A 288,358-nucleotide genomic window follows, 5' to 3' on the forward strand; every position below is an offset into this window, starting at 1 on the left:
ATTTACATTACATGTCCGTCTTTGGGTCACAAACTTCCATATTATATGTGTACCAAATTTCAACTTACTTGGTTCAGTAGTTTCGGAGAAAATAGGCTGTGACAGACGAACAGCCAGACACACAATTGATCCTATAAATAAGGGTTCCGTTTTTCCCTTTTGAGGTACACAATCCAAAAAAATGTCATGAAACAATAGAATAAATAGTGCAGCTGCGGTTGAAAATGGACTGTCACCTTAATGGTAACATTCCATTTCTAACCACAGCTGCACTACCGGAAATGAACGCGTCGCTGTCATTGTCAATTTCCATAGTAAAATTGACAGTAATGCAGCTGCGGTTAGAAATGGAATGTTACCCTAAGACTTAGAAAAAATAACGTCAGATAAAGTCGGGGAAGCAGGCTTGGTACCTACCTTAAAAAAAGGTTGGTGTAGATGTAGAAGTTGTTAGCTACGGCTCTACGCATGCGATTTGAACATTATTTACCTATATATAGCATTGTAAGGAATCTTTCAGTAAGTACCTACTTCTTGAGGTAGTGTAAAATAAGTTTTAGAAAACGCTTAATTTTGTTAAATTTATTTTACTTCGATATACTGTCAGTCATGGTCTCATGGTGATCCACAGACCTGTCATCGCAGACTGGTGATCAGTTCCTGAAACTCCATAAAGTGCTACAACTGATAAACTGTACCTATTTGTTTATATAAATCATCATCATCATCATCATCTCAGCCATAAGACGTCCACTGCTGAACATAGGCCTCCCCCTTTAGGGGGTGTATGTCATAATCGCCACGCTTGGCAGGCACTGGCGATCGCAGTCGAGTACACCGAATTTGAGGGACGCTGCTGCCCGTCCACCGGTGGTCTTGGACGTAGTTTAAGGACATACCCGGGTCTATAAATGTTAGATCAGAATTCGTAAATCGTTTTGATTCTATAAATACCTATTGGTAAGTATGACTTAAAAACTTAATAAGTACCTAGGTGTCGTAAGTAATTAAATACATTATATACTTAGGTAGGTACGTATAAAATATAACTAATATTTACTATGTTTACTTTCATGATTTTAGAGCCATTTTTAACTATGTACCTATATCTATTCCTCTTCAGATTCTCACAATTCAGATTTTCACAATGAGCCAGGGATAACTCGAGGAAGAAGAAGAAATATTATGAAAACCAATTCATCATCCAGTTATATGGGCAGCCCATTAAGGATGACTTACGCTAGTCCGGGCCGCTAGTGTATGAACGGTGATCACGTGGTGATTTCCATAGAAAACGAAGCGCCGGAGGCTCCGGCTCGGTCCCGGCCCGGTCTAGCGTGAGTCATCCTTTACTTGATGGATTAACTACGACGGTAAGTACATACATGAAACACTTCCTTTAGTTATATTTATCTTTCTTATCAAGTCAATGCTCTAGGTAATTACTATTTACCGCCACGCTAAATCTAGTAACGTCTTTATTAGGATGTCGTAAACTGCCATAAATGTTTGTCTTGTGAATTCAAAGGCTCTAATTAATAAAGGACATTGTATAATAGGGCCTCAATACTGTTGTACTTCACCAAAAATACCTAAAAGTCTGATATAGAATCTATAGATATAATAAATATGAAAAAAGTTATACATAAAAGCTGCTTAATTTTCTCATGATAGTGGGATAAAGTAGTATTGTACCCAAGAAAAAACTAATTGTCCGGTAAAGACAAACAAAGGACCTAGGTAAAGTAAACGTACCTATTAGTGCTCGACACGCTAATGCCCAATAGATGACACCTTGCATCTCTGACAATGACTTAAGTTTCAAGATGACATGTACTGGGACCGCGTCGAGCACCAGTACGTTTACCCTATACAAGCGGCCTTAAAGAGCAGCTTTTATTTCAAAATGAGTAGAATATGACTAATTATTGTAATTTTTAAGTAATTTCTTCGCCATCTCCCATCGATTGCATGTCATCTCTCATTAATTGTTGGCTGGCCTTCTATCTTAGAGCAATACCGCCTTGGAGAAGGTAGTTTCACAATATATAAGTAAATACATTAATAACCTTTTTTTTTCTTATTAATAATGATTGTCCTGGTAAGATTTCAAATATGAATGATCCACGAATTCCGCGATAAATTTTATTAAGTAATTCACTTGTGACTTGTGAACAGAATTAAATAAGTCTACCAGCGTCTTCAATTCTGTTATTGCTTGTGGAAGATTCTCATCTCCAGTAAAAGAGAACCTCCATTAATTTCGTAGGTGTTCAGGGGCAGAGCGGGTCAAACCGAATGTCACGTGGGGGACTCTGCCCAGGGGGTCTCGACAAAACATCACGTAATCTTGTTCTGAAAAAAAAAGTGTACAGCGGGCACTTTAAATAATGTTTTTCTAGCTAAAACATTTTATAATTGATAAATACATGTTTGCTGTGACTTAATTTTATGAAGTATTTTTCAATAAAAAGACACGTCAAGATCGCTTACCTTCTGTCTAATGCAAAAATTCTGACTGGCAAATAAATAATATTTCCATCACATTTTTTATAATTTAGGAATTAAAACTTGACTAGATGGTAAACGAAATACGATGTGTAAACAGTGTAAACACGCATGTTACACGGTATACTTGCGTATAAATAAAACGATGCGCGACAGTTTGCGAGTAGTGGCTGCGAGCCTTCGTAGTAGTCGCACTGCGTGCAGCCTTGCGACGGCGACGCGCGTGTTCCTTGTTTACCTACGAACATCTGCTTCACTTCAAGTACATCACGAAAATGGGTGCGGAAAAATCGGAAGAAAAGTAAGTTCATAAAGTACCTATTCACATGAGATTAGGTCTTTGTAAGACGATTCAGATAATACTTGTGCTACGCGAACGCGAAGTCTTTAAAGGTATATTCAGGTAATTCCGAATTAGAGATTCTGCCGGCCTAGCCAAGGTTACAATCGCTATCGCTTCGACAACGAAAAGCATTATGTCTCTCTATCACTCTTCCATATTAGCGCGACAGTGACAGATGCGTTTCGATCGCTACGGAGCGTAAGCGATTGGCATCTTGGCTACGCGGCCTGACCCGACGTTCTGTAGTGCCATAAAGAAATAAGTAAGAGTGAGCACTCACTCCATACATAGATAAAAACCCATTTATAATCAATTTTAAGAGAGCCTTGCGAAAACTTATAAGTCTTATAACAATCGCCTTTCAGTGGTCGTTACCTACACATAGATATAACGAATACCAAGTATTATATTAAATGACAAAAGTTAAAAATAAAGAAATATCATTATTTATCGTATCATGCAATTTTATGCATTTCCGAATTTATAAGAAAGTACTTACTGACTTTTCTTGATAGGAATGTAAAATCAGTAATGTCTATAATGATTTTCTATTCACTCAGTGGCGTAGTTAGGTTTGGGCGAATGGGGCCTTCGCCCACGGCCTAGGGGGGCCTCGCAAAGCAAATATTTTTATTACCTTGGGAAAACACATTGAGAGGGGCCTCTCAGCACTGATGCAGAGGGGCTACCGCGAAAACCGAAATTCGCAAATTGCGGGGATCTTTCTCCTTTACTCCAATGAAGGAGTAGTAAGACTGACAGAGAAAAATGCCCGCAATTTGCGAATTTCGATTTTCGCGGTTATAGCCTAGTTTTCGCCCACGGCTAGATTGGTTCGCGCTACGCCACTGCCGCCACTCTACAACTTTTCTGTCCCTATACGGCCATCAAATCTCCGGACTACCATACCATACCGAATTGAATTATTATTATATCACATATAACTTCATTCAAGTTTTGTTTATATTTTGGAGATTTTCTGTTGCACAATATGGGTATCAATCTCAAAATCTAAATTTGCACTCCTATTTCAGGGAAGCTGAATTGCCCAACAGAGTCTCGTACTTCCAAATTGTAAGTTTAACAGAGGTACACTCTACTAACCTTGATATAAGCTGAAAATAATCATTCGTCATAAGAAGTAGATATGTAGTGTTTTTTTTTAACGGAGCTTGTTCACTTACCTGTACGAATAATGGCATTGTATTATTACAATGCTATTATCCGCTTTTGTTCTCGTAGAGCCGCTAACCATGCAGCTACTTATAAAATAAGTTAGAAGTACGTTGCATGTTTATTGAATTTAAAACCTTATTCCTTGTTAAATGGGGTTAAAATGGTCTAAAAAGATACTCTCATTTTCAACCTTTTGTGAAATCATATCCACCTTAGCCAGGCCACAGATTATATAATAGTTCTTACGAACAGATACTTATCTCTCAAACAAAACGTAAATACCTACCGTTTTGATACCTACACAAAAATACAATGGAGTGACCTTCAACGCGCCGCTCCCCGCACCGCGCGCACCGGCACAACACTAGGGTTGCTGATGCTTAGAAATGATAAATAAATACCTACTTAAACAGCGGAGTGAAATAAAAGGAAAGCTAAATCTTAAATTATACCTAATATTCCGACTATGCGTGTTTGCGAAATAGTCATTTTAAAAGGTCATATGTCCCTGCAGTAACCGCAGTGTTTACACCGTTTTATGAACCGCGCAATAATCCCAGCAAGAATTAGTTTCTTCATGTAATTTAAAACCAGATACAGATTAATGTTACACAATAAAGAAAAATAATAGAAACCCCATGAATACAGGTAATTAATTATAAGTTAACCAGAGCAAAAATGAGTAGGCACTTTCCGGTGTAAAGTTAACTTACCTACTGTCGTTAAAATAAACATTTACCAAAATAAATTAGAAATTTGCTACCTATTTGAAATAGATAGATATCTAAAACTATACATTTGTCATACATGATAAACATTACGGGTTTAATTAAAGAAATTCAATAGTAGATAGGTACCTACTACGAGTACGTAGCTTTTAACTATCGTAAAAATTGACAGTGCGGCGCGCGGTGACGTGCGTACGTGAGCGCGTGTGGCAACCAACTGGCTTGCTTTTCTACCGTGAACGGGAGCACATTCGTAGGTATTAATCCGAGCTCGCGCGGAGAGTTCCATAGGCCTGGCCAGGCGTGGCTCACTCCGCGATTTCGTCGCTTTGCTACAGGTAGCTAAAAGTACATCCGTTCGACCCCAATTTTGGGGTTTGCCATAAGCCGCGCGCGGCGCTGTCGCCACCTAGCGGCCATATCTGTGGATCGTGACAGGCGCGTTTTGTTAGAGAGTGAGTCGGATCTTCTGTACCTAGTACTATTATTTATTCTGTGCCTGAGCCAAGACAGGGACGTATGAAATACATATGTAGAAAGATAATAAAGTAAAGGTAATTAATTATACCTACATCTACTAGCGATTCGCCCCGACTTATCTACCTAAGCTCCTCAAGAATCACTCTAATGATGCGTGAAAACCGCATGAAAATCCGGTCAGTAGTTTTTGAATTTATCGTGATTACTTCTTCTCATTAATTGCATGTAAAAAAAATACGCAAGTAAGTATAACGGGCTAGCACTGATTGACTAGCACGTTATCTTTTACGCGGATTAGCAAAGTAATATTTTGGTTTTAATTGTATTATTTATGTGAATTAGTTTCGATACGCGAGCTGGGTGGAGATCGGCGCCACGCTGATGGGCGTGCTGCTGGGGCTGTTGAGTGGCGGCGGCGTGTGCTACAACCTGGTGCAGTTCGGCGAGATGAGCACCTCCTTCGTGGAGCGCACCGTGCTCACGGACCGCCTGTCCAGCTACTTGCCGCTCACACAGCTCTTCGGCGGCGGGAAACGACTGTGAGCTTTGATAAACATTTTCAACGAGTGTTAAAGCCGTAACACACTATCGCACCGCACTGCGACCTTGGTGCATCGCATCCACAAGTGAGAGCGAGAAACAGATATCTTTTTCGATCTCACTTATGGGTGCGATGCACCAAGGTTGCAGTGCGGTGCGATAGTGTGTTACCACTTTTACTTAAACTTACCTCCATTTAAATTTCAGACGTGGCATTAACATTCTTGGTCGCAGGAAAACCCATACTTTACGTAACAGCCTACTCCATCCGCGTGGTCCGACAGTCTTGTCCGACATCTACGACAATAACTATTAATTCCTTGATGTCCAATCACTCGGACTGTAAGCAATATTATATTCCATTTAGATCGACCCTCAAATGACAAGGAATCCTAAAATTTTACTTAGTTCGACGTCGGACCATAATTAATTTTCAATTTCATCTATTTTGATAATTCTGAACACCCATGGGTTTTTGAATGGGTTTTTTAAACTGCGCCTTCGTGGGTGTAAAATATTAAAAGTAAAATAATATTTTCAGGACTATCCCTTAAAATAACACCACATACATGTACATACAGTGTCTATTATAACCCACCATGTATAGTGTTCGTTAATTTACCATAATGTTAATGATTAATTTATGTGTAAACTTATGTTGTATTTATTGATAATTGAGGAAGCTGTGTAACACTTTCGAGTCAAATATACCCACAGATTTCCCACGTCCCACGCTTCATGCCACTATGTAGGTACAGGTTTTGAAATTATAAAAGTATATATAATTTTAGATTTAAGCTAGTTGCTAATTTTGTTTAGTAAGTACCACTGTATATAATTATATGATGTGTGTAAATAAATTATATTAAATATAAAAATAGTAAAATAATTCTTGTTTTTCAGGGTAAATGCATCATATGAAGAAAATATGCAAGCCCTTCTCCAAGATGCCGAAGCAATTTGCATAGGAATGTTCCTAACTATATTTATCTCCATACTATTTTGTATACTGTCGGTGGCTCTCATCAACTGGAGTGCTTTAAGACAGGTTAGTTTTACGCATTTTGTAAATGTTTTAAAAGCGCGGTGAGGGATTTGAGGGAACCACAAGCGATGACAACGCACACACATCATCGGCAAAATGTGAGCTTTCATGGGACACCATCTTCGTAGTACCTGGGGCCTACCTACTGCACTATTAGTAATTGTGCGTAAATGAGGTAGTCACCAAATAGTAGGTATTAGCTTGCATTGCATCACCATTGCATATTATTATGGAATAGGCCGCTGACAGTTGTCAAATGATGTAACTAAACTCTCATACACCCCGGACTTATACACTAAGCGAATAGCGTCTAGCATGCGTGGCCTCTGACGCCTGACCACGCTAACTTCGTACAGTCGCCATTAGATATATCGGAGCAGCCAAGGTGTTCACAAATATCTGAACACGCCTTTATTGTCAAGGCATTAGAGTGCGCGTTCAGATTTTGTGAACACTTTGGCCGCTCCGATATATCTGATGGCGACTGTACAAACTTGGCATACCTATCCCTTTAGGCATATACTTAACGTAACGCGTTACATGAAAAGTGGTCTGACTAAGGGATGAAAGGCACCCATTTCCATGGAGATTGCTGAGCTATTTAGGTTTTATAGTTAAAGTTATAAAGTTTATTCCGTATTGCGTAACGATGACCTGGGTTTTGGTTAACATAATACATTTAATAACATATTTAAAGGAAAAATAATAATTATCTGTCTAGGAAATGCATTTAGCATTTTTTTAAATAATGTTGTATTTAGGATTTCATATCCTTCCAGTTCAACTAGGTATGCTGCATCGTCAGTAACAACAAAATTAACGATGTCTGGTGTTAACTATGCGTGAACAAAGACAATTCTGCGTCGTTGTAGAACACTTGCAATGGCTCGACACTTTATTGGAATTGGTTAGGTACTTTCTACGCTTGTATTATTTAGTTGTATTACAAATAAATAACTATTATTTTACAGGACTAGTAACAATTCCTAATTAAACATTACTTAAAGTCATTACTCATTAGATACTCGAGTAGATATACAATGCAATTGAAGTGTCTCGTATAGACTTAAATATGTAAGAAACACAAACAAAGATAAGGATGGTGGATATAATACGTCGACTGTTTGAGAGATTAAGTGACACCTTGAAACCATTCAACAGACAATCTCGTCTAAGATATGTTGTAATGAATGTAATGTTATATATTATTTGATGACGGAATATGTATTTAATTATGGCATGGCCTCACTGTCATAAATATATTAGGTATACTTCAAGTGTAAAACAATAAAGTGTAAGTTTTATTTTTTCAGATCACAAGAGTTAGAAAAAAATTTCTATTTGCTGTAATGGGTCAAGATATGGAATGGTTCGATACTGATTCCGAGTTCAATCTTGCTTCAAAGATGTCTGAGTGAGTTTACTTTTATGCTAGGTATAATTACCTACATATATGGTTTGTAAGCTAATTTGACTCCCACCACTCTCCCTTAGTTCTCTCGTCCTAAATTGCAGCTCGCATTTCAATCCCTTATTTGATAGCCGGGACGTCCGCTAGTTGGCGTGGCGTTGGTGCATGGAGCGGGCGCAGGCATGCGGGTGCCTCTGTTGGTAAAATCGCACGCGTTAGTGCCATCGCCAGTTATGTAGCGTTGTTCATACTATTTTACAATATCTGAGAGACCGAGTTTTGCTCGGAAAACACATAAAAACTCAAAAATGCGCGTTTTCCCACAGATAAGACCTAGCTAGGTCGATTTATCACCCCCGAAAACCCTCTTACAGCATTTTCCATCGAAATCATTAAAGGCGTTTCTGAGATCCCTGAAATATAGGTATATATACAGTCATATAAATAAACAAGAATTGGTCGTTTAAAGGTATGTTTTAGATGTAGTGATTTAATTCTCTTTAATTAAGATTAACTCGCTCACCCACTCAACCGCGCCAGCTAGCGGACACCCTGAAAAGTTCACACTTTAAATATTAGTAGGTAGACCCTAAGAGGATTGAATATACAATATTATCAATCTGCTTTGGTGTATCTGTAAGTATGACGTTGGGACCATTGTTTACAGAGACATGATGAAATTAAAGGAAGGCATGGGCGAGAAGCTGGCGGTGGTCTCCAACTTGCTTGGCACCGCCATCATTAGCATCTGCCAGTCGTTTCCTCTCGGTTGGGAACTTACGCTTGCGTGTCTGACGGTGCTCCCGTTTTCGCTAGCGGCGTCCATAATATTATCCGATGTAAATATCTACTTGCTGTAATTTATTTTTCGATTTTGCTTCATAAATCTAAATGGCTGTTTATCAATTTTAGTATCAATCCACATCTTCAGTACGTGAGATGATGTCGTACAGTAAAGCTGGAAAACATGCAGAGGAAATGTTTAAATCCTTCAAAACAATCGTGGCGTTTGCCGGTGAAGGCAAGGAAATCGACAGGTTAGACATGCTGAATTAGTTGTATGAATATCGTTTACTTATACGTCACTACGTAGAGTATGAGGCTGGTGGTTAAAATTTTCCCCTGTAGGTTGATTACTAGAGGGCGGAGTACCGGTGGCAAATTTCACACAAAAGGTATGGAGTCGCCTAAGTATTCTTATGATTAAATAAATAACGAATAAATGATTAATTTTGCATAATAATTTTTAGGAACTTATAGAAATTATCTTACGAGCATACAAATATAATGTAATATGTTGTTAATATCTATAATACATAATAATATGTTTTCTTATCAAAACATTATCATTAGGTACTAAATACTAGACTAAGAAGTTATACCTGCCAAACGATATATTATTTTCAAGACCATTCAATTACAATTGAGGACTGGAATTATGTGTTCGAGGTCCTCACAATCTACACTTAAGTGCGTATCCATGTTATAAAATGACTGGACTATGGCCACATGTTCCTGGTTTTTCGGAGTGAATCGGTTTCTTAATTTATTGAAGATCCATTTATTAGTAACTAGTAACTTAGTAACTAGTACTAGTAATTAGTAACTTTTTGAAAAGAAAGGTTGCATATGGTAAAAAATATTGGTGACTTTGTTAAAAGAAATTGAAAAATAACCCAAAACATTTACGACATAACATTTAGGTGTTCCTGAAATCGATTTATGAAAATAAATGTTGAGTACTTACTTCCAATTTACGAGTAGGTACCATACTAAGTACATTAGGTAAATGAATAATTTTATTATTCAAGCCTCAAATAATAATTATAAAAACGACTCCATACCTTTTGTGTGAAATTTGCCACCGGTACTCCGCCCTCTATTGATTACACATAAACTAATGAAAATATTGTAATTTTGCAATCTGTAAGTCTGTTTATAGGGGTAGGTTTGATGTCTAGGAAAGAAAAGATTAAGCACACATTTTATTTACGACGGTACATATATATCCATTATCTTTATTGCATTTGTTTAAGATTAAATAAGTATCGTTATTCTGGTACTCGTTATCAATGAGCATTTTTTACTGAATCATCATGGCATTAGTGATTATGTTCTGTCCCGACCTTGTTAGTGCAGTTATTTGTACACTTAATTTTAAAGTTTTGCTACGTTTGCAGGTACAAAAAGTTGTTGGCGCCCGCAGAACGGTACGGTCGCAAGCGCGGGCTGTACACTGGACTTGGCACCGGCTTCAACTGGGTGCTCACCTACTCGCTCAACGCCATCGGCCTCTCCTACGGCACTCGCCTCATCATTCAGGATATGGATAACGCAAACTTGGACACGAGCCGATACGTCGTGGGCAAAATATTTAGTGTAAGTTACTTAAAAGGTAAACGTACTGGTGTTTGACGCGGTCCCAGTACTTACATGTCATCTTGAAACTTAAGTCGTTGTCAATAGAGGTGACAGCAAGGTGTCACCTAGTGAGCACTAGTACGTTTACCTTACTCGCCGATTATAATCTGGACTGCATGTTGATTTTTATTACATATGTCATGTAACCTAAACATACGCATAATTTGCTGACGATATGTTGCAGATAATGTTTGGCGTCTACATGGCAACTCAATCTATAACGTTCATAGTTCCTCATGCGGAGGCGTTTGCAGCGGCGCGCGCCGCTGCTGCCGGAGTGTTCAGTATAATGGACCGCAAGCCAAAGATAGATAGTATGAGCCCTAAAGGACTTAAACCCGGTAAATTTGCTGGTGCCATAACCCTGGAGAATGTAACATTCAGTTATCCTTCAAGACCTGACGTTAAAGTGAGTATTGCGCTAAATTAAACGAATTCCAAAAGGTAAGTACTTACACTGTTTTTAAACAGAATTTCGTTCAATGTGTCTATCAAAGTATATAAGTAGGTATAGCCGTATAAATATTGTATTAACAGGTCTTAAAAGGATTTTCTCTTCGCGTAAACCCCGGGGAAAGCGTAGCGTTGGTGGGGTCATCCGGATGCGGAAAATCTACGATACTACAACTCTTGCAGAGATTGTATGACCCGGCCTCTGGCGTGGTTAGAATTGATAACTACGATGTGAAATCCTTAAATGTTGGCTACTTGAGGTCTTCTTTAGGTCAGTCAATCATTATCTCTAAAAGACATGATTTTGACATAACTTAATGTATGTGTCGGACCATATTATATTTACGTGTTATAATTAATTTTAAGGTGTGGTCGGCCAAGAACCAGTGCTGTTTCGAGGTACAATTCGTGACAACATAGCCATTGGGCATCCGGAAGCGACTGATAAAGAAATTATCAAAGTAGCATCAATGGCATATGCTCATGACTTTATAAGTCGACTACCTAATGTAAGTAGGTACATGATTTAATTCAAATTTGCCCAACCCATTTTTACACAAGTCTGCACCAAATTACCTGCTCTTTGAAAAATGTAATAAATAAGTGGATACATTATTATTTCACAAGAAAGGGCCTCCTTGCCAGTGGTCATCTCTCTGTGGCTCCGTCACTTGTTAGAGGCGGTCACATCCACATACTTAAGTTTAGTTTTTTATTGAACTCCAAATTTAATAAAACAAAAAGCCCAAATTTTAAAGGAACTATTGATTTTAGTAAACAATTCATCGTTCCAGGGTTATGATACGATTATCGGAGAGCGCGGCGCTTCGCTGTCAGGCGGTCAGAAGCAGCGCATCGCCATCGCGCGCTCGCTGCTGCGCCAACCGACCGTGCTGCTGCTGGACGAGGCGACGTCCGCGCTGGACCCGCAGTCCGAGCGGCAGGTGCAGGAGGCCCTGGACCACGCCAGCGTGGGCAGGACCACTCTCACCGTCTCTCACAGGTTTCATTCACCAAGCAATTCATAGATGTCATTGTTGATATCGCCAACCTAATTATAGAGAAATTAGTAAGATATTAAGTGAGCTTCTAATACTGACCCCAGGTATAGAGAACTGAGTGTGAGTGTGAGCGCGTGCTTACTCCAGACAACTGGTTAGCCCTAAAAGCTTGACATAATGAAGGCACGACGTCCAAGGGGACTGAGAAATGAGAAGAGAATGTACCTATTAAAGATGCACATGATTTTCACAGGCTATCAACGATTGTCAATGCTGATCGTATAATATGCATGGACCAGGGAGCTATAGTAGAGTCGGGCACACATGAAGAACTTATAAAAGCTAAGGGTACGTTGGAAAAATACTACCTACATGTCAAAATAAATAAATAATGTTTGCGGTGTATTCTGAATTACTTTAAAATACATTCTTTAATTTCAGGATTTTATTATAAACTAGTCACAGCTGGTAAAGATGTAAAAGAAGTTGCAATAGAATCTCTACCCGAAGAAGGTAAAAGCATCTCTGAGGAACTGGAGAATGAAGCCCGGCATGAAATTAAAAGACGATCTACCAAAAGAATAGTCAGGCAGTATTCTAATAGAAAAGGTAGGTAATCGTCATTATATGTAGGTACTTAAGTGCTCTCGGAGATATCCAGATGATAAAATATCTATTAAGGATTGTATATTTTTATACCCTAATGTATTTCCATTACAGAGCCTTGCGACTGGATGACTCCTCGCAGCTCCATTAGCTCGGTGATATCCAACGGTTTGCAACACTTTTCACATAGATACGGAGGTGAAATAGAAGAAACACAGGATGACGAAGAAGTAACTCCTTCATTTACAACCTTTTTTCTTGTTTTCTTCGTCGATGCTTATGACTCAGATAATAAAGTAATTTGTGATGATGGCAGGAAGTGAAACCCGTGAGTGACTGGGACTTGCTAAAGCTGAACGCACCCGAATGGCCGCTCCTTACCATCGGAGCCATCGCCGCTACCATCCAGGGGGCCTGCTTCCCGGCGTTTGCTGTACTTTTCGGTTTTACTTCCGCGGTAAATAAACACCCCACCAAAATATATCACTTCATTTCATATGTTGTCAAGACTAACACGTGAATTAAATAAATTATCTTCAACAACTAAAAAAGTTTTTAGATCTCATAATATCAACTTTTACTCTATAAGTTCCAAGCCCAAACACTATAAAGCTATCATCCTGGGCCTATTATTACGGCTTGGCCGTTCTGCTGCTGTTATCTATACTCTGCCGGCCGATTTAGACCACGGCGACTGTTTCAACAAAGACATATGTAACTTCGTATAAGATGAATAAGGAAAAAACGCGCCTCGGAAATTAAGAAAAAGTCATTCTCGGATAGATGGCGCCTTTAGCCTATGCTCGGCTAGATGGCGTGACGACACCGTTTCATATTTAACAATTTTAACACATGGATATCAGTGAATGAACATGGATCAAAATGATATAAAAATAATAAAATCATTTATCCATATACATACATTTTTTTGATAATTTTATACGTTTTCGTTTTGAGTTTTAGTTGTGTGTCGATAGATGGCAGTAAATTCACTGTTGACTACAAATTTTACTATGTCAGGACCCCTCTATACTATCTATTCTTTTTTATATGAGTAAATAAAGTTATTTACGGACCTTTTTCTTCAGATTTTTGCATCCGCTGACCCCACGTACATGGTCTACATGGCGGATCTGTACTCGGGCCTATTCGTGGTGGTGGCGGCAGTGGCGGGCGTAACGATGTGTCTGCAAAGCGTCACCTTCACCAACTCCGGCTTGAGGATGACTACTCGACTCCGCCAGCAGTACTTCTCCAGTTTACTCATGCAGGTTAAATCTTAAACCTTATTTTGCTTATAATCTTATTAAACACCTTATTGGAATATACATGCTTGTTTCACGGGTACACCTTTGCTACAATAGAACAAGTAGGATTGATAGATTATTGTTATTAAAATACTACCATAAACATCTAAATCTTAGAGAATATAACCAACGGAGACGCCACGTCTATAATTTTCGGTACAAAATAGTCTGCCGTTTTTTGCGGGGGAGGGGCACATCAAATGTATACGTAAGGCCCTGGTCTCCTATTTTATGCTGTACGCGGCGTCTGGCGTCAGCGTCAACGTTTTTGAACAAAAAAGACGCTGACGTCGACGTCTAAAACAGACCACAACAGTACATCTCTATAGTAAGCATCGTGACGCAGACGCTGTAAGCTGCCGATGGCGTTTATAGGAGACCCGGGCCTTACGTCAACATAGCCATGTCAGATAAACGTCAGTCCATACATGTGTTTGACATGTGGTTGACCATTGGCCGCCTTTTTTCGACAGAGGGGGACGCCTGTTAATGACCACTCCGTTGGTTATATTCTCTAAGATCTAAATTAATCTAACTGCCTGACATCATTGAGCTTCACATTTCTTGACGTCAATTTAACCGAATATAATTAAGTAATGTATATTTTTGCTAGTGAACCGATATTGATTATAATTGTAGAAAGGATTACAGTCTATGAAAAATCATGCCCCTAAATTTGACAGCTGAAGCAGATGGCGCCGTACGGCATGTTTTGCGGTACCTGATATTTCAAACATGAACTTTTGAAGCCTTTTTAACAGCTTATTATGTTAGAAAGGGACTTCCACTTGTATTACAAGTTACCAAGCTTTTGATAAACAGGGCACAGCTGTGAAACTCGAATTGTTGACACGAACAATTAACAGCAAGAATAGTTAGACATTACATTTCTTCTACCATCAATAATTATTTGGTTACTAGGAAGTAGGGTACTACGATCGCGAAAGCAACACGGTGGGCGCCCTTTGCGCGCGGCTGAGCGGCGACACGGCGGAGGTGCAGGGCGCCACGGGGCTGCGCATCGGGCTCATCCTGCAGGGCGTCAGCTCCGTCGTCATAGGCTTCCTGCTGGCTGTCTGCTTCAACTGGAAGCTCACTCTTGTTGGCGCGGCGTTCTTGCCTATAGTACGTTCTTTTAATATTAAAAGATGTATAATTGGTCGTTTCTCAAAAAGTTGGCATCGCCAGGTAAAAATTTATGTTTTTCAAAAATTTTGCATTTTCACTTTTTTTTTATTGGGATCGTTAAAAGGCAACTTAAACTATTAGAAAATGTTGAAGGGAAGCAATTCCTTCAATTAGTTTAGAAGATATAGGCGTTTGAAATTCAGGTGAATTATATCAAGGACAGGTGAAAGATATTTTGTCTCCACGTTATCGATAGTAGGAGCAGGTTATCGAGAAATAAGTACAAATTCCAATGAAAATATTGACAGGTTATAGAGAGGCGTCAGTAACCTGTGTCCGTTGCCGTTAACCTGGTTACTTGTCATCATTCACCTGTAATGAGTGTCATCCACCTGTCCACTACATCATTTTCAATGCCTTCTAAAAATAATCGAAAAATGTGTCATCTTCTATAAAAAGGGACCTTATTGTCCACCATGATGATTAAAATTTTGGTTTCTGACCCACCTCACCTTCGATTCAGTTCCCAATTTAACAACTAGTTTCTGTGAATAAGAAAACATTCACCCTGGCAGTACCTAGTGGAACTCAGGTTTGGTGCAACATAGACACACGCTGTTTCGGTCATCCAACACGTCTTGATGAGCACTTGGGAGAGCAGTACCCAAGATAGAGCTGATGCTGAACCCTCGCAGCACCTAGTGGAACTCAGGTTTGGTGCAACATAGACACACGATATTTTGGTCATCCAACACGTCTTGATGAGCACTTGGAAAAGTGGTACCCAAGATAGAGCTGATGCTGAACCCTCGCAGTACCTAGTGGAACTCAGGTTTGGTGCAACATAGACACACGCTGTTTTGGTCATTCGACACGTCTTAATGAGGACTTGGGAGAGCAGTACCCAAGATAGAGCTGATGATGAACCCTCGCAGTACCTACTGGAACTCAGGTTTGATGCAACATAGACACATGGTGTTTTGGTCATTCGACACGTCTTGATGAGCACTTGGGAGAGCAGTACCCAAGATAGAGCTGATGCTGAACCCTCGCAGCACCTAGTGGAACTCAGTTTTGGTGCAACATAGACACACGCTGTTTTGGTCATCCAACACGTCTTGATGAGCACTTGGAAAAGTGGTACCCAAGATAGAGCTGATGCTGCACCCTCGCAGTACCTAGTGGAACTCAGGTTTGGTGCAACATAGACACACGCTGTTTTGGTCATTCGACACGTCTTAATGAGGACTTGGGAGAGCATTACCCAAGATAGAGCTGATGATGAACCCTCGCAGTACCTACTGGAACTCAGGTTTGATGCAACATAGACACATGATGTTTTGGTCATTCGACACGTCTTGATGAGCACTTGGGAGAGCAGTACCCAAGATAGAGCTGATGCTGAACCCTCGCAGCACCTAGTGGAACTCAGTTTTGGTGCAACATAGACACACGCTGTTTTGGTCATCCAACACGTCTTGATGAGCACTTGGAAAAGTGGTACCCAAGATAGAGCTGATGCTGAACCCTCGCAGTACCTAGTGGAACTCAGGTTTTTTTTTTTTTTATTATGCATGGGTTTACTCATGGCCACAGACTAGCCGAGGCGTAGACGTGGCCTACGATGGAGCGAGCTCGCCCAGAAGGTGCCTGTTCACTCTTGATTTGAAGGTTGCCGGGTTATCTTCTTCTTCAGTCGGTCCCTCAATACTGAGGATCGTGACATCATATCCTTCTGTTGAAGACCAGGTTATAAGAGCACGGAAATATAGACCGGCAAGGAATTCCATTCCTTGGCAGTGCGCATAAGGAAAGTAGAAGCAAAGCGCTTAGTGCGAATTGGCGGAATATCTACCAAGTAAGGATGGAAACCGGCCGTGCGTCTAAAAGTCCGATGGTAGAATGGGGACGGTGGAATGAGCTCGTGTAGCTCTTGGGCACACTCCCCGAAGTGCAACCTGTAGAATACCGACAGGCTGGCGACTTTCCGCCGATGGGCCAAAGTCTGAAGCTTAGCCGTTAGCTTCTTGTCGCCAATCATCCTCCTGGCTCTGCGCTCCACTGAGTCCAAAGCGGCGAGTTGGTATTTAGCTGAGCCATCCCACAGGTGGCTGCAATACTCCATACACGACCGGACTTGAGCTTTGTAAAGTGTTAGAAGCTGTCCAGGTGTGAAGTATCGCTTCACCTTATTTAGGACGCCCAGCTTTCTGGCCGCAGTTTGTGTTTTAGACTCAATGAAGCTGCCGAAGCCGAGGACTGAACTCAGCTCCATGCCGAGGAGTTCCAGGCTGTCGGTAATAGGTACAGATGCACCCCGGAAAGAAGGAGTCAGGTCGAATGGACTCCGTTTAGCGGAAAATAGACACGCCTGCGTTTTGGAGGCATTGAACGTGACCAGATTGTCATAACCGCACTGGGAAACGAGACTAAGGGTCAAGTTCATTCGCTCAACCATGACCTCTCTCTGTGAACGTATATCCTCCCTGCTGTCCCTTGCACTAGCCAAATATCTCTCAACAACCGTACTGTCATCTGCATAACCTACAATGCTGGGTTGCAGCATGTCGTTAATGTGGAGCAGGAAAAGGGTTGCGGAGAGAACAGACCCCTGAGGAACACCGGCGTCAATGGCCATGAGGTCCGAAGAGCAGCCATCAATAACTACTCTGATCGACCGTTCACTCAAGAAATCAGATAGCCAGCTACAAAAATCAGCAGGGATGCCGTAAGCAGGAAGCTTGCTAAGGAGACTTGCGTGCCAAACCCTGTCAAAGGCCTTCGAGATGTCCAGTGAAACAGCAAGCGCTTCACCGTTCCTCTCGATGGCCTCGCCGCAGCAGTGCGTGACATACGCTAAAAGATCCCCAGTAGACCGACCTCGGCGAAAGCCATATTGACGGTCACTGAGCAGATCATTTGCTTCGAGGTATGCCAGCAGTTTGCCGTTAAGTACCCTTTCCATGACTTTACAGAGCATGGAGGTAATGGCGATTGGTCGGTAATTGCAGGGATCAGCACGACTACCCTTCTTGGGTACTGGCTGCACGTTTGCAAGCTTCCAGGATTTCGGCACCGTTCTTGTTTGGAGAGAGAGGCGGTACAGGCGTGTCAGTACAGGAGACAACTCAGGCGCACACTGCTTTAGTACACGTGCAGGTATACCGTCTGGTCCATTGGCCTTATTCACGTCAAGATTCAGCAGAGCTCGGCGTACCTCTTTTTGATGTATAGCAATTCTCTGCATAGAGGAACTGCAATGAGATAGCGTAGGTGGAAGTTTTGAGCCTGCATCTAGACGTGAATTGCTCGCAAACAGAGAAGCAAACAAGTTAGCTTTCTCTGTCGCGGAGTGGGCCAGTGTCCCATCAGGTTTCTGCAGAGGTGGCAATGTGGGTCGGCAGAAGTTGGATTCGACCGCTTTCGACAGGGACCAGAACCGCTTGCTACCAGGAGGGTAGGAGGCGAGTTTGGCCCCTATTCGACTGACGTGGTCGAATCGAGCCTTTCGAAGCACCCGTTTGCAGGACTTGGCAGCTGAGTTAAAGGCTTTTTTCTTCGCGCGAACCCTCTGTGCTCCAGCTTTGGTATCGCGGGCTAGTACCCAAGCCTGGTATGCAGACTGCTTAAGAGCCTCGGCTCGAGCACAGTCCGAACTGTACCATGCTCGGGTCTTGTGATCGAGCGATAGGTCGGAGAACGGAATGAAATATTCCATTCCCTGCCGAATCACATCCGCAACAGCCTCAGCAGAACACGAGGGGTCACCCGAAGAAAAACAGACCTGCTGCCAGGGGAAAGACGCAAAGAAATGCCGCATCTCATCCCAGTCCGCTGACTCGTATCGCCATACTCTCCTCGTGCCCCTAGGACAGAGATCAGGAGGAGAGTGGATCGACACGGATTTCACCAGACAGTGATCGGACGATCCTAGCGGAGCTGAGACCGAAACCGAGTGCCTGTCTGGATCAGTTGTCAGCAGAAGGTCAAGGCAATTGGGTGTATGGTCAGAAACATCCGGTATCCGCGTCGCAACATTTACCAGCTGGGTAAGGTTTAGGGATACAGCAAATTTGCGCGCTTCCCTCCCAGCGTGGCAAGTATTCTTGTACGGGAACAGCCACTCCTCGTGGTGGGCGTTAAAGTCCCCAAGGAATACGAGTTGAGCCGCGGGGTACCGCTGTTGGGCTTTATCTGCCATCTCAGTAAGGTGGTCAAAGAGCCTAGTTGTCTCCTGGTTTCCGCTGTGCGATCGGTAGACACAGGCATACAGAGTTTTCTCTGAGCCCGAGTCGACCATAATCCACAAAGTGGAAAACCCGGCAGCCTCAAAGCAACGGAGACGCTTGCAGCAAATGTCGTCGCGGACGTACACACAGACCCCAGCACGTGCTCTGAACTTATGTTCCAGTGAGTAGCCTGGGTAGTTGAGGTACGACGCGTCCGCTGGGGTTTTGATTTGCGTCTCCGTCAAAAAGAATAGGTGCGGTTTTTCAGTTTCAAGATGGTGGTGGACCGGATCGATATTTGAGTGCAACCCCCTGATGTTGGTGAGGTGCGCTTTCAATGGGAGGAAGTGCAGCCGGTGTTTAACCCTATTCTTTTTCCTTTTTGTTTTCATATTTGTGGAGTGTGGGATGGGTGAAAAAATGCCTGTCGAGGTGTTGCGTTTACCAATTGGATCACTTGAGCTAATCCGGACAATGAGGAGCTCACTTGGAGACTGCGGGGACGCCCGAGCCCCCCTGAAATAACCCACCGGGTCCTCCCGTCCAGTCGCCAACTGGCACGGTGGAGCTATTCCAGGATTTTTCGCTAGGTGGCGGGGCAGCCTCTCGCACGTGGCTGTCGTACAATTGGGCCCCCAACTTCCTGCGGTCGGCCACCGGCAAGACCGTGCCTCGGATCCCGCTACCCTCCATTGAGAGCTGCTCGGCCCGACGTCACTCAAGGATCCAAAAACCGGCATTATGCAACACAACTGACAGCAAATCATCCCCCAAAGGCACTGGTACTCCCGCTCATAGACGAAACGCAGCAAGGCTGCTTGGCGCCTGACTCCGGCGGGAGGGTGGTAGCAAACCAGGCGGCCCCTTGCGGGACCTACCACCGCTGGTTTGGACGTAGTTTAAGGACATACCCGGGTCCGGTTTGGTGCAACATAGACACACGCTGTTTTGGTAATTCGACACATCTTGATGAGCACTTGGGAAAGTAGCACCCAAGATAGAGCTGATAATGAACCTTCGCAGTACCTACTGGAACTCAGATTTGATGCAACATAGACACATGCTGTTTTGGTCATTCGACACGTCTTGATGAGCACTTGGGAGAGCAGTACCCAAGATAGAGCTGATGCTGAACCCTCGCAGTACCTAGTGGAACTCAGGTTTGGTGCAAGGTCAGGTCAGGTCCGGGTTCAGGTTCAGATATGAGCCGGGTTCCAGGTCCAGGTCCGACTCCGGGTTTGAGTCTAGGTCCGGGTCCGAGTCACAGTCCGGGTCCGTGTCCGGGCCCGAGTCACAGTCCGGGTCCCAGCCCCAGTCCCAATCCAACTCGAAATCTAAATCGCCAAACGTGTACTATGCGTCGTTGAAGAGTTCTGTTTTGATCATCATCAGCAGTTCCACTTCATCAAATGTGACAGCAATTTTTAATGAAAATGCTGTATTTTCTGATGAAAATTCAAAAGTCACTATACGAATGCCTTTAGGATTTGAGGAGTTCCCTCGATTCCTCATGGATCCCATCATCAGAACTCGAGATTGACAAAAAAGTAGCTTAAAAACTTAACTTGCTTGACAAACATAACGAAAAGGACAAATCGCTAAACGTGAACTATGCGTCGTTGAAGAGTTCCGTTCTGATCTTCATCAGCAGTTCCACTTCATCAAATGTCACTTTTGTGAGTCTATACGCTTGATTTTTAAATAAAAACACAAAAATCACTATATGTATGCCTTTAATATTTGAGGAGTTCCCTCGATTCTTCATGGATCCCATCATCAGAACTGGGTTTTGACAAAGACGGGACCAAACTGTATGCATATACATACAATAAAAAAATCAAAATCGGTCAGGTAAACAAACGTTAAGCATTAAGGTTTCAGATCATCATCATCATTCACTTGCCTTTATAATTTGCCCCATTCATTTGGGGTCGACGCAGTATGTATTTTTCTTTTCATCCATACCTCTCTCTCTCGCCCGTCATCTCATCACACAATAAACAAAATGAGCATGTTTTCACCTTTTTACAAAACATTTTAATATATGTCTAAAACTAAAAACCCTCATAAGGTACCTTTTCCCGTGGGACGTCACAAATCTTGTTTGAGTATATGTAACGTGGATTTTAAATAGTTATCGATCACCTGTCATATGGCAAGTGAATGACGCTTCATTCACCTGCCATTGCATCATTAACCTGACTTTTTTGGACAGGTTAACGAGACTTAAGACAAAAGTATACAAATTTCAATAATATGCAGCTTTAACAGACAGGATAGTTTTTATTCCTAAATTAACACACAAAAGCGATATAACCGCTATATAATTATATAGTTACGAGTATTAGTTCTGGTATCAGTGACATTAACCTGCCGCAAAATCTCGTCCACCTGTCAGTTTTAGCCAGGTGGACGATATGCAGGTGATGGGGAAAACGGCAGTTATATCGCGAATACACAAAATGTATTAGCTTGATGAAATCCATACTTAGGCATATGAAACTCAACTATTGTTTACGTTACATATCTTGATAGTAATGCGATAGGTTACATAATTAGCAAGATATCGACTCCAGGATAAAGAGTACTTACCCATTACAAACTCCAATTTCCGATACTTTGTCGTTTGTGTTTTGTTTGCGAAGCACAATAACCACGTCTTCGTCCTACCAGGTGATAGCTGATGAGTGACGGCTTCGGCTTGTGCGGAGTGAGACGGGAAAGGTGCGGTGGGGGTTATACAATCGTCGTGAACGTGACGCGCCAGGTGACTGTTAAGAATTGCCTTGGACAAACTTTGAAGCCGAATAACTTAAAATATAAGTATAATATTGTTATGCGATAGTAATACTTTATAAGTTAAGGATATATGTTAATAAAATACGGTATTGACGTTAAATTAAGTTAATAATTTGTGTGGTTTTCATAGCTCGGAACATCAGTACCTCGCGTTGGGACACGGCAGGTTAACGGATAAACGTGGTTACAATATTTTTTTTTGTACTTAATCAATATTTACTATATCTTTTTCAAAGTATTAGGCCTCTGTGTAAAAAGTCTCTCTAAATATGTGTTAAAATTTTATATATAAAAATTATACATAATGAAAAAAAAGTTCTAACATAAACCTATTTACAGGTGGCGGTGCCAACTTTTTGAGAAACGACCATTTCTTCTTCTTCTTATATAAGAAGAAGAAGAAGAAATACATTTATTTTAACGTCACAACATAGTACACGAAAAAAAAGAAAAGCATGCAGACATAAAAGACATTTGGACGCTAAAATAGGATCCCCACTCAGCATAATGCCGCGGCAAACCATGGCGCTGGTTTTCTGTGGGGACCTGAGTTGACCTGACTTAATCTAAAGTTGATGGCGACACGTACGCCAACGACACACAAATAAATTTACATTGATATAAAAAATACAAACATTATTATTTATATAACATGAAAAGATAGAAAATTAATACACAAGTAAACCAGAATAAAAAAGAAGATAGAGAATAAATTGAAAAAGAGATATAAGTGTTTTATCTACAAGAGCTGCGATCACTTATCTCTAATCTATCATTAATCTCGTGCCAGCTCTCATAGTTTTCCCTCAAATAAAATCTTGTCAGGGAATATTTATTGGTTACCCTGTCAGGTTGGTTATTATTAATTTGTTTTATCGTCACATAACAGATGGTGGGAAGTATCTGGCTGGAAGGCATCGTGGCCCAGAAGTCCGTGCAGCAGGAGCGTGACGCTATGGAGAGCGCCACCGCCGTCGCCACAGAGGCGGTCGTCGCCATCAGGACCGTCCAAAGCTTGGGTAACTAACTACCGTAGAGTTTCGTATCTTCGCCTGGGTTTTGACACTTTTTTCAAAAAATCTCTCAAATTTGAAAGCATTTTAATCCGTTAAGGCGAAAAAACGTTTTTTAGTATTCCTAACTATCAGTATACACCACTAAAACTTTGAATTTCATTGGTTAAGTTGGTAATAAATGGCCCCAAAGGCAATAGGCGATGTTTGGGTATTTTTCCCAATCTTCGCCTATGGCTTGCCTTGCCGCTAATACTTACTTTTCTGTGACTTACACGTGTTAAGTCGTATCTCCTTGGAATGTGCTAATATAGTATACTATGAACCTTAACTACACCAGACTAGGCATATATTTAAAAAACGGGGTAGTAGGCGAAGTTTGGTAACAGTCTGAAGTTGTTTTCATACATTTTCTATAATGAAGCTAGGGCTGCCAAAAATTAACCAACATGCCAAATAAAGGGGTGTAATGGTTTATTAGTTAAAAAATAATTAATTTTAACAAAACTGTTTAATTGTTGCAAAATTGTTGTTATTATCGTAATTGACATCAAATCAACCTTATTTACACAAAGTGAGACATAAAAATACCTATATGGTACCTACTCAATATCGGTAAGAGTAGAAATAAACATTTGCATATAGCGTACACAAACATAAGAAAATATTTAAATTTGGAAACAAATAATGTCATCCACCAATGAATGTGGTACAAAAAATTTGACAACCCTAGGGGTAGGCGAAATTTGGCAACAAGATGGACGCAAAGTACCCTCACCAACGTTTTATCCAATTGTGACTTCTAAACGTAAGCTAGCCATTAAATAATAGTTTCATATGAAAAAGAGATAGTTATAGGATATAATCATGTAAAAAGTTTAACATTACCGGGTCTGTATTACCGTTTAAAACTGAAGTTAAAACACTGGTTTAAAAAAACGTGTGGTCGGCGTCGCGAAAAAACCTCTCTAAAGGTCAACTGTGTGAAATTAGCCGCAGGATGTTCGAAGAATCTTGACACCCGTAAAAAATACTTTGTATTTAGCAGTTTTATGTAAGGCTTACATTAGAAACATTTTGTTAATGGCAACTTATGTCAAACTAGGCGAAAATAGGTAGCGCAGGCAAAGATACGAAACTCTACGGTACGTAAAAGTAACAGGGATGTTGATTGCATTTCTAATAAATTATTTCTTACCATGCACGAAATAAAGCTCCAGATTAGATATTTACGATACAAGTGCGGAAAGTAGGAAATTCGCAACGAGAGTTTTATATCGAAACGAGTTGCGAATTGCCTATTCTCATGTGTATCGTACAACGTTTCACAGCAAATTTTTTAACATGCCCTTTAAATTTGTGCTCACTATAGTGCAAGAAAGTAGCACTATATCTCACATTCTAATATAAAAAAATTATTCAAATGCTGTAGCTAACAATTTTCCTACCAGCCCTCGTAGATTAGGCTATTGTATTTTTAGCTGTCGTTTGTAATAAAATTAACGTTAGAAATACTTAATTGACAAAGTTAGTAATATCTCTCACTGATACAAATAAAACAACCTTCGATACCGCTACCGCAACTCCATCGGTGGTGCATGCAGACGCACAAGTGAAACGGCCATGGATCTAATTCAGGCCGGACAGCTCGCTTGACATAATCATAATATTTGACCCTGTTAACGAAAATATTGAGAGTGAGCAATGCAAATAAGATACTTGAAATTTTATTTTGTCCTAATAGGTATAGAGAGAAATTTCATGAATAAGTTCGAGGCAGAGCTGGAGGTGTCATGCTCCGCCATAGCCCGGAAGAGCCGCTGGCGCGGGCTGGTGCTGGGTCTGGGCGTGTACGTGCCGTTCATGGCCTTCTGCAGCGTCGTGGTCTACGGCTGCACGCTCGTCGTGCACGAGGGGCTTGCCTACTCCAGAGTCTTTTTGTAATATACTATGCCAGTGTTTCTTAACCTGTAGTCCGCGGAACCCTGGGGCTCCGCGAGTATATGTACGGTAGTCCGCCGCAGTCTCACCTATTCTCACCGGTCTCAAATGTATTGCTGATTTTTTTTTATATTAAGGGGTTCTTGGACTTGTGTTTGATTTCCTAGGGGTCCGTGGATGGAAAAAGGTTAAGAACCGCTGTACTATGCTATTAATACTATTATCATAGGTATTCCTGAAATATGCGATGGTGCTCTATACTGATTCCATTTGAAGATATCCCAAATATAATAAACAATTGTCGTATATGGCAAAAGACCGCATCAATATTCAGCAACGCGATGTAAATACTTCTTATGTAAAAAGAATGATTATATTTTTATTTTTTGCGTCAGATAACGGATATAGGCGTTTTGTGAAATCATGGAACATTTCGGTCCTCCCCTCCATTGCGCTGCTGAAGAAAAACTGTTACTTCAGGATGACAGTCTCTTAGTTTAGTGTATAGCACAAATTCTTTTAACACATTCACTGCCAGCGGCCCACTAGGCGGGTTCTCTGTTCGTAGGCGCTTTTGCCTACAAACGGGAAAAACAGTGTTAATGGCTACGCTCGTAGCGCGTAGCTCGCACTGGCAGTGAACGTATTAAGATTGTCCTAATGTATTGTAACTCGACGGTGGCAGGGTGACAGAGGCAGTAATGTACGGCGCCTACATGCTGGGACAGTCGTTGGTGTACGCGCCTAGCTTCCAGGCAGCCAAAGACTGCGGAGCGCGTATTCTGTCCGTCATCCACCGCCAACCGCACGTCATCACGGAGCCCGGCGTCGTCGACTCCCCGCACTGGGTTAGTAACATGATGCCACAAATTATCACACAATTATTACTGAAAAAGTGAGGGGGCTATTCATAAATTACGTCATTTCAAATTTGGAGGGGGGGGGGTTTGGACATCGGATGATGGTAGCATGACGTAGGAGGAAACGGGGTCATTAGAAGCATGATTTTTGGATGATTTTAGGGGGTGGGGAGGTCAAAAATAGATGACGTAATTTATGGGCAGCCCCTAGGCACTGTTAAGGGGCCCACTAATTAACAGTCCACCGGACGGTATCGGCCTGTCAGTTGAAGGGCCCACTGATTAACAGTCCGCCGGACGGTGTCGGCCTGTCAGTTAGAACAACATTTTAACAGTTACGAACAACTGACAGGCCGATACCGTCCGGCGGACTGTTAATCAGTGGGCCCCTTTAGAACAAAATTATGACTGTTCCGAACAACTGACAGGCCGAAACCGTCCGGCGGACTGTCAATCAGTGGGCCTCTTTAGTGCATGTCTTGGTTTGACGTGATAAATAAAGTTCATACGTGTAATTTGGACGTGTTTGTTTTCAATAGTCTGCTACCGGTAAATTCGGTATCAAAGAAGCAGAGTTCAGTTACCCAACGCGGCCACACATACGCGTGCTGCGGGGGCTGGATCTGCAGGTGGAGGCAGGCAAGACGGTGGCGCTGGTGGGCTCCTCGGGCTGCGGCAAGTCCACCGTGCTGCAGCTGTTGCAGCGGTTCTACGACCCCGACTCTGGCACTATCGTAAGTTTACTTCACAAGAAGATGGCGCAGTAGAAGTCTGACGGTATATCATAATTAATATTATTTAGAGTTATTCTTGACAAACGACTGTGCTATGCCCAGTCATACGTGTATCATACACAATTTACGGCCAGTTGCACCACCTCATAATCTGGATGGTTTATTCGCCCGACACATTTTTAAACAGGCTATAACTGTACCCTAGTAGTAACTCTTGTAATTAACCCCGCCATTTTATTTTTTACACGTATATCTAATCTACCAGCTAGAGGCCAGACGCAAAATATGATTTTCATGGTGTCGTTGTGTTAAATCCTTTGTACGCCAGGAGCTAGACGGGCGAGATATCCGCCGGTCGCTGACGCTGCCGCGGCTGCGGCGGCAGCTGGGAGTGGTGCAGCAGGAGCCCGTGCTGTTCGACCGCACACTGGCCGAGAACATCGCCTACGGGGACAACTCGCGCCAGCCCGCCATGGACGAGGTCGTTGCAGCCGCCAAGCAAGCCAACATACACAACTTCATCATCTCTTTACCACAGGTTTGATTGTCTCCAGTCTTCCTCTTTCTACCTATAAAATAGAAATATCATGTAGGTGAATATATACCTATCTTCCAAAATAAGTGAGTATTATTTATTGTCTATGGGGCTGGCCATGTAGCCCGCATGACAGACAAAAGGTGGACCATACAAACCACAAAATACAAGGGACCACACGGAAAACGCCCCCCCGGCAGGCCGAAGAGACGCTGGTCTGAAGACATTACCCAAATAGCCGGAAAACATTGGATGGAGACAGGAGAAGACAGAGAAAGTTGGAAAAAACTGGAGGAGGCCTTCACCCAGAGAGGGATCCATATAAACAAATAAAACAACAAGTTCAAAAAATACAAAGCCATACTAAAAGGAATATGGAGAATACAAGGCTATAATAATAATAATAATTTAGGCGTAGGGATGTGACGACCCCATCGCCCGCTGGTTGTACCAGTGCAATCAGTCAACGCAGGGCAGCTTGTGGCGAGCTGTTGGGGATTAGCGACCTCACGTACCCGAGTGCTCCTGGGGAGTTCTGTTACCCGCAAGGAGGGTGGGTGGGACAGGATTCTCTGCCTCTGGCTTGCCTTAGCCGGCCGGCCAGAGTGGAGTCGTTAGAGCTATAAGCTCCAGGGGTGGAAGTGAAATATGCATAAGACGCGAGTTGGCACAGTGGCTGTTAACAGCCACTGGGTAGAAAGCGGCGCACACCTCTCGACACCCCTGAGCCGCTCACACCGGTGTTGCCCTTGAGCCATCCTAGATGTCGCTTTTTTGTGGGGGCCCATCTTGTGAGGGCGAGTCACCGTCTGCCGGAAATAAAATTGCATACCGTTTTATTAGGCAGGCGTCCGGTTTTTTACCCCATAGCTCAGTACTAGTCCATCGCTTTCACCCAATAACCTAGTTCATTTTAGATTTCATCAACTCTCAATAGCCCTTACACCCTGGCGGGTGCTGCCTCTGCGTGCGTCCCATGATACGGGTAAGGGCAGCATCCGCTCGGTGTACCCCTTACATTTCATTAAAGTGTCAAAAGGGCCTCTACGTGTTGGCTTCGGCTCCGCGCACGCCTCCCAAAGGTCCGGAACACCATTGTTCCGTGATGGGAAAGACATATAATAATTTATTGTCTATACTCGTAGTATTGATTTACGAGTATTATAATTATTAGTGTTACGCATTTTATAAGTAGGTAAATAAATAAATAATATAAATAAACTTTACTTTAATACTTTCAGATTAAATAAAATTAAAAACTTTCTTTTAAGCCTCATACGGGGCTGTCCATAAATTACGTCATCGTTTTTTGACCGATCCGGGGAAGGGAATGAATATTATTTATCACTCCGTATAGGCCAAGCAATAAGAAGTTATAGAGGGAAATGCTAGGAACACAATTTTTGACTCCGTAGCTTTGTTTGGACTAGTTACGAGGTGAACATATCAAAAGTCCCCGGCCGTAGCCCCGGTGCTGGGGGGTAGAGGGGGGAAAGAAGGTCTCATTTTTCGGTTTTTCACTTATATCTTAGAAACTTTGCGTCTTAGCGACATGACTACTAAGACAAACCAAAAGCTGATAAAATTTGTTACAAGTTTTATTCAGTCAAGTTTTTCGATATCTGGAATAGTTTTTGAGATATCCGCTCTTGAAAGTTTAATTTAGGGCTTTCGATTTTATCTTGATATCTACATTAGTGAAGCTGCTAGGCCGAGTTTGGTATCATTATCGTATAAGTCGTGGGTGCTGAATTCATTTTTGGTATCACATTGACACCATTCCTGAGAAAAAACACATAAACTTTAAACAAATACCTTTTTTTTTAAATTCCTCTTCACGCTTAAACCGCTCAACCGATTTAATTGAAATTTGGTATACAGATATTTCGAGTCCCAAGACAGGACATAAGATACTTTTTATCTCAATAATCATCCTTTAAAGTTGTGAAAAAGAGTATGGGGGGAATTCAACTTCGTCGACGAAACTGCATTCCTGAGGTTAATACTGCTTAAGGTAAGGTTTGTAGTCATGTTTGGTATCATTTTCATCTAAATCACAGATGTATAATCCATCCATCCATCCTAAATTTCATCTAAACCGGTTCAGCGGTTATTGACTCCCCATACAAACTTCCACCCCACTTTTCACACCCTCAAAAGATGTTTTTCGGTATAAAAACTATCTTATGTCCTGTGTCGAGACTGAAACTATTTCTATACCAAATTTCAACAAAATTGGTTCAGCGGGTTAAGCGTGAAGAGGGATTAAAAAAAATATGTTTTTTAAAATTTTGGTTTTACTTCGAAATAGTGTTAATGTGATACCATAAATGAATTTTGCACCCCCGATTTGTACGAAAATGATACCAAACATGGCCTAACAGCTTCACTGATGTAGATATCAAGATAAAATTAAAATCCCTAAATAAACTTTCAAGAGCGGGTATCTCAAAAACTATTCAAGATATCGAAAAACTTGACTGGATAAAACTTGTAAATAATTTTATCAGCTTTCGGTTTGTCTTAGTAGTCATGTCGCTAAGACGCTAAGTATCCAAGAAATTAATGAAAAACCCAAAAATTCGACCTTCTTACCCCCCTCTACCCCCCAGCACCGGGGCTACAACCGGGGACTTTTGATATGTTCACCTCCTAACTAGTCCAAACAAAGTTACGGAGTCAAAAATTGTGTTCCAAGCATTTCCCTCTACAACGTTTTTTAACCGACTTCCAAATCTCAAAGAAGGAGGTTATCAATTCGGTTGTATGTTTTTTTTTATTTTTTTTATTTTTTTTTATGTTTGTTACTCCATATCTCCGTCATTACTAGACCGATTTTGAAAATTCTTTTTTTGATTGAATGTATATGCATACAGATTGGTCCCGTTTTTATCAAAACCCAGTTCTGATGATGGGATCCATGAGGAATTGAGGGAACTCCTCAAATCTTAAAGGCACATATAGTGACATATAGTGATTTTTGGGTTTTTATCAACAAATCAAGCATATACATCCAAAAAAGTGACATTTGATGAAGTGGAACTGCTGATGATGATCAGAACGGAACTCTTCAACGACGCATAGTTCACGGTTGGCGATTTGTCCTCTTCGTTACGTTTGTTAAGCAAGTTAAGTTTTTAAGCCACATTTTTGTCAAGCTCGAGTTCTGATGATGGGATCCATGAGGAATCAAGGGAACTCCTCAAATCTTAAAGGCATGCGTATAGAGATTTTTGCATTTACATCAGAAAATCAAGCATTTTCATTAAAAACTGTTGCATTTGATGAAGTGGAACTGCTGATGATGATCAGAACAGAACTCTTCAACGACGCATAGTTCACGTTTGTCGATTTTTCCTTTTCGTTATGTTTGTTAAACAAGTTAAGTTTTTAAGCCACATTTTTGTCAAGCTCGAGTTCTGATGATGGGATCCATAAGGAATCGAGGGAACTCCTCAAAGATTAAAGGCATGCGTATAAAGATTTTTGTATTTACATCAGAAAATCAAGCATTTTCATTGAAAACTGTCGCATTTGATGAAGTGGAACTGCTGATGATGATCAGAACAGAACTCTTCAACGACGCATAGTTTACGTTTGGCGATTTTTCCTCTTCGTTGTGTTCGTTAAGCAAGTTAAGTTTTTAAGCCACATTTTTGTCAAGCTCGAGTTCTGATGATGGGATCCATAAGGAATCGAGGGAACTCCTCAAATATTAATGGCATACGTATAGATTTTTTTGTATTTTCATCATAAAAACAAGCATTTACATTAAAAACTGTCGCATTTGATGAAGTGGAACTGCTGATGATGACCAGAACAGAACTCTTCAACGACGCATGGTACACGTTTGGTGATTACGAATTTTGGTTTTGACTTGGACTGGGACCCGGACTCGGGCTCATACCCGGATCCGGTTCGGACCCGGACCCGGACCCGGACCTAGAGTCGGATCCGGATTTAACCCGGACTCGGACCCGGACTCGGATCCGGACTCGGACCCGGTCTCGGACCCGGACACGGACCCGGACTCGGACCCGGACTCAGACCCGGACTCGGACCCGGACTCGGACCCGGACCTTGACCCGGAAAACCACTATGATACCTTAACTAAATAAACCACTATGATTACCTATCTTAAAATGTAGGTATAAAGTATGATGATGCCAATCTTACTAGCCCTTCCCGCTTAAACCCCCGTACACCGCACGGCATGCGCCATTAAGTGGGTTAGGTTAGGTTTGAACTGCGATCCTCACAGAACCGAACTGCTATATGAGAAGTGGGTTAGGTTAGGCTAGAACTACGACCCTTATGGCTCCTCTACACGATGGGCCAACGCCGGCCACTCCAAGGGACGCATTTATGCGTTAGAGGGAGCAAGTGATATTGCTATCTCATTCTACCGCGTGGCTGCGTCCCTTGGAGTGGCCGGCGTTGGCCCATCCTGTAGAGGAGCCATTACAGAAGCGAAATGCTAGTAGAAAAGTGGGTGGTTTTACGTCCTTTTCTACGTAGTGTACCATCTACAATAATCTTTCACCGGCCCCCATGGAAGTCGGTTTTTTTTTCTTAAAAATTATCTACATAGTGTACTATCTACTATAATCTTTCACCGGCCCCCAAAGAAGTCGGTTTTTTTTTCTTAAAAATTATAATGTAGTTATGTTGATATGGACTTTGTCTGAAATAAAAGAATTTTAATTATTTATTTTTAACCGACTTCCAAATCCCAAAGGAGGAGGTTATCAATTCGGTAGTATGTTTTTTTTCTTTTTTTTTTTATGTTTATTACTCCATATCTCCGTCATTACTGGACCGATTTTGAAAAATATTTTTTTGGTTGTATGTATATGCATACAGATTAGTCCCGTTTTTGTCAAAATCCAGTTCTGATGATGGGATCCATGAGGAATCGACGGAACTCCTCAAATCTTAAAGGCATACATATGGTGATTTTTGTGTTTTTATCAACAAATCAAGCATATACATTTAAAAACGTGACATTTGATGAAGTGGAACTGCTGATGATGATCAGAACGGAACTCTTCAACGACGCATAGTTCACCTTTGGCGATTTGTCCTCTTCGTTATGTTTGTTAAGCAAGTTAAGTTTTTAAGCCACAATTTTATCAAGCTTGAGTTCTGATGATGGGATCCATGAGAAATCGAGGGAACTCCTCAAATTTTAAAGGTATGCGTATAGAGATTTTTGTATTTTCATCAGAAAATCAAGCATTTTCATTAAAAACTGTCGCATTTGATGAAGTGGAACTGCTGATGATGATCAGAACGGAACTCTTCAACGACGCATAGTTCACGTTTGGCGATTTGTCCTCTTCGTTATGTTTGTTAAGCAAGTTTAGTTTTTAAGCCACATTTCTGTCAAGCTCGAGTTCTGATGATGGGATCCATAAGGAATCGAGGGAACTCCTCAAATCTTAAAGGCATACGTATAGAATTTTTTGTATTTTCATCATAAAATCAAGCATTTACATTAAAAACTGTCGCATTTGATGAAGTGGAACTGCTGATGATGATCAGAACAGAACTCTTCAACGACGCATAGTACATGTTTGGTGATTTCGAATTTCGATTTTGACTTGGACTGGGACCCGGACTCATACCCGGATCCGGTTCGGACCCGGACTCGGACTCGGACCCGGACTCGGACCCGGACTCGGACCCGGACTCGGACTTGGACCGGGACTCGGACCCGGACTCTGACTCAGAGACCCGGACCTTGACCCGGAAAACCACTATGATACCTAAACTAAATAAACCACTATGATTACCTACCATAAAATGTGGGTATGATGATGCCAAACCCCTCCCGCTCAAACTCCCGTACACCGCACCGCATGCGCCGTTAAATGGGTTAGGTTAGGTTTGAACTGCGATCCTCACAGAACCGAACAAAAGTGGGTTAGGTTTGGTTAGAACTGCGAGTCTTACAAAAACGAAATGCTACTAGAAAAGTGGGTTTGATTAGGTTCGAACTGCGATCCTCACAGAACCGAACTGCTATCAGAGAAGTGGGTTAGGGTAGGCTAGATAACTACGACCCTTATGGAAACGAAATGCTACTAGAAAGTAGGTACTGGTTTTACCTCCTTTTCTACATAGTGCACCATCTACCATAATCTTTCACCGGGCCCCATAGAAGTCGGTTTTTTTTTCTTAAAAATTATTGAGCATTCATTTACTGACCTAGTAAGGGGGTAGAAGAGAAAAGAAGACAAGAGAAGCTTCGTATGTTCCGAATATTTTAGAACATTCGAAAGTATTATAGTAGTAGGGTAATGCCAGAGCATTTATATGATTCATATACATACATTGCATGTGTCAGGGATATGATACGAACCTCGGGGCGAGCGGCGCGCAGCTGTCGGGCGGGCAGAAGCAGCGAGTGTGCATCGCGCGCGCGCTCATCCGCGCACCGCGCCTGCTGCTGCTGGATGAAGCCACCTCCGCGCTCGACGCCAATAGCGAACGGGTAATGCCAGAGCTCTCCAGACAAAATATTGAGCAACTTGACTGTTGGTAGTTTGATACCTACCACTGAAGGTGCCATCGGATACCTACTTCGGGAAATTTTCACTTTTTATAATTTACCATTTCCAAAATTAAAGTTTCCTTGGTTCCCCGTGAAATTTTCCTGAAATTTCCGAGAGCTTTTCTAACTTTTTAGAAATTTTCCTCAACTTGCAGTTTCACATCTGTAGTATGTAGGTAGCTCATTCACTCTAAAAATCATATAACGCCCATTACAATAATTTATCCTTATTCTATTTAAGTACCTACTAGGATCGACTCAGTGGAGGCCCCACATTGTATTTACCTACACCCATATCCTCTCTATCTCCCAACAACTTGATATTCCCTTCCTTTCAATACGTCATGTATGGCTTATTGGCTTTTTATTACACACGAGACGAGAGTATTTTTCGCAAGACATGCACATTCTTGACAAGTTAGTTACTTTTAATTCCTCTGCATCTGTTCTTTAGGCTGTTACCGAAGCTTTGGAGAAAGCGGCGAAAGGACGAACGTGCATAACCATCGCACATCGACTTTCCACCATCAAGGATGCCGATCTTATCTGCGTCTTGGATAAAGGTAAGGACGAAGGACATTTTGGGTTCTTTCATCATTGAATTTCCTATTTTAATACATGTATTTATTTACATATAAAAGTACTACCCTAGGTACATTTTAACTTTATTAAAAATATGTTTATATTTCTTTCATAAGGTAAAATCATCGAAAAAGGCACACACACTGAACTTATGGACATGAAAGGCTTCTACTACCGAATGGAAAAAGGACAACAGCTCGCCTGAACGTAGCATCAGTTAAAAATAGATACTACTTATGTACATAAACAATTATATACACCGTGAAATTTTAGTGGTTGTTTTCCCGCAACGAAATGATTCTGCTATCGATATACAGTCGATGTGTAATCTTTTTTTTAAATAATGTTAAGAAATGCCAGATTTATAAATGTGTCGAACGAAACTCGAAAGTGACCTAACACCAGTAGTAGCACTGCAGTAGTACCTACCTAATTCTTTTGAGTGAATGAAACAAAATAACCTAAAAAGTAGTTCCATTTATTTTTCCATCACACATTTTACGTGCAGTTAGTTTGCAGATCCTTAAAAGTAAACATAACAAGTTAAAATCAAGCTTTTAATGATCAAAAACTTAAACAAACACTTAAACTTCCCGATACCGCAATAATTGTTCGAACTGCAATCCGCCACGTTCAACGTACGACGTACACAATTACCTCTGCCCTGTGCATGTGCTGGCGTTTGAAACTGCCCGTGGTTAAGCAGCCGCTGTGTTGCGGCGACAATTGTTCGTCCGTGTGGAACTTGGGGGTTTAAAATCTCCCGAAGACGCAGTGACTGTAAATGGTCCGGTTCCGCGTAAAGTCGCCGGGCGGCGTGGGAGTCGTAGTTAGCCCTAGCGTACAGCTGCACCATCGCGACGTACTCTAAATTAGAATATTCGTAATGTCGATCCATTTTACTACAAATAGCAGTGATGACATTGACAGGATCTGTTATCACATTAGTTTAATAAGCGAAGAGGATGTAATTATTCGATTTACCAAAGTTGACACAACGTAATGGCAATCATCAAACTAATAAAAAGGTTTTATTTCAACTGTTAATCGTGAACTCGGAGTAATTAACAATGGAGCCGCCATTAACAGGCGTTCCCCTCTGTCGAAAATAGGCGGCCAATGGTCAACCACATGTCAACCATATGTATGGACTGACGTTTATCTGACATGACGTACCTATACATTTGATGTGCCCCTCCCCCGCAAAAAACGGCAGACTATTTTGTACCGAAAATTTTAGACATGGCGTCTCCGTTGTTAATTACTCCGAGATCGTGAAGGAAGAGTCTAAGTAAATTTTAATTTCAGTTGTCAAACAGTAAAGCACTCTAGCCTGTTACATAGTTTAAAAAAAGTAACATGTGCTTGTTTATTTGTTTATCTGTTTACAATATCGGGAACTGTCGTCGACTTGCAGTTTTAGTGTGTTACTATTGTTTTTCGCTTGTTCGAGTTTAGGTTATTTTTTTGTATTTTTTTTTTTTGGAAAACAGTTTATTTATAAGTTTGTCTATCATAATTCGGAAGTACTACTGATAGCAAATCGCCCTGCCGCGGGAAAACAACCACTAAAATTTCACGGTGTATTGTATTTTACTTTCCAAATAATGTATTTTTATTTTACTTTGGGTCCCTCGTATTATTAATTTAGCTAATTTAGCAAGTTAAACTTGGGTGTATTCATATTATATTCTTACTGAGTTCAAATGATTAATCAGATTAATGACACGATGAAATGATTCAAATGGCTGAGTAAGGTTGTAGTAGGAGGAGCGATAGGTTTAACAACCGGTTGAAATTTTTAATACAATCATTTGTGAGTATATTTGCACACTATGAACATCCGACGCGACGTACCGTCCTGCTAGTATACAGTATGTGTCTGACGATGGGGCTTTAATTCCAGGGCTTGATTTTACTCGCTAAACTGAGCTACTTTTACTATGGGACCAACCCTAAAATCGGGGAAATCTGATCAGCCAAAATGTATAAAAAAGTAAAAAAAAATCGGGATTCCGGGGTTGGTGCCATAATAAAAGTAGCTCAGTTTAGCGAGTAGAATCGAGCCCTGGATTTAAAGCCCGATGGTCAGTAACAACCTGTATAGTGGTACATATATTGTGAACCTTAGAAAATAATAGCCGTTGGGTGGCGTCGCGTCACGTTTTAATAATGTAATTCCGGCTTAACTCATTTAATATCGGGAGACCGACTTAGCTCGGAAAACATAAATAGCACAAAAATGCGCGTTTTTCCTGAAATAAGACCTAGATCGATTTATCGCCCACTAGATAGAGTAGTGGGCGATAAATCGATACTAAGATACCTACCATTTTCGTAGCTCTTATACCGAATGTATGAAGCCCTTTTAAAAAGAGCAAATACGAAAATCTATTTAATTTTTTTATTTACCAAGGTTCTAAATTGATAAACCAAAAAAGCTTAGGACAGGAGCATATTATTATCCTTCTTCCTTCTTCCTGGCGTTATCCCGGCATTTTGCCACGGCTCATGGGAGCCTGGGGTCCGCTTGACAACTAATCCCATGATTTGACGTTTACTACTAGTTTTTACGAAAGCGACTGCCATCTGACCTTCCAACCCAGAGGGGAAACTAGGTCTTATTGGGATTAGTCCGGTTTCCTCACGATGTTTTCCTTCACCGAAAAGCGACTGGACTGGTACATAAGTTCCGAAAAACTCATTGGTACGAGCCGGGGTTTGAACCCGCGACCTCCAGATTGAAAGTCGCACGATCTTACCGCTAGGCCACCAGCGCTTCTCAGGAGGATATTATTATACAGGGTGGAAAGGCACGACGATCCTTCCCGGAAGTATTAGGTCGTTTAAGCGATACAGAGCAGATTGGTAATGGTAAAAATCGTTAATTGAGTAAAAAATATAAATACCAAATTTTCTACTTTTTAACTGTGGTGATAACCCTATAGCATGTGCACATGACGGCTAGATTAAGGATCCCCGTCGGGAAAGCTCGGGTCTTTACGCTTTTTTCCGATCGTTGACAGAATCGCAATGATCTATGAATGACGCATAAATGACAAATAAATCAAATGAATGCAAAAATATTACATACAATTTTATTACTTTCTTAGATAATTACTTTTTGCCAATATTTAATTCTATCTTCTCTTTACATACGGTGTCATTATAGCCCGCACCCGAGCCCGCGCACATTGCCCATGCGATAGTGTAGGTATGCTCTTCGTAATTTTTCTTCCGCAGATTGTCAAAAGCAGCAATTAGCCTTTAATGTCTCACTTCGCCCTCAGTTTCACATTCCGTTTGGTACACCATATCTTTTACACAGCCCACAGATTTAAATAACCACGAGCATCTTACATGGCATTTTTATTTGCAGAATATGACATTATCACATTAGATAAATAAAGTTTAATGACAATTTAATTTCAAACATCAGACGTCTTGTCTATTTCCTACCACGCAAGAAGGTTTGTTAGTTAGGTATCTAAGAAATATTTATTCTTGATTTATTCTTAGTATTTCATTTTTGCAAGTTCTTTAATCCATCAAACACAACCTACTTGTAATTTTTTATTATTTTAGATAGTTTCCAATTATTCGAAAATAATTTTGTTAAACGTGTTAAGAAACTAAAACCTTTTTATCAGTCAAGGAAACCAGAGATATTTATAAGACAATTGCGTACTTTTGAGTGGTTGTCAATGTCACAATTTGAACTGTCGTTGTAAACAATGTTGTGGTTAGTATTATTAATATTAAGGAATAACATAACTACTTAATTCAAGTATTGAACAAGTGGAACCACAGAAAGCGAAAATCCTGCAACGATTCTTACCGTGTTGTAAGCAGACCTAAGAATGGTTAGATGGCAACAAATTAGCATAATTTCCTGTCGTATACTAATTGTTTACAAGTAAGTTCATTGACCCTGTCACCTGTTAGGGTTACAACAAAGTAGTTTTTTGCACGGATGTTTAAAAGGCCATAATTTAGAAACGGTTGCCCATATTAACATAGTTTCTATGGAGAAAATATAGAGCTTAGGCTAAACAACCCCCCTTTTGCGGAAGGGATCGTCGTGCCTTTCCACCCTGTATAAATTTGATATTTTATAAAGGCACGTATTTAACCAGTCAACTAATTAATCGAATATGGGTAGTTTAAAAAAAATAGAAATGGGTACTAAAATTAATAGTTTGGCAACAAAAACGGAGTCTTAAAATATATCAATATGAGTTGTATTTTAATGCTGTTACAGCTTTTGATTATTTTTAGGCAGATACCAAGAATTTATTTGGCAACTGAATTATTATATAGGAGACCATTTATGAAGCACATTTTAAAAAGAAAACGGCTATCTATTAATTCAAAAATGAAGTTCTTTTAAAATATTTTGTTTGGTCATTACACGGTCAACCTAACACGCTCATCGTCGCTTTGCTCGTCATCGCACCTATCTGTTGACTCTAGCAGAACACAGTGGTAACTATTGAAGTTAGTAATTAAAAATTTAAAGATCTAATGACATAATCGCGATTAGGCGTTTCATGATTAGAAATTAGGACTATAAGTATACTGACCAAGACCATTACGTATTGTTGTTTTGTGTAAAAAGTGACCAATATTCATTAATTTAACTGCTTTTGTGTTAAAATACTACCTTAGCTGAAACGACATGGTCAGTTATAACACTTATAACTATAGTTGATTACTTAGGTGTGAACAACTAGATGACAACTAAAGTTTATGATCGCTTTACGATATTAGTTGCCAATTTATTATTTTAGTCGCCAACCTATCACTTTAAGTTCCCTATATTTTTTTTGGGTCGCTTGATTTTGCTGCCAGTTTTTTTAATGATATGATGCTTATATATATCTTATATATATTTTGGCGCTAAAATATTAATGCACAGCCAAATTATATTATTATATGCCCAATGAAAGTTCCTGTTTAATATTTTAGTTGCCCGGTTAATAATAAGCCTTTTATAAATAAATATTTAACTGGCACACACAGGTTTGATTTTTATACACATATATACAGGGTGTCCCAGAAGTACCACGCCACACTGAAACCGGAGGTAGGTCAACTCCATAGGAACACAACCAGCCTAACATGACCTCAGTAAAAGTTGCACGGTTTTCGAGTTATTAGCAAAATTAAGAATTTTGATAATTTTCCCGTATTTTTACATTTTTAGTACCAGCATTGACTTAAAACGCTATTAAAAACAGTTTTTTTTATTTCTTTTAATAGCTGTTTAGTTAATTCAGAAGTGCAAAGTGCTATTTCGTCTGTCACTAATAAAAATGCTGAAAAAAATCGATTAATCTTGATTTAAATTATCAAATAAACATGAATTTCATCTTTGACCGCCTACCATGGAAAAAAATATTAGAATCGAAACAAACAACTAAAAATACTAAATTAGGCATGTTATGCAGATTTAGAAATGGTATGACACTTGTAACTTCTACGATAACATGAGGCATTCTTATCACATTAGCGATAACCCATCCAACGAACTTAAAACTGAAATTCCGAAAGTAGTCACTGTGTGGTACAAATAATGCGAAGTACATCTGTTATTTGATCGAATTATTGTGCCTGGCTAAAATACCAAGTGTTCACTTCTCATTTGGAGGCTAAGGAGTAATAAATTGTGGATAAAACATCGATGATAATGATGATAATAAGAGAAGGCTTGAGAAATTAACATGTGCGTCAGAGGGAGAGCTATTGTTGGTCAATCTCAAAAGGGAGATAAAGATTAAAAAGACCACGTTGCACAATACGATAGCAGTAGCAATAATGATGTTTTTACTTAACAATGATGGCTTGCGGCATCTCTGAAGTGATAAGAATGATTACGCATTTTGCAAAATCATTTGATCAGATAACAAATGGGTCATTGTTGCGACCGCTTTCGGAATTCCAGTTTTAAGTTCGTTGGACGGGTTATCGCTAATGTGATAAGAATGCCTCATGTTATCGTAGAAGATACAAGTATCATACCATTTCTAAATCTGCATAGCATGCCTAATTTAGTTTTTTTATTTGTTTGTTTCCTTTCTAATCTTTTTTTCCCATGGTAGGCGGTCAAAGATGATCTTCATGTTTATTTGATAATTTAAATCAAGATTAATCGATTTTTTTTCAGCATTTTACATTAGTGACAGACGAAATAGCACTTTGCACTTCTGAATTAACTCAACAGCTATTAATAGAAATAAAAAAACTGTTTTTAATAGCGTTTTAAGTCGATGCTGGTACTAAAAATGTAAAAATACGGGAAAATTATCAAAATTCTTAATTTTGCTAATAACTCGAAAACCGTGCAACTTTTACTGAGGTCATGTTAGGCTGGTTGTGTTCCTATGGAGTTGACCTACCTCCGGTTTCAGTGTGGCGTGGTACTTCTGGGACACCCTGTATAGGGCCTGTTTCTATCTATTTGGATTCCATTCGTATCTATGATCTAGCTGTTTTTGACAGTAAATGTCAAACAAAATTATCACATGAATTTGCACTGAACCTTATTAAATGTCTATTTACCTTAAAAGTTTGTAAAAGCCTAAAGAATGGGGCAGGTAATGGGTTCATTGACTAGTAGGAAGCTAGGCCTTGAGCCTAACAGGCCGCCAGAGTTCGGTCCAATGGTTGGGTTCACATACAAAAGGCTGCCTCGCAAGATGGACAGAGAGGTGAAAGAGGAAGAGTTGGTGTCTGCCCGCATTCCCCCAAAGTACCGGGACTACTGCGCGGACTACCTGCTGGACTACCAAGTGTGTCGACACATCAATTTTCCCCTGGTATATAAATGCCATTGTGAGAAACACAATTACCTCAACTGTGAACAGCAAGATTATGTTATTAGGATGAAGGAATTTGAAAGAGAAAGAAGGTTGAGATGTAGAGAGAATAGATTAAAAGAGTGCAATTAACTTGCGTTGCGTACATTTAAATTATGTTCACTGTACACAAATAAACTTGAATGCTACTTGTACGTTTTGAGTAGTTTGATTTAATTTAATTAGGTATTGTACTTGCAAGGACATGCCGTCAATTAATACAATAATTTTTTTTTATTAGGTACGTATTAGGCCTGTTAATTTGGAGCAGATTTTCGTGTTTAGTATGAGTAATATAATACATTTGCTACTAAACGCAAGTAAGTATTACCACGGACGATCGATATTCGACCGTGTATAGGTAGGTACATACGTTATTGGAAAGACAGTCTTAATGTTATAGGTATCATATTATATTATAGTACGTAATTATATTAGCTCAAAGACAACGAGTCCTTCACTTGTTCGAAATTTGTCTCATAAATTAAGCAGTCTTTATTAGTTGTTCCACTTGTTCCCATTCAGTGTATAATAGATCGGCGATCCTTAATATCGTGCCACTTCCCGAGAGCCGCTTGCGCGCGGTCCGTGTCTCAGCTCGCGTTCATGTATACATGTCAATTATAAATTATACAATAGTGTAACCTTTCTCCGATATGGGAATTAAAAAAGATAAAAAGTAAGTCACAATAATTAGCCACGCGATTTTCATTGCCGCGCTTCTTAACATGTTTTCAGGTCCTTTTTTTATTATTATTATTTATTTAATAAAATACAGAGTTATTCTTATAAATAGTCATATCCCCGCAAAATTCAAAACTTAGTTTGACTGTGGGGTCATCAGTCTCTAGTTATTAACGTAATAACTTATAGTATATAATAATAATAATAATAATAACCCCGCGGGGGCAGCTTGTGGCGAGCTGACGGTGAGTGGCGACACCGCGGACCCCTATTCCAGAGGGCCCTGTCATCTGGCCCTCGCCTCTGTGCTTGCCTTCACCGGCCGGCCAGAGTGGAGTCGCAAGAGCGGGACCTATGCTCCAGGTTGGAAGTGTAAAATGTCATAACGCCGGCGGCCCTTGAACGGATTACCGGGATCTGGCTACCGCAGACTCACCTCTCGACAACCTCACAGCCGCTCCAAAGTGTTGCCCTGTTGTCGCACTGTGCGTGCGGCCATTGCGGGGCCCACTCAATGAGTTGGCGAGTCACCACCTGTCTTATACAATTTTGAGACTGATTGTCACGGCAGGTGTCCGCTAGTCTCTCCCATAGCCCATTATCCAGTCCATCCAACTTTCAAATCTATAGCCCATGACCTTAGTTCCCATCGCAGCACAAAAGTGCTGCACTGCAATAGTCTTTGCACCTGGCGGGGACCATCTCTTGATGTATCACATTGTGCGTTCGGGGATGGTATCCGCCACGTGTATCCCTTGCTTTTAGATTAAAGTGTCTTAAAGGGCCTCTGCGCTGTTGGCTTCGGCCCCACGTACGCCTCCCAAAGGTCCGGGACCCCATGGTCCCGAGATATGGAAAAGACATACAAATAATAATAATAATAATAAAATTTATTTATTAAGGCATAAACCCATTACATTTCATTACAATAATAAACTAAACTAAAAATTAAAGCTATAAACTACAACTAAAAAAAAAAAAAGTAATATAAAAAGTAATATAATAATAATTAAATTACTACAATATATTATGGTAGTGTTTTTTAACTTACTTTTAAATTTAGACTTATTATTCAATTAATGTTTATTTTCTTGTCTAAGCTCCCTGTTTTTTTAAATGTAGGTATTAAAAATAATAATATAAAAATAATGTAGGTACTTAATATCATAACTACTTTGAAAAGATCTCGTATCTCCCACTGTTACTCAAAGTTGAAACGCAGTAACTCTGTATGCATCACATAAGTACCTACATAGTTACTACATTTTTCTTTTGATCGACAGAACAAGATACGAGTTCTTTTTCAAAGTAGTGACGATATGTAGGTATTATTATTATGATATGTGATATAAAACATTAAAACATATTAATTACAAGGTGAATTTATATCCACGTCGTCCAGTATCTTATATATATATACCTGCTTATATCATGAGATACGGGATTTTCGCTGTCTTCCTGTTCCACAATTCAATTAAGTATCTTAGATTTAGTTTGTGATGAACAGATCTGATTTTTACTTCATTTATTTTTTCTTATTTAGCCCGGTTTAGTGTCCCACTCCCACTGCTGGACAGTTTTAATATATTTTCATTATTTTTAGGCACCTGTTATGTATCATATATTATGGGTATATTATACCTATTATCCGAGGGTCTAGCCAAGATGCCAGTCGTCTGCGCAGTAGCAAACGAAACTGTAATGTCTGGTTATGAGTCTACCATATATATATATTATGCTTTTTCGTACTCACATAAGTGCGATAGAGATACATTTAGCGTTTCGTTCGCTACGGCCGAACGATTGACTTCTTTTACATATTTTTTTATTTACATAATTAAGTATATGCCGCCAAACTGAGGATAGTTTGTTGGCGGATAAAGCTAGACTTGGCTAGGCCCCGTTATTCATATCATATTTTAGGTCAGCTGTGCGTGGTTGTAGCTTTGAAATACCTGTACCTGTATGGGCTAGAATAACTTATAAATAACAAATTTATACACTGGAAACAATTTCACTTTTTGCTCGGCTTGTGTTTTTAGTAGGTAAATAAGTGCATAAATATATGGCTTCTGCGATATTGGTACGTTTCCGATAATAATATTAATTTGATTTAAACCCTACTTACTCAACGGTGAACAAATTGCAATGTTCAACTTTTGCAATAGGTACCTACTTAAGTAAACATTTTTTTTCAGACTCAAAGAAAAAGAGCCTCCTAAAGTTTCGTACCTTCAAATAGTAAGTACCTAGTAATAATTATTGTTTATTGTTTTCTTTATTTAAAAGCTCTATCTACGACCAAAAAATACGAAACTGCATATGTAGTTATAAATAAGGACAAAAATGCAAAGGATGGGCTAATTTGTATGGACGCCGGCCCCGGAATCAATATTTACCATCGGAAGGGCTTTTTATAAACTCCATTTTTTTTGTACGGCATATATTGTCAAATCTCTGTGTAAAAAAGTAAGGGCACGATAAATAGACATTTCATCAATAACACAATATTTTGTGATCCATTTTGTGTACCTTTTTCCCATCACGGACAATGGTGTTCCGGAAAATAGAGAGGCGTGCGCGGAGACGAAGTTAATACGTAGAGGTCCTTTTGACACTTTAATGAAAAGTAAGGGGTACGTACACTGAAGGATATTGAAGTTGAAGTTGGATGCCTAAGGAGGATAATATATAATAATCGGCCAAGAGCATGTTGGGCCATGCTCAGTGTAGAGTTTTGCAGCTACGATTCTGTCAAAATAGGCTAAAAGGGGCTAATAGTAAGTATAAGTATCATAAGGGAGTACCTTTGCAACGCTTTGTACTGTTTACGTCTTTTTACTAAAAAAAGAAGATTTTTTTGCAATAACACAAAAACGACTAAACGATCATATTCGCTTTAGTATTAATTTAAGCTTTAGTTTTTGTTTCACGATTTTTGGACCCGTGGTTCAAAAGTTAAAGGGGGAGGGGGACACATTTATTTTTTTCTTTGGAGCGCATATTTCTGAAAATATTAACTACACCCACACTATTGGAAGCAAAAAAAAACATTTTGTATGGGAAGTACCTTAAATTCTTAAATATTTTTTTATATGTACTTTTTAGTTACTTTAATACGTTCTGTCGCAATACTGATTGATTACTGATACTTGATTTATATATCCATGCCAAATTGGAGCTTTCTAGCACTAACGATCACGGAGCAAAGGCTCGGACAGATAAACAGACAGACATGGCGAAACTATAAGGGTTTCTAGGTGACTACGAAACCCTAAAAACGAATGTTTGCTTGTAGCAAAAAGAATAGATAGTATAGAGGGGTCCTGTCATAGTAAATGTTGTAGTCACTGTAAATTTACTGCCATCTATCGACACACGACTATAACTCAAAATAAACATGTATAAAATTATCAAAAAAATGAATATATATGGATAAATAATTTTATTATATTTATATCATTTTGACCCATGTTCATTCACTGATATCTATGTGTTAAAATTGTTAAATAAGAAATGGTGTCGTCACGCCATCCAGCCGAGAGTAGGCTAAAGGTGTGTGCGCCATCTATCCTTGAATGAAGAATGACTTTTTCTTGATTTGTGCGGCACGTTTTTTTCTTAGACTTTGCTCGTATTCATCTTTTGCTTGTAGTATCGTTACGCGACATGGACAGAGCGGGCGGCGACAATATTGGGAGTGGTGCTGGGACTGCTGAGCGGAGGCGGCGTGTGCTTCATACTGGTGCAGATCGGGGAGCTGAGCACCACCTTCATTGAGCGCACGAGCTACCAGGATCAGTACACCAGCTACATGCCGCTCATGATCGTCTTCGGAGGAGGCCTGAGATTGTAAGACCTTTGCACTTTTTTCCTATAAGTAGATACCGTTTGCCTTTACCGTTTTACAAATCATACCGTTGACAAACAAGCGTACGATCAACACCATTTTACATAGTTTTTAAATGACGGTTTTTGCTGATACTGCTGATAGCGAATGAAACGCAGCTGTCACTGTCGCACTAATATGCTGGAAGAGTGATAGAGAGACACAAAGCGTTTCGTTATCGTAGCGCAAGTGATTGTCACCTTGGCTAGGCACCCTGTAATCGTAATAGAAGTTATCGTCTCAATAATATAGTAACAGCACCAGTCATGGGACATTTAAGAGGAAATTTGGAGTATTTATGATATTTCCCTTATACATGTAAATGGTCTACCGCTTAGCGTGTTAAAAGATGAAAGTCCTATCCGCCTTTCATGTTTTAGGCGTGTTGTATCAAAGATACTGCAATTAGTTTCCACATATTTAACAAATTAAAACTATGCTTTTTTTCTCCAGTCATGGACACTAAAGTCCCAGTAATGGGCCCCCGGTAATGGACGTGGATCCAGTAATGGGCCCCCTATAATGGACATTGCTCTATCAGTATAAAATATTGAAATGGGGAATAAAATACGGCAAAATAAAACAATTTTTGGTATAAGCTTCTATCGCTAAATGTATTTTTCTTTCCACAGCCAGTTATTATTGTATTAGATCCATCGAGACAATTCTAATATACCCTAACACAATTAGTTAGGGTTTAATGCGATAAAGTTCCCATGGCCACCTCCTGTCTCCATCATCAGATCAGGTCCATGTTATCATAATATTGCATTATCATCCGATTTGCATACTTAATTACGTACTTACACAAAAATTCAACTGAATCGGAAATCGAAAAGTGGGTCAAATTCAGCTACCAAGATTGGACCCACACTAACTAACAGGGCAAGTTAAGTAAAAGTTTGGGAAAACGATATTAATTTATCCAAAGTCCGAGAATACCTACTGATTGACATATTTCTTAACTTCATTTTATTTCTGTATTGTTTAAACATGAAATTATGGCATAGCAAGCATCATTCTGTCATTTGTCCCATCATAGGAGGTACGCAGTTTTACAGCTCCTATAATGGGATTGGGCCAAATACCACTATTTTTTTACATCTTTGGAGTCACAACATAGTGTGTTGTTATACCTTATCTCATGGTAAATGCAATTAACAAAACACATTCTAGTTTTCATCAAGTATTAATTAATTAAAATTTTATAAATTAACTCACCTTTCTTAGCGAAGTTGTTAAGAATTCGTAGTGGTATTTTTTTTCAGTGACACGACAACTTTTAGGTTGACGCCAATTTCTTAAAAAACAACCAAATTTAATAAAACTTCAAACTGAAACAGCTCTAGGACTCTTATTTATGATAATATACAGCCAGTGTTTATAAACTACTTTTAGATACTTATTTTAGAGGAATTATGTTTTTTTGTCCCATTACTGGTTCCACGTCCATTATAGGGTCCACTACTATAATTATGTGACTTTAATATCTAACGTGAAAAAGAAATAGTTTAGTTATTATGTCATTAATTTAGTTCTTGCACTACTAACTACTCGTTTGGTAGCAAATAATGATTTTGCTGGATTTCCCGAATGTAACCTTCTCCAGAATGTCAAACCACTTTTCTGAAAACCGCATCAAAACAGGTTCAGTCAAACGCGAGATCTACGCGGACAACCATACATACATACAAACCAACGGGTCAAAATCAGAACCTCCTTTTTTAGAGCCGGATAATAAAAGTTCACACCTAACTACTTAAACTAAACCAATTTGCTATATAATAGGGAAAGGACGGTGCCTAGAATCACTCAATCCATTCCTTTTTCTCTCAAGTAAGATATTTCAGCTATTCCTATATTTATTGTATATATATAGATACATCAAAAAATTTTGTGAATTGTCAGGAAAAATGGATCTCCCAAACAGCATATGGATGCCCTAGTAGACGATGCGAAGGCGATGGCTATAGGCACGTTTGTCAGCGTGATAGTATCGCTAGTGCTCGTCATCTCGTCCGTAGCGCTCATCAACTGGAGTGCTCTGAGACAGGTATGGCACCAAATAAAAAAATATATTAGCAACTTTAGAGCACAGTAATTCTAAACTACACTCGTGGACAAATTAAGAGGAACAACAAAAAGAAATAATTATTCACAAACTAGCTGTTGCCCGCGACTTCGTCCGCGTGGAATCTTATCTTCAACATTTTACATCTTTAGTACCTATAATTTTCATATCCAAGCAATGTTGAAATTAAGTACTTTTCTTTTTTAGCAAGTTGTATGAAGTTTTAAGTCAAGTGGATTTTGATGTTGGTTGCTGAATTTACTTTTCTTGTATTCTCATAATAGGTACCTATGCCCTTATACAAAGATTCAAGTTCCGCATTCCGCACTCACAAAATATCTGATCTCCATACAAACGTGCAACCCCTTTCTCACCACCTTGGGGCATGATTTTCAAAAATGCTTGAATTAGTTTCCATGTTTTTTAATTTAAAACGTTTTTACAAAGTTTCAAGTTCCTTGAATAAAATAAAATTAGCACCCGCAGACGAATTTTCATCCCCTTTTTAACCCTCTTAGGGGTTGAAATTCCAAAAACGTTGCAATTACTTTTTTTTTATAATCGGCTATTATGCCTTTCTAAGAAGTTTCAAAACCATTTGTAATGGATTCAAACTTTCAACCCCTTTTTAAGCCTGTTAGGGGATGAATTTTACAAAACGCTGAAATTACTTTTCCTGTCTTCTAATAATATCCCTAAATACAAAGATTGAAGTCCTACACTCGAAAAAATGTTTGATATCCATACAAACTTTCAACCCCTTTTTCACCACCTTAGGGGATGAATTTTCAAAAACGCTGAAATCAGTTTTCTTGTATTTTAGTAATATATCTTTTAACGAAGTTTTAAATTCCTAGCTCAAAAGAAAACTTTAACCCCATACAAACTTTCATCCCATTTTTAACCCTGTTAGGGGATGAATTTTACAAAACGCTGAAATTACTTTTATTGTCTTCTAATAATATCCCCAAATACAAAGATTCAAGTCCCGCAATAGAAAAAAAAATTCATATCCATACGAACTTTCAACCCCTTTTGCACCACTTTGGGGGATGAATTTTCTAAAACGCTGAAATCAGTTTTCTTGTATTTTAATAATATATCTTTTAACGAAGTTACAAATTCCTAGCTCAAAAGAAAACTTTAACCCCATACAAACTTTCATCCCATTTTTAACCCTGTTAGGGGATGAATTTTACAAAACGCTGAAATTACTTTTCCTGTCTTTTAATAATATCCCCAAACACAAAGATTCAAGTCCCGCAATAGAAAAAAAAAATCATATCCATACAAACTTTCAACCCCTTTTGCACCACCTTGGGGGATGAATTTTCTAAAACGCTGAAATTAGTTTTCTTGTATTTGAATTTGATACTTTTTTTAAAAGTTTCAAGTTCCTAGCTTAAAATAAAATTTGCACCCGAAGACGAACTTTCATCCCCTTTTTAACCCCCTTAGGGGTTGAATTTCCAAAAACGTTGCAACCACTTTTTTTTGTAATGGGCTATTATGCCTTTCTAAGAAGTTTCAAAGCATTTATAATGGATTAAAATTTTCAACCCCTTTTTAACCCTGTTAGGGGATGAGTTTTACAAAACCCTGAAATTACTTTTCTCGTCTTCTAATAATATCCCTAAATACAAAGATTCAACTCAACCACTCGAATTTTTTTTTGATTTCCATACAAACTTTCAACCCCTTTTTCACCACCTTAGGGGATGAATTTTCTAAAACGCTGAAATTAGTTTTCTTGTATTTTAATAATATATCTTTTTACGAAGTTTCAAATTCCTAGCTTAAAAGAAAACTTTAACCCCATACAAACTTTCATCCCCTTTTTAACCCCCTTAGAGGTTGAATTTCTCAAAATCGCTTCTTATCTCTTGTACACTTAATAAATGCAATCTGGTGTGCAAATTTCAACTTTATAGCTTTTGTAGTTTCGGCTCTGCGTTGATGAATCAGTCAGTCAGTCAGTCAGTCAGTCAGTCAGTCAGGACACTTGCATTTATATATATAGATTTTTAATTTCCTTTCAGTAGGTAATTATAAATAAACCTGTTTTTGTTGTTTTTGTTTCTCTAAATATTTTTGTTGTCTGTGTTCCTCTATAAAGTATATTTTATATCTCAGTCAGGCAATCAAACTGCAATTTTAGTAATTATCTGAGTTTGACAATTAATTACTCAGGTTCAGGTATATTCATCGTGTAAAAAGCTTTTTCATTACTTTTCTTACCCTATAATATTAACTACTGAAGTAGGTATATCATAATTATCATAAACGCTAAGTATTATTATTAGATTTATTAGTAATATTGTGGTGGCATGCATGTGCCACATAAATCTGCTACTTAATAGGTACATTTAGATTGAAATGATTTCTGTTCTCAACTCGGACCCAATGAAACAACAAGTGTTAAGTGTTTAGTGCATATAGTATACCAACAGTTGTATCTCGTATTTTATTGAAACGCGTACAAAGCAATTGATATAATTGGTGGCCTTGCTTTGGTTTGCCATGTCTTTGTCTATCTACGAGTTTTGCTGAAACAGGCACAAATTGATAAGAATGATAACTTAATATCTACAGTTAAATATCTTAATGAACATTGTCTGCAGCAGGTAACTAATTCGTTGTATGGCTACTTGCCATGCCATTTGTAAAGGTATTTTACACATTAGGCATTAACTGTAGAAAGCATTAAAGTTTACGACGACTTCCGAGACGCCTGTCTAATGCATTTTTATGCACTTTCAGATCACAAGAATTCGGAAGCTTTTCTTAGAGGCAGTATTAAGACAGGATATGACATGGTTCGACACTGATACGGAATTCAATTTGGCTACCAAAATGTCAGAGTAAGTAAGTTGAAGATGAAGACTTAAAAACAACATCACCTAGCGGCCCGAGAGTAAATAAATAAATATTAGAAGGAACAACTTTGTACAAATCTAGCTCTATAAGCAAAATCATTAATTGGTGACAGACGTGCGCGCCGCGCCGGCGCCGCCGCGCCGCGCCGCCATTCATACGCGCCGCCGCCGCCGGCTCATCCACTCGGCGCGCCGATGCACGGCCATATATATGAATTTTTCGATTTTATTTTTTTATGGCAAATCTAATGAGATTCTAACGATTTTAATGCCTGAACAAACGTGAACTAACGTCGTCCGATGAATTCACATAGTCAGGCCTATGGAACTCTCCGCGCGAGCTCGGATTTATACCTACGAATCTGCTCCCGTTCACGGTAGAAAAACAAGCCAGTTGGTTGCCACACGCGCTCACGTACGCACGTCACCGCGCGCCGCACTGTCGATTTTTACGATAGTTACAAGCTACGTAGTAGGTACCTACCTACTATTGAATTTCTTTAATTAAACATGTAATGTTTATTATGTATGACAAATGTATAGTTTTAGATATCTATCTATTTGAAATAGGTAGCAAATTTTTAATTTATTTTGGTAAATGTTTATTTTAACGACAGTAAGTTAACTTTACACCGGAAAGTGCCAACTTATTTTTACTCTGGTTAACTTATAATTAATTACCTGTATTCATGGGGTTTCTATTATTTTTCTTTATTGTGTAACATTAATCTCTATGTGGTTTTAAATAACACGAAGTTTTAATACTAATTCTTGCTGGGATTATTGCGCGGTTTATAAAACGGCGTAAACACTGCGGTTACTGCAGGGACATATGACCTTTTAAAATGACTATTTCGCAAACACTAACGCATAATCGGAATATTAGGTATAATTTAAGATTTAGCTTTCCTTTTATTTCACTCCGCTGTTTAAGTAGGTATTTATTTATCATTTCTAAGCGTCAGCAACCCTAGTGTTGTGCCGGTGCGCGCGGTGCGGGGAGCGGCGCGTTGAAGGTCACTCCATTGTATTTTTGTGTAGGTATCAAAACGGTAGGTATTTGCGTTTTGTTTGAGAGATAAGTATCTGTTCGTAAGAACTATTATATAATCTGGGACATACCTAGTTAATTTGGCTGATTTCGGGGTGGGGTGGTTAGCGTGAAGACAGGCACCCCACTTTGAAAAAATTAAAAAAAATTAAGGAATCGGGGCCCTAACGATTCTAATGCCTGAACAATCATGAACTAACGAATATCTTGCTATCTAGACCAAAAAAAACTTACAAAAAGTGGTTTGGGGTGGCTAGCCGGAAGACAGCCACCCCCTTTTGTTTAAAAAAAAATGTATGTTAGAATCGGGGATATGTACAAGAACAGCGTGTGCGTAAGTATAATGCTAGTGAAAAACTATAGATAGTTAATTTTTGCAGTTTTTAGTAGGTAATACCTAAATGAAAAAACTTGCCACACGCCGGCGCCGCCGCGCCGCGCCGACCAAAAAAGCCGGCGCGCCGCCGCCGGCAAATTTTAGGTCGGCGCGCACGTCTATGGTGAATTTCGGTTCAGTATCTCAAAAACATCGGCTTTGTCTAGCTGATATAGGCAGTATAGGCACCTAAGCAGCTACCCCAGGGTCGTATCGATTCAAAACTTGATTGTTTTGCAAGAATATGGTAGGTACCTACTTTAAGCCGGTGAAGCTGACTTTTTATAAGTATTATATATTTAGAGTTGTGCTAAATATTTTTTCAGGAATATGATGAAATTAAAAGATGGAATGGGAGAAAAAGTGGCAGTTGTTTCTAATCTCATCGGGACGGCTATAATTTGTATCTGCCAAGCGTTCCCACTTGGTTGGGAATTAGCGCTCGCCTGTCTCTCAGTAGTACCTTTTTCTATCGCAGCGTCCGTCATTTTATCTAACGTAAGTAGTTATAACTATAGCTATAACCGCGAAAATCGAAGTTCGCAAATTGCGGGGATTTTTCTCTGTCACTCAAATTACGCCTTCATTGGAGTAAAAGAGAAAGATCCCCGCAATTTGCGAATTTTGGTTTTCGCAGTAGCCGCTCAGCACTTTATTAAATAGTTAAACACGCGTTGCACTAATAAACTAACGTGGGTCTCCGAAGGTCACTACGTCGGGGAGAATTAATTTAAGGTGTAAGTAAACAAAGAAGTACCTACCTAATACTGATATATATTTTTTGCAGTACCAAACAAAGTCTTCAGTCCGTGAAATGAATGCCTATAGCCAGGCTGGGAAGCAAGCTGAAGAAGTATTGAAATCTGTGAGAACCATTGTTGCTTTCGGTGGTGAAAATAGAGAAGTCGACAGGTAGGTTTCTAAAACTAAGTAACTAACTGACTAAGAAGAGGTGATCAATCTGGGCCGCCAAGAAGATACATTAGTACAAAATTCTTCTGTTTTCTTTATTCGAAGTAGAAGCTTTTATTTGCCATCTCGATACGGCCATAGGGGAAAGGCGGCGCCGCCGCACTGGACGGAAACTCATCTGGCTCGATCGTTTCATGCTATGCAATATTTAATATAAAAAATTATAATAAGTTATACGTATAAATAATAGTATAAGTATATAGTGTATAATGGTACAGGTACAGGAAGTTGCTGGAACCGGCGGAGCGGTACGGTCGCAAGCGCGGGCTGTACACGGGACTTGGCACCGGCTTCAACTGGGTGCTCACCTACTCGCTCAACGCCATCGGCCTCTCCTACGGCACTCGCTTGGTGCTCCAAGACCTCCTTATTGCTGACCCTGATAAAAGGCGATACGCAGTCGGAGAAATTTTCAGTGTAAGCAGACAGTGAGGCTAAATATAATAAATGACACCTAGTGAGCTAGCTATAGGTATTACATATAACTAAACGTCTTATTTTCTTCAGATTCTCTTCAGTATATACATGGCCACGCAGTCTATAACCTTCTGCGTGCCTCATGGAGAGTCATTCTCGGCAGCGAGGGCGGCGGCTGCCAGCGTGTTCGAACTGATAGAAAGAGAACCGAAAATTAATAGCATGAACAAAGAAGGCGCCCAACCAAGAAGAGTAATTGGTGACATATCTTTTGAAGACGTTTGTTTTAACTACCCCTCGCGTCCCGACGTTACGGTACGTACGAATACATACATGCCATGTAGGTAGATACTTAAAAATCCTACAAGATAATACTATCAGCCCGATTCGAACAGTGCTTATAAGAAGTCACAGCGGTACGATACCGATCTGTGTCGAAAGTGACATTTCTTCAACCAAAAACCTCACTTTTGACACTGGGAGATCGGTATCGTACCGCTGTGATTTAAATTCTTATGAGCATTGTTGGAATGTAATGATAACTTTTGAGCAGGTTTTGAAAGAGTTTTGTCTACACATCAAACGAGGAGAGTGCGTGGCCCTGGTCGGGTCGTCCGGCTGCGGCAAGTCCACTATACTGCAGCTGCTGCAGAGGCTGTACGACGTGCACTCCGGCTCGGTCAAGCTGGATGGCAGAGATGTCAGAACACTCAACATAGGCTGGCTCCGATCTTGTTTAGGTTAGTCTTTAATGAACATTTTGTCATCTCTAGCTCTCTTAGAAACACGGCTTAGGGCTTGGAGCATATATATCAAGACTGATAAATCGTACAAAATCGAGCAATAAATCGTTGGATGCCGTATTTAAGTCGGTTACTAAAGGCTCGAAATTTTAATTTTGTGGGAGATTGATCTTTCGCGCTTACGTTTTTCAAAGTGACCGCATTTGTTTACTGACAAACCTGACTTTTCAGAATATATACGATTAGGCTAGATAATTAGTAGAGTTTACCGAAATTTGTTAATAAATTCCACGCAAACTTGCCTGCTGGTGGTGGTAGGTACTTAATGTACTATAACAATCACTTTGCAGGTGTCGTAGGTCAAGAACCTGTGTTATTCCGCGGAACCATACATGATAACATAGCCATAGGCTACCCAGAAGCAACGAGGGAGGAAGTTATCAAAGCTGCTACAATGGCATATGCACACGACTTTATCGTTAACCTGAACGAGGTCAGTCTATTACTTATATCACAAGAATTATAATGAAACGATTGAATTAGAAACCCAACCGCTCATGTATTTATTGACTTATTTCATAAAGGGCTACGACACTATGATTGGAGAACGAGGCGCGTTGCTCTCAGGCGGCCAAAAGCAGCGTATCGCCATTGCGCGATCACTGCTGCGCGAACCGGCTGTTCTTCTTCTGGACGAGGCTACGTCTGCTTTGGATCCGCACTCTGAGAAGCAAGTACAAGTAGCCTTGGATAGCGCTAGCGTTGGAAGAACTACGATTGTTGTGTCACATAGGTACGTTTACGATCTTTGGTATGCGAGTGAAGTTAATTGATATTATAAATATTATTTCTTTCAAATTAGGTTATTTTATGAATATTATACTCAGATTGTCAACTATTGTGAACGCTGATCGAATTATATGCATGGACCAAGGTGCGATTGTCGAACATGGCACTCACGAAGAGCTGATGAAGGCCAAAGGTAAATGATTTCTTGTAAAAATATATTTTCAGATTTTCCAATAACTATTTTATGCTAGAGCATTTAGAGCAATGATGAAACAGTAGGTATGCATGATTGCAGGTTTCTATCATAAGTTGGTAACAACCGGGAAGGAAGTAAAGGAACCTGATGTGATTGACACCTTACCGGAGGAAGTAGATGGAACGGGCGACACAGATGAAGTGGCGGCTCTTGCTCCGCGTGTAGATGTAAAGAGAAAGTCTAATAGGAGGATTCACAGACACCACTCAATGAAAAAAGGTACAGCGATGTTAAAATTTAACCCTTATATTGCGTAGTTCAGACGTAGGTACTTAAAACTGTGGCTACCATATTTCAGACTCGCATGATTGGATGACTCCTCGGGGCTCTATAAGCTCTGTGATGTCCACTGGACTACAAAACTTTGTTTACAACTCCGATATCGTTGAAAGTGACGAGGAAAATGAGGATGACGAAGTAAGTTCAAACAAACCAATAAATATCACACCGTATTATTGAAGCGAAGCGAACGAGGTGGTCGCTAATATCTGAGCACTATAGGTATATCTGGTATATTATTATTATTGTAAAGGTGCTAGTAGACTGCTAGTCCATTTTTTTTGCTCCAGTTATGGGTGGTTATGGCTTCACCGCACCATTAATTTGAAGACAAACAATAATCAATGAAACATTAATCGTAAGCAGCTCTATGTCTCTTATTTAATAAATGGTAAAATGTTGCCAGTGTTTAAAAACTACAAATACTTATTTTACAGGATTTGTCTATACTATCCCATGTATACTGTGCCACGTCCATTATAGGGGTGTTTAGTGTAGGTACTTAGCCATGGTATACTTGGTGTATAAATTATTTTTGTAGAAAGTCAAGCCGGTGAGCGATTGGGAGCTGATGAAATTGAATGCACCAGAATGGCCACACCTGGCAGCAGGAGCCCTGGCCGCATTTTTGCAAGGTGCTTGCTTTCCTGCTTTCGCCCTTCTATTTGGATTAGCAAGCGGGGTACGGACCAACCTGTACCTAATACCTATAAAACATTTTTTATATATTTCATTCATAATAACTGAATTAATTTACATAAATGAAATTTTACACACAGATTTTCGTTTCAAAAAATCATGACGAGATAAGATACGAAGCAGACTTTTTTTCGGGGATGTTCATCGTGGTAGCCGCCATTGCTGGAATATCCATGTGTCTGCAGAGCGTCACCTTTACAAATGCTGGCTTAAAAATGACCACGAGATTACGGCACCAATACTTCAAAAGTTTACTTAACCAAGTGAGTTTTATAAACAAACCTAGTTTAGCATTCATAAGACTTGTAACAACTGTCTGTAACGTGTAATTGTAAAGGCCTGTGCACACCAACCGCGTGTGCGTGCGGCATTGTAGTATGCAGATCCTTATGAGAGAAGGCACACCGCTTGCGTGACGTGTGCGTGTGCGGCTCCAACATTTTAGCGCACGTGCACGTCACGCACACGCAAGCCGGTGTGCACAGGCCTTAATCTGTACATACGGTTCTTTCAGGAAATTGGCTATTTCGATAAAGAGTCGAACACAGTCGGTTCGCTGTGTTCCCGTTTAACTGGCGACGCGGCCGCAGTCCAGGGCGCTACGGGCCTGAGGATTGGTCTCATCCTGCAGGGCCTGAGTTCCGTGCTAGTCGGATTCATCATGGCCATTTGCTACAACTGGAAGTTGACCCTTGTAGGGTCTGTATTCTTACCTCTTGTGAGTACAATGTAATACGACACAATTTTGGAATTAAGTGTAATAACGTCGCACGCTTGCAATAATCAATAGACTTACTTAAATATATAGTTTAACCTTTTCCCGTTGTTATTAAACGCAGATGGTTGGAAGCATCTGGTTAGAGGGGATTGTTTCCCAGCAGTCTCAAGAAAATGAAACAGCAGCCCTGGAATCAGCAACATCAATAGCTACTGAAGCCATTATTAGTATTAAAACTGTTCAGAGTTTAGGTAAGAACTATACTTGTGTCTATTATTTAGACAAAAGATTATTTACTTTATAATCTTCCATATAGCAATCAACGTCGCCAATTTGCAGGTGTCGAATCGAAATTTTTAGAGAAGTTCAACAAAGAGTTAAAGGAATCATGTGCTGCTGTCGCCAAGAAGTCACGCTGGCGCGGCTTAGTGCTTGCGCTGGGATTATACGTACCGTTCCTGTCGTACTGTAGCGCGACGGTGTACGGCGCCACCCTCGTTGCGACTGACAATGTGCCATACCAATATGTATTTTTGTGAGTATTGAGCTAATATCCTAGCTGTAAATCACTTCAGTCTAACTAACTTACATGTTCAGTTCACAATCTAATAAAATGGTAATTAAAATGGTAGTAACACGTTATATATGTTATTGTTACAGAGTTACGGAGGCTTTAATGTACGGCGCTTACATGCTCGGTCAGTCTCTGGTGTATGCTCCAAGCTTCAACTCTGCTAAAGCAAGTGGAGCCCGCGTCTTGGCCGTCATCAATAGGGTGCCGAAGGTCGTAACAGCAAATGGACTCAAGGACAAAAAAGATTGGGTAAGATTATCTTTGAGGGGCTGCTGTAAATTCCATCTAGAATTCGATGGTAGGATATAACTCGTTGCCCACCTGCTTACCTATTTAACGACAATATGCACCTAAATCCAACAATAATTAATGTCTGCCTGTCTTTTGGAGGGCCATCTGCTCTGAGACATGATCCTCATTTTTCAATTTTTTAAGGTATCTACCGGACAGTTCAGCTTCAAGGATGTAGAGTTCAGTTATCCAACGCGGCCACACATACGCGTGCTGAAGGGGCTGGAGCTGCAGGTGGAGGCAGGCAAGACGGTGGCGCTGGTGGGCTCCTCGGGCTGCGGCAAGTCCACCGTGCTGCAGATGTTGCAGCGCTTTTACGATCCCGACTCGGGTAATATTGTAAGTAGATCAACCGACGCATAATGGTGCTGCTGTATATTAGAATCTAATCAGAAGTACTTACCTATTGTTGAGCGATTTGCCACCGGATGAAGACATCGACAGCAGTATAATGACGAAGACTGCGTTCGCTCGATCAAAGGTTGTTTCGGAGTCGAATGTGCTCACGAGACGTGACGGCGCTTTTACTTACTTTTATTTTTTCTTAGCGAAAAAAGTCCAAGATAATTCTGCAATAAATACATTATTTTCGTATTATGGTCACACAAATGTTGAAAACGTACCCTAAATACTCCAAAATGCTGGTGAAAAATTCGTATGTTAATTTGCCTGCGCAACATACGACTGCGTGTCTGCCTGTCTACCATAACCGTAACCATAATTCGGGACTTGTGTACGAGTAACTCGTCTGTAACGTATCATCATAATGCTATCAGGGACATCAGTTAACATAAGTACCTATATACTTGTCTTTTTAGGAAGTAGATGGGCGAGATATCCGGAGCCAGTTGACATTGCCCCGCCTTCGGAAGCAACTGGGCGTGGTGCAACAGGAGCCGGTGCTCTTCGACCGCACGCTTGGCGAAAACATTGCCTACGGGGACAACAGTAGAAAGGTCACGACGATGGAGATCGTAGCCGCTGCTAAAGCTGCTAATATTCATAGTTTCATCGTTTCGCTACCCAAGGTACGTAACGGATAGATCTGCGAAGCTAATTAATCAACATTAAGTGTATTTTGTAGTAGGTACTCTTTCACAGTGTGAAATGTTTTTACAGGGCTATGACACGAATCTGGGGGCGAGCGGCGCACAGCTGTCGGGAGGACAGAAGCAGCGCGTATGCATCGCGCGCGCGCTCATCCGCACCCCGCGGCTATTGCTACTGGACGAGGCCACATCCGCTCTCGACGCCAACAGCGAACGGGTAATGTCACCGCTAATAGTCACGACTATGCTAACTTTGCACAAGTTTAGCAGTAAACACTTAGCATGGAGACTTAGCGTGGACTTTACGACCAATACGAAGAAGCTAATGGCCGCAAGGCGACCAGGCAGATGCATCACCCATGTTTGGTTGTAGGTACTTTTAGTTTTTTCAAAAGTTTTTTATCTTGGCATGAAATTATACGTGCAAAATGTTTTATTCCAGGCGGTGTCGGAAGCACTGGAAAAGGCAGCCAAAGGACGAACATGTATCACCATCGCCCACCGGCTCTCGACTATCAAAGACGCCAATCTCATCTGCGTTGTTGACAAAGGTACCGACGTGCCCAAAAAATAACACGCAAAAGAATTTTAACAATGGGGTTGGCCGGTGGAAGTTTTTAGCAGCTGGCGCCATCATAGCTTGCCCTGTCAATCCCTAGAATTGTGTCAAATTTTTTTTTTATAATACCCTGGATGCCAGCCCTAATAGCCAAATCTCATAGAATAAGGGACAAGCTATGATGGCGCCATCTATGCAAACATTTGACAGTTGCCAACCCCATAATATATACCAAAAATACAACAAATAGGCTTATAGGCAGAGGTAAAGGCAAGCCCAAGCTCAGATGGTTGGACGGCGTATACCAGGACATCGGACCTTAGAAGTGAAAAGTTGAAGAAGGAAGGCCGCACATAGATCGGACTGGAGAGACTTGCTTGACCAGGCTAAGGCCCACCCGCGGCTGTAATGCTTCAGATGATTATGAAATAGGCTTATAAGACCATCCTCTAGATTTAAGTTCAATGTTCAGCTGCACAGATGGTTGACTCCTTTGCAGGCATGGGGGTCAGTTATCTCTGCAAACCTACCCAGAAAAAAATATCAATTTTGCACATAATGCCATTGCCGATTAATTTTGTATTCAAATAATTTGTATGGCAAAGTATCTTTAGTTACATTTTTAGTGACGTTATTTTTTTTGCATAGGCAAAATCGTGGAAAAAGGAACCCACGCGGAACTGGTGGCTCTGCAGGGCCACTACTATCGCATGTGCAAGGGACAACACGTCTCCCTCAACTAGCAGCGGCTTCACTTGATGTTAACTTCCAAACAAAATGGTTACCTGGTCCATAAAGAAGTAAAGTTTAAGTGCTCACACCATACATACACGCGGCATTGCGTCAAGCCGAGTTCAAAAGAAGAGAACTGTGAACGCAGCGGCTATGTTATATTACACGAACCATTTGGAACCACTTTTGACTCCTACTCCTACGTAACTCAAAATGTATTAAACATAAACATATGAAATTTGGTTCACTTATTAAAACCCATTAGGCTAACTATTAGAACCCCATATTTCCTGAATGAAGCTCAACCTGTTATAAAGATAAACATCTAATAGTCGGAATTTTTCTCACTGACCGACTGATCTAGCATCTAAAACCTAAACCACTTCCAGTTCTATGAATAAGGGGGTTACTGACCTATCTGAGACTCCAATTAACTCTTTCTTTATTGTTGGAGTAATGGAGTAAGTATTACAGTTTAAGACTAGCCTGCGTTTGTTGCGGAATAAAAAAACATATAAACGTACGGAAATATGTTAAATTGTTCGTGGAAAACTATTGAATGGATTTAAAATTATAGTTAACCCTTCTTTGCATGGTGATGGAAATTTCCATCATAACATTGTCCTATGAAATAAAGGTGCTTTCGGAGGTGATTGATATTTATTTTTAACATTGTTAACTTTCTACACTAATGCATTTTCTGATTTTTGACATAAATTTACGCAGTATTTTAATTTATAAAAAATACATTTGTTTAAAGACGAAATTTCGGAAAACTTGGAAAAACCTGGAAGTTGATGATTTTTAGTATGTGATTTTGGGCAGATTTTTCAGGGTTTATAATTATTTTATATTTACAAACTATATCATAGGAATATCACAAATAGTGTACCTTTCTGATTGCAGTAATTTTTTTCTGATACCTCTTACTAATAGTTATATATTTACAAAAATATAATTTAGCCTATGCTACTTCTGACACTGATTTCGCAGTGAAAATCGATGATGTAATTTTTTTTACTATTTTTCCCAGAATCAGTAAACAATTACGTAACACATATATCAATTACAGGCAAAAATAAAAAATCATGCAAAGAAGGGTTAAGGCCCGTAGGTTCAGGTTCTTCTCTCACTCTCACTGAGCTCCCGAAATGGCTGTGCGTGCCCGGGATCGCGGATATCATATTTTCCTCTCTGGGTATTGCTGGCATTACGGGAACTCCCCATATGCAAAGAGGAAAATGGAGACTACGTTTGCATTTCAGGCAGTGTCCACTCTTCTTAACTACGTACAAAATTAAGTTAACCCTATTCATGATAAATCCAAATCCAATTTTGATAAATAATAAAAATGCCAAATATGGTAATTTACTTTAATAACCATTCTAGAATTACCTTTTACATACGTAACATTGAACACTCTAAAAATTATACTACATACAATATCACTCTCTTCGTTAAACTTCCTGCTTCATTTTTGGGATTACCCTGTAACCTTCCTTATACTACGTCTGTATCAAGACCGGTATCGGACTAGTGATGCACAACATATTATTGAACTAATACCGGCCCTGAAACGGACCCCAGATAGTAAGTACATTAAGAACATCAATATTTATCTTTATTTACCAAAATACAAATTACATTTTTCCGTGGAAGATCAATTGCAGTCGCATTCAGGGTGCTTCTTCAATAAAAGTTCTTTTCTCAAAAATGGACGGCAAAGTCGACTTTGCCGTCTAAAAAATAGGTCGCGAAGCGCGGAGTTTATGGTCAGTCAAAAATTAAAAAGTTAAAAACATTGCAGTCTCGATTTTGGGACTGCAATGTTGCATACAAATTCCATTATTTGTCGAGTTCCAAACTTTTAAAAAGTTGAAATGGCCATATCAAATGAAGGCACAGGCCCATTAAACAGCCAAACAGATTATTAGTACCGCGACTATTTAGTTGTCTCAAATAGGTTGGCATATTTTCGGCAGAAAAATACACTTCTATTTTTTTATAAAAAAAATAAAAAGGCGGCAAGGGCTTTTCTCTGTGAAAATATATACGTAAGAACGTTGCTTTTGTAAAATATTACTATGATATTTATATTTCTTGCACCATTTTTGAGAAAAGCACTATATATGACTCGGCTGGAAGGCCACTTGCTGGCTTCGGATTCAATTAAACGGACTCCCAAGGTCGTCCGTTTAAAACGAATCCTCAGCCTGCAAGTAGCTACTTCCGAGCCTCGACAATAATGTACTATTATACTTACTCAAGTTTACTTAAGTTTTAAGCGATATTGGTGTCGCCAATGAAAGACGCTTTATAAACTTAAATATAAGCTTTTGGCTGAAGCACCAGTTAATTTAATTACAATTCACAATCATGGCACGGCTAGCTAAATAAAAATAACATTGCACAAATTGATACATGATACATAAGCTATAGTTGGTCAAGCAGATATTGTCAGTAGCAAAGGCGGCAAATTTGAAAAATGTAGGCGCGAAGGGATATCGGTTCATAGAAAATTTGAAATTCGCGCCTTTTTCTACTGACAAGATTTGCTTGACCATCTATATATATCCTGAAATAGTTCATTTTTTGATACTTACTAGTCGATATCGAAAAGAGGCGGAGTTAGACCAAGATAAGTCTGGAACGATTTTCATAGCACACACAGTGCAAGTGTTATTTATACGTCATAACTACATAGAAATTTAAAATAGCACCTGCACTGCATGTGCTATCAAAATAGTTACAGACTTGTCTTGATCTAACTCTAGATTCGAATTTTCTACTAAGTAATTATTAAAAAAAATAACAGAGTATATGAGAATGATCGTTGTGTGATATTTCACAAAGTCAGTCAATGACAGACAGCGTTGTATATATTTTCATATAAATATAATATACATACGTATGCTAACCCTTGGCACGTTCTAGGGTTTTGATATAGATAAATATACCTATGGATGTCGATATATATTTATAAATAAAATTATTACTATACAGAGCTTCGATATCAATGATATCATGTGTAACATCGAGCCGTGACCAGATATTAAATTTAATAATAAACATCACTAGCCTTAGCCGGCCGGCCAGAGTGGAGTCGTTAGAGCTATAAGCTCCAGGGGTGGAAGTGAAATATGCATAAGACGCGAGTTGGCACAGTGGCTGTTAACAGCCACTGGGTAGAAAGCGGCGCACACCTCTCGACACCCCTGAGCCGCTCACACCGGTGTTGCCCTTGAGCCATCCTAGATGTCGCTTTTTTGTGGGGGCCCATCTTGTGAGGGCGAGTCACCGTCTGCCGGAAATAAAATTGCATACCGTTTTATTAGGCAGGCGTCCGGTTTTTTACCCCATAGCTCAGTACTAGTCCATCGCTTTCACCCAATAACCTAGTTCATTTTAGATTTCATCAACTCTCAATAGCCCTTACACCCTGGCGGGTGCTGCCTCTGCGTGCGTCCCATGACACGGGTAAGGGCAGCATCCGCTCGGTGTACCCCTTACATTTCATTAAAGTGTCAAAAGGGCCTCTACGTGTTGGCTTCGGCTCCGCGCACGCCTCCCAAAGGTCCGGAACACCATTGTTCCGTGATGGGAAAAACATCACTATAGTATTCCTGCCCCGAGTTAGCACACGTTTGTTCTATATGTATATTTATATCATCACTACTTTAAAAAAAGTATCTTGTGCTGTCAATAAAAAAATATGGCAACTATGTTTGGGATGCATACAGAGTTACTGCGTTTCAACTTTGAGTAGCAGTGTGAGATACGAAATTTTTTCAAAGTAGTGACGATATATTGAGTGTATAATTGTATAGGTATGAATGGTATGATAAAATTTTGGCTATGTCGACTTTTCGCTACAGAAATTTTACTTTTGAGTATCAAAAATACGTGCTCCGATTCATACACTTTGTCGATGTTGTATATGTACATACATGTACTATAATATAAATATTATAACTACTATGCTTACGACATGAACTATCCAATAATTCATTCTAATCGTGTAATTATTGTGCATACCCGGCTTAACTGCTGACTGCAATCTTTGATGGGTATTCGTAACCATTAAAGTACCACAAACTTATTTTAGTTAAAAACCGATACAAGGAGGGGAACTGCCGAGCCACATGTTGCTAAAGTATCCGCAATACCAATGGCCATTGAGGTCATAATGCCATCTCTTTCGCTCTCGGTTGGTGTTAAAACAGGTAAAGGACATAGCATTATGAACTCAGTCGCCAATTGGTATTGTGGTGAGTATACACGGTGTAACATGAGGAAACCGAATAATTTTAACCACGCATTTCTGAGGTCAAAAGAAGGTAAAAATGTAATAAGAGCTTAGGTAATTTCGCAAAAAAAAATTTTTTGTTTTGTTTTTACAATTATTTGAATGTATTTGTACATAAAAAATAAATGTTATTGGTAAACTTGTCACTTAAAATTGATTTTTACATTTTATTTTTTGTAAAACCTACTTTTTGCAAAGTGTTACTTGTCACTTTTTGACATCTATCAATAAGGATATTTAGACTACGTCCCATAGCAGCAACATCACCATCAAAAAAGCCTTTTACACTATGTAAATGTAACAATAAAAACTTGTTATTTTTTATATAAATTAAGTTATCTCTGAAACTAGGCGAATTTCAAAAAAGTTTATAGGACATTTTTGTCTCTAAATATGATCAGAAGTACGCTGTTAAAAATATTCGGTTTCCTCATGTTACACCGTGTAGTGTTCTTAATTTTGGCGCACTAGAGTGTAAAACTCTTTTCATCATACAAATATAACGTCAAGCTCGATTTACTTCACACGACACATCACGAGCAAGAACATTAAGTATGGCTCAACAATCTCATTTCCTAAATGTACGAGTACGTCACCGACCGTGAGCTGTCTTTGTTTATCTTCTATTTGGTAAGAAATCGCATATTGGACTTAAAGTTATATTTACAGACCTACGATAAGACTTGGATGATTTTGGATGATAGCATTCATAGCACACCCTTATTTCATGCAGAATGGAAAGACATCAAGATGTAACTTCGTGGAAAAATAATATGTTTAACTAATACGAGTAATTTACATAATAATGCTTATCTGCTTGAAAAAAGCTACTATTTCAACGTTTAACTTTTTGTAGATAATATTTTTTTCTCTGAATGTGATCAGCGCCCTAGGTAAAATATTTACACTTTGGTCGACGGCGGGTAATGATACATTTTAGCGCAAACATGTAATATACATATTATGCTACTTTCATAATTGTCGCATAATCTAAACCAGAAACACGAATATACATATATGACTATTTACAGATATTTTTTACTATGTTTAATATTTCCAAGTCCCATCAAAAACTATAACAAAATAAAATAATCAAATACCGCAAAACAAGGTCAATAGGAACAAAGTAAAACTATGAATTTTATGTTTAAAGTCTAAGTTTTGGTTACTTTTATGGTGTTCCAAAATACAAGTTACCCAAAATATAAATCTTTACCTTCGGTACAGAACGCTCAAAACGATACAAGAACGATAAAAGTTTAAATAAATATTTATTACGTATTATAAATGTTCGCATAGCCTTTTTTATCAAATGCTTAGAAGGTACTCAATTGTTTTCTAGCAATTCTATTGACCCTGGTTTACGTTACTACACACTAACTCATATCGTCATGTGTACTTATACAATAAAATATATTTCTATTCATCATAACTAACATATATGTATGTACATATTATGAAATATGATAAAATGTTATACCATTATACAAACAAATGCAACAAAATAAGCCCATCAAGTAAATGAATAATTTTCTTTAAAATAGTCAGGATCGGTAATATATTTACAAAAACTCAACAAAAATAAATTTCATACACTTTCATAATATATTTTCTTTAAAATAGTCAGGATGGGTAGGTATATTTACAAAAAATCAACAAAAATAAATTTCATCACTTTCATAATATATTTTCTTTAAAATAGTCAGGATGGGTAGGTATATTTACAAAAAATCAACAAAAATAAATTTCTTGCACTTTCATAATATATTTTCTTTAAAATAGTCAGGATGGGTAGGTATATTTACAAAAAATCAACAATAATAAATTTCATACAGTTCCATAATCAAAATATGCACAGCCGCAATATTCAAGAGCACGAACACATATTCGTACCACATATAGGCAAACGCAAACGTTACTCTATTCAGATCCACCACGCCACGACATTCCGAGACTGGCCACGGCGGCGGCGACAACCCTAGGTGGGAACAAAAGGTGCGATCGCTGTGTCCCGCTCCAACTTATGGTTATCGCTGCCGCCGTCGCAAGTCACTCAATATCGTGGCCGAGCCGTGAGGGAGATCGGACACGGCGGCTTTTTGCAGCTATCGATACACGGGTTTCGTGAACGCGCGACTGTTGTGATGCAGTAGCGCTGTTTAATTCTACATCGATGCAAACGCGCAAAGAAGTACCTACCTAGGGCGACACGTAGTGCAACCCTATGAGGTACAGAACATTACGGCCCAAAGAATCTGGAACTTTCTGGATGCAACGGGCATTAGTAATGAACTTTAAAGGGCCGCCACAATAGATCAATGCCGGTCGATGCGACACTCAAAGGCCCACAACACCACAATAATAATAAAACGCGCAGCTATTTTGCGCTACAGTCAGCAGCAGAAGTTGCTAAGCGGTCCAGGTGTTCAAAATGATCTTAACGCGATATTACTGTTAAGAGAATAAGAGCGTGTCAAGGTAATTTTGAACACCCCGCCCGCTTAGCAACTTCTGCTGCTGACTGTACATCGGGTATATGGGGAAGCCGCGTCTAAATGAATTCTACATCGGGACTCTACAGTATCGCGACTATCTTGGCTGTAGCGATGTTGTATCGCGATAGTTGCTATGCAGAATCGTGTTTACGTGTTCGAGGCTATATGACTAGCGACAGGATCGAGACTGTTTCGCGGCCTTTTCGCTAAAGGATTGTGGCAAAAAGTCGTTGTGTGCGACCTCCCTAATCATTAAACTCGGTCTAGGACACTCCATGTCCGCAGCTACTGGACTGTTTCACTATATTTGCGTTTCTGACTGATCTGTCAGTCCCTAATAATTTTGTCTAAAAGATTTCCATGGCATACTCGTATAGTCGATGTCAAAAATATGTTAAAATTTTTCGCTTTATTACAAAAGATTAAGATGCAAAAGTGTAAACATGTCTTCAACGTCGACTGTACAAATCTTAATTCAGTCGCGTTTGCGGTAGCCCTTAAGTTAAACAACACAAGTCACTTTTTACTTCAAAAACAGCGAACTCATTGACGTGGCGCTTAACCGAAATAGAATAAAAACTCCACTGTTTCGTCGAAAATACTAAATTAATACTACTGCTGATTAAAAAATATTAGCAATATACCTAATAACAGTTCTATGGCATGTTTGAAATAGCACTAAATCTTTTTGTTTAAAAAATCTTATGTTATCTCGTATATAAGGACCCAAATTAGAACATACATGAGCAGGGTGAGATTTATGACTATGAGAACTAAAATATATAGGTATAATATACAATAAAAAAATAACTCTTCATAATTTTATTATATTTACTATAGTATTATGAAACAAGCGTCGTAAAAAGAAAATCGAAATATCACATACATTTTCATTGGTATTGGCACACATGCAGAACATCTCCGTCGAGAGTATGCTAATACTAATCGACATACTCGACTTAACATAATCAGGAAGCCATCCCTATAGGCTATAGGACCACTATAGGTATGTTAAGTATTAATGAGAACTGATAACAATAAGATCAGTTGGTTCATTACCTGGCAAGCTGGGGCAACAGTAGGTTACCGGCTGGTGGGTGTGGGGAGTCACTGCGGGGGGTGCGGGTGTGGCGGGGGCGGGGGCGGCGGGTAGCCCGCCACGGCCAGCGCGCGGTCCGACCCCTCGTACACCAGCTCGCCGGGCAGCCGTGCCGGGTTTTGGGTCTCGTTGTTTAGGTATGGATTCGACACCTGTAACACCGCAATTATAATAACACTTATTTGGCATACTAATGTCATTAAAAAAACCTATGTCTTACATAAGAGAGGCACCGAGAGTGGAATACGGTACGTAAACGGTTTTGTAAACGACTCAGTTTTCGATCTCAGACGTCCTGCAGCTTTGGCCTTTGGTCTCGCTCAAAAGCTCCAACCATCAGCCCTACACGGAGTTCGGCGTTCGGCCAGAGGCTGTGCGCGTCCTGTTCACCGTTTTTAGGGTTCCGTACCCAAAGGGTAAAACGGGACCCTATTACTAAGACTTCGCTGTCCGTCCGTCCGTCCGTCTGTCACCAGGCTGTATCTCACGAACCGTGATAGCTAGACAGTTGAAATTTTCACAGATGATGTATTTCTGTTGCCGCTATAACAACAAATACTAAAAACAGAATAAAATAAAGATTTAAATGGGGCTCCCATACAACAAACGTGATTTTTGACCAAAGTTAAGCAACGTCGGGAGTGGTCAGTACTTGGATGGGTGACCGTTTTTTTTTTGCTTATTTTTTTGTTTTTTTTTTGCGTTATGGTACGGAACCCTTCGTGCACGAGTCCGACTCGCACTTGCCCGGTTTTTTTTCATACGAAAGAATTCATTGCCAAACATGACCCCATAATTTTACGCTTAACAATTGCTTTGAAGTCGATTCTTGTAGTAATAATATTTATGAAGTTTTTTTAGGCTGGCTTCTTTTTGGCTGTGTATTCTCTGTATTAGCAGACAGTAGACTATATATTTTACTAGCGATCCGTCCCGGCTTCGCACGGGTTAACAAATTATACACCTACACCTTCCTCAATAATCACTCTATTGATAGGTGAAAACCGCCTGAAAATCCGCTCAGTAGTTTTTGAGTTTATCGCGAACAAACATACAAACGCGGCGGGGGACTTTGTTTTATACGGTGTAGTGATTATGGGTTATACTGTGTCGTCTATGACACTGTTACAAGAGTAATGTACAAAAATGGCGGCACTCACCGCGGGTAAGGGCTCCAGCATGCCGAGGCGCGCCAGCAGTAGCTGCTCCTTCACCTGGCGCAGCTCCTCCTGCTGGCGCACGATCATCTGCTGCAGCTCCTCGTGCTTCTGCTGCAGCTGCTCCTGCCACGGCCACTAGCTCGCATCACCACAATACGGATTTAATACCGAGCGCCAGTGGCGGCCATTCGTATTGTCCTTGCGATCCATACTAGTTTAAACGCGGAGATAAACCTTCTGTATACAGGGTGGCTAACAAATAACTCCATCCCCGTTGCTATGGTTTGGGATTATACTGAGCAGCTTTTACTATGGGACCAAACACGAAATCTTGAAAAAATAATTTGGCTGTTTCATACATTTTGGTTGGTCCATTTTCTGTGGGAGGGTAATTTTATTTTTGCGATTTCGGGGTTGGTCCCATAGTAAAAGTTGCTCTGAATAATCCCAAAACCTCTCTGGCAACGGGAATGCAGTTATTTTTTTAGTCACCATATATATGATCGCTTGTTCAAATATCGAATAGCTGCCCAGCGACTCAGTTGACAAGCGTAAAGGCGGAAGAGATTTAAAAAAAATATAAACTGCGTTTTAAAATGAAGATCGTCATTCCGACGAAGAGTTACAGACTCTTTCCGCATTTACACTTTCTTGATGTCATATTCATTGTAATTTTAATTTCAGGGTGCAATAGTGTAAGACTGTAAACACATGTAAACGTGTTTATTCAATATCTGAATTATTTATTTTTTCACCCCTTATTTTAACATAATTATAATGTTATTGCGAAAGTTCACTCTATAGAAGAAGGGGGGGATGAAAGCAAATGTCCCATTATGATTTTTAATTTATTTATAGAATCTATAGCTCTCGTAACTTGTTTGTAAATATACAACAATTGGCCTAAAGGTTCGCCAAAAATATTATTTTACAGTACATATGGTCCTATTTTTCCGCACTAGTGCGGGAAATAGCACTTTTCGTGCGTATGTCAAAAGTTTAAAGGGCCATATGTACTGTAAAACGTTGTACGATACACGTTCGAATAGGTGATTCGAAACGAGTGACGATAAATTAAAACACGACCAAAGGGAGCGTTTTAAATCGACACGAGCTCTTTTCCGCACTTGTATCGTTAATAACTATTAATCAATTTCCTATTTTATATACCTCATTCTGCATATTACTACTAAAAAACTGTCATAGTAAGGATAAGTTGAAAAGTCAATGATGACCTCACCTGCATCTGCGCCTGGTCGGGCGTGACGATGACGGGCAGCGAGGGCAGCGAGAGCGGCAGCATGCCGGGCAGCGCGGGCACCACGGACACCATAGGCGCGGGCACGCTCACCGCGCCCACGTACGGCGCCGGCTCCAGGTACTGCGCGCCGATCGCGCGCTGCGGCACCAGCATCGGCTCGCTCTTAAGCTGCGGGAACGTCATGCCACCCTCACCATAACTGGCAAACTCGCTATTTCGTAACGGACGCTTCTGATTGAAGGGAAAAAATCTGAATTGATTAATATATTTGGATGAATGATTGTGGGATGACTTTAATTGTGTATAGTTAAACAGAAGCGTAAACACATTGTTAGTAAGTTAATCTATTTCCGACTTTTCCGATGGTCGTCTGTTTAACCGACCTAATTAGTTGTGTTGTAATTGTAAAACGAGGTGTGATCGTAGCAACTGATATTCTATTGCTGGGGTAGGCTTACCGCGGCTTCCGAGTCGAAATTTGCAATCGTACGACGACTCGGACGTATCGTAGCCAGGCGTGGCTCACTCCGCGATTTCCTCGCTTTGCAACAGATAGCTACAAGTACATCCGTCCTACATCAATTTTGGTGGCTAGCCGCAAGTCACGCGTGGCACTGTCGCCACCAAGCGGTCATATCTGTCCTAAGTCCTAATCGTAACAGACGCGTTTTGTTAGAGAGTGAATCTCATGTACCTAGTACTATTATTTATTCTGTGACGTAGCGCATAAAGTTTCCTATAAGTATGAATAGATACTGACCGTGCGGGGCGTAGTATTACGCTGCGATGAGCGCGAGTCGCCGGAGAGCGAGCCGGTGTCGCAGCCGGGCGCGTACCGGCTCGGCTCGGCGGACGCGTAGCGCGACGACTCGGAGCTGGCGTACCGCGTGCACGCGCGCGGCCACGACGTGTACACCGACGGCGCGCCCGTCGTCGCCGTCGTGCCCGTAGAGCTGCCTGACGCCGACTTCACCGACGCCGGCTACGAATGTACAAAGTTTATTGTACAAGAAAAAAACTAAAAGACCAAACAAAGGCTTGCATATAGGGGCATTTCACGCCAAGCGGGCAGCGAAAAAAGGGTCAGGTCATAGAATTTGCTGAAATTTGGAATAATTATTCTACTCGATATTCTAAAAATACGCATTCTTTTATTTTTTTTTATTTGGCACCGTTTCCGGTTTGGAAGCATTTAAAAAATGGACGAAAATTGAGGAGAGCATTTTACAAAAGCTGATGCAGCTATTATTTAATAAACTGAAAAATAAGTTTAATATTGGTTTGTATACAATTTTAATTGCTTTATCTTGCAGTTATAACACTTTTGATATTTTTTAATTTTTTCATACAAAAAACCGGAAATGAAAATTTCAAGTCAAATTTATATATAGTTCGGTATTTTTGAAAATTTTTATTTTTGCCTCAAAATGTAGCTTATAGTCCATCAAAAATACATGGAAAGTTTGAGAGTGGGATCTGCATTAGTTTCGGAGATACATGAACTAAAGTGCAAACGTGCCGGTCTGAGCGTCGTACTGGCGATTCCTTAGTTACCCAGTCAAATAAAGGTTTTGACCCTGGAATGACAAATAATAAGCTGGAAACTCGTATAACTACACCTTCGTTTCGGCGGTCTTTAAATTACGATAAAAGTCATAGAAAACCTCGTGTTCGCGCCGGAGTTTATTCAAGGTCAAATGTCACAAAAATTGCTTTATCACGAATATCAAGGTTTCTATAGCTCCAATGATGTTTACATATCAATGAAGATTGTAGAGCATACAATTTGAGACAAATCATGTTTAGGGCATTTTTCCCGATCCTCAACCGTTTTGTAGGAATTGTCGGATAATTTGGATATAGACGGCGCAAAACGCGTAGCGGTCAGCCATACGCTCCGTAATGCAAGTTCACCGTGAATTCCGGTTAATAATGTGAGGGCGATATGAGGAAATGGCTAGAGTATATAAAGAAATCACGGAGCACAGGCACAATGTTTTATTTTCGCATACGATGATTGAAAGAATGACAGCAATAATAAAGATATATTTGAATGAATGTCATCCGAGGATTCAAACTTCTTTTGGCGGCGAGAGTCCCGTGGCCAGTACCCACAGTCTCACAAATAATAACTTCTATGAAGTTATTGAAAGTGCACCTCACCAACATCAGGGGGTTGCACTCAAATATCGATCCGGTCCACCGCCATCTTGAAACCGATAAACCGCACCTATTCTTTTTGACGGAGACGCAAATCAAAACCCCAGCGGACGCGTCGTACCTCAACTACCCAGGCTACTCACTGGAACATAAGTTCAGAGCACGTGCTGGGGTCTGTGTGTACGTCCGCGACGACATTTGCTGCAAGCGTCTCCGTTGCTTTGAGGCTGCCGGGTTTTCCACTTTGTGGATTATGGTCGACTCGGGCTGAGAAAACTCTGTATGCCTGTGTCTACCGATCGCACAGCGGAAACCAGGAGACAACTAGGCTCTTTGACCACCTTACTGAGATGGCAGATAAAGCCCAACAGCGGTACCCCGCGGCTCAACTCGTATTCCTTGGGGACTTTAACGCCCACCACGAGGAGTGGCTGTTCCCGTACAAGAATACTTGCCACGCTGGGAGGGAAGCGCGCAAATTTGCTGTATCCCTAAACCTTACCCAGCTGGTAAATGTTGCGACGCGGATACCGGATGTTACTGACCATACACCCAATTGCCTTGACCTTCTGCTGACAACTGATCCAGACAGGCACTCGGTTTCGGTCTCAGCTCCGCTAGGATCGTCCGATCACTGTCTGGTGAAATCCGTGTCGATCCACTCTCCTCCTGATCTCTGCCCTAGGGGCACGAGGAGAGTATGGCGATACGAGTCAGCGGACTGGGATGAGATGCGGCATTTCTTTGCGTCTTTCCCCTGGCAGCAGGTCTGTTTTTCTTCGGGTGACCCCTCGTGTTCTGCTGAGGCTGTTGCGGATGTGATTCGGCAGGGAATGGAATATTTCATTCCGTTCTCCGACCTATCGCTCGATCACAAGACCCGAGCATGGTACAATTCGGACTGTGCTCGAGCCGAGGATCTTAAGCAGTCTGCATACCAGGCTTGGGTACTAGCCCGCGATACCAAAGCTGGAGCACAGAGGGTTCGCGCGAAGAAAAAAGCCTTTAACTCAGCTGCCAAGTCCTGCAAACGGGTGCTTCGAAAGGCTCGATTCGACCACGTCAGTCGAATAGGGGCCAAACTCGCCTCCTACCCTCCTGGTAGCAAGCGGTTCTGGTCCCTGTCGAAAGCAGTCGAATCCAACTTCTGCCGACCCACATTGCCACCTCTGCAGAAACCTGATGGGACACTGGCCCACTCCGCGACAGAGAAAGCTAACTTGTTTGCTTCTCTGTTTGCGAGCAATTCACGTCTAGATGCAGGCTCAAAACTTCCACCTACGCTACCTCATTGCAGTTCCTCTATGCAGAGAATTGCTATACATCAAAAAGAGGTACGCCGAGCTCTGCTGAATCTTGACGTGAATAAGGCCAATGGACCAGACGGTATACCTGCACTTGTACTAAAGCAGTGTGCGCCTGAGTTGTCTTCTGTACTGACACGCCTGTACCGCCTCTCTCTCCAAACAAGAACGGTGCCGAAATCCTGGAAGCTTGCAAACGTGCAGCCAGTACCCAAGAAGGGTAGTCGTGCTGATCCCTGCAATTACCGACCAATCGCCATTACCTCCATGCTCTGTAAAGTCATGGAAAGGGTACTTAACGGCAAACTGCTGGCATACCTCGAAGCAAATGATCTGCTCAGTGACCGTCAATATGGCTTTCGCATAGGTCGGTCTACTGGGGATCTTTTAGCGTATGTCACGCACTACTGCGGCGAGGCCATCGAGAGGAACGGTGAAGCGCTTGCTGTTTCACTGGACATCTCGAAGGCCTTTGACAGGGTTTGGCACGCAAGTCTCCTTAGCAAGCTTCCTGCTTACGGCATCCCTGCTGATTTTTGTAGCTGGCTATCTGATTTCTTGAGTGAACGGTCGATCAGAGTAGTTATTGATGGCTGCTCTTCGGACCTCATGGCCATTGACGCCGGTGTTCCTCAGGGGTCTGTTCTCTCCGCAACCCTTTTCCTGCTCCACATTAACGACATGCTGCAACCCAGCATTGTAGGTTATGCAGATGACAGTACGGTTGTTGAGAGATATTTGGCTAGTGCAGGGGACAGCAGGGAGGATATACGTTCACAGAGAGAGGCCATGGTTGAGCGAATGAACTTGACCCTTAGTCTCGTTTCCCAGTGGGGTGATGACAATCTGGTCACGTTCAATGCCTCCAAAACGCAGGCGTGTCTATTTTCCGCTAAACGGAGTCCATTCGACCTGACTCCTTCTTTCCGGGGTGCATCTGTACCTATTACCGACAGCCTGGAACTCCTCGGCATGGAGCTGAGTTCAGTCCTCGGCTTCGGCAGCTTCATTGAGTCTAAAGCACAAACTGCGGCCAGAAAGCTGGGCGTCCTAAATAAGGTGAAGCGATACTTCACACCTGGACAGCTTCTAACACTTTACAAAGCTCAAGTCCGGTCGTGTATGGAGTATTGCAGCCACCTGTGGGATGGCTCAGCTAAATACCAACTCGCCGCTTTGGACTCAGTGGAGCGCAGAGCCAGGAGGATGATTGGCGACAAGAAGCTAACGGCTAAGCTTCAGACTTTGGCCCATCGGCGGAAAGTCGCCAGCCTGTCGGTATTCTACAGGTTGCACTTCGGGGAGTGTGCCCAAGAGCTACACGAGCTCATTCCACCGTCCCCATTCTACCATCGGACTTTTAGACGCACGGCCGGTTTCCATCCTTACTTGGTAGATATTCCGCCAATTCGCACTAAGCGCTTTGATTCTACTTTCCTTATGCGCACTGCCAAGGAATGGAATTCCTTGCCGGCGTCTATATTTCCGTGCTCTTATAACCCGGCAACCTTCAAATCAAGAGTGAACAGGCACCTTCTGGGCGAGCTCGCTCCATCGTAGGCCACGTCTACGCCTCGGCTAGTCTGTGGCCATGAGTAAACCCATGCATAATAAAAAAAAAAAAAAAAAAAAATTTATTTCATAAGATGCTATTTACGGATCATACGCTGATTTTAGAACAAAAGTTGCCTCTTCTGTGGACAATAGTTAACAGCTTGTGTGATTTGATTTGATTTTGATGAAGCTTTTATCGCGGACTGTACTTTTTTTTCAGTTATCTGCTCAATTCTGCGAATATATTTTATGGCCATGATGATGGGCTGATGGCATTATATATTCTTATTTATACATTAAAAACGACCAGCTTCGCACGGGTTAATAAAATTATACATAAACCGTCCTCTTGAATCACTCTGTCTATTTAAAATACACAGGGACAAACAACGGGAAGCGACTTTGTTTTCACCTATGTAGTAATGTCATTAAAAATATTGCATTGTCATTGGTTTTCATAAATATGCCAAATTTTAACTCAATGTAAAACCAACAAATAGTCAACGTTTCCAAATGTTGAAGACAGATCGAAAAGATGCATATTTCCATCGCCAGTTAAATAAAATATTGTGGAAATGTTTACTTGTATTATTTGTACTTCAACTTTACCTCTTTTCTGCGGACACTAGAGGCAATAAACCCTAATTTTCGGATTAATCCTAATGGTATCGTCTTGGGTCATCCCATTCGTTTTTCGTCAAGTTCTTAAATTAGTCCTATTCTGCTTTCATCACTCATTCTACATTGAAAGCCACCGACGATTGTAACGAATGTGGAATGAGTGACGAAAGCAGAATAGGACTAATTTTAGAATTTGACGACCCAAGACGATACCATCCTAATGAAGGGGTACTTCTTTTACATATTAGCTTATTTCATAAAATGATTGCATAAATGCACAAAAGCTGTTAACTATTGTCCACAGAAGAGGCAACTTTTGTTCTAAAATCAGCGTATGATCCGTAAATAGCATCTTATGAAATAAATAACTTCATAGAAGTTATTATTTGTGAGACTGTGGGTACTGGCCACGGGACTCTCGCCGCCAAAAGAAGTTTGAATCCTCGGATGACATTCATTCAAATATATCTTTGTTATTGCTGTCATTCTTTCAATCATCGTATGCGAAAATAAAACATTGTGCCTGTGCTCCGTGATTTCTTTATATACTCTAGCCTGCGATCATATATAACTAAGGATACCGCCTTTAGGAACATTACCGTTCAAATTCTCGGGCCAAATTAGCACACATACACAATTACGCCTACATTCAAATAAGACGACGCGTTTACAGAGCCTGTAATCAAAGCTGATAAACGAAATAATAGTCATCTTTATTACACTAATGGTACATAGCTAAGTGTAGATGAAATGCATATAATGTCAATAACTACCAATCAGCGACATTAATCCGCTAATAACCTTCTTGCTGTACGTACTGGCCGCTGAGAGTTCGCGGTTCATATTTGATTAGAATATGACTTGGACAGGGATAGGTTTATGCCATACAGTGAAGAACCAGTCAAATAATTCACGTATAATAATTTAATGCAGATTAAAAGATAACTAGTTAAAATGTTGTTATGACATGACAGACTAACTCAACATAAGTAAATATATCATTGTTGTATAAATGTATTCCGCTATAATAAGTATTTTGTATATTTTATTATCAATCTGCATGGCAGTGCGAAGTCACGTTCAGGTATAGTCTGTCCGTTTTTCTAAGATCAAGTACGTCATAGTAAATGTATGGCGAACTTGATCTTAGAAATAGGACTGGCTATACAGTCTGCAAAATTTACATGGGTACACGAATCGGGTCAAAAATATTTGAACAGGCGGAGTCACAATAAATCCCCACTTTCAGTTCAGAATATTTTATATGTATATAGCCGGTCAAGCAAGTTTGTCAGTAGAAAAAGGTGCAAAAATAAAATTTTGTATAAGACCACAGCCGTTCGCGCGCTTACATTTTCTAAATTTGCCGCTCTTATAATATTTTAAACTTTCGCGTTTTGAACACATATTAACTCACATTATACGAAACGAAACTGATTTACGTCGGTAAATCAAGGTAATTGAATATAATTCGCGTTAGACCCGTCTATAATGTGAGTTAATATGTTTGCCGCTCTTTTCTACTGACGGAAATGGCTTGAGAGAGAACCTACATAAATGTGACAGTAGAGGGTGGATTCAAATGATCAACATTTTCAGATTATGTGTGTATTTGTTAAATTAATTCAGTGAAAGCATGATAGGAAAAATGTATCTACATATAGGAGACCGAGTATGATTATCTCACGGGTTATATCTCATGAATAGAACATATTCTAGATATCTTGCCAGGCATCCACTCAATTTCATGTCTCTCTAATTGGACAGCTTTTTTCCATAGTTCTCTGCGAATAGCATCTTGTGGGAATCTGAATGGAAAGTAATGTAAAATGACAATACCAAATTTGATTATTAATTTGAAATAACTAGGTAGTTTTTTTATAGCTCCATCTCATGAAATAAAAAAGGAAAATACAAATCTGTAAGAAGGAATTTATTACTACATTTATAATTATATAGAAAATACCTAGACCAAACACAAGTTAATAAAATAGTCTACTTCATTTAGCATAACACCATCCCTATTATCCTCGCAATTTAAAAAGTCGTATGTTGTTATGAAAGTCGTATGCAGTTGTTACGTTTTAGCTTAGCACGGTAGTATTGAAAACAAATCGTCATGTTTTTTTCAAATTCTACTGAAGTTATCTGTTTACTACAAGTGAAAAGTGATTCCACTGTCCTTGGTATGAACTAAAATAGCTTCTGCACCACTTCACGACACATGAATATATTTTTAATTACAAAAAAACGTTGTTTTTATAAATCAATTTAGCCATTTGTCACTGACTGTCATCTCGGTCGTACTGAGATTGCCAATCGAGCAGTTTGTAAGTACCGCCTATCGCGGGGTAGTTTGCGTTGGGTCATAATTGAGCGGACAGAATACTTCCATGTATAGCATTTCGCTGACTCTAGCCATTTCCTCATATCGCCCTCACATTATTAACCGGAATTCACGGTGAACTTGCATTACGGAGCGTATGGCTGACCGCTACGCGTTTTGCGCCGTCTATATCCGAATTATCCGACAATTCCTACAAAACGGTTGAGGATCGGAAAAAAATTCCGAAACATGACTTGTCACAAATTATATGCTCTACAATCTTCATTTATATGTAAACATCATTGGAGCTATAGAAACCTTGATATTCGTGATAAAGCAATTTTTGTGACCTTTGACCTTGAATAAACTCCGGCGCGAACACGAGGTTTTCTATGACTTTTATCGTAATTTAAAGACCGCCGAAACGAAGGTGTAGTTATACGAGTTTCCAGCTTATTATTTGTCATTCCAGGGTCAAAACCTTTATTTGACTGGGTAACTAAGGAATCGCCAGTACGACGCTCAGACCGGCACGTTTGCACTTTAGTTCATGTATCTCCGAAACTAATGCAGATCCCACTCTCAAACTTTCCATGTATTTTTGATGGACTATAAGCTACATTTTGAGGCAAAAATAAAAATTTTCAAAAATACCGAACTTTATATAAATTTGACTTGAAATTTTCATTTCCGGTTTTTTGTATGAAAAAATTAAAAAATATCAAAATTGTTATAACTGCAAGATAAAGCAATTAAAATTGTATACAAACCAATATTAAACTTATTTTTCAGTTTATTAAATAATAGCTGCATCAGCTTTCGTAAAATGCTCTCCTCAATTTTCGTCCATTTTTTAAATGCTTCCAAACCGGAAACGGTGCAAAATAAAAAAAAAATAAAAGAATGCGTATTTTTAGAATATCGAGTAGTATAATTATTCCAAATTTCAGCAAATTCTATGACCTGACCCTTTTTTCGCTGCCCGCTTGGCGAGAAATGCCCCTATAGTGTAGTATAGTGTATTAATAGTGACAATAGTATTCAGTAAGTTTTGGAAGTTTTGGTTGGGACTGCTCAAACTGGGACTGCTTGCTTGAAGTAAGTGTGGTGTAAAAGTATAAATTCATATTAATTCATATATATATATATATTATAAATGCGGAAGTGTGTCTGTCTGTCTGTTACCTCTTCACGCTTAAACCACAAAACCGATTTAGTTGAATTTTGACATAGAGATATTTTGAGTCACGGGGAAGGACATAGGATAATTTTTATGTCGGGAATCATCCCTAAAGAGAGTGAAAAGGGGGGGTAGAATTCAGAGAGTTAATGAATTGCCTGATCACCAGCGAACTGATATACATGGAAGTATTCTGTCCGCTCAGTTATGACCCAACGTAAACTATTCGATTGTAGGCGGTGCTTACAAACTATTCGATTCGCAACTTCAGTTCGTCCGAGATGACAATCAGTGACGGTTGGCTAAATTGATTTATAAAAACAACGTTTTTTTGTTATTAAAAATGTCTTCATGTGTCGTGAAGTAGTGAAGAAGTTATTTTAGTTTATACCAAGGATAGTGGAATCACTTTTCACTTGTAGTAAACAGATAACTTCAGTAAAATTTGGAATAAACATGACGATTTGTTTTCAATACTACCGTGCTAAGCTAAAACGTAACAACTGCATACGACTTTCATAACAACATACGACTTTTTAAATTGCGAGGATAATAGGGATGGTGTTATGCCAAATGAAGTAGACTATTTTATTAACTTGTGCTTGGTTTAGGTATTTTCTATATAATTATAAATGTAGTAATGAATTCTTTCTTACAGATTTGTATTTTCCTTTTTTATTTCATGAGATGGAGCTGTAAAAAAAACTACCTAATTATTTCAAATTGCCTGGAAAGATATCTAGAATATTTTAATAACAAAACTTCCGTGAGACACAGACATATTAAATATATTAAGAACGGGTCACTCACGTATTTTAAGTCGAAAAACGCTCGACATGTTTCACTCCACAGACATGTGACATGTTTCAGACATGTGTCTGTTTTGGGTACTACGTCGGTGGACAGTGTGGACGAACCATTAGCGAATGACGTAGTGAGTGTTGTGTGCAACCCATCATTTGACAATAATGCCATAAACGAGGGTAGTTTCTCGCTCCCCCTGCCGCCACCGGCGCCTGCGCCGAGTCATCGGGCGCGGAGAGCTGCGGCCCGCAGTCTGCGCCGGTCCGTCACCGTAAACGCAAGCTCCTGATGACACTCCTCGGTACGGAGTGAAACATGTCGAGCGTTTTTCGACTTAAAATACGTGAGTGACCCGTTCTTAATATATTTAATATATCTAGAATATGTTCTATTCATGAGATATAACTCGTGAGATAATCATACCCGGTCTCCTATATGTAGATACACTTCCACTGAATTAATTTAACAAATACACACATTATCTGAAAATGTTGATCATTCGAATCCACCCTCTACCGTCACATATATGTAGGTTCTCTCTCAAGCCATTTCCGTCAGTAGCAAAGAGCGGCAAATTTAGAAAATGTAAGCGCGCGAACGGTTGTGGTCCCATACAAAATTTTAATTTTCCACCTTTTCTACTGACAAACTTGCTTCACCGGCTATATAAAATATTTCCATTGGAACTGAAAGTGGGGATTTATTGTGACTCCGCCTATTCAAATATTTTTGACCCGATTCGTGTACCCCTGTAAATTTTGAAGGCTGTATAGCCAGTCCGAATTCTAAGATCAAGTTTACCATACATTTACAATGGCGTACTTGATCTTAGAAAAACGGACAGACTATACCTGAACGTGACTTCGCACTGCCATACAAAATATACAAATTGATAATAAAATATACAAAATACTTATTATAGCGGAATACATTTATACAACAATGATATATTTACTTATGTTGAGTTAGTCTGTCATTTCATAACAACATTTTAACTAGTTATCTTTTAATCTGCATTAAATTATTATACGTGAATTATTTGACTGGTTCTTCAATGTATGGCATAAACCTATCCCTGTCCAAGTCATATTCTAATAAAATATGAACCGCAAACTCTCAGCGGCCAGTACGTACAGCAAGAAGGTTATTAGCGGATTAATGTCGCTGATTGGTAGTTATTGACATTATATGCATTTCATCTACACTTAGCTATGTACCATTAGTGTAATAAAGATGACTATTATTTTGTTTACCAGCTTTGATTACAGGCTCTGTAAACGCGTCGTCTTATTTAAATGTAGGCGTAATTTTGTATGTGTGCTAATTTGGCCCGAGAATTTGAACGGTAATGTTCCTAAAGGCGGTTTCCATACTAAATATATGCGTTCACTGCTGATCACTAATTGAAACGTATGCTCAAATTGAATGATTGCTAATACACTTTATTCAGGCGCTATGCTTACACAAGCTGCTGTTACTGATTCCACGCAGACGAAGTCGCGGGCAAAAGCTAGTATTTTCATAAACTTATGGTTTTCTCTAGCAGCTTCACTTTAACCTTTTGAACACACCAATGTAACGGGCTCAAGCGAACTAATGTAAACCTTACTTGAAAGTGTCAAGGTTACTTTGACAGCGTAAGCCATAACACCTATACCTACCTACCTAAACCTATGCCACCTTCCTACCTATACCTATAGTTGACCTATAAGTAGTTGTTCTTTGTGCTGTGGGCACGACTAGTAACGACAACTATATTGTCTTTGGCGTTCAAAAAGTTAATAAGTTTAATAACTGATGATTTTCGTTATACAAGAGCAGTATAAAAATACAAAAATCACTAAAGATGTGCCTCGGGCTTGCTTTAATGGGAATTGGGAACCGCCTGCGGCCCGACTCTGCCTTGGCTCTCTCGCTTCCCACTCTCGTTACAACTAATTATTTCATTAAACAAATGATCGTGATAATAAGAGTAACGTACCCGGGACACGGCCGAGTAGGAGGCGGTGAAGGAGTCGCACGGCTCGGACATGTACGTGGGGGACATGTCCGCGACCGGCTCCTCGGGCGGCTTCTCCGCTTTGCTCTCCTTCGGCTCCTCGGGAAGCACCTCCTGCACCGCCGGCTCCGCTTCGACTGTTTCTTGTTTCCCGCTTTTTGCTACGTCGGCGTAACTGTTAAAAAACAAACACTTATTTACTGAGTATGAAAACTGTTGACCCATTTGAAGTAGATATGGATATATCTAGATATGGATTTTTTCCCAAGGTGGACACTTATGGCCTGTGCACACCGACTGCGTATGCGTGACGTGCACGTGTACGTGCGGCGTTGTAGTATACAGATTCTTATGAGAGACGGCACACCGCTTGCGTGACGTGTGCGTGTGCGACTCCAACATTTTAGCGCACGCGCACGTACACGCAAGCAAGGTGTGCACAGGCCTTTAAGGGTTCGTTGTTTTGTGCGGCAATCGCAGCGTGAAACGCGTGGGGTCAATGTTTGGTAATTATATTATCTCATGTAAAATGATGTGCGTCCTACATATCACGTTTAACGCAGCGTTTATCGGATAAAACAACCGCGCCCTTGAACAGACATAGCGGCAAATGGCAATCGGCATGATGACAACAGACTATTTTATAATCTAACTGTTACTAATGATTTGTATAATGATATGTAGATATACTTACTTTACAACACGATGAGTACAGACTACGAATTCTGGTTTCGAATTCCATTGATGGTAGGTAATGTAAAACCGTGACTGCAACCAAATCCATTGTTGGCCTTTGGTCAGGAACCGGTAGTAGCAAGACGTTAGTTCTCCTTTTTGCATGACTGCAAAAAGGACATAAGAGACGTGTTGTTATATGTTAAAATTGTTATACAGTCAGCAGCAATAGTTGCTAAGCGGGCGAGATGTTCAAAATGATCTTGACGCGGCTTTATTGTTAAGAGAATAAGAGCTCGTCAAGGTCATTTTGAACACCTCGCCCGCTTAGCAACTTCTGCTGCTTACTGTACAGACCGGATTTTTAAAATGGGACAACTTTTATGTACAATTAACCCTTTAACCGCCACAGTCTGATATATAAGACATTACATATCCAACTCATTTCGCCACAGTCTGATAAATAAGGCATAGATCTGATTTGGTTTTTACAGCACATTTATAACTCCCGTAACTATGCCAACCTTACTCTGCGTGGTACAATTACTGTCGGTGGCGACACGAGCACGCTCGATCAAAAATTGCTGGCGGTTAAAAGGTTAAACAAGTACTTAGGGAATATAGAAAAAATAACCGCCTGATGTTGCATTGATCCTCAAATCTAAGTATATTGTATGCATCATAAGTAGACAGAGATTTTTCTAGCACGAACGAGGCAATCCGATATATGTATAGTTCATCTATCTCTATTTATCTATTCTTGTTCATTTATTTCCAAATGTGGCCTTTGTATAGCTTATAAGATAGGTATCGATAAACTAAATATCGGAAGGAAGTCACTAGCGTTGCCTATACTTCGTTTTTTTTTAGGATTAGAAATTAGGTAAACAATCTTGATGTGTCTCTTAATTGAAAAACACATTTTAAAAATAATTTACGGCAAATATGTAACAATTATTAATCTAATACGGTCATTTATATTCTTCTGCTTTCATAAGTAATAGTTTTATATTTTTATAAAGTGTTTTTCAATTAAAAGACATGTCAAGATCGCTTACCTTCTTGCAAGTTCTCTCTAATGCTAAAAAAAACGAACTATAGTTCGAGCTGGAAAAATTCTATATCTAATAATCATAAGCAAAAAAATGTACCAGGCAATAACTTACGAGCTTCATGGCAGTTGACAACCTTCTCTAGATCGTCAAAGTGGTAATAATCGTAGCCGGAGGTGCCGAGCACCTCAAAGGGCAGGTAGCCGATGATGGGCGGCGCGCGGTGGTCGAGGAACAGGAACTTCCACTCGAAGCTGTGGCGCGAGGTGAACTCGTTGCGGTTTGAGTCCACTAGCGACACGTCGCGGATCAGCTGCGGCGTGTGCAGGCGCCCCGTGCACACGAATAATCTGCGACACACACACACACACATACTGTATAATGCTACCAGTGGCGGATTTGCCGTAAGGCACAGTAGGCCCGGACCTATGGCGGCAAGATATTTAGGGCCGGCAAAATATGACAACAAATTCGCTGATGGTAACAAGAAATAACTCAAAATGTATTCAATATTATGGGTGCCTTGAAAGGGGCGGCTACAGGGCCTGGGATCTAGGGCGGCAAAAACTGCAAATCCGCCACTGAATGCTACTCAGCACAGGTAACCAATAAATGAAAGACGGAACATATAAGATAACTTGCGGTCACCATACAGTTGATCTTTGTTATCTGTGAGGCGGGCTGAAGGCGATACATTTCTGGCGTATACTTCCCATGTACATTTCTCTTTCGACTAGCAAAAGAAACTTAGTTCTAACTGGATTTGTGGTATAATTTCTATTCTGTTATTTAACTCCTGATTCCATAAATAACTTTGCCATGTTTTGTAAAATACACATGTATTTGCATGTACTATGAGCATAGTAAATTCGAAATTAAAAATAGAGTGTTTAACTCAGGTGAAAATCACCCCATAACTCGATTTACTACCAAAGTCCCTCAAAGGGAGAAATTGTTTTTTAGCGACACCGAATAAGAAATAAAATAGTTTCAGCCCACACTATTTCTCGAGTCCTTTGTATTAGTTTGTATGGGTGTACCCTGCCCCCCTTGTACGGCCCAACTTTGTTTACGCCGTCGTTTCTGCAAAAGAACCAAGGTCGACGACACATCTACCGCCAAAGGCGGTTCACTTAAATAACACGCGCTGATTTCTTGAACTTTACTTAAGTCCACAGTAAAATTTAGATCACGTTTATTTTGTGTACGACTGAAGTCCCGTGACTTCAGTCTCACGTTTCGATTCGAGTGGAGTTACTACCTAACGTAAAACTTTTTCGTTCCGGGCGAGTACTTTCTAAGATTTCTTAACAATTTATAAAGTCCTTTAAGATAATACAATCCTGACTTCAAAAAAGAATTAAATAAAATATTGTCCCTTTTATGGTATAGGTACCCAGATAAGATCTTTTGGATTTTTTTTCGCATTCAGTACCGAATAATAATTACAAACATAGAACTTTAACAAGTTAGATCAAGGACTCACCTATAACAACGCAGTAAACATAGTAAAATAAAGGACTTGTACATCTATTTACTCAGTTAATAAAATTACAAATGGTAGCGAGTGGCCGGCGCGGGCGGAGAAATGAAGCGCCCGCGCAGCCCGGTTTAAAAGCGGTTAAACTTTCGCGTGCCGCTCTCGCCGGAGCCCCCTAGCCGCTCGGACAACCGCCCAACTCCGGGCAAGCATCCCAAGTGATCTAGTATTAAATTATGCTTATTTTACCTGGATTCGTGATCGGCTCTATAAGGAAAGTCTTCATTATCTAGCGGCTCTGTGTTTGTACCTTAAAAGTGAAACACATTAGATTAAGTAAAAGTTATCAAAGTGGACGATTTATTAATATGTAGGTATATTAAAAACGGGTCGGGTCACTCACGTTGCGAGCCGACGCGAGCTCCCGATGAGCTCCTCGATACGGAGTAAAACATGTCGAGCTATTATGGACTTAAAATATGTATATTGTAACAGAATGACAGCCAAACGCGATGCAAACGCGCGTCCCGCGCAAGCCTGTCTGACTCGTGCGGCTCTTGCCCAAAAAACCGCTTCTGCACGCGATCCGAGCCTCGAAACGAGCCACGAGCCTACTGCTTACACTCGCGTCTCGTGGCTAGGCTCGCGGCTCGGCTCGTGGCTCGCACGCGAATGTACACCGCGGTTTTGGACCATCCATCCACCAACCATCTAACATCTACAGAAATGTACCAATGTGTATTGATTATACTCACGAAAGTGTCCGCTGAACTCTACCAGTTCGTACGTGCTTTCGTCTCTGAAGTCCAAAGTGCCGCGTCTCAGGTGACACTGGAACCGTATCTCGTTATCTAAAATACAACACACTGTTTGTTGAAAAACTTATATTACCTCAACATTTATTGCACCATAACGAAACAATGTATATTGCGGACTTCATGCCGAATCTCTCTACTTATCAATATTACGGAGATTTAGTTTTGATCTTTATTCCCACCTCAATAGACCCTTTACACTACTTTGATGGCATGATAGGGAAACTTATAAACGTCATCAAATAAGCGACGTTTATATTTTCTTATATAAACATAAAACTAACTTTCCTGAATTGAATTTACCAGTTGCCTGACAATTGATTATTAAGGATAAAATAATGCATCAATGTTATGGCAACGACCAGCCGGGCTAGCACAGGATTGGTGCAACAGTATCTCGCCATAGCGGGTAGTCCACCTCGCGGGTGAGATACAGTCGCGCCCTGTGCTAGGAATACCGATGAGAAACTTGGTAAGAATACGACATATCACTATAATAACTAGCAGCTCAGATTAAAAACAGATCGCAGTACATACAAGTATGGGTTGTTCGCTATTGCTGTGTGTGTAGCTTGGGATTTATTTGTTATTTCGTACAAGACAAATCATCGACGTCATTTTGTAAAAATTTATTTTGGGAAGTTCACATTTATGCCACGCTTTGGTTTCCCTCAACAAAAGCCAAGCGTAAACCAACAGATATCATACTAAGTATAACGGAATAAGGGGTATACGTTACTTTCTGACACGTACCCCATTCACGATACATAATCGGTTTCATAATTTTGACGCTACAAACTTACATGGAATGGCATAGGTACATACTGTATAGACTATCAGCCTTCTAAATTGATGACAACACTTTCCGTAGTCGGGTAAAATATATTAGGAAGGTTTCAAAAGTTAAAATATGAAGAGAAAAAAAACACTTCATCTCCACTTTACGTGCAGGAGTTTTTATTTTACCACTTTATCGGCCACAACGACGGACAGACTGACATACGGACATGACGAAAGTATTAATTAAAGGATAGTTCTCTAGTTCAGTACGGAACCCTCAAAAAAGCACCTGTTTCGAAACATTGAGCGCCAACCGTATGCGGAACAATCGCCTCCTTTAAAAATTAATGTTATGTGCGCCACGGGACATTATGCAAATACCGAAATGTAAATACTAGAATAGGCCTATGTGGATAAAGGTCATTATTATTCAGACATGGCAAGGCAAGCAAATGAAAACAATCACATTTGCATTCGCATTTCGCTCATATTTCGCAAAACCATAGACGTAGCCACATTTGCTAATATAAATAGAGATAGCAACAGGCGAGTCAATCAATGTAGAAAGCGTCTCTGTTTTAATATAAACGTTACAGGATAGCAACAGCTTAGCAGCAGAGCAAAAACACGCATAGGAAGTCAATGTTCTAAATAACAACCTTAAAATCTATCAACAAGTGATAAAATACAGTTCTTTACATCGCAGAACTTCCATTTTCAAACATAATAACATACATTATTTTTTTATTTGCACAGGCAGTCACAGTGGTTAATTAAATATAATTATTTGTTAAGTTCTATTAAAGGTTACAAAAATGGATGTGGTTTGTCAATTTATTATTGTAATGCTTATGAATAGACGCATTGCACTTTAAATAATACAATCAACCTTCACAAAAAGGCCTTAGCAACAGCTTAGCACATTTCTTTTTCATTGCAAAATGAAAATATTAGTGTGGCAAAAGATACTTAATTTTCAGGAGCAGAAATTTTATAGCAAACTGTTCAGATATATATTAAAATTATTAATAAAGTATTTGTTTTTACCTTGGTTTCCTCTTCGTATTGTGTCTACTGCTGTACCGGGACCCTGAAGTATATTGTACAAGTTTGGGTGATCATCCTCAAAAGCAAAATCAAAGATGCTTTTGTTCACCACATCACTCTGCAATTTAAACATGTTTTTAATTATTTCCTGAAGCTATGTTAAAGTTCGGTCACACAGCCGCATTTTCCGGGCGGGCCGTGAGCGCGGCGTGAGCGTTTTATATGTAAAAGCGGCGCGCCCCGCAGACGCGCCGCCCGCATAACGCGCCTGTGTGACGGAGCCTTAAATGAAAATATTTATGTAAAATAAAAACATTCATCTTACCATATTGTGGCCCAGTAACGATGTTATGCTCTCCGATACATAATAAACATGGCCGCTAGCAGAGAGGACCATCACAAAGCCCTCCAGTGCTTCCAAAACTAAATATGTAAATTCTTCATTTGACAAAAATGCTGGTTTCCAGTCTTCCTGTACGTCATGGACTCTTGATCTAACTGTTATTTCTAAAAGAAATATGATAATCATGAGATACATGGAACCAAAAGATGTAAGGAAAAATAAACTTTAGCAAAAACAAAATTATCTAAAGTAGTTTAAAAAAAAAGTATCACATTGTTTATACTACATTGGTGGCAAACAATCATAAGGCCCGCCTGATGGCATTTATAGTTCATTGGTATATTCTTAGCTTGACCCATGACTTTCTCTGCATATATTGACGATTTCCATGGTAAAAACTAATATACACATATCTTATGATTCAAACTTCAGGACTATTTCCATATAAAACTTTATTTAAATTGGTTTAACTTAATTTAAATATTCATTTATAATACTATTAGTCTATTAAGTATTCATGTTATTGAATATGACTGATTATGTTAATTCTGATCTGTATTGGTATCCTCTTTATAAAATACAAGAGACCATGTTAAGGCAACTACATAATAGGTCATCCAAAAACTATGGTTGTTTGAAGGACAATAGCATAATAAAAAACCGGACAAATGCGAGTCGGACTCGCCCACCAAGGGTTCCGTACTTTTTAGTATTTGTGTTATAGCGGCAACAGAAATGCATTATCTGTGAAAATTTCAACTCTCTAGCTATCACGTTTCATTAGATACAGCCTGGCGACAGACGGACGGACAGCGGAGTCTTAGTAATTGGGTCCCGTTTTACCCTTTGGGTATGGAACCCTAAAAACATAACCCCATGCCAATTACATAACTTACCATTGTGGTTTTTCAGAAATGATATAGTTGATTTTAAAACTGTAGATTTGTCCATCTTCCGATTATTTGAAGACACCATACTGCTCAGTTCATTGACTAGGAGATTAAACTGGTCTCGCCTTTTCTTCTCACTCATGTTCCTAGTCCTCCTACAATGTTAACAGGCCAAGTCATGTACTTTGATTTAAGTTTTATACATTAGAGCAGGTTATCTCAAACTTATAATATCAGGGTTTTTGGTGCGGGAATGTTTAACACTAAGTTACAGTAAGTAACAGTAAGTCAAAAAGAATGTAGAAACCAACACTATTTTAACATTAATAAGCACATTTGGAACTAATTACCTATTTTTAATTCATAGTTTTGTAATTATTTTGCAATAGACAAACTTATGAATACACAAAATCATTCCTGCACCAAAAACCCCAATTTATGCTCATACCCCTAGTAAATGTCCTGGAAACTTTTTGTGTCCAGCATTTTCTTAAATCACTTTTTTTATGTGCAATAGTTACCAATTATCTGTCAAATTCTGGTCTTGTTGCTAACATGGTACAATCAACGGTAAACCCCTTGCCGATTACATACCCCACATTGAAAATGCTACATTACAGGGTCTGCCAGATTTAATAGTTTAGCAGACAGTCAACTATTTGTAGGGCAAATTAAATCTAATATAAAAGGGAAGTAACATTATCTGATAGTCACATTGTTTATAAGTTTACATTACTCGCACATAAACAATGTGAGTGTGATTATCAGATAATTAAATGTTTCTATTATAAATAAAATATTTCTGTGATTTATCTACATGCTTACACAATTTTTTCATTTGCCAGTAAGATGTTTGTCTTAATATAAATTGACCTAGGACAATTTTAGTGTTTGTAACATGCAACAATAAACTTACCTTTTGGAGTCATCTTTATCATCTCCGTCGTCTTCCATTTTGCTAATGGTATGCGGCAGGGCAACTAATCAAAATATAACACAATTTACAACATCGCACTAACTACGATGAAGATGTAGTGTGCATATGTTGTCGTCATCGGCTGGGTTTCGATCACATCGCGGTAACTGATATAACACGACAATTATAATATATAGAAGCGTCTGATTCTGTAGAAAATAGGTATTTTAATAATGACCACCGTATTCAAAATCCTGCATGCGTATCACTGTAGACATATAATTTTATCACTGCCAGCTAGTTATAGAAACCAAACTAGTTAAACAATCGGAGGTCAATAGCTGTCACAGCAACTATTTTGAAAACAAGTAAACGTTTATAATTACACAGTATATTCACAATACGATAAATATTTTCAACACGACTAAAGTACCTAATAGTAGTACCTAGGAATGATCTTTCATGTTGTATGGAAGATTGGAAGAAAACCATCCATAGACATAGTACAACACATGATATTTTTTTATTTTCTTTTCTAAAGGACCTTGCAGACGTCTTAACGCTTCTACAAACGGTGCAACAAATCAAATGCCGCAATGTATGCATTGCAAATCGCTAACAATTAATGGTGACGTTTGGAGAGGCACAATTACAGCACACTTACAACCACGCTTATATTTGAATTATTTAAGTTTTATGCATTTCTCTTCGATTTTAACATTTTAACCTTTACGTTTATTAAATCACTTTACAACTTCGCCTTAAATTGTCTATGATTCATTTGACATTGACAGCTTTATTTTTGTGCCCCCTCCAATTTTCTCCTTCCTTCAATTTCCCACCATCTTATTCGTCACCGTCAGTCAGTTCTGATAAGTGTCCGGCAGTACGTGGTTGTGTACATCTATAAATAGTTTCAGATTAGCAGTTTTTTAAACATCCTGATTACCCAAACAAAAGCGGAGTTTATACCATGTGGCCTCCGGTTAGCGAGCTTGTAATGCCGTTGTCGTCTACTACAACCGAGGTAACATAGTAAATAGTTTTACTTTAAAGTCACCTGAAATCTCGACGAATTGGTATAGTTGTACAAGATCATTTTTACGTTATAGAATAATGTTACGTAATTGTAAGTGGTATTAGGCTCCTGATGAACTATAAAAGAACGATATCCTCGCCACCTGGTTATTACGTAAGAAAATTATGTAAGGATTCAAGCTTAGGGATGATTTAATCGAGCCGCCGGCATCGAATGACCGTTATTAACCGTTTCAAAATTGTAGGTCATATCGTTTTCAAATTATTGTGGTGAACGTTTTAACTAATTGCTATTGATTATTAAAATGTACAATTGTACATATAGTGAAGAATAAAGAAGAGTTTAACCATGGTAGGTCGGCGGGGCCGGCTCCACCGCGAAGCGAAGCGGCGTGCGAGTCGTGTGGTAAACAGTATGGTGTTGGTGTAAACATAAATAATCGGTAGACGCCTGAAGCGCAACTAGTGAGCGAACTTGAAAAAACACCCAAATATATACAATTGCGTAATTAGTGCATTATGTAACATATTGCTTTTGCGTATCGTAACTTATAGATATGAGTAAAGAAACTAAGAAAATATAGTATTTTGGTCGTCTTACCTTTTGGAACAGATATAGGTATTTACCTACATGCTTAATAGCCGACAAAAATGTTAATAATGTCTTGAAATGTACGTACAAGCTCCATAAGATAGAATTACCTAGTTCCCATATGCTATATTAGAAATTAGGTACAGGCAGCAGAGAAAAGGTACCGCCCATGCGTAGAAGTTTTTATGCAAAGGTGCTAAGTGAATACTATTGCTGACTGTACAGCACACGAACAAAATGCCAAAAATACGTACACACTGCCTTAATGTACCTATAGGTAACATATTTTTGCCACTTTGTCCGTATCTATATTTAATACCTTGACTGTACCTAAACCTACAGCCCCTGTGAACATTTTTCACAGTGGCAGCGTGGCAAGGCAGAAGGAATAGGTATTGGTACGTATAGCGCAAAAGTGCATAGTATAACCTCGATATTTGTAAGCGTTTTTTTCGATAACCACTTATTCCAGCGTCATTCAGCCCTTAGTAGCCTAAAATAGCCTATTTTTGCTCGGGTACATGTATTGTTGTTTATTTTTTATGTAGGTATGAAATGACGCAGTAGCGGATTTAAGGGGGCGGGGAGAGCAGGGTTCAAGCCCTCTCACCCCCCCCCCTCTCGAAATCACATAAGTCCTATCATAAAATTTTTAGACCTACCCACATTGGGTGCAAGGCCTTCTCCACGCAATTCAAGCCCCTCCCAATTAAAATCCTGGATCCGCTGGAATGACGCACAACTCAGTAAGTAATCATTAGGATATTTTACTGTTGAAAGGCTATGCTATGACAGATCCGACAAGGTATAATTAATTATTATAGTATACGATTACCCAAAGCCCAATTCAAACACCAGATGCGTAGGTACCTACGTGCTGAAAAGCACGGCGGCGGCGATTACACGCTTGTTTCGATGCAGAAGTCGCAGACAGAATCGTGCTGCATAGGTCCTGCATGTTACATAATGCATCAGGTCTGGCCTGGCCAGACTTATGTTTGCCATAGCTGAAGGTAACCGAATAAAATGAGGACCAAGCGTACGTACGAGTACTTACCTGCTTACTCTTTGTTCTTAACTTCCAACTTCAGTTCCAAATCATTAGGACGAGTCACCATGGCCTTAGTTGTCAGAGGTGCGCTGGGCGTTTTACGCGTCACCGCGCGATAAATGAAGTAGTTCGCAGGGCTTTGGTCTCAGCCCATGTTCCCATTGTTGCGGTGGAGACTGCAGGACCTTTGGGGTGCCGAGGCTAAGGAGTTTGTGTGGGAATTAGGTCGGCGACTAAGAGATAGGGTTTGCGATTGTCACCCCCGATATTTACTCCGACCTCCCGATCGTACCTGGTCCAACAAATATTCTTGGCAATATGATGGCGCAACGCTGCCAGTGTCATGGAGACGTTTGAGACGGCTACGGTGGCAACATAGCAGAGTTTAATTTAATTGTTAAGATTGACAAAGCCTGTTGGCCTTACAGCATTTGTTAGTGATAAAGCGACGTGACGTTACCGGTTTCTATGTATTTCTAATATTTCTATAGTAAATTCGTGTCGCTGACTACGAATGTCAATTTCATTACCTTACATACTCTGTACTCTATAGTCCGTTTTTTTAGCATTAGAAAGAACTTCGCAGAAGTAAGCTTGTGGTTCCAAATCCGGCACTTTTAGCGGTAATAATTTGAAGTAAATTATATGTAGTGACCATGCTACATTAGATAATTCTATAATTATTAACAATTAAAGAGCCTGATAAAAACTGCACGCTTGCTTCTGTGGAGTTCTTTCTAATGCTAAAAAAAACGAACTATAAGTTAGTAGATAGGTATTTTTGTGTAGGTATTAGTTACGTATTAATTATTATGCTAGCTAAGCTAAAAAACTCTTCAAACTGCATTAGTTTGATTAGCTCGATCGGTGCTGAGGCTGTGAAAACAAATGTAGGTACCTATTAGTCAGCAGCAAAAGTAGTTAAGCGGGTGAAGTCGAATTTAACTTAAAAACGCTTTATCGTTATGAGGATAAAGGATGACTCACGCTAGACCGGCCCGGCCTCTGGCCGGTCTAGCGTGAGTCATCCTTAAGATCGCGTGCAGGTAGGTGCATTTTGAATAACTCACCCATAGTTATGGGTGAATTCCCTCGCGAATCTATGAAGGTTGACGCTGTAAGTTTCAACGTAGTGAATTCTTCCGCAGCGTTTTTTTCATTGCCTTCCCGTTAATAATTTTCAGTAAATGATATGCAGAGAGCGGGACTTTTGGGTTACAATTTGTATAAGGGTTTTAGTCTTCCAATCACCCCTCAAGTCTCAAGTCCACTATCAGCATGTCTCGGTACAGAGATCTACCTAAGCTTAGTATAACAATGAAGTACCTGCCTGTAAGTTTTAATGCTACCTATCCTACAGTCTACACCAATACTGACTACCCAGCAGTCCGCCAGTTCGAAGGTATCATTACAACGATATTCTTGTAAACAGCTTCACATAGCTACCTACCTGCAGCCTACTTTGATAATTACGTATAAGTACTTATTGTTGTCAACATGTAAATGCCCAGTTGCGCAAACATTCATATTGTTTAGACATATGTATGATATGTACGGTCAGCAGCAGAAGCGGGAAATTTCATACTTCCCTGTTGTTTGACGTTAATCAGTCTTTTAAATGTGGTTGGTGCAACTGAACCTTAGTCATATCATATGTTTACTTTTACGTGCTCATACTGGCAATTCACGAAAGTGCACCTAAAGATATCAGAAATTTAAAGTCAATCGAATAGTTACTAGAAAAATTCAAATACAGATTTAAAGTAATTACCTACCTACATAATAGCTTATAAACTAGAGACGTCTATCCGTCACAACGTAGCGCGCAAAAATATCTGAAAAAATAAAGAATTTTATAGGAACACAAGAACTAATATGAATTGCGATTCTGGTCCTCGACACTAATCATATTACGAGATTACCATATCAATTATTGGATTATAGAGACACAATCGTAGGATTTCGATATTAGGTTAATGCATTGCCAAGGCGTTAGGTTATTACTGGCTAGAGTACGCAGGTTTAAGTATGTAACGAACCAGTGCCTTCTAATGATATTTATTAGAATTTCTTTCATATATAAACGAGTGTTGGGTTCTTCTATGCGACATACAGTGAGCGTTACACATTTAGACCCAATAAGTACACAAAGTATAAATATACCTACATTTTTAGGGTTCCATAGCCAAATGGCAAAAAACGGAACCCTTATGGATTCGTCATGTCTGTCCGCCTGTCTGTCCGTGTATGTCACAGCCACTTTATTCCGAAACTATAAGAACTTTACTATACTTTTGAAACTTGGTAAGTAGATGTATTCTGTGAACCGCATTAAGATTTTCACACAAAAATAGAAAAAAAACAATAAATTTTGGGGGTTCCCCATACTTGGAACTGAAACTCAAATTTTTTTTCATCAAACCCATACGTGTGGGGTACGAGTATATGGATAGGTCTTCAAAAATGATATTGAGGTTCCTATATATTATTTTTTTCTAAACTGAATAGTTAGCGCGAGAGACACTTCCAAAGTGGTAAAATGTGTGTGCCCCCCCCCCCCCGTAATTTCTAAAATAAGAGAATGATAATACTAAAAAAATATAAGTAGTTTGATTATATGTAATTTGAAGTTTATTTTAGTTTATAAACTGCAATATTACACGAAATTTATACTTATTACTTATAAACATGATCTTAACTTGAAGTTCACTTTAACTACATAATATTTCATGTGTAAACTAAAAAGCAAGCAGGAAAGAACGGGAACTCATCAAAACTGCTCGTTGGATTTTAATGATTACTGTGATAAATCGATTCACCAGATTATAAGTTTACCGTTTGTACAGATCGATTTAGGTATACGATCTGACGACTAGGTATACTTTTATAATAAATAGTCAATCATTCACATAGCTTCGGCTCCAGCACTCTTTGCCTAAACGGATGAAATGTTCGTTATTTGATTGAGAGAGCTCCTAGCATTAGAATTTATAGAATAAAAATAAATTTAGTAGTTTAAAGATCACTAGCCCTTTTCTAGTTGCTTCTCGAGATTTGCGCATCTTACGGCGATCTTTTTTTTTTAATATTATAGGACATTCTTACACAGATTGTGTAAGTCCCACAGTAAGCTCAAGAAGGCTTGTGTTGTGGGTACTCAGACAACGATATATATAATATACAAATACTTAAATACATAGAAAACACCCATGACTCAGGAACAAATATCTGTATCATCATACAAATAAATGCCCTTACTGAGATTCGAACCCAGGACCATCGGCTTCGCAGGCAGGGTCACTACCCACTAGGCCAGACCGGTCGTCATCTGATCATCGTCGATCTGATCGATTGAAAATTGAATTATCCTACAAGTGCCGTGTGAATCCAATACACTGCCTCTGCAGTTATCTGTCTGTTGTAGTTACATTGTATTGTGGATACACAGAGTACCCAATATATAGCAAGAAAATGGTAACCTGACTCTGTAGGTCAACTTGGAATCCGCGAATAATGGATTGACCGATATAGTTGCAGTTTTCTTTGATCAATATGTGATACTTACATGTTAATGTCGATTATTGTGTTATGGCAATAACTCTAATGTGAGATTTTATTTTTTTATTTTACGAATAGGGAATATTACCCAAAACTTTGCGTAGAGGGCTAGCACAATCACAAGGCCTACCGCGAAACACGAAAATCGAAAGTTCGGTTTCTGCCTCTCTGTCACTCTCGTCTATTCGATAGAGAGGCATATAACGAAATTTCGATTTTCGCATTTCGCGATAGGCCACCTGTACTCAAACCGCCGCACATTAATTTCCGAGCGCCTTAGATGCGTCTGGTGACCAGAGGGCTGGCATCAGCTACTTCGGCCAGAGACTAAGTCTGGCCATCCAACAAGGTAACGCTGCCAGTCTACTGGGCACCATAACACATGACAGCGACCTAGGGAGTTTTATATTCCATATAGTTTAGTTTTATTGTTGTTTAGTTAATATTTTTGTGACTATACAAGGACTATTTCATTTATTAAAACAGATATTAAATAACAAAATAATAAATCATAAATCTAGCCCTAAATTAGCCTGAGGCATTGTTCCCAGGACGCTGGCCGCGTTATAATTTTTTGTCCCAATAAAATAATATCTTATTTACATTAAAGTCATAGTGAAAAGTTGAAAACTAGTCAAAAACTGTTTAAGGCCTAGGTATAATTTACTATGTGCACCAGTGTTGCACTCTGGCGGCAGAACATTGCAATAATACTCCCTATTAAACATATACAGCTATAGGTACATACCGGCACCGGAGTTGAGATTGTACATACACACAATATCTCGTATTATGTAATTAGTAATTACAACGGGATTTTGAAATTAGTTTTTTTTTCGTAGCTACTAGTTCAACAACTAAATGAGCTTAGATTAGATCAGTCATTTGTTCATTCCGTACCTTTTTTTGCAATCGGTACTCTATGAACTTAGAAATCCGTGTAATCATTCACCTCAACTTTCCTTCCAACACAATAAAATTGTCGACATTGATAAAATATCGATCACCGTTCGAAGAATATTTTATTAACAGATTTAAGTAAGTACTTCGCGCAATCGCCAAATAGCTAATCAAGGCGACTATAACTACATCATAATCAAAGCAACTATAACGAGCTCAAGCTAAAATAAATAATAATTAAGACCTATTTGGGGACAATCTTACACAGGTTGACCTAACCCCAAATTAAGCAAAGCTTGTAGTTACTATGGGCACGAGGCGACGATATACATACGTATAAATAAATAGATAGATAGATAAATACAAATTAAATACCATACGTATATACATAGATACATAGATAACACTCATGACTCAGAAACACAAACGTATCTGTGTTCATCACACAAATAAATGCCCTCGCTGGGATTCGAACCCGACACCATGCATCGGCTTCATAGGCAGGGTCGCTACCCACTAGGCCAGATCGGCCGTCTATATGACAAAATTACTAATATTAATCAAGGCTTTTTGACAAAAAGAACTGGTTGTAAATACCTATACTATAAGGGTACTGGTACTTAACGTTTCTGTGTGGATGCTGCGACTATCGCTAGGTTGAGCAATTGAACATACACCAGCGGAGCTGCGCGAGGTCGAGCCGAAGCCGAAGCGGTGTACAAAGAAAAAATCCACCACTTGCATTTCACCCCACTCTGCTAGTTTTTAGGGTTCCGAACCCAAAGGGTAAAATAAAAACAGGAGCCTATTACTAAGACTCCGCTGTCTGTCATCAGGCTTTATTCTAATATCTGGTGGAGCACTTTTCTTTAAAATTTTAAGTAGATACATTTTTAGAATATTGTGGCATATATTATATTTAATCCGTACAGTTTATACTTTTGCAATAGTTTATATACTCGGAACAAATGTGGCTTTCCATCAGAGAAGGGTCATTTCTGTAGGAATTACATAAAAGGACGTATTGCACTTAAAGCATGAGGATCCTTCTGCAATGGAAATTCATAAATGTTTAAATCAATCATATTTTAAAGTCTTTTTGCGGCTTAAAATATTTGTGCTCAATGTTATCTATATGAGATGTTCATAGTTCTAAAGCCTCATGGGACTGTGTAATGTGATCAGATAGCGCGTTATGTGTGTGAATTTGTACTGAATATGTAATATTCGCGACTAACATTACAACAGATAGAAGGGTTACTCAGTAATCGTACGTAGGTAGAGCAGTGCAACCGAGGTACAGGCATACAGAGTCAGTGTGCCACTAGGTCGCGTTATATAACGCGCCGCTTACTCGCGCTTTGCGTAAGACTTGCGAGCAACCAACCCCAGACGATGACTGTGTTCAATGGCGTAGGTATTTTATGTAAGCGCTTAGTTGACGTATATGCAAGCGGTCGCCGGCGGATAGCGGCTCCAACTGATGAGAGCAAAGTTTCTAGCCGTATTCTTATTGGAACGGGGTCAAGTGCATCGCTTAACGCGCGCATAACTTACAATATCAAATAGACTGTAGATCAGTAGAAATAATGTTTGTCCGTGAAATTTTGTACATTCACATACTATAAGACACTAAATTTAATACTTTTACCACGTATTGTTGTTAAGCTGTTTAATTACTCGGCAAATAAGCCGAATTAAGTATTAAGCATACGACAATTGAATGAAACGATTAATCTTATTAATCCTTACTAATACTGTTACCAATTCCAGCTTAAATTGCCGGAGCGATTTAGATGAAATTTGGTATGGAAATACGTAGTTTGAATCCAGAGATTTTTTTACACGCATATAGTTCATAGGCGGAAACTGGTTTTAAATATGTCCGTATATCTCACATCGAGCCCTTACTACATCGCTGTCTTTTCATATAAACATAGAATACGAAAATATTATTTTCACCACACCAGCTCGGAAAGGCTTACTTTGCACTTCAAGAACTGATAGCAAAGTTGCATATTATTCACATGTGAGGCAAAGTAATCAAATGCAAATTTTGAGTTGTTTTCTTATGTTGGCTGGTAGAATTGACTTTTAAATAATGATTATGGATGATAAATATTTAATAACATTCATTTGTATTTGATTTGGTTTGATTTTTGTCGGATATTTTACATTTCATATTTGCCTCGGGTTGGTGATGGTGAAAAATTTTGTGTGTTCACTCGGGGGCAAATTTTGTTTAACCCTCGTGCTTTGAAACCCTCGCAACGCTCAAGATTCCATTTTTCGAACCATTCGCTACGCTCGTGGTTCAATTTTGGAATCTTTCGCTTGCTCGGGTATCAATATTAGCGCGAGCGCTTAAACAACAACTTTGCCCCCTTGTAAAACAAATAACTATTATTGCTTACCAATATGAAAAGGAACATGACAATACTAATTAAGCACATAACATAACTGAAACCATGGTAGACAACAGGCTGTCTTATAGCTAAAGAGCGATCTCTTCCAATTCTATCATCAGTTTGTGTCAATAAAATACGAATCGTTGCCGTTAATGTATTATTCAACAGAATAATAGAGGTGCAGTTAGCTAAGGTCGCTCCAGAAAATCAATAGTGCGGAGTTGAAATGCGGCCGGGCTACTCGAACAACATGAGTAGCCGTAGCCAACGATCGCCGAATTCAGCGTAGGTACATAGCTAGGAGCAACAAGTCGGCATACACGTGGCTATATGGCTATCAAAACTAATATAAGTACATATGCACGAAACAAATCCATCATGATTTCTCCTTAAGGCAGCGTTTGGATTAAGTAATCGAGTTCAAAATTAGTGTCAGATGTATTATTTTCAGGTCACACAGAATGATATCCAACCAGAGCTGCAAGGCAGCCCACAAACTGTCGATTGCCGTACAAGAGACAGGCTTAGTATTAGGCGTTCGTTGCGTCGGGTAGCTCGACCTGAACCTTTATACAGAAGAGCGAACGACGTCAGACAGCTACCCTACACGATCGGCGTCACTCAGCGGCACAGCGAGCCGGCTACTACGGCCACCCCGGACCAGGACCAGACTTTACAATTAGGAATAACTAATGACGATATTCAAGCTGCAGGAATTCTTATGTTATTTTCCAAGAGCCATACAGACCAAGCTGGCGAATTAAGCTCGCATCAAGAGGATCCCGTTAATCCTACAACACAAAGCGCAACGTTGTCAAATAACAGTGCAATGTCGCCTAACGACTGCACAGCGCCGACAAATTGGTTGCAAACATTAAGAAGGCAACCGCGGCAGAGACTGTTGCGGGTTCTTCGTAATTTATCGATACCGCCATTTGATTTGCCGCGCGAGGGTCGGGGTGGGAAGAGCGACGTGAACGTCCACCTGATGATGTCGTGCATGATGGTGACGCGCGTGGTGCCGAGCGTGCCGGTGCCGCTGGTGCTGCAGCAGGCGATGCACGTGGCGGGCCAGCTGGTGAACCTGGCGCACCTCAAGAAGATGCCCAAGGAGCAGGACATCTGCTGCGCGGACTGCGGCGCGCTGCCCGTGCTGCCGGTCACTGGCCAGTGCGGACACACCCGCTGTATACAGTGAGCATATCTTCCTATATCTTTTTAGAATAAAATCACGCGTTACGGGTCTCGTAACTCTTCCAACATGCTCAGTCAAAAGCAGTTTTGCCTGTTTTTGTCGGTTAAAAGTTCTTTTGACCAGTTCACACTTTTGACTGCGACATATATATAATTATTGATTTATTATTGTACGATCAAGCGGCGCACCTTCAAGTCGAGACGCACCTTACTAATATCAAAGGAAATTAAATCTTATATTTATGTACATAAAGAAGTTTCCATCCTTATTATCCATCCGTATTAGGTGTCAAAGGAACTGCACTTTTTCTCTAGCAGTCACGATCAAACCGTGCGGTGCTGCCATTTAAATATTGAATATAATCACTGTATGGTTGTATCACAAAATCTGGCGCAAATTTTATGTGTCATTTTTGAAGGTAGTACAAATCTCGCGCCAGTTCTTATTATTACAGTAGGTGCGTCCCGACGACAGCCGGCTGATGTGAATCATAAAATAAAATACAGTATGTAACTGAACGAAAATCAATTACTCGAACCCGTTAATGTTTAGTCATACTGAGCAACTTTTACTATGGGACCGACCCCGAAAGCGCGAAAAAAAAATGGATGTTTCATACATTTTTCTGGTCTGATGTTGAAATTTCCTAAGGGAGATTCATTTTTTTTTCTCTAGGTCGGGGTAGTAAAAGTTGCTTAGTATGACCTAAACATTAACGGGTTTGAGTAATTGCTTTTCGTTCAGTTACATACTGTAGATGAGAATATAACCATTACTCTTGTACTGTATTGTTATTAGAAATCGTCAACACCTGTTTGATGTGGAGTTATTCGTAGATGCATCAAAAGCAATTCGTCTTGTACGTGCGGCGAGCCGGCGCCGGCCGAGTTGCACGTCGATACCTGCGTCCAACACCTCATCGGGAAAATACTATCGAACAAACAACCGTCCAGGTGAGTATCTTTGAGGCTATTGTTTTATGTTTATTATACATACTACATTTATCCACCTTTTTTACATATTTGAACTAAATGATTCTAGCTCTTAGCTTAATAAAGGTTCCGTCACACAGGCGCGTTTTCCGGGCGGGGCGTGAGCGTTTTATATGTAAAAGCGGCGCGCCTCGCTCACGCTCTGCCCGTAAAACGCGCCTGTGAGACGAAGCCTGAAATATCTGGAAAACGCGTTTTCCCAGAAATAAGACCTAGATCGATTTTACATATCAAACGATAACGTACAGCTTAAGGTAAAGCTAAAAACTATTCCCCGTTTAACGTGTAGATACGAGAGTTTAATGACAAAGTGCGGGAATGTTATCATAAAAGTCAAATTTCTATGATAAGTTTGTAATGACAGACACTTCGTTGTATTAAATTAGATGCAGAGTTAGATTAGACGGACTATACCCATAAAACATTTTTATTTTAAGTATTTGTTTTTCCATTTAGGTAGACGATGTATATTATACCCACGCCAAATTGCACCTTTATGCGTTCCTGTTTCACAACACGCAACCCCTTAAAAACTATATCAGGAGCATAAAATATACACCAAATAGTTCACACAGACATTTGGCTGTAACGGACATGACGAAACTATAACGTATGTCTAATAGACCATATAAACCTGACCTGATGCGTTGTAAAACAATCACTGTACCTGGCAAGGTAACCTGTTGTTAAACTCGATTTTACTTATATATATGTACGAGTAGCTGCTGGGTCTATAACATACTATTTATATACTTAGCTATACATACATAAAATATATTTTTTTAATAAACAGACAAGTACCGTCTTATGAAATTAGGAACCTAAAATAATGGTATAATAATAATTACTATTCCAACTAAATGCGGTTAATAAAAGCTCTAACTATAAAAGAGCAAAAAATGTATGCAAATGCACACCCCCAGGGATGAACCAACTCGGATTTCACGCATTTAGGACCAAAATGAAGGTATTAAAACAATTTCCAGCTTGCGGGGAATTTAGTAATTATTTAATGAAATTTATGACTAGCACAAACAAGACATCCTCTGTCTTGTCTGTGATGACTAGTAAATGTGTGAGACATACAACAGCGTTGTTGTACTTGTGGTGTTGGGTGGGGGTGTGATATTTGTTTACGAGATGTTATCCCTATTTTTATGAATGAAAACCGATGGCGAGTGGGCGAGAATTGAATAACATTTGATAATAGATATACCTATAGTACTACTCATTAATTGAGTTCATTTCGTAAATAATATCTTTTTATTAAAAATTGCAATTAGTATTACTTATGCGATTGGTTTTGTCCATTTTATATATGATTAAACAAATGAATACACGCAATCCCTTTATTACTCATTTATTATAAAAGGGCTATCTCAAATTTTACTCATTGAATAAGGAGCAGACACACGAGTTCCACCAACTCCAATAGGTACCTATGAAGATAATAAAATATATAAATTATTTTTAAAAAAGCCGATACACAATTATTGCCGTTTAAAACTTTTAATTTAATTCTAATCATATTTTACCGTGTTACCTAACTATGCCTACTATAGATTAAACAGTTATTGGTCAACTATATAGAGCTGCCATATAAATAATTATTTATGTAGGTCAATCAATATTGCGCTTCTTTGGCCAGACTAAAAGCACACATTTACACGATTAAAAGGAATTAAATATATTTCTTGTTGATTGCCGTGACTATACCAGAAGAATATTCATTTCAATATGGCCCCTTGTAGGGTATGTTGTTAAAGCTACTTGTTTTTCTCCGTAGGGCTGCCTTGAGAACATCGGAGCGACCACCTGTTAGAGGACAGCCGCTGCATGATTTTGTCTGCGCGATTCTCGGCAGGGTTATACAAGGTCAGTGTCTAGTCCCTACGTCACTAAACTAGATAGCTCTTCCACTTTTAAATTCATTGTGTTACAAATTTTATGAGCTTAGCATGCCTCGTGTTAATACATAATATGTCAAATATGATTCTGTTAATTTGCAGAATGCTTTATTTTGTGTCATATGTAGACTACCTAACTTATAACTTATAACCTAATTTCGTTCATTTATATTATCTTGCAAAAGTAAGTAAGTTTTAAATTAATCTAGAAGTCAGTCATGGCAAATGTATAGTCGTCCGTGGATTACGCATTGTTTTCTAGTTTTTAGTATGTTTACAGATTTAAGAGTTTAAATCATGTAATGGAAAAAAATGCTTGCAATTTAATATTAACATCTATTATAAAAATGTCTATTATAGAAACATTACATACCTACTTCCTTGCCTGATTTCAATGTTTTTGTGTTTTGATTTTAAGTAATTCGAGTAGATACGTTTTGAAAGTATTTGTGAGTATCATATTATGAAAGGAGTTTGTACACCGCATCCTCCCAGAATTTCTGAAAATTAGTTGAAGACTTAGCCCCCCCCCCCCCACATCTGGCGTCTTTCGAGCGTCGGCGTCTACAATTCTATGGCCGCTGCTCGACGCAACGTCGACGCAGCGTCGACGCAACTGCGCAGCGACGTCATTTTCCATAGCGCTGGACCGACGTCGACGCTCGAAAGACGCTAGATGTGGGGGGGCCCTAATCAAGATATTGTCTAGCAACCGAGAAACGTACTATATATGTATATGAAAAGTGCACCCTTATTGACCCCAAGGCCTTACGCGGCTCAGTCGATTACAAATAGGCCGCATTTTCCAGTAGCTATATTTGAACAAAAGTGGATATGTTTATGTTTGGAAACTGCGCTGCGTCGTGTTTTCAAGTCAATGCCCACCTGACATTGAACGGTGACTCTTTATCTAGAGACTGACACCGTTCTACGTCACCCTTAAAAAATATCTCTACACCTTTCAGCTATACCAATGTCAAATACTTTTTATTTATAGTTTATTACTAAGTGAAAAATTATAAAGACATTTTCTTTGTAATCAATGTCGTGTAGTCCTCTGGCATGATAGCGAACGACAAAACTATTATGTAAATCGTCCATTTGTTACATAGCCGTTATGTAATGACATTGTAAGCGAAGCGATCGAGAGCGCCTGCCCGCGCCCCGCCGGGTCGCAGGTTACGTTAGGCTGAACTACAGCGTACGCCTTCAGATGATTCATCTCATCTTTGCTGCTGATAGTCGCACGTCAAACTCTGTTTTCGAAAACCTTGCTCATTATATATATGTATATGCGACACTTTGAAACAAATCTTCAGTTCCTCTTACCATCCATGGTCGGTGTATGAAATTTTGAAAATATTTACAGTAATACCGACTATTAAATATGATCTTTACTGACGAATCCTAATACGTTTAGTAGATTCTCTTTTCTTGGCAATCTTCCAAAATAGATGATTTTACACCCTCTTTTTGTATTTTGTACAGGCTTGAACACACCATTTTTTTTTCAATGAGTATGTTAATAAACAACACCACCTAGATTTTGAAGTTTCATCCTACAAATATCATCACATTTCACATGCGTAGTTAAGCATGCCCACTAACTTATTTCTAAGTTAAAAAGACGCGAACGCCGTTATTAATGTTTTAATTAGGTATCCTAAGTACCTATAAATAAAGTATCTATTTTCAAAATTGCCTCGCCTATTAGTAGTGTTTTCGAAAGTTAAATAAAATCAATCAAGTTGCGTAGTAAAATCAGTTTTAAATGTGGAATATGCGTGCAACTGCGCAGTAACGGGCGGACGAGCTGCGTCGGGATTGGCCGACCCCGCGCTCCCGCGGGCCCGGCGACGCTCGCTACTCACTCAGTTCCAGTTTATGGGTCACCAAGACCGGTCCAGAGCTCTTGGTCCCTTTTAACTGGCTCATAATACCAATTGTCATTCACCACTTACATAAGAGGTGATCTGCAATCGGACCAACATAAACTCTAACAAAATATCACTTTATATCATCCCATAATCCCCTTCTTATGATTAGGTTTGCAATGGGAGTTTTAACATTCAAATTCAGAGTTATTGGCATTGGTCGAGATTTTTAGACACATTTTGATTATGTTGATGACGAACTTGAATGATGACTATGTCCAGAAGACTGATGCCCAAGTGATTAGAGACCAGCGATTTTGATGTTTGGTTTTTCCATCAAGCATTTTCTTCTCTAGTTTCGCTTCGTCCTAGCAAAACTGGACGTTTGAAAGTATCTAATACTTTCAAAGGTCAATATTAACAAGCATACACTCAATGAGTTTGAGTTCCCATGATCAATCTTCGGTCATAGTATACCTACATATATTAAGAGACCGTCATAAGACATTGCAGTCACACTTCGGCAACTAGTTCAAACCTTGCTTACAACATTTTGATCTAAACAGACCATATTAACACATTCACTATCAAGAATCCGCTGCGTGGGTTCATTTTGTATTTGAAATTGGGCGCTTGGCACTGAAGGTGTTAAGAAACTAAAGAGTTCTAATATGAATTAATTCCAGAGTTCACTTATCAGTCGGCCTAAGTATGCGCCGAAACCTCTTTAGGAGACGTACGTTTGTTGTATCACATTCTTCAAGAATACGAAATAATCTTGAACGTCATGCGCCGTAATTAACTTTAGAACACAAACATAAATAAGTCTCAATTCCCACGCGAAAACATTGAGTAAAAAATTAATTTTGCAATCTCCTTTCGAACACTAAATATCGTCCCTAAAATTAACATAAGCTGGTTTATGAGATGAGATATTGGGTATCCAGGGGCGACGGTAATCGCTTATCATCAGGCAATTCGTCTGCTCGTTTGCCATCTATATTATTAAAAAGATTTAAATGTTAGGAGCAATTCCTAACCCAAATTTCATCATTCTATTATGCAAAAATATATGTTACGAGTGCCTGCAAACTAATCGCCTTTCAGGCGAATCCGTAAGTTTTCAGAAGTTAATTTTTATACGGAACACACAAAATATATTCTTAAGCCGTAACCTTGATAACGATGTACACATTACTTATTCATATGCACGTTTGCGACACTACTAATATGTAGATATTTGTTGTTGATGGTTCAAAAGATATCGCAGCGCGTCTCGCGCGTCTACTTTAATATGTCGATTCCGTTTAGCTACGGCTTAGTCCTCTTCTGATGCTAACTACTACGCCATAGCCTTAATGGCTCCTCTACACGATGGGTCAGCACCGGCCACTCCAAGGGACGCAGCCATGCGGTAGAATGAGATAGCAATATCAGTTGCTCCCTCTAACGCATAAATGCGTCCCTTGGAGTGGTCGGCGCTGGCCCATCGTTTAGAGGAGCCATAAAAGGTAATGTAACGAAAAATCCATCCATCCATACATCATCCATCTTAGGCTCTGTCTTCACTTTCCATCAGGTGTGACTAGAGCCAATCGCCGATCAGTTTATTATAATATATATATATAACCATAACAGAGATAAATTTAATCAACTCTCCCAAATCAAGGCCTTGCCAAACCAACATGCATTCAATGCAAGAACATTCATTCTACCTCTTGGAGCATTTAGTAACTGGAGATGCTACGGCTGTAATTTTCTGTACAAAATGTCTGCCGATTTTTTAAAGGGAGGGGCACGTAAAATGTATGACTATTTTTACATGATTTGTACGTAATGTAAAAATAGCCATGTCCATGTCAGATAAACATCAGTCTATACAAAAGTATGCACAATTGTGCAAGGTTTTTGACAGAGGGGTAAGCTCTTAAAAGCGACTCCAGTTATTGTATGCCTAAGATCTACCTACTTCTTTCTTCGTCAGTTGCGTAAATCCAATTTTGATAATACTTCTATAAGGTTGTGTAACAACTAACAACGTAAATACTTGTTGCAATAACTAGATGAAGCAGTACAATATCCCAGTAAGACGCGGTATATTCGTACTTGCCTCCTAAGTAGGTCCTGACTATCCTATATGATCACTAGGTACTCCTACCTACCATTTTACCAAGATGACATTTTTTAGTCTTAATTGACTGCCATGTCAGTTAAATTATATAGTTCGGTACAATGTAACGACATGCAACGTGTTCAAGATACAGATATAGACAAGATTAGGATTTTTTTAAATTACCGTTTAGCAAATAAATCAAAATCGTCTTTAATTCACAAATGCGCCAGCTCGGTTTTCCAAAGTACCTACATTATGTACCTATATGGAAAGTGAAGCGTAACAGCTCACCTAAACTTGTTGATATGTATGTGTAATACTCGTATGTATATGTAAATGTTACGAACAAACAATATTAAGTTTGACACTATAATATTCTGAAGTATTGTGGAAACTAATTAACTCAAGTTTCATTGTAAGACTTCGATGTATAGAATTTTGGGCGACGCATGAAATGACATAATACTTATTACCCTAGTTCACTTCGTAACGATATGCCGCTTTGCGCTTGTACCTTGAACTATGCGTTACATAACGAAACGCAACAACTCCTTAGCAAATTATGTAACGTTGTTTTATGCGAGCCGGGCAAATGTCATAGAAAAATCGAGCCTACCAACAGAACCCATCATATTTGCAAGTTACATTAGATTTTTAAGTTGAAGCATATGACGAGATACGAGAGGCAGGGGTGACTCGCTCTTGACGACACTATTGAGATTACAATGGACCGCTTTATATTCAAGGACAATGTGTTTCCTTCATTCATTCATTGAATGGATCGAATATCAGTACATATAGCTAACTTCACTTCTGCCGTTCCTTCTGTCCCTTTTCGCGTAACAGCTTTCAATGTGATTTCTCCTAATATTTTAATATAGTATACCGACACTTACGAATGCGCTGCGAATTACGTTTTAATTTTGTTAATTTGCGCAAATTCTCACCAATATTTTTTTTTAATCAACAGAGAATTGTCAAGCATTGGCACGCCGTCGTACAGTTGCACAACGCTTGTCGCGTGGCCTTCGCGTCTCACTTACCATCTCTCCTGATAGCTTCACCGCGCCCGACGTGCCGGCGCGCTTGCCAATGACCCCCCAGGTGAACTTCACACCTTTCTGTCACTTCCATATCGGCCAAACTGCGCTTATAACAACGTTGTTAAGACTATCGAGCGTATGTCCGGATGCTCAATTGCTGGTACTATATTATTTTTATGATCAGCTGTAATGCATCTCGTATTGAGGCATACGCTCGCGACTCTTTCCGACGATAAGTAGTTATTCATTTTGCTATTTATATTTTATTTTAGGATAATTAGTATGTATATTTCAGTATTAACGCTCGCGGTTTGACCTCTTAAATGCTAGTATGTAAACGACACCGCTTTCGCATTACTTGCATTGGGTGTGACAACGCAGCGCGCCACGACGCCTACGCGTGTATAACATACCTAACTGTAATTGTGTTATTACATTGATAACTAAAAGTTACGACAGCTTGCATCCTTTTATCCTAACACTAATGTGTTTGTATTGTGTTGTGTTTTTTTAATTGTTTGACTCATGTTTGCTTGGCGATAATTAACTATTCTAAGTTTATACTTGTACCTAATAATCAATTATTAAACCTGTGACCTTAAGTCACTGAATACCAGTCTGATCGTTTTTTACCTATCGGATCAATAAAATAATAATAAAAAGAACAGAAGAGTGCATCGGGCCGATATAACTTAACTCTTAATTTAATTTCTTTATGCGAATTGTTCCATTTAAACCATAATACACAATGAAGCCACCGATGCAGATTATTGCGAATTAACTATATTTCTGCATATAAGCATTATCGAAAATATCTATATATGCATATTGAGTGTTTTATTGTAAATTTATGATTGAATTACGCCGTCTTCTGCTTTTTTTACCATTTTGAATCATCTAAATAAGTAACGAAAATACAAATTCAATTATAATTGACCAATAAAACATTTTCGAGTACAAAGTGTATTGCATGTTGCACTAAACTCATGTTGCAGAGTTTTCTCTCGCCTAGCGAAAACTTGTCAGCACGTAGTTATCAAAGAAATCTGCCGCATAAGTTGCGTGCAACATATGTTCACTATTATTACAAATTATGATGAAGCGTTAAAACGCGTCCATCGCATCACTCACTGCACAAGTGCACACTAATGACTTGATATCATTCGGGTGCAATGCATAACTTGTGTCCGTATGAGTTAATATTTATTATATAAACAACGAGCATTGCTTAAACCTTATCAAGGCAGTAGCGTTTTAGCGGCCACATGTGACACTTTTAACATAATTGTGTTATAAGCGGTGGCCGCCAGGTGCCACTGACCCTAAAACTGATTCGATTTTACTGTCAGGGTAAGGGCTCATTTAGACGGAGCGAGAACTCTCATGCGAGTTTCATTACATTGCGTTATTTCATTGGTTCCGAGTTGATGTAATCTCAATGGTCCACAATATAACTAAAATCGCATGCGAGTTCCCGTGTCGTCTAAAGACCTAAGGGTTAACCAATGCTCGTCGATGATTTCGTCACTTGTGTCGTTGATAAGAATGTGAGTAGGTTAAGACGAAATTGGAGCTGAGTTTTAAATATTTTACGTAAATATACCCGTCTCGCTAACGGAAGCGGCACCTAAAAGTAGTGCGATAAGGACAAGGCGAAAAATCCTGCGTAAAAAGATCAAAAATCGAGGTTTCGTACTCCTCTGTTTCCTCATCCAAAACTTAACCAATCGTAACCAAATTTGGAAATCTAAATGATTATGAAATTATCTGTGTCGGACCGTTTTGCTTTTTTTGCTAATTGATATCAGTTTTGAATGCCACGCCTCTCATTGCGGCATAGTCAATTAGGCCATTTTTGAAGGGCTCTAGCGCCTTAAAAAACAAAAATATCAAAAAAAGCAAAACGGTCCGACACAGATATTGACAATATTAATCTGTGTTGAAAAAATCATTGCTCTAGCTTCAAAAATAACGGAGGAAAACGAGGAGTACGTTTGTATGGAGGAATGACCACTCCTGTTGGCTCTTAAACACGGGCAGGGTGACAGTGTGGTTTATGTGCAGGCGCGCGTGCTGCACGCGTGCGAGCTGATCCGGCGCCAGCGGTACCTGGAGGCGGCGGCGCACCTCGCGCGCGCCGCTACCTATGAGGACTTTGACGTCGCCAGGAAACTGCTGGTGCAGGTACAAATACAAATACAAATAATTTATTGAGAAAAATATAGTACAGTGGTTGTTCTTAAAGACTAACAATTTATATAGAGACAAGTGGTTTACAAATGCCTGACAAGTGGGTTACTATGCTTGATATTACTAGTAGTTGGCCCCGAACTGAGAACACGCGGTTTGTCAAAAACTACATAGAGCGATTGAATTTATTGCACCGGTTTAGTCGGCAATGGATCGAAAATCGCGTGCGATTTATTGCAAGGTCTGTGGAGCCCTTGACTGATAGATTTAAGTCACCATCTATGGTAAGCCGAAATGTTTCTTGTCTAATGTCAAATACCTATATTATGTTTTTCTTTATTTCGTTTTATCTTGCTAATTATTTAAAAATGCTAAATTAAAAAACAATATTATATATGTGTAAGCCGAGTGCGTTCATTTGATACCAAACTCGACCATACTTTCTGCATACAAAATACTACACCATCCGTATTTGGCCGTATAATTTAGTATGGTAACGGCAGCTGTATGACGGCAGCGCTATCCTAGGAAAACAAAGCTTTAGTAAATGTTATTGTAATAACAGTGTCGGACCAATTACCAGCTTCCTAGCATTAAGTAAGCGACACTCTGGTAGAATGCACCAGCATTTGTTGAATAAACAAGCAAGTAATGGAGCTTTCAATACCTGCAGTGTGGCTATTGTTGAAAACATGGCGAGGATGTGCGAATGTTTTCTTATGACAGCAGCCTAGAGCAGACACTTGCATCTTGCAGACGCGTACGTGGTTCGCGGTAGACCCTGAGGTCTTGGAGGCTCGATATTCAATCAGTATGCAAGTGTCTGGTCTAGGTTGCTGTTATAAGAAAACATTGCCTTCCCTATCACACTTACGTACGAATTTTCAAGTGCAACAGAGAGGCAACAATAAGTCGAACGTGGTTCTCGGTAGGCCCTCAGTGCCGCTCCGCACGCACGTAAACATCCTGTGCAATATCCGTACGTATTACGTGTTCTGTTTCAAAACACTTCGGAGAAATCGTTTCAGAACGCAAAGGACTCTGAAAAGTTAGGGATAGATTTATTTTGGGCTTTAGTTATTAATAATCTCGAATACTGAGCCCTATAGAAATTCGAGTTCTGAACTTTTATACAAATAAAACAAAGTTCCAAATATAAAAGCATAAAAATATCCTTGGTCTTATGAGGTTAAAGTTCATTGAATTGCGTGGGCCTAATCCTACTTTAATGTTACAAAATTTAGATGATGGTTGTTACTAAATCAGGCTAAACTGCTAAATATAACTGTATAGAATTTGTCACAAAGGTTGGCTATACTTTATAAATATAGGCACTTCGCAATATCTTCGCGCTCTCAAGACGATCGGAGAATTAAATGATTTGGTATCAAAATTGACTGCGTAATCAGTGACAGAATATATAAAAGACGTAGTACTCTTAATTTTCTTTTTCTTTATGTATCATCTTTGACTTGTAAAACGGTCCATATGACTGATACTTATCTGACTCATATCACTGAATGTGCAAAGAACCTCATTCTGTATAGAATTTGTCACAAAGGTTGGCTATACTTTATAAATATAGGCACTTCGCAATATCTTCGCGCTCTCAAGACGATCGGAGAATTAAATGATTTGGTATCAAAATTGACTTTGCGTAACCAGTGACAGAATATATAACAGACGTAGCACTTACTCTTAATTTTCTTTTTCTTTATGTATCATATATCTTTGACTTGTAAAACGGTCCATATGACCGATACTTATCTGACTCATATCACTGAATGTGCAAAGAACCTCATTAATGTGTATTCGTTTCAATATGATATATTTAATAGAAAAAAATAGAAGAACATAAAAAGAGATTCAACATGAATAAGTTATAGAACACTCCACTTATAGGTAGGATACTCCTAATGTCGTAAACAATCTCTTAAACTGTATCAAGTGACGAATTATAAGGTTCGAAGGGTTATATTTTATTTTCTATTTAAGCTTATGTACTCAAAAGAATGTAAGTGCACTGAGGTTGTTTTATGAGACGCTATTCAAATGACTACTTGCGTCTAGCTTTGACCTACATTACAGTTAAATTATTCGATACACTGTAGAATGTTAGCGTGCGGAAAATACACTCAAACAGTATCGGCATTGTTGTGTTCTGTCGCATTACTGTTGCGCCATTCATCTACGGAGCTGAAGTAACGTTACGTCACGTCGGCGTCGCGTCGCGCCGGCCGACTGCATGGTTGACGTTGAAATTGCTTGTTTCAGACACGGACTGTTTGCTTCGCGATTTGTATTGCCAAATTTTGAATTACTTCGAGGTTACATAGTAAAAATAAAACTGTAGTTATTGAATGAATAAAAAGTAAAAAGCTGCAGCTTGCTGCCTACTTGCTTGTATCTAATACATATAGAAAGGATTGAAATTTAACACATTCTCTTTAAATTACTGCAAAGGTAAGATAACAGTGCATTAACCCAACAGGTTAAATATTGATAAACTCTATTCACACTTGTGTTATAAGTTTACAATGTTTGCATGTTTCCTTTGCATACTTCGCGTTAGTTGAGGGCCCTGAGGGCGGTTGGTTGATCGAATAATATCCGTGTATTTGAAAAAAAATCACTCAAAATATTTATGGCTGGAACAAAAAAATACGTAACTCACCCTGACCTTTTTTTATATGATATATCATTTGCGGACGAACACTTACTGAAACATACTATACTTTGTCGAGATATATAGGAACAATTAAGTAATAGTTTATTGCCAAAAATGTTCCCTTAAAAGAGTCACACGAACCCGCCGCCAAAAAGTCGATGCAGTCGAATTACGCACTAATTTTAAAACGAAGTGCTTACATTACTTTAAATTTATACATAACATAACTATCTATCTCTGTTAACTGGTTCAGTCTTGGTTGCTAAAAATAAGAAAATTGAGCTAGTAAAAGTTTTGTATGTAAACTTCTACTCGCTATTATTTCTTTCGTATGACAAAGGTTAAACGTAAAAGGTTCATGTGACTCTTAATTGTCATGAATGACAAAATCCTATCATGAAAAACTAGGTAGGGCAAGGAAGTCGAGACCAAAAATGAGGACGAGGCGAGAGTGAGCAATATTCCTTATTACTACAGTCACGTATTTCTTCCAGACCATAGCGATTCTGCTGGATGAGCTGGACCCGGAGCAGCTGACTCGCGAGCTGTCGGCGGCGGTGGGCGGGCAGGCGGCCGACACCTGGCTGACGGCCGCCGACCTGGAGTGCGTGCTGTGCCGCGACTCTTTCGTGGCGCCCGTCACCACGCCCTGCGGACACACCTACTGCCGCACCTGCATCGCCTGCTCCATGGACTACAGGAAGGCCTGCCCGCTCTGCATGCGCGACCTCACCAACTTTAATCTCGCATTGGTTAGTTGATTTAGGACTCGTTTAGACGATGCGAGAAGTCGCATGCGAGTTTCATTACATTGCGGGTTTTGGTCGATCGGTTGGATTGGACGTAACCAACAGTCCGCAATGTAACTAAAATCGCATGCGAGTTCGCGCCGTCTAAATCAGCCCTTACACTGTTCTCACGTCGGTTACATTTGAAGCATATGTTACGTAACGCATTAAACTTATCCTGAATTCTTGAACAGTTATAACTCGGGCCAGGAACATTAATCTTAATTTCCTTTAAATCTACCTGACCTACTAAGTGTCAACGAGTTATTTGAAAACAAAAATATTGTTATTAATGTATTTTTTTTTTGAGGATTTACTTTATCTGAATTCAGGAGTAAACTTGTGTTTTCTGTATTCGAAAGCACACACATATTGAACAAAAAACCTTGACACAAATTCGGAATATGTAATTATATTCCGCCCTAGCGAACACGTCTTTATAGGGATATTCTCACGTCATGTTCTGACCATGTCCACGTCCATGTTTTTTATGATTCAAGTGCGGAAAGTAGGAAATTCGTTGCGAATTGAATCGTAAATAATTATTTTAATACGACCTATAAATGGATGGGCCATTGACTAGGAATCCTCTAGACCGAGTTTAGAGCAATTATTTCGTGCAACCGATGATCCCAAAAATGCGGGGGTGCGCGGGACGAGGTGAGCGAAGTGCCGTGCCGTGATTGGTCCGTTCAAAGACACGGACGTCACACAAAGACACTTTCGACTCGAACATGGAGTAAAATTACCGTATGCGTGGCAGAGGGGGTAGCGCGACTATGCTCAGTCTAATCATTTGGATTACATACAGCAGTCGAAGGATGTTTTGTCTATGGGATGGGCTATGCCTATAAAGACGCACGTATTCCAGAACGATTCTAACACGTAACCTTAAACTTTTTCAGACTCGGCCATCGGGGTTCGTAAGCGCAGCGTTGGCGTCCATAAACTTGCGGCCGCCGCCGCCGCCGCCGCTCGATCCCAACGTCGTGCCGGTATTCATCTGCGTCACCGCATTTCCCAAGTAAGTACCTTCATACGAATTCTAATTGTGCAAGTTAATTTTGTGCGTACTGTAAACTGCACGAGCAATTAGTAGGACTATCGGATCAAATATTGACCTTATAGTCGAAACTATAACAAGTCATAATTCACTTTAATGGTGGCAAATAAATGGAGTGCTGGTGGCCTAGCGGTAAGAGCGTGCGACTTTCAATCCGGAGGTCGCGGGTTCAAACCCCGGCTTGTACCAATGAGTTTTTCGGAACTTATGCACGAAATACTATTTGATATTTGCCAGTCGCTTTTCGGTGAAGGAAAACTTCGTGAGGAAACCGAATTAATCCCAATAAGACCTAGTTTCCCCTCTGGGTTGGAAGGTCAGATGGCAGTCGCTTTCGTAAAAACTAGTGCCTACGTCAAATCATGGGATTATTTGTCAAGTGAACCCCAGGCTCCCATGAGCCGTGGCAAAATGCCGGGATAACGCGAGGAAGAAGAAGAAGGTGGCAAATAAATAAATGAAGGGATTACCATCATTTTTCTTGTGGCCGTGATGGGATTTAGACTAGGTACCTATAAATAGAACTCTCTCTCTGGTCGGTCCCTCATTACTGAGGATTGTGGTCACTGGAACCCCTCAAATAAACAATCTGTCTCCATCGGTTGCGGTCCAAAGTAGCCCTCACTACTTGATGTAACTACTGTTTAAATAGAACTACAATGTAAATAGAACTACTGTTTTAAAAAGTTAATTGGTATATTACTGGCAAAACACATTGACACAAGTAGAAAAAGGCGCGAATGTCAACCAGAATGTTACTTGGATCCTTTGCCTTGCAGCTACATTTGTTCAATATGCCGCCTTTTTCTACAAAGAAAATTAGTTTTCGAGTTTATAATGAAGCCGTTTCCTGTATGAATAGAGTGCCGTGCCCGCTGCTGATCTCCGCGCCGCGCTACCGCGTGTTCATCCGGCGGATCCTGGAGTCCGGCTCGCGGCGCCTCGGCATCGTGGCCCGGAACGAGGACCACACAGACTCCTACGGAACGGTAATACATTATCATAGCCGTAGTATTTGCTACGAAATGTTGCACTTTACTTAAGTTTACATATTAGCAAATATGTATATGCTTAAAGAACTTTATTTTCTCAAAAAAATGTACACTTCATGACAATACATTCTAAAATAAAAGTAACACAGTGAGCATCGCAAGTTATACAAAAAAAAACAAAATAAATTAAGACCGGATGTAGCGTAAAAATCTAAAAAATTTCTACAGGTAACGCAGCAGCTTTATACAGTGTGGAAAGATAAGTCGGGCCCTGGAGGGAAACTACTTTTGTTTACTAATTTTGTTTCTTTTTAAAAATAAAGGAATGTCTCCTTTAAGTAAAATGAGCCAGCTTAAGGATTTAAGGTAGTTTCCCTCCAGGGCCCGACTTATCTTTCCACCCTGTATATGGTTCAGTTACGACATGTCACTATTGACCTGTGAATTGAGCGTCTGCTGGTATAGTAGCGCCGGGTAAAAGCACTAGACCACATGTCTAATGCGTTTAATCAAAACGTAATTTTCGGCTGCACAATAGCTCCAGGCTTGTAAAAGAGTACCTAATGACGCTAGATATAACTCGAGTAGTATCACAAGAGAGGTCATCTGTTTGTTTCCAGATGTTGGAAGTACGCGACTGTGTAGAGTGCGGGGACGGCCGGATCATCTTGTCCACGATCGGCGTCTCACGGTTCAAAATTGTTGAACGGCTGATGGACAGGTATGACAAACACCGAATATACATTAACCGTAATATTTTGTTTAGTTGTTACGGTGTTGATTAGTGGTTTGTGTGTTGACCTTTTGAACGCCACAGACGGCAATTGGCGTCAACGCAAAATCGTGACAATGACGCCATTTGACAAATACGGCATTTGACGTTTTTTGATGAACATCTACATACTGAAAACACGCCACTTTTAGATTGGCATTATTTATTCACAAAACTAAATTTTACCCCCGTGGCGTCAGTGGCACGGCAAATGGATGTGCCGTTTGGCGTTCAAAATGTTAAATCATGACATATTTTTTCAGTTGCTTGGCCAGGGTGGAGACTCTGACCGATAAGATCCCCGACGACCACTTCATCATAGGTATAATGCGTGCCGTGGGTCTCGACGTGGTGCTAAAGTCCCTGATCTGGCTGAAGAAGTTGAAGAGGAGCGTGCGCTGGAAGCTGGAGCGCGCGTTCGGCAAGATGCCGCTGACGGTGGAGGAGGAGTGGTGGCGGAACCCGGACGGCCCCGACTGGCTGTGGTGGCTGGTGGCCAGTCTGCCGCTCGCGCCTGAGCTGCAGGTAACCTTCACTTATACCTATTTGACACCACCATAGCTTTTCAAGCAAAAGTTTCTCACAATAAATAGATGTAAAGGTGTGTTCACTTACAATACCTAAATATAAATGTAATGGTGTTCTTATTCGGGCTCGGGAATAGCCTTGCTGTTACATGTGCTACCAAGCAGCCAGTACAAGATCCGCCAGCGCCATACGAAGTTCGTAATAGATGGATGTAAAACGTACAGCTGTAGTCTTCTGATAATCATTTATTGGTTGCAACGGTTTTTCAACATATAATTAAGTAGTCAGTTCAATAAATGGCCACGCACTTTGCAGCAGGGTGTACAGTTAACTGACTCAGGTTTCTATGCATGGGGGTCAGTTATCTATGCAGTTTACTGTACATGTCAATATGTACGTTGTATATTTGAATTTTGTTGTTTCGTGCAGAGCATGATGATCGCTAGCAGCAACCTGCTGACGCGGCTCCGGGTGATGCAGCGCACCCTGCAGCTGGTCACCAAGATGCCCGCCACCAGCCCCTTCGCCTACTCCCCGCTGCGAGACGACGCGCAGTAGGTGCCCGGCCCTTGTCAGTGCCACGCTGGCCGGCCCAGCGCTCGCCACACACTACATACAAGCAGGGTTATCATTGTGATTGTTACTACTTGTCACTGCATACGGCACTCGCAATAATAATAAGTATAATAACATTCCATGCAATGCACCGACATCCATTAAAATATTATTCCTTACAATGTGAAGTGTTCTATGCGTGGTTCCTGTTATTGAGTCATACGAGTAGTGTCCACCTATTCCGATCTCTACATCTTTCAGCGATTGTAGTATTGTGAATACGTGTTAAATGTTGTTGTGCCTCAATATAAACTGTTCGTTACGATATTCAGGGTGACACTTCTTGTTAGTATTTCCATCGTAAGACTGTTTGTAGGTAAGGTTTACTGTTAAGTTTTTATTCGTAGGTAACGCCATGAAAGAGAAGGAAACTATTTTTTGGTTTATTTAGTTTCAAACGCGAGTTGTTGATTATTGATTGCATTTAATGCCTGTGTTTGTTTCCTTTATGTAAGAAGTTGTATTTTATTGAAGTTATAATTTTATTTGTATAAATAATATAAATGCATAATGTTCTCGTAATTCCATTTATACTATCATAATTACTACTAATATGTTAAGTATCTTGTTTAAATTTGTGTTATTTGTAGCGTGATTGCCATTTAAAACACTGTGTAGAAATTAGTGTATTATTGCCTTATATATTTTAAGTGTAATTCTATTTACCTAATTGGTCTATAGAAGACTCATCGAACGGGATCTGATGAAGCTTAAACAACAATAGAAACATCACCATATAAAACGTGACCAAAATGTACCAGGGTGTCAAATTTAGAGTGAAGTACTTTGTATAAGTAATAAAAATTTTAATAATATTATATAGAGATATGCAAAACTTGTTTCTGATCAAACCATTGATTGGTTTGGCATATCGTCCATACAGCTTCATGCGAAAATAGTGCCCTATGTGTGGGCAATCCATACATGCATGTAGCAATAAAAATAATGGCAATTACTAAAATGCAATACACCTCATGTTACTTGAGAGAATGAGCCCTATTAATATTAATATAAATGAGTGATGCTGATGTCTATATATTAGAGGTTGTAGGAATAGTGTGTGTGTGTGTGTGTGTGTATGTACTCTATCCATTTTAGTATTTTACCGCGCTAAAGCGCTAGACCACTAGGTTTCGGGCAGGACTCGAAAACTGAATTTTTCTAACAGTGCATATTGATCCTGATATTATCTGCAGAAAAACTAGTACCTGACTGCTGAACAGTTTTTGTCTTTACCAGTTTTATTGGTATATATGCAATTGACTTCAGACACCTTGTTTAATACAGTAAAATAGATTAGGGACCATAGAGCTGCGGTACTTAGTAATTTTTTGCAATAATGTCCTACACGGAAATTTTAGTACTTGTATTCTCCAATGTAACTCATAGATATTAAACTCAGTGAATGTTATATTAATTTCACCGTTAGCGAAGGCAATTTCACCAAACCCGAATAAGGAGGTAATTGAAATTAATATAGTTAAGTCATAATATCATTGGTTCAAGTGGGTCATTTGATAGGTTGATATTCATAAACCACATTCTATTCTACGCTTAATTTGTTACTGGAGTAAAACAAATAGATTATGCATATAATGCATATTTTGCATATATATCGGTAAAAACCTGGTAGCAATATTCGTGTTAAAGAAGCAGCTTTGATCTCAATGCTCAACAGATCTATCTGTGGCTAATCTCGGAACATGTTTAGATTGTTTAGTGGTTAATTTAATGATTAGTACTCGTAGCATACTTACTAGGAGTTCAACAAAGCTGATGACTCGCTGTGATGATGATGTCGGTATAAAACGACCTTTTAAATGTGAACCCTTTTCTATTACTTCTTAACTGTCTCGTAAGTGTATTTTTCACGTTTTTACTATGTAATAAGTATTTCAGTAGATGTCCTTGTTAAATATTTCAGAACTGTATTTTATTTTACCTCTTATTAGGAATGGATGGATATAGAGGTGCTCATTTTTTTTTCGTAGTTTTATGTCGCAATAATTAGAAACTTATGATGCAGTGTATTCCTATGAAATTGTAACAGTTGTTTCCTGAATAAGCAATCTTATATAATATAGTTAGTAACAGAACAGATGGTCGTAAATAAAGGAGTCCTAAAACAATTCATATTTCTAAAATATCGAATTCATTTAATTTAGATCCTTACTGACACGCAGACAACATTACCATCACCTGAATTTTTTTTTAGTACTCTGAAATGATCAGAATACTAAAAATACTGTATGTAACTTATTGATGATTGATTTCACTTTGGCTTGTGGCAGTTGGATCCTAAGAATAGTTTGTTCTTCATTTGACCTCAAAACTCATACCTAATGACTCTAGAAGAATCGTCGCTGATGTGTTGGTGGTTTATTTTAGTTGGATTGTGAAATACTACTATGAATAATATGAACCTCTGAACTTTTATGTAAAGTTTTTTACTGAAAATACATTTTAGAAGAGCTTTTTGACCAGATCTACTTCTGACTACCAAGCCTGGCCGCATTACTCTGCACTTGCAAGAGATGTTTTCACACTACAGTGTGAGATACCCTATGGGAAATTTTAATTTCACCCTTGCTTGGACTTAGATATACTATGTAGCTCTTGAGCAAAGGCTCTAGAGATGTTCCTCCTCCTCAGTCGTTCACTCTTGACAGAGTGGTCGTGGTTGTATGATGAGACGTATCTATCGTGGATAACGCAGCCCTCGCAATGCGCCTCCATTTGCCACGGTCTTCGGCGGGAACTAGAGATGTTAGCAGTCACGATTTCAGTTGTCATACTTAAATTATAATAATTCTTTTATTTATTAAAATAATATGCATGTTCTGAAGTGTGGCTTTTATTTCCTGCAACCTGCTAACGGTTCGGTTACACCATAGAGAAAAAACAAACAACGGGTTGCACTCCGGGAGTGCCGACAGAAGTGAAAACTCATTGACTAGTCCAAAATGTCTGCAGCACTATGAATTCACATCCTCCTTTCTATTGAAAAACTTTAGTTCAGAAATTGCTGGCAAGTGAGCTTAAATTTGTAGCGATAATTGTATGAAATTCGAATAGAAATTGTAAAGTTACCCTGTAGACCTCGCATCTAAATATATTAGGTCATGATACTCATGATATTTTGAGTTTTATTCACCAGTACTAGAGTTCACTTTTATTAGCGATTTCATCAAGATGTACCTAGCTTTATTGAATTATATTGGAGTTTTAGTGATATAAAGTTAGAATGTAACTGTGAGATCCTCATACTTCAGCCCGTACAAGATAGAGCATTGAGCTTTATTACTTAGGTAATATAAAAGTCCAGTTTTAAATAATTGACCTGATTATGATACGTTATGACTAAAGTTCTTTGGTGAATAACATTGTCCGTCATCCATGACGTCAGCGCGTTACGCTGTCTCGAGTTTATCATTTTTTCCCCACCTCAAAAAGTGCTCAGCGCCGCTAAAGAAGTTTTCACTTCAAAAATACACTACAATTTTGATAAATGAATGTGTGACAGTGGTCAGAAACAAGAATATTGACCCAAAAAGCATTTGAGTCCCTCTATTAAAAAATGTAGTCCCTACCTAACCCCAGGGCCATAACCGCGAAAATCGAAGTTCGCAAATTGCGGGGATTTTTCTCTGTCACTCTAATTACGCCTTCATTGGAGTAAAAGAGAAAGATCCCCGTAATTGACGAATTTCGGTTTTCGCGGTAGCCGCTCAGGGTAGGTAAGTAGGGACGAAACAAAGACGAAACCGAAAACAAAAATCATTTTTATATTTCACCAAAATAAATATGGATGTACAATTTTTAAGCTTTGCTTGTTCTTAAGCCCCCTCCAGACTATGCGCGTGAATCGCAGACAGCGAAATGACCGTAGTTATGCAGAAAACGACCAACTCAATTTTTTTATCAATGCAGAAAGCGACCAAAGCCACTGAGTTAGGGTGTAAGTCACTTTGACAAAAATAAATAGTTGGTCGCTTTCTACAGAACTATGGTCTAAATCGACTCCACACTCGCGTTTGCGGCTTCGCGCCGCGATTCGCGCACGAGTGTGGTTGAGGCTTTATGTTCTAGATTATGACGTAGAAAAGAGTAAGTGTAGAGTCTGTGCGGAAAGAGAAGAGTCGTGGCAGAAACGGGAACTAACATTTTAAATTTTATATGGCAATCAAACCTTTGACACCTGTCTTGTAAAAAGTAAACAAACTTCTGTCAATGTATATTTTTATTAACAAAAACCGCAAGTTTTATGTATAAAATATTTTCAAAACACGATAAAACCGTACATAAAACCACAAGGAAAATTATATTTAACATTGTTCGGTTTTGTCAGCGGGAAGAAAACGGCTAAAAGCCGACTATCGACTTACAAAAAATCGCGGTACGTGTTTCCGCTATTCGCAGGTATTAATGTTGTATTTAATATTAAATAATTACCTATTTAATAAGCCCCCTAAGTAACTTGTCTCCGGTACATAATCGGTAAGTATATTCATTCAAAATATATTAATTTTCAAAAATATGCAGGTCATTCATGATCTTTAAAATAACTGACAAATAGGCTTGATACTTGCCATTTTATGCATATTTATATGTAATTTCTTTTTCAGGATTGTGTAAAAGTACCTACGGTATCTCGAATAAAAGACCGCTAAGTAGGTGATATGCAAGAATTCGTAATCTACGTGCCGGATTCAAGCACATCCAGTTCAGATGAAGATAGTTCTATGAGTGTCCCTGGTTGTTTTGAAGCTAGCCCAAACATAAGTGACATTGAATATTTTAATTCAGACTTCGATTACAAAGAATAAAACTTTTTCTAATAAAATATTTCTTTATTTGTAAGTTCGTTTACTAGGTTCTGAATAAAACTTTTTCTAATAAAATATTTCTTTATTTGTAGGTTCTTTTAGTTACGAAATTATATTTCATATTTAGCAGTGACTTTTCGGCGAAGTAAAATATCGTGAGATGAGAGAACCGGACATATCCCAATAAGGCCTACCTACTTATGCACTATTTTTATTCATATTCATATTTATTATTAATAATGTACACATACACATTACAAGTCAAGTTTACAATGGGTGAAATATATCCCAGATAAAATTACAGTTCTATTGCCCAATTTCTACCCGATCTACCCGGTTTTAATAACTGTTGGACTGCACAGATTAGGCAGTACATAAATGAGACTCGTATCTTGTTTGGTACTAAAATTACAGTTGTATTGGGCAGATTCTTAACTAGTTTTAGCAGTTTTGTCAATCGCAGTCACTTTTTAGTATCTGCGATATAAAAACAAGTGTTTTAAAAAGAAAACTAGTGCCTGCGCTAAATCAGAGGATTGAGTTGACGAGCCGACACCACCACCAGGCTCCGTTTAGTTCCGTTTAGCCGTGGTAAAAAACCGGAACAAAAGGGATTCAAGTATCATGACCTTTAGTGTCGTACTATAATCACGTGACCAGTGTTGTCAGCATAGCAAAAACCATAAAATAGCACTGGCGCGCCCTCAAATCCCACGACTCTTCTCTTTCCGCACAGACTCTAGTATAAAAAAAAGCTCAAGGCGATGTGTTATTGGCATTATAAGTTTGGCTTAAAACCAAGCACCCAAGTTCTATCATAAACAATAAATAATCTTAAAAGTTTGTTTGACAGTGACAGTGAAATTAGCAAACGTCAATGTCAAACATTCTCACATAACAGTGCGGTGCTATGCTGCGGCGAGTGTAAATATAATAAATTAATAACGTTTTCCTCAGGGGAAAATATAATAAAACCTTATTATGATTTAGTCTAACAAGACTATGAATTCTTAGCCAGTGCTCTAATAAATATTGTAATATAAAAGGTAAGAAGATGAAGTTTTTCCTTACTCTCATGTACCTAACTTTTTTAGGTATTTTACTTCATATGCGATATTGCATGTTTTAGGTACTTGTTCAAATTATGGCAGTCATTAAATGGAGGCTGAAGTGGCGAGAAATCATCCCAAAAATAAGGTACATTATCATGTATAATTTTTTTCATCCAATCATGGATATTGATCGTATCGTACATCTTCAAATAAAATAAATTCTTCATGTTTTTGGGATCACAGAACAGGAAATAAAGATGCAATATTAGAATAATAGTACTAGAATAGTAGTAGCATAGTTTCAGTTCGCATTTACATGATACTTTCACATATTAAACACAAAATAGATAGGTCCTTTAGACATTGGTGAGGAAACTAATGTGTGTTTAGGTACAATAAAATTTTCCCCTCATATCACGTCAGCATTATTAACTTGTAGTTGCTACATAGTTCAGTGAAATGTATAGTAAAATTATTTTGTATATTACATTACAGGGATTATACAGCGTGGAAGTACAACCAACTGGCGCTGACAGCTCGCTCCCTCACATATAATGAACACATGAGTCAAAGTTACGCTGTAGATTTTTTATTAGAACCTATCTTTTGGTTTGTTGACAATTTTGCCAGTTATTTAGGAAGGGTGAGTACTACTTTTCTGCTTATAGTTGCTTAAATGTATAAATATACATATCAATTTATTTTTTCAAGGCTTTAATACATTTTTTGTGTTTACTAAGAAAGCCAATGATGCTGTTATATTTCTGGCTGTCCAGATTCAATAATATTAACACTTTGACTACCGAGAACCTGCCTGGTAGGCACTCGTAATGTTAGCTCAGATGCCGGACAACCCGCCCAGCGGGTTCTTTTGTACGCAGATATAGACGACCGGTTTCTGGGGTAGTGCACCGTTTTTTGTCCGGTTGCGAAAGTGTTAAACAAGTAGTATGATTGATAATGTTTGTTCCAGGTTTTTGTGTTCTGTGTAACAGTATTGACCGCTGCTGTTGTGGCCATAGCGTACTGGGTTGGGCTTCCATACTGGTGGCAAAAAAGTCCAAACACTACCGTGTTCCTGGTCATCTTTGGCAACTGGCTTTTGCTCAATATTATTTTCCATTACTATATGGGTGTGGCTACTTCCCCAGGGTATCCTCCTCATGTAAGTTGAACTGTTAAATGTTAAGTCACAGTTATCTTGAATGGCTGGACGTATTACTTATTAGATCCACTCTGATTTACTCTTCTAATTGGTTTACCAGACTAAAATAACAATCCATACAGATAGGCAATGTAGCAGGGTCCAATGTCATGCTCAATAAAAAATAAATTATAAATAATTTGATGTGTTATAGTTTTAACATTCTATTTTTTGTGTCCTGTTTACTACTCTGTCACCAGCAAAGATATTATTATTACTCATATTGCTTGGCATATTTACTATTTTGGTGCAAAACTATAACCCATAACACATTCACCATGCAGTCAATTTTAATTACAATAGTTCAGTTTGTCTAGGTGACATGTCTTTATAAAAATTGTAATTAACATAAGACATGAGTAGGAAGAGGTATATAATTTGTTTCTCATAGTCTTATAAAGAATTAGATTGCCAAAATGTTTCATGGGAATGCTTCAGAAGCAGGAAAGAGGTATACTCATGTTAAGTTTCTATCTGACAATGACTCGTACATTTGACTACAGGGATCAATGATAGCGGAGGCTGCTAGCATTTGCAAGAAATGTATATCTCCGAAGCCTCCCCGGACGCACCACTGCTCCGTGTGCGACCGCTGCGTGCTGGCCATGGACCACCACTGTCCGTGGCTCAACAACTGCGTGGGCTACTACAACGCGCGCCACTTCTACCTCTACATGGCGTACATGGTGGCGGGCGTCGCGTTCGTCATCATCGCCGGGATCGATATAGGATATCAAGTCATATGGGTGAATGATACTGGTAGGTTTCCTAGCTCTGAAATCACTGTATTTGTAGTGTCATTTATTTATTCTTAAATTGTTGATAATTGTTAGTCCCTATTCATAATTTTGACATTTCTGTTTGTTAGAAAGTGACAAAATTTAATAGAGGTTTGTAAGAGGTTGCTAAGTTTTATGACTGAGGGGGTTTCTCAAAACTGACCGTAAACTTTCCTATTAATTATCTTGTTTAATAGAATGTAGTTGTAATTTATGTAGGCTGACAGTGCAGACAATAAATTATATAATACATAGTAAACATGTCTAATATTTGAAACAACTTTCATTTTATAGGTGGAATCATTACACACAACGACCCTGATCTGATCGGGCACCCAGTCCGCATGAACCAGAGCGGAGTGTTGGTCCCAGTGAAGGTCATAGTCGAGTACGACTCCATCAACTCGCCGCGCGAGCACGAGCTGCCCGTGCCGCCCATCACCGAGACACAGCGCATCGCCGCACACCCCTGGAAGCGAAAAGCTGTCGTATTCATGGCCTTTACCTGTGTGTCTGTATTATTCGCTCTAGGAACATTAACTATCATGCACGGAAAGAACGTGGGTAGGGGTGAAACGAGCGTGGAAGCTCACATTAACGCGTCCCTAAGAAAAACGCAGGGCGACTCGTTTAGGAACCCTTACGATTTTGGGCGGAGAAAGAATTGGAAGTTGTTCCTTGGGCTGACGCAGGGCAGAACGTTCGCGCGGCACGTGCTGCTGCCGTCGCGGCACGCGCCCGCGGGCTCGGGGCTCACGTGGCACACGGTCCACGATACAGCAGAAGACTGGCCATAAAGGCTTCAATGTACTACCCTTATTCATAAACGTTTACTAAAGTTGACAAGCCGATAATAATCGTTTGTCCCTTTCCATCATACCCATACGTCGGAAAGGGACAAACGATTATTATCGGCTTGTTAACTTTAGTAAACGTTTATGAATAAGGGGGTATTCCTCATTCGGTCTGAACTAGTGTAAATGTCGCTCGATATTTTATGAAACCTTCCTCAAACTCCAATACGAAACCAACAGTAGGTATTTATTTATTCAACATTATATATTTAGTTGCAAAAGTTGTGCTTCCAACTTAATGTGTTTAATGCAATGGAAGATCTAAAAGAGAACCAAAATTAAGTTGGTACTGGTACAGGTTAGTTCAGGAGAGTAACCGATTGCGATATTCTATAATACTATGTATTGCAAAGTTACAGTAGGTGCCGTTTTAGAGTCTGTAGTTTAGGGATTCAGACTGTTAATCGGATCGAGGAACTGACATAGTATGATATTTTTAGGTATAGGGAAAAATAACACAGTCCTGAGTTTTATACATATATGTGGTTAGATCTCTTGTAAAAAAGTATTTAAAATATTAAATACTTGCTGTACCATCGCCGACAGATAAATTTGATCATTGTAAACCTTATGTGACAAATAAAATAAGGTCAATAATTTACAGGTCGTTTTACGAAAGCTGGCACGAATGGAATGAACGAAACTTTCATTGTATCAGTGACACATATATCGGTATACAGTTAGAGCCGCCATTTTATCGGTTAAAGTCATACACACAGATATTTTCATTCACTCATTCGTGCCAGCTCTTGTGATTTGACCTGTACAAAGTATGATGCCGTTATTGCAAAATGTAAAGTCCAATCTATAAATCTATTATTTGTTGCAGATTTACTGCAGTTAGGCTTGTAAGTAAATATTCTTTATTTATTTCTGATGTGCTTTAGTTTTATATCCGTCTGATAATAAGCTATAATGATGATGCTTTCGAGTAGGCCTTAGCGTGATGAAGGGCGGAGATCTTCTATTCTTTATAAGCTTCCATATAATTTTTTATTGTATATTTACAAACAAGTATGATAATTTATATTAGTATTATTAGTAGTAAGTACCTAGACGCGTAGCCAAAATGCCAATCGCTTACGCTCCGTAGCGATCGAAACGCAACTGTCACTGTCCCACTAATATGGAAGAGTGATAGAGAGACACAAAGCGTTTTGTTGTCGAAGCGATAGCGATTGTAACCTTGGCTAGGCCGGCTAAGCAGAAAAAAGTGCGAGCTTGACTTGCACACCGGCGGTACTACGTCACGATACTTATTTGTACCTAATGTATTATGTAAATATTACATGTATTTTTTTTCAACATAAGTATATAAATACAGATAACACCCAGAAATGCGCGTTTTTATATGACGATTCCTGTTATTTTTATTTAATATTTGTTATACTTTTAGGAATTAATGTTTGTCTCGAAACTTAAATAGTTACAATTTCACTTAGGTACCTACCACCCAAAAAGTTAGTTCTCACTTACGACAAGCGGACAAAAGTGTTCCGTTTATTTCTTTTGGAGGAATGGAACCCTAATAAATCTCAATAGAGCCCAAGGAACATTTCTTCTGTCCATGGGGCGGGGCCTCGGCACTTAAATCGATATCTGCCAGATATCGCTTCGCACTTGTTTCATTTACCGCAATAGACTGGGATGCAATAATAAGTCATGAACAACACCCACGTTTCGATTTTATAAAATACCTATTAGCTTCGGTCCGCGACTTTGTTTGCGTGTCTTTATACAATTTCCATAGTAAATTATCGAGAACTGAAGTAGGTACTCGTATAACCTATTATACTAAAAGTATATATTTATTTATAAAGCTAAATAGAGTGTTTCGTCGCATTTGCCAAAATAAATTCTCTATACTTATTTACTACTTACCAGTGGCGGTGCGTCAATCATATCCATAGGCAAGCCGGGGCTAATTTGGCTTACATATTTCCTCTACAACTGCTCAATCGTCCAAAACCAGGCAAGCCGGTGGGAATCGGCTTTTATAGACGCGCCGCCTCTGCTACTTACCTACTTAGTTCGGTGCAGTTAGCAGCAGAAGATGCTAAGCGGGCGAGGTGCTAAAAATGATCTTGACGCGACGTTATTGTTAAGAGAATAAGAGCGTGTCAAGGTCATTTTGAACACCTCGCCCGCTTAGCAACTTCTGCTGCTGACGGCACCAAACTACTTGTTATTTTATTCTCTTGTTGAAATAAAACAAAACTATAAATTAAAGGTAGGTATATAATTTTAATAATTATTAATCAGTGAATTATTAATATTATTTACATATCAACTGACCGTGTTTACATTCACTAATATAATTATAATAAATTAATATTGCACTGTCTACATGTATGTTTCACCACAGAATATAATTATTACATTTGGTTACGTGTAAAAGAGTTATTTGGACCGGGATATGAAACGTGATTCTGATTACCTTTTGTTTTGTTTTCGAGCTCACGATATTTCGACGCAGTTACATGCATCTTGTTCACGGGTAATCGGGGTAAAAAGGAGCTAGAAAAAATACAAAGTCTGCAGTGATTTTAATAACTTATTAAAATCACTGCAGACTTTTCGCGGTATGACTCTAATCACGGTTCATATCCCGGTCGATAAGTCTAGTGAAACTAACCGTGAATCATTCAAAACTTTACATGTAAAAGGTTTAGGTACATCTAACGATGGGCTAATGTTGATCGTTGATCCTGATCATAATCACAGTATAAATGCCACGAGGGATCGTATATAATATAAGGAATGTAAATACAAGGTTCAACTTAAGTCAAATTCGTTGACTGTACCTGCCCAGTAGCCGTACCGCGAGTTGACACTTTACGTTTATGTTGTGCCGTGCAGCTTCCCCGTTAATAATGATGATAGTCAATTTGGCCCGTATTTCAAATATTAATTATTTAGGTATCTACATCTTAATTCTAAAATTATATCTACTCTATAAAATACTACAAATGTACAAAAATGCGTGTATTTATAATAGTGATAAACAATAATGCTTAATAGGTTGCCTTTGGTAACGTGCATAGTAGACAAAAAACTAACAGTATCTCTACATACATAAATACACTACATTATGCTTTTATAAACAACGCACGCGAGTAGGTAAGCAGAGCTAACTATATTAAGTATTCGGGTTAAATTTAAGAGTAATTTATGCTTTGTAGATTGCACTTTTGACTAGAAGCTAGAAGTGACTTAATCTAAAGGCGTGATTCTCATTATTCTTTTGTGTAGGGGGAACGATTGTGGTTTTAGGGCGCCTCTAAACAGTGTAATTGATTAGAAGCTTCACTTATTATTTTGCTTATTTTGTAGGCGCTTGCCATTTGGCTTATTATTGCCCTTTAATTGCTCCATTCAGAATATTTTGATGGTCAAGAACTTGCATGCGCTTATCGTTATTTTGCGGTATTTGATCGATCGACTGAATTCTTTGTACCTACTCTGAATCGAATATTGCATGCAAGTTCTTGGACCGTCTAAATTGGGGTTTACAGATTCTTAGGGTTCCACACCCGATCACACTTTGAGAATAGTACGGCTGCACTACACAACAACTTAGGTAGAGCCATTTTTGTATTTTTGACAATAAAAGAATGTTCTCTTAGATATAATTGGGAAGCTTTAGTTATGTGAATAGGGCAGGTTGTCCGAGCCCAGAGCCAGCGACGTCAGTACGCTGCGGCGCTGCGGATTGACGCCCAGGTTCTCCCAGTTGATCCACGACAGACGGGCCGTCAGGTCTGAACACAAACATATAGGTATATTATGTACCCATGATATATCATTTGATATTTACGGGTCGCTTTCCGGTGAAGGAAATATCGTGAGGAAACCGGACAAATCCCAATATGTATTCGTAAGGTTAGCAGTACGTAGCTTTCGTAAAAACTAGTGTCTACGCATTAGTTGGCAAGTGCCAAAAATAGAGACAACCCCGAGGAAGATGATATCATTAGGTATACACGGTGTAACATGAGGAAACCGAATAATTTTAACCACGCATTTCTGAGGTCAAAAGAAGGAAAAAATGTAATATGGGTATAGAACAATTTTGGCAAAAAAAATTTTTTTTTGTTTTTTTTTTTCTATTTTTTTAATGTACAATTTGTACATAAACAATAAATGTTAATGGTAAACTTGTTACTTAAAATTGATTTTTAAGTTTTTTTTTCGTATAACCATCTTTTTGCAAGGTGTTACTTGTCACTTTTTGACATCTATCAATAAGGATATTTAGAATACGTCCCATAGCAGCAACATTACCACCAAAAAGGCCTGTTACATTATGTAACAACAAAAACTTGTTTATTTTTAGAGTCTGTGCGGAAAGAGAAGAGTTGTGGAATGTATTGGGCCCCATACATTCCACGACTCTTCTCTTTCCGCACAGACTCTAAATTAATATTATCTCTGAAACTAGGCGTTTTAAAAAAAAAGTTTATAGGACATTTTTGTCTCTAAATATGATCAGGAATATATACGCTGTTAAAATTATTCGGTTTACTCATGTTACACCGTGGATTTTATTACATTTATATTATCTGCAAAACTTATTATCCTAGCCTAGTTAAACAATTTAGTCACATAGGTACTCGTATTAAATACCCATTAGAAGCAAATTGAAATAAAAAAGTCCCTGAAAATATAAAACTTACCACTTGTATTCCAATGTGCTCTGTCTGCTTTGATTTCTCCTCTCAAGCATTTCTCAACGTATGTCAACGGGTCATAATCAGCGTCCAAGACCTAAAATTAAAACATTATAATTATATTCACAATACCTACAACATATGCGAATAAGTTTAAAGTTTTTAGACGATAACATTGATGTCTTTTATGCTTTTTAGGGTTCCGTATCCAAAGGGTAAAAACGGGGCCCATTACTAAAACTCCACTGTCCGTCTGTCTGTCACGGGGCTCTATTGAATGAACTGTGATAGACAATTGAAATTTTCACAGATGATGTATTTCTGATTGCCGCTGTAACAACAAATACTAAAAACAGAATAAAATAATAGTTTAAGTGGGGCTCCCATACAACAAATCAAGTTTATTTGCCGTTTTTTGTGTAATGGTACGGCACCCTTCGTGCGAGAGTCCGACTCGCAATTGGCCGGTTTTTTTTCTGGTGCAGAGCCTTCTCCACCTTGTAGGGTAATTAAAGAGTTAGAGATACTGCGTGATTGGCACCTTGTCTAGGGGACAAAATTTAGAAGGTCCTTTTACGTGTATTTTTAAGTTTATTATCACATTATTTTTATTTATAGTATTGTCATTTAATTTAGTTTGTAATATATTTAAGTATCATTAAGTTTTTCTTAAGAAACGCTGGTGGTGTAGCGGTAAGCCGTAAGAGCGTCGTGCGACTGCCAATCCGGAGGTCGCGGGTTCAAACCCCGGTTACCAATGAGTTTTTCGGAAGTTACCTATGTACAAAATATCATTGCATTTTTGATATTTAAGTTGCTTTTCGGTGAAGGAAAACATCGTGAGGAAACCGACTAATCCCAATAAGGCCTAGTTTCCCCTCTGGGTTGGAATGGAAGTTCAGATGGCAGTCGCTGTCGTAAAAACTAGTGCCTACATCAAATCATGGGATTAGTTGTCAAGCGGACAGCTCCCAGGAGCCGTCGCAAATGCCGGGATAATGCGAGGAAGGAATTTTTATTATTACAAGCTTTTATTTAGTTTCACCTGACCGTTGTCTGTCTGTCTGTGTGTAATCAAATCTTGCAAGTTAAATTTGATCCACTTCCCGGTTTCCGATTGAGCTGAAATTTTGCATGCGTGTATAAATCGAATGACAATGCAATATTATGGTACCATCGAGCTGATCTGATGATGGAGACGGGAGGTGGCCATAGGAACTCTGTGATGAAACAACGCAACCTAATTTTATTGTGTTAGGGTTTTTTAGAATTGTCTCAATGAGTATTAGGGGTCATCCATTAATTACGTCACACGAATTTCTAGGTTTTTTGACCCCCCCCCCCCCTCTTGTCACATTTGGCAAACCCCTCCCCCCTAGTGTGACGTCACATTTTTTCTACGAAATCGCCAAATCGAATTAAGTAAGTACCTAAGTATTATTAATATTTTATCAAAAAATTTTTGACGATCTAAATATTAGTAATTTTATAACCCAAAACTGCTTAGGAAAGAAAATTAAAAGAAGAAAAACGATTATCGTTTTAAAAACTTGTTATTTAAATGTACAGCGAGTAAAATAATTTAAAAAAGAATTCGGTTACTGATGAAGTTAAAGTGACGTCACAAAGTTTGTGTCTCCCCCCTCCCCCATGTCACAATATGTCACATTTTCTTGACCCCCTCCCTCCCCCTAAACGTGTGACGTGTGACGTAATTAATGGATGACCCCTTAGTTGTCTGTCGTAAGAAAAGTACAGTCAGCAATAAAAACTTGTACCAAAAATGAAATTACCAAAAACTTATTTTCATAACTGTAAAGATAGATGTTTGTAAGACTGACCTCCCTGAGTAGAGCGATGTAGGCGATGGCGAGGCGCAGCGTGTCTATTTTGCTGAGCCGCTTCTCGTAAGGGAACGTCGGCACGTGCACTCGCAGCTCGTCGAACGCCGAGTTTATACTGCTAAAGACACAACGTCACACGCACATTTTAGCAACATTCACATTTCAGACATAAGTGCCTTAGGTACTACTGAGGCCGGGAAATTGGGATTTTACTCGTATTAAGAAATGGATGACAGACCGACGGGGTTAAATGCTCCGTCAGCTTAACTCCGAATTCAAAAGTCCGTTGATCACTGACACAGACCAACCCCGGCGGTGTTCTGTGATCACTGATCTACACCTATCTATGTAACACGTTGATCACTGGCTTTTTTTTAAGCCTACCTACCAGCTATGTACATAACGTGTAAATAGGTGATTTAATTCCGGATACCTATTAAAATGGACTAGGTGAGTAGACGTTTTTAATCCACAGGTTTTTTGACCGAGCCATGATCGCGCACGACTTGTTATAAGCACATTATTTTCAATTACTTACTTAAGACTTTTTGAAAATAAAAGTTTGAATTATTGTATCGGACATTTTTTAAAGTTGTGAAAAAATGCGACCGCATCAGATAACTATAAAACGTGTACAAAACCTTCCGTGCAATAGATAAATAATTAACGAGATAGATACCTAATTCTCGTTTAGTTAAAGTAAGCTAAATCGTCTATTACTGGCCGCTTTCCAATAACTGGACACTTTATCCTAAAAATGAATTTCTGAACTAATGTTATTACTGTTATTAGGTTTCCCTAATACTTGAATTGTGTGAATAAATAAACATACCTAATTCTTATTTAAGCCATTTTAGTATAGACATTTACTCTACCAGGGTGCTTAGCCAACGTGCCTATCGTTAACGCTCCGTAGCGTAGCGTGGTCATCTCCATCTCTCACTCTTCCTTATTAGTGCAACAATGACGGTTGCATTTCGTTCGCGTGGCATGTTGGCTACGCACCCTGGTACCTATAAATTATAAAGCATGAAACAAAATGTGCAAATAAAAGGGTACCCATTGGGGCCGGACCTCAGCATCCGTCGGCGCTCGCGGACGTTGGCGGCGGCGCGCTGCACGCGGTACGGGGAGCCTCCGCACTGGTACTCGGGCTCGGTCGACGCCTCCAGGAGGACTTCTGCCAGAAAACACTATTATTTACCTGGTGTAATGTCTGTATATTATGGCGTATGTACTTAATGTAACTATACTTAATGTTAATTTCTGATTTAGAAATTGACTGGAACAAATTGAAGTTACGCTTTCGGGTCGGCCACGAAGGAAAAGGAAACGGAAGGTCTGATCGCTGTGTCTCGCTCCAACATATGGTTGCCGCCACCGCCATCGCCAGTCCCGCAATGTCGTGGCCTAGTCGTTTGTGCCTTCCAAAATGCGCTCCAGTTTAGTCTTTTGTAAATGCTGTAGCTTTATTCAAGCTTTATTCAAACCCTTTAACTTCTTTTGTTAAAAAAAAACTGAAAATACACACACATAAAGCAGCTAATATTGAAGAAAAAGGCGTTCATAATCTCATTAGGGTTTTCTTTCTAGATTTAATCACGGAGCGGGTAAGAGGACTCACCAGAGTGCAGCTGCCGGGTGTGCTGGTGCACGTAGGCGGCCAGCGGGAGCTGCAGGCGGCTCCGCGCCGCTGCGTACACGCACGACGGCAGCTCGGCGTTCAGCGGCGCCTCGTCGTCGGACCCGTCCGCGTAAGAGAACTTCATGCCTGTGTACTCCACCCGCCGACTGTCGCTGAACAAAGTTTCACAGAGCCTGCAAGAGGACTCACCAGAGTGCAGCTGCCGGGTGTGCTGGTGCACGTAGGCGGCCAGCGGGAGCTGCAGGCGGCTCCGCGCCGCTGCGTACACGCACGACGGCAGCTCGGCGTTCAGCGGCGCCTCGTCGTCGGACCCGTCCGCGTATGAGAACTTCATGCCTGTGTACTCCACCCGCCGACTGTCGCTGAACAAAGTTTCGCGTAAGTAAGGGTTGCACTAAACTGTTTGTCATCGTTAAAAGGTTCGCTAAATTTTATGGAAAATTTCATAGTAAACCGCCGCGACGAGAAGGTTAAGGATAGGAAACTGTCTCGTTGCGACTTACTTTACCTAACACAGGTAGGGTAGTCTTTGGGTTGTTTCGCCATTTAATTTTTTAACTTACTAATAAATAAATAAAAATTAAATACGATTGCTGCATTTATTTATAGAATTTAGGTTGCTCGCAAAAAATTTGAAGTACTTCCTATTTTGAAATCACAATAATCCAGCTTCTAAAGAAATAGGTAGGTAATATAACTAATATATATACAATAAATACAGCTTATGTCAAAGGTTAATAAATACAGCTTACATCCCATTACAAGAAATATGCTAAAAAAATAATGTTCAATATGCACGTTAATAATCATTTCGGCTGAAATTCGTAATGCCGATTGCTCAACTAAGCACGCTGACACGAAAATGAAACGATAATGCGACTACCAAAAATGCCCTAAGCCCCTAAATGAACATGAACATTTTAAAAATTCCTTTGTTAGGGTACTATAGATACTGTAGGGTACTATAGATTCTGTAGGGTACTGTATAATTTTGTAATATTATGAAATTATAAGATTACAGAACCTTAATTAACTTATAAAATACGTGCATACGTTTAAACGTGGTGTCGTATCAGCACAAAACAAGAGCGCGGCGCGCTTATTCTTTCTTCCGTGCGTATCAGGAACTCAAAGCAATAACAGAGATTTAATAATGCCTTAATTTCTGCATAAACTTTTTGTAAAATGCTTATTACTGATCTCTAGCATTGTTCCACACATATGTAAAATTGCAAGAAAGAAAAAAATTACATAACTATTTAGTTTACCTTAAGGGCGGCGAAGTCGATGAATCTGCAATCTGTGTCCTGGCTCCTGACATACCTACTTTAACACAAAATGGATAACGGACGAGCACACCAATGTTTCCGCGGCCAGCGTTAAACAGTATGAGCTTTTGCGAATCGACTCAATTAATTTTATAGTAACAGGGGTGACCATCATATTTATCCGACAAACAAGGGGTAGCGAATCTGCTAAACGCATCTGAGGCCTTACTCCCGTGTGCAAAGTTTTATTTTCGGTTGAGATTTGAGGGGCGGCGCGCCGCCACCCCCGAGTGGGTGTCGCTGTCGAGGACAGAATGGGCGGGGTCTATACCCACTGTGAAGCAGAGGGTTGTAGCTGATTTTCCATAAACTGAAAATACCTAGGTCACACATTATCCATTTAGGTTCTATGTTTTGTTTTATTGAATTTATAAGAATGAGGGAAAGATTACTAATAGTTAGATCTTCACTTAGTTTACTAATCGATTCTTCAAGAATTCCAAATTTTCCTTAGTGCTACTTATTGACATCCTTAGTCAAAGCTAACTGGGCATATACTTACGTATGAAATATCTATAAACACAAGCACATATACTACCTGAGGTTGAGCAGCTAGTAACTACAGCGCCCTGAGCCTCTCCGGGACGCCGCTATCAAAACTATGACAGCTTTAGAGACTGGATACTTGGCCATGATTCCTTGTTTCCTAATTAGTCATATAATTCATAGTATCCCTCTTTGAGAAGTGCGTTTTGGACGTAGGTATTTCTTGTATGAAGTATAGGGCAGGACCCATGCCTCTGCGGGTACTTACCAATATTGCTAATTGTCGATATAATAACATTAATAACACATTTAAATATGGGTTGCTTAACATACATACATACTGTTTGATTAATTATTTCAAGTTCATACCGCGTGTGATACATTTTATAAGACGTGTTTTCGGAGAAAAAGTCAAATGCAAATTTTGCAAAATTTGGTTACCTTCTTTTCTATGGGCGAATATACATTAGTGTGGGAGGGGTCCGTCAGATCGATGCCCAGCGTGCCCTCCTATTGGAGGGCGCAAGCGTGCTCCTGACAGTTCCCATAAACCACACTCCGGGAGCCTTCCACTTCAGTGATGCAGATGTTTCTGTTAGGATAATGTACGTGAGCTACGCAACAGATTACTGATCTTAACTGTGTTTACAGCACAAGCCTGTCTCTCCATCTTATTCAATAATCTTATCCACTTTTTTACGAGTTACGAGTATGCTAGCAAGCTAAAGTAAATCCCTCCATTTACTGTCCTTTAACTACCCGGAAATTTTGGATACTGAGCCTGATTTCTGAATGCTTGTAATAGTCCAGGAGCCCAAGAGGAGATTATTGTATTTACTCGAGCGCGTCAGATTCCAAAACCACCAAATCTACAATCTACTTAATACCGTTTTCTTTTTACCTCCTTCAACCCCCCGAAATTTAAAAATATCTGTATACGATTTCCTGCTCGCTAATCTTGCGATTCCAATAGATCTTTACGACACTCAAGTAATTACATAATATGTAATATTATTTAGTATCGCCGCCTCCTCGACTATCCAAAGTTTGCTTAAGATTTTTGAAGCTTCCTTTTACTTGTGATACCTACCTACATATGTATATACAGGGCGTCCCACGGCGATGCCACATGGAAGGAAAGTACCTTAAATATCATAGATAGCATATTTTGCTGAAAGAAGACTTCATTTTATTTTTAAAACTTAGTTAAATTGCATTCATACTTTTTTATTTTTTTTTGAAAAAAAATGTATGGAAAAAAATTATCGCGTCATTGGAGGAAAAGTACCTTAATTATTGTAAATAAACATCTTACTGAAAGAAGACATTATTTCGATTTAAAAAAACAAGTTGAATTGTATTTTAAATAATTTCATGGTTAAACCGGGAATCGAACCCGCTACACGAGAAAAAAAAATACCTTGTAGCTTTGTCATACCGATCGAAAGGCTTCAATGTGAGAATTATTTTTTTGGTACAAGGTATTTTTTTTTCTCGTGTAGCGGGTTCGATTCCCGGTTTAACCATGAAATTATTTAAAATGCAATTCAACTTGTTTTTTTAAATCGAAATAATGTCTTCTTTCAGTAAGATGTTCATTTACAATAATTAAGGTACTTTTCCTCCAAAGACGCGATAATTTTTTTCCATACATTTTTTCAAAAAAAAATAAAAAAGTATGAATGCAACTTTACTAAGTTTTAAAAATAAAATGAAGTCTTCTTTCAGCAAAATATGCTATCTATGATATTTAAGGTACTTTCCCTCCATGTGGCATCGCCGTGGGACGCCCTGTATATGCTTCTTGCAAAGTTTCATTGTGTCGTGTCCACGAGTAGTAAATTTTATTAATTCACAACGTAACGTTGTGAAGTTATGAGCAGCAGATTTGATAATTTGATATTATGTAATTTTAATACGATGCCTTGACGCGTATTTGGTCTTGGATCGTCGTTGTCGAACCTACAGGATCTTGACAGTCGGGCGAGAAAGTGATTATTTCGTTTTAGAGAAAGACATCTCATCATCAGTTAAGAATAAAAAAACAGTTTGCGCTTGCGTGATAGTGGAGATAATATTGTACTTTAATCAAAATAAATAAAAAGTTGACCTCCAATGGCAAAGTTCATTTGTGATACTTAACTTTTTTCATGCGATAAATGGTGGGTCCCATGGGGCCTAAACACGCAGCACCTATTAATTATCAGGCAATTTCGGCGAGAGATGTAATTTGTAGGTAATTTTGGAAGCTGTGCCCGAGTCAGGCTAGTAATTGATTTGTCGCGGGTGCGCGCGAGCCACGCGCCGGCACGCGCGACCACGCCCCGCCCGAATATGTTTGATAGTTTTCGCGTGAGATCTCTTGTCGGCCGAGTTGTGTGATACAAGCCGAGTGCCTTGTTGAACGCATGTGTGCACAACTGTGTTCACGAGTGACGCGACCCTTTTAATTGCTTTGTCGAATGCCAACCACAGGACGCGGGTAGTTCTTTTGATTTTATCAATCCCGGGGCTATATACTCGGACTTGATGCATCTTTAGAGATTAGAAGGCATATTCGTTTTTTAATAAACACGATTTACGTACATACTTCTGAACCGCCACTTCACTGTTTCGTTATTGGGAACAGATAAGGTACCTACAGTTCAAATTTTCTATCCTCACCTCACCTGGTAAATCAAATGGAATTGTTTCTTTTATGCCGCGCGGTTAGCTACAAAATACGTTACTTGTGAAAAGAACAAGCCTGTTTATAAATATTTTTTTCCACCCTAATTACCTATAGGAGAGTGGTAAAATATATTTTTAAATTAAGGTTTTCAAAAGTCACCTCATAAAATTTCAACTATAGGTACAGAAATACCCTAGGCGTTTGTACAGTGGCGGTTTAAAGGTCGATACGTCGGAATGTTTAAGATTGAATATGTTTACTCCAAATAACTTTTACTAGAGGACCGATCTCAAAATCGCCCGCTAGTTGACCCTTGACTTGACCCATACAAAACTTCGAGATCTAGAAACATCAGAATGTATGAAACAACCACAACCACATCAACGACGATCAAATGGCTTTAGAATTTTACCATATAAGCTTTTGCAAAGTTGAGTTTACAATTTAAATAAGCGGCTAACCTCCAACTCTTTAGACAATTATGCACCACATCCCAACTTTGATTGACATCTCTTTTGGATTTAAATATTCCCCAATCAACTTTCACATGGGTCTTAATTTAATTTAAAAAGTCTTAAACCAACATTTCTAACCGCGTTTTAACTTCTACGGTTGGATTTGGTTAATTTATTTATTTGTCTGCATATGGTCTGGTGGGATTATCCTCGGAGAGTGCACGTGGGGCGGCCCGCGGCGGCCGCGTGCCCGCCACGCGCTCGCTCGCTGCCCAAGTGCCCGGAACATGTACCGACTCCTTTGCTAAAACTTTTTCTAACTACAATTAATTAATCCGTGTCGTGAACTACATTCAAACACTGTCATTAAAGTGGCGGTGCGTTTCGCAGAATATTATAAGTAGTTTTACGCATTCGAAATAATAACAAGGCAGTTCGCTGCGCGCTTGTAATTTTGAGGATGTTGAACTTCTCTCTTAAACCTGTTTAATTTTTTCAATTTAAATTCTTCTGAAGAAACAAACTCTTATGGCTGAACTTATAGTGTACGTGTTGTGACCTCAATACCCAGTTTACAAAATTACATGGGCATCACGCCAATATCCGTTGCCTGTTTTTGTAAGTTCGGCTGTGTCATGATATGAATAACAATGAGGTTTTCTCGAACGACTATAATATGGGGTTCATCAAAAAAGGAGTGTACAGGTTTTTAAAGGGTCACAACACGCATGTAACACACCTGGAGTAGCAGGCGTCCATAGGCTACAGTAACCGCTTACCATAAGCATCAGCGGGTGGGCATTGCAAGAATACAATAGTGATAAACATAATGAAATGCGGGCGTAATAGAATACACTTGATAGCTCTCAATTTGCTTTCACTACAGGATAAGGTCATATAACTAGGTCACAAATCAGTGTATGTCCTAAATGCCTGTCTATCGCGACCCGCGTAAAGAATACAACCCCAACCCGTATATGTCTGTTTGTTGTTTTTGAGCATTTATTATACGCAATTATCAACTAGTCGTCTGCAGGCCCTTTCATTTCAATTGATGACACTGATTCTCAAACAGTAGCTATGGGAAAACGGAACGGAAATAACTTATAACATTATTGATTTCGTATTTTTGTGTTGTTGCATATTATATACGATTAATCCGATTATTTATTTTTGTTGATTTTTTTATAGGCCAATCAAATTAGATGGAAAAAAACAGAAGACAAACAAAAACAAATTAGAAGGTAATAAAAGTATTAAAACTATTTCCAGCTTGTTGGAAATTAACTCTTAGAATAAATCTAATTTTATTAGCCCATTATTAGGAGAATAACAGACTTAAATATAGGTACCTACATAAAGTATCTTTGTAGTACAAGGCCAGCAACAGATATCCGTTAATTAAATTACGTAGGATATATATAAGTATGTATTGTAGTATTTGTTTACGTTGTTAAAAAACAATATTGTAATTATGTAGTTAAGACTTAGGGAGCAGTGAAATAAATTGCAAATAAAAAAGACTGTCTGTCATAGTTTGAGCAGCTCCGTGCGATCGGGTTTATCCTACGAGCGGGGGTCGCGGCCCTCGCCCCTCGGTTCGATGGGAACAACACACAAATTACCCAAAACCAATTGTATAATGTGTTCACGCCATTTAACGAGACACGGTCCGCTTCTGAAGAGCACAGTTTATTTTATGTTTTTTTTTTACTTGTGCTAAAGTCCGTAAGTTACATGTTTGATAAACTACGAGTAATTTCGGTAGGTATCTACTTTGGTACCTACCTATTTAGATACGGAGATTGCGATGGTGGTGGCGGGAGGTAATAATTATCAAACAATATTAAGTATTCGATTAGAAGTCTATTGCAAACAAAATTCGGTCTCTGAAAATAACGTTTTCACACCACAGGGCCGAGCTCCGGTGTATATTTTGGGCTGCACATGGCGGACCATTATATTCTTTGCCATGGAGTCGTAACAATTGTTAGTAATTGGAGGTCGAAATATATTGGAAGTGCATATTAATGTAATTTTACCCATCCACCAATACTCACGGCCGTATTGGGTCTAATAACTGACACTAATTACAAAATAACATACCTAGCTGAAGTTTGATGAGTCTATGAGTCCAAAATAATAAATATGCGCACTTGCGTCTGATATTCATGTTCCAATATTTTTTTTCCTTTGTCCTTTGATAGTGTGACCTAGGTCATACCAAGCCGCTAGGAGACAAATCAAACGATGAAATTGTTAACAAAACATCTATATAATAATACATACAGGTTATCTTAGCAACAATATATCAGTTTTGTTTATTGTCTTTGTTCGAGTCTATTTTGGGAGGCATCTTGATTTCCTCGACGGCCAGGTTCTCGGAGCTGGACCGGAGCTCCACGTACCGGTAGCGGAACGCCATCGCCATGAAGATAAGGATGTCCAGCACCATCAGCCCCGCGAATAGGAAGAACTCCTTCCACTATTAACAAACGATATTAGGGGAATAAGCATAAGCCCATACTTGTAGATATAGACCTACATATCTATAATGTTAAAACGTCTATAGCCTCGTAAGACCCAAGTCAGTTTTTGCGCTTTTGAATTTGGAACATTCTTTTATTTCTATAAGAGATCAAAACTCAAATTTAATTTGTACTTGTACCTACAAGTACGCGGGGACTTACGAGGATAGAACTTGAGCACTATCGGCTTGCTTAAATTGGAATCGTTAACATAATTTGGAAGTAGAAAATTTATTTGCTGCTTCCATCAATTAAATTACAGCAGAATTTCAGCAATAATAAAATACAAAGGTGTAACGATTTGTTCTTGGATGTGTCGATATTCCTTCTAGCGGCTCGTTTGTTTGAGAGAACCGTAACAAATTTCTGTTTGAAATCGTGCGCGACCTATCCTGGCATTGGTGTATTTTTTCCTAGTTATATCTTTCCAAGCCTAAACACAAACCCTTTACCATCTCTACCAGTGTTAATCCGAGGCACCGACATTTCGAATACACACCTGAGCGTCCAAGAAGTTTCCCTCAACAATGAGCACCACGATCAAGTTGCCGATGGCGACGGTGAGCAGCCACACGGCCTGCAGCACCGACTTCATGCTGGCGGGCGCCTGCGTGAAGGAGAACTCCAGCCCCGTCACCGAGAACATCACCTCGGCCATCGTGATCACCACGTACTGCGGGATCAGCCACAGGATGTGCACGCTGTTCGGCGGCGTGATCATCACGCCGTCCGCAACCTGGAATAACGTATATTTAATGAGTGGTCCGGAAAAAAGTAGCAGCACATTATGTGGAATTTTCATTTTATTTTGTAATAATTTGTAAGCAGTTCATTTCTATAGTGATCTGTAGATAATATTCTTTACAATACACTCGTATTGAATATAAAAGGGTGAATTAGAGTTTTCGCGTTTTATATTACATCTCTCATGACACTGAAGGAAATTATAAGGTATTTCTCATACCTACACATAGTTTTTTCTATAAGTTAGATTAGCGAATTAACATATTATTAAATTATTTTTCGTTCTATATAAAACTTTTTTATTTGACTTCACTTTGAGGTAATTTCATGGAATTTCTATTTTTGTAGGTAGCGCATGTTATTTTCATTACATTGGTTTTTATTGATGTACCTACTGAATTAAATAATTGTATTTCAAATGCCGCAAATTTCACTCAGACTCTTGTTTGTCTTGATACAAAAATCGCATGGGCGTTCTTGCACCGTTACCTACTGTTTTTGGCAACCGTCCACTTACTGTAAGTAGCTGAATTAAATTTTTTGTTGAGTTCGCAAATATATGTGCAGCATGAATTTCAATTAAAATTAACAACCATTTACATGTAATATTTTAATTATGATACGTACGTAAGTTCCATTTGAATCTTCATACACATTGATTGTGTACACGCCGCCAGTTTCGAATAAGTAGTCAGTCAGCACGGTCTGGTCGGCCACCACCACGTCGTACCGACCTTTCTCTATTATTTTCTTATCCTTGTCACTACTCTTTAGACTTAACTTTGTTTTGTTTTTCTTTACGTCTAGAATTGATATTTCAGCGATACCTCTAATATTCGATAAAAATCTGAAAAAGCACATAACTAGGTAAATATTCATATTTTCATGAATGAACTTATTAAATTTAGTAGAACTTTATACATTGGGGAAAAATACAATTAAATGAGAATTTGTTTTATTTACTCTGATATGGCATAGATAAATAACAACTGGGAATAAAAACCTGGGAGCGGAACCAGTATCCTTAACCTTACCACAAGTTTATTGACACTGACATATTCGCAAGTGACTGCGTAAACTAACTCACATTGCATCTCCCTCGTACTGACATTGGTGTGAGCGAGCTGCACTGCGTTAGAGTTGACGCAGTTGCTTGTGTTTAAAGCCCCAGTGTTCCACAAAGTTTTAACAACACATCACAGTCGTCTTATAAATTTAATTAAGGTACTTGTAGTACATAAGTGGATTAATCCTGCTATATATGTCTATCTGGAGACATATCGTTATTAGAATATTAGAAATAAGTATTAAATATAAATATAAATATTATAGGACATTCTTACACAGATTGACTAAGTCCCACAGTAAGCTCAAGAAGGCTTGTGTTGTGGGTACTCAGACAACGATATATATAATATACAAATACTTAAATACATAGAAAACACCCATGACTCAGGAACAAATATCTGTATCATCATACAAATAAATGCCCTTACTGGGATTCGAACCCAGGACCATCGGCTTCGCAGGCAGGGTCACTACCCACTAGGCCAGACCGGTCGTCAAATTAAATACATAGAATTTCCATTTGTTTCTCACTTCGCTTAGTTCTAACTCCTAATCAAAACATTTGACACGTGAGTGATTTTAATTTAGAACTCGTGATAAAATCGGGCACAATTGTTACAAAACATATGACTGAAACAAAAGTGAGTAATGCGTGGGAGGTGGTATTTCTTATTACTTTCGCTGTTTTCAAAAGTTATGTGTCGCGAAGTTTGGGTAAATGTAAAACAAGGAAAACTAGTCGGTCTCGAAGTAGCCACAGTCTTGGAAGGGAAACGTTTCCATGCCTTCTACAAAGTTCCTTACGCTCAGCCTCCAATTAGAAAATTGAGATTCAAAGACCCGGTAGCTCCGAAGAAATGGAAGAGTTTTTGGGACGCAACCCTGGAGTTCCACGGTTCTTGCGCGCAGCCACATATCGTTCACAAGCACGCCCCGTACGGCAACGAAGACTGTCTCTATATGAACATATTCACACCACAAATACTAAGAACTGATACAGATTCACTGAAGCCTGTAATCGTGTGGATTCATGGTTATGCATTTGCGTCAAGTTTCAGTCATTTACACGGCGCTGACTTCCTTATAAACAATGATGTTTTATTTGTAACAGTCACACATAGAATAGGGCCTTTCGGATTCCTTAAAATAAACGAAACTGATACACATGCTAACATGGGACTTAAAGATATAGTGATGGCTTTAAAGTGGATAAAGAAAAATATAAGGAGCTTCGCTGGTGACAGCAAGAGAGTGACAGTCATGGGCAGTGGATCAGCAGCGACCTTCCTGTCTTGGTTATTGATGACAAAAGCACGTAATCTCTTTTCAAAGATGATTCTACAGAGCGGAGCATTGTTTTCTGCTTCGCTTGTTTCACGTGAAAGAGATTTAGAACTTGATAGACTATCCAAGGAGCTGCTTAAACATGATGTTAAGAATCTATTAAGTGCCTCCACGCAGAAAATTATTGCAGCATCACAGAAGATTTACAACGCTATTGATGTTATTAATTATCAGAGACCCGTGGTCCCATTCTCACCTACTATAGAGAGGAAATCAAACAAGTCTTTGATCACGATGCATCCGGACGATTTTTTTCGGCGTACATCAAATCTCAAGCTCAGTAAACCCATGATCGTAGGGTACAATAGCCAAGAGAGTATTTCAGAAATAATACCGTTTATACACAATCCTGAGTATTTGAAAATGTTTTCCAGTATATTCAAATTTATGGTACCTTTTTCTGATGGGTGCCGTCATAATTATACATCAGCAGTATATAAACTAGTAGCAAATAAGATAAAAAACAAATATTTCAGGGAGGGTATATCAGAAAAGTCAGTTAGTGATTTTGTACGCTATACTTCAGATCTTTATAAATATCCTATATTCAAGTTTATAAAAGCCTCTTTGAAGTTTAACTCAAACAAGGTGTTCATGTATAAGTTTAACTTTGTTGGAAAATTTAATGCAGTTAAAAGTTCTGCTCTAGCTGGAACCAATATCCCGATAAAAGGTGCAGCGAGCGGAGATGAAATATGTTATTTGCTCAAATGCGAGCCTATGTGGGAAAATTACGTGAAATTAAAAAATAGCACTGGTGACAATAACAAAATGATGATAAGACAATTGACAGAATGGTGGGCCAATTTTGCTAAATTTGGTGAGCCTACACTTGCGCTACTTGCGTCGAGGTACCATTGGCCAGCAATTACTTTAGAAGACGACAGTTTAATGCTAATTGGTAAAGAAAGCAAATTAGTGCATCCTTGGTCTGACAAAAAAGCATGCACATTTTGGGATGAAATTTACGAAAATCACTACAGTAGTGAGGTTTGCGATAGGACAAAACACGACGAGTTGTAAATGTAAGCTGTTGTATGTAAGTCTGTGACTGAGTTAGATTTTGATATTGCAGGTACAATCACCTGCAATTATATGTTACTCTTCGAAGGCCGCAAGAATATCTGACACAAAGAAGAGTAACATATTATTTCAGGTGACTGTACCTACAGCTTAATGGTATAAATAATAAAATTAAAAATTACTACCTACTTAATTACTTTACCTTACACCGACTCCACCAATAACTTTTTCATTGTCGTCCGTAAAATTGTAGACACCTTCATTACTAACAAAGAAGGAATTAGCGGTTTTCTGTTTTAAACTAAATGTCCCATTGTAATTTACACCAGCACACTCTGTATTAGCGTTTCCTTGCAACGAATAAGGGAGGTCTATGAAATTATCCGTCGCAATATCCAATTGTTCATATACAGATAGTGGTGGGACATGGAATTCTCTTAAGTTATTTTCGTGCAGGACACTTAGAGTTAAATTACAGTCGAATCCGTTGTACACTCTCAATTGTGCCAGACCAGCTGCTACCGGTGTACCATATGTTGGCTGCAAACAAATTGTATTTTTATGATAAATATTTATTCAAATGCGGATTGTTATGAAAATATTTACGTTCTTAGATAGGAATAAATATACTAACCAGAAGGCTCAACTCCACAATACCGGAGATGACGAAGGCTCCAGCTGCTAAAAGTCCTCCCCATATCATTTTGTGAAGGGGTTTACTTATAAGTTTGCACCATGTCATGAAAGGGTATATTGCCTAAAAATAGAAGCAGTGAAGAATTTATAATATTACGAACAGTATTACTCATCTGTCGGTCTAGGATGAGTTGCGTTCTCGCGCGCGTCTCCATTACATCTGGCGCGACATCAAGTATAGACTGGCGCGCGCGAGGACACAACTTATGCTAGACCGCCTGGTTACAATAGGAAAGAATGCTTACAACTTGGAAGATTGGGATGAAGATAAGTATAAGCAAGGGGTTTAGCACTTGCATTTGGTCCGCCTTGAGCTGCCAGTTGCCGATGTCCTGTCGCATTCTGTCAGCTTGGAACGTCCATCTTGAGCCCTGTAGAACGCAATCAAGTACTAAATTAGACGACTTACCTTAATTTGGTTAGATCAAGCTTTTACAATAGGTACCCTGTATATTAATTTTGCATGCGATTGTGTTGACGGTATTGAATAAAAATTAAAATAATAATAGTTCTAGTGACACCTCATCAATCCACCACGCATCTCGTCAGTATTTTCACTTAGATACAGTACAGTAATATAACGAGAGCCAAAATACGGTCATTGCATAAAATCTCATAGTTATCAAATGCCATTCCAATGCCATGAGTCTATTAAGCACCAACCATCAAATCAGCAAACTCTTATTTTAGCATCAAAACTGTTTCAATTTATAAACACGGAAGTCGTTTGCTCAATTTTTTTGCGTCAAATTTCAATAACATAACAACATAGCGTATCAATTTTAAAATGAACTCCTATCTTATTCTGTCAATCAAAATTAAAAATGTAGTAACTACTTATGTATGGGATGCATATAGAGCTACTGCGTTTTAACTCTGAGTAGTAGTGCGAGATACGAGATTTTTTCAAAGTAGTGACGATAGTTTGTTGTCAGTAAAAATAATTAGGTGTTCACCTGCTGGTCGAACAAGGCCCAGAAGATGGGCACGGGCGTGAAGAGCACCAGCACACGGAGCAGCCCCTTCACGTCCTCGACCAGCGCCGGGCCGTACTTCTCCTGCGCGTGGTCCAGCCAGTGCTCGCGCTTCTCCTTGCTCTTGGCTGACTTCACGATGCCGTGCTACAATCACACAGTACGTAATTATATGTTTCACACTTCCTGCCAGGCATATAATTACCCTAATTATGGTTACAGTAAATGTATTACTCCATGGGCCAGGCAAGATTTCGGTATAATTTGGGGGTACCAAGTTTCCTTTTCACAGCAGTTAGATAGGCTTATTATGATGTTAAAAAACCATGATTGCCATCTCAAAATGGTAGCTATCCAAAATGGCCGCCAATCCAAGATGGCGGATATTGAGTTTTAAAAAATCAACCGTAACTCGAGAAGTATTCATCCGATTTCATTGTTATTTTTTTTAGACATATGCTCTAGATGTGTGCTTAAAATTATGCCTGTATATTATATTTATAAAGTCAACCGTTAATTAGTAATTAAAGAAATATTTAAAATTTTCTCATGTTTTTTGATACTTTTTTTCTTAAATTAAGTTTTTACAAAATATCTAGTACATTACAAAAAAGTTTTGAATGAGGCAAAATAGTGTGTTAAATTATCTTTAATTTGACGTATAATTTGTATGGGACTGATGACTTAAAACACATGGAAACATGAATTTGATTTTACTACTGTTGAAATTCTCCGTTGGCTAAATAACTGCGTACAGAACAAAAAGCTTCAGATAGAAGTTGTAGAGTACAAAAATCATGTTTTTAGTGTCCATTTCACCAATATCACGGCTTTAGGAAATTACAGACAGAAGGACTCCCTACTCTCGCGGTTCTAAAAATGGAATCTTGAGCGTAGCGAGGTTTTCACGACATCAACACAAGGAAAATAGTAACTGTAAAATTTCAAATAAATCAAAGCAAATCGATTCAAAATGAATGTTATTATATATGTGGATTTCCGCAAGGCATTCAACACAGTAAATTTGAGGAAACTCTGGCATGTACTATTAGAAATGGGAGTTCTCCAACACCTAATATATCTGGTACAAAGGCTATATGTCGACAGTACTGCAGCAGTTCGCATGGACGGAGTTGACTCGGAGAGTTTTAAGACTGAAGCCGGTGTACGGCGACAAGGATGTATTCTGTCACCACTCCTATTTAACATCTATACCGAATATATTATGCGAATCGTTCCCGAGGACTGGAATAAGGGTGTTTCCATAGGAGGCCGGAAAATTAGTAACTTGAGATACGCTGATGATACTACACTTCTAGCAAACACAAAACAAGATATGGAGGAACTCTTGAAGAAACCAGTCTTAACTTTGGACTTGCCATAATAAGGGAAAAAACCAAGATGATGATATTGGACTGGGCCAAACAGAACAGTCAAAATATTAATAAAATAGCGAACTGTGAACTGGTACAGAACTACATATATCTTGGTTCCTCTATTTCCAATAGGTACCGGGGGAGGAAATAAGAAGACGTTGCGCCATCACTAGGTCTGCAGTGGAGAAGTTAGGCAAGATCTGGAAAGACAGGAGACTAACCAAAGCAACAAAGGTTCGATTGATAAAGTGCCTTGTCTTCTCTATACATACTTCTTTACGGAGCTGAAACCTGGTCACTACGGCTACAAGACCGCCGGAAAATTGATGCCCTTGAGATGTGGTGTTGGAGACGCATGTTACGAATCCCTTGGACAGCTTTTCGAACCAATGTATCCATTTTAAAAGAACTTAGGATAAGAGAACGGCTTTCGTCGACTGTGCAATTACGAATTCTTAAGTTCTTCGGCCATGTATCCAGAAATGTGGACTCATTGGAAAGCCTGGTAGTACAGGGCCAGATCGAAGGGAAAAGATCCAGTGGAAGATCTCCTACGCAATGAACCGACCTTTTAAAAATAATGACGAAGTCATCCGTAATCGAGTGCACTCGCAACGCCATAAACCGTCAGAAATGGAGAGACATCGCGAGAGAAAGTTTGAAGTCCACCAACATAACCGGAAATGAAGACCAGCCATGTACGTCATTCAAACAGCCACGACCACTCTGACAAGAGTGCACGGCTGAGAAGAAGAAATGTTTATCATTCAAAACTATCATTTAAAAGTCAATTATACCAGCAAACATAAGAAAACAACTGAAAATTTGAATTTACTTTGCCTCACATGTAAATAAAATGGAACTATCTTATCAGCTTTTGAACAATCAAGAGAGCCTTTATCAGATGTTGTGGTGAAATGATATTGTAACTGCAGAAGCATGTTGTCATAAGCCCAAGAATAAAATCTCAAAGTTCTCTATTTACTTGTGAAACTTATTTCTTACCTACTGGTACTTTCTTGGATCCAACCTCCCTTAGACTGGCGACTGGTTTGCGACTCGAGCTTTCTGTGTGTACGCCACACATAAAATGCTCTTGTGGCACGGACGTGGATCGACTGGGACACCATGAATTATCTTGTCAAAAAAGTGCAGGCCGTTTTTCGAGACATGCGTCGTTTAATGACATAATCCGTCGGTCTCTTTGCCACCATCAATGTGCCTGCTCTTCTTGAGCCGACTGGCATTATCAGAGATGATGGCAAGAGGCCCGATGGGGTGTCCTAGTATGGGATGCTACCTGCGTAGTCACACTGGCACCGTCCCACCTCCAACGGACTAATGTAAAAGCCGGCGGGGCGGCGGAAAACGCCAAAATTTTATAACGTAACGAATATAAAAGCCACGGTAAAGAATACTATTTTGTACCATTTGGAGTTGAAACTCTAGGTCCATGGGGTCCCAGCCTCATAAGTTGTTCGCAGAAATCGCGAAACGTCTGGTTAACGTAACCGGTGACCGAAGAGCTGGCGGCTACCTTGCACAGACGCACGACGTATCAGCATTGCGATACAGCGAGGAAATGCCAGCATCCTTGGTACAATGCCTCAAGGGCCTATTTTGGATTTAAGCTAGTTATTAATTTCTTTTAGTAATACCACTGTATATATCATGTTTGTTTTACATGAATATAATTTCTTACTTAATACAGGATGTCGCCAGCCGGCCATCGTAACAGATTTTTCAAAGGAAAATATTAAATAGGTATAACTTAAGTAAAGAGTTTTCATCCGGTACAGTCGACATCAAAGATGTTATATTTACACTTTTGCACATTCCTCCTTTGTGATAAGGCGAAAAATGTAAACATATCTTTGACGTCGACTGTACCTACATCACGTCGTTTAGTAATAGGCTCATAATTCCTTATTAATGCTGCATTCAAAATGAAAAATACTGCCCATGATTGTCCATCTTTTTGGGGGTGTACTTTACAAAATGGTCCCATTTTGCAACATAACTATTATACAAATATCTAGTTGACTTTGATTTGTAGCATTTTCTTTTTACCTAATTAATGTTTACTAACGGGTCTATAACGCGATTAAATTTTGTTATTTTACCCTTTTTCCGACGTTTCAGCGAATAAAGAAATTTAATCGCGTTAGTAACATAAACTATGTGTAAAAAACAGGAGATTTTAAAGTACCTAGTCTAGTTTATACTTGTAACAAATAAAACTAATAATACTATCATTTTACTTTTATTATAAATTATTGCTAAAATTATTAAAATATACTAAAAACATGATTTTTGTACTCTACAACTTCTATCCAAAGCTTTTTGTTCTGTATGCACCTATTTAGTCAACGGTGAATTTCAACGGAAGTAAAACCAAATTCATGTTTCCATGTGTTTCCAGTTATCAGTCCCATATAAATTGTACGTGAAATTAAAGTTGATTTAATGCACTATTTTACCTCATTTAAAACTTGTTTGAAATGTACTAGATATTTGGTAAAAACTTAATTTAAGAAAAAAGTATCACAAAAAAATGAGAAAATTTTCAATATTTATTTAATTACTAATTAACGGTTGACTTTATCGATATAATATATTAAACATAATTTTAAGCACACATATAGAGCTTTTGATTAAAAAAAATAGCAATGAAATCGGATGAATACTTCTCGAGTTACGGTTGATTTTTTTAAACTCAATATCCGCCATCTTGGATTGGCGGCCATTTTGGATAGCTACCATTTTGAGATGGCAATCATGGTTTTTTAACATCATAATAAACCTATCTAACTGCTGTGTAAAGGAAAGTTGGTACCCCCAAATTATACCATTTTCAAAAATTTGACCAGCTGGCCCATGGACTATATGGTTTACAACTAAGATAAGCTGCTAGTTAAAAATGTTAGTACGTAGTAGGTACAATATTGCGCTTAGTCAGTAAAAGAAAGCAAGAGCCTGCCAGGCTGCCACTTTACGTTTTCATTACATTGGTGTAAAAAATTTTTTTAAATAGAATGGTTTCTTGGTAACAACTGTTTTTTTTTCTCGCCTTACCCCAGTAACTACTAGGAACAACTGAGAGATAGTTCCCAGTAGTTACCACAAACTCGCTTCGCTTTGGTATTTTTACTAGTATTGAACACTAACAAAATGTTTGTGGTAATTACTAAGAAAAAATTTTATCAATTGTCTTCAGTGATTATAACTTTCAAAACCTTTCGAAAATTATAAAAAATCGAGTTGGTAGTGTAATTTAATTGACGGCTGACCGTTGGTGTCGTTGACGCGGTTTGCTATAATAGGTAGGTAATTATTTCGGAAATTGTGCGGAATCGTTCGGATTTATCATGCTACTTTCAGTCAGCATCAGTACCTTTTGTATGTACTGTGATTCTTCTTCTTCCTGGCGTTATCCCGGCATTTTGCCACGGCTCATGGGAGCCTGGGGTCCGCTTGACAACTAATCCCATGATTTGACGTAGGCACTAGTTTTTACGAAAGCGACTGCCACCTGACCTTCCAACCCAGAGGGTAAACTAGGTCTTATTGGGATTAGTCCGGTTTCCTCACGATGTTTTCCTTCACCGAAAAGCGACTGGCAAATATCAAATGATATTTCGTACATAAGTTCCGAAATACTCATTGGTACGAGCCGGGGTTTGAACCCGCGACCTCCGGATTGAAAGTCGCACGCTCTTACCGCTAGGCCACCAGCGTTTCTGTATATACTGTGATTGACTGAAATAGCATGACACGTATGTTTCCGTGAAAATGCACTACATCTGTAGGTACACTTCCTTTTGTATACCTTCTTGTAAGTTCACATTTAAGTTCCATTATATCAAAAAATCACGTATTGACATTACAATTCAGTGCGTCGATTTGGATGGATCGAACGTTGTACCATAAGCTTATTAGCAAATAAATACAACTTTTTTGGGTCCCTTACCGTACGATGATCTTAAGTTAATTGTGTGGGACGAGCCCGCTCGTGCCGACCAAGGTGAACCACTTGTTATTAGATATTAGGTACTAATTATTAGTTTTATTACATACACGTATTGACGTAGCATTGTGCATGGAAACTTAGCGTGGGTCGACTCTAGTCTTATTTAATTTAGTTGCAATTCGACCTGTCTAGTTTCGACTATTTGATCAATAAACAAACGTCCTAAAATATAAAAAATATATAATAATTATAGTTATACTTACACCTATACACGCACCAACTTGTCCTATGATATTGCCGGCGGGATTTTTTACGACGTATAATCTTCTACCCGCAACAAAAATGACTGTAAGAGAAATTATGATTTAATTTTACATCCATTTAATTTATTTCAGAAGTCAATTGACAGCGCCGAAATGCAAGCCAATAAAAAATAAGATGTTTCCATTTTAAATCAATCATTGAATAAAAAAAACTAAATATAATATGGTAATTTTAAATATTATTTGCGACACAATGTCGGTATAGGTAAGATGTATTTTTCTAGACTTGTTTTCCATTAGGATTATTTATGATTATTTTAAAGACGATTGGTCGCTTATGTTTATATTGATGATAGAGAATAACTATAGGTACACCAATTGGGTAGGTAAAGTTTTTTGAAGATAAGCAAATTATATTTTTTCCCGATAGTATTCATTATAGCGATCACGGAAATGCAGCTCTTTTATTTTTATATTATTTTATTGATTAAATATAATTTTTTAAATGATCGATATGACGTTTGTGAGGTGAAATGGCAGATTCGAGTAATTAATTCCTTTGCCGTAATAAATGGGACGAGATAGAAAAAAAATCGATGTCAACTGTCAGTGTCATTCTTGGAAAATAACTTGCAAATAATTGGAAAATAATGGTCGGACGAAACATTTGTGTTTTCTTGTAATTGGATGTCGGTGTGATTTCTAGAATAAGTATTTTTAACGTCCCTAGCACGCTCAACACGGATATTTTGATAATGATAACGATTGCTTTCGACTACTTGGCACTGCTTCTTGGAGAACATTTTCATTAACGCCTTCACCACGACTCTTGGACTGCTACACGAGTCATTTTGGATCTCAGTATCAACACAATAGATGGAGACGATCCCGGAAACGTTCGAATGGAAATAGAATATTACAGAGATGAACTCAAAGTGCGTCGTACCATCTACAAGACAGTACAGACGTTACTTTCCAAATTCAGCGTATTTGAGCACACCAAAGTCTTTAACAGCGATTCGGTGCCAAGCTTTGAAGATATATTGGCCAAAATGGTAACTTATACGTTTGTGAGGACTATATAAACGTGATTGTTGTATTATACATACATAATGATTAAGATTGTAATAGTCTTATAACTAGGTCGTTATTGGCTATTATATATGGGCTCGGCAAGGTGTTCACAATATCTGAACACGCACGCCCTGATAATAGAGGCGTGTTCAGATATTTATGAGCATCCTAGCTGCACCAATATATCTGATGGCGACTGTACTTTAGAAAACTTATAATATAAATCCAAAATAATATAATATAAATCCAGTAAATTTCGTTTCGTTTTATTTTATAAATCCACAAATTATTATCCTTAAGCATTAACATTACAACAGTATATAGAATCACGCTGTGTGGCGTGTGCCCTTGAAGAGAGTTGAGAGGTTCAAATATGGTCAATATGGATAAGTATGTCTGTAGGGTAAATGTGCTTCACGTTGGGGCCTGTTTACATATTGATTAGTGTTGATTGCGGGTTTAATACATTTGCCACTATACACAAGTAGCAAGTGTATCAACTCGAAAAATACTATATTTTTGCTTCCATTGAGGTATACATAGTAAGCACTATTCTCAAATTATGTGAGGAAATAAAACAAATTCAATTTAGTAAAGCGTATTTAATAGGGGTAAAATGACGCGAATACAATTAAAAAAACAACGCATATTCTTAGTTTATATTAAATGTAGATGGCTTTTTAGTTTTCACTTGGTCACAGAAATACGCTAAAAACCATTTTCAGAGTAGGTGTTTCTTGCGTTTTGGCTGTCCTTCTTGTGTCCTTCCACAGCATGAGCATGTCGTAAGTCCTGTTGTATTTGTCCCTGGACTTAGCAGGAAGCTAGTTATTCATTATTAAGTTTGCTTCTGCTTTCAAATGAGGCGGTGTGCCGTCTATTCCAGGTCGTTTTCGTCACTTGAACTCATTTTGTTTATTACGAGTATTAAAATAACAAGCGGTAACTTATTGAGTATTGCACAACGAATAAACTTTGCCGCCTTTTATCTGCATATTTTTTTAAATTATATTACCATAGATACTAAGCATACGGTACGCGCATGCGTCAATCCGCGCGCACCGCGCAGCGCCCTTTCGCGGTGCTAAAGCGGTATCCAGACGGGACTGATCAAATCGGTCGATTTGATCAGAAATGAAATTGGCGTCAATCTCCAATTTTAGATTTATGGTGATATTAGAGCCATTTAAATTGAAAAAATGCCCCATAACGAAAATACTAGCCTCACAAATTGGTGTTCTTGTGTCCGCACCTCATTTTATCGGTCATTATCGGCGGTTGAATTCGGCGAGCCAAATTGGCGTTTGCGTCCGTACGTCCCGATTCGATCGGGCAATTTAATCAGATTGGCGAAAAATTGACTAATCTGGATACGCCTTAAGCAACATCGAGTTCACGATAATTTGACATATATACTTGGTCAAGCAGATCTTGCCAGTAGAAAAAGGCGGCAAATTTGAAAAATGTAGGCGCAAAGGGACAGCGTCCCATAGAAAATTTGAATTTCGCGCCTTTTTCTACTGACAAGATTTGCTTGACCGTCTATAATAATAATAGATTTTTAGCATAAGTTGCATTTCATAAAATTTAACCCAAATCATTTGTACAATTTCAAGTCAAAGATAAAGACATGTTGCTTTTAAATTTTTAATAAGTATAGACCATAACATTGTCATGATCTTGTAACATTGTTAAAATAAGAGAGTCTCCCATTTTCATTTTATTGCATTTTTTATAAAATGTCTTTAGATTCTCGGGATATCTTGGTCCTAATTCGATTGCTCTTTTTTACGGAAATAATTATATCCTTCAGATTCACAGGATGCTCGAGGCTTAGCCGAATAACACTGCAAGGAAGTATGTCATGGCTCAATGGTTCTAATTAGCCATCAGTATAATACCGCCAATGAATGTTTACATCCAACTGAAAATAAGAACAACATTCATAAAATGAGGATAACCACACAAAACTAACAGATGGTTGAAATTGTTAGAAAAAATTAGACCGATTTCTTGTTTACGAACTTAACAGCTCATGGCAATTTAATAATAAAAATCAAAACACATGTGAAGAAAGTTTTATGTACCTATGTATTTCACGGATACGTACTCCTGTACGGCCATTGCTCCTCTAATTCAACGGCATTGTGCTTATCACTGTTATGATAATAATTTCAAATTTGTAGAATCTGCTCGCAATCTCGTATGAACTCGCTTATTTTTCTTGCAAAACTCTGTACAAGGGTCAGCGTAGGGGCCGTCGTGTAGGGGTGGGGAAGAAAACGTTGTCCAATAATTATGCAGTGCCAAGTTATCGAAAGTAAATTCAATCTTTGCCCAAATACGCGCAGATGTCGTGGGGAATCAGAAGTCCGTGGGTCGTGCTGAGGTCGTCGAAAATCTCAATGATAACATTAATAGCAATTCGCAAGGTAAATGAGGCTTGTCCGTTATTTTTCGGGAATGAGAGCTAAGTGACACTGACACTGACAGTTGACATCGTTTTTTTTTCTATCTCGTCCCATTTACTACGTGCAAAGGAATAACTTGGGTCTGCCATTCCATCTCACAAACGTCATATCGATCATTTAAAAAATTATATTTAATCAATAAAATGAAATAAAAATAAAAGAGCTGCATTTCCGTGATCGCTATAATAAATACTATCGGAAAAAAATATAATTTGCCTATCTTCAAAAAACTTTACCTACCCAATTCTTGGAGTTAGGGGCTGTTCATAAATTACGTCATCTATTTTTGACCCCTGCCCCCCCTAAAATCATCCAAAAATCATGCTTCGAGTGACCCCGTTTCCTCCTACGTCATGCAGACCCCCCTCCCCCTAATTTGAAATGACGTAATTTATGAATAGCCCCCTAGGTTGCCGAGTGAACATTCGCTCCTAATTCTTATATATAATATCCGTCGCAAAAAAGGCGAGCAACGCAACACCAGAAAGATGGATGAAATATGAATAAAATAGAAAGTAACATAACATAAGTACTCACTTATTGAAATGACCATAAGTACGCCAGGTACTCCGAACGCCAGCGAGTAGCAGTCGTTGTCCCCAAAGCAGTGCACATCGGCGCGCAGTATCGGCGTGAGGAAGGTCGAGACCAGGCTGCCCGCGTTGATGGCCGCGTAGAACAAGCTGAAGAAGTAGCCCAGGTACTTCTCCTGCTCGGGCAGCTTGAACTGATCGCCGCCGAACGCGGACACGCAGGGCTTGATTCCGCCCGTGCCGAACGCTATCAACAGCAACGCTAGTATTGAGAACTCTCTGGAAATTAATTGATCGTGGTTTAGGCTACGTTGTTCGACATGTTTAAGATTTTATTGTGATGTCAATATTTATTGCCAGCTCTATAGCACATCCGCCAGAACTAGTATGTAGGTACTAGAGAGAGATTTTCAAATAACCTGCCCTTAAACGTTGTTATGATTACGTAAAGTTTAAGTTGTTATAATTACGTACCAATCTCCAAGTAACCCAGTACTCCAGCTTTTATATAAGTACCTACCTACTCATCTATTTATTTATTTAATCGTATGGCACAAACATATTTTAAAAATAGAAACAAATATAATCTGATCTATTACAGACAGACTATACCTATACAAGCAGTGTCAGGTAGGGAGACGTTTTACGCAGCTGTGTAAGCCAATACGGGAGCGGCAAACAAACACGAGTACTAAGACTTCACAATTCATGCTAATATTCCTTTATATGTTATATTAGAGAAATGGCAGCCTCTAAGGCCTTTGCCAGTGTTAGTTATTAGCATGGTAAAACGATGTACTCTCACCAAGATGCTGGCAGAAGTCCACCAACGTTACTTTAGATATTATTTATTACGATATCGTATTGCTTGACTGATAATTTCAGTGAATACCTACTAACATAACCAAAATAGGCTGATCTGTAAGTAAAATTTTTCAGCAGGACCTTATTTGATTCCACATTGAAAGTGTGTGACCTCTTTATGAATTTAACCGCGGAGCAATAACCTCGCAATAGTCACAGTAGTAGTAATTAATGTCGATCAATAAAGCTGATTGATGTGGATATAAAGTACATTTAATTATATTTCACTTAAACATGGTTCAGTGTATAATATGATAATTGATAACAGCGTCTAGTCATGCGTGTCATTAAGTTTTGTATATTTGATTTAGTGAAGGTTACTTTTTCGCGATGTCAGTAGTGACTAGCTATTATTTATTTTAACAAGATACCCATACAACCAGCGGTCCCATGATTATGTATTTTGTATTAATAGAAAGTGACAGAACCCGGAAAGTGCTAAGGTACGGAGTAATAGAAACGCATTGAATAACGAATATCTACCCTCATATGTGTTATTTAATCGATTATTATGTATAAGGAGTTACACCCATAATTTATCTATAGGTGCTAATACTACTGAGTTTCCCAGTTGAATTCCCGACTCCTGTCAATTAGCTTCATAAAATTACGTGAGTTCTCAATATTTTAGTATGAGGCAAATAACGCCAAAGCACTTACAACTGAGGTATGTTTACTGGAGGCATGGCTGTCACCGATATCAGGATGCTGCCGAGAGCATATACCATTGACAGGTATAATATTGTTCTGAAAAATAACATACAAAATATTATTTTCATCGGGTCGATAAAAAAAGAATAATTGGCAACAACACTCCCATCAGTTCAAACATGATACTTTCTGAGAGCAAATAGATTAGATAGGAACATTAGATAAGTAGTAACTGCTTATAATTTATCTGATGATATGATTATGACATCCCAGTTCAAAATGAGGCCATTCATGGATTTCAAGAGATAAAGAATGCTCGAAATCGGCAAGTAAAGGACGGTGTACTGATGTAAAAACTCCCTTATCTCTTTTAAGTCGTTAAGCAGCTATCACCGTCCGATTCCAGATCGATATTTGTGGCGTTTTTAACCAAAAGCGTTCTCAATAAGGCGCAATTTCCATAAAGCTTCAATATAAAATCAACCTTATTGACAACTGACAATGTGGTACATTCTAGTTGAATTATTGAAACAAGAGAGAGGCCCCATCAAATTTCGCGAATGTCCATATCTTTAAGAAATCCGAACGAAATTATATCTTACGTATTTTCTTGCTCGTCGTGTGTTTGGGTGTACCTACCTACTAATTGAAGTGCTTTTTTTGTTTAATAAGGGATACAGTAACAATAGGCTACTTTCCTTCTAGTCAAATCAGCTCAGCTTCAGCTTCAGAAAATGAGCTCAACTCACCTACTTTTTATATTTCTATCCGATTTATTAAATAGGAATAGTGCTTATAAATAACTGCTGTCGATGTTTTTGTAATAATTATCTGGTGCTTTATTTCGCGCATGGTGTAAAATAATTTATTTAAAGGAGAGTAAACATCTCTATTACCTGAACCGGCCGAGCCAGCCGTCCGCAATCATGGCGCCCAGCAGCGGGAAGAAGTAGGCGAACATGGTGAACACGTGGTAGATGACCGTGGCGCCGTCGTCGCTGTACCCCAGCTTGTCGCGGAGGTACAGCGACAGGATCGCTAAAACGTAAACGATACAGTGTAGGTAAGTACTTATTGTTAGTTTAACTTTTAAGGCGTGTGCACACCGGCTGCGTGTGCGTAACGTGCACGTGCGCGTGCTGCGTTGTAGTATACAGATCCTTATGAGAGACCGCACACTGCTTGCGTGACGTGTGGTGCGGATCCAAAATTTTTGCGTGCACGTCACGCACACGCAAGCCGGTGTGCACAGGCCTTATAACCGTACATCCGAAACATCTTTCGTACTTAGGTACTTGTTACCACTTTACCAGTTGCTCTTTAGATTTAATGAAGGAATACATCGCATGGAAAGCACCTAATTCTTGGTATTTATGAGGTATAATCATTAGGTAAGTACCTATACAAATTCTAGGTATTAGTTTGCTTAAAGCAAACGCCGTACTTTATAAGGATGCAATTAGGAAAGCGGTAAGATGAAGAGGCGACGTTAAAAATCACGGGTTTATTTAGTAACTATAAATATATTACAAAAAAACTACACAAATAAATAATACGTAACTAAGTACATACCTACTTACCCGTGCAACAATACTGGTGAAAACATGTTTATGTTCAATTATGTTAATATTGATTACTATTTCCTATGCAAGGCTACTCTCGAACAATGCAACTACAAAATATAGTAATACATCTTGGAAATCGACTTGTTCTTACATGAGTTATTTGTGTGGTAGCTATAAACACAACAATGTACAATTATTTATACCTGCAAGTAGAGATTATCTTCAGTTGGGGGGAATCACACTTCAAAAGAATAAATAATACTAATGACGCATATACATAAAGTCCAATAACCGTAAAGCACTCGATTCTATGAATTACTATGGCCTTTCTGATGTCTCAAGTAGATACTTTATGAAGTATTTAAAAGTGTGTTAAATACAATGATAAGACTTAGTAACACCTACTTACTATATATTAATCAGATTGAACTAAACTTGATAACGAAGCCTTGCATTTATTAGCTTTGGACGCAGTATCGTAGTATTTCGAATATAAGTACCCGTTAATGATAAAGTGATTAACTTCGATGGCGAAATTATGCCGTAAATGTATATGTATGTAATACACGGTGTAACATGAGGAAACCGAATAATTTTAACCACGCATTTCTGAGGTCAATAGAAGTAAAAAATGTAATTTGAGTTTAGGTCAATTTCGCCAAAAGATTTTTTTTGTGTTGTGTTTTCAATTTTTTGAATGTACTAAAAAAATAAATGTTATTGGTAAACTTGTCACTTAAAATTGATTTTTACATTTTTTTTTCGTAGAACCTACTTTTTGCAAAGTGTTACTTGTCACTTTTTGACATCTATCTTTAAGGATATTTAGACTACGTCCCATAGCAGCAACATCACCATCAAAAAGGCCTTTTACACTATGTAACAATAAAAACTTGTTTTTTTTTAAATTAATAATATCTCTGAAACTAGGCAAATTTCAAAAAAGTTTATAGAACATTTTTGTTTCTAGATATGATCAAGAATACACTGTTAAAATTATTCGGTTTACTCATGTTACACCATGTCTATAAATATATGTACTTATGTAGTTTGTCTAGAAACTCGTTTTTAGTAGGTTCATAATCTCATATATGTATACCTGACTTAGCTGCAAGTGATAAGATTAATAAAGATTATTAACGTTAGAAACATTACTCGTAAGTAAAGTAACCTACTCGTGCAGGTATGCCGCGTGTAATCACTGAATGCGTGTGATTATTTTGAAATGACATACTTGACAGTTATGAATTCACCCTTATAGATATGATGCTAAGATCTACCTTTTAACTGATAATATATATACACCGTATTATAGTTATCGTTATAGTCATCATATACACCGTGTTTTTTTTTATTTCCGTTAATTTCAAGGGTGCATTCCTGAGCTTAAATTAAGTAACTTTCTCAAAGACACCGATGTTCTAAATAACTCCATTTCGGAGATAATCACTAATTTATTTTTTTTCCTATAAGGCCTCTACAAGCGTGTACACTTGCCTTAGGGCTGGTTTACATATTGGTTAGTGTTAAGAATGAGTTCATACATTTGCTACTAAACTTAAGTACAATCTCGGTCGATCGATGTTCGAAATGACATTGATATGTCACAGATTTCAATTGTTTGGTTGAGTTAAATGTAATGCCCGTGTTACAACAACGTTATATGCTACATTTAATTACTTTTTAAACTTAATTTTTTCTTTAAAAAAAAGCAAAAGAATTTTTTTTTTTTAATTAACTATGCCAATTAGTTCACTTAAACGTTCTTAACCATACCCCGAAGTTAACGGAATTCAATAAAAACACGGTGTATATAAAGGTCAATTTGTAACTGTCAAATATGTGATGTTAGAATAATTTCACTGTAAGTACTTAGGTATGACCGTCTAAGTAATTTTCATACCGTAACCCTAGTGTTCAGAGACCACTCGTGGCTATAGGTACTTATACGGCTCTGAGTGTTACTTGTGGATACATCGTACCGCGAAATATTCATGTTTCGAAAATGCAAAATTGGGATTATTATTACGGATTATTTAACCTAAATAAGTAGGTAGGTACCTAATACATTAATCAATTTAAGTTAGTTGAGTAAACGTTTGAGGAACGCTGGACTCTGATCAAGACGTAGGAAAAATTAATAAATATAACTGGTACAATGCCTCAGGGGCCTATTTTAGATTTAAGCTAGTTATTAATTTCGTTTAGTTGTACCACTGTATATATATTGTATGTAAATAAATGATTTAATTTATAAATATAACTTACCTTTCATCCCATAGAAAGAGAATCTTTCACATAACTCGTTGGTTACTATGAATCCTACGGCCTTTGGATAGGGTAGTTTCTGAAATAAAAAAAAGAAACTGTCAGAATTCATATGTTTTTGCTTACATACACGCATACCGTGTATAATACAACGCGTAGGTACTTTCGACAATTTATTCATATTTATACAATACATGTATCAGATATACTACCCTTACCATAAATTTATTATGGCAACCGATTTTAGTCAGAATAAATATTAAATATATGTAGGTATACTATACTTATATTGTCCAAATATGTATTTACCTATAATTCAAAAATAGAACCTTATATATAAAGAAACATAGCAAAAAAGTCTCAATTAAAAATTCACTCTGTTCTTGTATTATATTAATTTACCTAGGTTAAGTAGAATTCCTAAAAAATGACCATCAACCTTCAGTCACGCATCACCGACAAGCCTGAAGGTACCTGAGTACTTAATAAAGGCTGAGCACTGTATCCTCGACATACTTACTTTGTTTAAAAATACTTGCTAAGTATGTGCTTTAAATGAATTCGGCACATGATCGATCGTGATCCTATCGGTTACTTAGATTTTATTACTTCCTAAATCTTGAGTCGTCAAATTGTGTCTAACGATGTATAGTTCGTTTTTTTAGCATTAGAAAGAACTTCGCAGAAGTAAGCTTGTGGTTCCAAATCCGGCACACACACACACAATTAAAGAGCCTGATAAAAACTGCACGCTTGCTTCTGTGGTGTTCATTCTAATGCTAAAAAACGAACTATAGATAGACTCGAAAAAGTGACAATATGCAACATTGGTAGCTACCGTTAGGTCCGGTAAACCTTATCTGTTGTCTATAAGTCTGTGCCGATTTTATGACTATGAAATTTGTAGCCTTATACTTAGTATGTTTAATATTTTAGCCGTGACGATGCTAACTATCACAAAGATTGCGGAGGCGATATAGTACCCAACCCACGTCATCTTCGTTGTTACGTTCGCGAGTCAAGTTCTGCTTTTAGATGTAGGTTTTGTACAGTAACTGCCCGTGCTCTAATAGTAGGTACCCACTGCGACTTACTATCTATATGTACCCATAGAAAATTATACAACAGATAGACTTGTTAGGAATCTGATTAACACAAATAATGATTATTCATACCAAAGAGATTCATACTTATTGCACTGACTGAGATAAAGTCTAAGAACAAGTTAGATGAGTACCTACTTACGTAGTATACCTAACTATACGCCCTCTATCGTTTTGCAATTTGCTAAGTTAAATAACATACCTATATACCGGGTGTGGCTTGTAATATTAGCAAAAAATTAAACTGTAGTCTGTACTCCTCATACTGACCAACATTTGTTCAGCGACTTTTAAAAATAACTTGTGGCTTGATTTTTAATACACTTTAAAGTTTATTCTAAGACGCAATGTATTGCGAATTTTGTTTTGTTTAAGGCGTGATAAGCAACGTCAATCACAATGATATGGCGTGGCGATGGCGTCCATTGAAGATAATATTTATTTTGTATGAAAAATAGAGAGTCTATAAATACTTCATAATTTTTAAAAGTTGTTGAACAAAAGTTTCACCGTTTGAGGAGTACAATCTATGTTTTAATTATTTGCTCATGTTACAGGCCACACCCGGTATAAATAATACACCCCCGTAAACATAAAACCTAACAAACCTCTATTAAAAAACCCTGTCCCTTTCTAACAAAGACAAATGTAGATCTAAATGACTTAAGGCCAAACGATTATCAAGGGCTTGTTAGACTTAATTGTACGAATAACGGCATTAGTGTTCTAACTACTTATTTCAGCAAACGTTATTAATGAATGAATTCTCAAATGTCTACGGACGACATTCTATTCTAAAGAGGTTAATGAAAGCTAACAAGATGGATATAGATCTAAAATTAGGCCAGGACATGACAGAATTGATGTGCGCGTGCTCAAATCCAGTTAGATCCAGTGTGCCTAATAATAGAAGAAGCGAATTTAATAACTACATGCCTACTCAGGTTTTTTACTTCTCCATAATAAATGATTCATTATCTTTATTGCTTCTAATCGCTTGTATTGTAGCTACATCTTAATATTTGATGGCGTTATAGGTACATAAACGTTTGTCAAATCTAACAAACCGTTATTAATTGTCACTTTGATATTGGCCACCCTTTTTAATAGCGATGTAAAATATGCGAATGAGAGTAAGTAGGTATCTCTTAGCTTAGATAAAAGAGAAAGGCCAAGAGCAGCATTTTGCAATTACTAATGTTTTATAAGTTATTTAAGGTTTGCTATGCATTAAGTAAGTAATTAAGAGTGTTTAGTAGGCTCACTTAGAATAAACAACTAGTAGTATTTATCAATTTTATTAGAAGCCATTTTCCGAGACATGCATTGTTAAATGGTTGCACCGACTTAAACAGCAATGTATCGAAAACTGCGTGACATTTATTGCAAGGTCTGTGGAGCCCGTAACTGAAAGATTAAAGTCACAGGTATCATTACTATATTTATTTAGATACGTAGTATGTATAATATCGAAAGTCGGCTCAACCAATAGGAGAAAACTTAAGACTTAAGACTGCCTATAAAATATATTATCATGATTCAAAATATCACGAGCATTCCACGATTTCCACGTGTAGGTTCCACCACCATTCCGCCTACATTACGTCTTCAAACCGCACACAATAAAAAATGCAACAATAGCACACAACGATTTATGGTAATGACACTATAAAAAAAGTGATTCGTAACTTAGTGAATATGACTTGGGATGTCAATGTATGGTATGGAATCCGGACATTGATTAATTCAATAAACCGAAGGACAAAGGAATTAGGTACCGGTACTGTCGCGAACGTATAACAGTACCGTCGCCGATGACACACAATTTCGCGTGACGACTTTATATACCTACTCCTGATACCTAAATGATTGTAAATCCTAGCTAGACTCATCTGTCGCCCGAGACTAAGGCCGTGTAGAGAAAAAAACAAAAATAAAAACTTTCAACCCCATTAGCTCGTAGGGGAAGAATTTAGAGAAATCCTTTTATATGTGCAGCTCTACAATATTTGCGTTGTCCGTCAATATCTAAGTATTCTAAGTGTACCGTAAAACGGGTTCAATTTGATATGCAGGGGTGACATTGAAATTTTAGTTCTTATTAAGGTTCGCGGTTTACCTCTAAATAGTTTCGGCCGAACCTTTGGCCGTAACGTGATATCTATTATCTATGCCGGAACCGAAACTCGGTAGGACTATACCAAAAATATGAATTTATATTTACCGACAAAAAAACCCGCATATAGGTAAAAATATTGTGCATTAAGAACTTCTTAATGCACAATATTTTTACCTAAAAAAAAATAAAAAATAAAATATTGTGCATTAAGAACTTCTTAATGCACAATATTTTTACCTATATGCGGGTTTTTTTGTCGGTAAATATAAATTCATAGAAATCTAAACACGAACAATTCTAGCAAATAATGAATAATGATAATTCTGTGACCGTTTTAAAGTCGAAACTATATTTTTGGTATAGTCCTACCGAGTTTCGGTTCCGGCATAGATAATAGATATCACGTTACGGCCAAAGGTTCGGCCGAAACTATTTAGAGGTAAACCGCGAACCTTCGGTTTCGGCGAAATATCCCTGTTTCGGTAGGACATTAGTCTTCGGTATGAACATACAAGACCTATGCTTAATAATACCTATACCTATGCTATAATAGCTTTAACTGCGCGATTCCTTTATAGTAGTAAATATATAGTAGGTCGATTGTGAGCAGCTCACGCCCGCCTGTTTGAATTGTTCTTGATAAAGCATCACTAATTAATGTCTCTAAGAATTCTTAAGAGTTGTTAACCCGAAGTGCCTAACTAGATATACCTACTCCAATAGGGATGTTTCCTGGGGGCCGATTTGAATTTCGATCGCTCGATTTCGTCACTGAAAATCGGTGGAAAACGGCGAAATGCTAATTTTTTAATTACGTGTGATCGAAATTTGGAATCTATTGGTATTGACCACTCGATTTCAATTCTATTAGTAGAATTTAAACGCCTGGTAGTGGAGATATCATTTAACGAAATACACGAAATCGAGTGGTCGAATTTCAAAAATTGGCCCCCTGTACTTAAAATAAATTATTTCAAACCGTGCACGAAATAGAGCACCTGATAATTATTAGAAAAACATAGATAGCAGCTATTTTTAAACACAAGTTGTATTTAATAAATCGCATTGAAATATAAAAAGTAGGTGAGTTTACCGTGACGTCACTACGTTCGTTTTCATACAAATTCCATATTAGCAAATCGTTTTGACAGTTCTAAAAAAGATGCTGATTTGACTAGTAGAAATGTAGCCTATTACCTATGAGGTAAGTTTTAAATTCAGATTTACAATGTTTTACCTCCATTTCATTACCTCAGTTGACTTAAATCAATTTATAAATTGACAGTTAACTTAAATCAATTTATAAATTGACAGTTGACTTAAATCAATTTATAAATTGATTTAAGTCAACTCGCTAAACTTTTTGATTAATGCGCGCGTTCGCGAGTTCAGTTTTTAGGAGATAGATCACCTAATATTTAGATTCTGAATAACTGTAGTAAGTCGTATTTTGACTAGATAACTTACTGCGTTTTAATACTTCGCATCTTAGAGAATATAACCAACGGAGTGGTCATTAACAGGCGTTCCCCTCTGTCGAAAAAAGGCGGCCAATGGTCAATCACATGACATGTCAACCACATGTATGGACTGACGTTTATCTGACATGACGTTCCTATACATTTGATGTGCCCCTCCCCCGCAAAAAACGGCAGACTATTTTGTACCGAAAATTATAGACATGGCGTCTCCGTTGGTTATATTCTCTAAGCTTCGCATAAATAAGTAGGCAGTTAAGTAGTAAGTAATGAACATAATCACTCAATATTTTTTTATTCCTATAAATTAAATCAGGATGCAATTTATCAGTTATGCATTTACACACTTTTGCTTATGTATTAGCCTGGTGAGGGTACCGATGTCTAAATAAGTGGAGACAATTTTTTTATCACTGTGCTAGAATAAGCTAACACGAAACTGACGGAACTGATCTGATAATGCTGGCAAAATATTTCGAGTAGACTTGGAGGTTGGCAAAAGGAACTCTTAGACGAAAAATGCAATAAAGCTACTTATCTAAAAAAAATATGGTATCAAAGGCACTAACGATTTTGTTATTTATATAAAATCCACTTACTGACGCACCAATTAACACCACAATAAATATTGGCTTTTGAAATATCTTGAATAATCAGTGCAGCACTTTAAAAAAATTGATTTGCAATAATGTCGGAGCTTTTGTCATATGGGAGCAAGTTTTGCAAAAGTTAAGGATTCCACTCGCCCACGCCTTGTTAGCTAAGAGAATAATTTGAAGTAACTTGCGTAATATACGAAGAGACATTTATATCCATCGTTATTAACTAATCACTAGCCATTATTTTGGCAATTCTTATAAAACAAGGACAATTGTGGGTGTATTTAGCCTAGAAATACAAAAGTGTAACCTCTAACATTTTAAAGGTATATACATATTTAATCATTAAATTAAATGATCCTTCGTCACGTAATGTATTTATCCATTAATAGGTCATGGGCCCGAGTCAAATCAAAGTCGATGTGGTTTCGATCGGGTACCTTTCTAAGGCAGTACTTATAATAAGTTGGCCAATTCCACATTCCTGTTATATTAATACTCGTAATTGTGTGTTACTTTGCAAGTAAATGTATATAATGGACAGTAATACAGTATGTACGTATATTCTACATTGTGGCGTCATACTTAGGTCATTGATAAATGTATTCTGCATAATAGGTTATCCTTAGTTATCCTATTAAGATAGACTTACGGTATCTTTATCTGTTTGCTAATTGGCAAGTTTAGAAGCTTCAGCTGGTGAGCTCGTTTTTGCTCACCTAACAATGAACTCGCATTAGATAATTTTAAGTACAGTAGCCATCAGATATATGGAGCGGCCAAGGTGCTCACAAATATCTGAACACGCCTCTATTGTCAAGGAGTTAGAGTGCTTGTTCAGATATTGTGAACACCTTGGCCGCTCCGATATATCTGATGGCGACTGTACCTCGACCGCATCATACACACTACCTACTCCTACATCTGCTCCTGACTTTGTGCAGACAAGAAGGGCTCACGCAGGAATATTAGAACACTATCGCTGGTCCTAAATGCACAGAGGCCGAACCAGGGCTATAACCGCAAAAATCGAAGTTCGCAAATTGCGGGGATTTTTCCTTGTCACTCTAATTACGCCTTCGTTGGAGTAAAAGAGAAAGATCTCCGCAATTTGCCAATTTCGGTTTCCGCGGTAGCCGCTCGGAGGGCTTACCATGAACCACGTTCGACGTGTTGCCTCACTGTCACACTTGCGTACAAATTTACAAGTGCGACAGAGAGGCAACAAGTCGAACGTGATTCGCGGTAGGCTCTCAGCCTTCAATAGCCTCTGCCGCCACGCAAGCTAATCTTACTTACAGATAGTTTTCGATGCTAGTTATGTCATCTGATAACATGCCATCCCTCCTAGTTTGTATTCTAATCGTTAGACGCAGTTCACCTTGGCACAGTAACTCTGGAACATCAACCTACCAATATACGTAGGTACTTACCTATTACGAGTATAATTTTCCTGTATGATGGTATTATTTTAATATTTAAGTTACCTATTCGCGTAATATGTATATGTAAATAAACTTTAACCCTTTACAACTTTAATGAATTTCAACATTAGTATTCCGGTTTAAGATTCAAATTAGATTGCACTTTCGAAGAATGTCACTTGTCTTCAAATGAATCATCAATTCATCAGTTGGATTAATTAATTGGAATACATTTGGATGTTTTGGGAAAACCTGGTAGATTGGTGAGGCCTAGAAATGGATTAATTAGGTACCATAACTATCAAATAAAACACATGAATGAAGTGGAACAGCCCGATTTTCTAACTTGGGATGCCCATTAACGGAGAACTATATTTCATCACCGCTGCGCTGACGTCACCTCTCAGTTTCTTGGGCTTCTATTTTAATCCAATGTCTTGTTTAAATTAAATGTTTTTTTTATTTACTTTAGAATTAATGTCAAAAATATTAGCAAATGCTCTTAAATAAATTGGGCTATACAGAGCGAGCTAGCAAAATAAACATAAATTTATGAATCATGACATCATTTTATATCACCTTGATATCAACGAACCGTACGTAGATACAAATACTTGAAGATACCTCTATATTCCAGTCAAGTGTCCACCTTTCTGTTAATCCACTTAAAACAGCGGCAAGCTCATTTGTGCCATGGCTATACACCGTGAAATTTTAGTGGTTGTTTTCCCGCAACGAAATGATTCTGCTATCGATATACAGTCGATGTGTAATCTTTTTTTTAAATAATGTTAAGAAATGCCAGATTTATAAATGTGTCGAACGAAACTCGAAAGTGACCTAACACCAGTAGTAGCACTGCAGTAGTACCTACCTAATTCCTTTGAGTGAATGAAACAAAATAACCTAAAAAGTAGTTCCATTTATTTTTTCTTCACACATTTTACGTGCAGTTAGTTTGCAGATCCTTAAAAGTAAACATAAAAAGTTAAGATCAAGCTTTTAATGATCAAAAACTTAAACAAACACTTAAACTTCCCGATACCGCAATAATTGTTCGAACTGCAATCCGCCACGTTCAATACACAATCACCTCTGCCCTGTGCATGTGCTGGCGTTTGAAACTGCCCGTGGTTAAGCAGCCGCTGTGTTGCGGCGACAATTGTTCGTCCGTGTGGAACTTGAGGGTTTAAAATCCCCCGAAGACGCAGCGACTGTAAATGGTCCGGTTCCGCGTACAGTCGCCGGGCGGCGTGGGAGTCGTAGTTAGCCCTAGCGTACAGCTGCACCATCGCGACGTACTCTAAATTAGAATATTCGTAATGTCCATCCATTTTACTAGAAATAGCAGTGATGACATTGACAGGATCTGTTATCACATTAGTTTAATAAGCGAAGAGGATGTAATTATTCGATTTACCAAAGTTGACACAACGTAATGGCAATCATCAAACTAATAAAAAGGTTTTATTTCAACTGCTGTTAATCGTGAAGGAACAGTCTAAGTAAATTTTAATTTCAGTTGTCAAACAGTAAAGCACTCTAGCCTGTTACACAGTTTAAAAAAGTAACATGTGCTTGTTTATTTGTTTATCTGTTTACAATATCGGGAACTGTCGTCGACTTGCGGTTTTAGTGTGTTACTATTGTTTTTCGCTTGTTCGAGTTTGGGTTATTTTTTTGTAATTTTTTTTTTTGGAAAACAGTTTATTTATAAGTTTGTCTATCATAATTCGAAAGTACTACCGATAGCAAATCGCCCTGCCGCGGGAAAACAACCACTAAATTTTCACGGTGTATATGTACAAAACAACATACACTCAGCAGCAGAAGTAGGTATGCAAGATACGCGTTCGAAAAGGTGTGCTCAGATTATTTTGACATCTCACTCGCTCGGCTGCTGTCGCTGCAGACTGTATAATTTAATTTGAAAGTACGTTAAGGTATAAAATAATGGTATCTGAGTGTTTGACGAAATGAACTGTTTAGAAAACAATCAGAACTAAAGGTATTTTTCACATTCCATTCAATGAACATTAGATACTTACCTATTTTAATAACAACAGATATTTACAAACCACACAATGATCTGAATGAAATATAAGTAATAAGTTTATTATACTCGAGTCTTACTAATAATAACATCTTTTTAATCACTGTATCCCCTAATAACAGTCCTAATCGAAGTGTTCAGATACCTAATAAATAATCACCAAGTACCTAGAATCATTGTAGAAGTAGATTTTTTATTCAGACAAAATAAATATACAGGTAATATAAATAAGCCATTAACCATTACAGCAATAGGGACCTACATGTTTATCCCCCTTTTCTACCACATTTCCCGTTTTAGCGGGGATCCTCACGTAGAATTTCTCATTATTTATATTAAGTACCTATATAACATTTATAGCTATTGTCTTGGTGTGGTGGTCTGAATCAAATAACAGGCAACGCCGACGTTAGAAATAACCATACTTACACATTTCGTGTAGGCAGGTACATAGGATAGATAATGTGTTAGTACCTATCTCAGTGTACCTACATTGCGTGCTGAATTATTTTATTGATAATCTTAAATGCTGTTGTTATTGGTGTTGTAACTAGTAAGCCTAACTACACCTACAACACGTTAGGTGATAGTTACACTAAATAGTGTAGCATTTTATGTAGGTATGAAAATAAAATATGCCTACTATAAGAGTATTTTCCTATAGTCCTATACCTATTACCTACTTTATACCTATATTTATCTATTGTCAACATCGAAATGCATCATAGGTATTAATGACTACCACGGCTATGCTTTAACGATCACGAGACAAAGATTTCGCTTCACGCGCGTTGCACAATCCACTTTTTGTTATTTATTCGGTGACCAGAAAAACAATTCACGAAAGAAGTTATTAAATAATTTAAAAGTACATAATAAAATGAACAAGTTAAACGACTTGAAAGTGAACGACAACACGTGTAACGGCAATGACAATATTGTTTTGTGAATTGGTGACGGTACGGTGCCGAATATTGTAATGTACTTATTTAATAATCAGCTTTAGTGAAATACCGAGGTCGCAGGAAATGAAAGTTATGCAACTACTTAGGTACTGACGAGTGTTTGGGACTCTGACAATGTGCTATTATGGTTTTCCGACTCTTGTTTTTTCTGACCGTGTTCATCTGATGTTTTCTTGTCTGTTTTAATCCATATTTCATAATTCGTAGTATAACATTGAACAGGTTTTAAGTTAGTAAGAACGCGTTGCCAAGGAACATCTTTTGTTTATGAGAAAGTATTAGAAATACGTTGCGTTTTCTCAAAATCCGCAATAATGACTGTGTACTACCAACCCACTATCAACCTACTTACCTAATTATTATTTGTATCTATTATAATTATTATAAACTAGCAAGTAGGTATTAAAACCCAGTCATTTGATAAACGTGCGTGGGGAAACATGTCTAACACGTAGAGGCTTTATTTTGTTTCTTATGTTCTCAGAACAGAAATTCTACTTCGGGATTTTCACCAGCAACCTATACGGCTATTGAGATACACGTAATAAGTAGTTGTTAGCATGTAGAGTGTAGGACGGTTCCAACAAACCGTTTTAAAGATATGGATCTGAAACTATTCAAGTCAAACACAAAAATATGGCTTATTGAAAAATGTTTTTACTGTGTTAATGATTATTTAAGTTACTCATAAGTATTTGTATTATTTAGGTAATATATAAATATTTTCCAAATGTATGTACACCTGAAAAGGTAAAGTCTCAGTGTAACGAGTGTGTAATTGTATTTTCGACCTGCAATGTAACCTGATTCTTATATGCAATAAAAACTTTGAACTTTGAACAATCCCAAGTGAAATGATAAAAAACAAAAGATTTGATAGACAACTTGTCATTGTCAGATAACTAATGTTGGTAGTCGATACTTCAGATACACGATCGATCCCTTCTACCTTGGCTGGGCTTTGCTGTGTAAACCACGAGAATTAATGTTTTGTTTAACCCATTATCAGATACTTTTTAAAAGCATAAATTTAAAATTTTGCAAGCACACGTGACGATCTAGGTAATTTTTTTATGAATATATAAGCGAGAATCATTTTTTCTATCTGTTGTAATTTCCAAGTTACAAGACGACAATATGTTTGCAATTGTCGGTCAATGAATGTCCTAAAGTAACAATTTTCATAGTGCGATTTAAACTTTGCAGGGAAATTTAATATTTTAACACTTAAAATAGGTTATTGTAATGTTTAAAAGCATCAATTTGACGTTTGAAATATGAGAATTTTGTTCAAATTGCCTACATTATCAAAAGTCTAAGATCATACCTAAAATTCATATTTTAATAGAGATTGGACAACTTCTATCAGCTCTTCTTTTTTTCGGAGGCACTATTTTGCGACAGCGACAGAGCAATAACGCCGCAGCGCGCAATCGTACCTAACATGCAGTTCCTGTGACCTATGTAAGTATGTAGATATCAAGATTTACTATACCCCTTTATATGGCACGGTCTTGAAAATGACCACCCTGTAACACCATCTTTTTGGTTTTTTTTTTCTTAGAGATTATTTAATGCTATAGATTGGCGATAAGACTTGGGTTTATGAAAAGAACGAAGTGAGTTTCATAATAGAATCACACGAGTTATCACATGAGATGTATTCCTTTAATGATTTAATGTAAGTAGGTAGAAGTCACATAAAGTATACTAATATCATTCATTAGGTTTTGTACGTTTAACGTTTAAGTAAGTTAACCTAACTTAGAGAAGACGGGTAGGACAGGGCGCAAAGACGCAGTCGTACTTTTTAAATATTTTTTTATGTTTAATGTACCTAACTAAGCTGTTAAGCCCATTTAGACGGTTCAAATACTTCCATACGATTTTCGTTGCACTGCATCGTTGCATTGGTATTTGGTCTATCGACTGAAATCATTGTATCTACTCTGTATTTAGCAATATATTGAATATTGTGTGCAAGTTCACATTCAATTTGCATTAAGATGTTCAACCAAAAAAATACGATAAATAGAATACCTGCCTAATAAATATTCCGAAGTTATGAGAAAAAATATGTTTTATGTTTCAATTGACAAATTAACCTTAAAACCCAAACTTCACATGATATTTGTAAACATAATTAAACGCTGTGGGAAGTAAACCGAACAAACAAATATTACGCCCGGCTATACGCAAAGAAAACAGATAGGAAAGTGTTCACCTCAGCCGTTGTGAAAGGAACGTGTGCAGTGTGCACGGTACGCAAGAGCACGATGCAGTCGCCTAGCTCTTGCAGTGCTTTAGCACTGAACACTCCAATTAAAAAAAACTATTGGAATTTTCCTCAGGAATATACTTAACTGAAAGTTACTCAATATAGAAAAATTTCAACAAAACATTGAATACGCAAAAGATACAAATAGTAACTAACTTTTAATTGCGCTGAAATTTATTTAAAATATAATGTTTATGATTGAGCTTAGTGACCTATAAAAATCTAAACATCCATAAATCTTAAAAGTCGTGACTTTGACTAGATGGTTAAGATAGTTACCGCGCAATTCGCAATGCCAATTAAGTAATTTAACTACCAAAAAAAGTAAAATCATACAAACCCCCGTTTTGTGTTCCATCTTGTGCGGGAGGATGTCTCGAATTCTGATAAAACGAACGTTCACTGATGTAAGACAGGTAATTGGCGGATAATTTTGAAAGTTTCGCGTCGCATTCTCCGGTGTGCGCGTGCGCGAAGGCGAGCGCGCTAACAGTCGGTGCGCGCGTTACTGACGCCGCACAAACACGACTGACTTCTCGCAGCCGCAAGCCACTCAAACTGTCTCTGTAGACACTATCATTCTCAGCGCCAAATTATCCTCTATTGTAGTGACGCCAAAGACGCATACAACGCGGTAGATTTAACGACCGAACACAAGAGTAAAGCTACACCTAACTGCTAACGAAATTTTGATACGTTACTAATGAAGTCATTTGTTTAAGTAAGTCAGGCTAATAGGCTAATTACATGTTGAAGTTAATTACGTAATGTTTAGGTTATAGTTAAAACAAAAAGGATGTAGATCATAATTAGTGGAAAAAAATTATACATAATTAAGTATAATACGTATAATGATATATTCAGAAATCCTACTAAAAAAAACCCCTATCAAACTTCAAACAAATAAGTTATGAGAATTTATCTAAATTGTTCAATACTCTCATAAAGAATCCCATACCTACCAAACCAACGCCTAATGTCCATACCTAAACTAAAGTGACTTGAGGTATGGACCATTTTGATCGGTATTTTTCCTTAAAACCGTACCAAATGTACCTTACCCTATAAAACCGGGCAAGTGCGAGTCGGACTCGCGCACGAAGGGTTCCGTACCACAATGCAAAAAAAAAAACAAAAAAAAGCAAAAAAAAAAACGACTTTGCTTAACTTTGGTCAAAAATCACGTTTGTTGTATGGGAGCCCCATTTAAATCTTTATTTTGTTCTGTTTTTAGTATTTTTTGTTATAGCGGCAACAGAAATACATCATCTGTGAAAATTTCAACTGTGTAGCTATCACGGTTCGTGAGATACAGCCTGGTGACAGACGGACGGACGGACGAACGGACGGACGGACAGCGAAGTCTTAGTAATAGGGTCCCGTTTTACCCTTTGGGTACGGAACCCTAAAAACATGTTTATACACATTCAAAAACTTCTTGTGTTATTAGTAACAAGTTTAGTTAGGTACTTAATTATTTTGTATAGGTACCTATTTACCTACTTCAGAGTATTCAAATAGGTAATAGGTATAGTAACTATACTATAGTTAGACCAAGAAAAGTCTGCAGCAATTTTCATAGCCTACGCAGCGCAAGTGTTATTTTAAACGTATTTACGCAATTATGATTTCTTGGTCTGACTCTAGGTGCTGTGAAGAGCATCCCCATGCATGTCTCAGTTAAATCAATTCAGTGTCAAAATAAGTGATGATAGGAAAGAGGGTGTCACTTGGACAGTTCTTGGACCTACGTCATCTTAAATCTGTATAAATTTGGGATAATATCGTAGATATTTACTTAAATTATGATCTAATAAACAGGTAATATACCGTTTTGTTATTATGTTACCTATAGCAAAGAGAATTTAGAGTAGAGGAATATTTTCACAGTAAATAATGTAGTCATTACCATTACTGCCATCTTTCGACACAAATGATTAACACTTTTAGAACGCCATTTGAGTTTGATGCTTATTATTTCATTAAATTTGTTAAATGTCAAAAAGTGTCGCCATCTACCCAACGATAAGACAAAGGTATAATACATGTATGATATCATCTTTTCAAGCGATGTAATGGGCCCCATACATTGCACGACTATTATCTTTAATGCACAGACTCTATAATGAAATAGTAGCTCTTACATCAGCGAATTAAGAACTATGGGGCATATTTTTGAGTAAGTTATATGCACCCATATTTTTACACTTGACTGTCCCTACATTTAAGTATAGGACAAGACAAAAACTGAGAATATCATAATATATATTAAATTTGACATAACTACTAGGCATATAATACCTATTTGACTAATGTGGCGATCCGCCTGGCGACGACACAGTGGCACGCATAGTCTCTATACTACATAAATAATATTGCAATCCGTTTTCCACTTTTTCATTTACCATGTCCATAAGGGTCACATGCGTTAAATAAATATTTTTAAATATGTAAGAATAAGAAATCATCGCTTGCGTACCCTATGCCTACGTCACTAATGGCTTCAACAGCCATGTTTTCAGTCACGGTAAAAGTTATATTCAAAACTATAGAGTAACTAGGTAAATTAATAGTAATTTGACAACAATGTTTTAGAAGTCAGTTATTAATCGTAAATATATTACGAAGACGAATTAAAAAGTCGGCTAGCTTACTTACTCTATCTAAAATAGGGATACCACTGCAGTTAGTAGGCTTGATAACGATATAGATAAGCAAACAATGACGCTAAGTAAGAAATAGTTACGGACAATTCATACCCATGTTATCTAAGAAGGAAAATTATCATTACCTTTGTTCCTTTTCCCAGCAAATCAGCTTCCAATTCAGCATCTTCCTGTGACTGCATTTGAAATAATAATTATTTAATTTACTTTGAGATTGTACAAGATGTGTAAGTAGCTCGCTACGGCAGACGATGAAACTAGATAAAGTAACGTGATCACTCTGATATGACTACCGTACATGTTTGCATTGTGTAGTGCACATGTAGCCGGTATCTAATAATGTTTTAATATAAAATAAATACGCACAATAAATTTAAAACAAGGTACACGTTCACTTCACACCATGCCGAGCTATAGGTATAAATCGTAGCCAGCCAATCAGTCTATGTACATTTCTAGCTTAGTCATGGTATTACGGTAAAAAATGTTTTCAGTAGTAACACGTCATCCTCTTTCGCATAACTTATGAACTACGGTTGCAGTTTTTATTGATCTAATGTCACTTGCGTGATTATTGCTTAGAACAATGATTCGATAAAATAAGACGGATGCATTTATTTACGTAATTCTTCTACATAAAATACCTATAAGTAGTAAAATAACTATTATAAAAATATTTGTCAATGTCATTTGCGTGTTTAAGGCTTAGAACAATGCTTCAATATAATAATACGATGGATGCATTAACTAACGTATATTTGCTACGTAAATTTTATTATTCTTCTTAGTTATGAAAGATTAAAAAAAATACTGTTGCGAAGGTAAATTAAAAATTATAATATAAAAAATAATTAAAGGTAAATTACAAGTTATAATATAAGAAATTATTAAAGGTTGTTTACAACTTTTTGTTTATAAGTAACCTTAGAGACAGTAATTTATTATAAATATGTATTGAAGAACCACGATTGAGAGCCAGCGATGCAATGCAACCCGATTTTAGCAGCTCTACATAAGTACAAAGTATTTACCGACACCGTAAATGTAAAATCTTCATGCAACTTGCGATCGAAAAGAGCCTGTGCACACTGACCCCGGTTTTCCGAAGATTCTATAAAGAAATAGAACGCGGCTTTCAAGTGGTTTCGTCGCAGGTACGTTTGGCAAAATATAACATGGTGAGTAGGCATTTCGTCAAAATTGACAATTTAGTAATGTTATAGAAAACACTCATTAAATACGAGTGTAATGTTAAATATTCTTAGAAGCGTAAATGACACGCTAAATCATTTCACCGCAACATCACTAGCTTTTTTAAACTAGCTGCTAATAAATTCTAAAAATAGGTAGATAAACAGCTGTACATAATATACTACATACGCGACTGGCTGGCCCTGCTGTGTTGATGAACTATTTAGGAATGTTCTGTGCAAATTGCACTCCAGGGCGCTCATTGGGTTGTGCGTGCTAATAGCACCATCAAAAGGGATCTGCTCGAGATCGCCCACTGCGTGCTCTGTGATCAGTAGTATCGTGATCACATTGTGACCCAGTTCTGAAAGTGACACAAGTAATTTATTTTTCCTGCTGTTTTGAAAGGACAAAATGCCTTAAATACCTCTAAAGACTTAGACCGAGATAAGTGTGTAGCGATATTGACAACACAAACTGAGCAAGTGTTACTTAGGGGCTATTCATAAATTACGTCATTTCATTATTAGAGGGGGGGGGGGCGGCCTGGACATCGGAAGATGGTAGCATGACGAAGCATGATTTTTGGATGATCTTACGGCGGGGGGGGGGGGGGGGAGGTAGTTTAATGTACTCAAAATGTGCTTAGTTTGTAAATATGTATACACAATGCAGTGATATGATCTCTTAGTTATATATGAGTTCAATACACGAATATAATTTGTAGGTAATTGTACAAGCACACGGGAACTTACTAGGATAGTGTAAATTAGAATCTAAGTACCTACAACCCTCTTAATTATTTTCAGTGATGTCTAGTTAAAGAAATTTAAAAAAATGGGCGAATGCTGCTCTTGCCCGCTCTGATAATTATTTAATCAATATAAAATGTACCAGACTGTGGGTGAAACAGATGGATTAAATACTAGGTTGTATTAGGCTGTACTCACCTCAAAGTTGTCAAATCATCTCGACAGTTTTTTATAATCTTTGCCGAGGCTTTCACTTCATTTCAGATGGCCAATAAAGGACATAAAATAAAATAGATCTACAAAATTCAATAGGCACTCGTAATCGGTTGTCTTAATGAAAATACTCTTTACTATCGCGACGGGCCACGGTTCGTTTTGAATTCTTCAACTTCCTCCAAATCGGACAGTTCTAGTACAATATAATCCGACAAGTGTGAATATGATTGTAAAATAAAAAGGTATACATTTGTAGACATGCAGTGGCAGGATATCAATCTCATTGAAGAACCTAACACGTTACCAATGCTTCTGGCCCACAGGACGCAGAGGAGATTCATGAGAGGTCGAGTTTTCGTTTCCTTCAGATTATCTGGTTTATTTTGCATGTCCAACGAAAAAGGGTATCTATTCACAATAGGCGCAACAAGAAGTCCGCGGTACCGCGGGCTCTAACGTCGCAGGGTAAGTTTGCGTAAAAATGGTTTTCTTCGTAAATGGATTGTGAGGGTCTTTTATAGGTATACGTTTTACTTCCATATTGATACTGGCATGCTTGTCACCTTTATCTTCTTCTTTCCTTATCTGAATGAAAAAAGGACGGAACTCGTTTGAAAACATTTTTATAAAATGATTTTTTATATTGAATTTTGCTAATGATTTCTGTACTGTAATTTGGCACTTGCCATTTATGACGTTTTCTGCAATGCAATCTAAATACGGCTTGCAGCTAGCATCTTATGAGTAACCTCTGTTATCTACGAAGTAAAATAAGGTTTGCATCTTTAAAAAAAACATGATGGGTCACTGACAAAGAATATAATACTCACTAGGAGGTCACTGACCTGTCTCAGTAAGGCGAGGTAGTGTGCAAAGAGCATATATAATCACTACGTTCTAGTGGTAGTGTGCGTGAAGTGTGCTTGTGTGTATAATGGGGTAATTTAACAGAATCTGAAACCCCGGGCTTACCTCGCCTTATGGATTCCCTAGTCAACTAGAAAATCCTTTGTTTCGCGATACCTGTGTTTCCGCCTGTTTCTTCATCCGTGGCTAACCTTAGTGATCAATGATCATTTAGCACTAATATATAAATATATATAAAACTGTATGACAAAATAGTACGTGGTACATTATCTAAAAATATAACAATTTTGACTTCCCAAAAATGGGATAGGTGCCTAACCGTGGGGGATAGACGATTCGTCACAAAAGTGAGACCTGCTACATAAATCAACTCTGGTACCTATTATAAGTTCTGTTCTGGCTATTTCCTCGACTCCTTTTTAATTTCCTCGAACGCTGATTGGATAAGTACCTATAATTTCTTCAGACATTACACTTTACTTCTCTTCTTATATTTATGAGACATTTCGGCAACATAATCATACTTTACGGTTACGCTGAGAAATAAAGTAATAATAATACATATATTAAATTATGCAGCCTAAGCTTCAGTACTTCAGTATAAGCAAGTCAAAAGATATAAGAAAACAAATATTTACGAATACCTATCATTCACGCTCTTCAACGTCTCGCCGCGGCAGGTTTTTCGGACTCACGCAGGGGAAACGCTTGTTATTATGTAGAGGCATTTTAGTCCCACAGTCCAACTATTGGTAGAAATTAAAATCGGAGCCTCTATCCTACTGGGGCATCTATCCTAGAATTATCCTATATTTCATTCCACCGATTATAATATACATTACTAGTATTACTTGCGCCCATTTATAGGCAATATTTTTATAGCAATGGGCAGAAACGCCTCCATCTTTGTGAAAAATGTTTCTGTATTTTGTCAGACACCCATATATTTTATCATTAAAGACACTCTGGACTCACTCATTTGTCAGGATTTATGAAATAAAAATTATGTATATTTTTAAGACACTCTGAGGGTACTTTTGATAATTCTAAAGTACACCCCCAAAGTTAACAGTTCGAAGTCTTTCACCTGAAGGAAATAATGGAAATATAAATATTACTTATTAAAATAAAGAACCAGAAGACAGATTTTAATTCAGAATTTAATCTCGTTTATTGGCGTTTTAACAAATTAATTTTTTTTACACCTTGCGAAAGGACATCTAGTCATTCTAGACGTAGTACTCTTAGTAGTGGTCGTTTCAAATACTTTCTTAAGTTGTTTCACTAATTCTTGGGCGTGACCTTTATTCCTCAAAATCTTGCTATCCTGAATTTGAGCTAGAATCTTCTGTATTTCAATAGCCATTGAGTTTTTTGGTAAATTTTGTAATTTGCTCGAGTCTACTGCAGAGGCTTTTTGATATTCCGCCTGTTATATAACAACCACATGAGTATAGGTAGAATTTTTAAGGTGAGGGATGGTTGATAGTAAAGTGTATCTAATAAGGAGAAGTGCTGTTTCGTAAACGGAAAATGGATTTTCGATTGGGTAAAACAACCCTGTGGAACTGAGGCTTAATGCGGTCTTCTCCGTGGGCTCCACAACACTGGAAGGAGATTTCATTAGTCAGGTTCGTTATGAAAACTTGCTGAATAAGCGTATGTTTTGATAAAAAAAAACAAGCAATAACGCCGTAGCCATGGCAGGAATGTTATTTGTTTGCATACTTTTTATAGGGTAGTGCTCATAATGCCGTATGTTTTTCTTGGCTGGATAAGAAAAGCAGAAATATACAGATGGTTCTATATGTTGTTCTGATTTTTGGAGGCCTTACATGCGTACAAACAGCAACATTTCTAACTGTGCATACCTATGCACAACCTACCTACCTAGACCTTATTACAAAAGGCATAAGGTCCACCGATATGCAGTTAACAGCGTGGGCGATGGTGCCACGGCAGACATGTAGGTACATTGTACAGTGATAACCGAGAGAGAGACCAATTTAGCAATAAAACAAAGCGTAGGTATATTCTATCGAAATCTGGTGATTTGTAATGTGCAAAATATATGGTATAATAAAAAGCCACTTACCGCATTAACAAAATGCATGGCAAACAAAATCGTGACGGAAATTAGTACCATTTGCTTGAAGAAGTGCATCATGTGTATCAGGCTGTTTGCTTTTAAATTCCGACCAGTCGTTTGTAACACCTCAATAAAATTAGATTGAAAAAATAAAAAGGAAATAAATCTACATTTATTTCCTATAACTGTACAGTAATTTCATTTTTATTAGTTTTATTTACGAGGTCTTGTTCTTGCGCAAGTGATAATTTTGTACCTAGCTATAATTGAAGTAATATACACTCCACACTTATAAAAACACTTTTTGTGTGAAATTTACTATACAAACAGTTGGAGTTTTCATTGGTCTAAGAGTCTAAAGTGTGCGTCCATTTTCAAGAAAAAGTAAAATTGTTGGTTGTTAACAAGAAGCACCTGCTTCTTACATTAGGCACTGGTCCCACCGCGAGCCAGTAAGCTATGAGCTATCGGCTATAAACACGAACAAAAGATAAGCACTCCCGTGTAAATAAAAGAGACACGGCGATATTTATAGCTCACCGCTGGGCGAGTAACTATAAATATCGCCGTGTCTCTTTTATTTACACGGAAGTGCTTATCTTTTGTTCGTGTTTATAGCCGATAGCTCATAGCTTACTAGCTCGCGGTGGGACCAGTGCCTTAAAGATTCAATTATAAATCAACCTTATCAACTATATTGTTTCTAAAATACTGCGCAGTAGCCGCACGAAACTATAGTCTGTGTCTTTAGACAACGTCTTTAGGTATTTAAATAAAAGTAGACAGAATCTACCCTCAAATGGCTCCTTAAATTAAGTACTCACCCAGTAGGTCGCCGTTCAAACCCCGGCTTGTATCAATGAGTTTTTGAAACTTATGTAAGGTTTACTCGGGTAATTCCGAATGTCGAAAACTGTCGGATGATTCTGAAATGAGACTTTTATTATGATGGAATTAAGGGTGATTTTCATCTGAATTTCGGAATTATCCGACATTCGGTATTACCCGAATCTCTCTTCCTTGTCGTATCCTCATGGCTGAGGGACGTGACGAATGTGGACACTTTTCACCAGCGCTCTCCAAGCCACTCTGTCTTGGGCCCAGTGCATGCTAGCCTGCAATGTGGCGAATACCCGAATACACCTTACAAAATATCATTTGATATTTACCAGTCGCTTTTCGGTGAAGGAAAACATTGTAAGGAAACTGGACTAATCCCAATAAGGCCCAGTTTACCCTCTGGGTTGGAAGGTCAGATATCAGTCACTTTGTCATGCAGAGTTAGCCTGGTCCAACTTTAATAAATGAATGATCAGATCGGATGATGTGTTTTATGAATAATGAATAACGCCATAAATAAATATTATAGGACATTTTTACACAAATTGACTAAGCCCCATGCTAAACCAACCAACCAAAAAAGTTAAATAGTAAATTATTCCCGATTGGATATCATTCAAAGAATATAATACTCACTAGGATAGGAGATATCATTGCAGGATGAACAACGTGGAACTTTATGTAGATCAAAAGTAAACATAAACACCGTCATCAGATCTTTTATACTACACATGCCATGAAAATATACATGCATGTAGACGAGACATGGGTAATCCTGCCTTATTCGGCACAAGTATAATGAATAATAGTTATTAATATTATAAGTATCATAAATTTATAACGTGTAGGTATAAGAAACGCAGATAACGCTCGGCATAAAAAGGACTTTAATACGTTTGTGTAATTTACCTGAATTGTTTATATCCGGGAATGGCAAAATATCAATTGTTATATTTTACTTTAACTGTACTAACAAACGAATTATATACCATTTTCTTTTATAAATCATATCACATAATATAATTATTACTGATCAACGTAAACAACAAACAAAAACAATTTGTAAACAAATTCGTTCGTTATTCTCACGCTAGAAGTGTCAAAAGTGTCAATGTCAATTTCGGCTGTCAAACTCTCAACTAGCATAACGTTCCGTGCCTACATAGTAAGAAAAAATAATGACAACTGATGACAGTGACTCATTAAAATGCGCTTATATTCATTAAATTTAGTTTTTAAGATATCAATAAAATTTACAGTTAAGATTTTTATTACGAACACGGAGCCATAAAATGTACTTATGTGTATTTTATTGTATTTTGTAATCGACTATTGTCGAACCGTGTCATAAATATTTAAGGAGATAATTTAAATTGTGTACCCTACAATTCATTTTATTATGCTTGATGCACTATAAATAATTACGTTTTTTTTCCAAATATTATATGTACGGAACATACTCAGTCAAAGGTGTAAGAATAGCCTAATTGCTGACTGTCATTCTCAATTTTTGTTCCGAATTGCACATTATATTTCGTGTCGCTTTATACTTTTCATGATACTTTCATGAGTTTTATTTAAATATACATTTTATTTACACAAATAGAAATAATATGATGTGTACAAACTGTCACAAATACTATATACTTATAGCGTTAGGAATGAATAAGTTAGATATACAATCTGAAAAATTTAGAAGTACTAAACGGACTCCAAGTACTGACGCACAGGTGACAGTGACACTGACAGGAGTTTGTTATTGTGATTGTGATTTGGCTGTGATTGTGTATTGTGTTATGAATGTTATGATTTAAAAAATCCACTGATAGTTTCAATGTCAAGAAGTATAATGTTAGAATTAACGGCTATCATATAATACGGCGTGTTTTATCTTCATTCCCACCTGACCGCTCGAGCTTGACATCGTTCTGTTTGGTTAGTTGGAGGTTGGAGTCAACATCGAAAACCTTTTCATCACGAGTATGTATCTTTCTTTTTAACATTATATGATTATTTGTTGATGAAACTCCTAAGAAGAGCTGCCTTTATATGACAAGAAAATCGCTGTTTCTATACTTTTGTAAAAGTTATTGTAAGATGTGTGCTTTTTATAATCTCCAATAAAATCTGATACAAAGTCTTTGCCCTCTTAAATAGTATAAGCTCAGGAAAAGCGATCTATGGTGGCTCTAAGACTTTATTAAGAACATCTTAAGCACAAATCTAAAAATTTGTAGAATATGGGTCAATTTGTTTATTTTTTTCCTCTAATCTAACTTTACTAAATTAACAAGCTTGGAATCCTGTACAAGGGAGTCAAGGTTCTTTGACTAGGTACCAGTTTTTCCACCTTCCTTTACCTGCCCTACATTCACAAATGGTCAGTATAAGAATCTCCTCTGTGTTTTATGCCAACTGCACCTTTTGCGTTACAAACAAATATTTGCTTTATTAAATTTTAGCTTCGCATTTTGGGCCTAAGTATTTATTTATAAACTAAGAAAGTGAGAGACAGAGCGCTAAGCCATGCAACATGTGGCTTTCACACATATTCCCGATTCCTTACCTTAGGTCGCGGATTGTAATAATTATGGGTAGAGTAGTTAATCAGCTTATTAATATTGATATTGCACATATTATGTATGTACAATCAACTGTTCAAGAACAAAAATAATCCCAGGCATATGATGACATCATTATTCAGGAAGTTTTCTCTTTCATGACTATTTACTACCTGTATTGCCATGCCTAACAAAAAAGTTAAGTATGCATTTTCCTGTAAACTTAAAAAGAAAATAAAGATTGTAGTCTTTGATTGTGATAAGCAGTAAATAATGGCACAATCTTACGAGTACACAGTGGTCCTGCAAACTACGATAGAGTGAGACATATAAGGTGACCTTACATCCCTATGCTCACACTATCTTATAGCTTGATATGAGAGCCATGCCAGGCAGTGTGGACTCGGCTTTACTACCATAATTCGCTGTTTACATACATTTTTCTTAGTCGTAACAAGTTTTTAATAAGTAAAAACAATACAGTAATGGATATTTGTACAACTTCCTGTTTGCTAATGGCCTCTACAAACGTAAGTGATAAAATCGCATGCGATTTGCAATACATTGCGGCATTTGATCAATCGATTGAATTCGTTGCTTCAACTTAGCCAGAAATTATTTAAAATCGCATGCCATTTGTTGATTATAAAATGGCTTCCGATTTACTTCCGAGTATGTTGGCCACACCCCCACAACATGATATGAATTGAAAGTTTCCCTTTCACGATGATTTCAACCGGTAACTACATGTTTTTATTAGTACCTAAAACGAATGCTATTTTCTAAAATTATTCCCTAATTTCTAGAATAAGATTTGCTAATTTTTTTTTTTTATCTCTAATATTTTAACAATAATTTGGTAAACGGTTGAAAACAATGAAAAAAGAAAACCGCGTGGGTTCCCAAACACGTTGCTAACGTTCACTCAACACCGACGCTTCCTTCCAACATGTCGGTTGCGATTCCTCGCCACTCGCTAATATCAGCACAATCGTCATTTTTTTTTAATATAAAAGAATGATAAACACTGGAATGCTGTAAGCTCCTACAATTTGACTGTTGAGGCTTGGCAATCGGAGCCAGAGAAGCCCCGTAAACAGACATCAACATATTTGAATGACCTATATCGTCGGTTGCAAGATCGCGAGCCATGCGCTGAATTTCAATTGTTGCGCGCGTGTTGTCGCAAAAAACTTCGATTTACCCTACGAAGGCGAACGTGTTTAAAACACTTCTATTAAATTATGACGTTTAAAATAACACTTGCACAGTTTTGCTATCAAAATCCCTGCCGAGTTAGCTTGGTCTGACTCTATCGCGCCGAAGCGATCAAATTCGCCGAACCGAAGAGAATTTTGGAGAAGTCCCGGGGCCTTCCCAGTCCTGCTCTGTCTTGTCCTTACATAAATAGTTTCGTATTTCATTCTATTCTACGCAGATATAGGTATAAGATTAAGATTGTAGGCAGTGTAAAAGAGAATTAGCGTACATATAAGTTCATCGGGATCCGCCGTGCGGATTCACATGATCGCTCTCTTAATGTGTAGTTTTTCTAATGATAATGCGTCTTTCGTAGAATTTCGTATTTTTGTAAGATAATATATTTTTAAAAATGTCGGTAAATTTTTAACCTATTTTTATTGTAATTAATTATCATTTGTACACCCTGTCCCAATAGGTAGTACCAATGCTTTACCAATGTTACACAAATACCATACTTTTTGCTACTCGTATATTAAAAGCTCTATGTGTAAATAACGGCTTCTTATAGTTATAAGCCTGAAAGGAAAAAAAAATAGTTTTCTAGAGTAAAATTAATAACTGAAAAAAGAGGCAGCCAAGTCCAAGATTCTGAAATTAACATTAATGTGCGCATTGCGAGTTTTTCAAAACAGCACATTCATTCATTATTCATTAGGCTCAAAAAGAGTAAATTAGCTACACATCCTTCACGTTCATTAGGCTCAAAAAGAGTAAACGCATTCAGCCAAACTGGCGCGTGGAGGGGGTAGTGCTATAGTCACTTACTTAGTCACCAACTAAAAATAGGCATTTCATACTTTTAATTACAAGGTCTCTACAAGACTTATTTTATTAAATTAATATCGATTAGCAATTGGTGCTTTCCCAGAATCTACGATAACAGTAGTTGTCGGTTAAAATTAACTAGGTACTTAACTACTTATTACTACAAACAGAGCCTATATTTATGGAAAAAATTAAGTAGGTATTTGCTACTTATTGCGGCTCCTAGTTAAAGGCGTTCGCGTCAGGCGATAATAGGTTCTATTTCTAATGATCTAATAGGTGCCTATTGAAAGAGAATGCTCGTTATATGTATTGATATAGATTCCACTGGTTGTTTATTTGGTGATTAACACCGGTTTATAGTATTTATGGCGCATCATTATTCCCGTGGAGAGTGGCAAATCAGCTAAGCGGTGGGCGGGGCGGGGTGCGCGCGCGCCGCGTCTCGCACGGGATCGCTCTATCCTTGTTATTATGTATTTTATTCTGTTTTAACTCTCACTCCAGACGAACGTCTCGCGTCCGATCCATACCGTATTATTACCGGTGCGGTGCAAAATCAAACCCAGTTATGTCAATATGATCATTAAAAAGTTGTTTAGCTATCAGCCGATCGATGTCGGTTTAGTGAACGAGTGATCTATTAGTATCATATTTATTAATACAATTAATTTTTGATACCTTTTAGCAATTATGTATATTATCAAATCATTGATTATGCTCCAGTTTTTTATTGTTACGTTTTTATTATACGTTACTGATGCAGTGCCCAACGTTAAGGTAAAGTACTTAATATTTCTTTTGTTCTTCTTTGTACCAATAATTTAATATCAATTCATGTACCTATGCAAATACAATTTCCAAGTACAATTTTATAAAAATGTATAAATAATCTATTTATGTCACATTTAATGTGGCTAAACTTTTTTTATTATTAGCGACTGAATCCCTTGGTAGAGTGTCCATTAAGTTAACAAGATACAAGTTGATAAGTTATCAGGTTTTGATAAAAACATAGGATGCAAAATAATTAACTATACTTAAACCGTCATTTACAAAAAGTCATTAAGATGATTAAGATCCAGTTCTACATAATATTTAGCTGGTTAATTGGTTGCGTTATGCTACTTGTTTTTATTTGATCGTAACCGGCACGGGACACGGCACCGATATCGGCGGCGGCAACTTGCATGTAGAGCTAGGAAAGAGCGCATCATATTCGCATGGCCCCCGTTATAATCTGGCGTTTCTTTATATTTTATAGGAGCTTTTTGCTTGTGAGTAATGTTATTCAACCGGCTCCGAGGTCGTGTCTGTGGAGATAGGTATCTTAACGGAACGGTAAATTAGATGTCCCCGTTTAACTAATATCAATAATATATGTACATTAGTTTATTGCGAAATAGAAAGCCGGTTTGCTGATGGTTGATATAAGTTTTTTTTTAATTACAATAACTACTCCATTAATTATACATATAAAGAATACGGTGAAGTAAGGCAAGAATGACAAAGAGCACGTTTTTTTTATTTATTATTTTCCATCTAAATGCTTGGCATTCTATTACTCTGCTCATTCTACTATATATACAAGTACTATCTGTCCCTTGTACAGCTCTAACTAATAAAAGGTTGCTTTTGCCTATAGTTTAGTAATCCGTTAAAAGCCCGTTAAAAAGGTAACTACATTCATAAAACATCGTATGCGATATGCATCTTTTTTGAACACCTACTCCTAAAAAGAAATGATAACAAGAGGGGATTATGTACATGAGACCAGTTAGTTCTCTTTGTTGTTATTTGTATCGGTTTGTATTGTTCTTTTTAACGATGCCGGAATGTTTTCGTACTTTCGGACAACTATCTATACAGTATAATAAAATAATTAGTATAGGCATAGACTTTCACAAAAATCAGTCTGATTAGTCATTATTTTATGGTCTTCATCAGCAGCCCCACTTCGCCAAGTGGTACCTAGGTAGTTTTCGAAATGACTAAAGTGACTAAACGTGTGCCTATAATATTTGAAGAGGCCTTCTCTAAATTTATACGTGTTGACAATGGGACCAACTGCGAAAGCTTTCAACATTTTTTTCAAATCGATCCAGTGGCCTATAATAAATCGTGGAAAATCATTATTCATGATTTTCCCTCGCTAAAAATACAAAGATCCGGAGAATTGAGAATTTCCCCTTTTTGAAGTTGGTTAAAATGTCTTACTCGTAATTGGGACGGTTATGCTAACCTTAGAGGATAATTACTCCGAGATGCTAACAGCTGAAAATATTTGAAATTAATAATCAACAGAGCCTTCACCAGTCGGTGTGGTGAAATAGTTATTTACGATACAAGCGCGGAAAAGAGGAAATTTCAAAACGAGTGGCGATAAATTAAAAAAACACGACCGAAGGGAGTGTTTTAAATTGACACGAGTTGCTAATTACGAGTACCTATTCGCACGTGTATCGTACCACGTTTTACACTACAATATCTGAGAGACCGACCTTTGCTCGGAAAACATATAAAACTTAAAAATGCGAGTTTTCCCAGTGATAAGACCTAGCTAAATCGATTTATCGCCCCCGAAAACCCCTATATAGCAAATTACATCGAAATTTTTAGAGCCTTTTCCGAAATCCCCGAAATATATAAATTAACAAGTATTGCTGGTTGAAAGGTATAAGACAATATGGCCCTTTAAATTTTTGACATAGTTACGCGCGGAAAGTGCTCTTTCCCGCACTAGTGCGGGATATTAATATAATCGTATTTTCTTCTTTCTTCTAATGCTAGTATGTCGTTTTAAAATGAGAGCGTAAGTTCGTTTGTATGGCGGCGGCTAAACGACCCTGACGCTGTAGCAGACCGTTTGATCTACGTGCTAATCGAATCTTTAAAAGATAACACTAAAATCACAGCGATACCCAGTAAGAAGCGTATAATCAAACCGTGGATATCTCCTGGTATACTGCGTTGTATACGAAACCGTAACAACTTACAAAAAAAAGTACGTAATAATCCTGATGATGAAATTATAAAAATTACATATAAACGTTATAGAAATTTTTGTAACAACCTCATAAAAAAATTAAAAAGAAAATTTGAAAGAGACCTTATTGCCAATTCAGTTCATAATAACAAGTTACTATGGAATAATATAAAAAAAATCACCTTTACAAATAAACCTAATAAAGTTCATACAGAACTGTTAAATATCCAACCGACTCCCTCTGATTCAGCTAATTTCATCAATAAATATTTTGCTAATATCGGAAAAGAGCTCGCCCAACAAATTGTCCCAAACTCTCACGACGACCAAAATTTGTTCTTAAATCACCTGCCGGTAAAACCTGGATCATTTGCACTGTTACCTGCCACACTGGATGAGGTTAATAACACATTATTCAATCTTAAGGGTAATAGCGCGCCTGGCTGGGATAATATATCAAATAGCTATTTAAAATATGTATCTAAAGAAATCGTCCCTATCATAACACACCTGGTAAATCTTAGTTTTAGCCAAGGAATATTCCCGAAATCCTTTAAACAGTCACTAATCACACCGGTATACAAGAATGGAAACAGGGATGATGTCAGCAATTACAGACCGATATCGGTGCTACCTGCAATTTCGAAGATTGTGGAAAAACTTCTGAATACCAGACTGCTAAGTTACTTAAATAAATTCAACATTCTATCGCCATCACAATTCGGATTCAGACACGGTCTGTCTACTGAAGATGCAATAACTGCCCTTACCTCGCTCGTAGTTGATAACCTTGATAACAACAATAAGTGCTTAGCAGTCTTCTTAGATTTGAAAAAGGCTTTCGACACCGTCTCTGCTTCTATTCTCCTTCAAAAACTTCAGAAAATAGGTATAAGGGGTACACCTCTCTCTTTATTTGAAAATTACCTCACTGACAGAAAGCAACGAGTAAAACTATCACAACACACCAGTCAGGACGAGCCTGTTTCTTACGGTGTCCCTCAGGGTAGTGTCTTGGGTCCAACATTATTCCTCGTTTATATCAATGATCTCTGTGACATTAGTATTCCTAACGCAAAACTCTTCTCCTATGCTGACGATACCGCAGTTGTTTTCTCCGCTAAATCGTGGGAAGAAGTTAAAGCCAGTGCTGAGTTAGGGATGGCACAGATTGCTAAATGGTTAAGAATAAACCTTCTGACACTTAACACCGGCAAAACGAAGTATATGTGCTTTAGTATTACAACTTCCTCGCAACCTTCACGAGATTTGGATCTCAGAATACACTCTGATCAATCCTGTATCGGCTCCGATTGTGGGTGCCCATCCATCGATAAAATTGCGCAAACTAAATATCTGGGAGTTTTGTTAGACGAGCACCTAAATTGGTACTCCCATATTGATCAGGTGGTTTCCAGAATTAGGAAACTTCTCTGGGTTTTTAAAACTCTGAGACACATTGTGCCAGAAAAATTAACCACGAAACAAAGAAAGTCACGTAACATCCTGAATGAAATATATACTGCGTTGGCTCAATCGATTTTAATATACTGCATACCTGTCTGGGGAGGTGCTGCTAAAAGCCGTTTCATAGAACTTGAACGTGCACAACGAGCACTTTTAAAAGTAATGTATTTAAAAAAAATTACATTCCCTACTGATCTACTATATGATATAAGTGGACTTCTATCGGTCAGGAAATTGTATATCCTTCACACTATCCTAAATAAACACAAAACTCTACCTTTCAACCCCAATTACAAAAAGAAAAGAATAATTGCTAACATAGCGTTACGTCCTAGAACTAGAACAAAATTTGCTAGCTCACAGTTCAACATACGATCGGCTCATCTTTATAATAAACTTAACAAACTTCTGGATTTCCACTCTAAATCGTACTACGAATGTAAAAAGCTCCTTCTAAACTGGTTAAAAAGTAAAACCTTTGATGAGACAGAGAATCTACTTCGTTGAAGCATTGAAGACACGCATAAACACACACACACACACACACACACCCGCGCGCGCACACGCACGCACACACACACGCACGCACACACACACACGCACACACACTCACACACACACACAGAATACTCCTGATACCTGTTCTGTTTCTGTTAGATTGTTAATCGATCACTATTAAAACTTTGTCTAATTAAGTATAATAACAAATTATAGATTATCTCAACTAGAGACCTACCTAAATTATCTAACCTATGGGAACTGTAAATTGTAAATTGTAAACTTTATCTTGTCAATAACTAGAATTATATAGCTTTATTATTATTAACCTCATGTTACCTAAGGAAGAGCGGAGGCTCCCAACACAAGCTATTTTTGCTTACAGGGAGGCTCCATCCCTTAGCTTATATTTATCGTGTAACTTACAAAAATAAAGAATTTTGTATTTTTTTTTTGTATTTTTTTGGCTAGGTTCTTGTGACTCTTTGATTCTAGTGCACTTTTCAGGCGCCAAAATTGTTAATTTGAACAAAGAATGTTCTCGCCTCTTACTTTAGATAGCTTGCAATCCCCGTAAATTATATCAATAAATATAAAAAAATTGTATTAAAATATGCAATGTCAAACAAAATCAGCATTAGCACGAACGTTCGCACACCGGCCAGTGTCGCGGGTGGAATCATAATGACGCTTTAAACAAAACAATCGAGCTTGTTTATAAGGAAAATGGGCGTAAGTAAAAGATTTGAAGTCGTCGCAAGTACGCGGGCTATTGTTCAAGGAATGGTGGATGAAAGACCTTTCTAATCGGCTCGCCTGTTTTATAATCGTAAAGCATAGCTTGAGCTTGTAAAACAAAAAAAGCTTTATGTTTTCCCTGTATGTTTATACGTGCATGGTTATCTCAGAAAGATTAGCATCGATTTGGATAGGTAATTAACGAATGTAATTTAAATAATGCATACAATCTACATTTACTAAGTATCACGTGAGACAGTTTGAAGTCACTTTAATCGACATGTCTAACAGATTAATCAAATGCAACAATAGACAATATTTTTTGCCACCTTAGACTTTGACTGTCGAATAATAAATGTACGCTAAGACTGCAGGCGGCATCAATGTCGTGCGCATAGGCAATACCTTCTACGCGAAATTAATTGAGTACGATTATTAATTCCCGTCGCATTCCCCGCCAGTGACAGCTAGGCGCATGCCCAATCTACGAAAGGGCAAATGCCTCTGAATGGTGAAGTGTAAATTTTGCATACACATATCATTGGGTAATGTGGCTATTAATTGTATTGATGAGCTCCATATATGTAAATTAAAGATTACAGTGCTGAAATTTATTGGTTTTATAGATGAATCGCGACCTGGCCGGGCTTCTCACGGGTTACACAAAATCTTAACAAATTACGCACCTAAACCTTCCCCAAGAATCACTTTATTAATATGTGAAAACCGCATGAAAATCCGTTCAGAAGTTTTTGAGTTTATCGTGAACATATATTTGTAAGAAAGGTATCAAACACAATTTAACTAAATCGGGCCCGTAAGGTTTTATGAATAAGGGGGTTCGTTTTTTGCCAATTTTATTATTTATAAAACACGCAACATACTTTTATAGTACATTATTGTCGAGGCTCGGAAGTAGCTACTTGCAGGCTGAGGATTCGTTTTAAACGGACGACCTTGGGAGTCCGTTTAATTGAATCCGAAGCCAGCAAGTAGCCTTCCAGCCGAGTCATATATAGTGCTTTTCTCAAAAATGGCGCAACAAATATAAATATCATAGAAATATTTTACAAAAGCAACGTTCTTGCATGTATATTTTGACAGAAAAAAGCCCTTGCCGCCTTTTTATTTTTTTAATAAAAAAATAGAAGTGTATTTTTCTGCCAAATATACGCCAATCTATTTGAGACATCTAAATAGTCGCGGTACTAATCATCTGTTTGGCTGTTTAATGGGCCTGTGCCTTCATTTGATATGGTCATATCAACTTTTAAAAAGTTTGGAACTCGACAAATAATGGAATTTGTATGCAACATTGCAGTCCCAAAATCGAGACTGCAATGTTTTTAACTTTTTAATTTTTGACTAACCATAAACTACGCGCTTCGCGACCTATTTTTTAGATGGCAAAGTTGACTTTGCCGTCCATTTTTGAGAAAAGTCCTTTTTATGGCTTTTTTTTTAACATGAAGTCGTTTGTGCAGAGTAACAACGAGCACTGTACCGGGCGCGCCGCGTCCTGCGACGCGAACGCTGGGCCGCGCCGTGCCGTGTGCGGGACGGACGGCCGCACGTACCAGACGCGCTGCCATCTCCTCAGAGCCCAGTGCTCGGGTGAACCCGTGGCGCTAGCCAGGAAGGGACCATGTGCTGGTAAGTTTACCATTAACGTGGCAAAATGCAAAGCTGTACAAAACTCGTTCTCTCAGACCTTGTTTGTCGGAAACCCTGATTCGACAGGCACCTTTATGTAAATCGCTTCCTATTTGAGGGTGGTATTCCAGCTGTCCAATTTCTTGGTGTAATGTTGCGTCTTACTTGCTCACTAAGCAATATGTGACACGCAAATACACATTAATAAAGAAATTGGACAGGTAGAATTGGTATTCCACCTGTCCAATTTCTTTGTCTAATAAAGTGCGTAAGGATGGTCTCTTACGCACTTTATTATCATACATTACATAAGCCTGTTTACTTGTAGTGACACTCACACACAGGGCCAAATAGAATCTTGTCTCAGGCTTTACCTACTATAAACTGGGCCCGAGACAACGCGAACCCTTTAAAGAAGCTATTTTAAATACAATTGCGACTTGTTCGGCCTGGCTGCCACACCACTGTGATCGTCACCAATTTTTGCTACGAATATGCGTCCCGATATTCGTAAGATAGTTAGTTCTTATTTCCTTTCATACATTATTATAGTAGCAGGATCTTTTACAAGATTACCTACAGTTTATCCTGAAGGCGGGATTCCACCAGTGTGCGGCACAGAGCGGCACAAGCATTTTTGTACTGAATATGCTTGTGCCACAGTGGTGGAATCCCGCCTTTAATGTAGCAGGTAATCTTCATACCCCATCTCCCATCTTAACATGTCTTGCACCCGAAACCCTTAAACTTTCCATGGAATGTTTGTTTGCATATACATACAATAAACATATATAACATAATAAAATGAAACAAATCACTCGTCTACTAATCCGTGCAAAAAAACATGTAAGTATATCTAGCAAAAGATCTAGTTGATGTATGGTCACACGCACAGTCGCACACACAGACCGTTGTCGTCACATGTGCACCGCATGACCGGCCTGTTGAAAAATAATGATCGATGAGCGTACAGGACTCCTTTGTTTATTGGCTCGCTCTAATCAAACACGTCTTTGTCTACATCTGTCCTTCCTATATCCAACTAGACATTTACGACACGGTATTATAGAACGATGGGTATACCTCCCGTACCTACACGTAACGACAGCGCAATTTATGTAGCGACTGCTTAAATCTTATAAAACGCAACGATATTCTTTATCTAGTGTCTCATGCACTTCTGGGCAAAGGCTACCCCTCTCTCCTCTTATTTTCCACTCAGCACTGTGGTTCTGTCTATGGTGTAACGGTATTTTCTCGCCATTTCGGAAAGAACCTGTTAATGTTTACCTCGCCCTGCTACCAAAAGCCAATACTAATCCTTATTCTTCGTCTCTCGTATCGAGGTTCCTCTAAAACTTAAACAGTGGATGCCCAGAAAGCAGCGGTGCTGACAGCCCTAATCGTCGCGTCCTTCAGATGGTTCCTCCAAGAAAGAATGCATGCGATCACCAGCGGCGCTTCTCGAAGCCTGCCTTGACTGTTATCTCTATCAATACTAGTCCTGAGCAGCGAGGAAGAGACATTTTAATTCAGAGAGTTTCCTTTCTAATAATAATTTATTGTTAGAGGGCCAATCATCCTGCCTGATTGCGTTGCGCTATGCCCTGAACGGGCAGGGCGGGCGCCGAGCCAACTTCGTGCCGCGATGCCGCGCAGACGGCACCTACGCCGCCGTGCAGTGCGCGGCCGCGGGCGCCGGCGCGGCCGCGGGCTGCTGGTGCGTCACGCCCGACGGCAAGCCGCTCCAGGACACCGCGGTCAGGAATGGGAGACCTGATTGCACCAAAACTGGTGAGTCTTCTGTTTACAGGGGTGTCGCGCTGTATCAAAATGCTTACCCGCATTCAGGTCGTACCTGTTTCAAATTTTCGGTTAACGCCGCTTAATGCGATGTTCCACGCGTGACCTGAGGGATATTTGACTCGGCAAAATGATAGGTGTGACATAGCTTCTAGTCATAAGGACCTATAAATTCTACACTGCTATTTATACTACATATTTACACATCTATCACTTTGTTGAGTCGAATAAACTGTCTGAATTCTAATCGTTTAAGAAATGTACGCTGTTGCGAAGAGCTTTAATACATGATAAATTTAATGTGTATTTGGTAATGGGATTGGGAGTGGTAATAGGCCAGCAGGTGAGTATTTTCTAGTATGGGTTTTAGCTTAAAAACATTGTTGGATCATAACATAAGTACACTAACCCGATGCATTACCTAATTAATAAAACTATTAACGCTTACGAACCTAACGGCGTGCTCTGTATGCTTTTGCTTAATTAAGCCTGTTGACAAACAAGGAGATTGCACAATGACTGGGAAAACTAAAACGTAACGCGTTACGATGGCCAGCGTAGCGATGCCTGGCTTTGTACTGCTTTGCTAACATGCACTAACTCGGGGTTAACCGGTTAAACCGTTAACCGAGCATCAAATTGCACAGGTAACCATGGTAACTCCAGGTTTAACCGGTTAACACCGGGTTACTGGGATGGAGCATGTGGCGCTAATTAATAAATTTGACTGTCGCATGAAGGTAACGTTGTACTGTGCTGAATAGTCTAAACTTTATACCGTAATTTTCATATAGGATCGAACACATTTAATCCTGTAGATAGTTCATATTATTTATTGCTCTACAATGGTTTTCCGACTAAACTGGAGATAAATCGTTACCTATAAATCGTGTTAAAACTAATTTTCGGATCCAGATTCACAACATCTGTTCTGAGTAACGTCGTAAGTTGTAAATAGCGTCTGAGTATGTTTGAAATAAGCCGTAAACAATGCTCCAGATGCTTTGCGTCGCATTTTCGAAACATACACCTGATGCTAGACTCGGCGTTGATTTATTTTATATAAATATTCCAGAACTAGATATTTAGACAAAGATCTTAACCGAGCAAATAACATTGTATTTACAAAAAGAAACTGCAAACTTTAGGAGTCACATGCAACGATTAACGCGCCGCATTTCTAACACGCTAACTTCGATGTCAATAGCTACAATTGCCATTATCGTTTCATATATGGAATGATCTAGAATGATATGTCAAAGATCAAGGCTAGTCTATTGTAATATCAAATGCAGGGACACTGCTCTGTTGAACTATGAAGCTATCCTTATATCTTCATAGTTGAACAGAGCAAAGGGCCCTTGCCCAGGGGCCACATGTAGGCGGAAGGTAGCAATCCCGGCTGCTGTTTACAGCAAAGGCATTATCGAATTAAACTACATTTGTAGGCATAGGGAAGTCATACAAGCGTAAATAAGTGCGTATGGTGTAACGATCCAAAGATCTGATTCACGTTTTATTGAGATAGATATTATGCTATTTGTATTGTAGGTATCTAGAATTCGTTGCTGCTACGCCAAAATGTAGTGATGACCTATAAATGCTTTTTCACAGAATATATTGGTGAATGTGTGGGATATAGGTAATCATCGTATCGACATACTTATTCATGTTTGATTGATCGATATCTGAGCTGCAAAAAAAATTTTTTTAAGTGTTAATCAAATTATTCATTCTTAATCATAGTGACAGGTTGACAACAGCGCTGCACTCACACGCGCATAAATTCTAAAATCACTATACTGTATATCTTAGAAAGTCATTGTCATGCATTGTGCGTATGATTTAATGCTGCGACATTCCATTCAGTGCTCGATCGGCTTGTTTGTTATTTTGGCTACAACTTATACTTGAATAAAAAATGGATAAAATATGATTTTAACTTAGGAACAATATGAGAAATACAATATGGGTATTTAGATCAAACAAGGTCATCTAACATAGGCCAGGTAACATATGACATGGCCCATAACCTTATGCCATAACCTTATGGGCCATGTCATATATTACCTGAAGAATATCTTATCTAATTATTTAATCTCTATTGTAAAAAGAATAAATCGTATCGTACTCGGTAGACTTACCATACTGTACCTTAAGGCAATACGGGACAGATTAAAAAAATTGGGAATAATTTTAGTAAAGGCGTTTATACATCACTGTTGGTTTTCGGTTACAAGAGAAATTAAGCTGCACTATCCTTAACTGGGGACAGAAATGATAAAATTTGATTTTCTGTGTCTGTGTGATCCTTAGAAAATCGGATGTTAGTGTTCGGGTGTTCGGCCGAAGACATCCATTGTTAGAATGTAGATCGGTAGAGATGCAGACAAAGGGTCTACCTACGCAGGGCGACGCCCGACGATCCCGGACACTTCTAATCGCCAGCTTCCTTACGCGGCTTTAGCCCGCATATTCACCTCTTAACATGGTTATTGACTCGAACGTGATTTAAGGTCAGGTGGGGCCCGTGCCTCCACGTTACAAGTACCACCAGCTTGTACATAAATGTGTACAAGCTGGTGGTACTTGTAACGTGATGTACAGTTGGTTATGTAGGTGCTGGTAGAAGATTTTCAATTATTGATAGGAAAATTTACGTAATGCGGCAAGTGCATCCAAATCTTACCCTCTGCTAGAACAAGTAATTGTGTAGTGGGTCTCAATTGATTACATAAGTTATGTATTATACCGTCTTCCTAGCTTTGTCGCGGCCTTTTTGCCACTGCTCATGCAGACCGCTGTGGCAACAGGTCCCATGAATTGACATAGGCACTAGGTTTTACGAAAGCGACTGCCATGTGACGTTCCTACCCGGAGGGGAAACTAGGCTTTAATTGGGCTTAATTCGGTGTCCTCACGATGTTTCCCTTCTGTGAAAAGCGACTATATGTATCATCTATAAGTTTCGCCAAACTCATCGGTGCATACGAGCACGAGCTTGAACCGACTACTACTTAACTACTAAGTGCCACTTGCACCATCCTACTAACCCAGAGTTAACCGGTTAAACCTGGAGTTACCATGGTTGCCAGTATATTTGGCTAATTACAATGAAAGTGCAAATTTCAAATGTATAATTATGCTTCTTGCGAATTACATCTTTAATGAATTCTTAAAATACATATGGCATACATGTAGGGTATATGTTTATTTACATTTAATGGGATGGACAAAAATTGACATAATATAAACACACGCCGTGTATTAGAAATGTATAAGATGTTGAATTGGAGGAAGAACTCTTAAGTGATATTCGGACACCTTATAAAATCTTACTATAAAAGGTACGTATAAGCATCTCTACTATAATTAATAAAAGTTATTCTTTGCGTAAATTATGTCTAGATCGGATCAATCAGATCTAATCATAATTTTATATAGCGTTCAGTTACCGTCCGTGTTGCATTTTGTATTATTTCGAACAGTAGAGGTATATGTTTTTTTTTTTATAAAACCATGCTAACTGAGACATTATTTCAGAAGCCGGCGTTGCTCGAAGGAGACATTCCTTTTACTAGATTAATAACGGCCGAAGTCATGGCTGTAAACTATAATGTATAAACTATTATATGTAGTAAAAAAAGTAAAGAGAAACAAGGGCTACTAAGGGTCCACTATACCACAAAAAAAATCAGATAAAAACAAACTTGCATGCAAACTTGAGACAGCTTACTAATAAATTTCTTGGTTTGGTGAGTGACTAATTTTACTGTGAAACTGGGGAATTAAAAAAAAATAAACTGAGTTTAAAAATAAAATCACTCTACCTGACTTGCCTTTAATCCAGGACCTGACTCATCCGATTGGATTTCAATCTTGTTCCGTGTCTAATACTAAGATTACTAAGTTTGTAGATACATATTATAATAAGGAACAAAGTTATATGTATACGAGGAACACTCTTTAGTTCGTTACAACTCAACTCTAAATGGAAATAAAAAGTGAGTTGTTATCTGTCTGTATTATTGAAGAAACGGCAGACGTTTCTTGAATAATTGTAATGAAATAGTTTTAGGTCGGTTTTCTTTGATAATGCCGATACTCAAGACATACTTTACTAATTATCATCACATTGAATTATTAAAACTATCTGTTATCAGAGAAACTAAAACAAACTAAGAAATATATAAACTCGCCACAACTCGAACAAATCTGTCTAAATTCTGCATTCCTCGTTTTCGTAATGATTGTCACTGTGATGTCTGTAGCATCAGCCATATAATGACCTGAAATCTAATTTGCGTTACCTTAAATTCCAATTAAGATCAAAGCATGTGAATTTTCATTAAGCCACTGGAATGCAATAAAACAGTTTTTGCAGGTCTGCTGCAAAGCGAATTGTTTCTTGATTTACTGACTCATAAAACGGCTCTTAGATTACACTGGTCGTTGCGGAACACTATACTCGTAGATGGCTGATTAATGCTGTCTGTCGCCCAAGAAAGGCGAGCTTAAAGGTTTACAGCAAATGGCTTGCCTGAGTGGCCTGACATCTGTCAATGCTGCCTCGAATGAGAATAGTTTCCACTGACCACAGAACAGTTTAAGAGGGCTATTACATTTGGTCTGTTCCTCCATACTAAATGTATTTAAACGTACTTATCAAATCGGCACGGCGAAATTTAAATAACTCATAAGAGCAACAACAAGTTTAGTAATACTATGTAAGAATGAAATACTTATACTTAAATGCACCATCTCACAAACCCGGGGTTAATCGGTTAAACCGTTAACCCAGTGTCAAATTGTAACCATGGTAACTCTAAGTTACTCCCGTAAGTATACTCCCGGTTAATCCCGTGTTAGCGAATGTTGCAAGTGGCCCGTCAGTCAGACAGTAATTCAAGCTAGATTAATAAAATATCTAGGTTTATAACTTGATGCACTTTAAAGTCCGTCGAAAGGGCTCTTAATGGCAGTTAAAGCCAGGCGCCCATTACTCACTGGAGCCTGCACAAGCAAGCAATTAAACATTTATTGCCACTTGTGTTGACCCCGTTGCAAGGAATACGCCGCTCTTTACTCTCCACGTTTTGTCATCCCGTAATCACAATCTGGAGAACGTCTCCACTGTTTAGCGCACTACTTGTAGCTACGTGTAGAAATGAAATGGGTAGGATTACTAGAAATCGTAGCGAATCTATAACTCTACCACCCTTGAAAAGTATTTAAATATGTAATAATTTAAAGATTTTCGTTATTTCATTAAGTTTTCTATTAAATTATTTATCTCATTTAAATCTACATATTGTGAGTATCTTGTACACCCACAATATCTATAACGAAATACACAATTTGTATACTTAAGTATATTATAATTTATTTTAAAGGATATTTATTTTAGACAGGTTGACAGAGCTTAGTCAAGTGCTATAAATAAACAACAATAATATAGTAGATGCACCTTTTCGTTAATGTTAATGATATCGGTATCGGACACCAAACTAATGAGGATCTTTAAACCCCTTTGTACCTAATCACCCGGTTGTCCGAACGACCGCCGCCGCCGGCCCGGCGGGGTCAGTGGAAGGTAACGTAAACATTCATATTAAGAATGCGAAGCTTTTTAGCTCGGGCGGGTATTGACTTTAAAATCCTAATTCCCCAGCATACCTAGGGGATACATATACCGTCATGTGTCTGAAAGATCACGGAGAAATAACCATCATAACTTTTCGTCAGTCAAACAGGACACAAGGCTCAAAACGCCTGATGTTGAAGTTTAAAATGATAAAGGAAAATTCGTGATTATTCGTTAAAAATAGCAGAACTTCATGATTATATTAGTTAACCTAGTAGGTATTTATATATTTGTAGCAATAAAAAAGTTCTTAATTTTCGCAAATCTAAATATTACAATATATAGCGTGCTCCATTGTAGAGTTAAACCGTAAATCTGAGCGTCGGTTTATTCAAATTTACCTCGGAAAGTATAACTGATTGGTCCGTCCATTAATATTACCCAGCATTATAATGTGAACTATAAACCAGCGAGCCAACAACACTTGTAAGTTGGGTTCTTAGAAACAGCGGTCGCCGCAGACAGCTTGACGCCGAAATACAATGGAGTCAAGTTTTTTTCCTCTTTTTTTGGGTGAGGACTCTTCATAGTCCCAAGACGTTGGGAAAAAAGCCGCACTAATATCTTTTTAAATGAATGCTTTGTCGATGCCGGGTCCGTAAGTTGCTGGATAACCTGCCCGGCTGCCGTTCTATGCGTTCTATTAGGTTTATCTTACTAATATTCAATTATAAAAACATTACTTAATTCCTGTTTAGTTAAACTGCAGTTTAATTGCGAAATGTTCTCATCGACGAGGGCAATCCGGTTCGTTTATCACAGCCAGGTATGCCGATATATCTAATTACCCGCTGTATAATATATAAAACGAATGTGTTTAATGAAAATCAATTATTTTAATAAGTACCCAAAAGATATGTAGGTACATAAATAATTATGTGTGTGTTTAACAAATATTTACTTTCCAAATTTAAACTCTGGTATTTGAAAATAATACCTTCAATTTGCGTAGTGCTGCACTGCGAAATCAGAAAACCATTTGGGCCAGGCGCCAACAAGTCTGCCCGGTCGTTAACGAAACCCGATTTCGGTATTTTTTGTATCCCTTTTTGTTGTCCTATTTTATCGACCATTGGGTTTGCCTTAGTGATGGGACACATCTGTTAAGTTTACTTTTACTTTACTTTTTGATTGCATTTCAAATACAAAGAAACATGATTAAAGAGATTTGGAACGATGCTTATAACATATCGTTGTTTATTTATTTATTTTATTATGTGGCCGATGATCCAGCTAAGACCCGCCACAAATTCGCTAGTAAGGACCTTGGTTCCTATGAATTATATTACTTAAACGTAAAAAACTAGATATTTAATTAAAATTAGGGAACAGAACCCTGTTCCCTGAAGTTAGAAACACCACTATACAAAATTCCAATATGTCATATTTTCACGAAAGATATATATAGAGAGAAAGAGAAGTCAATTCACAGAAGTGACAGCCGTTTTTAAATTAAAAGTAAAATAAATTCAAATATTTGGATTCCTTTTTGAGATAAGTACCTATAGTGGATCATACAGATAAACAGGCACGAACGTTAAGCTTACAACACTTAACATTAACACCCTTCAGAAAAATACATAGAATTCAATCTCCCACTTCTCCCGCTTCAAATGATTGTCCCTATGACAGTTAATTTTACATGGAGTAACAGTCACGTAAAACTTTTTGGACATTAAGTAATATATTTAGAAATGTACCATTTAAGTATTAAAAATAAGGTAAAGACATATTGCTTCAATGATTTGTTTTATTAAGCTTAACCAAAAGAAGAGGTACCATCATTCGCCGTGAGAGGTATAAGTATCGGTATCGACCAACTTAGCCCAGCACTACGATCACTGCTAGCGTGTGGACCGGTTGGGCAGACGGCCTCTCGACTCCCGTAGCTATATCTATACCTACCTCCTATGTGCCGCTACAGGAGCATCCATGCCGCCTATACCTCGATACACGATCCCCTTAATAGTACGGTTGCCTTAATTCAACTTAACTGTATTTCTCTACCTGCCTACTACAAATTCCAAGTTATTTATTTACACAACAGTAGATCTTAAATATTTACCACTAATTAATTACATATAATAACCCCATCAGTTATACTTCGCCATATGGCATAATACCTACAGTAGATATGTAGGTACGAGTATGTAGGTAGCGTGCATTTACAAACTGTATTTAATAATTAGTTACACTTATCATATATGTAACTTCCATAAATTTATCAACTACATATTTATTTGGATTATAAAATATGCATTTTGTTATCGCTCGCGTGATTCTGGTAAATCGTGAGATGTCGCAACATTCTTATTTTTAATTTAGTTTTTATAATTTGGGGCGTTTATAATTGTAAGGCCGATCGAGATTGTGACCAATTTGTGATGTCGCTGTCTAGTACAACGTTTATTTCAAATCAGTAATAATTAATCTTTAAAAAAATAAGTAAAACCGACTTAAAAGTCATCATCAGCAGTTCCACTTTATCAAAAGGCACTTTTTAATTGTAAATACTTTATTGATGAGAATACAAAAATCGCTGGATGTATGTTTATAAGATTTGAGAAGTTCGCTCAATCCCACATCATCAGACTAAACCTTGATAAAATGTGAATGAATGTGATAAACCTGACACATAAGTAACAACGGACGGTACCTTGCGTCATGCGTCAATGTTTACTTGTTGGACCAGCATTTTACGGTGAATAGGGTAGGTATTATACTGTATTTAAAATAAATTATTTTACACCATGCATGAAATAAAGCACCGCATAATTATATGAAAAACACAGATAGGAGTTATTTTAAACACAAGTTCTATTTAATAAATCGGATAGAAATATAAAAAGCAGATGAGTTGACCGTGACGTCACGATGTAATGTTTCATATAAATTCCATATTAGCAAATCGTTTTGACAGTTCTAAAAAAGTAACTGATTTGACTAGTAGGAAAATACCCTATGGTGAATGTAGAGAAAAAGACCCTGATACCGGACAGCCAAGTCCGCCGTACAGTCGCCATCAGATATATTGGAGCGGCCAAGGCGCTCACAAATATCTGAACACGCCTCTATTGTCAGGGCGGTAGAGTGCGTACGTTCAGATATTGTGAACACATTGGCCGCTCCGATATATCTGATGGCGACTGTACGAAAGCATTTTTGCCCGCGCTGAAACAGAGACTTGAGAGTTGCTCTCGCTTTGCGCACGCTTGGTCCATAATTATGATAGCATTTCATACATTGGCTGCAAGTGCAAATGCGAATGTACTATCTGGTGATTACTGTCCAATATTTTCCGAAGTTGTACCTAAGTCAATACGTATTTATGCATACCTACCTTCAAAAACATGATATTCGTTCACAGTAAAAAAAAACTAAATTAAGAAGACGTTATGCATTTAAAATGTTAAATCGATACGCAAAGATCGTAAATTGATCCTGACTAACCGCAGGCCGTTTTGTTCCAGGTAAATCGCACACCAGACGTCGGTCATCGGTCCGAGGCCAGCGGAATAAAAGAAGTGAGTTCTAGATGAAGGTCTCATTTCAGATGCATGCGAATAAGTCGACCGTGAATGGACATAATTGAACTATAGACAATTTTGACTCATGATATCAGCAACAAAAAGTGCGTCGTCTTTAATACTTATTAATAATATTGTAGATACTAAGTAGACTTGTTAAACTATTTCGCCGTATTGTCGGGGTATGTTTGAAACACCTAGGGCGGGGCTAATTGGAGCTTGAGGTCCGAATATGTAATCCATGTAATCATTTTACAATAAAGCTATATAAGGATATATAAAAGTCCCTTATAATTACGCGGACGGTAGGCTTGTTTGCTACCAAATTTGGACTCCACGAATTTGTACAATCATCAGCAATAGTATCTTACACAACTAGGGCCGCAAAAATATGTGACACGTTCTTATTTGGAGCGCAATAAGAGCGCGTCATATATTTTTGCGGCCCTAGTTGTGTAAGATACTATTGCTGATGACTGTACATAGGTGATACTTGTTTTTTTATGAACATAGGAATTAAAAACATAACAACCTATGTTAATAAAGGAACCGATACCTACGATACCCTAATCAGATGCATACTAAAAGCGGGACAAAATTATCGTTTTCGATAAAATATAGTGACAACTTGTAACTTTTGAAAAATATAATTGACTCGTACTTTGTACTGCAGCGGTTTTGAAGATTATCTCTCTCAATTTAACAGGTTGTTCCCGATCAGACCGGGTGTTATTCAACGCGAATCTAATAAAGATATTCAGCGTAGAGTATGAGCGCGCTCGGTCGGGCTCGGGCTCGATGGAGCCACGCTCCGTGGCCGACTGGAAGTTCGGGGAGCTCGACCGCGACAGGAGCGGGGCCTTGCAGAAGCCCGAGTACAGAGGCCTGAGGAGGCTCATTAAAAAAGTAAGTTTTCTAATGTTATAAACTGTCCAAGGAGTCGGCCACCCCGGTACCTTGAAGTGGCGCATAGTCTGAAATTCTGGCTTAAATGCGAATTAGATAGATACGTCACAGCTTGTACGATGCGTCTTATGGTATTCTTGTGTGCTGGGACTTCCACAATTTGATAGTTTTTTTACGCAACATTAGTACTAGTATTAAGATTACGAAATCTTCTTCCTGAGTTTTGGATAACTAATTAACTTGAAGCCTTGCGTAAAATCTACACATTTCTTTAGAAATTATGAATGCTGTTTCGAATGGTTCCTAAGGGTTGCTAACTCGATACGAGTCCTGTTAACCCTTAGTTTGACAAACTCCCCCAACGAGAATGTTTATTTGAAATGTATGAATTGACAGAATTTGAAGGGTTAAAACTATACGATTTAAGTAGTCGACATAAGTAATGGTTTAATTATTAGGCCTTGGTCTCTGTTTGACGCCGTCCAGAAAGCGTACAGTCAAGTGTAAAAATATGGGTGTAGTCATCATACTCAAAAATATGTCCCATAGCTCTTATGTCAGCGAATTAAGAACTATGGGACATGTTTTTGAGTATGTTGTATGCACCCATATTTTTACACTTGTCTGTACAGTACCACAGTATGCACAGTATGTGAGAAGACAGTAATATCTCTGTAGAACATGATACTATACGCAGCGTAACAACTGGTGACCAAGGTGTAAGTGTAGGCCCTGAGTCCGACACTGATGTCCAGCGTCCAGCGCAGAGCTCGCCGGTCGGGCAGCGTCAAAGTAATCTGAGCGACTTGCACTGACACTGCTTGAATTTTTTTAACATGAATAGTTCCTCTGTATGCCTCGCTTGAGCGTCCACTCTGTTTGTAGTATTAGTACACTAAGGCCCACTTGCACCATTCCACTAACCCAGGGCTAAACCATTAACCTAGTGTTAAATTGTATGGGTAACCATGTCAACTCCAGGTTCAACCGGTTAACCCTGGATTAGTAGAATGGTGCAAGTGGGCCTAATCGAATTGTGTATAGTTGGTGAAGCCGAAGCGCTGCGCGCGCGCCTGGGCCCGCGGCTGCGACGGCGACGGGGACGGCGAGATCGCGGCCGCGGAGTGGGCCGCCTGCCTGCTCGACAACCCGGAGCCGCCCACACCGGATTGTGAGTGCCTTTAGGTTTTCGCACCACGTCCCAAAACACGCACTGGGTTAACCGAAACATATTTAAATATAGTCTGTCATACAACTTTATCAGTAGAAAAAGGCGCGAAATTTAATTTTTCTATAGGTGGATGGTTGTCTGATATATCATCGGAGCGGTCGAGGTGCTCAAAAATATCTGCACACGCTCTCCAGCGCCTTAACAATAGAGGCGTTATCAGATATCTGTGAGCACCTGGGCCGCTCCGATATATCTGAAGGCGAATGTACCTTATGGTTTTTGTTGCTCAATGCTTTATTTTACTATATACATTTTATAAACTGAGTACTTGCTTTACTGCTTCGTGATGCGGAGTCAGTCCGTGGAAGCATCTGATCTAATACCAATCCAATTATCTCTTTAATTGTGTAAATAAACTAACATCCATCACTTATAATCACTGAACCCATGCCTTCATAATCATGCATTACTGGTGGGAATTCCTAGAAATATTTTAATCAAGTCTCCTGATGACGTCACCTTGCTCCCGGCCTTACCCAGCTGTCAAACGTATGAGTAATCCCTCTAATGGGGCGTGGTGGGAAAACCTTATCAATGTTATTATTATAACCGTGAACGTATTTGTGTGGACTGAGATTTCAATTGACATTAACACACAGAGTAGGTGCATGCTTGTTAACACATGCCTAGCTTCAAACGTCCTTTTGGTATTACACTTAATTGTTTTGAGTTATTAGAGTTATTACATATCTATGCTTGGCGCATAAAGCGAAGTGGCGCATAAAGTAAATTACAGGGTGGCCAAAAAATAAGTGCATCCCCGTTGCCAGGGAGGTTTTGGGATTATACTGAGGATATTTACTATGGGACCAAACCCCGAAAACGCGAAAAAAAAATTACCCTCTCATAGAAAATGGACCAGCTAAAATGTATAGCCAAATATTTTTCGCGAGTTCGGGGTTGGTCCCATAGTAAAAGTTGCTGAGTATAATCCCAAAACCTCCCTGGCAACGGGAGTGCACTTTTTAGCATTTTTTAGCCACCCTGTATATAAGATATAAGTAAATGATTTGTTTTTATGTTTAATTGCGGCAATGCAAATTATTGTGCAAACATAATAATAATATATAGTTTCTCTCCGTTTCTTCATGTTGTTGAACGCAGACGAGGATAACGGACCGGAACCGGAACTCGACTATGGGGAGGAGGAGCCACCGCCGGACCCGAGCGCAGGTGACCAACCATGAACCACTTACAGCAGTGGCGGGGCGTCCCAACTCGATTACTACCTTGAGTACCTACACTAAGCTACGCTGCCAAGAAGCCGCTTCCATATTAGAATCCACGTTAGGCTCTCATTTTAATTTTAACACATTCAGCGCCAAGAGCCTGACTGTCAGGTTCACTGTTCGTAGCGACTACGCGCTCCATATGGCAAAGACCCGTAGCACAGTAGCACTGAATGTGTTAAGGGTCACCCCACACTAGCGTTCTCTGAGAGTCGGCGTCTAGCCAACTCTATAGCTGCTGCTCGACGTAACATCGGCGCAACTGCGGAGCAATGCCATTTTCCATAGCACTGACTAGATGCCGACGCTCAAAAGACGCTAGTCTGGAGTGGCTCTAATACCTCATGCTTAAATTACATGAAGCTTGGCATGAACGTTTACATAACATAATTATATCTATCTGGTACTAGTTCTTGTTGCTAATTTTTTTTTATCTTGTATGTAAAAATTGTACTTGCTCTAATTTATTTGTATTTAGCAACGAAAACGTACCTATCATAGATACATTTGACTTAAATGTTCTTGTCAAACTTCATGTTATTTCACAACATCGTTCTAAAATGAAAACGTACTTCGATTGTATGGCGACGGCTAGATTCGTGTGACTTAAATATCAGCTGCACCGCTGCTCAAAATAATCGCACCGCTTACGCTGCATGCACCTAATGACAAAACGCGTATATACTGCGTCAAGTTTCAGTGTGACCGGTCCTTAACCTGGCTGACAATACAGTACCTTCATTCTACTGAAAGAAAAAAGCCTCCATATCGTCCAATGTAAAAGTGCGACGCCCTACCACTGCTTTAGACATGAGACAGCTGTACAAATATTAAGACTCAATTGAAAATATTTGGAAATAAATATTTACAGAAAAGTCAATCACATTGTATGTACCTAAGTATGTATGTATAAAACACTTTATAAACAAGACAAGCATTTTATAAACTGAGTACATATAACTATCTGAGCACAAATTGTATTTATTATTCAGTCAAAAACTTTTAAATCTTATCGTATTACAATGTAGACCTAACAATCTGCATGATGCCTAAAAATGGTGTTCAGAACCCCGTTTCCGAAAGCCTAAAGGATGCGGACGTCTCTTTCAAATAAGAGGAGTTAAAAAGAGACTAGCTTGTATTTATTAGTTACACGCTCCGTGAAACGGGCTTGAAGTCATACTGTCGTGTCGCGCTTTGTCGGTGATTGTGTTGGAAATTGATCAATAAAATGTGTCGAAAAAATCTTTAAAACGCCGTAAATAAAATGCGCACGGGATCCGAAGGAATGCTAAATGAGTCATAATTTTTAGTCAATTTGTGTAAGAATGTCCCTATATTTATTAATTTTTCAGTGTTGCCGGGCAACATCAGGCACTCATTTGCGCCCGACGGCTCCGAGTCGGAGGCCCACCGAGAAGATGAGGCCAACGACTGCCTCACGGACCGACAGGCCGTCCTGGACGAACAGGTAAGCTGGACAAAACAAGCCATGAATCTAGTATATAACTAGATCAGCCGGCCTAGCCAATGGCTATCGCTTCGACAACGAAAAGCTTTATGTCTCCCTATCACTCTTCCATATTAGTGCGACAGTGACAGTTGCGTTTCGGTCGCTACGGAGCGTAAGCGATTTGCAATTGGCATCTTGGATACGCGGCCAGGCATGAGGGGTGGGGGGAAATGACCGAACGGGATAGTCTTATTATTTATCTTTCAGTAGGAGTAGTATGTATTGTCCCTCGCGGAGGCACCCTTATACCACTTCTACAGGATCCTACCATCTATGAAACAAGCTGAGTGGCATTCATCAGCCCGTCGATTGTGATTGGTGCAACTGGCCACAAATGTATTCCCATATATTTTTTGCGACGAGCTCCAGAACAGATAACATAATGTAAATGCTTAATACCCTTCTAAAACTTCTCCTTCCTGTATGCTACGTCTAGTGTTGTCACAGCTTTTTCCCACGGCTTCTGGGATACCGTAAATATAATATTCATTATTTTTTATCAAGAAAGGGGCCTTCATCGAGGCACCTTCCACCCCCCTCGCTTCGCCTTTCTAGGCGCCTTACAGGCACATTTTTTTGAAGTGATTATCATATTAGCACCTCGAAATACGAGTACTCGCTAGGGCTACAAGAACTTGTTAGAGCACGATATCACAGCTGTTCACGCGCGCTTATAATTATCAGGCCTAATATGGCTCACCATTACTCTTATTATAATGTGGTCACAGACCATTTAGCCACTAAAAATAGCATATACATAAAACGATTCGTGCTAGCCACACTGCGCTAATAATAACTAGCTGATTTCAATTGTGGGGTGATCGTGAACCTACGTTTAAGAGGAAAGTGGATGACCGTGCGCAACCGCCTTTTCCTCTCGGGATAACATTATACTCGTAGTGAGTATTTTTGCGCTAGCCACGCTATGCCCCTTCGTTTGATTGTTTTTTGATTTTTATGTTTGTAGTTTTTGAATGTAGGTATTGTATGTTCTTTCTAAAATCAAAAATCGAAAAATTCAACCGAAGAGGCGTAGCCATGGTTAATATACATCAAATTGTGTAAAAATATTTGATATTACGTCAGTATCCAGAGTGAAAAAATGGAGACTCGTTAGTATCGAATAGCAGTCCTCCACTATCCTCTCCTTCAGCATCACAATGTCCAGTTGTCGTTGGTTTTAATTTAGTATTATTGATAGATATATATTTAGTTCATAAGTTATTTGTCTATTTTCTATATTTTTCAATTAAATCATGTCCAGTCTACGGGAGTTCGTCTGTGAATGTGGTTTAAATGATCGCCACTAATAGATCTAATGACAAACATAATATAACTACATCTAAGTTAGTATATAAATGGGCATGTTTTCTGCCGCTCCTTTTACAGTAATATAAGCGTGGTACTAACTCATGGCTTAATTACAGTACCTAACAAAACGTCAACAAGAGTAGCACTATAGATGGTCAAGCAAATCTTGTCAGTAGAAAAAGGCGCGAAATTCAAATTTTCTATGAGACGCTATCCCTTCTCGCCTACATTTTTCAAATTTGCCGCCTTTTTCTACTGACAAGATCTGCTTGACCAAGTATAATAGCAACACTCGTAATGGCTCCTCTACACGATGGGCCAATGCCGGCCACTCCAAGGGACGCAGCCATGCGGTAGAATGAGATAGCAATATCACTTCTCCCTCTAACGCATAAATGCGTCCCATGGAGTGGCCGGCGTTGGCCCATCGTGTAGAGGAGCCATAAGAAGGAGGGGGACTAACGCAAAATTTAAGTTATTATAATTTTTGCACGTTCAAATCAAGAGCAAATGCCATGAAAAAGCACTTGGGGTAGACTCAAACCAATACGGCTCGTTAAAAAAATCACGTCTGCCTAACTTTCATTTACTTTAAAGTCGTATATCGTTCGTTGCCGTGCGTACCTACCAGAGCAGTATAATTTTAGTTTAAAATAGCTAGTTATTATACCTACTATAAATCAAGACGTGGCATATTTATAATTATTAGTAGTATGTTACATAAACACATATGGCATAATAAAGTCTATCATCGTCACTTGTCAGTATGGAATCTTGACCGGGGTAGCAATACCTATATACGTTGTCATTGAACTAAATTTTTCTTCTTTAGATTTATCCAAGCATGGTAATAATAGGTACTGCATAATTAATTTTACCTACGTATTTAATAGGACTGTATAATATAATTATATAATTTCCGATAGTTGGATGGATGGTTAATATTTAGCATAAAAAGTACATTGCGAAATAGAACTAAAACAGCTATTGTATTATTTAATAATTAATATAATTACCATGATGGTGGAAAACAAGCCTTCGGTCAATTATTGGAACTAAGCACCGTCTTACTGGCTTTCCGCGAATCCAACTTCATAGCTTTAAAAATGTATCACCTGCAAATTTTTTTTATGTTGACTGACCACCTAAACATTGGGTTTGTTTGTAGAAAGCGGGCGCGGCGGCCCTTTACGTGCCCGAGTGTACGGGGGACGGGCGATACGCGCGCGCGCAGTGCTACCGCTCAACCGGGTACTGCTGGTGCGTGCACCAGGACACCGGCAAGCCCATCCCGGGCTCCTCCGTCAAGGACCTGCGGCCGGACTGCGACGCCGCACCGCACCACGCTAGCCCCATGAGAGGTACACCTTATATAGCTTTAGGCCGAGCACTACATGTGGTAGTGCGTGCACCAGGACACCGGCAAACCCATCCCGGGCTCCTCCGTCAAGGACCTGCGGCCGGACTGCGACGCCGCACCGCACCACGCTAGCCCCATGAGAGGTACACCTTATATAGCTTTAGGCCGAGCACTACATGTGGTAGTGCGTGCACCAGGACACCGGCAAGCCCATCCCGGGCTCCTCCGTCAAGGACCTGCGGCCGGACTGCGACAACGCGCCGCACCACGCTAGCCCCATGAGAGGTACATCTCATATAGCTTTAGGCCGAGCACTACATGTGGTATTGCGTGCACCAGGACACCGGCAAGCCCATCCCGGGCTCCTCCGTCAAGGACCTGCGGCCGGACTGCGACAACGCGCCGCACCACGCTAGCCCCATGAGAGGTACATCTTATATAGCTTTAGGCCGAGCACTACATGTGGTAGTGCGTGCACCAGGACACCGGCAAGCCCATCCCGGGCTCCTCCGTCAAGGACCTGCGGCCGGACTGCGACAACGCGCCGCACCACGCTAGCCCCATGAGAGGTACATCTTATATAGCTTTAGGCCGAGCACTACATGTGGTAGTGCTTGCACCAGGACACCGGCAAGCCCATCCCGGGCTCCTCCGTCAAGGACCTGCGGCCGGACTGCGACGCCGCGCCGCACCACGCTAGCCCCATGAGAGGTACATCTTATATAGCTTTAGGCCGAGCACTACATGTGGTAGTGCTTGCACCAGGACACCGGCAAGCCCATCCCGGGCTCCTCCGTCAAGGACCTGCGGCCGGACTGCGACGCCGCGCCGCACCACGCTAGCCCCATGAGAGGTACATCTTATATAGCTTTAGGCCGAACACTACATGTGGTAGTGCCTGCACCAGGACACCGGCAAGCCCATCCCGGGCTCCTCCGTCAAGGACCTGCGGCCGGACTGCGACGCCGCGCCGCACCACGCTAGCCCCATGAGAGGTACATCTTATATAGCTTTAGGCCGAACACTACATGTGGTAGTGCCTGCACCAGGACACCGGCTATCCCATACCGGGCTCTTCCGTCAAGAACTGCAACGTTACGCACTACGCTATACCTATAGCAATTGTTGTCTGGTCTCATTAAAGATACCTGATCAGTCTGATTGTCCATAGCTTGAATTTACCTATTGCTGGAACTGTCAAATTAATACCTAGGGCCATCCCGAAATCCATTGAGAAGCACTGCCGGTCTGCTGCCTTCAACCCAATGTACTAAGGTACCTTTGAAATACACATATCTGCTCTGGTTCTTGGTTCTTAGCCGATCTACAAATATGTACCTAGGTACATACATATTAAGTAGTCTAATTACTCAACATCGAGAAACTTAATCAGGCCACAATTACACTGAAGTCAAGTAAAACCTTATAAAATGCTAATTATAGTTTGGTCTATGTTTATTTTCAGGTTGTCCTGAACCAATGAAGTCAAACTTCCTGCGAGACTTGATGAGATTTTTGATTACAAAAATGACGGCAACCACGAATGGAACAGGGCCCGGGTAAGCTATTAACTATTAAGCTACTTATATAAACTTCGATTTTAAAATCTTTGAACTCCGAAGTCTTCCTGTCACGCCTCGCTGCTTTAGGATAATTAGGCTGCTACGCTAAAAGTAGTCCTCCGCTAATCTGACGTTAAACATTCGCAGGGAAATTGTAAAATGGGGGGCATCAAAAGAAGAGCAAGCAGCCACATGGACATACGTGATGCTAGACAAGGACAAAAACAAAGCCCTGGAACGACGGGAGTGGAAGTCGTTCCACCAGCTGATCGCCAACATGGAGCCGCTGCGGAGGTGCGGCCGCAAGCTGCCGCGCTACTGCGACATCAACCACGACGCCAAGATTACTATAACTGAGTGGATGGCCTGCTTGGAGGTCACGCAACTACCACTGAGCCAAACGAGTAAGTATACAGTGTGGAAAGATATGTCGGGCCCTGGAGGGAAACTACCTTAAATCCTTAAATTGGCTCATTTTACTTAGGAGACATTCCTTTATTTTTAAAAAGAAACAAAACTACAATCAAAGATTTATTAAAATTCGCTTTTCTCGACCGGGTATCGAACCGAGTAAAATTTCCAAAAAATAAACACTCGCTATTTTTATTTCTACTAGTCGATACAGTTAATGTTAATGATAACATTTCTCCAATAAACATTAGGTCTTACACTCGTCTGTCGTACAAAACATCCATAATAAAATCGAATAATTATTTGGTACTCAAGAATATTTTTAGACAAGCAAAATTGAAGAAAAAAAGAAAAATCTTTGAATGCAGTTTTATTTCTTTTTAAAAATAAAGGAATGTCTCATTTAAGTAAAATCAGCCAAATAAAGGAGTTAAGGTAGTTTCCCTCCAGGGCCCGACATATCTTTCCACCCTGTATATGAATTATCAGTGCATTAGAGACGGATTGTCAAAGTAAATTATGTAGCCACTGTAAATTTACTGCCATCTTTCGACAGAAAATAAAGCGATGGCGCCATAACCTTCAGCCTATTCTCGAGTGGATGGCGTTAATATTAATATTTAACAAGTCAACACATATCAGTGAAAGAATAATGATCAAAGTCAAATGGCGTTCTAACAGTTTTAATCGTCTGTCGAAAAATGGCAGAAAATGTTATGTAGATACGTAATTTACCATGACAGTAACTCTCTATTTCAGATTTTATTTGCTACATACAGTCAGCAATTATCTATCATGCCTCTAAAGGTTTTCAAAAATCTATGAACAATCAGATTTTTTATTCTACCAGTTTTACTGAACGTCAAATATAATATTGTTTTTTTTTTCAGCGGAGCCAGCTAAAGTTTCAAATCCTAGAAGAAAAGGACCGAACCCACTTGAGTCTATCCTGAAAGCAGATGACTAATCTAAAAAACAGCTATGGATTTTGCGGTAAATATTGCTAGCGTTGCTTGTGTTTAAAATAATAAAAACAATCGCAATGTACAGTCACTTATTTCGCAGCTTAATTTTTGACAATGTTGAGATAGGCATAAGTAACTACTTTGCCATTGGAACACGGCGTTGACGTGACCGGGAAATTATCGGGCATGGCACGAATCCTACAAGCCTTTTCATCTTACGGTAATTTTTTTTAAGCACATAGTACTAGACGTTAGGTGCCAGCGATGAGATGAGTAGCACCTTAGCTTATGTCCTATAATAAGAGGCAATAATGCCTACTTCACGCCACACTTGCTTGGTGATATAAAGAAGATGACTAGACGAAAATTTCCCTTTCCGGTTCTAAGGATGGAGGATAAATCAGTAAAAGAATCTAGACGGACATACAAAAACAGTGACTTGAGTCAGATCGTGCCAGTAACAATGACGGATGAAACTGTCTTACAATTGTAACGTAGCTGCTATAGTTTTTTTACGATTTTATACTGTTAAACATAGTTTCATGGTATTTTTTCATTATACCTGAAGTATTATTTTGTTTTTTAAATGTAATATAATTTGACTTGAATATTTAAAGGTATTTAGCATATGTATTACTGAAATCTACCTGTACTGAAATCACTCTGTACCTACTTGTATAGTACGAATAGAGTTAACCTCTAGCCGCCCATACGTCAAACCTTACCAAGCAATATTAAATTTTATTTTGTCAACACAAAGTTCAAATTAGAATGGAACAGGAGACATTTTTATAGGTCTCTGGGCGTCTAGAGGATATGAATGTCCAGATATTTCCAAGCACCTTGTCTGCTTCAATGTATTGAAAGGTTTTATATCCGTTTATACCCTTTTAAAAAACGCCGCACGCGAAATTTGCTACGCGCGTAGAGCAAGATGATAGATTATACTCGTAAGTATCAAGTATGCTACCAAGGGTAATCTGGATAGGTAAATTATATAACGCCATATTAACTAACCTGTAGATTCCATGTACAAGGAATATGTTATAAATGAAGGGATAAACGTCATCTGGCACGAAGTATAGTATTAGACACATAAAATACTGCCACATTCATGATCATAACAATTCTACGAATAAAGTAGAGGCAATCAAATCTTGTTCCAGCCAGATACAATAAGTGTATCAAATATTATAGCATAGGTATTTATATTTATATATCTTTTGACAAAACCTACATTTACATCACAATACATAGGTGCCTACATAAATAGTTATTAATATTAGTATTTTACTCGTTACAGTTTTCGTACAGTTACGTTTGAAAATATAGTTACGGCAGGGGTGCGAAACTCCTCCCCTCGGGCAAACTCGGCTCCGTTCGGCTCAGGATTGCTCCGAGCAATAATTATGGTTGACGGTTGACATCCCTTTGCGTGCACCATAACTGATAAGATAATGGCTTGAATTTTGACAACCCTGAATAGCCGAAAGGGATAGTGCCATATATAAGAAAGGAACAGCATGATTCGAACCGCTGTCAAACTTCGGTCTTGTAAGAAGTGTGACAATATTTTTAGACGTCACTGTACCCCTAAATTTAAGAATGTTTCTTATTTCTTACGTACACTAGAATTTACGGAAGAATATAGGAATATGTGTACATTTTTGGTGTCTATTATATTATGCTGGTAACTTTTTTCATATGTCAGAATGTATATAATGCGTATATAGGTGTTGTTAGTGAGATATTATCTAAAATTCATACTTCCACAATGGTAACAATAACTAAGCATCTACTTATATGTACTAAATTGCTGTATTTTTTGCAAATAAAATAAACTAAGTATTTATAATGTTAAGTAGTCAGTGTTAAATATAAGAACTATGTGATATTTTTCTCTGTTAATATTATTCCCGAATAAAGAGAATAATGTAACTACTGGACTATGTGATTTTATTTATGACCGAGTTAAGGTAGACTTCCGAGCACAGCGGCTCCGGCGACACTAACGCAGCGACACTGACGCGGCGACAGAGCGACAGTATTATGCAGTATGGAAATGTATGAACTTACTTCCGAGCACAGCGTCACTATCGCAGCGACAGTGGCGCCGCGTCAGTGTCGCTCGGCGATAGCGGCCGTGCTACGTCTGCGCAAGCACTGTCGCGCAGTCGCTGCGATCGTACGTGGTTTTGAGGCTATGTCAATATTTAAAATATCTAAAAAAATAATATTAAACCGACAAAAGCTCCTGAATTTGTCGTCGTTCTCGTTTAAATGCTTTTTTCTTCAAGTTGGTATAAGGTCCTTCGTCTATTCTACTTTTGAAAATTGAATTGGCTAGGCTTCGCTCCATACTGTAAAAGTAACGAAGCAAAAGATCGTGATCCTCCTCTTCTTCTAAAAATATTTTCATAATTGATCGGTTTATCATAACTTCATAACTTCATAAGTATATCACGTCTGCTATCAGCTTAAGATTGCAGTACGTGCTCATTGTCAGCGTCGCGGTGCGGTGGCCCAAAGGCCCCGTGCATGTACTGTAGGGCAGCATAGGAGCAAACAGATTTTGGACTTGCTTTGGCAAAATACATGTGGAAATATGTTTCCAATTCAGGCCACAAGATGGCAGACCTTCCAACGCGCACGGTACCTATAGCATAGAACATTGTGTTCAATCGTACGCTCGACCTATATCAGCGTAAGAGGAAATTAAGCCGCAGGTAAGAAAACCACAGAAATGTTTCATAAACAGCAAATAGTATGTATTAAGTAATAATTACTGACTTTTTCAATACGATACGAGTACAGGTAATATTTATAGTAATATTACACATATGTAATGATAACTAACAAAATACACTGTGTAACATGAGGAAACCGAATAATTTTAACCACGCATTTCTGAGGTCAAAAGAAGGAAAAAATGTAATAAGAGTTAAGGTAAATTTCGCCAAAAAAAATATGTTTTGTTTTGTTTTTTTTTCAATTTTTTGAATGTATTTGTACATAAAAAATAAATGTTATTGGTAAACTTGTTACTTAAAATTTATTTTTACATTTTTTTTTCGTAAAACCTTCTTTTTGCAAAGTGTTACTTGTCACTTTTTGACATCTATCATTAAGGATATTTAGACTACGTCCCATAGCAGCAACATTACCATCAAAAAGGCCTTTTACACTACGTAACAACAAAAACTCGTTAATTTTTAAATTAATATTATCTCGTGAAACTAGGCGCTTTTAAAAAAAGTTTATAGGACATTTTTGTCTCTAAATATGATCTTGATCAGGAATACGCTGTTAAAATTATTCGGTTTACTCATGTTACACCGTGTATAAAACCAGTGATCAACAGATAGGCTGGTAATAATAATTTTACGATTACGATAAATATTTTTACGATTCTAAATTGGCGGTTTATTTTTTTTTCTGAATGATTTTTCGTGTATTGCATCTGGTGTAATTAATCCGAGAACGGTCTGTTTGTATTGATCGACGGTCTCGCTGAGGACTTTTTGGAAGAGGCTCTCGAACACCTGTGCCTTGACGCCGGCCTCCTCGGAGTGGAGGTTGGTCCACTCGGGCTCACAGCGCCGCCACTCCGCGAACAGGATTTCGTCGATGTGATCGGACCGCCGGGCACCCACCCCTGTTAACAACACAAACTAATTAGTAATTACTAATATGGTCAATCGGATCCCTTTGTTTGACATAATTATTGAAAATCATAATGTAATGATTGTCAGATTATCATTATGATCATTAGTCATAATTCTGAAACCGTTAACTTTTCAGGACTTTCGCAAGTTTATCCTATAGATAGGTTAGGTTAGGTTTGTTTTATGGCAATCCTGAAAAGTTATGCGTTTCTGAGAAAAACCAAATTATGAATGAAAATTCGGACAAACAATACATTATGACTTAATACGCTATGGAAACAATAGAGACCCATGCTTAATTACTTTATAATAAATATTGATTTATTGTGTAAGTTGTGTGTAATATAATATGTATCTAAAGATAAATTAGTGCCCCCAAGTTTGACAGCTGAAGATGGCGCTGTACGGCGCCTGTATGGTTTGTGCAAAGACATATGTAACTTCGTATAAGACGAATAAAGTCTAAGAAAAAAACGTGCCTCGGAAATCAAGAAACAGTCATTCTCGGATAGATGGCGCACACACCTTTAGCCTATTCTCGGCTAGATGGCGTGACGATACCGTTTCATATTTAACAATTTTAACACATAGATATCAGTGAATGAACATGGGTCAAAATTATATAAAAATAATAAAATCATTTATCCATATATATTAATTTTTTTGATAATTTTATACATGTTAATTTTGAGTTATAGTCGTGTGTCGATAGATGGCACTAAACTTACAGTGACTACAACATTTACTATGACAGGAGGATTTTTGGTTTGTGGAATCGTCAGCTTTTGAAAACAGGGTTGAGTTAGGCCAATACAAGTCTGCTACGATTTTGATAGCACACGCAGTGCAAGTGTGATTTTAAACGTGAAACTTTTATGAAACGAAAATCAATAACACTCGCACTGCGTGCGCTATCAAAATCGTTGCAGACTTTCATAGCTTCCTGCATTCGAACAAGATTCACGGTGACGCGGCGCACACTATATTATAGTTCGTTTTTTTAGCATTAGAAAGAACTTGCAAGAAGGTAAGCGATCTTGACATGACTTTTAATTAAAAAACGCTTTTTAAAAACCAAAAACTATTACTTATGAAAGCAGAAGAATATAAATGATCGTATTAGATTCATAATAGTTACATATATGCCGTAACTTATTTTTTAAAATATGTTTTTCAATTAAAAGACATATCAAGATTGTTTACCTTTTTTCTAATGCTAAAAAAAACGAGGTATAGGCGTGGCCTTCAAAGTGTTAAGGGTTACATTATTTTAAGGGACGGACTGTAGAGTAGCAGAGTACCGTTACGCTATTCGGGCTCATACGAGTCAAATGTATCTTTAAGTATTTAAAAAAGAGTGAACAAAGTCTACCCTTCTTAAGCCAGTTGAGGGTAGATGAAAACATTACATGATCAAATAATGTAGGTTAAAAATCAGGTCGTTCAGTGACAGATCCAGGTGGTTTTGTATTTGGTTGGTTAATCAATAAATGGAAAATGTACAAATTGAAGGGATGTTTACAAAAACAACATAACTGCTTAGAGCGGTTGACACTTTTTTAAGAACATTGTTAATCGTTTCAGGTGTCAACCAGTGTAGTCAGTTATGTTGTTTTTGTAAACATCCCTTCAATTATTTGTTTACTTTTATTTAAGTACCTAAAGATACAGAGTATAATATGGTAATGAAAATTTATAAATATACATTTTCTTTTACCTGAAACAACAGTCGGCGAAATACCAGATAGCACTTGTTTGACTTCACTTATAGTTTTCAGTCCTCTCTTCTCTGGACTAAGCTCTTGCCTGTCCGGCAACAAGTTGCACGCATCCCACGGCTGATCGCTCAGCTCCTGTCTTTGTCTCGCTAGAGATTCTTCGCAAATATCTTTTATAAACACGCTAAACGCGTTGCTAGGGTCATAAGGGAAGTCTTCTCCGTGTGCTATGTGCCGTTGTATTTTTTCTTCTAAATCGTCGTTCAGAACGAACATACGTGAAGTTTTGGTTAGAGTGTTGTTTGGTGGCGTGTATGGCGGCGGCGGCTTGTCGGGTATCTCTCGGACGACTAGTGGCTGATTTTGTTGCTGCTCTAGAGCTTTTATCTGAAATAAAGTTTAACAAATTATTATTTTGTTAAATCTAGGTCATTGACGTATAATATCTAAGGACGGGCTAATGGGGCACTAAAAATGGTACTAGTTCAGCGGTGTTACTCACGAATTCCAGCCAATCGTGTAGTCTAACGTAACTAGTTGCTCGAACTCGTCAACCAATCGCGCGCGTGATGCGAACTCATTAACCAATCGCGTTGTAGCGGTTTCACACCGCTGTACTGGCCCCTGTCATGCCTCATTATTATTGCCCGTAAAGCCAGTCCCTAGATATCTATGGCAATGACCTAGGTATATTTAAAATAACCGGGCAAGTGCGAGTCGGACTCGCGCACGAAGGGTTCCGTACCATAATGCAAAAAAAGGCAAATAAAAAACCGGGCAAGTGCGAGTCGGACTCGCGCACGAAGGGTTCCGTACCATAATGCAAAAAAAACAAAAACAAAAAAAAGCAAGAAAAAACGGTCACCCATCCAAGTACTGACCCCTCCCGACGTTGCTTAACTTTGGTCAAAAATCACGTTTGTTGTATGGGAGCCCCATTTAAATCTTTATTTTATTCTGTTTTTAGTATTTGTTGTTATAGCGGCAACAGAAATACATCATCTGTGAAAATTTCAACTGTCTAGCTATCACGGTTCGTGAGATACAGCCTGGTGACAGACGGACGGACGGACGGACGGACGGACAGCGAAGTCTTAGTAATAGGGTCCCGTTTTACCCTTTGGGTACGGAACCCTAAAAACGGTCGCCCATCCAAGTACTGACCCCGCCCGACGTTGCTTAACTTCGGTCAAAAATCACGTTTGTTGTATGGGAGCCCCACTTAAATCTTTATTCTATTTTTAGTATTTGTTGTTATAGCGGCAACAGAAATACATCATCTGTGAAAATTTCAACTGTCTAGCTATCACGGTTCGTGAGATACAGCCTGGTGACAGACGGACGGCCGGACTGACGGACAGCAGAGTCTTAGTAATAGGGTCCCGTTTTACCCTTCGGGTACGGAACCCTAAAAATTGTGCATATTAAATCCAGTTGTTTGAAACTGTCGACAATTGGGTAGAGTTAGAGCAAGATTAAAGCTGACCTCTCTCTCGATGGCCAGCTGCTGCCGGCGCAGCTCCTCCACCTCGCTGTAGCCCGACGACGACGTCACGATGCTCTCCACGCTCTGGTAATCGCTCCGGAAATCGCTCTTGATGCTGCTGCCTGTAGTCACATATTACAATTTTACTGGAAATATTGCAAGGGTTTATATGTATGTATTCTGTTGATATTTTTTTTAAGATGCAAAGATGAGATAAGATGATGTCTGTTAATACAATGCAAAATAAAGTTTACTGATGTTAACAATTGATGAAAAGCGCTAAGTAAATGTAATTCTAGATTAATCATTTTAAATAAAATTGATCTTCGCTGAATTATTAAATTACTATTTGAAAATCTTTTGAGGGTCAATAAAAAAGTAACTAGACGTTACTTGGAAGTAATTTAGATTTTAAGGAGCTGTATAATATTACACAGTATTTCAATAAAAAATGTAACCTCTACGTAATTCATGTTGAGGCGTTTAAATCTTTAAAATAATAAAAATGGGGAAACAATCCCTGGGCACAAGAATTGTTTGGAGGCCTGAGAAGAGAGCAAATGACCTATTTGTATAAAACAAAGTAATGGAAGATGAATGATATATGAAATAAATAAATACCTAGTAATCTTACCAAAACTTATGACTGAAGTGTCAGAGCCATCCGAAACAAGTGGCTCGGGGAACGCCGCACCGGGTGGCACTGGCAGAGGACCTGCTTGGCTCAAGGACACCGCTGCATCACCATTCCCCAATGATTCTGATTCTAAAGAATGGTTTGACGAGTCACATATACAAATCTGGTCACATGTCAAAGTTTCTGAGCTTGACACATGTCTCACATTCTCAGTAACGATACTTTCAGTATTCTCTCCACTAGATTTTTCATTTTGATCCATAATAATATCTGTTACTTGAACACATGACTCTGAAAGTTCGCATACACGCGATTGAGGGTTATGCTGACTTAAAGCATGGTGGTCAGGGTCAGGAGAGTCGGCGGGCGACTTACTACGGTCACTCAGCCCCTTGTAATACTGATCGAACTCGTCTACGAGACTGTGGGCAGTCGACGCCGAGGAAGACCTGTCTGAGTCACGGTTCCTAATCTTCTCCATGAAATTTTCAATAACATCACTGTCACATTGGTCCTTAAGTTGACACTTGTTAGATGATTCCAGGATTTTCCTCAAGGCTTCCTCGTTGACTTCGTATTGTTTGCCACAACTAAATATTTGCGGGAAGGAAAGATTCTGAAAGATTATATTTAAGTATCCACCGTCAACAGCGACGAAGTTTTCTGCCGTATCTGTCGCCCGGTCAGCGGTCCCGCTGGGCTCGCAGATGCTGTCCCCCGTCTGGACGCACTTCTCAGCGCACGAGTTGGCGGGCGGTAGCTCCTGGATTAGGACCGGCGTCTCCTTGGGCTTGGACGACGAGCTCTCTTCGCAGCCACTGCTCGACAAGTCAAAGCATTTGAGAGGAGCTACATTCCGGTCGGTCGAAATATTTCTCTTCAACTTCTTTTTTCCTAGGAGAATCTGCTCTACGTCGACGTTGTTCTTTAGTTTTAACTCGATACTGTTCCTGGTTTTCATGAGTGCTGCCTTACGCTTCTCAGAGAGGGTGACGAGCGCCTTGCGCATGCGTTGCATCTCTCCGCACTCATGCTGCAGCTTTAATAGCGCTCCTCGTTGCTTCTTCTTCAACGTTGACACGTCGGTATTGTCTTGCTTCTTTTTGTTTTCCAACCAAATAATCTGGCTCTTGGTGAAATCTTTCAATGCATCCTCGCGCATTTTCAAAACAAACAGTAAATTCTTGGCGCGCCGTTGTTCATTGCGAATTAGTAAATTAAGCTGAAATTAGCAAATTAATTACATGATTAGTTGACCACTTCGCATCACAAGCAGATGATTACAAATAAAAAATTCTTAACGACACGAATCACTTATGCACGAACACTGTCGTGCTTGTGTTTTGCGTCGGCGAGGTCGTTTTTCCCGGCTAAACATTAGGGTACCTATTACTAGGTCGATTGTCTGTAAGGTTATATGCAACTTTAAATCGAATCGACCTTATAACCAAAGTACAAAGTTACCTTTTGCTTGAATATGACACAATTTATATTGACATATCTAAGGAAATGTACTCACCAGACAAAGACTTTTTGATGCCATTGTTTCGATATCGTCAACATTCGCTAAAACGCCAGCGCCACGCTCTAGCTTCGACAAGAAAGAATTGTATTCTGAATTCTTTAAATCGAACCTCGATTTGCTAACCCAGTTGTCGCTCGAAGCTTCAGTAAGACATTTTTCTGATAAGGAGCTATTTTCTAAATACTGTAGTGATTCGAAAAATGAATCTATAAAATGAAGCTCTCTTTGAAACTGCTCGCTTATGTAATCGTTGTGTAACAATCCATTATTAACTCTAATTGTGCTGATTAGATCTGACGGTTTGACCAATTTGTTGTTATTAAAAACGTAAGGACAAGCAAGTGCTTGGAGTTCATCAACCTTCTTATGGCAATTATTCGGATTATTACTTTTATTGGTTAAATGATCTTCTGAACTCTCGGAGATATCACACTGGTTCAAATTCTTTTTTATAAGAGAAACCACATTTAATGGGTATGCTAAAGGACTAGGCGATTGATTAGATTGGCTGTCGTCGCTGCTACCGACCACGTGGAAGTTTATTTTTTGTTTAGTTGTGTAAGTAAATGTTGCTCGACCAATTATGTAAGTCTTAGCTTTTCCGCTACCTACCGGGTCGTCACAGCTTTCCTTCTCTGGGCTTAATTTAAATGGTGATGTGTGTAAATTAGGCATTGAGCGACTACAGAAGCTGACTATCTCTTCTTTGGCAAAAATACTTTTGTCCTTTATTAGTGTAACATTAGGTATGTCAAGATTGTCAAAGACATCTTGAGTTACTTCTGTGCTATTGTTTGAAGTTTCAGTTTCTTCATTAACCATGACGGGCAGTGCGGGGGTTCCTACATTTGCATCTCTAGGAAGGAAATGTTGATCCATACCAGTGCTACAATCAACAGAATGTTTGACTGGAACCGATATAACACTTTCTAATCCTAATTGCTTCTCTTCACTTTTATAGCAATTGGCGAGAGGCACACGTATTACTGGGGGAGGGTTTCCTAGCGAAACCTTATTCACAATTTTAACTACAGTGTTGCGTTGAGGTGATTTACTATTAAGTTGGTTTTTCTGTAAAACCCGTTTTGAGGAGCCTGTCTTGTTTGAATTATCATCAAAATCATTATCAAATGCAATAACAAATTCATTGCTTTCACGAGGGATTACTAAATTTTTGCTTAAATTTACTCTAGGCGGGTTAGGCGTACTTTTGACGGGTCTTCCTTTTTCTGAAAAGAGTATTCATTGATAAACATTGGAAATAATCAGTAATTATATACAGATCAACCAAACTAAACTAACTGTTGTATTATAAATAGAAGATATTATATAGCACTAAAAGGTTAAGAATGCGCCGCTAAGAAGAGACCATGAATTAGCACTGATTGACTAGCACTTTCTCTTTTCGCGTATTAGCAAAGTAATATTTTTGGTTTTAATTTAAAAACCGGTCATGACAGAGTTTGTTTAACTCATGCTGAGGGCTCCGTACAAACTTTTAATCATCTCTTGAACAAACACGAAAGACTTTATGACCATAAAACAACCCACTGAAAAGCTCAAAATCATTTTTATATACATTTTATGTACCCCACCCCTATGCTTGTCAATGTTCACTCCATATCCCGTCGTAAAGCAAATTTTTGCCAAAAAGTAATTAGAACCGAATAATAAGCAAATTGATAACCAGCCAGGAAATTACTTAGTTTTTGATGGCAGTGCCACTTCGCTAGCCCAATATTACAGGGTTCTATGTTTCACTTTTATCTAACTGAAATTTGAACAATGTCATAGTGAAATGAAGTCGAATTTCGACTATCTTGAAAATGTAACATAGAACCCTGTAATATTGGGCCAGCGACTTATATAACAATTCATGAATTAGGTGAAATATCCACATTCATACTTATTTAAACATTCTTTATCAGGATCCAGGCATCATCTTCACAGGCAGGATCCAAAAATATCAAATTCAACTATTGAAATTATTAAAACTTAATTTTTACATACCTTGGTCTTTGGTACTCTTGTTTCTCACATAATCATGTAAAGAACTATTGCTAACTATTGCTTGTTTACTGTTCAGAATAGTTTTATGACTACCATGTTCCCTTTTATTTGTTATATTATTTGTTTTTACATTCAACTTTGATGCTTGCATTGCTTGTGTACCTGAAATTTTGACACACATAAAATATTAGGTAAGGAATATTTATTATTCAGTCCAGTTTTTAAAAAAGCAATTTAAGTTTAGATGTGCACCATGGTGGCCTTATATGTATTGTTGTTATTTCACTTACTTTTGACTGTGTTAGTTGATTTCAAGTAGTTTCTATGTATTGAATTTTTGTTGTCCTTCTGGTTTGACCCAGAAGACCTGTTTGTACACGGTGCACCTGTAAAATAATAACACAGTTATTGCAAAAACCTAAGCCTCAATTAAGGCAACAATTGCATGATTTTCTAAAATACACTGTACCTGACTTGACCTGACTTGATTTCAAACAATTTTTTTGTGATGCACTTTTATCATCTTGTAGGGTTGTCCGTAATGATCTATTTGAAGACTGCAGAACTTTACCTGTTGAATTAATTTCATAATCAATACAAGTAAAGAAAAGGCTTTTCTTATCTCTTGGAATTTATAGCTTTTTGGGGTTGTCAAATTATTGCACCTTTCCTTTATTGTGTTGTATAACAATTAGAAAGAACTCTATAGAAGCAAGCAAGAGGTTTTATATATATCAGGCACTTAAAGAGGTAAAATGGGTATTGAACTAACTTGGTTTGGTGGTAACTACTGGGAAATTTTATACCAGTGGTAAAAGGTGAAAAACTTTATTTTTTAATTTTCTCATTTACCCCCCAAAAGTGGCCGCCATGTTTAAAATTCATTTGTTTAAGTTACATGTCCGTATTTGGGTCACAAACTTACATGTGTACCAAATTTCAACTTAATTGGTCCAGTAGTTCCCGAGAAAATCGGCTGTGACAGACGGACAGACAGACAGATGCACGAGTGATCCTATAAGGGTTCCGTTTTTCCCTTTTGAGGTACGGAACCCTAAAAATAAATGTTATTGGTAAACTAGTCACTTAAAATTGGTTTTTACATTTTTTTTCTTAAAACCTACTTTTTGCAAAGTGTTACTTGTCACTTTTTAACATCTATCAATAAGGATATTTAGACTACAGGCCTTTTACACTATGTAACAATAAAAGCTTGTTTTTTTTAAATTAATAATATCTCTGAAATTGTTTATAAAGGAGAATAACAATGAAATTATTTGCAATAAGAGCATACAACTAGCCCTGGTGGCCTAATGGTAAAAGTGTGTGAGTTTCAATTCCGTAGGTCGCGGGTTCAAACCCCAGCTCGTAACAATAAGTTTTTTTAACTTATATTGATATATATTTACCAGTCACTTTTTGTTGAAGGAAAACATCGCGAGGAAACCGGACTAATCCCAATAAGGCCTAGTTAACCCTTTGGGTTGGAAGGTCAAATGGCAGTCGCTTTCGTAAAAACTAATGCCTAGGCCAATTCTGGGGATTAGTTGTAAAATGCCGGGACAATGCGAGGAAGATGAACATTGAAATAATTTGCATAACTATTACAAGCTTCCTAGGGAATGCTCCTGGTATACAGAATATGTATGATGAGAATTAAAATCAAAGGTGCGACACCACAGGCTTAGCCTATTGATTATTGGATAACAAATATGTACAACGACGAGAGCACTGCCATTTCAAGGGTTAAATATTGGAACACAGACAATCCATTGTGCAAGCATGAAATTCCCAAAAATATCCACTACTACTACTACTAGCTAGAAAACCAACACATGGAGCACACACTATTAAACTTATGATGTATATAAACTTAATACATAAAAACCCTTATACAACATTACCTAAAATATATATTTATAGTATATTGTTACAAATATCTGCTTACCAATATGAGGAGTAAGTCTGTCTTCATCATTTTCTGATATAGATACAATTTTTCGTTTGGTGCTTGAATTCATTTTTGTATCGGATACGGCGCCAAGTTTGAGAGATCGACTAGTTTGCAGATGAGAGTGATCTATTTCCATTATTCGACGGAGCCGCGGTTTTAATGATTGGCAAACTGTCAATAACAACTGTGTTAATTTTGGGTAGTTTTAGGTCCAAATGTTATAACTCCATTAGATATTCAAAATTATAATAAAATAACGCAAAGACGAGGCCTTGTGTAAAAATGGAAACTGTATAAATACTCACCTTTTGAATCGAAGTCGTAGTCTGGCAATTTGGTGTATTTGACTAAGGTAGATTTATTTTTTAATGTGGATGGACACGACACATCATTTTCGATTTTAAAGTAAAATGAACACACATTATTTATATCAGCATCAGGATTCGGCGATAGTGGAGAATCCATTATGCGAACTAATAATAATTTACACTGTTACACCTATAGGGACTTCATTATATATGTTAACTATTAAAATTCTAAACACGTTGAACCCAACTTTATAAATAGTAATAATGACCTACAAAAGCATACGTTAATTTTGGATTTTTTATTACATTTTGATTACGGTTGTAAATTGTTATGTAGTGTTTTTATTAAGTAGGTTCTTAGCTTTTGTCATTAATCTTTTTTTTTTACTTTCCATGCTCCAAATGCTTGGATTTTTACCCCAATAACCAACGTATAGGATAGCAACACTATACCATTATTTATTCAGCCTATTCACGATCCAAACGTTCCATTCATGTGCCTGGCGTGAAAAACTTTACTCTTTGACCGCGGGCCAGGAGCAAAAATCGTCAGTCATCGCCTCCCGCTTGATACTTTGTCAGATGATAGTTTAAGTTTAGATGTACAATGAATTAAAAAAATAGTGAGCCGGTTGTATCGCGGTGGATAGACCGTCAGGTTGATCATGTCCGTAAATCCATAAGGCGTTTATTGAAATGCCTGATGAAATCCTAGATGCAAAGTTTCATTATTTAGTTATTACTATAATAAAAAGGTACAGCGCTTATTTTTTACATGTTTATGCAAATAGCTGACGGTCTTTCCACCGCTATACAACCGGCTGACGGTTTTTTTAATTTATAATAACATCTAAACAAGAGTCGGACCAAGAAAAGTCTGCAGCGGATTTGAGAGTCCACGCAGTGCCAGTGTTTGTTTATACGTATGAATGTCATAGAAGTTTGATGTTTAAAATAACACTTTCACTGCGTGGGCTATCAAATACGCTGCAGACTTTTCTTGGTCTGACTATATCTTCTGACATAGTATCAAACGGGAGGCGATGACAATTTTTTATTTTTATTTTTTACATGTTCCGGTGGCTGCCATTCCTCAGCCCACCAACGGAGCGCCAGCTGACGTCCATGAGGGGTCATCATACATAGCCGTTAACCAATATGCGACTTATCACCCGGGAGGCGATTGGTCATGGAACTCATGGAAATCTGTCCGTGGCTCGCGGTCTAAATGATCCTGTGTATTCTTTGTGTGTTCGCTATGAAAGGCCCTCCAAGTCATTGCCTTTATGGCCTTTATGGCAAGAGGGCCTGTACCTATTTACTTACTTTACTCTTTGGGGCCTGTCGCCAACATAGAAAAATCTTTTGCGTATTCGAGCGATATAGGGACTTAAGTGAGTATTATATTCTTTGGACTTAACGATCTCTCTCTATTTTGTAGGGCCTATAGCGATTATAGCGAACCTCATCATTGTTCGTTCGTCTATTTGACGAAAATAATCTTCGGTCCTTGCGTTAGGCACGTATGCCTGATGGTGAATGGGGGCTTTAATAATTGTTATTGGTGGGTCGGTTGGCTGCCGTGTATGCCGGCTACATACGTAACGATAAATCGTTGCGATAAAACTGTGCAGTCCGACTGTGCGATAAATCGAACGTTCCTAGTGCCTCCACACGCCTCCGATAACGGCGTCGATCGTCAGTTCTCCGCAGAAGCTCACGCAAGAAACATGTTATCCATGTCATCAAAGTTAATATGGAAGTTTAGTTTTCTTAAATTTTCTAATGTTCCGCGCAGCTTTCTTATTTTTTTTCTGTCATAAGAAACTTCTCCTGACAATAACCAAACAATGTATGACAATGTATACAGGCATAGAGTGTGGAACTGCATCTTACCGAGCATCTTGAATAGATTTTCAAAGGAATTACTAAAACTTATAGAAGGACGGACGAATAGACAAGCAAGAAATATTATGAAAAAATACCTAATTAAAATAAGAGGGCAGTATACCGAAATCACCGAATTATATGACCTATTATGCTATTACAAATGTACCTATAAAAAATATTAATTATGTATAAATATTTAAAATAAGACTCCTTAACTCAAAAAATCTTTTAAAGTTAAGATTAGTAGTTAAGCTTGATATTATATGATGTGCATATTTTACTGAAATAAACATAAACATTTAAATTTAAATTTATTTATTTTTTGCTTGACCAACTTTAAGACAAAAAGAATTAGCGAAATTGGTCCAGCCGTTCACGCGTAATGACGTGACCAAGAGAAATATGGATTCATTTTTATATTTTTCATTATTTACTTGAGGAACGAACGTGCGCACACAAGCAAGCTACGTGAAGTACTGCCGAAATGACCGATCGCCATCCACACGTAACGATAAAACTGTGCAGTTCGCTTCGACAACGATTTTTCTGATATAATTTGCAACTGCCACCGATCAACGATTTATCGTAACGATTTGTCATACACACGGTTCGATTTATCTGCACAGTCGGACTGCACAGTTTTATCGCAACGATTTATCGTTACGTATGTAGCCGGCATAATTTTGTTTATGGTTTGATTTAGTCAATCATAGACCAAAGACAACTCGTCTGGTTACATTTGCGATTCATGGAAGATTTTGATATCGAAACAAAAATCAATTTATTCGCTTGTAAAACTATATATCAACAACCTGAGATCAAAATTGGAATAATCAAGAGTTTGTTCATGTAAATAACAAATCATTGTGTATTGTGTCACGTTGCTAATTAAAACTAGACGACATGTCTAATCTCGATGTTCAATGAAGTCGGACATAATAGTGATTACTTTGTTATAGGGATACGAATTCACTCCAAGTCGTATGTTTCTTTTGTGGTAGTTCTCCATACGGGATTCCACAATGTTGTCGTCGTTCCATCACAGATTTAAAAGATATTATAGTGTAAGGGACAATGTGTATTTCTATTTTTGACAAGAAGTGGTGAACTCATATGCAGTGATTGTTATTTGTCAGCGTTTTGCATAAGCACGTAAGTATGCGATTCACTACCGTTTATATGGTAATCATTTGTTATCAGATGGGCCGTGGAGGCCATTTTATGGAGCTGGTGTAAATAGTTACAGAGCCATTGCTGGGTGGATGCAAATGCGCATGTGATAAAGGGGATGCAATATTTTGATATCGGGGTTGGGGTTTGTTGCGTAGGTAGCGCTCACCCGGACTGCAAATTGAGCGCGCCGTCTGCCCGCGGACGTCTCGTCCGCTCCCGCAATTTTAACTTTATGTAAACCCATTATTTTCGTAAAAAATAATGGCTGCACTCACAGAGGCAGTGACCAATCGCGAGAGGTAGGGCAAGACATTTGCCAATGGTCATACATCACTGATCAACTACTTCCTTGAACTCCTGGAACATACTTTCCTGGAAGACTCCAGCAATTATGCAATGGTCTATATAAAATACCTTGGTTTTCTGAATAATGTTGTTTATGCATGCATGAATATTTATATCATAAACATGATGTTAGTAAACATTGTGCACAGGTTGATCTATAAGTTGTAGTGCAATTAGTTTCAAATAATACTAATTAATTTATTTATTATTCATTAAATGTTTTATTATATTTTCTAACGACTGAATCTAATCTGCACTTTGGTCAATATTATTTCACTAATGATAAAAATGTAAACAATCAAACCATGTGACTTTGCCTATTGGTCAAAAAGGTTCTAAAATGTCAGTTACTACTTGCAAGTTACCAAAATGTACCATATTTTGATATAATATACACATTTTTAGTATTATATTACATTATATTATATTAATTTTACATTATATTAATTTCATAAATATTTGTTTAGACCAACATTATTAAAGCCCTTATTATACAAACTGTTAACATTTTATTTTACATTATATGTGTATGTTAATTTCTGTATGCATGTATGTAAGGTCTGTTTGACCTAGGCCTCTTCCGAGTCGCCTTTTTCTTATTATATATTTTTTTAATTATATTTAAGTATTTGTCCAATATTTTCTTCCATTTTGGTCTGTCTGTTGCCATTTCTTTCCAGTCCTCCTATTGTTTCTATTAAGTCTTTATCCCATTTTGTTTTAGGTTTGCCGTTTTTTCTTTTACCAATTATTGGATTCCAATTTGTTGCTATTTTTATCCATCTGTCAAGAAAATGCAATTCGTCAAGAATTAGGAATGGTAAATGCTCATGCTGCATAACATTGTTGTGCTTGTAAACTCCACTGTGTGCTGTCAAATTTTGATAAAGAAAACCAATGTAATTCTGATGTTTCTCTCTGCATACCATCATCTTAGTCGTAGATCCTAGAAAAGAAATGTTGTTTCTGTAAACAGTCTTTATTAAACTAGCATTACATTTTGTAATGAGCTGAAAAATTTGTTCTCATCAAGATTTTTTTTTGTTTAGACCAACCATGGCGGTGAAGAAGCATGAGCTGGTGCAAGACAATCGCCAGCTTGACCTGAATTCACTTATGCAGTATATCAAGTTAATGAATGAGCAGCCACACTATCTGCCGCCTCCGTCTGAACTTGTTAGGAATTGCCAAGATATTGTGAAATGTCTCTGTAAGTATTGTTACCCGTTTTAGCTACCTGTGCAAGGAAAGTCTGCGCGAAGCAGCTTGAACTGTGAAGACGTGCACTGTTTGAGACATAGTGAGCAATTGAGTGCAATTAGTGCCTGATACTTGTTTGTAATTAATTTGGTATAATTTTTACAGCAGGAAAGAGCGCTTTCAGTGCGTATGTCGAATGTTTAAAGGGCCATATGTACTGTAAAACTTTGTACGATACACGTGCGAATAGGTAATTCGCAAATTGTAGCGGTACAAGTGCGGAAAAGAGGAAATTCCTCTTTTCCGCACTTGTATCGCAAATAAGTATTACAAACCATAAGTCAGCAGTGTCGAAACGGCGGCGATAAAAAGAGTAGCGATAGACTATTTGCTGACGCAAGTAACTTGCTCGTAGAAATAGATCTAGTGTGAATTAAAAATACGCATATCTAAGTTAATTGTTTGCTAGCTATATACACTGCTGGCATAAAGGGTAAAAACGTTTTCAGAAGTATGAAAGAGTATCCGTTCCTAGACGTAATTTTGCTGACCGCTCACAGTAAAAACTTTGAAATGTAGTTAATATTAGTTCTGTTAAAAATAGAGTTATTTGTGTGCAGCTCGCACTACTGGTACCGACGAGCAGCTGTGGGAGCTACTGCAGTCGATCGAGGAGTTCCTCCACCGAGTGGTCAGCTCCGTGCACACCGGGGTCCGCCACGAGCTCATCACTGCGGTCCTCGACAAGTTCCACTCCTTCATCTTCGACCCACGTAAGTACCCACTAGCAGCTGTGGGCGATGCTGCAGTCGAATGAGTTCACATCCTGCACATGGAAACCGCTGAGCTGATTTTAATGAACGAAGAGCGTGTGCGCGATTGCAAAAACGCAGTTGAAAGAGTCTTTTAAAAAGGAGTAAATCATTTTTTGCATGTTCGGCGACGCGCATGTGATGTCGGGGATTGCAATCGCCAATTGCGACTACTTATCATCAATGAAATCGTGCGATTGTTTGCTATTAAAATTGTGTTTGAAATAAACGGCAGGCTAGACAGGGTTCTTATAAAAACTGAACAAGTGCAAGTCGGACTCGCCCACCGAGGGTTCCGTACTTTTTAGTATTTGTTGTTATATCAGCAACAGAAATAAATCATCTGTGAAAATTTGAACTGTCTATGACGGTTCATGAGATACAGCCTGGTGACAGACAGACACACGGACATTCGGACAGTGGAGTCTTAGTAACAGGATCCTGTTTTTACCCTTTGGGTATGGAACCCTAAAATGAATTTAAATATTTTGTGATTCTAGTATAACAACAGTTGAATCTGCTTTATGTTACTAGCGACCCGCCCAGGTTTCGCAGGGGTTAACAAATCATATTTAACCTTCCTCTAAAATCACTCTATTGATAGGTGAAAACCGCATGAAAATCCGTTCAGGAGTTTTGAGTTTATCGCGAACAATACACAGACAGAGAGACGCGGCGGGGTACTATGTTTTATAAGATGCAGTGATAAGTTAGGGTAAATCCCTGATTGCAGGCAATCTCCAATTAACAAAGTGATTATGTCCCAGAGGGTCCAGACTTCATCAATCAAGGCTTGCCTTTGCGTCGTATCCAGGGTAAAAGCTTGATCGTATTCGTGTCTGTAGTTTAATCCCGACCTTATCCGGACTGTGACTGTTGCACACAATAATTGTGTTGCTGATATTCCTGCAGCTACGGATTTCAATCATTAACAGGCGTGACTCACTCCGCGATTTCGTCGCTTTGCTACAGGTAGCTAAAAGTACATCCGTTCGACCCCAATTTTGGGGTTTGTCATAAGCCGCGCGTGGCGCTGTCGCCACCTAGCGGCCATATCTGTGCTGATCGTAACAGACGCGTTTTGTTAGAGAGTGAGTCTTCTGTACCTAATACTATTATTTATTCTGTGTCATTAATTACAGTTGAGCTTTGAGAGAGGTTTCATCGTCATTAGTGATCACGAAAAAAATCACGAAAGAATACGTTGAGGGACGGCGTATAATAATAAGATCTCACGTCTACCTATTTTTCTACAGTGAACGAAACTATGAAAAAATACCTACCACACGAGTACTATATACATATATGCAATTTTAAGATAAATAGTACTGTAGTTACTATTATCTTAAAATTAGATCGGATAAAAAATAGGGGAGGGGGGTCAAAAAGTCGGCGAAAACACCTCGTGTGATTTGTGCACACGTTTCAGGTGGAATGAACTAATTAATTATTGTTGCTACAGAGTCGGACGCTTGCCCAGCGACGTCAATCGTGCTGGTGGTGCTGGACGGGCTGAACGACGAGGAGACTCTGTCCGCGGCGCGCTGGCTCGTGCAGCAGGCGGACCACTCGCCGGAGGCCGCGGGCTTGCGCGCCTCGCTCTCCTGCCTCTACCGCTGGATGTACGAGTGGCACGGCACGCCCACGCTCGGCGAGTGGGTCATGGCCTACATCAAGGCTCTCGAGGTACACTTTGTCACTAAATATAATGAATGACTTTTTTTAATTCTTTTTTTTATAGGGTTTTGTCACGCAGTGACGATGTCACCCCCGTAATGAGATCCAATAGTAATAGTGATGTAGTAGTGAAGTATTACCTACACCACTACCACTACATCACATTTAAGTATAGTTTGCATATCAACCTGGCCTCGTCTGATAGTGGCGATGCCAGGACGATGTTGCAACTACCTATGTTGGTAGATTTAATAAATGTCATGTCACTCCTCAGCGCCTCATTACGGACACATTCCATCAACACATGGTGAACATCTTCTATTTTATCGCACTCTTGGCAATTTGGTGAAGCCGTTGGTTTCATCAGGTGCTTGAATTTGTTTGATGGAATGTGCCCGGAACGAAGTCTGAGATAATGAATGACGTATGTTGAATGACGAGGGGTTGCCCTCCTTGTTAGCGGTATAGTTCATTTTTTTAGCATTAGGAAGAAGGTAAGCGATCTTGACGTGTCTTTTAATTGAAAAACGCTTTTTAAAATCAGGAATTATGACTTATGAAATCAGAAGAATATAAATGCTGGTATTAAATTCATAATATTTGTTACATATTTGGCGTGACTTATTATTGAAACGTGTTTTTCAATTAAAAGACAAATCATCATCAAGATTGTTAACCTTATTTCTAATGCTAAAAGAAACGAACTATAGTAACTAACCAGCTATTTCACATTCACAGCTGACGCCATTGTTTATAGACCGCCAAGGCTCTGTTAAAAAAGCAATTTTTAAATTAATCCATTAATTTAATGTGATAGTCTGTGCTTTAAAAATAAACTATTTACATCATAATCATCATTGAATGATGTTCCCTTACAGGAAAATGAACATTTTGATCTGTTGGTGGAGGTGTCAGTAGACAATGTCGGCCACTTGTTCCTTGCCATGGGCAACCCGGTGGCGCTCCGCCAGTCCGTCGCTGACGTCATATTCCACATCATGGCTTCGCTGCGAGAATCCGCCGAAGCTCTCGACAGAGTGAGTACTAATTAGCTTGTTTTCTACCCACGCCGGAGATCTCCGGCCATTGTTTGTTGCCCTTGTCTCCCGCTTTTGCGTGGGCCACCCCAGAAAAATTTCAGGTGAAAAACAGCTTTAATTTGATTTTAATAAAGCTGATTTTCGTGATGGCCGAAGATCACCGTCTGTAACAAAGACCGCACACAATACTGGACGGAGATCTTTTTCGATTCGTTTTTTAGGGTTCCGTAGCCAAATGCCAAAAATCGGAACCCTTATGGATTCGTCATGTCTGTCCGTCTGTCTGTCTGTCTGTCTGTCCGTGTATGTCACAGCCACTTTTTTCCGAAACTATAAGAACTATACTGTTGAAACTTGGTAAGTAGATGTATTCTGTGAACCGCATTAAGATTTTCACACATAAATAGAAAAAAAAACAATAAAGTTTGGGGGTTCACCATACTTAGAACTGAACCTCAAATTTTTTTTTTATCAAACCCATACATGTGGGCTATCTATCTATAGAGAGGTCTTCAAAAATGATATTGAGGTTTCCAATATCATTTTTTTCTAAACTGAATAGTTTGCGCGAGAGACACTTCCAAAGTGGTAAAATGTGTCCAGAAGTTACAGGAGGGGTGTAACTTCTAAAATAAGAGAATTATAAAACTAAAAAATATATATGATGTACAGTCATCAGCAATAGTATCTTACACAACTAGGGCCGCAAAAATATGTGACACGTTCTTATTTGGAGCGCAATAAGAGCGCGTCATATATTTTTGCGGCCCTAGTTGTGTAAGATACTATTGCTGATGACTGTTACTTAGCATGCAAACTTCCACCGAAAATTGGTTTGAACGAGATCTAGTAAGTAGTTATTTTTAAGACGTCAAATATCGTATACCGCAGTTTTATTAAGTTACTTGCTGCTATGGAACCCTCATATGCGATACCGCCTATACCTCTCATAGGCGAGTCCGACTCGCACTTGGCCGCTTTTTTTTATTATAATATTTTGTTTAACCTGCAATGTTTGTTTGTAAGATGTTTGTTTAATATATAGCAAAATTAGACTCACTTCCCACATTATTTGATTGAGCTTAAACTTCACATGCATATGCAAGTTGAGTGACAATGCAATATTATTATCATCATTATCATCATTTATTCATTGACTAACTTACATTAACAGATATACGAAACATGTAAGTTATAAACATAACAAATTATTGTATTACTATAAACTAATATATACATGACTAATAGGTAATACCTAATACTAAATTATGACGGTATAGTCGTGGGCGTGGAGATCGACTCCAAATACCGAGTTGCCGTGCCTAAGAGTCTCGGTTCCTTCTGTGAGAATATGTCTGTCAGGGGGTCGAATAGAAGTATATTATTTATGTGATTCAGTGCTACATAAAGAGGGCTAGTGACTAAAGTTACTGTGCTGGTGCTGGGAATTATAAAAAGAGGTGTGGGGCGGGGTCGAAGAGTAGTTCTCACAAATGGCGTAGGTACTTTAAAAGTGACATATTGCAGTAACCACGGATTCGTGATTGAACCACGTATTAATCTAATGAAGTATTTTATGACTGCAAGTTGTCTCCGTACCTCAAGAATTTTATACTTATTATGGTATGTACCATCGAGTTGATCTTGATGATGGACACAGGAGGAGGTAAATTGGCAATTGGAACTCTGTGATAAAACAACGCAACCTAGTTGTGTCCGAGATTGTTAACATAGTCTCAATGAGTTTTAGTGTTGAAAGAAAAGTACAGTCAGCGACTCAGCGATAAGAGCTTGAATATAAATTAATTCTTTGTCAAAAAAATTATAGAAATATAGAGTCTTTAACACCGTAACTTTTGAACCGAGTTCTACGTTTAACAATTATCAATTTATTGTGATGATTATTTGGTTTCATTTCAATCAGATCTCCCCTCACGTCGGCACTGTGCTAGTGAACCTAGCGGCCGACAGTGGCCAGTGGAGTCGTCAGATCCTCCAAGACGTGGTAGATATCCTCACGGCGATGGTCGATGGACGCATGGAACTGCTCAAAGGCGACGCTCAGGACATGTTCAAAGAAAAACACGCCGACTTGGTGAGTTTAAAAATATTGTTCCGCAATTTTTTGTACTGTTTATTACGGTACGGTCTAGGAAATTGGTGAGTTCCCTACCGGATTCCATATTGATTGTTATAAAGTGGCTTGAAATTAACCTTTGAACCAATATGTTTTTAAAGCAATAATTTAAAAGTTTGCAAAAACGTACGATGGAGGTTATTATAAATTTTGAGCAAGAATATTTTTTCCTTCTGTTGTCATTTCAAAGTTACACGACGGCAATATGTTTGCCACTGTAGTTCAGTAAATATCATAAAGAACTCATTTTCATAGCGCAACTGAATTTTTTTAGGTAGTTTTATATATAGGTAGTTTTATATGTAGGTATGAATATATAAAATAAATTATTTTAATGTTTAAAAGGACTAATTTGACGTTTTATTTATGAGAAATCATTATTAACGAAATCAAGCGGAACCAATTTTATTGATAGATATTTTTTATTCAAACGTAGGCATTATCCAAGGTCATGCTAAATAATTAACATTTTACAAGAGATGGAATAACTTATCTTTTTTTTTTAGCTCTTCTTTTTTCGTAAATTGGTTCGAGTATATTCTCCAATGCGAACTAAAATGTATATTAACTAACAACGCCTTCATTGTGAAAAATAAATAAAATGTCTGAGTTTTCTGACGGCAAATATCTTGCCGCCACCCACTAAAGGGTTAAATCCCTAGACTGTTCCCTTTTTTTGGAAATAAACTCTACCTATAGAAAATGCCCAGAAGCACTAACTAAGTAACTCTACCTATAGAAAAACTTTATTCGCGAGATTGCGATAAGGTAAGAAACAAACAATGTATAAACTTCCTAATTAAGGCTACGGATTCAAGAAAACAGAATTTTACACAAGAAATGTTAGGCATTAAATTATTTTATCCAAGCTGCTCTTATCTAGTAACGAATCAATAATACACCCACATAATCTGTCCACACTTTCAATATTCTATCGTCCTTCATTTCAAAGGACGCATTCGAGGCATTCGATAGTGTCTATGCATTATCGTTAAGCATTTTCTGCTGGACATGGTGACAAGTTATTAGTGCCATTCAGTTTTGACTGTGATTTGTGTCCATAGACAAAGGATAAGACGCGTACGTAGCTACATTAGACGGCACCATACAGCCGAAGCGGCTACACATGTTTTTGTATATGTCGGCGGCCGATCGTAAGATCAGGCATATCGTGAAATTCCTAGGCATATCGTGAAACGTGAAAATCTTTGACTCGTTCCCTGAGTCGACGGAGCCCGGAGTTTGCCCTTCGGGCACCTGAAGCAACCTAACGAACCTATCTTACCTATATATTGGTTTAATGTGACTATCCTCAAAACAATACACAGGAACATTACGATCTGCCTGATCTTACGATCGGCCGCCGACTTATAGATTTCCCAAATACCTAAACGTTACTTGTATCTAGTTATTGAGTTAACATAAAGAAGATACATAGTACTATCTTGGAGTACCTTCATTGTTCATAAGAAGAGCTTAATTGATGAGTTCATCATACAGCGTCCATAATAACTACTATGATGAAACAACGAAACCTCACTGAGTCCAGATTTGGTAGAAATATGTTGAATAATAGTACGTCATTATATTAAAAGTGCGTTATACCGGGTGTGGCCTGTAACACGAACAAAAAATTTAACTGTAGGCTGTACTGACCAACATTTGTTCAGCGACTTTTAAAAATAACTTGTAGTTTGATTTTTAATACACTTTAAAGTTTATTCTAAGACGCAATATATTGCGAATTTTGTTATGTTTAAGGCGTGACAAGCAACGTCAATCACAGTGATATGGCGTGGCGATGGCGTCCATTGAAGACAATATTTATTTTGTATGAAAAATAGGGAGTCTAAATACTTCATTATTTTTAAAAGTTGTTAAACAAAAGTGTCACCGTTTGAGGAGTACAATCTTTGTTTTAATTATTTGCTTGTGTTACAGGCCACACCCTATAGTAAGACAAAAGCTTGTATTAAATCCTGAAAAGATCTTCTCGTATTTTCTGTTAGAGTCTAGACGGGCCTTTAAAAGCTGAAGAATTTAGCCGCCGCCATAATACAATCGAGGTTTCATTGTTTTGCCAAGTTCTTTAACCCTTTACCAAGCTGACAGTTCAAAAGTGACCATCGAATGTCAGTCTTACTGAATGAAAATTTGTATTGGTAACTATAGTAACTCCAGTTTTAACCGGTTAACCCCGGGTTATAGAATGGTGCAAGTGGGCCTTAGCCTAGCAAAGGGTTTACACAGTTAAATGAACACAGATGTCGTGCCTGGAGCGACACATGGCTTCCCGCGACTGTCGGTTCCTGCAGCGACCGCCGTGGCGCGCGCGCGACGTGTGTCTCTCGAGTGTCAACTCGCACGCGCCCATGCGGAAGGTCGGCCTGCTCAATCTCGGCAACACCTGCTACATGAATAGCGTCATGCAGGCGTTGCTCGTCACTAGACCGTAAGTTTTACTATTGACAATAAACATGCGATTGCGAATTTTATGAATTATAAATATTATAATATGAACCCGGTTCTAATCAGTAAACCAGAGCGCAGTGCGGTCGCGCAAGGATTATCTTGTATTATGGGTGCATATATGGTTATAGGTATATTAGCATGAAATAAGTGAGTGAGAAGTTAAACTTAAACATACTGGTTTTGATTATGACTTTATGCCGAGCCCTGCGTTAAATTGATTGTGTTTTTTTTATGTTAGCAGCTTAAAAGCAGCGTGCGTTTATTTATTTGTATGTAACAGAAGCAGTTAACTGTTTTAACAAACGATCAGACTATTCCAAATTGGTATTTTTATTTCTTTTGCTACGCGCAAATGGCATGTTGTATTTCATTTGTGTTTATGTTTCCTATACTTAATTGTGTTTTCCCTGTGGCGTTCTGTCGGCTTGTCTATAAATTAGACTTATTAAAGCCACTCCGAGTTTTTGTTTATTTTGCTTGTCGCTTCGCTTGCTCTTATGTTATAAATTATAATTTTACTAACCAGTTAATTATTTGTATTAATTTTTTTGTTTAGTGCTCTGCATGCAAAAACTATTGTATTTTTTACATTTGTTTACAGTGATAGATAACTAAGTACCTATATTCAGAAAATTTGTTCAAAGCGAAAGTAGTAACATTGAGTTTGTATACCCTAACCTCTATTTCATTAATTAATACTCCGGTAGAAACGCAGCTCAAGTTTTCTCTCGTATAAATAACATACAACTTGTCAGAGTTCTGTTTAATTAAATGTGCAATGCTTACTGAAATAAATACTTATTGTTATGAACTAGGGTGTAATCAGTGTAATAATTAGAGAGACAGATTTTTCAAAGGCTAGTAACTATCTAGTAAATGGGTAATAAAAGAAAGAACGTCGCTCGTGATAATTTGTTAACTTTGGTTATCTATTGAGCGTACATTTTATAATCCTGTAATTAGTAATGTAACTTTAATACGTTTTGGCGGACCTGTCCAACGCCATCTAGCTTTCTAAATTATAGCCAAATTGTTCTGCAATGCTTTTAGTGACTTAGTGTTTCTTCGTGTTTGGGATTAGGATTACAAATAACACAGTTTATTGACAACCAAAAAGATTATTAAGATTAAGCTTCTGATCATTTACGAGTATGTGACCTAAAAAGCTATATTGATGCGAAAAATGTATTATGTGTTAATCAGTTTTATAATCTTTGTCTTAAAATAGATTTTGATTACTACAGTTTCAGTACCCACACAGTTTTGAAGATGAACGCAGTGCCATATTGGTCAAAGATGGGGATGCTATTCGCCAAAATGATGCATTCAATCAGCACCAAACTGAACCCCGATGAATTCTTCTCTGTGGTCAAACCACCTTTCTTTACTAAGGATAATCAGCATGACAGTTCTGAATTTCTAGGGTAAGTAATACATGGTACTGTACAGCGATAAATGTAAACAAAACAGGGCTCGAGAATGCATCGAATTCGCATGTAATACAATAGAAATAGATAATAAATATGAACAAAACAAGGCTCGCCAACGAATTCGCAAGTTATACAATATAAAAAGATAATAGATATGAACAAAACAAGGCTCGCGACCGGTTTGATGTAAACTTTTTCTTTCGACACTATAATTTTGAGAACTTTATCTGACCAAAATAAACCAGTTTATTCGACAAACTGGGAAGCAGATGGGCGGGTGGGAATATAACAGTATTGATGCTTTCCACTCCTCGAGAATGTCTCTTACAAAATGCCATTCTCCTAATACTTCTGCTGACTAAGTGATATTTGGTGTGGTAAGATATCATGACTTGTCTAACAAATTGGTAGTATATTCTCGAGCTTTATACTTGTCGCTGGAGATTTACGTACAAGAAATTCTTTTGTGTCTCGTAATCTAAATTCTCGTTTAATGCCACATTTCAGGTGGCAGTGGGATATCGGACATTACGTTTTGATAGTTTTACCGTATCTCAGCCTATAAATAAACAATTTAGAGCCCCGCGTCTACGCTAAGTTTGCGCCAAACTTGACCCCTTGTAGACTTAATTGACTCTATCTGGGTAAAAATGGGCTGGCTATAGAAGTTCCATTTTCCATCAGGTACCTATTCGAGTTGCTGCAGTCTCACGAGCACGGGTCCGACCGCAACTTCGACTACACGCGGCCGCCGATCATCGTCGGCCGCAGGGCGCTCCCACACAGCCCGCATTCGCCACCACACTCTAGGTAACTGGAACATTTTTACTTATATCAAAGACATAAACCTTCGTATAAGATGAATAAAATCTAAGGAAAAAACGTGCCCTGAAATCAAGAAGTCATTCTCGGTTAGATGCCGCACACACCTTTAGCCTATGCTCGGCTAGATGGCCTGAGGACACCGTTTCATATTTAACAATTTTAACACATAGATATGAGTGAATGAACATGGATCAAAATGATATAAAAATAATAAAATCATTTATCCATATATATAAATTTTTTTGATAATTTTGTTTGTTTTCATTTTGAGTTTTAGTCGTGTGTCGATAGATGGCAGTAAATTTACTGTGACTACAAAATTCACAATGACGACCCTCTATACTATCTATTCTTTTTGCTTATATCATACAGGTGACGTGGCTTCATTTTGTATTTTTGCGAAAACTGCTATAAGTCATAATATGTATATATTATAATAAATGTCACCCACATGCCAGCACAAGCAGGCCAAACACTATAAATTCTGCCAATTTTTTTTGGGGGGTTTTCAATCACGATATTATGATGAATCGGATGCGGATAAAGATCGTACAGGACTTCCGCGTATACTATATGTAGCTAGATAACAAATTGTACGGGAAGTGCATTCATTTAGTAAAAAGGTGGGTCATAGTTCTATGGGCGGATAAATCCGTGTTGTCAGACTTATTAAGTAGGGACAAATATGTCGAAAAAAAATTTGTGACACACTTTTACTTCTGACTTACATCTCATATGCATGTCTATCACCTGTCTACCTTTCGAGATGTGTTTGTGCTCTTTCATTGAGGAGTTCCTTTGGCTACCTTCCGACTGCATCATCAGATCAGCTCCGTGTCAGCATAATCATTGCTTCGTCATGTGAATTACGGAAGTACTCTAAATATTAAGAAAAATTTAAGTCACAAGATTAGAAACAAACATACAAAGAAATATGCGCAGTGAAGCTATATAAAACTGTGTACAAATAGGAGTATTCTGTGCTACACAGGCGATACGATATACGAAGAAAGACTAAATCAATAAACCTAGTGTTATATTAAATAACCACTTTACAATTTTATGTGTTTATTTTATTTAATGTGTTTTATGATAGATTAAAGGCTTTTTTTACTTTACTTTTACTATATTAAATAAAGTTTGTGTTACAGTGACGGCGAACACTCAGATCCGGGCACGAACCGCCGGTCCGTGTCGCCGCGGCCCGGGAGCAGCGCAGCCGGTCAGTTTATCGACTTCGTAGACATAGACACTGACTTACACATGTATTATTTGTCACAAAAAGGTACATAGAAAGACACCCCTAAGTATATGTGTAGCGATACCACAATAAAAACAACAATGCCTGAAGAGATTCTATGCAATTACAGTTGTATAAGACTGGTCAAAAAGACGACTTGCGTACTTTACCGTGTAAACCAAAACCATCGCTGAAGACGAGCGTCGCAAAGGAATACGCCATGACCCGAACATTTATGACTTAAATAAACAATGTGGAATTGAATTTTATTACTTCCTTCCTTACCACAAGATTTTTGGGTCATCTGATGGGCTACTGTTGTGATTTCCAAACAGTATATTCACAATATAACATTTAAAACTTTCGCGTTTGAACACATTAAACATTATTTTATTGGGTCTAGCACGAATTAATTTTGTTACGCTTATTTCCGACGTATATATTAGGTCCTTACATATGAAATTGGCGTTTCATATGGCAGAAATGAAAACGATTTTTTTTTATGAAACTATTTTTTTATTTAGTCAAAGTATGTACCATGGCTATCTATGCACTTTTGCCGTCTCGAAGGTAGTTCATTGATTCCTTTACTAAAAAAAGTGTGTGAGCGAGAATCAATAAAATCTTTGAAGGCCGTTTGGACAGCCTCGTGAGAATTGAATTTTTTTCCTTGCATGAAGTTGTCCAAATTCCGAATTAAATGGTAATCAGTTGGAGCAAGGTCCGGGGAGTATGGTGGGTGTCGAAGACATTCCAGTCGCAGCTCCCTTAGTTTTGCGGCCGTCAAACGTGCCGTATCACACAGGCGAAAAATCAATAAAAGTCGGACAAAACCTAAACATTCAGGATTATTATAGAAATCGTATTAATGCAGGTTTGCCAACTAATAAAAACAAAATTACAATTATATTATGACATTTTATTAAATTTTGATCATAATATCTTCTTCTAAAAGCGAAGCTTCTTGGGAAGCGACTTTTTACCACCCAATTTTCTTAGTCCTGTTATATAAGGATCGGAAGACACTAAAAGTCTCTTGAAAGTGTCTTCCATAGCCATTTGCCTAAAAAAAAATGTCGCTTAGTCACATTTTTGATTAAACTAGTCATCGATTAAAATGAAAATTTTGTTAAAATGTCGCGTAAGGTCGCATAAAATAATGGTTGTATGTTAAAACCCAAGTTCTGTAGTTTCTAAAATTGATAATATCAAAACCGGATCTATCAGGAAGTTGTACTTTTCTCCTTGGTGAAGTTGAACAATGTGCAAAAAATACAAGACATTACACTTATTTTTTTTTATAATAAACAAGCAAGCATAGCTATCAAAAGTAACGATTAGTAATTAGGTTATTACCTCCTGGAAGGGTATCCATCATTAAATCACAACTTTCTGAAAGCAAACGATAAATAAGTAAGCACATAAGTAACACTTCGCAGAGCACTAAAATATTCGCCTTTGAACAAGTCGAACTTTGGAATGAGAACGTGTCGCGTAGATGACTCTAACATGAAAATGATTATGCGAGTAGCGTGCACTGTTTATTGGACTACCCGCTAAGATTGGTTTTTGCCTGTTGGGGCTACTTAGAAGTTTTTTGGTTTTGTCCGACTTTTATTGATTTTTCGCCTGTGTGCGTATGTGGTCGAGCATTGTCCTGAAGCAGCAGTGGGCTAGATCGATTGACCAGTCTGGGTTGTTTAATGGCTAGCTTTTCCATCATCGTTTGCAATTGTTGACAATACACATCAGCCGTGATTGTTTGCCCAGATCTTAAGAAACTGTAATGGATGACACCGGCACTAGTCCACCAGACACTTACCAGTACCTTTTTCTGAGTCAACTTTCGTTTCGGGCAGAATTTGGCTGGTTCACCTGGGTTCAGCCATTGTGAAGAACGTTTCCGGTTATCGTACAGGATCCATTTTTCATCACAAGTAACGATACGATTCAAAATGCCTTCATTATTGTGCCGGTTGAGAAGTGAAACGCAACACTCGACGCGTGTTTCTTTGTTTGCGTCGCTCAATTCATGCGGTACCCATTTTTCAAGTTTTTTTCACTTTTCCAATTTGTTTCAAGTGAATCAAAATGGTTTTATCACTCACACCGAAGCCTGCCGCTAACTCTGACGTGGTTTGCGATGGATCTGCTTCCACAATTGCTTTTAATTCTTCGTTATCAACTTCTGTCTCCGGCCGTCCACGGGGCTTGTTCTGTAGGTCAAAATTTCCAGAACGGAAACGTTGGAACCAATAACGTACCGTATTTTCTTTTGCAGTAGCTTCCCCATACGCATTGTTAATCCTACCAGCCGTTTCTGCAGCACTAGTGCCGAGGTGAAACTCATATTCGTAAATATAGCGATATTTTAAGTTCTCCATATTGTGAACAGAACGATGTGAAAGAAAAACAAATGACGCGATAACAAATAAATTTCGTAATTCGAACACAGAAATACATGGTCTTAAATTTGAAATAAAATTGAATTTGGAATTCCTAGCCGAACGCCACATATTTTGAACCAAAGTTGCCAGTTCGCCAAACGCCAATTTCATATGTAAGGACCTAATATACAAAAACACTAACACTTTGATTATCTAAACACAAGTGTGCTTTATGCATTCTGCAATAAAATGAAGATAGTTTAATTTATTTTCTTCGTTTCAGGTTCCAGCTCAGGTCTCAAGCGGCACGGCGACCCCGAAATGCACTTGCCTCTGAAGAAGCGAATGCGCATGACCGAGTCGGCGTTCCTGCGGCGGGACTCGTTCATCGACAGCATGTTCGGCGGCGTGCTGCTCACGCGCGTCGAGTGCACCGAGTGCCACTCGTCCTCTCTCTCCCGCGACGTATTCCGGGACCTGCAGCTCGCGTTCCCCGAGAAGCTAGAGGGCACCCAGCACAGCGTGCAGAGCTTGCTGGAGTTCTACTGCTCCAAGGAGCGGTTGTCCGGCGACAATAGATACGAGTGCCGCGACTGTGGAGGCCTGCGCGACGCCGAGAGGAGCGTGCTGATCGAAACTACTCCCAAGTTTCTCATTCTGGTGCTAAAGAATTTCAAGTGAGTATAAATAATCTGTACGGTTCGATTTGTAAACAAATAACAATTGTTTCTATAACTTTTTGACTCTTCGCCCTTCGGCCGCCGGTCGCGTGCGTGTAGTCCGCGTCTATTTAAATTTCTTATTGATTTGATTTTCGGCTCTCGAAATTGATATTTCCAAAGGTCTGAGTTTCGTAATAAAATTAATTGTTCATTATCGCTTTCTGTTTACAGATTTGAGCCGAAATTGCAAGTTCAAACCAAATTAATGCTCTCGATTCATCACAACCACACGGTGACGTTGCCGACTGTGCGCTCCCAGGCCGACCACTCCGCATACATACTGTACGCTGCCGTTATTCACGCCGGGACCACGCTCGACTCCGGGCACTACTACACCCTAGCGAAAGACAATGGACAATGGCACATGTACAACGACGACGTGGTGTCGGCCGCCGAGGAGGGCCAGTTGAGTGGCTTGAATCGTTCCAGCACGCCCTACATCTTGTTCTATCGACGCACCGACATCGACGAGGGCACCGCGCCCTCGCTGGAGGAGATGCCCCCCAAGGTGCAGGAGTCGGTCATGGCTCACAACAAACACTACGTAGAAACAGTTCGCAAAATGCGGCTCACGAGGCCATGACGGCTCCGATCGGACAAGTACATTGATTTCACTGTACTAGACTACGTCGATCCCGAGCAATAAGGACACATTGTTCCATATCAAAAAGTGACATAATTAACGCTGCAAGGAAACGCGACAAAGTTTAGTTTACGATAGACTATTAGTTGGTTTTTATTATTAGCCGTGACGCATACATCAAGTGAAGTGAATTAACTTATAAGATTTTGACAGACTATAAAATCTAAGTATATGTTGTTCGTCATGCACATCCGTTTTGTGATATAGTTGTTGATCTGGACTGAAGATGTGAGTGAGATATTTTCCGATAGAAACTAATATATTTATTTATAATAGTAACATCAATATTTCAGTCCTGTTTTTGCAATTTAGTAGTGTGCGTGAGGGCGTGGCATTAGATGTTGTATACGCGTATCTCCCTGCCAAGAGGCAAACCCGCCTACTGACGTGAAACCAATCTGAATCTGAACGCCTCTCCGGTGTGTTTACGCTTACATCTGAATGAACGATTTAGTGATTGATTTTACACTAGAAACATTTGCTTTCGTCGGCAGTAGCTAAACTATTTGATGACAGGTTCACTATATCAATGTTACACGTAGTATGTTCACCAAGTCACAACCGCTGTAAAATTGCTGAAGAACATTTAGATTAAAATCCATCTGCTTTTAGTATCAAACCGAGTTCCTAACGCGGTACACCTATAAGTACAACTTATAAAATTACATTATTATAATAACTTAGCGTTGAAAGTGTATACGTTCGTAAGTAAACAGTACATTATGATTCGTGCTACGTTGCCCGCGTTAGCTAATGCGGCATCTCTTTCGCTCATGCGCAGTAAATAAGCTAAGAGAGATAGTGAGTTTTTCTATACACTTGCGAGGAAAACATAGACTTGTATAGTTAGTCGTTTTTTAAATTACAGTAACTCTACTGTCAGAATGGTTACATGATAATAAAATTGTAATGTTCAATGACCTGTAATACTTTACATTTTCGATTTCCAGTTTGAATCTTTAGTCAGTTATAGGAAACGACTCTTTGTTGTTATCCACTCTTATCATTATAAAAATCAAAATAGCTATAATTAGGTACAGTCAACTGTAAAAATATGGGTGCACAAATCATCTCAAAAATATGTCTCATAGTTCTTATGTCAGCGAATTCAGAACTATGGAACATATTTTTGAATAAGTCGGCTACACCCATATTTTTATAGTTGACTGTGCCAGTTTGTTTTGTTCAAAAGAAATGAGTGCTATTTAATATCACTCATTTCTTCTAATAATTAGAAGAAGCGCGCAGTTAGATTCAACAGCATCTTCGCATGAGAGCCACGATCACGACGACTATTGTGAAGCAGATAAAGGTCCCAAAGGACTAGATCTCGAATTTTATTGGACAACTTAGAAATTTGGCTAATCAAGCAACGTATTGGCTACAGAGATGTTGTTGCTAGTCCGGGAGAAGTCGACTGGACGAGAGATTTCCTTTAAGTGCAAAACAATTTTCGTATTATTTACCTTAACATGCAATGAATAGGCATCAAACTTCAGCATTGTTTTATGGTTTTGGTTACATACCTATAGGAGATTTATCTGTATCGTATGGTTACCTTTTCGTCAGTAACGTTTGTGTCACTATTTCACAGTTGTACATTTGTGGTTATCAATTTGAAGTGAATGGGTGAATGTGGTACAGTCGACGTCAAATATATGTTTACATTTTTCGCCTTATTACAAAGGAGTAAGGTGCAAAAGTGTAAACATATCTTTGACGTCGACTGTACAATGCCATCAAAAAATTTAAAATTAATAAGTAAATTCCAAATATCACTTATGACGTTCCCAATATGGTTTATTATATGTAAGGTTGTGTACTTGCAATTTTTTTTACAAGACAACTGCGTTGTGGTTTGAATGGATATTCCCTTCAAGGGAAAAATGTTTTTGCAACGGCGGTCGCCGGTGCTCTAGCCACTGCCTTATTCTATTATTCATACACATAACAATCTCTAAATTTATGCTTTGAAAATGTTCATAACGTTGTTAACGCAAGAGCTGGACTTTGTGCGCAAATAAACTAACGTAATGTTTTCAATGTTAAAACTATTTATTCATAAAAAAATGTGTTCTATACGTTTTTTGTATATATACTATGTATTCAAATATTTTTTTTAAAAGCACGATATTTGATAACCAATATTATATTGATCATATAAATGCTTTGGCCATGAAAATATAATCAAATTAGTCGCCATTTGTTGTAAACGTGCAAATTTCACAAGTACTCATAATAAATAATAATAATAATAAAGCTACCTTTGTGCTATTTTTGTAACGAGGAGAAAGTTTCGTATTTATATTCCGTGCGGAAAGTGAAGAGTCGTGGAATGTAAGAGAACCCATACATTCTACTACTCTTCTCTTTCCGCACTAAGACTACAAAAGTTTAATCACATATTAAGTTGTTTGCTTTTTTCTGATATTGGTTAATACTTAACCGGTCGGCCATCAATAAAATGATAGTTGATATTGAAAATGTAGGCACTCCTGGCGCGCGGCAGACGCGGCAGTCTTGTCTGCTCCTTATCCAAATGACTCCTTAATTTCATGTCATTCATGTCATGCTGTCATGACAGCGTTCGATATACCGGGTGGTGCCTGTAACAGGAGCAAAAAAAAAACCAGACTATTCCTCAAACTGATCAACATGTTCAGCTACTATTATACATGTGATGTGATGTTTATTTAGCACACTTTGATGTTTATTCTGAAACTCGATGTATGGCGAATTTTGTTATATTTGAAGCTCAACAAGCAACGTCAATTACACTGATGACAGCGTACATTGATAATAATATTTAAAATGTATGAAAAATAGGAAATCTAAAGTCTCCATAATTTTAAGTTATTGAGAAATGGGTTATTGTTTGAAGAGTATCTAAGTATGTTTAGGTTATTTGCTCGTGTTGCAGGCCCCACCTGGTATCACAAGAAACAAGAAATCTTAGCCAAACGATAATGTACTTACTCGGGGCCGAATATGTAACTACAATAAACTTACATTTACATATTTGTTTTACATGTCTTTATTTAGTCATACTTGAAATGACTAGACCAGAACAATTCTTGGGTTTGACGCTCGCTGCTACGGGATAGGGATGTCTCGATGCTCTGTTAATTTTTATCTTGGCGAGACTGAAATTGAGTGATGAAGATCTTGAGGTCTTAAAATTATACGTAAATAAGTAAACAAGGTGTTTCCGTCATTAAGGGTTATATTTATATATGTATAAATGTTACTATAAAATTATAATCTCATGTGTACAGATAAATTACAGATGTAAAGTTCGTATTTGTTATAATACTTCAGTCAACAAAGAGTAGACTCTTTATACCGAGACTGACTGATACAGCAATACACGTTGGTACGTTTCCGTGAAAAATACGATGGGAAATAATTATGCACTACATCTGTACGTCTTATTTGTGATGGGTTTTTAAATTTGAATTTCTACTTTATTACAAAGAGACTGAAGTCAATATTACATACACGCCACCCAATTTCTTTTGTATATTTAATTAAACATTTAGTATGGAAAGTATACAGTGTGGAAAGATAAGACGGGCCCTGGAGAGAAACTACCTTAAATCCTTAAGTTGGCTCATTTAACTTAAAGGTGACATTTCTTTATTTTTAAAAAGAAACAAAACTGCATTCAAAGATTTTCTAAAACTCGCTTGCCTCGCCCGGGACTCGAACCGACTAAAAATTCCAAAAAATAACACTCGCAATTTTATTCTACTAGTTGATACAGTTAATATTAATGATAACATTTCTCCAAGAAACAATAGGTCTTACACTCGTCTTGTATAAAATATCCATAAAATCTAATATTTAGTACTAAAGATTTTTTTAGACAAGCCAAATTGAAAAAAAAAGAAAAATCTTTAAATGCAGTTTTGTTTCTTTTTAAAAATAAAGGAATGTCTCCTATAAGTAAAATAAGCCAGCATAAGGATTTAAGGTAGTTTCCCTCCAGGGCCCGACTTATCTTTCCACACTGTATATTTAAAAAATATCTAGCAAACACAAACTAAAGGTAGCGAAAAAAGATGACTGTTACTAATTGTCGTCATTCATTTTATTATAACGCATCTTACCATTTTACAAACATTAATCTCTAGCGTCCTGCTGTCCAAAATATAGTCCATAGCGGTAGTGGCCGAGTGGATAAACATCCGACTTTCAATCCGGAGGTTGCGGATTCCAATCCTGGCTCGTACCAATGAGTTTTTCGGAACTTATGTACCACTAGCTTTTCGGTGAAGGAAAGCATAGCGAGGAAACCTGCATAGATCTGGGAAGAAATTCAAAGGTGTATGTGAAGTCCCCAATCCGCATTGGGCTAGCGTGGGGACTATAGCCCAAGCCCTATCGCGCATGAGAGGAGGCATGACTGCAATTTTCTGCCGCCAGAGTGCATCACTAGCACAAATTATAACCATTGAGTAATCTTATTACATATTATGCCTTAAACAGTTTTTTTACAAGTTTCACAGATAATAAAATATGACGTTGATGCATCAAGGAGGCTTGTTTACAGAGGGCCTACCGGGAATCGTGAAATTCGATATTTTTTTCGAAAGAGTGATAGAGGTATAGATTGTAAATAACAAAAACTTTCGTTCTTATTTCACGGTGGCCCTCAGATTGTGCTACTAGCGCCCTCTACGCAGAGTTTTGCGTAATATTTCCTATTAAGTATACTCATGCGACAAGCGTTCCAAAATTTTCTAATGGGACATTGTCGGACACTTCTCACATTTTTGTGTGGGAAATGATGTATTGACATTGAGTTCCAAAATTAAGACTTTATTCCTTGTAAAATTTTCCGGAGTTCTTTTTACCACTCTTTGCACAAATCTCGGCGTAAAAATCGCCTTGTCGTTCAACTGTCCTTATGTCGCTTCGATATTTGTACCTACTTGTAAAAAAAGGTATAACATTATACCACAATAATGGGTAGGTATATTAAGATTTATGAATAAGCGGGTGTCTATTTGAACAAAGTTGTGATTGTAGGGTATTTTGGATTATATAATAATGCTGTATGATCCGGGGTAAAGGTTCTGAAAGAAAAGTGTACAGTGTATATAAATCAATATATCTATAATTATATTATATGTGCATTATTATCTGTACGTAATAATATTCATAAAACAAACATGTAGTGCATTTAAACCGTATTATAATATAAATGTTCAGGATATGTAACAATATGTATAGTCTACGCAGCACCAAGTGACTAAAATAATGTAAAGAAATATGTAATTTTGCACAGATGCTTTGATTAGAGATCTTGGTGGTCCTTGTATAATACTGTATCTTGGTCACACATTCACATAACGGCCACAATCAAAATACTATGTACTTATTCTGTTGAGTAACTCTTCCAATAAACAGGTGAAAGAATTTGAGTGTACTTTAACAATAAATATTACGTAAATTCTCGCGGGTCTCAGTAATAACGACATAGTTCTAAAGCAATGGTAACTATTAATGTATATGTAAAACTATATCTAAGTGTGGTCATTAATTTTAGTACAAAGGCCTACTGTATTTCACACCGAATTTTGTGTTCAATAGTTATTCGTTTTTCTCGTTTTAATATATATCAATCATTGTTGATACCTTCCCGTTGGCTTTTTAACACGTTCACTGTCCGTGCCCCACATATGGGTCACGGCAAGCCTGTATTACAAAACCGTAAGGTTAACAATTCGATTGGGACAGTGAACGTGTTGATGCCATAGGATCTTTTTTATATTTAAATACAGTTTTAAGGATAACTAGCATGTGTCGCATTTAATTTCACAGGGGTGAACTGCAAACATAATTATCTTATGATTTCGGGACCCCTAAGAATGACCTTTCGCCTACTCAAGAGCTTTGTCAACCATCGCCATGTGCCGGATGATGGAGCTCATTTGAATTACTTTGGTTCCTTTGTCTGGCGAGGGCGTGACATTCACTGTTTGTGTCTTACTGTTTCTTCCTCTTCGCCACACATTCAAGAATCGGTGTTGTCAGTGTCCCATCTTGGCTAATGGCTACTCTACACGATGGGCCAGCGCCAGCCACTCCAATGGACGCATTTATACGTTAGAGGGGGCAAGTGATATTGCTATCTCATTCTACCGCATGGCTGCGTCTCTTGGAGTGGCCGACGCTGGCCCATCTTGGCTTCTATGACCCCGTAAACACCCCTGTTATAATTTGGAGTTGTCTTTTGCTAAGTTTCCATAGCATCTTGCTCCAGCCCGTGACGCCCATGTCTACTTTTTGCATAAAGAGCTTTGAGTGCTTCAGATCCTTCAGACTGTTCCATTCTACGCTATTAACACCGTCAGGCATATATGTCTTAACTAATGATTATGTGGAAAGTTCGTGGCATAAATGTGAACTTTTGTGTGTTCAAATGTTCACAAACATTGAGCATTATGTCATCTGGCAAAATAACTGTATGTATGGCCCGTGACAGTCATACCAGAGGGACTAGCCAAAATGCCAATCGTTTGCGCCGCAGCGAACGAAATCGTAATGTCTATTACTCTTCCAAATAAGTGCGAAAGAGAGACATTAGCATTTCGTTACGGCACAAATGTTTGGCATCTTGGCTAGGCGGCTCGGCTGTTCATTCGGATGTCACAGTCGCGTAAAACGGAAATATTGGTGTCTACAGGCGTGTTATAGTATATTTAGTCGCGCTTTATCACATTCGACATGACATTATTTATTATATTGTATAGAGCTCGTGTCGTCAGAACGAGAAGTACGTAATTCCATGGCATGTCAGTGTGACCATAATACACCTGACTTTGCGGTGCGCAAAGTCATATTGGAGCGATCAGATGTTCACAAATATCCGAACAAACCCTCTACTATACAGATCTTAGAGGTAGACTTAGATCAAGATAAGTTAGCAACGGATTTCAAAGCACACGGAGCAGTGCAAGTGTTATTTTAATCTTCAAGTTTCTATGAAATTATGACATATAAATAATAAATAACACTTGCACCTCGTGTGCTATCACTATCATAATCGTTGCAGACTTATCTTGGTCTAACTCTATTGCTATTTCAGTGTTAATCTCTTGACCGCTAAGATATGTCTGTTAGCGCCTGTACATATTGGCTATGACTAGGTAAATTTCACAACAATGAAAATAAAATACTAACCTACCTTGCTTACAATTAGTTCACTCATTTAAGAGGATAGTGGACGACTGATTCTCCATACAAACGTATAGGTCAAGAAATGAATGCTCAAAAAACGTTGTAGAGGGAAATGCTAGGAACACAATTTTTGACTCCGTAACTTTGTTTGGACTAGTTAGGAGGTAAACATATCAAAAGTCCCCGGCTGTAGCCCCGCTGCTGGGGGGCAGAGGGGGGTAAGAAGGTCGAATTTTTCGGTTTTTCATTGATATCTTGGAAACTTTGCGTCTTAGCGACATGACTACTAAGACAAACCGAAAACTGATAAAATTAGTTACAAGTTTTATCCTGTCAAGTTTTTCGATATCATGAATAGTTTTTGAGATACCCGCTCTTGAAAGTTTATTTAGGGATTTTAATTTTATCTTGATATCTACGTCAGTGAAGCTGTTAGGCCATGTTTGGTATCATTTTCGTATAAATCGGGGGTGCTGAATTCATTTATGGTATCACCTTGACACCATTCCGAAGTAAAACCAAAATTTAAAAATAAATATTTTTTTTAATCCCTCTTCACGCTTAAACCGCTGAACCAATTTCGTTGAAATTTGGTATAGAAATAGTTTAAATCTGGACACACGACATAGGATAGTTTTTATAACCAAAAGCATCTTTTGAGGGTGTGAAAAGTGGGGTGGAAGTTTGTATGGGGAGTCAATAACCGCTGAACCGGTTTAGATGAAATTTAGGACGGAATACATCTGTGATTTGGATGAAAGCGATACCAAACATGACTTAAAACCTTACCTTGAGCAGTATTAACCTCAGGAATTCAGTTTCGTCGACGAAGTTGAATTCCCCCCATACTCCATTTCACAACTTTAAAGGATGATTATTGAGATAAAAAGTATCTTATGTCCTGTCTTGGGACTCGAAATATCTGTATACCAAATTTCAATTAAATCGGTTGAGCGGTTTAAGCGTGAAGAGGAATTTAAAAAAAAAGGTATTTGTTTAAAGTTTATATGTTTTTTCTTAGGAATGGTGTCAATGTGATACCAAAACTGAATTCAGCACCCCCGATTTATACGAAAATGATACCAAACACGGTCTAGCAGCGTCACTAATGTAGATATCAAGATAAAATTGAAAGCCCTAAATAAACTTTCAAGAGCGGATATCTCAAAAACTATTCAAGATATCGAAAAACTTGACTGAATAAAACTTGTAACAAATTTTATCAGCTTTTGGTTTGTCTTAGTAGTCATGTCGCTAAGACGCAAAATTTCCAAGATATAAGTGAAAAACCGAAAAATGAGACCTTCTTTCCCCCCTCTACCCCCCAGCACCGGGGTTACGGCCGGGGACTTTTGATATGTTCACCTCCTAACTAGTCCAAACAAAGTTACGTAGTCAAAAATTGTGTTCCTAGCATTTCCCTCTATAACTTCTTATTGCTTGGCCTAGTAGTCCCCCTAAATAAAATAATTGAGCAAAATGGGGACGACTTAGTTTTTTTGGGGTAGCATCGCGTTGCGCGCGTACACTTTCCTCTTAACAAATCTTCTGAATTTTCCTTACATTGGTTATTACCTATGCGTTTTATACTCTTTTTAACAATGACCTTGATAACAAAATCAATAGATTAGCATAAATATATGAACACATTATTGTTGCAATCAAGGTACGATTCTATATTTCCTTTAGTGAGGTGGTACCCTACCTGTGTTTTGGTTATTAAGTTTTCAACTACAGAATGCAGATAGGCAGACAGGCCCTCTGAGAGCCTACCTAGAAGCATCTTTCTCTGTCACTTTAATTACGCCATAATTGGAGTAAAAGGGAAAGATGCCCGCAATATGTGAACTTCGGTGTTCGCGGTAGGCGTTCGTTACGAAATGAATGTTGTGATTAATATTTCACCAGAGGCAGGGGTAAATCACGCGGAATCGTTTTTACACAGACTTTGTACGTCTTACGTTTACTTATACAACTGTTTCGCGTTTCTTTATGTAAATAAAGTTATAGCATTTAAGTATTTTGAATGGTTAATATTAGCATATTTGTAGCTTAACTAGTTATATTTATTTGACTTGTAATTCGACAAATTATCTCCATATATTATAATATTCATTATATGTATTTAGGTAACACATTGTGAAATCAACTTTGGATTAAAAATAAATGTTTTTAAAGCCTGTTTTGTTTATATTTAAAAGGTTTCGTTTTTAAAAACGGGACCATATTACTAAGACCTCGCTGTCCGTCCGTCTGCCTGTCACCAGGCTGTATCTCATGTTCACAATTTTCACAGATGTATTTCTGATGTCGCTATAACAACAAATACTAAAACAGAATATAATAAATATTTATGTTGCGTAATGGTACGGAACCCTTCGTGCGCGAGTTCGACTCGCACTTGGCCGGTATTTTCCTTTAGAGGTATGGAGCTCTATAAATCGACTCGATATTACCACAAAGCGGCCGGGATGCGCCTCAAATTAAAATGCATTCCTTGAGTGTAAATATTTATTTTACTCTTAAATAATAAGTTACATTAATGTTAATCTACAGTTAAGTGTCGTTCCAAGGTTTAAACTACCTACATATTAGAGGCCAATTATCTTTCCACCCAAGTTATTAAGCTTTTCAGTTGCGATCCTTGTTATTTTCTTGAATATTGTCCCAGGCACCTGTAAATAAAATAATTACGTAAAAATATAGTCGGCAGCGATTTTGCTAGCGTTATTTTAAACGTCATAATTTCATAGATATGTGACGGTTAAAAAACACTTGCCCAGTCTCACTCTATTCTGCTATTAATGCTATACTAATTATGCTATTCGTATAGAAGTGGCATACGCGTGCCTCCGTGAGGGACAAAACATACGCAATGCGACACTATGATTGGTCGAATTTATTTGCCCACCATAATCCATACCATTACGGTGGGGAGTAAAAAAAATGTGAGACTGACAAGGACAAACAATAATAGCTCTTTCGCTGCTACTCCTACATGATATATAAGACTATCCTGTTCGGTCATTTCCCCCACCCTTCACGCCGGATCCAGTTCATAATTTTTAAAAGTTGTAGAACAAAAGTGTCACCGTTTGAGGAGGACAGTCACCTGCAATAACATGTTACTCTTCGAAGGCCGCAAAAATATGTGACAAGCTCTTATGGCTTTACAAATAAGATCGTGTCAGATAATTTTGCGGCCTTCAAAGAGTAACATGTTTTTGCAGGTGACTGTACAATCTATGTTTAAATTATTTGCTCATGTTACAGGCCACACCCGGTATACTACATTCATGGCTTGTTTTGTTCACCTTGTTCATGGTGTTTCTACTATGGATTCCCAACTTCAAAGAGGAAGCACATTTGGACGTGTGACTTTGTCATATCATTTCATATAAGGTGACAGTGAACAAAGAAAGATTAATCTATCACTCACCTCAAGAACCGAGTTAACGAGATTCGATACTCCCTCTGCTCCGGTGACTAAGGCTCTCCCAGCTGTGATAAACTTGTCGCCCGAGTTACCATATTTTTCTTCTTCCTTTATCGTATCCACTATAGGTTTGGGCTGTAAAAGTTAGGTACTTTAAAACGTATAGTCTACAGGATTATAAACTGACAAAAAACTGCCAAAAAAGATTCCCATGTACTTAATGCTTTATGCTAGAAAAATTATTTTGAACACAATAAAATATTTACATCAAAAAAGGACGAAAGATTGCGTAGCATTCCAATTGATTCCAATAAACAAAATTTTGAAAGTAGTTGATAATATATGATGCCATAAGTATGTAAGCTGTTTGTACCTATTAGTAGTAGCGATATTAACTCAGGGCCAAAATTGAATGGAGTATGATATTGACCGATGTTTATGTCGTGTGTCCATCCTATTATGGCTCCCCTACACGATGGACCAGCGCCGGCCACTCCAAGGGACGCATTTATGCGTTAAGCGCCCTCCAGACTATGCGCGTGAATCGCGGGCGAAGCCGCGAACACGAGTGTGGAGTCTAGTTCGCTGATATGCGAAATCGACTCCAGACTCGCGTTCGCGGCTTCGCGCCGCGATTCGCGCACGAGTGTGGAGCGGGCTTTAGAGGTTGATATATCATTGTAATTCTACCGGATGGCTGCGTCCCTTGGAGTGGCCGGCGCTGGCCCATCGTCTAGAGGAGCCATAATAGGATGGACACGCGACATAAACATCGGTCAACAGGTTGATTCTAGGACCCAGTCTGGTAAAAACCTTATTTTAAATAAGTAATAATAATACTTGCAAGAGTCCTGCGACGATGCCGTGTAAATTTTCCTTCAGTGACAATTTCTTGCTGCCGTATCCCTCAGATTCAAGAATAGCGCCTTCAAGCGTCGTCGGCGGTGCACCAAAATATCCCGTTGCTAAATATTCAGCTCCCTCCTGAAAATAAATAAAGTATTCTGAAACTCATCCAAATTGTTAGTAGAAAAAGGCGCGAAATTCAAATTTTCTATGTGAATTCAACTCTGCACCTAAATTTTTTTATTACAAGCTTTTATTTACTTTCACCTGTCCCGTTGTTTGTAATCAAATCTTGCAAGCAAAATTTGATCCACTTCCCGATTTCCGATTGAGCTGAAATTTTGCATGCATGTAAAGCGGATGACAATCTAATATTATGGTACCATCGAGCTGATCTGATGATGGAGACAGGAGGTGGCCATAGGAACTCTGTGATGAAACAACGCAACCTAATTGTGTTAGGGGTTTTTAGAATTGTCTCGATAAGTATTAGTGGTCTGTCGTAAGAAAAGTGCAGTCAGCGATAAAAGGCTGTACCAAAAATGAAATTTTTGCCAAAAACTTTTAAAGCCTCCCTTTTCTAACAATAAGGTCACTGTGCCTGAGTATTATAAAGTTCGAGAGAGTTGTAAATCTCTCGAACTTTTTTTATTGTAATAAAGTTCGGTTAAGCTAATTTTGCATCGACTTGAACAGAACAAAGTGAGGGAGTGTCATTATAAACATCGTATTTGCACAGAATGATGATATTACCGCACATTGTGTTAGCTTGGCCCCGCTCTATCCATAATAAATTTAAACTGTACCCACCTATGAGTAGAAATTACACTGGCTTAAATTTAACCAGAAAGTCTAACATAAGTAATATAAATAAATAAATATTATAGGACATTTTTTTTACACGAATTGACTAAGGCCCACGGTAAGCCCATGAAGACTTAGACAACGATATATATAATATATAAATACTTATATACATAGAAAACAACCATGACTCAGGAACAAATATCTGTGTCATCACACAAATAAAAAATGCCCTTACCGGGATTCGAACCCGGGACCATCGGCTTCATAGGCAGGGTCACTAGGCCAGACCGGTCGTCAAATATAATTGTTGTTTTTTAATACGCGCCTTTTTTATTGGCCAGGCAGGAACCTTGGTTCTCCATACTAACGTAGTTACGCTATCATTTTAAAACGACTAGCTATAGATTGCTCTGAAACTATGTACCTATACCTACTTACAATAAGATATGTAAGACACTGATTTAAACTTTCACGATTATTTAACATTATGAAACTGCACAACGGGACTTAATCGCGTATTTAAGATTTACCTCCTACGTTTCGAGGACGTTTGTTTCGGGGGCGGGGCTGGAGGGAGGAGGGGGGGAGGGTCTTCTTCGAGACCACGGGGACAACGCCGTCCTCGAAACGTCGGAGGTAAATCTTAATAAAACTTAAATACGCGATTAAGTCCCGTTGTGCAGTTTCATTTCATAAGATATGTAAGGTTATCTAGTCCTACTAGCACGAAAAAGTAATCTGTTTGTCTGAAACATGTTGATGTCCATATTCTGCACTAAGTAGGGGAACCCATACCCTAATAGCATTTTCTTGTAGGGATTTTGTTGGGCCTTTGTTTACGTATTAGTTGGGCAACCGTTATATTTGGCCGTACGATTTGCTGGAGGGCCCTCGACAAAGGCCCTCCCGAAGATTCCCAACAGAGGGCCATAAGAGTAATTTTTTCGTTCGGCCTATTTAAATAAATCATACAATTATTCAACGGTGGTGGTTTTGGTTGGGCCGTGGTTGGGCCTATACACATTTGTTTGATGGTTGGTTAATTGTTACATTTGGCCGTACGATTTGCTGGAGGGCCCTCGACAAAGGCCCTCCCGAAGATTCCCAACAGAGGGCCATTAGAGTAATTTTTTCGTTGGGCCTATTTAAATAAATCATACAATTATTCAACGGTGGTGGTTTTGGTTGGGCCGTGGTTGGGCCTATACACATTTGTTTGATGGTTGGTTAATTGTTACATTTGGCCGTATGGCTTGCTCTAGGGCCAACTGCAAAAAAATAAAAAAGGGCAATTTTTTTGTTGTGCTTCTGTTTGCAAATTCAACAATTATCCAACGGCAAGTCAGGTAGGTCGGTAGGTAGTCGTGCACCAGGTTGAAGGCCCAACACAGTTTGTCTCACAAAGGGCCAACATTGTAACTTTAACGTTGGGCCTTGTGTAGGATTCTTACAATACTACCGTAGGTAAATAGTTGTGTAATTTATAGTGTGCCTACAGTCTAATTAAGTAATGGGCTTTTGTTTACGAGTCCTACAGTTACCCTACGTTAAGTAAGTGGTTGTGTAATACGACGTTGGGCCTTTGCTGATAAATATTACAATTACACTACGGTAGGCATTGGTTGTATCCACATGAAGGCCCTAGGCAGCAGTTGTTGTTAATCTTCTCTGTATCGTTCCAATTTTAGTATATGTACTGCCGAAGCAAGTTCACTTACTATACACTCTAATTTGTATATATACTAACCGCACTTCGAAACTTCGTAAGCGAGATTTATGTTTTTTGAGATTTAAATTGAGAAAATGTTGGTAAAATACAATTTTTTAAATTTATGTATAAATTTTATAGTTATAGCTATTAGATTTATAAGTTACTTTTAAAAAATATTATGATTTTATCCGGAATAATCGAGAAAATAACTATAACTTCGATGTTTGGAGACAGTAACGCCATCTAGTGACGCCACAAGCCAACTCAACTGGTATTGTTGGGCATCAGTACCACAGCCAATGTTGGTAAATGTGATATTTGTGCTCACTGGGCCAACGAATGTCATCGATGTTTAGCCACCGGTACCAAAATACACAAAGGCCCATTGTTAGGCGTCAGTGCCACAGCCAATGTTGGTAAATACGATATTTGTCATCATTGGGCCATCGGATGATATCTTTGACTAGCCAACGTTACCAAAATACACAAAGGCCCATTGTTGGGCATCCGTGCCACAGCCAATGTTGGTAAATGCGGTATTCGTCACCATTGGGCCAACGAATGTTATCGTTGATTAGCCAACGTTACCAAAATAAACAAAGGCCCATTGTTGGGCATCAGTGCCACAGCCAATGTTGGTAAATGCGATATTTGTCATCATTGGGCCATCGGATGATATCGTTGATTAGCCAACGTTACCAAAATAAACAAGGGCCCGTTGTTGGGCATCAATGCTACAGCCAATGTTGGTAAATACGATATTTGTCGTCATTGGGCCATCGGATGATATCGTTGATTAGCCAACGTTACCAAAATAAACAAAGGCCCATTGTTGGGCATCAGTGCCACAGCCAATGTTGGTAAATGCGATTTTTGTCATCATTGGGCCATCGGATGATATCGTTGATTAGCCAAAGTTACCAAAATATACAAAGGCCCATTGTTGGGCATCAGTGCCACAGCCAATGTTGGTAAATGCGATATTTGTCATCATTGGGCCATCGGATGATATCGTTGACTAGCCAACGTTACCAAAATACACAAAGGCCCATTGTTGGGCATCCGTGCCACAGCCAATGTTGGTAAACGCGGTATTCGTCACCATTGGGCCAACGAATGTTATCGTTGTTTAGCGAACGGTAGCAAAATACACAAAGGCCCATTGTTGGGCATCACTGCCACTGCCAATGTTGGTAAATGCGATATATGTCATCATTGGGCCAACGAATATTATCGTTGTTTAGCCAACGGTACCAAAATACACAAAGGCCCATTGTTGGGCATCTGTGCCACAGCGAATGTTGGTAAATGCGATGGTGGGCCAATACAAAATTAATGTTGGCTACGGAACGAACCTTATCCCAACGTTTTCCCTACTGTTGGCACCGTGGGCCCCAACGAAAATGCTACTAGGGTAGTGGCACGGATAGTTTTTATCCACCTATATCCACCTATCTACATATAGGTATATGTATGTATAAGATAAGGTGGGGTAAGACTATAACTTGTATGGAATCCTCAATCCTCCTTCGAGCAACACCGGCTTCCGACACGAAGGAATCCTCATACCGAGTGACATAAACTATGTTAGTCTTACCGCAACTTACTTTAGTAGGTACTATTAATACTCAATTTTATTTAACTGCCTACATTGTCTGACAATTTCGAGATAACTATAGTTCGTTTTTTTTAGCATTAGAAAGAACTTGCAAGAAGGTAAGCGATCTTGACATGTCTTTTAATTGAAAAGCGCTTTTTAAAAATCAGTAACTATTACTTATGAAAGCAGAAGAATATAAATGATCGTATTAGATTCATAATTGTTACATATTTGCCGTAACTTATTTTAAAAATGCGTTTTCAATTAAAAGACACATCAAGATTGATTACCTTATTTCTAATGCTAAAAAAATGAATTATAATTAATACAGTATGTGTCTGACCATGGGGCTTTAATTCCAGGGCTTGGATTTTGGATTTTATAGTACAGTCATTATATCCAAAAAACCGACCCTACTCGTGAATAATTAGTTCTTGGATTTTTTTTTCGTAGGTCCCTCGGGGGGGTCACTGGGAGTGTAAATTCAAAAAGTAGGCTTAATCAGGCTCCTGCGTATATTCGAAAAATGGTTTATTCCAAAGAAACGGTTTTTCTTCAATAACTCGGCCATTTTTGATTGTACAGTAAAACCGTAAGGGCAAAAACTGTAGGAAATTTGATTCTCTACAAGTTAGTCCAGTCATTATATCCAAAAAACCGACCCTTCCCGTGAATAATCAGTTCTTGGATTTTTTTCGTACGTCCCTCGGGGGAATCACTGGGAGTGTAAATTCAAAAAGTAGACTGAATCAGGGTCCTGTGTATATTCTAAAAACGGTTTTTCTTGAATAACTCGGTCATTTTTGATTTTATAGTAAAACCGTGAGGACAAAAATTGTTCAGAATTTGATTCTCTACAACTTCGTTTCCCTTCATTTATGCCGTAAAGCGTGGAACATAGGAGATAATGATAATATTTTGAATTTGTCGCGTTTTTCAGGTTTAATTTCTAAAATATCGATTTTGGGGGAAAGAAGGTGGGAACCAAAATTATTCAGAATTTGATTCTCTACAAGTTTAGTCCTTTTCATTCATGTCGTAAAGTTGAAAATAAACGAGATGTTGAAAATATTTTGAATTTGTCGCTTTTTTCAAAACTATCGATCCTTGAAGAAAAATTGTGAAAACCAAACTTGTAGAGAATCATATTTTCTAAAATTTTTGCCCTCACGGTTTTACTGTAAAATCAAAAATGACCGAGTTATTCAAGAAAAACCGTTTTTGGAATATACACAGGACCCTGATTCAGTCTACTTTTTGAATTTACACTCCCAGTGATTCCCCCGAGGGACGTATAAAAAAAAATCCAAGAACTGATTATTCACGGGAAGGGTCGGTTTTTTGGATATAATGACTGGACTAACTTGTAGAGAATCAAATTTCCTACAATTTTTGTCCTTACTGTTTAACTGTAAAATCAAAAATGGCCGAGTTATTGAAGAAAAACCGTTTCTTTGGAAAAAAAACCATTTTTTGAATATACGCAGGAGCCTGATTAAGCCTACTTTTTGAATTTACACTCCCAGTGACCCCCCCGAGGGACCTACGAAAAAAAAATCCAAGAACTAATTATTCACGGGTCAAAATCTATAATAACTGTACTATTACTCGCTAAACTGAGCTACTTTTACTATGGAATCAACCCTAAAATCGGAAAAAATTTTTTTGGCTTTTCCATAGAAAACGACGACATCATCAGCCAAAATGTATGAAAAGTAAAAAAATTCGGGATTTCGGGGTTGGTGCCATAATAAAAGTAGCTCAGTTTAGCGAGTAGAATTGAACACTGGATTTAAAGCCCCATGGTCAGTAACACCCTGTATAAGCTATGAGAGAGACACTTACGTAGTGTGCCAATTGTGCATGATTGTGATATTTATTATTATGTGCAATTCTTTTGCCAAGCTCATCAATTTTATGCGCAATGAGATTCCCGACAATCGACTTGTCACTTCTGGCTGATTCTGAGCGCTGATCCGCTACCACGGGAACGGTAGCAACGTCGGAGCTGGCTTGCGGTTGGTCGTACACCGGGAGCTCCACCCGAATAGGGTCGTCTACTGGCGCAGAGAGGCAACTCGCAATGCAGAGCAGGACGATACCGGCGTTGAAGAACATTCTAGAATAACATGAACCTTTTAGCAATCACAGAAGTGCTAGAATTAATAATTTGGCATGAATATGTTAGAGCCAGACCAGTCTCCAACGATTTTGATAGCCCACGCAGTGCAAGTGTTATTGAGACGTCATCATTTCACAGAAGTTTGATGTTTAAAATAACACTTGCACGGCGTGGGCTATCAAAATCGCTGCAGACTTTTCTTGATGGTCTAACCTATTTTGACATGCAATCTTGTACATTGTAGATCTGTGGAATAAACACCAAGAATAGAGAGTATTAGGTACTACAATGTTCTGCCGCCAGAGTGCAGCACTAATTTGCATTTTGTGATTGTTGTTGATAATATTTGTTTATTATTTATACTGATTCACACCTTTAAAACATTGTTGGTAAAGGTTTAAATCAGAAACTAATTAAGTAGTTTAAATAACAGTTAGTTACACAAAGTACACTCCCTTACCCGGCCGTCGCCGGATGAGTGAATTGGGAGCATCCCTTCCGTGAACTATTATTTACCACTGGCCCTGCTAGCTAAACTCGTAGTAAGGACGATTTTAATAGGTATGTAGGTGCCATAGACCTACTGCCGTATTCGAACTTCAAGGTATTCACAAGAGACGACACGTACTAGATCCATTCTAGATACGTTATAGTTTAGATATCAACTAGTTCTCTTTTGCAGCGCAATCCACATATATACACAGGAGCCTGATTCAGTCTACTTTTTGAATTTACACTCCCAGTGACTCCCCCGAGGGACCTACGAAAAAAAAATCCAAGAACTAATTATTCACGGGTAGGGTCGGTTTTTAGTGTTCCGTACAAAACTTTGTTTACGGAACACTTATGGGATCACTTCGGTCTTGCAAATCAGTTAAATACGTTTTTTGGATATAATGACTGTACTAATAAAATACACATGTATCCATTTGTGTCATTTAAACCAATTCAAACGCTTTATAACGCGCGTTGTAAGCGCTCGTGCGAATGAGGCCTAATCATTCTAATCATTCTTTTACTTACAGAGCTCACAGCAGGCTTACAGCCTTTCATTCACTTTTATTTTTGTATAACATTATCATATAATGTCAAACAATGTCAAACTCTTCAAAATACCTTTACGTCATGATTTGAAGTGTTGTTGATTCGCAAAATACTTATTTTATGAAAGATGGATATGAGAATACTACCTCCAGTTAACAAATGCTGCTGCTGTATACCACTAAAAGTAGCCCAGTGCTTTATAGCGTTCATAGCCTTAGCCACCAGTGGGTTCGGTGTGACGGTTGTCGTGTTCCTGTCATTATTTGAAGATGAGTTTGCCGATTATGTAGGGAGAGTCCCAGAAGACGCCAAGTGGCCACTAGTCGCTGCCGTTGGTTTCCTTAGTGCAGTTTTAGCAATATGCGGTTTAATGTTTCTAATCGCACCGCTCTTAAAATCAGGTCAAGCTTCAATGCTGACAGTGGGCTTTGTCATTGTAATGTTCATGTGTACTATAATTCTTCTTATTACCATAGTACCGACTCTGGTGTGTGTTTTTTCGTGGTTTTACTTGCTAGACACCAAGCATTGCAAGCTAGATTTACTTCCCATGGACATTACTCTGTTGGTTGGTTTGATTGTTTTTGTATTTGTTAGTGCTTGGTGTTATTATGCAGTAGCAATTGGGAATTATGTGAACATTTTGTCTACTACCTAAATAAATGTAATGATTCATTGATGTTCGTGCATTAATTATTTATTCTACAATGTAGCACAGTAAAAGCTGATAGGTATGTACCTTTATACTATTAAATATTCAAGACGGACTAACTCGTTCACAAATTTTAGGTTTATACTAGGTACAAAAACTGACACCTACATAGGTACCGCTTTTATGACATTTTAACGTAAAATCCGATTTTCCTCGCCGCTATCACATGCACAGAAATACAATACAAGAAAAGCATAAGTTTATATATTAAATGGCGCCAGGCGCCAGGCGGTTGTAAAATTTTTGAAGTGAAAACTTATTTAGCGGCGCTGTGCACCTTTTGTGATGGGGAAAAAACGTTAAACTCGCGACAGGTCACGTGACCGTAAGATTCGTAATGGCTCCTCTACCTACACGATGGGCCAGCGCCGGCCACTCCAAGGGACTCATTTATGCGTTAGAGGGAGCAAGTGATATTGCTATCTCATTGTACCGCATGGCTGCGTCCCTTGGAGTGGCCGGCGCTGGCCCATTGTGTAGAGGAGCCATAGACGTAAGACGGACACGTGACCTGATCGAAAAACTGTTACATGTCATTGAATTTTCACTTCTGCCGGCACTCCCGGAGTGCAACCCGTTGTTTTTTTTAAATTATTCTTAGAACTCTAAATTATTTATTTATGCTTTTTAAATACAAATACAAATAATTTATTGAGAAAAGTATAATATATACAGTACATATGGAGTTGTTTTTAAAGACTAACCCCCTTATTCATAAACTTTTACTAAAGTTGACAAGCCGATAATAATCATTTAAGGGTCAAACAGATATTTATTATCGGCTTGTCAACTTTACTAGATGTTTATGAATATGGGGGTAAGAATTTATATATTTTTACAAGTGGTTCACAAATGCCTGAACTAGGATTCCCTGTGTTTCAGGCAGTGACGGACAATATTAATTAAGTTAATATTAAATACATATACTTTTTTTACTATAATCGCGGTCTGTCAAGTTCATTACACGTAACAGTAGGGCGGCAGTTTCCATTTCCATACTCAAAAAATACTAAAATATAAAATAATATTTAATGTCATCTGCAACATGGACGATTGCGGCATTGTATGGGGGATATCAGTCTACAATAGGTATATACATACACACGGAAATAGACGAGTAAGACGAGTCGTGGAATGTATGGGGCCCAATACATTCCACGACTCTTCTCTTTCCGCACAGACTAACAAACAGTAAAGACTCGCCCAAGGATGTGGATTGATCAAAGAAAATCTGATTTTTGTTATTGGTTTTTTTTTTTTTTTCAGTGACACGACAACTTTTGGGTTGACGCGAATTTCTTAAAAGATAACCGTATTTGATAAAAATTTAAACTGATACAGTTCTAGGACTCTTATTTATGATAAAATATAGCCAGACAGTCTGGCTATATTTGAACACTGAGTGTTTATAAACTACTTTTAGATACTTATTTTAGAGGATTTGTGGTTTTTTGTCGCATTACCGGTTCCACGTCCATTATAAGGTAGGTACACTACTATAGTAAGTAAGTATATTTTCCGGATTAGACCTAGCTCATCATTAATAAACAAGAATTTGATGTTGGGTAACAAGTTTGGGCAAATACGACATTAAATTACCTTAATTACAGGTAAGCAAACACCTACAAGGTATTATATTTTATATTTAATATTTTTTAAGACCCTGTATAGTTTGACTGCTAGTTTAATTACAGCAAAGTTAGGACCCAGTCACTGAATTGATTTTGAATAGGTATCCCAGGGACTGGGTTGACTATAGGTAAACGAGTTTTTCAAGAATAAAACATGTAACCTTACGAGTAGATATCTAGTCGTTATCGAAATCGGTACCTACCTATAGACGTTTTCAAGGCATTATTGACAATCTATAATCTATACCGGGTGTGGCCTGTAACACGAGCAGATAATTAAAACATAGATTGTACTCCTTAAACGGTGACACTTTTGTTCAACAACTTTTAAAAATTATGAAGTATTTAGACTCCCTATTTTTCATACAAAATAAATATTATCTTATATAAATATTACCATATCATTGTGATTGACGTTGCTTGTCACGCCTTAAACATAACAAAATTCGCAATACATTGCGTCTTAGAATAAACTTTAAAGTGTATTAAAAATCAAACCACAAGTTATTTTTAAAAGTCGCTGAACAAATGTTGGTCAGTATGAGGAGTACAGCCTACAGATAAATTTTTTGCTCATATTTCGGGCCACACCCGGTATAATACATATTTCATTAATCACAAAGCTATACCTACTTAATTCAAAAAATGATTTTAAATTTTAACACGTCTTAATCCATAAACTCAGGTAAACAATTTGTAATTTTTTTTAACGCGGTACAGTAACAGATATATTAAACTCGCATCCGAAATCTGCAAATAAATCGCATATGCGCCCGCACCCAAACTCTGTTAGTTAGTCGGTACTCACGTTGCGGGTGTCTCCTGCGGCGTTTGGCGATGCGCTGCCCGCGAGAGCCGTCAGCGATACAACTGCAGCACGGCGCGCGCGCACCGCACTTTCACACCTTACGTCACTTCCGGGCCGCAGCCTTGTCGCGACCGCATGGGCTCGAGATGACACTATTCGGCTGTTTACTGTTTACAAACTTGCTTACGTGCAGTTAGAACATGAAAAGTCCTGGAGGAAAATGATAAGGCGTTTTAGCGTACCCAAAGGGTAAAACGGGACCCTATTACATTACTAAGACTCCGCTGTCCGTCCGGACCGTCCGTCCGTCTGTCACCAGGCTGTATCTCACGAACCGTGATAGCTAGACACTAGACAGTTGAAATATTCACAGATTATGTATTTCTGTTGCTGCTATAACAACAAATACTAAAAAGTACGGAACTCGGACTCGCACTTGTCCGTTTTTTTTATATTTCCGAGTTATTCTGTATAATAATTTCCAGGTAATATACCTAAACGTTATCCCTATTTTATTTAATTAAAAGCTATGATAGAGTAGGTATTTTGTTTAAAAATGGATAACATGATTTATATACCGGGTGTGGCCTGTAACACGAGCAAATAATTAAACATAGATTGTACTCCTCAAAAGGTAAAAATTTGTTCAACAACTTTTAAAAATTATGAAGTATTTAGACTCCCTATTTTTCATACAAAATAAATATTATCTTCAATGGACGCCATCGCCACGCCATATCATTGTGATTGACGTTGCTTGTCATGCCTTAAACATAACAAAATTCGCAATACATTGCGTCTTAGAATAAATTTTAAAGTGTATTAAAAATCAAACTACAAATTATTTTTTAAAGTCGCTGAACAAATGTTGGTCAGTATGAGGAGTACAGCCTGCAGTTTATTTTTTTGCTCATATTACAAGCCACACCCGGTATTTATGGGGATTTTGTTATGTCTCACCATACTCTGATACCCCTCGTATTGCAAGTTGCGATAAGTTGGGTAAATTTTCCCATACCTATTTCAGGAAAAATATAAATGAAATTTTCATTTTATTTATCAATAAAGAAATGAATTCATTAATTATGGAATGGGAAAATTTGGATTTCTATACATGATATGAACTAGGTATGCGTTTATTATGAAACAAGTACCTACATTACATATTACTAACATACAAAGTGGTACCTTGGGAGCGAAAAAGTTTAGTAGGTACTTACGTAAGTACCTATATTGTCCCTAAAATAATATCTAGGTACTTGTAGCACCATTGTTATGTGCTTTATGACTGAATAAGATATTATACGACTTTAATTGTTTAATTCTAATACTAGGTAGATGTCTGGAAACTAATACTTAACAGCAATGGTGATCATGATCAAAACAATTATTGGGAAAAGAAAGACCATGAACCGCATGGGAGCATACGTGACCTACAAACAGGACATCGTTAGCCATTGTCTAGTTGTTACTAAACATAACCTCCGAATAGATAAGGTACGCAGACATATACCGGGTGTGGCCTGCAACACGAGCAAATAATTAAAACATAGATTGTACTATTTGTACTCCTCAAACGGTGACACTTTTGTTCAATAACTTTTAAAAATTATGAAGAAGTTAGACTCCCTATTTTTCATACAAAATAAATATTATCGTCAATGGACGCCATATCATTGTGATTGACGTTGCTTGTCACGCCTTAAACATAACAAAATTCGCAATACATTGCGTCTTAGAATAAACTTTAAAGTGTATTAAAAATCAAACCACAAGTAATTTTTAAAAGTCGCTGAACAAATGTTGGTCAGTATGAAGAGTACCGCAACAGTTTAATTTTTTGCTCATATTACAGGCCACACCCGGTAAGTATATAGCAGACCACGCAGACGCAATAGCAAATACTGCAATTTTCATATCATTTATTTATTTCATAATGTAATATTAGCATTAACAGATAAACCTTACATGCTAACACGTAGATTTCATTAATATTTATTTCTTAACTTATCTTAACATTATACGATATGTAGGTATTTTAATAACAGGGCTATCGACGATCTCGTACCGCGTTTTGTGACTATAAAAATCCCCCCTTGGCCTCCCCTAACATTAAGAATTGTAATTAGTAGGCCGTAAACTTATTTGTGCAGTTATAAAATAAAATACAATGCACAAATGTACCTATACAATTTTATATGTGTTATTTTGCAACATAATGTAAGTACCTACCTAATTATGTAATTTAATTAAATGCAGTGGACTTTAAGACAACTAATGCCTTAACTGTGTACACAATTCTTTGCAAATCACCCATAATGTTTAGAATTTTAGATTTCATATTAATTAATAAGAATTAGAGTCAGACCAAGAAAAGTCTGCAGGGGATTTGATAGCCCACTCAGCGCAAGTGCTATTTTAAACTTCAAACTTCTATAAAATTATGACGTATAATACTTGGACTGCGTGGGCTATCAAATCCGCTGCAGACTTTTCTTGGTCCGACTCTATATCCAATATGCTTGTACGCTACATCTGATAACATTTCCGATACTTAACTAAGTAGGTAGGTATATGTCTGGTGTAGGCGTCTAATAGATTTGGCTTCGTTGTATCGGTTACTTCATTCGGACGGATTGCATAATTTCATTATGGAAGCGGTTGAAGGACTTAGGTTGCGTGAATGAACGTTTAGATAGCTCTGCACACGTATGATTTAAGTACGGTTCGATCCTATCTGTTAGTTATAATTAGGTATAACATCCCGTTTAATCGCTTTCAGTATTCCGGACCGGCCGACTCATATAATGTACGAGTTTGCATGAAAACATTATCGTCACTCACTAAAAGTGCTTATCAACCTACATGTTAGCTCCCGGAACTCCCAAATTGTATGCCACCATAATTTTATGTGTATGTATTTTGCATTGGATTAATTACAAAATTCGAAATTTATAGGTAGGTATAGGTAGGTACATTATTTTCATTATTTATTATTTTAAAAATACTTTCATTGAATTTTATATCTGAACACCAACTGAACACGCACTATAACGCCTTGACAATAGAGGCGTGTTCAGATATTTTTGAGCACCTTTCTTAGCCGCTCCTATATATCTGGGCTATAACCGCGAAAATGGAAGTTCGCAAATTGCGGGGATTTTTCTCTGTCACTCTAATTACGCCTTCATTAGAGTAAAAGAGAAAGATCCCCGCAATTTGCGAATTTCGAGTTTCGCGGTAGCCGCTCTGATGGCGACTGCCTTGTCAGTTCACTATGCAGGTGTAATATGTGTACAGAAAATAATGACTGGCAAGGTTGCAAAGTTAAGTGTTAAAGAATGAACATTATTTTGATTAAGTAACTGTCAAGTTGTCTTCGAGCTGGCTTGAAAATATGGATAAATTGTGTAAACACGATAATTGTGTTCGGTCGAATTAAGTGATGAGATGAGTTTTTTAAGCAGTGTCTTGACTAGGTCTGGCGGTGCCATATTTCGGAATGTATTATGTTACGGTGATATTATAAAAACAATAAGCGTTCTATCTCCCGAAAACTTTGTCAGCAAAGACAGCTTTGACAAGTCAAATCACCCAGAGATATGCAAAAGCAAATATTGTACAAAGCATCCAACATCAGTGCTTACGCTATGGACTCAAGTGCGTTTTGCGAACGGCCAATGTCCAAAACCCCCGTTCCACCGTGATCTTGAATATCCCAACTTTGATTACTACAGAAAAAGTCGCTACGCGGATCCTAGAAAGACTTCATGGGGTTCCGGAGATGGTAAACCGGGGGGTACGTATGTTATTGGGTTTTTTGGTTTATTATTTTGCGCTTACGGCGTGAAATCACATGCGTTACATTACATTCACTTTATGGGGGCCGCAGCTGATGTCCTTGCGATGGCTTCAATGGAAATAGATATATCGAAAATTGCTCCAGGGGTGTGCATGGCGTTTAAGTGGCGAGGCAAACCAGTTTTTGTTAAGAACCGAACTCCCGCCGAAATTGATCTGGAGAATGCAACTCCTCTTTCTGCGTTGAGAGACCCGGAGCCTACAGATAAGCGCGCCCAAAAGCAGGAATGGCTAATTGTGATAGGCATATGTACTCATTTGGGCTGCGTGCCGATCCCCAACTCTGGAGACTACGCCGGAGGCTTTTACTGTCCCTGTCATGGCAGTCATTACGACAACGCTGGAAGAACTCGGAAGGGACCGGCGCCGACTAATTTGGAAGTACCGCCTTATAAATTTCTCTCAGATACGCTTATTCTAGTTGGATGACGTCTTTATAGGACTTGTTACGGTTATTTTTTATATGTAGTGTGCATTACTTATTAAATGTTTTTTTCGTACTTAAAACTTTTACTTAATAGCCGGGTTCACGTTCACACAGAGCGAAGAGCATACGCGCGCCACCTTGGGCGATGCACGTCTACACTTGCCGTTTTGTGCGCGAGGAAATATGCTATGCTCGTTGCTCGATCTGTGTGGACCCGGCTAATTACGCGTTAAATTATGGTTTTTGGTTTAGTACTTATTTGCCTAATAGCTTCTTGAAGTTATTTGGTTGATAGAGTAAGATTACCTAACTCTTTAGCAAATTTTCATCAGTCTCGCTGATTTTCGTCAGTCTCACTGGTAGAGAATGCCAAGGGGCATTAAGTCCGCCATTTGTACTTTTTTATGTGCAATAAAGTTTAAATAAAATACCTAATAATTAAATAAAAGACTAAATTACACAAATGCGCATCTACAGGTCAATTATAACTTACTTACATCCCGAGGGTATTATGTTTTCTTTCTTATTATTGCAGTAAGTCATGAACCTCGGAGAAACACTTTTTTATTAGGTAGGTAAGTTGGTAACCTATAATATTAATATTTTTTAGGGTTCCGTACCTCAAAAGGAAAAAAACGGAACCCTTATAGGATCACTCGTGCGTCTGTCTGTCCGTCTGTCACAGCCAATTTGCTCCAAAACTACTGGACCAATTAAGTTGAAATTTGGTACACATATGTAAGTCTATGACCCAACGATAAAATTAAAAAACCGGGCAAGTGCGAGTCGGACTAGCGCACAAAGGGTTCCGTACCATAATGCAAAAAAAAACAAAAAAAAGCAAAAAATAACGGTCACCCATCCAAGTACTGACCACTCCCGACGTTACTTAACTTTGGTCAAAAATCACGTTTGTTGTATGGGAGCCCTATTTAAATCTTTATTTTATTCTGTTTTTACTATTTGTTGTTATAGCGGCAACAGAAATACATCATCTGTGAAAATTTCAACTGTCTAGCTATCACGGTTCGTGAGATACAGCCTGGTGACAGACGGACGGACGGACGGACGGACGGACGGACGGACAGCGAAGTCTTAGTAATAGGGTCCCGTTTTACCCTTTGGGTACGGAACCCTAAAAACAAAGTTTTGCAAACTATATCGTGTTACATATCAAACGAAAGAGCTCATCGTGAGAATCTCTTAATAATATTTTTTTTATAAATTTGCGATAAATAATTTAGAAGTTATTCAAGAAAATAGACAAATAATGACCATTCCCCCCCCTCTATCTCCGAAACTACTGGGTCTAAAATTCAGAAAAAAATACACAAAACAGTCCTTTACCTAAATATGACAGGAAAACCTATTAGAAATCTAGAGTCAAGCGTGAGTCGGATTTATGAACAAAAATGCGGGTAGGTTTTTTGAGGGACACAGCCGCAATAGTTTAAGTGAAACGTGATGTAGACAGCTATTACGAAGGCTCTAGGCCGATATCCGCATAAGGCTGAAGGCCCGAAGCGTCCCGAAGAGGCGTGCCTTTAGCTTCAAGCGTGAAGCTGAAGACAAAAAATGCGACTAGGCTGTATCTGGCACACAGCCGCAATGGTACTTGTAGTACTGATGATTAGGTTACTGTTGTTACGTGTTTTAAAAAGCACTATACAGGATGGCCAAACAATAAATTAAGTGTATTCCGGTTGCCAACGTGTAACCCCGAAATCGCGAAGAAAAATTTGGCTGTTTCATACATTTTGGCTAATTCTTTTTCTATAGGAGGATACATTTTTTTTTCGCGATTTCGGATTTTTTTTCGGAAAAGTTGCTCAGTATAGTCCCAAAACCTCCCTGGGTACGGGAATGCACTTATTTTTTGGCGGCCACCCTGTAGGATTATCTCTCTTCGGCCTTCGCTTTTAAAACACTTGCGGAAGTTGTAGGAAGCGCGACCCGTCGCACGCTCCGAGTATTTAGCTCTACGCGGAGTTCGGTCTTCAGTCTTCGCATTTGGACACTGTATTGTTCGGCATTTAATCTTCCTATCTAAGCTACTTTCCATAGTTGCAGAGATATAAGCCACCACGCCAGAAAACTTCATGTTACATCCGGTTTCTGATTGACCCATTCGGGTTTTTCAAGCCGTTTCACTCACATCACGTTTCACGTACAAAAAAAAAATTATTGAAAATTGTGCGATGTACGGAACCCTTGAAACGCGAGTCCGACTCGCACTTGACCAGTTTTATAATAACTTTTCACTGCTATCTAATTTATTTAGGTAGGAATAAGAGTTCCTACAGTCGACGTCAAACATAATTAAACCTCGAAAGACCCAACGTCCATTACAATCTACCTACAGTCAAGTGTAATAATACTAATAATATGGGCGCACACATCATATTCAAAAATATGTCCCATAGCTCCTATGTCAGCGAATTAAAAACTATGGGACATATTATTGAGTAAGGTAATTAGTTAATTATAGTATGCACCCATATTTTACTTGACTGTACTCCATTACAATTTACAATCTAATTAGGACGATCTGGACGATTCATAAACCAAATGAAGTAGCATTTCTTTTAGTTCATTGCTATTTTCGACAAACTAAATTTATCGTAATGTATTACAAAACAAAGTTCAAATTAAAAATAGTACCTATATACCTACCTAAAATGTATGCCTTACGAGGATAACGTATATTTATATATGTATAATGTATTATACACTTTTGGCCTGTATAAGTCTTATAATATTATAATCCTAACGATATAGGCTTACCAGACAATAAATTTTACCCAACCATTTCAATCATTTGTGCCAAGCTAATTTTTGCACAGGTGATCATCGTCGAGCAGCCATTCATGGACATCACCATGCCATTTTAGCATTTTAGCCAAATTAGCTTGGCACAAATGATAGAATTGTTTATTTTTAATTAATGTGTTCGCCTCAGTATGGCGGGCTGTAAGTCACACCGGAGAAGTATGGCATTACGCTACCGTCTACTTCTTTTTTATGGACTATCGAAAAATACGAGGATTTTTGTGGAACAAATCGTTCGACACTCGTATTTTATCCGACACGTTCGACTAACGACCACGCGATTGGGCCGCCGGTACCAGCGCTATGACCATCATTTTATTTCGTTCATTACGTACTTAGACCCCTGACGAACCGCCATACTGGTACAAATGACCCAGTAAAATGTGTCACTATCTCCCGGTCTATCAGAATAACTTCCTACTTGGTACGAAAGTTATATAGTCAAAGTCAAAGTCAAAATATATACTTTATTCATGTAGGCCTAGGAACAAGCACTTACGAATAGTTAGATATTATCTTAATCTAATTATCAGAGCAATTTATTGATGTTAATAATTATTCCATAATATCATTGGATTGGATTGGATACAGATCAAATTTAACACTAAGAATTTCACAAAAGGATCATCAAACATTAAAAAATTGTATAAAAAATACTAGTCTAGAATTTCTAGAATAAAATCTAAAAGTCAAAAAGAAAACATAACAAAAGAAGTAGTTAGATTTTAGGACATCTAATATTTATCTTGTATTAGTATCTTATTATAATGACTACATATATATATATATATATATATATATACAGGGTGATTCATGAGACGTGAGCAGGACTAATCCTGCACACTCAGTAACTGATAATTGATCGATCACCGTCGTATTTAGGTAAAACAACCACACTTTTTCCTATTTTTCAACTTTTTGGTGAGGGCAAATTTAACTCTCTACAATCATGGTCACCCTACAAGACCTAATTAATAAACATAAAACCTCTTTTACGAAGAAAATAAAATGTCAAACCTGAGTGAGATACGAATTTTAAAAAGTAACCAGACCGTGATGACAGTGATGACATTCAATTTGACACAGAATATCGGAAGTTTAGTATTCTAATGTTATGGTGACCATCCATGTCGTAAATAAATTAATAACTTTTTTTTTCAACACGACTAGAAAATTAACGTTATACTCACTAATACTGATAGGAAACAGTTGCTTATAATTTACGAAATGCGCAGTGTTAGTCCTGCTCACGTCTCCTGAATCACCCTGTATATATATATATATACTACAACGTCTACAACACGTGTTATGTTATAAATCTGTGGCCTATTTTATAAAGCTACAAGTTACAATTTACAAGCGGAAGTCTCTTTCTAACCCTATGTGTTAGAACGAGACTTCCGCTTGTAAATTGTAACTTGTAGCTTTATAAAATAGGCCACTGGTGTCCTTGAGCAATTAGTAAGGATTCAAAGTGATATTTAAAAATATGTCTAATATGATAATCATAACCCTCCTTTTGCGGTGCCGTAGTCGGGTAAAAATATGATAAAAATCAGTAAACTCTAGGATAACATGTAAATATCTGAACGTACCCTAATGTAATGTCTTTCTGTGATTTCTGTCTCAGTTGTAGCCGCGTATCGCGGTGTTTGTGTACTGTATAGACTTTCTGTCACTTAGCATTTATATTATTTTATTTGTATTTGGTTCGGAAATACTAAGTAGTATACACATAAGATAAGACGGTTTAAGTGTTTCCAAATACTTAAGTAGAATCATATAACCTGCTCATTTTTAGGCTAAGTGGTGCCGACTTTATAACAGCCAGAGTATTATTGTGTAATGCTGTTTATAGAAACCCGGGTTACTCAATTTATATCAGTATTTTAAACGTACTCTGGGCATTGAAATTCCATCAATGCTCTTTAAAGATATCCATGTTCAGATATAGTCTTAAAAGGATGGGTAAAATAAATAATTCTTTCCTTTGGGGGATTATATTTGCTTCTGCGACGTGGAGTGTTTCTTTGTATTTGTATTGGTTGCTGAACATGAGCGGTAAGTATACAGTCTATTCATTATTAAATTAACTATGTAAATTATTTTAAAAAATCTGCAGGTTATACACATAGATATTACTGCCTAGCCCAGCCGAAAACCATACGAGCATTTTTACTTGTGCTATTTGACTAATGTAGTAAGGTTTCCTAAGCAGGCAGTACCTATAATGTTTTACCACAAATTCTGTCACTAAAATTTAAACTGCTGTCACATATAACATTTTGTATGAGATAACTCATAATTAAGTTTATATGTTGTAAAAGTTAGGGACTGATGCAAAAGCCTTGGTGAATAAATTAATACTGACGGTGGCATAGCGTGGACAAGTCAAATCTGCAAGGGCCTTTCTTTCAATGTGCATTCCCAAGATAATAAAAGGGGTTGGCTTCTATGGGGCCCCTTTAAGTGCAAGGCCATAGGCAAGGGCCTACTTCACCCACGCCTAGCTATGCCACGGAATACTGAATAGTTAAACTAAAAGTTAAACTATCAGTAATCTATAAGATTTCCATGTGGTTTAGATTGCTTTCAAAATTACATACAATTTATACACATACATACATTATATAATACCTCAAATTAGTATAAGTATGGTAAGTAGTTTTCAATGAATCTAATTTCATAGTCAAGCAGGACTCTTTACCAAGCTTGAAAGAATAAACATGTCTTAAATAGTACTAATAGATAATGCAACTGTCTTGCATGGGATTATGACATCTTTCTGATATATTAATGAATACACATATGTGTCGCTTAACTTCAAACTCGGGTAAATCCATTGGACCCTCTCAGCAAATATCTACCCTATTACGTTTTCTTAACACCAAAATCGCATAATCTGACAGATGGATTTACCCGAGTTTGAAGTTAAGCGACTCATATGTTGCTGTAAACATGTAAAAATGCCAAAGATGTGAGGTTATAGTAATCCCATGGTCTTTCTGGGTAATAAACCAACATATTCAATTTTGAGTGATTATGATTATGTCCTTGATCAGGCTGAGTGAGGTATGTCTCCCACATAGGGCTTCGCTAAACACTCCCTCGCAAAATCGAGTCTGCGACCCCTCTGCTCTTTGGGAGACATGAATAATGGTTGATTTTGCTTACATTGAATATTCTCTGATATAAAATTAACCGCATGGTGTAGCTATCACATAATATTACATAGACTTGTGCTATTCTTGAGAATATTCTCTGTTTTGTAAAGGCATTCTGGCTTGAGAATACTTTTCATAGTAAACAGAAAACATTCCCAAGTACATCACAATTCTACCTGTAGAACAATAGAATATATGATTTAAATTTTAGGTGAAACAGTTATGATCAATGGAGAGAAGAAAATACATTACCGTTTAGTGAATACCGAGGAGAAGAACCGAATAAAAAATAATGACAAATCTATTGCTGCCCTAGAAGGCAAAGATTTACTGTATGACACCCCTGGTGTTAAAAATCAGTATTCAGGAAACATGTGGAAGTACCAAAAAAATCCATCTGAATATCAGAGAAAAATGATGCTGAAGGAAAAATATGCCAAACAAATGGGACTCAAACTGTCAGCCAAGCCAGATAAAAGTCTAGGTAACCTATTGTGTATACATATAGTAGGAGCCGAATATGGGTATATTTTTCATACAAACTACCCGGTATTGAATTTCGGTATCTCAGTTGTTTATGTATATTTTTGCCTTGAATTTAGCTAATCTGATCAATCATTATCCTTACCTAAATACTATTCTAGAATAGCAAAAAAATATTGTGAATGCTATGTGATATTTTGATTTTTATTTATACCGGTAACGGTCCCTGGCCGTTTTTGCTTCTTTTTATCCTCCAATACAGTAATTTCTCACTGGTGTGTTCCAGACAGTCAATTTGGATTGATACGTAATGCTGAAGACGTTAGAACACGTGACAAGGGGTACAATTTGCATGCTTTTAACACGCTTATATCACAACGAATAGGAAATCACAGGGGTGTACCCGATACAAGAAATAAATTGTAAGTATTGCTTCATATTCCAATAATCCTCATTATTCATTAGCTTGATCCATACACTAAGAGACGACACCAGTGTTTTATAATTATTATAATATTATTTTATATAAAACTTACCTATGATATCCATTGTTGCCTATTTATATGTCATCTAATATAAGTCTGTGCTGAAATGTTGTTATTACTTACCTTTTCTCATTCATTTAGATGTCGTATACGGAAGTACAGTAATAAACTACCAAAAGCATCCATAATTATATGTTTCTACAATGAACACTTTGAAACCCTCATGCGTTCCGTGCATTCAATATTAGACAGAACAGATCAGAAACATTTGAAAGAAATAATCTTAGTTGATGATTATAGTGACATAGAGGGTCTACATGATGATATACAGAAAGCTGTTCATGATCTCAACAACAAAATGCGAAGGGACGAAGAAATGCTTGAAACGAATAACATAGATGTCGAGAATGTTGTAGATTATATAATTGATGATCCTAATGGCGAGAAGAAGACCACTGACAGGAATCCTAAACATGGTTTTACCATAAGACTTCTACGAACTAGTAGGAGGGAAGGGCTCATACGCGCGAGGCTGCACGGGGCCGACAATAGCATTGGTGACGTAAGTACACTACGATCTCATTGTGTACGACTCTTGATGTCGTACAAAGGAGATCATGAAACCTTTTGTGTAACTTTCATTACATATGTGATCTTGAATGAATGATCATGACTCCAACTGGATGGTATAATTTAGTCAAAACAAAATAAAACATTCCAGCCATCGAGAAGTCTGAGAACATTAATCAGATTCCCACTAATTGAGAATCTCTTTTCGAGTTGAATAGCTTAAAGTGACTAGGTTAACATTTACATACTCGTAATGGCTGCAACTTTGCACCAAAAATGTTTATTGCCGAAATATGAACGGTAAATATTTATTTACGCAGCTGTGCGTGTTTATCCAAGGTTTGTATTGAAACAGTTGTCTGTATATGGCACAGGTGTGCAATCAAAGAACCGACTGAACTCTGAAGGATTCTTTAAAGTATGTGTGTTCGTGCATAGGTCCTGGTGTTCCTGGACTCTCATATAGAGGTTAACACAGAGTGGCTCCCGCCGCTGCTAGCGCGGCTGTCCGAAGGGGTGGACGGGACCACCGTGCTGCACTCGACCCGAGCGGTCGCGCCCGTCATCGACGTCATCAACGCCGACACCTTCGAGTATTCGGCCAGCCCGCTGGTGCGAGGAGGCTTCAACTGGGGTCTACATTTTAAATGGGACAACTTGCCTAAAGGAACATTGAAAAGTATGTTGTTTTCGTACGTAAAATTTTACTTCAATTGCCTAATTTGACAATTACTTGCGTAACTATGTAAGTTTGCTATGGATGTAAGTAAATCAGGTATGCATTCATCAGGTTCTTCCATTCATCCTTTCTAAAGTAATAAAGATATCATGGAATCAAGTTGTTCTTAATTCAATTTAATACCGGTTAGTCAAATTGCCTGGGTACTTGAATTTTATCTTTATTCTGAAAGGTTTTACAAAGAATAATCTTTGTAAAATTACTCAGAATAAAGATAAAATTAAAGTCTATGTGCTGAATAACAAGGAATGACCATTATTAAATTTTCTTGATTATTGTTAGAAACTCATAGTTAGACATACGGTTTCTCTTAATCTCATCTGACTAACTATTTTAAGTAAGGGCTTTGTGTGATAATTTTAAGCTGACGAAGATTTTGTGCAACCCATCAAGTCTCCGACCATGGCTGGCGGATTGTTTGCGATATATCGGCAGTACTTCAACTACATCGGCAAATATGACTCCGGCATGAATGTATGGGGAGGTGAAAACCTAGAGATTTCATTTAGGGTAAGTAATAATGGTAAAATTAGAAAGTAACGGTTAACTCTTGTAGGAGCATTCCATGAAATTGTCTACCGTTTGTCCCGTACAAACGCGGATTTTCTGAAGATTTGCAGGTACAAGAGTTTCCTTTTCTATTGCAAATGGTCAAAAATATGTACAGAAATAATAAAAGCGTGCTTTAAATCCCGGAAAAAAATCGCAACAAAATAAATTGCGTTTGTACGGGACAGCCCATGGAATGCTCCTGTATTGGTAGTTTCTATAGCGCTTCATGATTCGGGAGCATCGAGCAGAAATCTTAAGGGGCTTTGAGTTGAGTGCAGTCCTCTAAAGATGCATTCGAAACATTATTTATTTTCAATGGTTAAATAGTACGATTAGCGGACGGCTGGCTCTGTTTAACTATGATGAAAAGTGGATTTTTGAAATTGGAAGGAAATACAGTTGAATTTCATTTGCTTTGAAATCGATTGAACCAGTAGAAATAAAACTCTGTTCCATTTGAAAATGGTTTAAATTATATTGAAGTACATAATTATTACTGCGGGTGGGACCGTGGGCCTTACGAGGCTAGGATACATGTGCTACAGAATATAAGTAAATGATAGAGCAATTCCTACCGCAGGGAGTTAACGACACCCAAATCGTTCGTATATTGAATAATAGTATCACGCATTGCTACGATGCGCCATGCGCGAACATGTTTGTTATTTTTATTTGTTCTTGTAGTCTACTGATACCACTTACCACCAATGCGCAATGAATATTTTGAAAATAGGTTCTCAATAATGTAATGCCCAATTACCGGGCAAAAATCGGTTCATATTCAGAATCACGGCAAGTTGGTTAGATAACATTCATGTTTGAATTGTGCAAGAGAGTTAAATAATAGCCGCATTACCATAACATTTTCCCTAAATGCGACATAGAAAAGTCAGTGAGCTGGCTCCGACAGTTTTACGCTTAGAACGGTCTTATGAATAAGTTTTTGGCAAAAATTTCATTTTTGGTACAAGCTTTTATCGCTGACTGTACTTGTCTTACGACAAACAACTAATACTCATCGAGACAATTCTAAAAATCCCTAACACAATTAGGTTGCGTTGTTTCATCACAGAGTTCCTATGGCCACCTCCTGTCTCCATCATCAGATCAGCTCGATGGTACCATAATATTGCATTGTCATCCGATTTATACATGCATGCAAAATGTCAGCTCAATCGGAAACCGGGAAGTGGATCAAATTGCAAGATTTGATTACAGACAGACAGACAGACAACAGACAGGTGAAGCTAAATAAAAGCTTGTAAAATGTGAGCGCCTCGTTTCAGATATGGATGTGTGGCGGGAGCCTGGAGCTGGTGCCGTGCAGCCGCGTGGGGCACGTGTTCCGCAAGCGGCGCCCGTACGGGCTCGGCGAGAAGGAGGACTACATGCTGCACAACTCCATGCGGATGGCCTACGTGTGGATGGACGACTACATTGTACGTACTTTGATCATGCCATCTCTTGACGTGAATTGAAAACTAGAACAGACAGTGTTAACTTGGCGCTGACGTAGTTCTGCATATTCTGAAATACTCTGATGTTCCATATCCTGGTAAATATCCTGTTGCTCTTGTAAACTGTGTAGGTAGGAAGATGTGTGTAGTAATAATATATATACTATTTATTTATGTATTTATTTAATTATATTTATTTAGTTTATAGTATTTAATATTTTACAATTACAATAGGTATAGCTTTTTACTTCTCTAGATATAGGTTAACAGAAAGAGATCCCTCTTAGCGATAAGTTCTCCTTTTTAATACACATTTATGTTTTATCTGATGTAAGCAATATTCCTTTCTTTTCTTATAATAAAGTGTTTTCTTACTGTCGACATTTTTAAACAATCACACGTAACCGAAATATTTTACGCTCGTCGACCTCTTGAACCTAGTCATAATTGTATAATTTCTATAAATGATTGCAGAAGAAAGTGATACATCAGAACCCGTCGG

The 288,358-nt window shown here is 38.4% G+C and overlaps 15 protein-coding genes and 1 long non-coding RNA gene across 18 annotated transcripts in view; 10 read left to right on the forward strand and 6 right to left on the reverse strand.

Annotated features, from left to right (window-relative positions):
• The first annotated feature begins 2,695 nt into the window (after positions 1-2,695).
• LOC134679442 (multidrug resistance protein homolog 49-like) lies at positions 2,696-34,648 on the forward strand. The gene is made up of 26 exons (XM_063538349.1): positions 2,696-2,809; positions 3,886-3,925; positions 5,578-5,774; positions 6,679-6,823; positions 8,134-8,234; positions 8,899-9,070; positions 9,144-9,268; positions 10,412-10,610; positions 10,837-11,061; positions 11,190-11,376; positions 11,472-11,614; positions 11,900-12,108; positions 12,360-12,454; positions 12,548-12,715; positions 12,827-12,942; positions 13,029-13,169; positions 13,801-13,983; positions 14,941-15,144; positions 23,065-23,194; positions 24,933-25,128; positions 25,815-25,977; positions 26,529-26,723; positions 27,052-27,261; positions 33,608-33,754; positions 34,269-34,377; positions 34,513-34,648. Exons 1-26 carry the CDS (start codon positions 2,784-2,786, stop codon positions 34,599-34,601), a joined length of 3,915 nt encoding a protein of 1,304 aa, XP_063394419.1. The 5' UTR covers positions 2,696-2,783; the 3' UTR covers positions 34,602-34,648.
• Positions 34,649-40,983: 6,335 nt separating this feature from the next.
• Positions 40,984-41,346, forward strand: LOC134679352 (NADH dehydrogenase [ubiquinone] 1 beta subcomplex subunit 7-like). Its single transcript, XM_063538253.1, has one exon. It carries the CDS (start codon positions 40,984-40,986, stop codon positions 41,344-41,346), a length of 363 nt encoding a protein of 120 aa, XP_063394323.1.
• Positions 41,347-41,821: 475 nt separating this feature from the next.
• On the forward strand, positions 41,822-60,516 carry LOC134679141 (multidrug resistance protein homolog 49-like). Of its 2 annotated transcripts, XM_063538008.1 has the most exons (26): positions 41,822-41,932; positions 44,136-44,178; positions 45,593-45,789; positions 47,735-47,879; positions 50,658-50,758; positions 52,527-52,698; positions 52,988-53,112; positions 53,391-53,589; positions 53,680-53,904; positions 54,143-54,329; positions 54,683-54,825; positions 54,917-55,125; positions 55,220-55,314; positions 55,417-55,596; positions 55,676-55,794; positions 56,198-56,338; positions 56,436-56,618; positions 56,870-57,073; positions 57,195-57,324; positions 57,413-57,608; positions 57,734-57,896; positions 58,083-58,277; positions 58,757-58,966; positions 59,058-59,204; positions 59,430-59,538; positions 60,195-60,516. In XM_063538008.1, the coding sequence occupies exons 1-26, from the start codon at positions 41,910-41,912 to the stop codon at positions 60,287-60,289; spliced, it is 3,936 nt and encodes a 1,311-aa protein (XP_063394078.1). In that variant the 5' UTR covers positions 41,822-41,909; the 3' UTR covers positions 60,290-60,516. The 2 variants fall into 2 exon arrangements, with proteins under 2 accessions (XP_063394078.1, XP_063394079.1); XM_063538009.1 differs by lacking the exons at positions 41,822-41,932; positions 44,136-44,178; positions 45,593-45,789; positions 47,735-47,879 and having other exon boundaries at positions 50,665-50,762.
• A 1,121-nt stretch (positions 60,517-61,637) lies between these two features.
• Positions 61,638-90,997, reverse strand: LOC134678953 (circadian locomoter output cycles protein kaput). Its single transcript, XM_063537709.1, has 13 exons — positions 90,546-90,997; positions 89,636-89,784; positions 88,722-88,903; positions 88,397-88,514; positions 86,510-86,605; positions 86,004-86,064; positions 84,389-84,624; positions 83,242-83,389; positions 82,530-82,722; positions 71,360-71,581; positions 70,579-70,767; positions 69,339-69,455; positions 61,638-68,330 (listed from the first exon to the last, which is right to left on the reverse strand). Exons 1-13 carry the CDS (start codon positions 90,581-90,583, stop codon positions 68,187-68,189), a joined length of 1,893 nt encoding a protein of 630 aa, XP_063393779.1. The 5' UTR covers positions 90,584-90,997; the 3' UTR covers positions 61,638-68,186.
• A 376-nt stretch (positions 90,998-91,373) lies between these two features.
• LOC134679113 (uncharacterized) lies at positions 91,374-120,978 on the forward strand. Its single transcript, XM_063537956.1, has 12 exons — positions 91,374-91,572; positions 100,544-101,286; positions 102,124-102,240; positions 104,066-104,154; positions 109,144-109,277; positions 111,281-111,400; positions 114,569-114,826; positions 115,768-115,886; positions 116,788-116,914; positions 117,538-117,638; positions 117,953-118,214; positions 118,647-120,978. Exons 1-12 carry the CDS (start codon positions 91,519-91,521, stop codon positions 118,773-118,775), a joined length of 2,253 nt encoding a protein of 750 aa, XP_063394026.1. The 5' UTR covers positions 91,374-91,518; the 3' UTR covers positions 118,776-120,978.
• Positions 120,979-124,559: 3,581 nt separating this feature from the next.
• LOC134679114 (palmitoyltransferase ZDHHC16) lies at positions 124,560-127,490 on the forward strand. The gene is made up of 6 exons (XM_063537957.1): positions 124,560-124,704; positions 124,788-124,855; positions 125,206-125,353; positions 125,684-125,875; positions 126,418-126,673; positions 126,988-127,490. The coding sequence occupies exons 2-6, from the start codon at positions 124,803-124,805 to the stop codon at positions 127,488-127,490; spliced, it is 1,152 nt and encodes a 383-aa protein (XP_063394027.1). The 5' UTR covers positions 124,560-124,704; positions 124,788-124,802.
• Positions 127,491-131,189: 3,699 nt separating this feature from the next.
• Positions 131,190-137,334, reverse strand: LOC134678704 (pancreas transcription factor 1 subunit alpha). The gene is made up of 6 exons (XM_063537360.1): positions 136,975-137,334; positions 135,896-136,068; positions 135,136-135,241; positions 134,059-134,179; positions 132,224-132,314; positions 131,190-131,308 (listed from the first exon to the last, which is right to left on the reverse strand). The coding sequence occupies exons 1-6, from the start codon at positions 137,025-137,027 to the stop codon at positions 131,190-131,192; spliced, it is 663 nt and encodes a 220-aa protein (XP_063393430.1). The 5' UTR covers positions 137,028-137,334.
• A 5,568-nt stretch (positions 137,335-142,902) lies between these two features.
• On the reverse strand, positions 142,903-179,055 carry LOC134679444 (peptide transporter family 1-like). Of its 2 annotated transcripts, none has more exons than XM_063538357.1 (13): positions 178,869-179,055; positions 164,059-164,137; positions 161,122-161,263; positions 160,235-160,321; positions 158,715-158,989; positions 154,633-154,715; positions 149,006-149,170; positions 148,295-148,420; positions 147,988-148,110; positions 147,556-147,893; positions 144,546-144,765; positions 143,674-143,910; positions 142,903-143,131 (listed from the first exon to the last, which is right to left on the reverse strand). In XM_063538357.1, the coding sequence occupies exons 1-13, from the start codon at positions 178,923-178,925 to the stop codon at positions 142,958-142,960; spliced, it is 2,106 nt and encodes a 701-aa protein (XP_063394427.1). In that variant the 5' UTR covers positions 178,926-179,055; the 3' UTR covers positions 142,903-142,957. The 2 variants fall into 2 exon arrangements, with proteins under 2 accessions (XP_063394427.1, XP_063394428.1); XM_063538358.1 differs by lacking the exon at positions 178,869-179,055 and adding an exon at positions 176,418-176,625.
• On the forward strand, positions 144,781-147,497 carry LOC134679446 (juvenile hormone esterase-like). The gene has a single exon (XM_063538360.1). It carries the CDS (start codon positions 145,635-145,637, stop codon positions 147,351-147,353), a length of 1,719 nt encoding a protein of 572 aa, XP_063394430.1. The 5' UTR covers positions 144,781-145,634; the 3' UTR covers positions 147,354-147,497.
• Positions 179,056-179,759: 704 nt separating the features above from the next.
• LOC134678484 (uncharacterized) lies at positions 179,760-181,631 on the reverse strand. Its single transcript, XR_010100190.1, has 3 exons — positions 180,885-181,631; positions 180,124-180,298; positions 179,760-179,854 (listed from the first exon to the last, which is right to left on the reverse strand). It is a non-coding gene; the product is annotated as an uncharacterized LOC134678484 (long non-coding RNA).
• Positions 181,632-189,696: 8,065 nt separating this feature from the next.
• LOC134679323 (SPARC-related modular calcium-binding protein 1) lies at positions 189,697-220,037 on the forward strand. Its single transcript, XM_063538228.1, has 12 exons — positions 189,697-190,067; positions 196,461-196,629; positions 198,199-198,423; positions 207,547-207,600; positions 208,310-208,509; positions 209,554-209,680; positions 210,845-210,913; positions 212,325-212,440; positions 214,962-215,175; positions 216,619-216,712; positions 216,863-217,119; positions 218,017-220,037. Exons 1-12 carry the CDS (start codon positions 189,981-189,983, stop codon positions 218,091-218,093), a joined length of 1,689 nt encoding a protein of 562 aa, XP_063394298.1. The 5' UTR covers positions 189,697-189,980; the 3' UTR covers positions 218,094-220,037.
• A 798-nt stretch (positions 220,038-220,835) lies between these two features.
• Positions 220,836-231,738, reverse strand: LOC134678616 (uncharacterized). Its single transcript, XM_063537246.1, has 10 exons — positions 231,392-231,738; positions 231,081-231,257; positions 229,602-229,703; positions 229,423-229,518; positions 229,133-229,294; positions 227,117-228,351; positions 225,595-226,819; positions 224,961-225,082; positions 223,474-223,861; positions 220,836-221,746 (listed from the first exon to the last, which is right to left on the reverse strand). Exons 1-10 carry the CDS (start codon positions 231,549-231,551, stop codon positions 221,502-221,504), a joined length of 3,912 nt encoding a protein of 1,303 aa, XP_063393316.1. The 5' UTR covers positions 231,552-231,738; the 3' UTR covers positions 220,836-221,501.
• Positions 231,739-234,008: 2,270 nt separating this feature from the next.
• On the forward strand, positions 234,009-260,754 carry LOC134679042 (ubiquitin carboxyl-terminal hydrolase 35). The gene is made up of 12 exons (XM_063537854.1): positions 234,009-234,436; positions 235,852-236,012; positions 236,623-236,775; positions 238,277-238,500; positions 239,370-239,528; positions 241,456-241,626; positions 243,933-244,120; positions 245,385-245,564; positions 246,255-246,380; positions 247,547-247,617; positions 250,306-250,699; positions 250,916-260,754. Exons 2-12 carry the CDS (start codon positions 235,859-235,861, stop codon positions 251,325-251,327), a joined length of 2,232 nt encoding a protein of 743 aa, XP_063393924.1. The 5' UTR covers positions 234,009-234,436; positions 235,852-235,858; the 3' UTR covers positions 251,328-260,754.
• A 393-nt stretch (positions 260,755-261,147) lies between these two features.
• LOC134678176 (uncharacterized) lies at positions 261,148-273,407 on the reverse strand. The gene is made up of 5 exons (XM_063536631.1): positions 273,286-273,407; positions 268,818-269,091; positions 262,849-262,992; positions 262,012-262,143; positions 261,148-261,247 (listed from the first exon to the last, which is right to left on the reverse strand). The coding sequence occupies exons 2-5, from the start codon at positions 269,088-269,090 to the stop codon at positions 261,164-261,166; spliced, it is 633 nt and encodes a 210-aa protein (XP_063392701.1). The 5' UTR covers position 269,091; positions 273,286-273,407; the 3' UTR covers positions 261,148-261,163.
• A 3,251-nt stretch (positions 273,408-276,658) lies between these two features.
• Positions 276,659-277,663, forward strand: LOC134678165 (ubiquinol-cytochrome c reductase iron-sulfur subunit-like). Its single transcript, XM_063536619.1, has one exon. The coding sequence runs from the start codon at positions 276,740-276,742 to the stop codon at positions 277,577-277,579; it is 840 nt and encodes a 279-aa protein (XP_063392689.1). The 5' UTR covers positions 276,659-276,739; the 3' UTR covers positions 277,580-277,663.
• Positions 277,664-282,056: 4,393 nt separating this feature from the next.
• The window catches only part of LOC134678223 (polypeptide N-acetylgalactosaminyltransferase 35A), a 14,952-nt gene continuing 8,650 nt past the window's right edge, over positions 282,057-288,358 (forward strand). Inside the window, exons 1-8 of the mRNA XM_063536694.1 lie at positions 282,057-282,467; positions 283,782-284,054; positions 284,340-284,475; positions 284,680-285,100; positions 285,547-285,787; positions 286,212-286,357; positions 287,686-287,838; positions 288,331-288,358. The exon at positions 288,331-288,358 is cut by the window's right edge and continues 190 nt beyond it. Coding sequence (XP_063392764.1) covers positions 282,347-282,467; positions 283,782-284,054; positions 284,340-284,475; positions 284,680-285,100; positions 285,547-285,787; positions 286,212-286,357; positions 287,686-287,838; positions 288,331-288,358 — 1,519 coding nt within the window. The 5' untranslated portion in view covers positions 282,057-282,346. The remainder of the gene's footprint in view (positions 282,468-283,781; positions 284,055-284,339; positions 284,476-284,679; positions 285,101-285,546; positions 285,788-286,211; positions 286,358-287,685; positions 287,839-288,330) is intronic.

The sequence above is a fragment of the Cydia fagiglandana genome, chromosome Z, assembly GCF_963556715.1.
Source record: "Cydia fagiglandana chromosome Z, ilCydFagi1.1, whole genome shotgun sequence".
Classification (NCBI taxonomy): Eukaryota; Metazoa; Arthropoda; class Insecta; order Lepidoptera; family Tortricidae; genus Cydia; species Cydia fagiglandana.

Bases quoted from the DNA above. Each gene is read 5' to 3' on its own strand.
- LOC134678176 (XM_063536631.1), bottom strand. From the start codon at position 269,090: ATGTTCTTCAACGCCGGTATCGTCCTGCTCTGCATTGCGAGTTGCCTC. The intron at 262,993-268,817 runs GTAAGTGTCTCT...ATTTATTTTCAG, and splicing joins ATGCACAATTGGCACACTAC to GAGGGAGCTGAATATTTAGC. The intron at 262,144-262,848 runs GTATTATTATTA...TAACTTTTACAG, and splicing joins TCGTCGCAGGACTCTTGCAA to CCCAAACCTATAGTGGATAC.
- LOC134679352 (XM_063538253.1), top strand. From the start codon at position 40,984: ATGGGGCAGGTAATGGGTTCATTGACTAGTAGGAAGCTAGGCCTTGAG.
- LOC134678616 (XM_063537246.1), bottom strand. From the start codon at position 231,551: ATGGATTCTCCACTATCGCCGAATCCTGATGCTGATATAAATAATGTG. The intron at 223,862-224,960 runs GTCAGCTTTAAT...ACTTTATTTCAG, and splicing joins AGCTGGCCATCGAGAGAGAG to ATAAAAGCTCTAGAGCAGCA. The intron at 221,747-223,473 runs GTAAAAGAAAAT...TGTTGTTAACAG, and splicing joins TTCGCCGACTGTTGTTTCAG to GGGTGGGTGCCCGGCGGTCC.
- LOC134679442 (XM_063538349.1), top strand. From the start codon at position 2,784: ATGGGTGCGGAAAAATCGGAAGAAAA. The intron at 8,235-8,898 runs GTGAGTTTACTT...CATTGTTTACAG, and splicing joins CTTGCTTCAAAGATGTCTGA to AGACATGATGAAATTAAAGG. The intron at 26,724-27,051 runs GTAAGTTTACTT...TTTGTACGCCAG, and splicing joins ACCCCGACTCTGGCACTATC to GAGCTAGACGGGCGAGATAT.
- LOC134679114 (XM_063537957.1), top strand. From the start codon at position 124,803: ATGGCAGTCATTAAATGGAGGCTGAAGTGGCGAGAAATCATCCCAAAA. The intron at 125,354-125,683 runs GTGAGTACTACT...TGTTTGTTCCAG, and splicing joins TTGCCAGTTATTTAGGAAGG to GTTTTTGTGTTCTGTGTAAC. The intron at 126,674-126,987 runs GTAGGTTTCCTA...TTCATTTTATAG, and splicing joins CATATGGGTGAATGATACTG to GTGGAATCATTACACACAAC.
- LOC134679444 (XM_063538357.1), bottom strand. From the start codon at position 178,925: ATGCAGTCACAGGAAGATGCTGAATTGGAAGCTGATTTGCTGGGAAAA. The intron at 160,322-161,121 runs GTAATAGAGATG...GTTATTTTTCAG, and splicing joins GGCTGGCTCGGCCGGTTCAG to AACAATATTATACCTGTCAA. The intron at 143,132-143,673 runs GTGTGTATTCGA...GTTTGTTAATAG, and splicing joins GAAACTTCTTGGACGCTCAG to TGGAAGGAGTTCTTCCTATT.
- LOC134679141 (XM_063538008.1), top strand. From the start codon at position 41,910: ATGGGAATTAAAAAAGATAAAAA. The intron at 47,880-50,657 runs GTATGGCACCAA...ATGCACTTTCAG, and splicing joins ACTGGAGTGCTCTGAGACAG to ATCACAAGAATTCGGAAGCT. The intron at 55,597-55,675 runs GTACAGCGATGT...ACCATATTTCAG, and splicing joins ACACCACTCAATGAAAAAAG to ACTCGCATGATTGGATGACT.
- LOC134679113 (XM_063537956.1), top strand. From the start codon at position 91,519: ATGTGGCCTCCGGTTAGCGAGCTTGTAATGCCGTTGTCGTCTACTACA. The intron at 104,155-109,143 runs GTCAGTGTCTAG...TTTAATCAACAG, and splicing joins TCTCGGCAGGGTTATACAAG to AGAATTGTCAAGCATTGGCA. The intron at 118,215-118,646 runs GTAACCTTCACT...TGTTTCGTGCAG, and splicing joins CGCTCGCGCCTGAGCTGCAG to AGCATGATGATCGCTAGCAG.
- LOC134679323 (XM_063538228.1), top strand. From the start codon at position 189,981: ATGTATATTATCAAATCATTGATTATGCTCCAGTTTTTTATTGTTACG. The intron at 207,601-208,309 runs GTGAGTTCTAGA...TCAATTTAACAG, and splicing joins AGGCCAGCGGAATAAAAGAA to GTTGTTCCCGATCAGACCGG. The intron at 208,510-209,553 runs GTAAGTTTTCTA...AATTGTGTATAG, and splicing joins TGAGGAGGCTCATTAAAAAA to TTGGTGAAGCCGAAGCGCTG.
- LOC134678704 (XM_063537360.1), bottom strand. From the start codon at position 137,027: ATGTCAGGAGCCAGGACACAGATTGCAGATTCATCGACTTCGCCGCCC. The intron at 136,069-136,974 runs GTAAACTAAATA...AACTTTGTTCAG, and splicing joins TCGACTTCGCCGCCCTTAAG to CGACAGTCGGCGGGTGGAGT. The intron at 131,309-132,223 runs GTAAGTTTTATA...GTTTGTGTTCAG, and splicing joins AGCACATTGGAATACAAGTG to ACCTGACGGCCCGTCTGTCG.
- LOC134678165 (XM_063536619.1), top strand. From the start codon at position 276,740: ATGAGTTTTTTAAGCAGTGTCTTGACTAGGTCTGGCGGTGCCATATTT.
- LOC134678953 (XM_063537709.1), bottom strand. From the start codon at position 90,583: ATGGAAGACGACGGAGATGATAAAGATGACTCCAAAAG. The intron at 88,515-88,721 runs GTAAGATGAATG...TTTAAATTGCAG, and splicing joins CGTTACTGGGCCACAATATG to AGTGATGTGGTGAACAAAAG. The intron at 86,065-86,509 runs GTGAGTATAATC...TTCACTTTTAAG, and splicing joins AGAGTTCAGCGGACACTTTC to GTACAAACACAGAGCCGCTA.
- LOC134679042 (XM_063537854.1), top strand. From the start codon at position 235,859: ATGGCGGTGAAGAAGCATGAGCTGGTGCAAGACAATCGCCAGCTTGAC. The intron at 245,565-246,254 runs GTAAGTAATACA...ATTTTCCATCAG, and splicing joins GACAGTTCTGAATTTCTAGG to GTACCTATTCGAGTTGCTGC. The intron at 246,381-247,546 runs GTAACTGGAACA...TTTGTGTTACAG, and splicing joins CATTCGCCACCACACTCTAG to TGACGGCGAACACTCAGATC.
- LOC134679446 (XM_063538360.1), top strand. From the start codon at position 145,635: ATGCGTGGGAGGTGGTATTTCTTATTACTTTCGCTGTTTTCAAAAGTT.